Here is a 286,080-nt window from a genome sequence, read left to right as displayed (position 1 = left end):
ACTGTCCGTGAGCACGAATCGCACACAATAGGAGTGTCTTCCGTGAGTGTGGAAGTTGTGCCAGACTGGGAATGTATCACGAGATTAGAAACAGAGTCTTTGCGGTAGAATCTTTATCTGAAATGTGTGACGAGATTTCTGATGGCTGTGTCGAAGGTTGCGCTCAAACTGACAATAAAAGAGCATCCAAAGAGCTTGGAGTCCATCTTTGAAGATTTGTTTTCAACCTGCTGGGGTGGGAGCCACATGGCCCCAGGGGCCTCGCTCTGGGCCTGGAAGAACTGCCTGGTGACAAGACGGCCATTTTTATCTCTTCCCAGCTCCGATTCCCCGCCGGGTGGGTTTCTATATTTAAAATGAGGTTATCACCATTTGAAAGCAAACCCTGGCTCAAAATACCTGATGGGTACTTTTGCCTAAAACAAGCGAACTTCTCTCATAAATGCTGGCAGGGCTTGCTGTCCTGGCATTTGGGGACACTTCGGCTACTTCGCGTTGCTCTCAACAGGAGCACGTGGACGCTGCATTTTCATGCATATTTAGCAGCCACGCATTGTTATTGTCACAGCCCACGTTGGAATGGAACATTATTATTATTATTTTTAATTTTTGTGTTGCTGATTTGAAAGGCAGAGAGATCAGGAAAGAGGGAGAGAGAGTGCTCCCGCCTGCTGGGTTCAGTGCCCAAATGCCCACAACAGCCAGGGCTGGGCCAGGCTACAGCCAGGAGCTGGGAACTCAGTCTGGATCTCCCACGTGGGTGGTGTGGACCCAACTTCTTGTGTCCTGCTGCCTCCCCGGGTGCACACTTGCAGGGAGCTGGAGTCAGAGGCAGAGCCAGGCACCCTGATGTGGGATGCAGGGGCACCTTCCCTGCCCACCGGGCCAACCCCTGCCCCTGAAATGGAACGTTCGCGGGAAGCCGCTCCACGTATGTGAGTCAAAAGCACGCGCCGAGGGGCTCTGGGTGCTCAACATCACAGGGAACGTGGAAGAAATCCCAAGGTTATGGGGCCAGGGTCCCTGGTATTGACAGAGCCGAGAGTGAGGTTTGTGGGCCCTGGGGCAGGGTGGGGAACGCCACCCCTACACCCACCTGTGGGCGAACTTTGCAGGGCTTAGCAGCATCGGCCTCGTAGGGTTGCCCTGAGGAGTCCTTGAATCAAGGCACTCGGAATAGTGCCTAGCACATAGTAAGCACTCAGCGACTGTTCGCCGTTACTAATAAATGAACAGGTGAGCAGAAACGACAGAACAAACTAACGAAAAGCACAAAATTGACGCAGCGTATTGGCAAACGCCAAATGAAAACGGGACTGTGCACACTGGAAGGTCTAGCCGTATCACGGATGGGGAGCGCTGGGATTAAGTTGCCGGATCATCTCCAGCCTGGTCCCAGAGGTTTGCCTGGAGGGGTAAGTGGGGAGCTGTGTTTCCTAACTGTGCAGGTGTGGTGTGCACAGAGGACATCCATGGTAGAAGCTGAAGGGTTAACATGCAGAAGGACCAAGGGAAGCAGACTGTGGGTGCCGCCAGCACTCGGCATTTGGGGAGCAGGTGCAGCCCAACGCCCCCTACCCTTAAGAGACCGCCCTGGTTTGGTTTGGCTTTTGAGAAAACCATACTTAATGATATGAAGTTCTCCTCAGGTAGCCTGCTGTGAACCAACCGCCCAGGCACGAGTTTGCAGGAGCAAACCTGGAAAACCAGGAGCAGCCTGGATAACCACGCACAGGGGAAGCAGGGGAGTTGTCTGGGAAGGCATGCGTGCCCACAGATGGGTGGCTGTGGCCTCGCCCTCAGCAGTGTGGCCTGAGAACAAGGTGTGAAAGTTGACAGGCAAGTACGCTGTACGTCGTCCCGATAAGAAGCCCTTCCCCCCCACCCACCCTGGCTCTCCATTGGGCTGTCCATCTCCTGGCGTCCTTTCTTTACAGCTCTCTCCTCACCTCGACTGGCTGGGCTCTGGGCTCGGGCTCACCCATCGCTCCCGCAAATCTTCTCTAAGATCCCTGTCCGCATTTGCTTCCCAGATCGCAGCACTGCACGTGCAAATGTTAACCTCTGTGGACTTATCTGCACCCTTGAGGGACAGCAGGGAAGACAGAGGTCTGTTCTCACCACCGGGCATCCAGAACCGTGACTCTGGAGTTGCATTTTGAATTCTGAGCTCTCGTATGTGGGAATTCCAGCTGTGCATGAAGCTTGCAAGTGCGGCTTGGACTTGGCTGCACATCTGTATCAACTGGTGTCTCCTGGCCAGGTGCAGCTGTTCGCACTAAAGGTAAGGCTGGCGCACTGGGCACCCTTCACTCAGGGTGCCCACGGTACGTGGTTCAAGGCGTCTGTCCCTGAACTCCCTCCTTCACCCACTCAGCCCCCCAGCCCCTGGGTCCTCCTGAAGACCTCCAGTGCACGAGAAAGGCCACCTCGGATGTGAAAATCCAGGTCTGGGATTCTTAATTTCAAACTCAGAGAGTGACTCAGGTGCACTTGGGAGATTCTGTTCCGTATCACGTTTCCACTCGGTGTTTTTTTCTGCTATAAAGCGTTCCTTATTTTGTTCCTTTGGCTGTGGGTAAGTATTATGTTACTGCATGCTCATTACCACCCTCCCCAGAACCAGCTATTTTGCCTCTTATCTGCACTTAGAAACGCGTGTTGGTGGATTTCTGCAGGGACAGCTTGCCAAGGCTTCCTTGCGGTCCGCATTGCGTGCGAAGTGAAGCGGAGCTTTTACACGCCCAGAGCTGACTCGGGCGTCTTTTTCTGGTGTTGCCGTGCAAATGCTCGCACCTGGACCCTTGTGCAACAAGCAGAATCGTGTGCAGTGTCATGCGAAGTGACAAGGAGTTGACCAAAGTTCTGTGCATGCTCTAATTGCAATTAGAGAAGAAAGAAACAAATTCTGTGAGTGGGGCCTGGAGGATGGCTACAGTGGGAATGCTCGTGTCCTCCCCAATCCCTGTGCGGAAGTCCTGATGCCCCAGGGTGACACAGAGTCCCTCGGGGTCAGCACTCTCGCCCCTCCCTCCGGCGAGGACACCGTGAGAAGTGGCCAGCTCTGGACCTGGAGTGGGCCCTCCCTGCACAAGTAGTCAGCCGGCACTTTGCTCCCGGACTCCCAGAGCTGCGAGAATTAGATTTCCATTGTTTAAAGGCTACCCAGTGGATGGTATTTTGTTATAACGGCCAGAATGGTCTGGGATAAGACACACCGTAAAGTGCAGCTTGCTATGGTGATAAACACATGTATGAACTCACGCATACCTCTATGTGCCCTGTGTTTGGGCAGTGTGAAGATATCGCTTTATGGCATTTGCTTCCTAATCTCCTGTGCCAGTGTAGGGTGCCCCCATCTCATGCCGCTTAGTAGCCAGGATTTTCCCATCAATACTCTGCTCTTCGGTGACCTCAACTTTAGCAAAATGATCGAGACAGGCAGTAAAGATATCCCACAGCTGCCTCCGGTGGAATTTTGGGACAAGGCCTCCCAAGGCCTCCCAAGGCCCAGGTCTCCCTGGGCAAGAACGTGGCATTTTGTGGCATTTCGGTGTTTGCTCAGGCTGGAGTGGGGCAGCCCCCAGGGAGCAGGGCCCCCAGCAGCCACTGGTACTAACTGGCTCCTGCTCGGCCCTCTCCAAGCTGCCCCTGCCGTCTCGCCAGAACCAAACCAACCAAGAAGCTGGCATCTCCGACCCCAGTGAGGACGAGTGGCAGCCCAGGTAAGCCCTCGATGCTCCCCAGGGACCCACCCATGGGGTGTGGGGGTCCCCAGGTCCTGAAGCACCGACCTCCATTAGCACCTGGCTGTGTTTTCTGGGTCATTTTCACAGAGGAGGTCAGATTTCCTGATTTCCCAGGATCCTGGCAGATTCGCTGCCTTGGGGAACGGGAGTCCCATTTTGCTCTGGCTGGTTTTGCCTAGGTGAGCTCCTGCCGGGTGGGTTTCCAGGTTTGGCACATGCTCGCCACCAGAAGGCCTTGTTCAGCTGTCGTCTGCCCAGGAAGCCTTCCCTGGTCAGCCAGAGCCAGCATGCTCTGTCCCCAGCCTGCCATTGGTTTTTCCCGGGGTGCTTGTCCCTGTCATAGGCCTGAGTGCTCTGCCTCCCCAGTCAGGGGGCAGCTCCTGCTGTGTGTGCCGGTCTGGTGGAGACTGGAGCAGTCATCAGGCAGAAGGCGCCTCCCTGCCATCGCCCACCTCCCTGGAATCTGCAGCAGCCCTTGAGCCCACAGAGCCTCGGGGAGAGGCAAGCCCTTGGCAGGTGGAGCTGCACAGGCCGAATGCCACCAGGTAAACTGTGGTTCTGACGGCCTGCGTGGTTCCTCCTAACGTGGGGTATATAAAAGTCACCATCGCTTCACTGTCTTGCCTTTCCCGCTCGGTGCTCTGGGCACAGTATTTGATAACCAGGCTTTCCCATTCATTTTGCCAGGAGACCCAAACAGCTGTTGGGGGACATGGGTCCCGCACTGGGCTTTGCAAACATAGCTGTGTCTTCTCCCCCGAATGGCACAGCCTTCCAGCAGTTGGATCTTGCCCTCTGACTGCAGGTCTCTCTCGAGTTATGCGACAAATGAGACCTGGTGTGGCTTCATTTAAGCAACAGCCAAAACAGCTAACAGGAGCCCTTTGCAGTCCTGGGTGTTTGTGACAACACCAGGTGCGGTGCGCGGTGGGATCCAGAGACGCTTGCGTGATCACACAGTCTTATGGGTCTCCTAATGGCAAGGAGCACCTTGAACTGTGCCTGTCAATCATAGCTGTGCGTGCTCCAGCATCAACGGATCATCCAGAAACCACCGAGGGTCCTGGGCCCCTCACTCATCATGAAAGAGTTAAAAAGTAACAGAGACAAGCTCTTGCGACTTCCTATGGACAGCAAGATGTTTCCTTGGCTTGCTTGCCGGTACATACTTGTTCCTGTCCCTGACTCTGACACGACCGGGGAAAAGCAGGTTATGGAAGTGGCCGTTAGGGAGCTGGCCTTGGCCGTACAAGGGAGCCCTGCTCAGCAGGAAGCAGTCTGGTGAGAGCAATATCAAAGAAGCCAGGAGCTCAAGCGGGTTAGCGAAAACCGATGCTCTCCTCCATTCCAGAGGTCAGAGAGCCTTTTGGTCAAAGACTAGATAGTAAACAACGTAGGCTTTGCAGGCTATCAGTCTGTGTCGAAACTCTACAGGCGGCACGGCGGGTTAAGCAGCCACCTGCAGCACCAGCATCCCATATGGGCGCCTGCAAGTCCCGGCTGCTCCACTTCCCAGCCAGCTCCCTGCCAAAGCACCTGAGAAAGCCGCAGAGGACGCCCAAGTGCCTGGGCCCCTGCACCCACGGGGGAGACCCAGATGGAGTTCCAGGCTCCCTCCTGGCTTCAGCCTGGCCCAGTCTTGGCTGTTGTGGCCACTTGGGGAGTGACCAGCAGATGAAAGCTCGCTCACTCGCTCTCTCTCTCTCTCTGTCAAGTCCAAGTCCTGTCTCTATAACTTTGCCTTTCAAATAAATAAGTACAAATTTTGTAAAGATTGCTTAAAAGAAACTATACAACTCAGCCTACAAGAAGCAAAAGCAGCCTTAAACAGGACACAAGCCCATGTGTGTGGCTATTTTCCACCCAAATGTTAACCAATGCAGGCAGTCGCCTGGACATGCCACAGGCCATCATTTGCCAACTCAGGTCACAGTAACTGAAAAAATTCTTAACGTTTCAAATGTGAAATTACAGGAAGGAAGGGACACTAACATTTTCCAAACTTACCATTCAACAAGCAATTCCTGAGCGCCGAAATGTGCTGAGGCCCAGAGCGACGGAAATGAAGGCAAATTTCCCATGTTCAAGATTCTTCCAGACCAGGAGACGAGACAAAGACCTCTCACAAAGCAGCCGGACCTGGGAGAAGTCGTGCTAGGTCAAGGCCTGGCGTGGGCAACTTCCCAGGAGGGGGTGGGTTGAGCAAGAATGAGGGGGAGCCTCCAAAAGACTGTGGGAGGGGAGCTGCAGGGGTGTCGGCACGGCTGTGCACGCCACGCAGAGGGGCTGGGGCTGGGGCTGGGTGAGGCAGACAGCCACGGGTCCCAAGCCAGCTGGAGTTCTGTCTGTGTCCTGCAGGGGATAGGAAGCGACTGGGGCACGATGGGAAGGGACTCCATGCACTGTGCAGTTTAGAAAGGTCTTTGCACAGGCCACGGCTGAAAGGAGAGGGGCGCTGAGGGCTGGGCAGAGAGGAGCTGAGAGCCGGAACCAAGACGGCAGGCATGACTACAAAGATGGAGAACGGATACAGACCCAGGACTTGAAATCCACGCCTGTGTGGGTTCTGTAACAGAAATGGGACACCAGCGGGAACGCTGATGACATCTAAGAGAAGTCTGCAGTGCCGCTCCTGTTGCCCCACTGTTGATTGCCGAGTTCGGGTCACCGTGCCGATAGGTAGGATGTTAAAATCAGGTGACACTGGGCACCTGGGAAGGTACCTGGGAATGCTCTCTCCACCTCTGCAATTTTTCTGTAAATCAAAAATTATCTGAAAGCAAACAAACCCCGGAGAACTTGTTTACAGCACAAGAAGCAGGAATCAGCATGCTGGGGAGGGGAGGCCAGCAGACAGGAGAGCGCTTCGCACCTGCTTTTCCAAGTTGTCCAGCGCTGGAAAGCTTGGCAAGAAGAACACAATCTTTTTTTTTTTTTTTTTTACATTTATTTTATGTATTTATTTGAAAGAGTTACAGAGAGAGGCAGAAACAGAAAGAGAGAGAGAGATACTTCTATCTGTTGGTTTGCTCCCCAGATGGCTGCAACAGCCAGAGCTGGGCCGATCCCAAGCCAGGAGCCAGGAGCCAGGAGTTTCTTCCGGGTCTCCCACGTGGGTGCAGGGGCCCAAGGACTTGGGCCATCTTCTGCTGTTTTCCCAGGCCACAGCAGAGAGCTGGATCGGAAGTGGAACAGCTGGGTTTAGCGCCCATATGGGATGTCGGCACTGCAGGCCAGGGCTTTAACCCACTGTGCCACAGCGCCGGCCTCAGAAGTCTTTCCTCGTAGGGGTGGCTGCAGCCCTTTCTTTTCAAAGGCAACCTTAGAAACAGTCGTGTCTTCTCATGAAGCTTTATACGTTCAAGTTCAGCAGTCCATTCCTCTGTTAAAAAAAAATGAAAACTAACATGACAAGAGAACCCAGTGGTCTGTTTCCCTTTTTACAAAATGAAAGCATTCTCCTTTGTGGTTATAGGTCCTTCCAGCTGTGTGCTTGCCATGGGTTGATGACGCGAACGATGCTTACCAAAAGCAAGGCTGGCTTGCGGATGGTGGTAAGAGTCTTCTTTGTACATTTTCTTATAACTTGAAAACTTTCCTAACAAGGATGCCTTTCTTTCGTAGATAAAAATCAAAGTCACGGAGACCCATGGAGCAACCTCGTTTGCAGATGGCTGCTGGGAGCTCTTTGCGGGGTTCAGCTTCACGTGGAGAGCGTGGCCACACCGCGGTCCACGGGGGCGGTGCACAGAATCATGTGGAGAGCATGGCCACACCACGGTCCACGGGGGCAGTGCACAGAAGCAGGGACACCAGCTGTGCTCCATTGGAGCTGAACATGCGCGTGTTGGCTTGGATGTGTCCCCGTAAGTCTCATTAGTGAACTAAGTACCTTCAGGGTCTCATACAACAGGTGCTAGCGTGGAGGGAGCTGTGCAGAAAGTGAGGCCTGGTCTACCCATCAAACTGAAGGTTATTTGGCTATCAAAGGAATGAAGTACGATACGTGTTACAGCAGAGAGGAGCCTGGAAAACCATGTGCTAAGTGACAGAAGCGAGGCACCAAGGACTTTGCATAGGTAGCTCCATTGATATGAACTGTGCAAAACAGGCTGGTGAACAGAGAAATTGGTGAGTGTTTGCCTAAGATTGGGGACAGGGAATGAGAGTGACTGTTAAGGGATATGGGTTCTTTGGGGTGACAGAGATGTTCCAAACTGACTATGGTGACAGACACACAACTCTGTAAATATCCTGAAAGCCACCATCTCATACACTTTAATGGAACACATGGTATATGTGGATTATGTCTCAACAGAACTGTTACCGATAAAGAAGGGGGAGTAGACAGAGCACACACGACCTTCACCTCTTGAGGGTATCGTGGAGGGGAGAGATAAAGGTAAGGCGCTGGTTTTAATCCTCCAGCACATTTATGACATTGACAGCAGGAGCCAGAAGTCGAGCATCCACAAGAGGAGCTGAATGTTGTAGAAGCTGGGAGGTGGGGGTGGTGCTGTGACATAGCAGGGAAAGCCGCCACCTGCAGTGCCAGCATCCCATATGGGAACCGGTTCAAGTCCCGGCTGCTCCATTTCTGATCTAACTCTTTGCTATGGCCTGGGAAAGCAGTGGAGGTTGGCCCAAGTGCTTGGGTCCCTGCACCCACATGGGAGACCTAGAAGAAGCTCCTGGCTCCTGGCTTCAGATCGGCCCGGTTCTAACCATTGCAGCCATGTGGGGAGTGAACCAGTGGATGGAAGACAGAAGACTTCTCTCTCTCTCTCTCTTTCTCTGCCTCTGCCTCTCTGTAACTCTGCCTTTCAAATAAATAAATAATTCTTAAAAAAAAAAAAAAAGAAGAAGACGACAGAGGAGATGGGCAACACAAGAAGGATAGGCCTCAAGCAAGAAGAAGGCTAGGCTGGGAGCCCCCGAGTGCTCTGCTCTCTGCTGCCTCCATCCCGCAGGCCAAGCCAGGGAGCTCGGAGCAGGGGCAGGACGCAGCCCCCACCGCAGACTGCAAGGGAAGGGTGACCTGGAGATACAGTCGGTGGCAAACGCTCGCACAGCGCCGTGGCTGCGTCCCGACAGGAAGCCCTGCAGCCCCTTCCTCTCATCCCCCACTTTCCTCCTCCCCCAGGAGAGAGAAACAAAAGTCCCCACCCCTAAACAGGGCCCTGGGGACCCACATTTTTGTTTAGCTCCACAGAACATGGATGGGGAGCAGGAAACGCTAACAAAAAGCCCACATGAAGAACAGCAGCAGACTGGAAATCCGCATCGCATAGGCAATTCTAGTCTCCAGGGTGACGACCCAAGCATGGTCTTTGCCTGCAGCAAACGTGGTTCTAGCACGCACCTGGCTTCCTCTTAGAAATGAAAGCAGTTTTGATTTTCCAGTGGTTGAACCCATATATTTTTTAAAGATTTATTTATTTATTTGAGAGGTACAGTTAAGACAGAGGGAAAGACAGAGAGTGAGGTCTTCCATCCTCTGGTTCACTCCCCAAATGGCTGCAATGGTTAGAGCTGCACTGATCTGAAGCCAGGAGCCAGGAGCTTCTTTCGGTCTCCCACGAGGGTAAAGGAGCCCAAGCACTTGGGCCATCTTCTACTGCTTTCCCAGGCCATAGCAGAGAGCTGGATTGGAAGTGGAGCAGCCAGGACTTGAACTGGCACCCTTATGGGATGCAGGTGCTGTCCATGGAGGCCAAGCCTATGCCACAACACCAATCCCTGAACCCATACTTTTAAAATAGTTTCCTAACAATTAGCAGTAATGATATAAATTTAAAAAAAAATTCTTAAGTCTCCCAGTATCTCTCCTGTAATCGGTTGATGTGGAGGGTAAGCTCTGGGGGTACCCACGTGATGGAGGTCTGATCAGCTATCCTTACCTCCACCCTTCATTGACAACATGAGAAAGAAATATGAGACGGAGAGGTGCCTGTGTGTCCTGTAGCACGGGTGCCTGGGTCCTTCAGCCGGGCACTGGCGGGCTCCTCCCTGTGCACCTCCACACAGGAGCAGATGGACACATGGTAAAGGACAGTTGGTCTTCCCCCACCACGGGCAAAACACTCGATTCGGGACTCTACGGTTAATGAAATGAATTTTTAATGCTGTTGTTAATGAGTCGGGCGACAGTGAGTTCCTAAGTAATTGAGTGAATTCATTATTTCTAGTCCAACAGCTCGCTTAAACTCCCCGGACGAAGGAGCGGCTCTCTAGCCAATAGCAGTGGCAGACACGCGTGGAAAGAAGAGAGCTCAGCGGAGCCGAACGAGCCTGGTGGGGGCCTAGGCTGACCACGTGACTTGAGGCGCTACCCAGGTGAGCGCGGAGAGGAGGGGGCACAGCCTGCGTTCTCACACCCAGGCTCTTGGTCCAGGTCCCCTTTCTGTCCCCACAGTGATCCCCTGCACAACAAGCCTTCTGGCATTCTGCTGACCCTAACGAAGCTCATCACTGCCCCCACCAGGTCGTGACCGCGAGGCACACACACAGCCCAGGAGCTGCTCATCTCATCGCCCCTCCCCCCCGGCCCCATCCCCCAAACCTAGAGCAGTGGAGCCTGGTACAGGTGGCACCAAGAGCTTCAGGGGCGCGTGAGTGAACAAACTGGTCTTCACCCCCCAAATCTGGGTCTGCTCGCAGGACTGGGGCGGAGTGGCTGAGCCGCAGAGAGAGCTCCACCTGTGCAGCCCCCACAACCAGACTTCCGGAAGAATCTCAGAGGTCTGCCCCATTGGCGCCTCATATGGAACCATCCCCCTTCTCCCCTGCACCCCCAGCCCAGGAGACCAGCCTGGACTCTCAGAGCCGTCCAGATGGGAAAAGTTCTTCAAAGTCACCTGCAATCCTACAGATCCAGTTGGCTTTAAGATCCTCCAGCTCCCACATGGCCCACGGCCCCAAGAATCGAAACTGCACTAGTCCACTTTCCATTACCTTAACTAAAGTATCTGAGGGCAGTTCTTGGGAGAAGAAAAGGTTTTATTTCAGCTCACAGACTGGACGGCCCCCAGTCCAGCATCTGATGGGAGTCGGTCATGACCGGAGCAGAGGACGACAGTGCTGCAAGCTCTCGCTCTGCCCCGTTGATGGTGGGGCTTTCTGTGGGTGCCAACCAATGAACCGTGGGTTTCTGCAGCATCTCTGGTCTCCACCCAGCAGATGCCAGGAGCATGCCTATGATCACCCCCCAATTAGGACACCTCAAACTCTCTAGACATTGCTAAATGTCCTCCGTGGGCAAAAATCACTCCCCAAGAGAACCACACTCTGCCCTATTTCTACAAGCCTGAATGGTAAGAGAACAGGAGTTCAAATCTTCCTTCCAGTCCCCCGTGCCCAGTCCAGGCTGGGTCCGGAGCTACGTTTCCTGGCTGCAGTCACGTGGCGGCTACAGTGCAATGCCTGTGCAAAGAGGGCCCAGCACATGCCTGGCGCTTTGGCGAGAGTCCTGGTTATTCTGGCAGTGAATTGTCAACTGCCCACTTCTCCCCAGGAGAGAGGACCTCAGGGCCGTTCAGTGCAGTCCTGAAGCCCAGGAGCTGGACCTTGCCTTGGTTAACTGAAGATTAACCCCGGATTCTCCAGGACCTACCAAGAGTGCGTGAATGGACTCAAAGCCAAGGTCAAGTTCCCAGAAGCAAAACCACCAGCCCTGGGTCCCTGCTTAACTGTCAGGAGTTTCTAATTGCTTTCAAGATTTTCTGCAAATTAGAAGAAGACTCTGTGAATTGTATAATTAAAAAATGCATGGTCAGATATGTTAGAACTCCTGCATATGAAATAATTTCCTGGGCACAAAATGAAGTGGCAAGTGCAGAATCATCCACATGACCTTTTATCCTACGTTCTTTTCAGTTCCTATTACTTAAAGGTTCCTCTGGCTTTACATACTTGGCAGGGTCAGACAGAATATAATTTGCTACTCCCTGATGTCGGTGCCTAACAAGCTGTGTCTTCCACTCCATGTGGGTGTTGAGCTAAAGCCTCGCTCGCTGGGGTAAGCAGTGGGTTCCCTTTGGACATAAGCCCGTGCTTGGTACTGCTGAGGCGTAACCAGGAGCTCATGAGGACAGCAGAGTCCTGCCGTTTGTGCTTCTAACAGACACAGAACCGACTGTCTACACTTGGGGAGAAGTAGGAGAAGGAAAAACAATGCAAACACACAGCACTGGCAAGTCCATGTGTTTACACACACAGTGTGTCGGCAGCACCGGACAGAGCCGAGCTTCTGCTGGGTGCCGCACATCTGCCCGACTTCGGCTGCCCTGGTCTCCTGCCTCTGCCAGTGGGATTCTGCTGTAGCATTCCTATATAGTGCAGCCCTAAAACCACAAATCAGCCACCTTGGCAGGCGCTGGGCCTGAGGAATAGCGGTTTGCTTCCAGCCAGGGGAGAAGGCAGAGCCACGTGGATTTGCTGGGATTTGCTGGGATTCGTGATGTCAGTGCCCCAAGGGGCTCCTTTTCCAGGAAAGTTTTGAGGATCACGTTAAAGACGCTTTATTCTTTGCAAGAGTCTCTGGACTGGGACTTGAAGGTGGAGGCAAGCACCCCTCAGTTGTCCTGGTTCTGGGTGGACCGCGTCACTGCTTGCTCTGTTAGGAGGCTAAGGCATGTGGTGGGCATCCTACAGGTTCACAGCCATCAGTTTCACTCCCCTAATTCTTCTTTCTTTTTAAATTTTATTCATTTATTTAAAATGCAGAGAGAGAAAAAAGAGATCTCTCATCAGCTGGTTCACTCCCCATGTGCCCGAAATACCCTGGGAGCTGGAAACTCAACCTGGGTCTCCCGGGTGGTGGCAGGGACCCAAGTCCTTGGGCCATCACCTGCTACTTCTCAGAGCACACATTAGTGAGAAGCCGGGATCGGGGAGGAGCTGAGACTTGAACTCGGGCCCTCCGATATGGGAGGGCTGCGTCTTATTGGCTGCTTGTCGTGCTGCTTCCCTCATTCTATCTGAGCTCAGAATCTTCCCTGAGCTGGGACTAATACAACCCCCTTCATCCAAGAAGTCGGTGCTTCCCTTGGTTGTCAGAGATTCGGACTGTTCACTTCCCTTTAGAAATACGGTGTTGCACTTAAGAGTGATGTGTATAAAAATAACCCAGACGGGTCCCTTAATTCTACCATTTCAACAGTAACCCTGCTATCTGTGGGCAATCACTCGCTGGGATAAGAAGGCAGAAGTGCTTGGCCTTGGTTGGTTGATGCCCCTTCCTCCCATTGTGCGGGAGGAGAGAAGCTGTCCTGAGCGCGCACGGTGCACGGTGACAAAGACAGCAAAGAAGACTGGCACTTCGGTTCTGCCCAGAGCTGCCAGAATCCTTTCCCCTTGGCTTGATACCCAGAGGTAAGTTCTTATCAGCGGGGCCCAGGGGTGTGTTTTCCTAAAAACAAAGCCACCCTTGAATAGATAACGGGCGATTGTCCAGCCGCTGGGGGGACACTCTGTGCCTGGACAATGGAGAATGGAGCATTGGCCAGCCACTAGATTGCTCCAGCTGTGAAACAAGGGGGCTTTCACCGGGGACAGTGGCACAGAGAGTTCTAGAAGGAGCTCAAAGATGGGAGGAAGGGAGGAAGGGAAAGGTTCCAAACTCCGCCTCCAACCTGAACAGCCACGTTTCAGGTTTTCAAACAAAATGGAAATGGTTAGGAGAGAAAAGGCTGAGATGAACGAAAGAAATTCATTCTTGGAGTGTCCGAAGTGCAATCGGACATGCAGGTAGCACAAGAGTGCAGCTGCTTAGTGGAACACTGTAGGTGAATGGCTTTGATGAGCCCACGTGGTTTTATAGCAACTCCTTGCTGAGCTATTTACACTAGCACTTGGGATGCATGGAGTCTTGAAGGATGCACAGGAAGTATCAGAAGGAACAAAGGAAAATAATAAAGTGTCCAGGGAAAGCCCCTTTGGTGAAGGATCTTGTCTGGCACGTGCCAGCCGCACCCACAAACTCTCTCGGCAAAAAGAAAGCCCCAGGGCCCAGGTGGTCCTGCAGGCTCTGGCCCATCCTGGCTGTCCTCCAGGGACCGAACTGCAGGGTTCAACTTAAGGTAGCCCTGGGCAGGGGGCCTCCTCCAGAGTGGGTTCCTTGTCTGGAGTCGCACCATGGCGCCTCGGGTCACCTGCCAAGGTCAAGCAACACCCAAGTGTGTGTTTAGCAAAGAGGAGAGTAGGAAGGACCCAGATGAACGTTCGTGGACAGAAGGCGGGACACACACCTGCTCCGTCCAGCTTAGGAAAAACTGCAGGGAAGACACTGGCCGTGGTGGCAGGCGTCTGCAAGACCCCGGGCGACCTTCCTGGCAGCACGGTGACCTTCAGCTTAGTTCTCCTTCGGCCAGATCACGGCAGCGTGGTGATCTCAGGAGTCGGGAAGTCTTCTCCCCCCACCCCACCCCGCCACCCACCCCAGGTCCAGGAAACCGCCCGCCGTGTCCTGTGGGGCTGGATGGGAGGACCACACTGCTGGCCAGCACCACTCCGTGTCCTTGTAAGGGAAGTGGACAAAGGGGTTCTGGGTGCAGAGAGCAGCTGAGGCAGAGCCACATTTGTGAACAGACCCGGGGGGAGGGGCATGCCCTCGCCAGCCCTCGGGGTCTGCAGCGGCTGCCCCTGCTCTCTTTTGCCCTTGTTCTGCCTTTCGCTGGGGGGATCTCCCTGGTGCTGTGCCTTGGAATGCCCACTCCCGCCAATACAGAAGCGCAGTCGAATTGGACCGGAATGTTTGTGTCTGCAAACATAGTCAGCGATGAAAGCAGTTCTTCTTGCCCTACTTTCTCTAGAGATGATCCTGTTGTCTATCGTTTTTACATTAAAGCAATTCGATACTTTTTTTTTTTTTTTTGACAGGCAGAGTGGATAGTGAGAGAGAGAGACAGAGAGAAAGGTCTTCCTTTTGCCGTTGGTTCACCCTCCAATGGTCGCCACGGCCGGCGCACCGCACTGACCCGAAGCCAGGAGCCAGGTGCTTCTCCTGGTCTCCCATGTGGGTGCAGGGCCCAAGGACTTGGGCCATCCTCCACTACCTTCCCGGGCCATAGCAGAGAGCTGGCCTGGAAGAGGGGCAACCAGGATAGAATCCGGTGCCCCAACTGGGACTAGAACCCGGTGTGCCGGCGCCACAAGGCGGAGGATTAGCCTGTTAAGCCACGGGGCCGGCCTAGCAATTCGATACCCTTTATGACGTGGGCGCTTTCACCATAAAACCCAGCTGGGACTTTCTCAGATGATTAGCTCAGAGCTATGAGGTTTTTTCAAAAGGGGCTTCATCTCTCGGAGAAAAACATCTCTGTGGATGATGGAAGTTGTGAGGTGGCTTCAAAACGCTGAGGGTAGAAATGGAATTAAGATGTGATGCATGAGGCTGGCGTCGCGGCACAGAGGGTTAAGTGTCAGCGGCCAAACGACAAACAGGTGGAGTCGCGGTAACAGGTTCTGCCATCAGCGTTTATTGCCTCATCGCTCCCAGGCCAAGGTAGGGAGCCCGGCGATGAGGGACTGGAGGCCGTCTCCCTGGGGAAACTCTTCAACCTCCAGCCCCGAACAAAGCAGGCAGCAAGATTATATAGCAAAGCAAAGTGTACTAAAAGTATCCACCAATCATAATTCAGCTTTCACTTCCCCATACCCGACCTCTGTCGATAGAAACATTCCCACATACTGCAGCCCCCTGTTTTAGAGAGTGTCCTTGAGGGTATGTACTGTCCTTTTGATAGCCTCTCTGTTTGCGCCCATTGGAACGGTGGGAACGTTTGGTTGTTTTAGTTCACATCCGTCTACAGGCAGGGCTAGGCAGGCAGGCAGAAGACAGAGGTTGTGGGGGCCGGCTCCCCACAGTTAAGCTGCTGCCTGGCACCCCATATGGGTGCCGGTTCAAGTCCCAGCTGTTCCACTTCTGATCCAGCTCTCTGCTATGGCCTGGAAAAGCAGGTGGAAAATCTGTCAGTCTGTCTCTCCCTCTTTCTCTGTAACTCTCTCTCTCTTTCAAATAAATAAATAAATAAATCTGTTAGATATGTATGTGTAATATATGAAGCCTATTTTCCATAAACTTATTGAAGCCCCCTAGTATAGGATGCAATTTTGTTCCTATCCACTGGTTCTCTCCCCAAATGGCTGCAATGACTGGGGCTGGACCCAGCGGAAGTCAGGAGCCTGGAATATCATCTGGGTCTCCCACATGGGTAGCAGGGGCTCGAATACTTGGGCCAACGTCCACTGCTTGCGCAGGAACAAGTTCTGAGTTTCCTGTACCTGCAGAAAACTTTCTGTCCTCATCAGATACAGATTTTATCTCTTCTGCAGACAAAGGCCTTAAACCTCACTCCCCAGCACCCAGGTGACCAACCCACTCTCATCCAGGACGGTCCGGGGGGAGGCACAGGGCTAGGAGGGGGTTGGACCAGGTGTGTCTGTGTCCCTGCCCTTGACCAGGAGTGGATCCTTACAGAGCGAAAGGACACGTCCACCCGTCCACATTCCATTGGCCATCGTAGAAGTAAGACAGAGACTATCATTGTGTGATCTTGAGTGTAAAAATGTCATAACTTCCTGGAGCCGTTAGCGCTGTCCAATTCTTCAGCGTGATTCACGGTAAACTTAAACCCCTAGCGGCTAGAATGGCCACTCTGTATCAGAGTACCTGGGCCAACACCCACTTCCGTCCCCTAACTCCAGCTTCCTGGCTCAAGTATTTGGTCCCTGCCACCCACATGGGAGATCTGGATTGGATTCGCTTGAATCTAGCCCAGCCCTGGCCATCACAGGCACTTAGGGAATGAATGAGCTGCTAGTAGAACCAGTGCTCACTCTCTCTTCCTCTTCCTCTTGTATCTGTGCTTCTCAAAAAGAAAAAAAGTGAAAGGGACCTTTTTTGTGAGTTGAATTTGTCACCGTAGAGAAGACGTGGGGTTCTTGTCTACGTGCAAGAAAGAATTCAGGCGTGAGACAGAGAGCAGAATGATAAGGCTTTATTGGGTATAGGGCATCCGTCAGCAGAGAGCTGAGAGCAGAGAGCTGAGCGCACAGTCTTTGTTTAGACTGGGGCTTATAAAGGAAAAGGGTCCAGGTTTTTCCTTCCCCGCCTCTCCTGTAGGACAAAGGGTCTGTGGAGAGTAAAGAGCTTCCCCCAGGAACCTGTGTTATCAGGTCAGGGAACCCCTTTGGTCCTGAGGAGAGAGAATTCTGGGAGCTTTCCTTGGGGAAGGGCTGGGACCACCGGGGAGGTTCTCAGGGTCTGAGCAGGACTTTGAGTGCAAGATGCTGGGCTTCTGGGGCTTCTACCCGTTTCTTCAGGCCCCTCTCACACACATAGGCCATTTTCTAACTGCAGACCTAACTTCTCCCGAAGTTCCTATGCTGAGTCCTAATCAGGGTTACTGTACTTGGAGTGCAGCTCTTGAGAGAGGTACTTGGCCAGCGCCGTGACTCACTTGGTTAATCCTCCGCCTGCGGCGCCGGCACCCTGGGTTCTAGTCCCAGTTGGGGCACCGGATTCTGTCCTGGTTGCCCCTCTTCCAGGCCAGCTCTCTGCTGTGGCCCGGGAGTGCAGTGGAGGATGGCCCAAGTCCTTGGGCCCTGCACCCCATGGGAGACCAGAAGAAGCACCTGGTTCCTGGCTTCAGATCAGCGCGGTGCGCCGGCCGCAGCACGCTGGCCGCAGTAGCCACTGGGGGGTGAACCAATGGAAAAGGAAGACCTTTCTCGCTGTCTCTCTCTCACTGTCCACTGTTCCTGTCAAAGAAAGAAAGAGGTACTTAAGACCATCGGAGGAGATTGGTGCCCAGACTGGGTGGGAGCATGACCATGTGGGCTGTCTGAGAGCCGAGGGAGGCCTCTACAGCAAGATTCTGCTATCTAAGCTGCCACTGGCGGTCAGTCCTGAGTGAGACGGGATGGACGAGCGGGGGCCGCAGTGCCAGGAGGCAGGGACCCAGGGTGGATGGGAGCTCACGGGAGAGGCACGCCTGTGTGCCTGGACGTCCCAGAATGGCAGCTAGCTGGTCTCTGTGGTCCCTTTCTGTAGTGAGACTGCGGGGCTTGGATTCATAACGGTGATTCACGGTGAGTCAACAAAAAGAAGGTCAGATCATGTTCTGCACATCCCAGAAAGGAAACAGGCCAGTGTGTGCCCTACTGGACAAACGTGCAGTTATTGGAATTGGAAAAACGCTTGGCTGTTGAAAGATGCTGGGAAAACTGATTCCGGCGGCGTTTCTTGCCCCCAGGGTGTGGAGCGGGATGTGCTGCACCTGCCGCCTGGAGCCGCCTGGCACACAGAGGCCGTGCACTGGGCATTGCGGGACCAGGGAACACCATGGCTAAAAGCAGCTTAGAGAGCTTAGCGCTCAGTGTACATAGAGGCAGTGACAGCTGGCGTACCCTGCCGGATTCCAGTTTTCTCCTGGAGGTAGAAGTGCGCAAGAACTCCTCACAGCACCTCCAATCTCTTGCCTCCCAAGAACGCAGCAGTTTCCAAAATCCAGAATCTCTCTTAAAATTATTTTCACATTGTAGGACTGGCATTGTGGCACAGCGGGTTAAGTTGCTGCCTGGGACTCCGGCATCTTGTATGGGCCCCATCTGAAGTCCCGGCTGCTCTACTTCTGATCCAGCTCCCTGCTATTGTGCCTGGGAAACCAGTAGAAGATGGCCTGCTACCTACGTGGGAGAATTGAATGGAGTCCCAGACAGAAATCCCGTACCCACGTGTTTGGGCCAAATCCTTTCCCTCCCCGACTCCCACCCCAGACCTTGTACCTCAGGGTGTGCCTGTGTGGGGACAGGGACTCTAAAGGAGGTGGTAGGTTAAAATGAGGCTACTGGGGTGGGGGCTAATGCGCCCTTATTGGAAGAGGAATGGAGGAAAGGCCCCATAGAGACACAGGGAGAAGACACCTGGCCCTGTTGACACCTCAATCCCAACTCCAGCCTCCAAAACTGGGAGAAAGCGGATTCTCCAGAAAAAAGCCTTTTTGCGGTTCAAGCACCCCAACCCCCGCCTTGGCCCATGGCTGTGCCCACCCCAAGCAGCCCCACCCCCTGGGTCATCCCACCCCGGCCCCACCCCCTCCAGCCCCTGGGGAGCCTCCTGACTCCTCTCTGTGGCTGGCCTGCTCCGGAGACCTTGTTTCGGCCTCACCTCAGCCAAACCACACATTCTTTGCCCTCTGTCTGGCTTTGTGCATGTAGCATGTTCCCGTGGTGCACCTGTGTTGTAGCGTGCATCTGCACATGTGTCCTTCATAGGGCCCTGTCACGTTCCACCATGCGTGTGTGCTGTGCTGTGTTCATCTAGATGTTTGGGTTGTTTCCGCCAGCTGATTCGGCCGTCAGCTGAGCCTCTCCTTTCCAAAATGAACCCAGAGAGGTTTGGAGTTTGCAAAGCCCCGTGTGGAGGCCGTTAAAGAGCTTGGGGAAACGCACTCTGCTGTGAGAGGGACTCTCCCTGTCCAGGCAGGGCAGAGCATCGCAGGGTGCACCTGCCGCCTGCCACCTGCCACCTGCCAGAGCAGCAGTCCCAAGCCTAGAGGGAGTGAGTGACAGCACGGGGGCGATCCAGCAGGGCTGCCTGCGTGGGGTGGACAGAAGGGCTTGGGGCAGCAGTGGGGTTGCCCTGTTGTCCTGCGAGGGCTCAAGGAACAACATAACACCTTCCTCGTTGACGGGGGTGACTCCCCTGTTCTTGCCAGAGAGAGAGTCGTGCAGGACAGAAATCACGCAGCTGTGTCTGGTGCCAGCTGGGGTGTGCTCAGGGCAGCTCAGCAGGGCTCTATGGGGAGGAGCCTCCCCAAAGGACTGTGGGCATCCAGAGGTAGGGCTTGTCTGATGCAGATGGAGAAGTCAGACTCAGGTTAAAGTTCAACAAGTGTAGCCAGAGATGTGAGCACTCTTTTTTTTTTTTTTTTTTTTTAAAGATTTATTGGCCGGTGCCACTGCTCAATAGGCTAATCCTCCGCCTATGGCGCCAGCACCCCGGGTTCTAGTCCCAGTCGGGGTGCCGGATTCTGTCCCGGTTGCTCCTCTACCAGTCCAGCTCTCTGCTATGGCCTGGGAGTGCAGTGGAGGATGGCCCAAGTGCTTGGGCCCTGCACCTGCATGGGAGACCAGAAAAAACACCTGGCTCCTGGCTTCATTTGGATCAGCGCCGTGCGCTGGCCACAGTGACCATCGGAGGGTGAACCAATGGTAAAGAAAGACCTTTCTCTCTGTCTCTCTCTCACACTGTCCACTCTGCCTGTCCAAAAAAAAAAAGATTTATTAATTTATTTAAAGTTACAGAGAGGCAGAGGCAGAGAAAGAGAGAGAGGTCTTCCATCCACCAATTCACCCTCAGATGACCACAACAGCTGTAGCTGTGCCAATCTGAAGCCAGGAGCTTCTTCCAGGTCTCCCACATGGGTGCAGGGGCCCAAGGGCTTGGGCCATCTTGTACTGTGTTCCCAGGTCATAGCAGGGAGCTGGATTGGAAATGGAGCAGCCAGGACTCGAACCGGCACCCATATGGGATGCTAGCACTGCAGGCGGCTGCTTTACTGGCTATGCCACAGCACTGGCCCCTCTTTTTTTTGTTTGTTTGTTTTTAAGATTTATTTATTTATTTGAAAGGCAGAGTTACAGTGAGCGAGAGAGAGAATGCTTCCATCCTCTGGTTCACTCCCCAAATGGCTACAACAGCTGGGGTTGGGCCAGGCCAAAGCCAGAAGCGTGGAACTCCATCCTGGTCTCTCACATGGGTGACAGGGGCCCAAGCACTTGAACCATCCCCAGTGCCTTCCCAGGTGCATTAGCAGGGAGCTGCCTGAGAAGTGGAGCAGCTGGGATTCGAACCAGCCCTCACATAGGATGTCGGTGACACAGGCGGCGGCTTAACCTGCTATACCACGATGTCGGCCCCACAAGAGTGTTTCTGAAACTTACAAAGGCTGCTTTATCCTTCTGTTTCTGATTTAAGCTCTTTTCCGCGTGTTTTCTAAAGGAGAACGGAACTCATAGAATTGGCAATTTAAAGTCGGCTGTTCCCCTTTGACTTAGGTGCGAGGACCGTGTAAGTCTCTCTGTGTCCAGAGTGGGTGGAGGGAAACCTCAGGGCCACTCTGGAACCCTGGAGCTGGACATGGACTCTGGGCTCTGGGCCTGGGCGGACCCTGACATCTGCTCGTCCACATGCCGGCTTCCTCCCCTATAAATGGGGGGGGATGCTCCTCCAGGCACCTGCACGGTCCTGTGTGGGAAGGCTCTAGGATGCTCTCCTCCAGGTACACTGCCTGGGCACTCGTCAGAATGGTGAAGTTCCAGGCCCCACCCAGACCTCCCGCCTCCGGAATTCTGATTCAAGAAGCTGTGTGGGTGGTTCTGGAGTGTTCTCAGGTCTGGGAGACGAATGGGTGGAGCACCGGGAGGGTGATAAAACGTGAACGGCACTTGTTCCAAAATGCCCGGATGACAGGACAAGAGCACAAGCCACCTCCGCTTCCATACAGGGCGACCGCGGTGAAGCTTTCAAACGTCTTACGAATACGCGGTGTTTTCCATTTCGTTTAATGCAGTCAGGTTTATCTTTTAAAAAGCCAGCCGCATGGCCAAACAGGCCTTCCTATCTGATGATGTGTGCAGGACACGGAAAGCCTCATAAATCAACGAAGTCGCACAGTAACCAACTTCCAGAGATCTTTGCAGATTACCTTTCAAAGCCATCTCATGCAGTTCTCCCAGGCAGGAGGGAGGGCTAACTTGCAAAAACAAAAAGAACTTAGATTTAAGAATTTGGCTTATAGACTTAGAATACTGCAGGTGAATATATTTTTGAAGATTTTATTTATTTTACCTGAAAGGCAGAGTTACAGAGAGGCAGAGAGAGGGGGAGAAGGAGAGAGAGTGAGAGAAAGAGAGAGAGAGAGAGAGAGAGAGAAAGAGAGAGAGATCTTACATTGCTGGTTCACTCCCCAAATGGCCACAATGGCCAGAGCTGGGCCAATCTGAAGCCAGGAGCCAGGAGCTTCTTCTAGGTCTCCCACATGGGTGGCAGGAGCCCAAGCACTTGGGCTGTCCTCTACTGCTTTCCCAGGACTTGGCGGAGAGCTGGATCAGAAGTGGAGCAGAAGCCGGCCCAACGAGTGAATATTGTTTGACGGTGTTGGAACAGCCCTAACAATTTGCAGTGTGTGCACAGGTGCTCGCTAGCTCCTAGTCTAGTGGAAAAGCCCAGCTGTGGTGTTCAGACAGGGGACCAGGAGGAACTCCAGGCTGTCAAAAGCAAAGCAGAATGTTCTTGTGAGCTGCAGCGCTCTCGGATGCTCACCTCAGCCAGGTGTGGAGGCGTGAGTTTAGGTGTTGCAGGACCCCGAGGTAGGAAAGGCTGGAGCCACACTCAGCACTGCCAAGTGCTAGGCCACTGGGAGGCCCTCTCCAGGTCACCAGTGGCTTCCACAGTGCCAAACCCCACAGTCGGCCTTGCCTGAGATCTGAGGGTCTCTTCCGGCTCTGTGACGCCCTTCCTGGCCACCCTCCAGGCCCCTGCCCCTGCCCACCCTCCAGGATCCTCTCCTGCCCACCCTCCAGGACCCTTCCTGACCACCCCTCTGGAACTCAGTCTCTCCGCTTCTCCCTCTCCCCACCTGGCTATGGAACCTGGGTTAGTCCTCAGCTCTCTTCTCTCCCAAAGAGGTGTTGCTGCACTTAGTGGCGAACAATACAGAAAACTCAGTTGAATTTGGGATAAACAGCATATCATGTTTTGTAGCATTCAGTGTTTGCCAGATAGCACATGGCCCCACATATTTACTTGGTTAACAGGTAAATATTTCATGAAACATTTATGCTAAAAGCACTTAACATACCTTCGGCAAACATGCCTATGCTAAATTACTGTTTATCTGAATTCAGAGTTAGCGGGGCTGTGCCGTGTTTCAAATCTGCTGCTTCTAAAATGATAGACCCGTTTTGTGGCTTTACATGCTATCTGTGTTCGGCTTCCTGCAAGAATGTGATCTCTAGCCTAAATCTCATTTCTGAACTCTGGGCTCCTGCTGCCTACACCCCATTGCCATGTAGCTAGGTAATGGGTGTCTCAATGTCAACATGTCCAAGTCAAGGCGAACCTTCAGCCCAAATCTTCGCTGCACTCCCAGGTCGTTCCACCCTCGGCCTGACTCTGCGTTCCTCCTCGATCCCTCCGTTTCCCTCACGCCCCACGTCCGGTCTGGCAGCCTGTCCTTTGCTCCTACCTGGGTTGCAGCAGTAGCCCATTTGCCTGGCTGCATCCTGCAGCCGCCTCTTGCTACTTGGCCTAACCACCAGGGGTCCTCACCCACCCGCAAAGCCCCCACAGTCCAGCACCACGTCCACCCTCTCCAACCTCAGCTCTCCTGCTCCGTCTCGAGACCACGCCTTCCCACAGCCCTGTGCTCCAGCTGCAGAGCCTTGGTCCTAACCTGCCTGGCCTCTTTCCCCCAGTGCGCGTGGCTCAATCGTTTGCCCACCTGGGGATCTCCTGCACCTCCCCAGGTCTCTGCTCAAGCATCAGTTTCTCTGTAAGGCCAGCACGGACCACCCGGACCACATGCCAATCTGCTCACCCCCAGCACTGCAGAAACTCCGTCCCGAGACCTCTTTTCATCTTTCTGTAAGTACCAACGTCTAACGTATTGTATCATTTGCTATAATTATCATTTGTTTTTGTTCCCTTGCCATGAAAAATCCCCTCTACTCCACTAGGAACATCTGTTTGATTCTCCAAAGGACACCAGGCACCCTGAAGAGGGCCTGTCTCACAGTAGACATGTGGATTTGTTGGATGGATGGATGGACAGGTGGATGGATAGATGGACAGGTGGATGGATAGATGGATGGTTGGATGGATAGATGGATGGATTTGTTGGATGGATGGATGGACGGACGGATGGATGGATTTGTTGGATGGATGGATGGATGGATGGATGGATGGATGGATGGATGGACGGATGGATGGATGGATGGACGGATGGATGGATGGTTGGATGGATGGATGGATGGAGAGATAGATGGATGGATAAATGGATGGATTTGTTGGATGGATGGATAGATGGATGAATTTGTTGGATTGATGAATGGATGGAAGGAAGAAAGGAAGGAAGGAAGGAAGGAAGGAAGGAAGGAAGGAAGGAAGGAAGGAAGGAAGGAAGGAAGGATAGATGGATGGGTAAGAGGGTGGGTGGGTAGATGGATGGGTGGCTCAGGTTTAGGCAAACTGAGCTGACTGCAGGAAACACAGGTTCCTGGGAGCCCATGCTCCTCCCCAGGCACTGAGTGAACACAAATCCTCCCGAGAACTGAAGTCACCCTTTGGCTCTTCAGCCCTCCCAGGTAAGCACAGAGCCTCTGAGAAGAGCTCTCTCGGGCCTGCAGCAGGCAGACCCTCAGGGAAGCGTGAGATCTCTGCAGAGCACCGCACCTTTCCCAGGCCAAGCCTTCTGTCCAGTCATTAAGGTCACGGCTGGCAAAGAACAATTTGTTCTTGGGCTTTGGGGCTGTACCTTCATATCGCAGGGCTATCAGACCCTTAGGGAGCCTCGGGCCACCAACAGAATGTACTGAAATGAATCTGGCTGTGGTTGGGGCTACAGCAATATTACTTGGTTAATAAGAGTTGTTTTCTTGGGTAAAGTTGCGAATTCCATTTCTGGAGGATCCTAGGAATGCTGTGTTTGGGAGGGTGAGATAAGAGGAGAGATGAACAATGCAGTTTGCTGAAGTGACTCATTCAAGGGAGTCGTGTTGAGATAAGTCCCTACACCCACCCAGAGCAGCAAGGCCACTGCTGTTGGCCAGCACAGAGTACTAGACAAGGGGACAGGACGTCCTGGGAGATGGCCTTTGGAATCTAACTGACCTGGATTTAGGTCCAGCCCTACTTTCCTTGGTGGGACAGCCTCAGGCTCTGTAAACCCCAATTTCCTCTCCTGCAGAATGGGGGTGCATGTCAAAGGGATGCATGTCGGTGCCCTGTGTGCGCATAGGCATTTAACAGTGCCCTATGTATAATGAGTGTTTTAAAAAGTGTAGCTATTTTCATTCTTCGGGATTTAAGTGACAGATGTTGCCTGCTTGGTGCTGTGTTTTGTTTTTCAACCTCACGGAGGCCTGATCAGCCAATAAACATTGTACATATTCAGGTTGTACAGTGTTGATGATGCTACTTTTCTCTGATTGGCAAGCAGCAGAACAAGCTGAGAGGCGACCAGGCAGAGTACCCAAACGGGACACTGGCTTTGAGGAAGTGTCCAGGTTTTTAAGGCATTCTATGGAGGTGCCCACTGGACGTGGGGTTTCACAAACTGTATGTTGATTGGCTTGGGGCTCATGGAGATAGCGAGGGTCTCTTGGAGACAGCCCACCTCCTTGGGGGCTCAGCCCCCTCCTCTGCCAGCTTTGGGTGGAAGATTGCAGCTAACCTGAAGGCAGGGTTCAAAATCACAAGGTCACACATGCAGCACAAGAAGCTATTAGTGAGGGAGATGCTGGCCAGTCTGGAGACAAGATTTCCAGCCACAGCCCACAGCCTACTTGTAAAGAACATTCTATGTACAGACCCCAACCCTGCTGGACAGCCTCATATACACTGGGAAATGACCACAATCAAGCTGGTTACCGTACCCTTCGCTCCACATGTGAGTACACACTCCTTTTGTGAGTGTGTACAGTGAGAATACGATCTAATAGATCGTCCCTCAAAAGCACGTGTCATGTCTCATTACTACACTTGCCGCGCTGTGCCTTAGGTCTCCAGGATACATTCATCTCACCACTGGAAGCGTGTACCCTTTCAGCAGCATCTCCCCATTTCCCAGACGCTGGGTTCTAAGGACACAGTTTAACATGGGGGTGCACATCTGGCACGGAGGGTAAGCAGGTGCTTGGGCGGCTCACGTTTCATAACAGAGTGCCTGGGGTTGAGTCCTGGCTCCAACGCTCCCCGTTACAGCTTCCTGCCACTGAGCTGCAGCTGAGGGCTCAAGTTGGTTCCCAAGCCTGGACTGGGTTCCTCTCTTCTGGCTTTGGCCTGGCTCAGCCCTGGCTGTTGCAGGCATCTGAGGAGTGAACCAGCAGTGGGGAACGCCTGCGCGCTCACAATCTCCCTCTCTCTCTCTCTCTTTCTCTCTCTCTCCCTCTCCCTGTCTCAATCTCTTTTAGGTAAACAAACAAAAATTTTAAAAAATAAAATAAAGTCTTGTTTTTAAAAAATAATGCTGCTTAAGGCCACAATGCTTACCAGTCCGATAGCAGTCCCCACGTGAAACATCTCTGCTCTAGCCATGGGAACGGGCTGTCGGCTCACAGCACCTCTGGCCAGCGTACTCTTTAATCTACTCACCTTCCTCCAGAACATGCCCTCTTTCTGGAATCAAACTGAATTATGTAATTGATTCTTGCCATTAGATAATTGATTTTTATAGCCATTGCCAAATATTTGGCAATGTTTATCAAACCTGTCATAGCAGCGGCATGATAAAATGTGTTGTGTTTTTTGTTATAAAGTGTACTAAGCTATAGGAGCTGTCCTCATACTACAAGAAGGAAAACAGACCCATGTGGGGAAAAAAAACACAGTAAAGAGTTTTTAATGAATGCAAACCACTAGCATTTATGCTGCCCGTATCCAGACATGTTTCTTTGATAGTCTCCCTGAAGTCGTCTTCATAAACCAAAGCTGGAACCGATTCCAATTCTGGGTACACTGAACAAAGGGGATTTGGCTTTAAAATCAGCATTGGGCTAGCAGAGCCTAGAATCTGTTGTTTTGCAGGAGCGATCTAGAGTTTTCCCGTGGCTAACAGATGGAGGCATTGTGATGAAGAGTGTTCCCTTGCAGCATTTTATTAAATAGCTTGAATACACAAAAAGGCACAAATCATGGGTGTGTGCATTCCACTGAGTCCCCCAAAGAGAACACCCCCATGCAATGACCCCCCCCCCGAAAAGCAAAGAGAACACAGCCCATTCCTTCAAAGTGCCCTTACCCCCTGTCCCATTTCCAGAAACTTGGCTTAGAACACGTGGACTGCACAGTGGAACCTTAGCATAGCTGATCTTTGATACCTAACTTCTCTGGGTTAAAACTGACTTTGGGATATTTGTTGCTGTTTTTATATTGAGCTGCATTTCCACTGCTGAGTGGTGTCTTCTGGTACTAATATACCACAATTTGCTTGTTCTGTGGCGGATGAACTTCACCCTGTTTGTGACTGTTTGCTGTTACACCCACTGCTGTTGGGAAAGTCACTGTAGGTGTTTTGGTGCTCGTGTGTCTGCATTGTTCCTGGGAATGTATTCACCTTGGTGTGGAATTGCTGGCTCACAGGTTATGCACACCTTCTACTCTATCAGAACGCGTTCAGGAGCCTCTGAGCCCCTCACCCTCCATGCCTGCCAGCAGCTGGTGGATTGGTCCTGTGCCGATGAGGTTGACCGTGCCTTCCCATGCTTGCTGGTGATGTGGATATTCCCTTTGGTCAAGCACCTGTCCAAGTTTTTCCCATTTTCTTTGAGGTTGACTTTTTCTTTCTGAGTTGAAGGGTATATTTCTTAAATATTTATCTTTATTTTGTTTAAAAGGCAGAGGGAGAGAGATTCCATCCAGTGGTTCACTCTCCAAATGTCCACAACAGCTGGGGCTGGGCCAGCCTGAAGCCTGTAGCTGGGAACTCGGTAGCAGTCTTGGGTGCAGATCCAAGTACCTGAGCCGTCAACTGCTGCCCCAGGATACACAGTAGCATAAACTTGTAGGGGAAGCAGAGGCAGGACTTGGCCCTAGGTGTTCCAGTATGGGACAAAGCATCCCAAGCTATGGCTTCCCCCATGGTGCCCCGCCATCCACCCCAGCAAGGAAATTTTACTGCATCCTGAATAAGGGATCTTTGTCAGTCATCCATGTTGTAACTGTCTTCTTGTACGCTGTAGCTTTTCTCCTGACTTTCTTAATAGCATCTTGTGATGAACAGAACTTCATTTTTAAGTAATAAAATTTCTCAGTCTTTACAACTAATGATTTCTGAATCCTGTTGAAGAAAACTGTCTTCTCCAAGGTTATGAAGGTCAATTTTTTTGTCTTCAAGGTTGCCATATTGTTTCACACTTTGTGTTTAAATCCAAGGCTCGGCCGGCGCCGCGGCTCACTAGGCTAATCCTCCACCTTGCGGTGCCGGCACACCGGGTTCTAGTCCTGGTCGGGGCACCGGATTCTGTCCGGTTGCCCCTCTTCCAGGCCAGCTCTCTGCTGTGGCCAGGGAGTGCAGTGGAGGATGGCCCAAGTGCTTGGGCCCTGCACCCCATGGGAGACCAGGAGAACCACCTGGCTCCTGGCTTCGGATCAGTGCGGTGCGCAGGCCGCAGTGCGCCAACTGCGGCAGCCATTGTAGGGTGAACCAACGGCAAAAAGGAAGACCTTTCTCTCTGTCTCTCTCTCTGTCCACTCTGCCTGTAAAAAAAAAAAAAAAAAAAAAAAATCCAAGGCTCCTATGAATGACTTCTGGGTGTGCTGGGAAGAAGGAGTCGGGGTTTAGTTCCTTCTGTGTGGCCATCAGTTGATGCAGCATTATTTCTTAATTGACTGTTCCTTCCCAACTGCCCTATGACACCCTCTCCATCATCAATCAAGTGCCCATAAGTACATGGCTCTATTTCTGGACTTTCCGTTCCGCTTCCTTGGTCTAGTTTCTATTCTTGCACTGTCTTAATCAATGCAGCTTTATAATACATGACCACAGCTCTTGGTGTCTGGAAGTGAAGGAGCTCCCACCTTACTCTTCCTGGCTGTGTTTGGCTTTTTCTGTTTCCATCTAAGGAGCTTATAGATCTAATGACTGAATGCATTGCTTCAAACCCATCAACCAGTTTAGGGAAAATTTTCATTTCTATGTGAATATTTGAATTTGTACCCGGACTAGATTCCTCCTCTTATTTAACCTTGCCACCTTGCCGACCACTCCTCTCTGTCTCACATCTGAATTCTTTCTTGCATGGACAAGAACCTACTCCACTCTGCAAGGTGTCCAGCACATAACAGATCTTCCCAGGCAGATGAATCAATTAATTCACAAGCTTTTATTGGGATTCCGCTCCCGGGTGAGGTTCCCCGGTCCCAACAGAATGGGGGCCAGGGAAGTCGAGCGTCAGAGGTTGGGAGGGCTCCTTTTATAGATACAGGGTGTGGGGGTTAAAGGTTGAGGCAGGTCTGATCCTCGTTGATTGACCTTTAGGCACCCACGGGGACCTTGACAAGGACTTTTCTTTCCCGGAAGTACAGATAGGGACTCTCCATTCCCGGAAGTATAGGCCTTCCCTCCTTGCAGCTCCCAAAGCTACCATCCCAACCTTTTGATGATAGGAAAGGGGGTGATGATGAGTCTCTCTGGCTACTTCCTGTTGATTGTGGACGATGAGGTACTCTTCGCTGGCATGGGGCGATGTCTCAAGCTGCTGTCTCCTGGGTGGGGAGCCAAATATAACCCTGTAGCAGCATTTGGTTGACCGCCTGGTTGCTGAAGGCCTTGGTTCGTTCCATTATCACCTGCTGTAAACACTTAAACAGACACTGTGGTCTACAAGTCAGGGTGAGAATAGCAACCAATGATCCTAAGAGTGGCATTAACCAGGTAATGAGAGGATTTCGGAGGAGAGGAAATGAGGGGGGTCTCTGGACCCTTGTGAGGACTGTTTGATGGATGTGGTTTAAATCTGATCCCAGCCAAGACAGGGAGAAAGGCCACTCAACTTTCGCAGGTAGCGGAGTTTGCAGAGAAATTCTGAATAATCATACAACATTAAGTGTTGGAGAGGACACACAGGTTGGGAGTAGAGCCATTGATGTTAGAGTAGAGGTTATGATTACAAAGGAGTGAGACCCAAGTGGGCTAGACAGGGTTTAGAACAAAGGACAGAGTCATTATTAGAGGACCCAAGAAAGGTGCTGTCTTAGCTACAAATAAGTTTTCTGATTGAGAAGCAAATAGAACCTGATGGAAGGGGCTTGATAATAATCAGGTGGGCTTTAGGCCTTGTAAGTTTAGAGACCCAGATCTATCTCTTCATAGGGTACATCCTAAGGGAGGTGTGAACCTCCTTGGGGAAGGCACCCTGTTGACTTCCATTACCTACCTGGCCTGGGAGGAGAGCTGGCCAGGTAAAGGCAGGTGGCATCTCTAACAGGAAATTTACAGTTCTGCCTGCAATGTTGCTGACCTTACTTGGCCGTCCCCTCAGCTGCAGTGGTCACTTTGGAAGCTGGGCTGAGGGAAGGGCTTTTCAGCTTGGAGCCAATAAGATCTGTGGCTCTGACCTGGGCATCTTTGACTCCGGGGCAGGTCCACTTCCAGGGATCCAACTCTTGGCTGGCAGAGCTGCCAGGGCTCATCACAAGCTGACTTCTGCTGAAGCCTGGGCTTACCACATTGCAAGCCACTGCAGTGGACTGGCCTGTTGGGTCTCCCTGATGGCAGATCACTGTGCAGAGCAGCCTTTAATAGGCCTGCCACCTATCTTTAGGTTTCTGATGCCTAGCTTTCCTTTCCTCCTGGGTTTTGTTAAAGCAGACCAGAGGATGCAAGTCAAGGGGGTGCTCGACTCCCATCTCTAATCTTGGTGGCCTAAACTAGAAGTCTATAGTTACAGGCATGTTCTGGTAGTAGTTTTTCTGAGGTAGACAATGCCCATGAGGAAAACTATGTTTTCACTTGAAAACTTTGCTGGAGGGTGGGCAGGGAAGCAGGAGCAATGAATCCCATTAGGATGGGGGTGGAGCTGGACACCAGTGGTTGGGCCACGTGGCCACCTGGCTTTCAGCAATGGTGGCAGTGAGCCAGAGGGAGGGGCGGAAGAATGGGCATATGGGGGTGGGAGGTTCCTGGCTAGTTGTGGGGTCCCCAGGAACTCAGGAGGGTCCGAAAAGGTGGAGGGTGGAGAGTTTGGCAGTAACACAGAAGAGGGGTCCTTAGGAGGTGAGGGCCTGATCTTGGCCAGCAAGACCTGGGCCATGCAGCAGGCAGAGAAGAAAGTGAGGAGAAGGGAGTAGGACAGGAGCGGAGGTCCCAGAAAGCCTGGACATATGGAACCTCTGACCATTCTCCCTGTGGCAGAAATTCTGAAGGTCGGTGAGGACAAGGGGTTCAAAGGTTCCCCCAGGGGGCCACTTAGATCCCTTGTCAAGTACATAATTAGGCCATGGCTGGGTGGAGTAGAAGATTAGGAGTTTACTTCAAGTTCTTTAGGAGGCAGGCCAGGGGGCATGTTGAGTCCCACCCTTGGGATTGGCCAGATCCCATGGTCTCCCTGGCAGCCCAGATCTACTGAAATTCGGTCAAGGCGTCCCCTGTCCTGGACTTCAGTAGACAGATTAGAGGTCAGTCCTCTACGGGGCCAAGCCAGCGGTGGGACGTCTCCACAGCCACTGGGAGGCTAAACAGCGGAGAACAGAGCCCATGTGTGCACAATGTGGAGGTCTCTGTCCGGACGGAGAGCTAGCCGGAGATCATAGAGACTGGGCCAACCCAGAGGAGAGAGGGATAGCGGGGGAGGAGTTACTTACAGTTGGTTGAATGTAGTCCGTAGTCAGCCTGGGGCACCAGACAGGTTCAAGGAGTGAGGGGGCCTTGAACCCGGAAAGGGGAGGCACGCACCCTCAGCTCCCGGGTTTTGGCACCATCTGCAAGGTGTCCAGGACTGGGGAACCTCGCCCGGGAGCGCAATCCCAAAACAAGCTTGTGAATTAATCGATTTGTCTGCCTGGGAAGATTTGTTACGCGCCGGACACCTTGCACACTCATCTCCGCTATCATTTCTGTTGTCCTGTTGGACTGAGCCTTCCTCCCTTCTGATGTACCACTGTGTAGCAGCAGTCTGGGAGAGCGTCCTAGTGTGCTGTGATGACAGAGGAAGGATGGACAGGAGTGGGTGATGGGGGCAGTGAAGGTGCGGGAAGGAAGGGGCACCTTGTCTGCCTAAGGCCAATTTTTGAAGCTCTCTGTGGTGTTTTTGTTCCCTCCCCTCTAGGCCCAACTAAAGAATTGGTTTGAGAATATTTATTTCCTCATTTAGCCAAGCCTTGGCAAGTAAAAAACCACCCAGAGATTTCTTCTAGAAACAGGTCAGAGCCTTCTTTTCATCTCAGCAACAACTGATCTGGGAAGCCCTCAGGAACCACTGACCTCTGGCTGGGCAGTGCAGTGTGGGGTCACTGGCAGAGCGCCCTGGCCATGCTGACACCCTGCAGAAAGTGTGCAGAGGATGGGTCACTGCTCGTGGTAAGTAAGGGGTGCGGTCGGAGGCCAGCTATATCAGGGAAGACCAGCTCTCACCTCACCACCTGTGCGGGCTCACCTGGACCAGCCCTCACCACACACACCTGTGCAGGCTCACCTGGACCAGCTGTCACCTCACACACCTGTGAGGGCTCACCTGGACCAGCTGTCACCTCACCACCTGTGCAGGCTCACCTGGACCAGCTGTCACCTCACACACCTGTGAGGGCTCACCTGGACCAGCTGTCACCTCACACAGCTGTGCGGGCTCACCTGGACCAGCTGTCACCTCACACAGCTGTGAGGGCTCACCTGGACCAGCTGTCACCTCACACAGCTGTGCGGGCTCACCTGGACCAGCTGTCACCTCACACAGCTGTGCGGGCTCACCTGGACCAGCTGTCACCTCACACAGCTGTGCGGGCTCACCTGGACCAGCTGTCACCTCACCACCTGTGCGGGCTCACCTGGACCAGCTGTCACCTCACCACCTGTGTGGGCTCACCTGGACCAGCTGTCACCTCACACACCTGTGAGGGCTCACCTGGATCAGCTGTCACCTCACACAACTGTGCAGGGTCACCTGGACCAGCTCTCACCACACCCACCTGTGAGGGCTCACCTGGACCAGCTGTCACCTCACACAGCTGTGCGGGCTCACCTGGACCAGCTGTCACCTCACACAGCTGTGAGGGCTCACCTGGAGCAGCTGTCACCTCACCACCTGTGCGGGCTCACCTGGACCAGCTGTCACCTCACCACCTGTGAGGGCTCACCTGGACCAGCTGTCACCTCACACAGCTGTGCGGGCTCACCTGGACCAGCTGTCACCTCACACAGCTGTGCGGGCTCACCTGGACCAGCTGTCACCTCACACACCTGTGAGGGCTCACCTGGACCAGCTGTCACCTCACACAGCTGTGCGGGCTCACCTGGACCAGCTCTCACCTCACCACCTGTGCGGGCTCACCTGGAGCAGCTGTCACCTCATATAACTGTGCAGGGTCACCTGGACCAGCTGTCACCTCACACAGCTGTGCGGGCTCACCTGGACCAGCTGTCACCTCACACAACTGTGCAGGGTCACCTGGATCATCTGTCACCTCACACAGCTGTGCGGGCTCACCTGGACCAGCTGTCACCTCACCACCTGTGAGGGCTCACCTGGACCAGCTGTCACCTCACCACCTGTGCGAGCTCACCTGGACCAGCTGTCACCTCACCACCTGTGCGGGCTCACCTGGACCAGCTGTCACCTCACACAGCTGTGCGGGCTCACCTGGACCAGCTGTCACCTCAGGCACCCCGTGCAGGCTCACCTGGTGTCTGGGAAGACAAGGACCAAACCCCGCACAGGTGCCATGCACAGGTGTGTGCCATGCGCAGGGAGGAGGGAGGAGCAGCCCCAGGCTCTAGCGCCCAGGGTCTCGCCTCCTGCCTGCCCAGGCTCAGGCTGCGGGAGGCCAGGCCCTGACAGTGGAGGGCAGTGGATGAGGACGAAGCCCAGGAGCTCGGCTCTGCGGCTGCAAAGAGGGAGCCGTCTTAGCAGGGTTTGGAGAACCTGAGGCCAAGCAGGGCAACCGCAGGAACCACTCCAGGGCCTCGCCTCCAGTGCCGGGGCCAAGTCAAGACAGCCAGGAGGAGAAACGGCGGGCCAGGTGGAAGAGGCACCTGGGGAACTCGCCACTCCCCGCAGGGCCGCGCTGTCAGCGCCGGCCTGCAGACAGCCCACCGGCAGTGCCTCTCCCCTGTGTCTTCCCTGAGGCTGGCTCCTTTCTCTCCTGCTCTGGCTGGGTCAGCACCCACTTGCCTGCGTGTCTCCCTGGCTCAGCTACCTGCTCCAGGTCTGTCCCGTGGCCCCCGGCCACTCAGCCCCTACAGAAGCGGTCCCGCTGACCCTCGAAGTCCTGCAGCTTTGGCGTGAGGAAGGCTCAAGTCCTCCAGCGGAGATTCCAGAGTGGAAAGGGGGCAGGGAAGCCCCAGATTGCCCTACCTCCTTTGCCTTCCATTCCTGAGCCCTGGAGGGGCAGGAAGAATGCATCCCTCTTGGGAAAGGGCCACCTTAGACTACTATGGCCTTAGTCTCATCCACGGCCAGGACCCGAACCCACATTTGCTTTCTTTAAAAGCCCACACTGAAAACAAAGAAAAATTCATTTCAAAATGGCAGGCCAGGGTGGCAATTTGGTAAACCTTTTAAATACCTTTCACCATATACAAAAAATAAATAAGAACTTGAAGAATCATAGGAAAACCACTTGGAAAATGCTATTGTGTATTGAAACAATTGAAATCATACATGAATCAGATCAACAAACTTTTTAAAATGTTGTGTGAATGATAGATACCAAAATTGCAGGTATAAAGACAGTGGATAAGAATAGGTTTCACATAGAAAGAAATAAAAACAAGAACTTGAACTTCACATGCAATATACAAAAATTAAAGTTGATATTCTTTAGAATTGTGAAACTTGCAAAACACATTTTAGGTATTAAGGAATGATAGTGGTGAGCAGGAAGCTGTCAGGAAATTCGAGCATTCGTGGAATGAGTCACAAAACCCACTTCCATGGGACTTGATCTTCCAACATCACCCAGAAGAGGACCAAGGGTTTGCTGTCATCTTGGGCTGAGGCAAGGTGAGACTCCCGTCTCCTGCGTCAGGCACACCTCCTGAGCACCGCCTCTGCTATTTTCTTGAGACAGTGGCTCAGCACAACGAAGCTTCAGGGGACTTCTTTTCCTTTTTTATTTATTTATTTTTTTTATTTTTGACAGGCAGAGTGGACAGTGAGAGAGAGAGAGACAGAGAGAAAGGTCTTCCTTTACTGTTGGTTCACCCTCCAATGGCCGCCGCTGCTGGTGCGCTGTGGCCGGCGCATCTCGCTGATCCGAAGCCAGGAGCCAGGTGCTTCTCCTGGTCTCCCATGGGGTGCAGGGCCCAAGCACTTGGGCCATCCTCTACTGCACTCCCGGGCCATAGCAGAGAGCTGGACTGGAAGAGGAGCAACTGGGACAAAATCTGGCGCCCTGACCGGGACTAGAACTCGGGGTGCTGGTGTTGCAAGCAGAGGACTAGCCTGTTGAGCCACGGCGCCAGCCGCTTCAGGGGACTTCTTTATAAAATAGAAGACACTGGTGTCTGATAGAAAACGCTCAGAGCGGTGCTGGCAGAGGATGGATGCACAGTGGGTGAAGGCGGGAAGCATACGGCGTCCACAAGGAGGAGGATTGGGGAAATCCGTGTATACGAAGCATGCGGGATGTTTGAAACATCAAGAATATGACAACTATAAGGAAATCCCAAGGTAAAAATGCCGATCTACTGTGATCGTAGCTGAATCAAATGCACACGAGCAGAGGCTGTGGTAAAGGAGAATGTGGGAGGTGACTGCATGGAGTGAAGACTTTTTCTCTATAGCATTTATAATATCTCAAAGCCAAGGGTGAAAAAGGATGCCTGAGAAGAGACCCGAGTTACGGCCGGACAAGCGGAGTCCCAGCAAATACCGTGGCAAAAGGTGACACCAACGGTGATCCCTCCAGCGAGCACTCGAGCACTCGAGCAATCGTATTGTGCCAGATCTTTCCAATGAAGAGCTCACCTTCATGCGAGCCTGGGGAATAAACATCAAACAGCCAATTACATCCGAGGGCTCAGTGCATCACTGGGCGGGAACGGATCAGATCTGCCTCTCCAAAGGGCTGCGCTGGGGAGCAGGAGAGCAAGTCTGGAGGGCAGGGGAGGGTGGTCCCTGGGAAAGTGTGGGAAGGGCGAGTGCTGCACGCTGGGAGAGAAGCAGGACTGGCTGGCTGGGGTCTTGCACGGAACTCAAAGGAATTTGACTTTTATGCTTAAAAGAAAGGTGAAGAGAGGTTTGTTTTTTTTTTTTGTTTTTTTTTTTTTCTTTTTTTTTTTTCTTGATGACAACCAAGAGAAAATGATGGGGGCCTGGCCTAACCGCACTACGTCATCATGAGAGGAGAGACCTACTCATAAATATCTTTGAGATGAGAATTGACAGGATGGGCTGGAGAGAGAGAAGCCAGAGAAACAGGAGAGTCAGAGATAACTTGAACTGGTTCCACCAGAAACTTGGAAGTGGAACTCCAGAGAACTGGCCGAGTTGGACCCAAAAGATCTGTTTTGGGCTTGCTCAATTTGCGGTGCCTTCGGAGTATCTGGACGAGGATGCTCGTAAACTATGGAATAAAAGGATCTGGACTTCAGGAGAGGAAGGCCAACTAGAACAGCGGACCCGCAAGGCACCCGCACGTTAACGGAGGAGGTGACGAGGGGTAGAACATGACCACCTGCTGGGAGTCGGCACCATTTCGAGTGCTGCACACATACCGCCTTCTTTAAATATCACAGCTAGCTGGCCCCCGCCCCGTGAATTTTGTGATAGGAAAGTGAGGCTCCAAAAATCATTAAGAATTAGGATTTTATTGCAAGTAACGAAGCTGGCTTACTGGTAGAAATTTATGATAAGGACACAAGGGACCCTCCCGGCACCCAAAGGCAGAGAGGACATAGGTACAGTCTCATCCTGATGTTGCAAAGCTTACTTTGGCCAAGGCTGAGGAGCAAGGAATGGAAGGGAGGAGGGCAAGAGCAGCAAACAGGAGGCCAGCTGGGATCCTGCCCCGTTTGGCCACCTGTCCTGCAAACCACGCTGGAAGCTAAGGTTCATGGAAGCCACCTGGCTTCATCCTGAAACCAAGGATCAGACGTGATCCCGGAGAACTGATGTCCTTTACCTGGTCTGACAGTTGTCAGGTACCAAGGCTATTGGCAGGCGGAGGTAAAACTCTGCAGAAATTCAAAACACATAGAAGGAATTTTAATTGTGTCCCTTCATAGAATGCTCACGAGTTTAAAAATTCTTTGTGCCATTTTAATCAGTGAATTTTCTTAGATGTGCTTTTCATCTGAAATCTTAGGAAATGCAGTAGGAAGAATTAGCTAAGAATCTTTCACCCACAGTTCTACATTGGCTGTTTCCTGTGAGTTTTACAACCTTGGACAGGCAACCCCAGACCTTACGGTGACATCAGTCCCTTGGAGAGGCTGTTGATTGGTGCAGACTGGGCGGGACCCGAGCCTCTGCCAGTGGTGCTGCTCCTCACTTGTTTGTGGTTGACCTCTAAGGGGCCCTCATGGATGCCAAACAAAGCAAAGTGTTATGTCAACGACTGATAGCAGCAAATGTTTGCTTTAGATAATGAGAATTGCTCTGCTTTTCTGTGTATAGATGTGGCGTGTGCCTCTCATTTTTTTTTTTTTTTTCCCTAGCAAATCACACAATCCCATCAAGGGAAAGCACGCCAACAGATCTCTCTCCAAGTGAGGTGATCCCCCTTCACCTGGTCATGCAGGCTCAGGGCTGGTCGTGTGGTAGCCTGTCTTTTAAAATCAGGTTATGGAACCAGAGTCTTTCTCCTCTTGCTGCTATCAATGCGAACTGGTTCGCATTCCTTCCTTCTATCCCGGACAACTTGCTCCTGCACCATGTGATTTCGAGTTTATTCATTGCCTAGGTTCAGGAGAGGGGTGGGAGACTTTCTGGAGCCATCCCCAGCCAGGCTGGATTGACCCGGGGAAGCCTATGGGGAAGGAGCTAAGTGAATCCTCAGAACAATTTGACAGCAAATTCAGGATTAAGATGCATGAAGAGCTGCTCCACAGAAGGTTCTACAAATAATTCTGCAAGTTAATCCTTGGGGAATCACTCGGGGAATCATTGTTGGTGAACGAGGAAGTTTTGTTTAGGTTCTCTCTGCACTTCCCTCGATGGCAGCTAATGTTAAATGTAAAATGTTAAATGTTAAGTGCACTTTTAATGACTGAAATAATAAAAAGATAACATGAAGAGTATATTGAATGTTAAAAACATGAATGAGGATACTTCATAAAGTTCACAGAAAAAGGAAATAAAAAATAAGTTTTTTTTTGTATAAAAGCATTTTGACTACTCCTCTGTAGTTTTTCTTTCTTTTTTTTTTTTTTTTTAAAGATTTATGTATTTTATTTGAAAGGCAGAGTTATACAGAAAGAGGGAGAGAGACTGAGAGAGAGGTCTTCCGTCTGCTGGTTCTCTCCCCAAATGGCCACATCAGCCAGGCTGAAACCAGGAGCCAGGAGCTTCATCTGGGTCTAACATGTTGGTGACAGGGGCTCAGGCACTTGGGCCATCCTCCGCTGCTTTACCAGGGAGCAGGATCAAAAGTGGAGCAGCCGGGACTCAAACCAGAGCCCATGTGGGATGCTAGTGGCTGCAGGTGGCAGTTTAATCCCCCCTACTTTTTCTTTTCAATATGCATTTTCATGAAACTTCTTAAAGACCTCTCATACTCATGGATTCCAAAATTGTTATACACTAAAATAACTTTTCATTCCATTTTCCATAAAACCTTTGATGTCTTTATATATGACATAGCTTTAAAAGTCAACCAGAGTTGATTGAAATATACAAACACTCCAGTCATCCCCTCTCCACTCACTGTATCATGAAAGTGCCCTTGTCTTTCAAGTTGTTGTAGAGGGGCCCATCGTATGAGCACCCCACCGTGTACACAGCACACCGGCCGCTTCAGACACATTTAGATGGTTTCCAGTCTTACTGTTCATAAATGGCTCAGATGAACACACAGTCCCTACGTCTTGGAATTTGTCTCTGCTGATTTCCTTGGTATAAATTCTAATGAGCTGAGTTATTGGATTAAAGAGCATGAGCCTTTTAAAGGCTCTCGAGAAATCTGGTTACGTTGAATTCCAGAGATCGTGTCAATTTGCTGTCACTAGCAAGAGAAGACAAAGCCACTGCTGCCATTCTCCTGACCTTGCACTGTGGTTTTTTGAACATTTGACAAGCGGGCAGGCCATTGGTGCCCTGGCCTCTGAGTTTTTATGTCATTGCATCTCTTTTTGTTTATTTTTCTCCCTATGCCTCCTTTGCTGAGTGACCAGTTCATGCCTGTGTCTCCATCTAAATTTGTTTCCTCTCTCTCTTCTTACAGGTTTAGTATGACCTGAAATTCTTGGCACCAGGAGGGTTTGCGATTTCTCAGAATTTGGAATATTTTCATAAATGATTGCATAAGGAAATATCGTGGGCAAAGGACTCCAGTCTACACACAGAATCCATTGATGTTTCCCATATGCCTCAGGCACACAACCTGAAGATAAATTTATACACTATTTCCCGCGCACCTGCCTTTTGTCTGTGAGTCGTCGTGAGATCAGATGTGGATTTTTCGACTGGTGGCATCAGGTTGGAGGCCAAAACGATTCAACTTTGGATCCTTTCAGATTTCCAGTGTTTGATGAGGGATGCTCAACCCATATTTGCTTTCTGACAATATTTATTGCCTTTTAGAGCCTGCTGTGAGCTAAGCAACTCTACCTATAACCCCTCTTTTTCTGCTCTGTGCACCCTGTTAACACATCAGGCACTGGCTTCCCATCTATGTCTCTTTCCCATGTAAGTTGTTGGGCACTCTGGGGCAATGCGAGATCTTATCACGCTTTTGTGTACCTAGCAACCCGCACACACACACTCCACAAACACTTGTGGATCTGAACTGTTGGATTACGGCTGGATGCACTCACAGTCCTCGGTTAGACAGCACCCGGCACCTATGGTAAGGGTGGACTCTTAACGGGACTATGAAAGACGCGCAGAGGATTTTTACCCAGGAGTGTCTTGTTTCCACTTCAAATTTTACAACCGATTTTTTCCTCCCACACTTCTCAACTAAGTTTCTGAGATAATGGAGACATTTTCTAGATGGGCAAAGTGTCAGCAGAAATAAGCATGATAAAAATCATAATAATTGCGTATTAAGGTATTAAGATAGGATCAGAGTTGGAATCGTGAAAATTTTAAATTTCCTATTACTCCCTTGAAACTATGGACTGTATTGACAGCACACGGGGCATGAATCTGTAAAACGTGTAAAGCTTTGAATAAATTCCCCTTCAAAAATCCAGCTAAGAAAAAAACGCCCTACTCTGCTGGCAAACCCCTGGCCAGGCTCCACCGAACCAGGGAACAACGTGGGTGCACGCGGCCACCGGGCACTTCAGAGAGGACGATGGGAAATGGCCGCGGCGGTGGGAAACGCCTCGCCCAGGCGCGCGGGTCGCTCACGCGGACACCGGGGGACATCAGGGGACACGGGGGCACAGCGATGCCCCCGCGGATTTTCTGCGCCCGTCCTTGGTCGGCCTCGGCCGCTCGGGGCCCGCGGGTCTCCACTCTCTCGGCCGCCCCGGACCCGGCGCGCCCCTGCAGGCCCGCAGCGCGCACGGCGCGGGTGCCGGCGGCTCCTTGCCCCAAGGTGGGGCGCACACCCCGAGCCCGCAGGGCGGCGACGGCGTGGGCCCCGCGCGCGCGCCCTGCACCGACCTGGGGAGCAAACACGTGTTTTCTAGGAACATCGCTGGCTCTCAAAGCGGCGGCGACTATTCTGCCGGGTCCGACACCTGACCGCGCGCACGTGCTGCGGAGCTGGGGGCTCCGCCCGGGAGCCCGGGAGCGCGCAGGCTCCCCCGCGGCGGGGCTGGGGCGTCCCCATCGCAGCCCGCCCGCCGGGGACCGGGTCCAGGGCGCCGGCTCCGCTCCCCGGGCGCGAAGCAGGAGCGCCTCCGACCGCGGCGGCCTGCCAGCCCCGAGCGGCTCCATCGCAGCTTTAAAAGGAAGTGACATGGGTGGGGAGAGACGTCAGCTGAGGACCACTTTTTTTTCCTTCTCCTCCCCGAAGGGCCCACCCCTTGGGTGGAGTCTGGCCTCCGCTCGCCGGCGCCGGCGGACTTCGCGCCGCTATAAACGAGCGGCGGCTTCCGCGCGAGCCGGCCGCCCGCAGCGCTCGCTCGCCGGTCCGTGCGCCCGGCTGCCCGCAGGGAGGTAGGTGCGGCTCTGGGTGCGGCTGCGGGGGCGCCGGGCGGGCGCCGGGGGGGCTCCGGGCCACGCCGCGCCGCAGCCCCTGCGCGGTCCTTCCCGGGCTCGGAGCGCCGTGTGCGCGGGGGCCGGGGCGGCGGAGACCCTGCGCGTCTCGGAGGCGGCTCGCCGCTCCCTTTCGTGTCCTGCAACGCGTTCCCCGCGCTCCAGCTGTGCGGGCGCGGGTGGGCTCGCGCGGCCCCGGCCCCGCACCCTGCCTGGAGCCCCGCGTGGCCCGGCGGCCACCCCCTCCTCACCGTCCTCTTGGTTTTTCCCTATCGCGGGCGCACGGGCAGGGGGAGGGGAGTTGCCAGGGAAACGTGCGTTTGTGATTCCCTCCTGATTGACTGACAGTTGCCCCCCGGAATCGGTGCTCACGTCTAGGAAGTCTGACAAGGCTACTCGGCTGTGGACGTCTGGGGTCTGGGCCTCGGGGCGGGGGTGGGGGGTGGGGTGGGGTGTGAGTGGCCCCTGTGCGTTTTCGAGACAAACACACCCGTTTCTAGAGGCGAGGGGGATGAGGATCCGTCAGGGTGGGGAAGGGCGCTGGGCTCTCGATAGGAGGCCCTGGCCTTGAAGGCGCAGACCTGGGGGAGAGCGCACCCCGACAGGCGTGGCCCCGGGCTGTGCCTGCAGCCCCACTGTGCGGAGTCCCCGCTCCGCTCTGACGTACAGGAGCAGATGGAACTGCCCCAGGGGCTGCCCACCCTGGGCAAACACAGGCAGGGACTTCACCCAGCTGTGAGGATTACTCAGCCAACCTCAGACGGAAAAAGAGTGTCTTGAGACAGGGGAGGAAGAGTGCGTGTGTGTGTGTGTGTGTTGGCAAGCATGTGTTTTGTGTGTGCATGCATGTGGGTATGTTTGCAAGTGTGTGCGAGGTGTGTGTCCGTGCAGGGAAGTGGGGAGGTACTCAGAACAGGAGTCAATCAGAAATCCTAATTTAGAGCCTCTTGAAGTTCTTTCTCTATAGGAAAAAAAAATTGATCAGGAAAAAATACATGCAATAAGAGAAAATCATTACCTACTTAGTAATAAGGAAAAGTAAAGGTAATTGGAATCAACACATTGCTTAGAAAGATACCGACCAAATGAGTTGGTTCACAGGCGCCGATTAAGTTGTTTTTATTTAGTGCATCTGAGGAGGTCTTTGATCTTGGGTACCATTCTCTAGACGGGCATCTCAGATTACCAAAATTAGCCTTTGTCCGATAGATCAGTAACTCATCCTTGGTTCTGAAAGTTATCTGTGATTTTGGATAAAGATTTGTGAAGGTCGCTTAGCCCTTACCTAATAAAGCCAAAAATGTGCTGAGGCACCTCAGTAGACCTGACATGGGTAAGTAAGAAGGCAGGGTACATTTGTAGGGTTCTGTTTGCTGGGATCCTTGTCCTAAGCTGCTGTTTGCTATGTCTTATAAAACCCAGTCCGGCGTAAAAAGTCTGAGGCATTTCAGTTGCATCATTGGTCAAGCAGCACGAAACTAGCCACAGCTGAATGGAATTGGAGACTGACTTTAAAGGCATAAAGCATGGGAAGAATGAGTTAAAACAATGCAGCTCTCATCTTGAAAATGAGAAAAAAGATTCTCAGAGGTGGTTGGGATGTAGGCGCTATGTTTGCCATTAGTTCCAGTACATGTCAGAGCCTGTGACTGGGGCACTCGCAAGTTTCTGGACGACAGAAGACCTACTGGGATGGAATTCAAAGGAAAAGTAGCCAGAATCCTTTGGAAGCACAGTCCAGGAGAGAAAAACAAACAAGCAAACTGAAAAGCCATTTTCTGATGTTTAGATCCTGAGTAGAGATTGAACTAATCCGCCTTACCCTGGGGACGATCAGTGGAGCTGCGGGGGCGCTGGAGGTGACACCTTGGGAATGACTTAGAGGGGCTTGGCTGTCTGCGAGGCTGTGACCCAGCTGCTAGGAGGTTGGCAAAGAAAGTGGAAGGTTTGGTTTGTGGTGTCAAGTTTAGAAACCCTCCAGACGAGGTGGCAGAATGTGGAGGAGCCCTCGGCTGGAGGGAAGGTGGCCAGGGCCAGTGGAGATGAGCAGGCAGGTATGGCTAGAAGAAGACCAGGAGGGAGCCTGAGGATGAAGGAGCTGTGAAGGGGAGAAGCCAGGGCTTCAAGCAGAGAGGGCTGGGGAGTGTCGGATAGGAGATGGGTGATAAGAAAAGGCTCCTGCGTCGGGTTCTTGCTCCACATGGGGAGAGCGGTCTCCTGTGTGGAAGCAGAGCAGGCACTTTATGGTGGCTGAAAAGAAGCAGAAAGAAGCTCAGGAGGAGAAAGAAGAGAGACTGCAAAGAAGGCAGGCTCCTTCCTAACCTGATACTTTGGTTTAGCTGAAACTCAAAAACCAGAGGTCAGCCTCAAACCAGACTTTAAGCAAGAAATGTGGGGAGACAAAACCACAACTTGCCCCCAACGTCATCCTAATAATTTCTTCGTTGCTGTTGCTTTACATTGTGGGGTGCTTAGATGAGCATTTGGTGAACATAAAGTATTTCATGCAATCTTTTTTTTTTTTCTTTCTAGGATTTATTTAGTTATTTGATAGACTCGCACACAGAGAGGAAAGAGAGATAGTCCATCTACTTATTCACTCCCAAAATGACTGGAGCTCTGCCAGGCAGGAGCCAGAAGCTTCCTCTGGGTCTCCTATGAGGGTGCAGGGGCCCAGGAACTTGGGCCATCTTCCACTGCTTTCCCAGGCACATTAGCAGGGAGCTGGATCGGAAGTGGAGCAGCCAGGGTCTGAACCTGCACCCATGTGGGATGCTGGTGCTTCAGACCATGGCTTAACCCACTGCGCCGCAGCACCAGCCCCACAATCTGTCGTATTCTGAAAGGTGGGCCTGAGCAGCAGCAGCCTGCTCGTCTCTGCATGGTTTTGATACCTAAATGTTTGGAGAATCTTACGGCCGAGTCTGGCTTAGTAATCACCTAATGTTACCCAGAGCCTGGACAGCTCTGACTGGGCAGGCTTGGTCCAAGACCGGACTCAGCTGGGAAGGCAGGTGGAGTTCTGACATTGGGCTTTAGTGTAGATTAGGGGGATCCGCTGGCACTGCCAAGGTCATGGGAAACGGGAAGCTTCGAGATTGCACTTGCTCTTTGAACAAATACTATGTATCTGTTATGGACTCCATGGTGAGCAAGATGAGATACAGTTTAGTTACAGTTTCCAAGCCCCTGAAGAGCTTTGAAGGGAAATTCTGGGCCTGGGTGATTTCCATTTTCTGCTAATGATGCAATAAGAGAAAGCATCTAAAAGCAAGAGCAGTTTTTTGGAACATTGTTAGGGAACACTGATTTGCAGAATGTATCTAGATATTCTTCCTAGCTCGTTTTTTGTCTTCACTTTGCTACTATCTAGTTTGTGTAGCGGCTTCCTCCCCTCCCTCCTCCCCTCCCTCCCTCCCTGACACCCACTGCCTACCTTCCTTCCCTCCCACAGGCAGTCTTTCATTCAACAGTGTCAGGTATCATGTCTCAGGCACTAAATAGTCTAGATACAGTAATAGATAGGAAACACATTCTTTCCCAAAGCAGCCCCTAAACCAGAGGGTATTGCATTTGCTGGCTAATGACAGCTGATACTTTCAGCAAATGATTTTATGTGCAGAAGGTGCTGGCCAAAGGGCCCAAGTGAGTAGTTGTTGTCCATGATTTCCTTGTGTCCTCCTACATTGGTTGAACATAAAGGTGGCAAGCATTTCGACATGAACAAAATGGGGGGAAGTGGGACCTCTCACCCTGGAGTGGAGGACTAGACGTGTGTTCTCTCTGGAAAAGCAGGCAGCACGTGATAACCTCTCGAGGTTCCCACTTACAGTAAGCGATTTGTAGGCACCCAGGGACTGACTGCAGCTCCCCCCAGATGGAGTGGTTTTATAGAGAACATTCCTACTTGCATCAAAATTATGTGCCCTTTGGTTTGCAGGATGTCTTCATGTTGTTTGGAGCTTATTTTCCAGAATGCATTGCAAGTCCATGTGTTGTTCCCACAAGTGAATTTCAGTGACCGCTTCTAGCCATGTGCCATGGATAGAGCTGTTTACCCGAGGCCAGCAGAGCACCTGGATACCCACACAGAAGATGGCAGAGCCCCGCGCAGCCTGCTCTGTGCCGTTCCCGATGTACACAGCACCCCCCTCGTGGAATTGCTTCGTCCCCCTAGGTTTCTGCCTTCATCCTGGAGGTTACATGAGCAGCATGACAGAGTTCACAGGGAGAGCCATGGAACTCTGCTTGGCTGACCATGGGAGAAAACTTCTAGCACGTTCTCCATTGTCTTTGTTCTTTTAATCTTCATTGAGATCAGCTTCTCGCTTCTGCTTGGGCTAGACATGGTAGCTATTTCATGGCTCTTCCTGTGTAAGAGCCTACTAGCCTAGAGATGCATTGTGGATTTCCTGGGAGTTTGAAGCTGGAACTTAAACCTCTTGCAGGAGGTTGTGGGTGTGGGGGTGACAGGTGACCTGCAGAGGTGTCTGAGGCACTGGGGCCAACCTGTCGTATTACAGACTTCATACTCATGGAGTCATTTTATCCTCACAACAAACCCAACCGGTTTAAGGGGCTGTTTCCACATGGTGTCTCCCTGCCAGTTCCTGGGCTTCTTTGGGAAAGAACTCGTTTCCTGTCTATTACTGTATCTACGGTAGACAGTGCCTGAGATAGGACACTCAGCTGTAGTTGTTGAGTGAATGAATTGGCAGATGGGTTCGTGTATGATCGTGTCCCATTCTACAGATAAGAATTGCCAAGACTGAGAGACGTGAAATTGTAGGGCTGAGATCTGAACCCGGACCATTGCTTCCCAGAGCCCTGGCTCTGCCGCCCTGTGCCCTCATGTGTCACCCTGCCATTTCCCCCCAGAGCCTAGCACAGAGCCCATTGCTCAGCCAGGTGTATTGACTGATTCTGAAGACTGAACGAATTTCTACTGTGTAGACCTGCCCCTTATCTGTCTTCCATTGTTGCCTTTTCATTTTTGTTTTTAAGCCTTATTTTATTTGTTTGAAATGTAAAGTTAGCAAGAGAGAGTGAGCGAGCGTCAGTCCACTGGTTCATTCCCCAAATGGCCACAGCTGCTATGGCTGGGTGCCAGGCTAAAACCAGGAGCCTGAAACCTCAGTCGGTTCTCCCACGTGGGTGGCAGGGGCCCAAGCACCTGGGCCATCTTCTGCTTTTCCAGGCCATCAGCAGGGACCTGGAACAGACGTGGGGCAGCGAGGCTCAAGCCAGGGCTGCTGTTTGACTCCGGCTTCACCCGCTGCACAGCACTGGCCCCTCCATGCTTGTATTCACAGCCACAGAAACACTGCAGGGGAGAACGGGCTTTTAGAACTTGGAAAACAGCTAGTGTTTCTAAGGCTACTGGAGTTCTCGGGGAGTGTGCCTTTTTCCCCACTGTGGTTCAGCGTGGTGGGGAAGGAAGGCTCCCCGGGAACAAAGTATCTGGGAGACACTGCAGTTCTGCTGTTGAATTAGCTGTGAACGGCTCCCCAAGTCCACACGGAGCTCAGGGCCCAGCCCCACGGAGCAGCCGCTCTGGGGCAGTGGGCGAGGCTGCTCCTGGCAGTGCTCAAGGTTGAGGGTGGGTGGACGGAGGCCGAGCTTCCTGTCGCCGTGGTGACTTTCAGTCACCCACGTTGAAAGGCCGATCGTTATCTGGAACGACTGCCAGCTCATCTTGGGCAGACCCTGAGATGAGACTGGAGGACGGAGTTGGTCCAGGACTCAAGCTTGGTCAGATTCCCAGCTCTGTGAGCTCCCCGGGGACTGCGGGTCCTCTGTGGGCAGAGGTTAACCAAGGCTGATGAAATTTTTAAAAAGTGTCCACACCAGGCACGTTAACTTCCTGGGTTGCCGGGGCCACCGACGTAGAAGCCGTGCCGTCTCCTGGAGCTTGGTCCTGGATCCCAGCGTGAGATCCACCTGGCTGCTTCCTGCCTCTTTCCATCTTTTCCTGCTGTGCCGAGAGGAGATCCCGCGGCTGCCACTTCCCTGCCCTGCTGCCTCTGTTTCCTTACCCTTGCCCTCCACCCATTCTTCACAGCCATTTGCTCTCTCTGGATGCGTGGTTCCACTCTGTGACAGTTGTTCTTTACGGTTTGGTGTCAGTCTCAGTACCGGGTGCTTGTTGATGGCACGGGGTTGGAACCGCGCCATTTCTAGCCCAGAGGAGAGCGGCTGGAGGAGAACAGGTGTCCCAGCCCAGAGCAAAGATGAACTCAAGCAGGCGGTGGCCTTGGCAATGCTGCGCCTCCCAGCCAGGTCATCCCAGGCTTATGTTCTTTTGGGAGCGGAGCTTCTCAACCTTGTGGCCGTGGGTGAGCTGTGAGGGCTGCCCCCTGCCCTGCTGTGTGGAGGCTTGGCCGCATCCCTGGCCTGCACCCTGTAGGTGCCGGCCCCTCTGCCCCTTGTCTCTGGGAGGGCAGAACCACTCACGGGTGACAGCCACGGCTTTAAAACGTCCCACATCCCCTCCGGCGCTTGGAAATCTGGTTGTTCCTGCTCCTGATCCCAAGAAAACCCATTTTCCCAACTTGTAGAGCCAAACCTCCAAACAGCGGGGTCCCGACCAAAGTGGCGTTTCACATAGTTAAGTTGGCAGACAGTTTAGGAATTGAAGGATACTCATAGGCTAAGTTACAAGCAGACGTGGGACCAGAAAGGACTCTGACGTTGAGTCTTGGCAGACCTGCCCGGGGAGGCCTGGCAGGCTGGACAGGCGCAGCTGGGTGGTGCCCAAGGGCTCGCCCCACCACCCAGGGCTGGTTGGATCCACCCTCTCCCACCCCCTCCAGTGCTCCCAGGCTCCCCGGTGGGGCAGAGGAGCCCATCTGAGGATTGCGAGTCCTGGGCCTGCAGCTTCTGCTCCTCTGCCATCAGTTCCTGCCCTTGTCAGTTCTTGGCTTCTGTCCTGTGAGCTCATTTGTCTCCCAATGAGGACAGAATATGGGACACTTCAGTGTCACCAATCTAACCAACACTTTCTGTTCTCTCCGTCGTTCATCTCCCACTGATTGCATTAAGGAAACCAAGCATTCGGCCATTTGCCAAATATCATTCATGAACTCACTCCATCCGGGTCTCCTGTGTGCTGGGCCCATGCTGGCTGCTGGGGATTGGGGAGCCACTGGACACAGCTGTCCCACGGGTCTTGCTCCAGGACACATGGGTCAGCTCTGCTCCCATTGGCTACCACTCAGCTAATTTCATTGCTTGAGTGTCATTTCTGTCCGTACTAGAGCCCTGCATTTCCTTGGAACCTGATCTCGGGGAGTCTGCTGTGGCCAACAGCCACATGTCCATCTGTTACGTTAGCGTGTGGTCATAACAAGCATTGACAGGACCTTGGTCTCAGCTTTTGAAAGAAGCCTTGCATGAAGAGGGGAAACATCTTCGGACCACTGAAGATTTTCTTGGATCTTAGCGATTCTTGTTGGGGGCAAGAGCTGTGGGGTGATTCCCTGGGCTCTTTGAGATGACCTGGGAAACTTGGTGTTGGCCAACTCTGCTCCCTGCAGCCTTTGCCATTGACTGTAATCAGGATTGCCGGTGAGGGCCCGCCCTACTTGGCCCTGGGCCCTCGTCTCTCAGATGCTGTATCCGTTTAGGATGGTCCATTTTGCTTCTTGCAGGTGCTTTGGTGGAATGCTACCCACCCACCCTCAGCCATGGACAGCTTGCTGTGTGCAGGGTTTCCTTTCCTTCCTTGAGATGGTATACTAGGACGTGTCTGGTCACCTTACTCTGCTTGTATTGACTTCTCTGGGGCCAGTGATACCTTTTCCTTTCAAGTAGCTTTATTGAGGCATAACTTACGTACCCTAAAATTCACCTATTCAGAGTCTACAACTCCACAGCTTTTAATATATCCTCCTAGGGGACCACCAGCACCACTGCATGTACGGGTTTTTGTCACCTCGCAAACAGACCCTGTGTGCACCACACCCCACCGCTGCAGTCCTGGGCTATTGCTTGTGTTGCCTGTCTCCGCAGCTTTGTGTCTGAACACATCACATGAACACAGTCACGCGCTGTGTGATCATTTGTGACCGATGGCTTTCGCTGCACGTGATTTTTGAGGTTCATCCGAGTTGTAGCACAGGTCTGTCTGTCCTTTGTTGAGGCCAAGTAATATTCCACTGTCCGAATGTGCCGCACTGTGCCCATCCGTGCATCAGCCGGTGCGTGTGAGGGCTGTGTCCCCCTGCCAGGAGCAGTGCTGCCGTGATGGTGGGCATGCGAGGGGTGTGTTTCCCTCGGGAGGACTGTGCGAGCGAGTGCCTGGTCCCGTGGTGACTCTCCCAGCTGAGCAGTGAGAGCACAGGGTTCGCATTCTCTCCCAAGACCTTCTCTGGGGCTAAGGGACTTGGGGAGCAGGAGCAGGTGGCACAGGACAGAGCCACACTCAGCAGGCTGGCTGTGCTCCCGCAGTCCCAGAGGGAGTCTGCATGGGCTTGTCGCTGCCTGGCCCTGGGGCGTCCCCGGAGGAGAGGGGCTGGGAGGCGGCAGCTGGTGGCTGGCATGGCTCCACCTTCTGCTCGAGGCATTAGGGCGTGAGGGTTCCTGAGCCCAGGGCAGTTCCCTGCACTGCTCTGCCGGGATCTGCTTTCTCGGAAAGCAGGAAGTCCTGTGAAACCAAACACACTTGCTTCCAGGAGTGAGTCCGTTTTTCCTCTCCTTTGAGTCACCATGCACTGATGTTTGAGAATTAGATTACTGGGAAAGCTAAGCCCTAGCGTGAAAGGAGGAAGTCGCTTTGGAAAGCCCAGGATTTGGAGACCACGCCCCTTCCCCTGGGAGGGACCAAATGAAGTGGTACCTCGAGGTTTTGTAGGAGTACATGTTCTCCTTCATTTCCCAAGTCTTGGTTATCGGTTACTGTGAACAGAGAAGTGACAGGTGTGACAGGCATGACCGTGAAGATGCTAATGGCATGCAGTAGATGCTCCCTAAACACAGAGTGAGTGCGTGTGTGTGTGTGTGTAACTCACTCTCATCTTTCTCGGTGTGTCTGATCATCCTATCTCATGCCCTAACTAGTTTTGTAAGGCAGGATGGAAATGACACAAGACAAAACAGACTCAGAGGAGGTAGACTGAATGGCTTTGTGGCAAACAAAGCAAGTTCTAAGACTTTGCTGAACCTCTCTCTCCTACCTGTAAAATGGGCACACTAATAAATCCTATAACTTTTTTTTCAATGCCAAGTGTTATATTTGAACATACTTTCATAATCAGAAAAACACAGCATAAAATTTGAGCTCTTTTTTTTTTTTTTTGACAGGCAGAGTGGATAGTGAGAGAGACAGAGAGAAAGGTCTTCCTTTTGCCATTGGTTCACCCTCCAATGGCTGCCGCAGCCGGTACACCGTGCTGATCCGAAGGCAGGAGCCAGGTGCTTCTCCTGGTCTCCCATGCGGGTGCAGGGCCCAAGGACTTGGGCCATCCTCCACTGCCTTCCCGGGCCATAGCAGAGAGCTGGCCTGGAAGAGGGGCAACCGGGACAGAATCCTGCGCCCTGACCGGGACTAGAACCCGGTGTGCCGGCACCGCAAGGTGGAGGATTAGCCTATTGAGCCGTGGCGCCGGCCCCAAAAATAACCTTTAATCTAACAAGTGTCTAGGGTAGAAGGAGGACTCTCCCTTTGCCATGGCCAGAGCCCAGCCTGGTCTGGGCGGCGTCCCCGAAGCCTGCAGTTGTCCGTGTGTCTGTCCCAGGCCACGGTCCTTCCCAGGCAGGTGCTCAAGGGTCTCTCGTTGCCCGCTCCCAGGGCGTTTCTAGTTCTGGCGCTTGGCTGTCCCAGTGAAAACCTGCACGACCCCTGCCAGTGAGGCCTTCCTTGCCCTGGTCTCCAACAGGGGAGGCGCCCCTTTACCGAAACAACCCCTTTCCACCTCATTCCTCCCGCAGGTGCATCTGTGCAGGGTTGGGGAGCAAAGCCCTTCCGTGTGCCCAGAGCTTTTTTCTGACTCAGTGGGAGGCAAGAGGCCCAGGATGTGGGCTCTGTAGCCCCCTTGGCTCCCCTCTCCCATGGGGGATGTCTGGGCATGAGGAGTTCTAAGGCCAAGGTCCTGTCCCCTGCGCTTTGTTACTGGTGACAGGGCTGAACTGAGAGTGAGAGGGGGACGGCCATTGGGGCGTTCAGGCCAAGAGCGCCAGGCAGCAGAAGAAAAGCCCGAGCTGGCGGCCGCACCGTCCTGTCCCTGTGATGGGCAGTGACAGCGCTGATGCTCCACTTTCATTTCTGCTGTTGGTCGGTCTTTCGTGTCAGCAATGGTGGGGTGAACGGTGGGTAGGGAGGGGTCTTTGGCTGAATGCCTCGGATACTGCTGGCCACATAGTTAGAAATAAATCCACTTAGATCCTCAGAGATCAGAACCAAACATAAATGTTAGATTGAGCCAGTGGCTCAAATATATAATTAAATATAGAAAAAGTAGATGAAATGCATGAATATTTACCAGTTTTCTGCAGGGTAAGACATAAACGTGGAAGACCTGTTTAATCGTAAGTACTATGAGGGAAATCTGTGTTCTTCTTTTAAAGATTTTATGTATTTATTTGAGAGGTAGAGGTAGAGTTACAGACAGAGGGAGAGACAGAGAGAGAGGTCTTTCATCTGCTGGTTCACTCCACAAGTGGCTGCAACGGCCGGAGCTGTATCCATCCGAAGCCAGGATCCAGGAGCTGCTTCTGGTCTCCCACATGGGTGCAGGGGCCCAAGCACTTGGGCCATCTTCCACTGCTTTCCCGGGCCACAGCAGAGAGCTGGGTCAGAAGTGGAGCAGCTGGGACTTGAACCAGCGCCCATATGGGATGCCGGTGCCCCAAGTGGAGGCTTAGCCAACTCTGCCACGGTGCCAGCCCTGAAATCAGTGTTCTTACTTCGTAATAATTTAAAGGTCCAAAAAGCTAAACATAAATGCCAGCAAATTGGTAAAAATGGGCCACTCTAGATGGAATAAGATGATGTTCTCATTGTATGAAGAGTCCATGCAAATCGGCATGTGGGAGATGTGAGCAGCAAAGAAGAGTGCTGTCCCAAAGGGCAAAGCCGTGTTCTGATAGATGTTAAAAATCACGCGACTTCATGGCCATCCAGAGTAGCGTGTTTTAAAATGAGACACGGCCTTTACGTCTGAGGCTGATGTAGTTCTGTGTGTGTGTTTTCACATGAGAATAGACGTGAGGAAATGGGCGCCTCTGTCTTCCTGTTAAATGGAAATACCCACACAGCGTTCTGGGAAGCAGTCCGGCGATGCTCACATCGTACCTCAAAATGTTTGTTCCTGGAGCCCAGGAATCCTGTTTCTGGGAATGAATGCCAAAGAAAGAACCCAAAACTCAAAAAAGAGAGCTTTGTGCCCAGCATCATTAATCACTGTATTAATTATTCCTGAAAAGACAGAAAAAAGCCCAAAGATACCATAATGAGGCAAGAAGGTAATAATTATGGTACCACCAGAAGGGTAATTATATTGCATTATGGAAATTGAACATGATCCCACACCAAGGTTACAAAAAGGGCATAGAAAATTGATTTAGCATTGGATCTCAGCTGAGTTTAAAAATAAAAACCCCTCTGCAATGGTTTTATCTGGCAGAGGAAAAAAAAAAAAACATATTCACCCAGAGAGGAGAAGAAAATAAAGCAAAAATGGTTGTTTTAGGTGGTAAAATCTCTACATTTTAGAACTTTACAAATTTGTATAATGAATGTGAATTACTATGATAATGGGAGAAAATCGCCGTTCACAGAATGCATGACTTTGGGTACATGACTCACCTGGTGAGTGATTCCTCCTACTTTTCAAGGATTTATATTTTAATGGAAGAGTCTTTGTTCAAAAAGAAGGTCAATTCTGTGTGCCTCAGCGTCTGAGCTCCCTCCCTTCGGCATGAGTAGGTAATCGGCTTTCATTTTAGTCGTTTTCACGCCGAGCTGATGGATCGCCTCGTGCAATCCTAGTGTTTGTAGGAGACTCTTGGTGTTGCTGACACGGTGTGACAGTTGGAAGAACAGTCATGTGGCTTTATCTGCACGGCGTTGCGGGAAGAATAAATCGGCGGGTCATCCACCCTGTGCTTAGGGTCATGGGAGAGAAACCTAGGGCTGTTCCAGCTCATGCTTTCTCTCGACAGTTCGGAGCTGCCAGCATGGAGGTGACATCGTATCAGGGAATGGGGTGAGCGAACACTTGCTGACGTGTCTGTTCTGTAAGGGGCGCAAGGAGAGGGAGCTTCTCCAGGGCTTTCCTGAATCGGTGTGGTGCCCACTTCAGACCCAGAGAGGGACGCTAGCCAAGTCCTCTGCGCTTGGGCTCAGGCGTCTGATGGAATGCTATTATGTGTAAAGCTGCTTTCACACGGATTCATTGAACTTTTAACTTATGAATGAGTGAGTAGGTCTATGGACGGGCAACCTGATGAATGAATAAACTTATCAATGGATAAATAAATGTATGAATGACTTAGGGAACCATGTCCAAGATTCGGCTGAGAAGTTCGAAAGGACCTCCCTGCCTCACCAGGCGTCTTTTGTTCCTGAGCTTTTGGGTTTAGGAGGGAAAGGGAGGGAGAGAGAAGGCCTTGCCTCGGGTTTTATCCACCGTTACTGGTGAAACTTTACAAGGACGAGCCGGTCGGTCCGTGATGACCCCAAAAGCATCGCTCCCATCCGTGAACTTCAAATCTTTGTGGCCGTATTTCAGAAACAAGGATGCTGCCAGCCAGCTTATTTCGGGCGCTCTGAGCCAGCGAGTCTGTCTTCAATAAATGATTCATGGCGGAAGCACTTAGGTGCATTTGTTCTCTAGGAGGTCTCCTCCTGTCCATTGTACAGGAATCAAGTTGAGGAAGTGGCCCAGCTCCTTTGGCGTCCCTTTATGAAAACCAGGAATGAAAGATTTAAGATGCCCATATCGGTCGCTCGCCTTCCCCCACTCCTTTCCGGAAAATAACCTGACAACCTCAGGCTCTCCAAGAACTCAGGGGTGAAGGGCATGCCAGCAACATGGAAGACGGCAGATGGGGCCCTGCTGAGAGATGTGGAAGCAAGAGAAGTGCGGTCTCCTTGCTGTCCCCCAGATCAGGGCCACCCAAGCCGGACCCCCCGAGCCTGCGATCCCTGGCGGAGTGCTCTGGGCTCTGCTCCGGGTCCACACCCGGCAGTGTCAGCGCGTAGCAGCTACTACCGGTCAGCGGCACTGCGGCCGAGGCCTTGTGGACAAGTGGGCCATAAAAATTGAGACAGATGACAGAGGTCCAGGTGTCTTCCCTACAGCCTCCCCTTCCCATTCCCCAGCCTCGCTGAGCTCCGCACCACCCTGGCAGGGGCGGTGTATCTGTCAGAACGTCGTGCTGACAGCTGTGGAAGCTGAGGTTTCTAGGGGCTCCATGCCCACGCTGATAAGGACACGTGGATGACCAGATATAAACTCTGACCCCTGACTCCAAACACCGGACACCTCCCCTTCTGCATTTATGTATTCAGCCACCAGTAGGTTCCCAAGTGCACCTGCCAGTGCAGAATGAGTTCCTGCCAGTGCATGCTCCTCGCATGCACAAAGTTAGTGGTTGGTAGCAGAGCCCACCATGCCCGTGCGGTTTTGTCCCCCAGCCTTTATACGCTGGTGTTCCCCATATCGGCTCTATGAGACAGCCTGCCTCTGAGCTGAGCCGCCTGGCGTCTGGTGGTGTGGTCCATTTGTGACTGGTGCCTGCCGTTGGTGCCGAGCCCTGCGGGTGTGACCAAAGATGACATTGCAGGGTGACACAGAGTCAGGACTCCTGGAACGGCTGACCCACACAGACGAGTGGACAAGGCGCAGCGAAGGAAGAGCTTGTGCGATCTGCCAGCTCTGCAGAGTGCCGAGAACAGGTTTGTGTCACCTCCGGAGCTTCAGTATCCTTCCCCCCGGTTTCCTGGCCTCTCCACTCAGAGCACCAAAATTTGGGATTGTTTGGCAATGCTGGTGCCTGCATAAAAGTCCCAGAGCTGGGGCCAGCACCGTGGCATAATAGGCTACACCTACACCTGCAGCACCGGCATCCTGTATGGGCGCTGGTTCATGTCCTTCCGATCCAGCTGTCTGCTTATGGCCTGGGAAAGCAGTGGAGGATAAACCAAGGTTGGGCTCCTGCACCCACATGAGAGACCAGGAAGCCAGGAAGGCCTGGAAGGGGCTCCTGGCTTCTGGCTTTGGATTGGCCCAGCTCTGGCTGTTGTGGCCAGTTTGGGGAGTGAACCAGTGGATGTAGGACCTCTCTCTCCTCTCTCTCCTTTCTCTCTCTCTCTCTCTCTCTCTCTCTCTATCTCTCTCTAACTCTGCCTCTTGGATAAATAAAATCTTGGGAAAAAAAAAAAAAGTTCCAGAGCTCCCAGATTACAGCTGGACCCCTTTCCCCAGTGAGTGTTCAAAATGAAAACCCTAGATCATAAAATAAGTTCAGGGAAATTGTCAACAAAGTTTTGAATTTTACCCTAAGTCTTAAAAAGGTTTTTGAAGTATTAAGGATCAGATCTGCTTTTTAAAAACATCTTTTGGGTGCCACCATTTGCTGGTGGCTTGAGAGCAGGTAGTCCCAGCACTGGGGAGGCAGCCCAGCCTCTGCCACGCGTCTTCCTGCTGCCCGGCGGGAGGCAGGTGCACATTTGTTTATCTGCTACTTCCTTAGCTATCAGTAGCATGTCCTCAGCCCCTTGTTTCAAGGCTCTTTGAGATCAGGAAAGTACCAGAAAGTACCAGAGAGTACAAGGTCTGTCTGACGCATACCACGGTGAGGAGGGTCTTGGTCAGGTGGTACGGGTGATGCATGTATGCAGGGAATCGGCGGTTATTACCCCTCGCAGTGAGCACCGCCCTCACACTGACCAGCTAGCTTTGCCTTTGGGCTCAGGAGTGGGACGTGAGGATTCCCTTAGAATGTGCAGTGGGCATTGAGGACTCTGCCAGTGGATTGAGCCCAGGTACCTGGAGTTGTGTGAATGTCAGAAAAAGATGCCTGGATGAGGAACTTCTCAGTAAAACCTGCACACCAACCAGTGGAGCCACAAGTGGGAAAGCCAAGAAGGAAGATGGCAGAGGGCTCGGGGCTGTGGAGAGCAGTCAGAGGAGGGAGGCCTGGGGGTCTAGGAGGGGCTTCGCGCAGGCTGCTCCCCATGCATGTGTGCGTTTAGTTGTCTGAGCTTTTCTGGGAGGGAGAACTTCCCCTTAAACAGGTGTAGAGACCGATGCGCCGAGATGGAGAGCCACTTGCCCCAGGTCACACGGTCGGCACATGGGGCTTCTCCCTGCTTGCTGTCACCTCTGTGCGTCTTTGTGGAGGCCATGTGGGGAGGAGAGCTGTGGGCACTGGGCGATGCCGGGCCTGACCACGTTGCCATGGTGATGGTGGTGTGTGGGAGGCAGTTTCTGTGCTGAACAAAGCTGTGTGTATGTGTGTGTGTGTGTGTGTGTGGTGCTGGCTGGTGGTGCCACCCTCCTGGCCTGCTCCTGTGGGCCCAGAGCTGGTGTGGGGCCATTTCATGCCCAGGAGACAGCTGCTCTGTCCCACCACTCAGCTCCCACACACTCCCACCTCCACATGCTCACTGCTGGGCTGATACCCACGGCCACGGGGTCACAGTCAGGACCACCACAGCCTGCTCTCCTTCCGTCTCTGAAAAGCCTTCATTATTAACTGCAGAACCCTCGGGGGAAGCCAACAGGAATGGTTTAGGTTTCACGATATTGGATTTTTCATCAGGACTCGATCACAGTTAAGCTTTCCACTGAGCAGCTTTCGAAACGGCTCGCTCACTCTTGGTGATGGACATGCAGCGGCCATCTGGCTCCGCGAACACCACGTTTGGAACCCTGCAGCCCTCAGGGCCCCTACGCCGCTGGACTTGGGTTTGGAGATGGTGTAACCTCTGCCCAGAAGGAGGGCATGGCTGTGGCTCTGGAGGACTCGTTGGCAGTAGCTTAAAAATGCACCATTACGGAAGCCAAGACTCTGTGGCAAAAAATTATCCTACACGGAGGATCTCTGAGACCTCAGTGGAAAGAAAGGGTCATCAAAGAGGGAGACTCTCTTCCCTGAAGGGAGGAGAGAAATCCACTTTGCTTATGGCCGCGTCCAAATACCGATGGAGTCTGTGGTCACAAAAGGCTTCCATAGTCTTGGCAGCCCATGGCTGACATCATAAATAAGTGCTAATTGTTAAAGGAACAACAGGAGTCACTGTGCACTTGCTCCCCATGTAGGACCTCCGTCCCTAATGAATTGTACTATGAGAATCGACTGCACATTTTCTTCCTGAATTGTGCTCTATATGTTGTCTGTGTGAGTGGGTGCAAACTGTTGAAATCTATGCTAAACATGGTGTTGGTCCCCTGTCTATAAAATCAAACTAAAAATGAACCCTAATGAAGAAGGAGATGGGAGAGAGGTGGGATGGGAGTTGGGGGGGCGGGGTATGAGGGAAAGAACCACTATATTCCTAAAGTTATATCTATGCAAAAATGCATTCATTAAATAAAAACTTTTTAAAAAATGCAGCATTTCCCCAGATGGGCCGTGAGCTGAGATGTGGGCTGGTCCTGAGAAGAGTGAGGGTCACGATGGGGTCTCGGGCTTCTCAAAGGCAGCGCGGACAGTGGGTAAAAGCATGAGAAGTGGTCTGCTCCCCCCACCCCCGCTCGTTATTTGACCTTTGCGTGTTACCGTGTCTAATTAATCCTTGGTTTCCTCGTCTATAATACATGAGCATGAAATGCCTTATGTAGTGGGTTTGGTGACAATTAATGAGGTAACGTGTATTAAACATTTATTATTCTGATACCGCTATACTGGTTACTCCTCCAGAAACCGTGGTGTTAAACTGTTCCTGTTTTCATCTCGGCAAAGCTAAAGCTGTGAAAGCCCTTAGAAAATAGATCATTCCTTTCCATTTATATTCTCAGGACAGAAAACATCCCCAAGATTGTGTTTGCCTCTGAGTCTGGCTTCCCACGGATTAGATACGCGAGCTCTGTAGAATTTGTTTTTCGAGCCTCTCAGAACTGGCTATTCCATGCAACCTTACAGTATCTGCTTTCTGTAGGCATCTATTTTTATCGTCCTGCAGCTGGAGGTTGTAGAGGGACCACTGGTCACTCAGCCAAGAGCATAATGAAAATTCTGATTGTGACTGATGGCCTGTTCCATGAGTGGGTGGCTTGGATGGACACTGTGTCTCCTCCTGTATGGAGATGTGGTGCCACGGACCACTCTATAAAATTTTAAAACAAGCTAATTTTATATGGGCTTCTGCCGAACCATTCCACAGTGATGATTTTTTAATTGGAATATTTTAATTAGAAATGGTCCCAAAGACACCTCTATTGCGCCCAGAATAATCTCTGGTTTTGTTCTGGGCCTTGGGCTATGGTGTCTGCAAGGGAGCCGAGACCTAAACTTGGACTTGCTTTTTGGGACCAAGCACCGAGCGACTTCCTCAGGGTCCCGAGTTCAGTGCTGCCCTGGTGGAGACTCATAGAGCTGTGAGCTGAATGTGACGCCCAGGGCACTGCCTCACCCATTTCTCCTGGCTTTGTGCCCACCCCACTCCAGCCCCCTTTCTTGGGAGCACTGGTGTTCCTGGAATTCTCTGCCTCGTAGACCCAAAATACCAGGGTGAGAGAGAAATTCACCAGCTCCCCTCCCCCACTTCACTGTGCCCTTCTCCCTGCCAGGGAGTTTGCCTTTTCCCTGGCACACGTGAGCACCTGCTCTATAGGGGGTAGTTGGGGAGCGAGGTGGGGGCCACTGTCCTCGCTGGGGAAGGGGGCGCTGGAGTGCAGGAGACCCCGCCTCAGGCTGACCTCTGCTCCGTCTGGGAGGCCCTTTGAACTCGCCTGCTCTGTTTCTTTTTTTTTTTTTTTTTTTTTTTTTTTTTTTTTTTTTTTAAATTTTTGACAGGCAGAGTGGACAGTGAGAGAGAGAGAGACAGAGACAGAGAGAAAGGTCTTCCTTTTTGCCGTTGGTTCACCCTCCAATGGCCGCCGCGGCAGCGCGCTGCGGCCGGCGCACCGCACTGATCCAAAGGCAGGAGCCAGGTGCTTCTCCTGGTCTCCCATGCGGGTGCAGGGCCCAAGCACTTGGGCCATCCTCCACTGCACTCCCTGGCCACAGCAGAGAGCTGGCCTGGAAGAGGGGCAACCGGGACAGGATCGGTGCCCCGACCGGGACTAGAACCTGGTGTGCCGGCGCCGCAAGGTGGAGGATTAGCCTAGTGAGCCACGGCGCCGGCCTCCTGCTCTGTTTCTTAAGGATGAAGATGCTGGCCCAGGCCCAGGCCCCAGGTGGGCCAGCTTGCATGTGTGTACACGTGTGTTCATGCGTGGGTGGATACAAGGAGAAGTGCCGTTAGTGTGTGGCTGAGACTTCCTTCAGCTTTCTTGTTCCTGTGCTTGGTTTTGGAGTTGGGGTTGTTCCCTGTGATTTCATGCCATTTGGACCTATTTCAGTGATACGTATCCGTTCCACTGGCTGGGTCTCCCGGCATTCACTTGTTTGTCTCCTGCTATCAGGAAATGCAAGTGTTGGTGGCTGTAGACAGCAGCTGTTGCTGTCGCTTTACATAGAGAATTTCTTCAAAGCCATTGTTGTCCATGAAGTTGGTCAGGAGTTGTTCATGGGTAAGTGTGTGAAGAGACTTGGATCGCAAAGATTGGAGAGCATCGCTCTTCATACTGAAGCCACGAGTTCCGTTTGACCTCGTGGCCTTGAGAATGAAACCTTATCCTTAAAAACACAAACAACAAGCACATCTAGGTTGGAATATTAAGAAAATCCCATGATAGAGTTTGCCTTTCTATGATCTCTGTGTGCTTCGAGAGTTCTGGGTGTTGGGGTGTAAGGACCCTCAGTAAGATGTGCTGGGACTTTAATCAGAGTGCCAAGTGGGGCATGGGCGTTCTTTTGCATGGTTTCTCTGGAGGAATCAAAGATTTGCTTCTTCTACATCCTGACCTGGTTTAGTGTGGTAATGAAAATATTTAAAAAACAAACAGGGAACATCCAGTCCTTAACATAAAGCTAGCGACAGGTCATTCTGTTTCGGGTTTAGCATCTCCCCCTGAGTGAGTGACACGCGTGCATATTTAGTGGCTGCAGAACACGGAGGAAGGCAGAACACGGCTGTTTTCACAAAGGCGCCCCTGGTGTGTCGCCCGTTTCAATGGCTGAAGCTGACAAGTCTGTCCATCTGGAGAAGGACATTAACTCTCCGGGAGAGCCTGAGCTCGCGTTCCCGCCAGTGCGGGCAGGGCAGCTTGTGCACCATCTGTGTTGCCGTCCGTAGCTAGACCAGAGCCTCGGCCAGTGTGTGTGTGTCCAGCTCGCTGTGTCCGTAGACGTCCGTGTTGGAAATGCAGTGCTGCTGAGAGCCTTCTGCTGGCCAGCGCTTCCCTGTAAGATGATTGCCCGGAGAGCAAGGTGAAGCAGAGGTGAGATTTTGCAGGTGCATCATCCCCCCAGATCTGCATCCCTGGCAGGAAAGTATGGGTTAGAATGAACACACGGGGCAGGGTGTGTTGTCGTGTGGAAAGCTGATCTGCAGGAATGTTAGCATCTAGATCTGTAGCCAGAGGGAAAACGGCACGAGTTTGGGTCTGGCTTTCCCAGAAACGCCAAAGCCCTGTGTCTTAGCTGCTGCCTCATGGCCCCCCTGCTTTCCTGCCAGTGAGCTCAGTCCTCGCCTTGCCCCGTGCTCCAGGCGCTGTGTCCATGTTTCCAGAGTGTGAGTCCCTTCATCCTCACAACGGCCCCCGCCCCGGTGCACTTGTTCTGGTCTTGTACCTGAGGAACCGGAGGTCCCGAGCTGTCAGAGCCGGAGCTGTCCAGCTCCCGGGGTTCCCTCGTCACTGCCTGCCCTCCAGCACCTGTGCTGCATGGCCCCCACAGACTGCAGAGCTTGGCTCCGGGTGGCCACAGTGGCCTTTGCATGTCAGAGTTTCTCCTGTGTGCCCACCCTGTCATCCCTTCTTGTCACGTTTGCAGGCAGCTCACTTACTCTGCCTGAGAGCCTTGCGTGTCATCTGACCACCGGGAGGGCCGGGCAGCGGCCATGGGGGCTTCCTTGTGTCTGCCCCCCTACCCCGTAAGTGACCCATGCTGGCCATCCGTGGTAGCTGGATTTCACTGCAGAAACTCTGAGAAGGGACTGTCTACCAGGATTCGCATCCTGCACGTCACATCCTGGGAGTCAGCTCTCAGGGTCATAGGGTGGTGTTGGGAAGAGGGATGGTGAAGCTCAGATGCCTCTTCGGAGCTCACTGGTGTGCAGACCGTGCTGTTGCAGTTTTTTTTTTTTTTTAAAGATTTATTTTATTTATTTGAAAGAATTACAGAGAGAGGTAGAGACAGAGAGAGAAGTCTTCCATCCACTGGTTCACTCCCCAGATGGTTGGCCGGAATGGCCAGAGCTGTGCCGATCTGAAGCCAGGAGCTTCTTCCAGGTCCCTCACGCAGGTGCAGGGGCACAAGCACTTGGGCCTGCTTTTGCAGGCCATAGCAGAGAGCTGGATTGAAAGAGGAGCAGCCGGAACTAGGACCGGCACCCGTATGGGATGCTGGCGCTGCAGGCCAGGGCTTTAACCCACTGCGCCACAGCACCGGCACCGCTGTTGCAATTTATAAGAACCAAATGCATGCAACAGGCTGCAGCATCTTTGTTTTTTTTAAAAGCATTTTAATTGTATCCTGTTGTTCTTGATGATAAGAAATAGCTTTGTTCACAGAAATAAGACATGAGAAAAGCTTGCAAATGACTTGTTGATTTACAAACTCCATAAATTACCTTTGTAATTGTCTCAGAAATAGTATGGGATTTTTTCTCATATACTTGCCTCATATAATAAACTACTGAAGTGGGTTTGTTGGAAAGGGTCTCTCTGTTACATTCCAAGTACTTAATGCTGAAAGGAAAAGTCTTTTTTTTTTTTTTTTTTTGGACAGGTAGTTACATAGATAGAGAGAGAAAGGTCTTCCTTCTGTTGGTTCACCCCTCAAATGGCTGCTACGGCCGGCGTGCTGTGCCGATCCGAAGCCAGGAGCCAGGTGCTTCCTCCCGGTCTCCCATGCAGGTGCAGGGACCCAAGCACTTGGGCCATCCTCCACCGCACTCCCAGGCCACAGCATAGAGCTGAACTGGAAGAGGAGCAACCGGGGCAGAACCAGCACCCCAACCCGGACTAGAACCCAGAGTACCGGTGATGCAAGCGGAGGATTAGCCTAGTGAGCCGTGGTGCTGGCCAAAAGAGTCTTTAAAAATGTTTCTCTTTAGCCATTTCTGTCGCCTGTCGGGTATTTACACAATCTTTGTCAGTGTGCCGGAGTGTGGGTGGGTTGCCACCCTGGAGGAGAAAGTTCTGCCTTATTCAGGCTGAGAAGGGCAGCTCCCCAAGCCTTCATCTGAAATAAACCTAAGACACTCGACACATACCTATCCCCCCAGTAATTTGGCTTTGCCCCTCGTTAATTATCAGCCGTGGGACTGACGTCACTAAGTTGTTTAACAAACTCATAGCACTTTTGTATGATTTGAACATGATTCAGCCCCCAAACTCCTATGTGACTTACAGCTCCAAAGTCATAAATGAATGGGACTGAGAGTGGAACTTGATCCAGTTATGGTGTGGAGCAGGTGCAGCCAGTGGGCGTCCCTGGGTCCCTGGGGGTCTGAGGGTATCACCCTCTCTCACAGGAGAGTTGTTCTGAAGGCCTGAGTTTGAGCCCAGCCTCTCTCTTTGCTTCCCAGCTCACTGCTCCTCCCCCCGTGTGGGCTCTACCACCGCCACACTCCACCTGCATTAGAAGCCAAACCAAATGGGACCCCCTAATGTTGGCCTCGCACCTCTAAATTTGTGAGCAGAATGAACCTCTCTTTCATAAGTAGCCGGTCTTGGGTCTCTTGTTACAGTAACAAAAAGCCGACTAATGAGTCGCCTTGTTCTCCAGGGGATCATTTGACTGTTCTTGTCTCCGTATGTAAATTTGAGAGTCTGTGTTAGTCCGTTTTCCGTGGCTGTCAGAGTGCCTAGGCTGGGTAACGCATAGAGAAAAGAGAGTGCAGTGTGCAGTGCTGGAGTTCCGAGGACATGGCACCCGCTTGGGTTCTGGTGAGGGCCTCGTGGCACCACAACAGTGGGCGCCTGTGCAAGAGCGAGCAGAAGGCCAGCCTTGCTCCTGTAGCAGCTCCCTCTCACAGAGCCAGCTGTGCAAATAGCACTGGTCACGGCCCCCGCTGACCTAGGAGCTCTCCTCTAGGCTCACCTCTTATCGCTGCTGTGCTGGGCACCAAGCTCCCGACACGTGGGTATCCAAGCCCTGCCACCCTGCAGGTGCTGTGGCACAGTGGGTCGGGCACTGCTTGGGATGCCCACGTGCCATGTTGGAGTGCCAGTTTGAGATCTGGCTACTCTTCTCATCCAGCTTTCTGCTGATGTACCTGGGGAGGCAGGGGATAATGGTGTAATTACTGGGGTTCCTGCTGCCCACGTGGGAAGCCCAGCTGGAGTTCTGGGCTCCTGACTTCAGACTGGTCCAGCCCGGGCAGTTGCAGGCATTTGGGGAGTGGACCCACAGAAGGAATTTCCCTTTCTCTCTGTCTGTGTCACTCAACCTTTCCAATAAATTAATTAATACATCTTTAAAAGAAAAACCCCAATAGGCCCCTTGGGATTTTGAATAGAACCTCGTATCCCTAGGTGTGTCCTGAGTGTCAGCTTAACCACCGTGCCACCCCCTACCACCACCTGCCAGGTCCTCCTGCCTCCCTAGTCATTTGTGTTACTGAGATCCTCAGCGTTCAGCCGTGTCTACCTTCATGAACTCATTCCACGAAGGTTGTTTTTAAGAATGGAGCTGTAGTCACCGGTGGGGAGCGCTCAGATGCTGGGGAGATGGCCGTCTTCCAGGCAGGCATGGTCCTGGAGCAGGTGACGGTCCAGGGGGGTGTGGAGAACAATTCAGCACGCCATTGCAGGGGGCAGGAAATGCCTTCCTGGTGCAGGGCACCTGGGGGTAGGCCCCCTCGTCTCCCCCACCAGGCCTGAGTTCCGGGAATGCCCTGCTGGGGGGAGGGGTAACGGAGACCTGGAGGAGCTGAGCAAGGGAGAAGTGGGGAGGGTGTGAGCAAGGGCCAGCCTGGGCCAAGAGGCAGCCGGAGGCGAAGCCCAAATCTTTGACCTGCGCTGGGGCAGTGTGGACCGGGAAGCTGAGCTGCCACTTCCCTGGGAAGTTGTAATGTGGGCTGGGTCACTTCCTCTCTCCTGGCCTCAGTTTCCTCACCTGCGGTGATGGTGGCAACCTCAGGAAGTTCTGAGAGTTAAGGGAGAGTTTCAACCAGCTCGGCGTTTGCTAAGTCGAAATGAATCACCGACTGTATGCTGACTTTATCTCGAGCATATATTTCTTTAAGAGCACTTGTACATGTGAGTGACTCCAAGACCACATCCGTTTGCTAACGCTTAGCGTTGCTTTATGTTCTAGACCCTTCCGAGTGCCGGACCTCTCTCCCTCCTGGAGATCCTCTCCCCTGGGTGTCTGTCGACGTGGATGCGAGCAGCCGCACGCCATGGACCTGGCTGGATTGCTGAAGTCGCAGTTCCTGTGCCACCTGGTCCTCTGCTACGTGTTCATCGCCTCGGGGCTCATCATCAACACCACGCAGCTCCTCACGCTCGTCCTCTGGCCCATCAACAAGCAGCTCTTCAGGAAGATCAACTGCAGGCTGTCCTACTGCATCTCCAGCCGTAAGCGCCTTGCTCCCCTCCTTGTCCGCCCCGTTGCTGGGGTACGGGTAACGACCGCGGCGCTCGAGAGGCGCTCACTGGGCTGCCCCGGAGCGCCAAGCCATTTCTTGTTAAGGTTTTGTAGGTCGGAAAGCTCTGTTTTGTCTCCACTCCTCAGAAATTGTTTCTTGAGTGGGAAATGCCAATAGCCCGACAGTTAAGAGGTGTGAACAGCCATGCTGAGAGAGTATTCCTCCCGCCACTGTCGCTCGTCCTCAGGGCATCCCTGGGGCTGATTTCTTGGTTGTCTTGACAGCAGGTGTGCAGGTGCCTCTCCCTGTGTGTACACATATGCACGTGGGTCGCTGGTATACGCAGACATAATACAGACTTTTTAAAAACTAAATGGCAGCAGACTACATAGTTCTTTGCTTTTGTCCCTTTGACTTTTTGCTTTGAGATGCTTGTGGTTTCACAGTCACTAGAAATAATACAGAGAAATCTCATACCCTTCGGTGTTCCGCCAACAGTAACGTCTTGTGTAACTGGAGCGTGATATTTCAACCAGAAATTAACTTTGATAAAGTCCACTAACCCTATTAAGATTTCTCCACTTTTATATACAGGGGTTTCTTGACTTCTGATGGAGGTTACCTGTAGATAAACCCATTGTAAGTTGAAAATGCTGGAAGTTGAGAATGCATCGAATGCCCCTGACCTTGCAGGTGTCCCAGCTGAGCAGCAGGGTGCGCTGGAGGGTGTTGATTCTTCCCCCAGGGACTGTGGGGGCTGACTGGCTGTGGCAGCCACCACCACTGCCCCCTGCGGCCAGAGAGGAACGTGGGTCACTAGCCCAGGGAAAAGTCAAATTTCAAAATTTGAAACAGGCCGGCGCCGCGGCTCACTAGGCTAATCCTCCGCCTTGCGGCGCCGGCACACCGGGTTCTAGTCCCAGTTGGGGCGCCAGATTCTGTCCCGGTTGCCCCTCTTCCAGGCCAGCTCTCTGCTGTGGCCAGGGAGTGCAGTGGAGGATGGCCCGAGTCCTTGGGCCCTGCTCCCCATGGGAGACCAGGAGAAGCACCTGGCTCCTGCCATCGGATCAGCGTGGTGCACTGGCCGCAGCGTGCCTACCGCGGCGGCGATTGGAGGGTGAACCAACAGCAAAGGAAGACCTTTCTCTCTGTCTCTCTCTCACTGTCCACTCTGCCTGTCAAAAAAAAAATTTTTTTTGAAACAACTTCTGCTGCATGTGTATGGCTTTGGTGCCATCATAAAGTAGAAAAATTATCAAGTTGGACCATTGTAAGTTAGGGACCATCCGAGTGTGTGTGTGAGAGAGACAGACAGACAGAACATGCTAGGCCGTTTCAAACAGGACTGAGTTGACTGGGCTGAACCCCATCAGTGAGAAAAGGGTGAGTCAGTGCATTGGGGTGTCTAGAGCTGTGTTTGCTGTTCTGTTGACTGTCCCTAATTCTGCGCCTGTTCTCAGAAGCGGAGAACACCGCGACTCGTTAGCAGTGATCCGCATGTGCAAGTACATTTCCAAACGAGCTCTTCAGAGAAACCAGTCTTCATGCCGAGTGCAGGATTATTGAGATCCCTTTGAAGCCCTTCAGCGCAGCAGTCCGCCTTGAAGTAAAACGATATAAGCTGTAAATGATTGTGCAGGGGGTGACCAGTGATGCAGTTGGCTCTCCTCGTTTAAGCTTCGAAGGAATGACTCGTGAGGGGACAAGATCCTGAGTGATGTCTCCTTTCACCGATTCAGAACTTGAACTTGACAGTGCGTTTGATTGGTGTTGCTGATACAGTTTGAGTGTGAGTCGCGCTGTGTACGTTTGGAGTGTTCTACATAAGCACGTCTGGGAAAAGGTCGTAGGACCATAAGGCCAAGTTATGGTCGTGAACAAGTATGTTTGGATCCCTGTGTCTGTGGCTCGTTGGCCATTCAGTCCCCATTCAGTCCCGTGCCCGGCGATGCGCTCCCTTGTCATGTGTATCCCTCCAGCCTTGGTCTCCTAGCACTTTGGCTTCCACCGAGGTGTAGAGAAAGGAAGAGCTGGTGCGAGCCGGGCAGACGCGGCAGGAGATGGCCTGGTCTGGAACCCCAACTGTGTGAGGAGCTGTTGGTGTTACCAAGGGAAAGGAGACAGTCGATCAAGGTTGACCTTCTAATTGTAAAGTCCTTCTGCACTCTACAAGAATAGGTTGCCATTTAAACATTTAAATTCAACAAAGCAGTGTCAATTGTACTTTTCATTGAAACCCACATTTCTATGATTTGTGCACACCTCTGGAATTCCCCAAATCTGTCAGTTTGCCACATGAAAGCCTGTACACTCATCCGTCTGTAGCCCCCACCCGCATTTCCAGCAGATGGTTAAGAATCAGATTCCGCTTTGGAGTTAAGCTGTAAGAGATAGGATTTGGGATCAGAGCTCTTGCAATTACATTATTTTGCTTTCGGTCGGTGGTAAACACAAATGAGTGCCAAGGTTGTGGCAGGATCTTGTAGATATTTTTCTGAGGATGCTTTTGCCTGATGGTTTCTGGTGGAAATTAAGATAGGTAACAAACTGAGGCCAGTGTGGTGGTACAGTAGGCGGAGACACCACCCATTAAGATCGGTAACAAATAATTGAGTTCTGGCTGCTCCACTTCTGATCCAGATCCCTGCTGATGTGCCTGGGAAAGCAGTGGCACGAGATGTCCCAAGTGCTTGGGCCCCTGCACCCATGTGGGAGCTCCTGATGGGGTTCCAGGCTCTTGGCTTTGGTCTGGCCCACCTTCAGCTGTTGAAGCTGTTTGGGGGTGAACCAGCAGATGGAAGACCTGTCTCTCTCTGTCTCTGTCTCTCTCTGACTTTCAAATACGTAAATCTTAAAAGATAGTAACACATTCAAAGAGCAAGGTTGGTTATTATCTCTGGAAAATTAGTTATTCAGAAATTCTAAATGAAGCTCGAGAATTAACCTCCGACACCTGGCACGTCTGGGTGCCATGCAGGGCAGGGGGTCTGGGGTCAAAGGCCCAGAAGGACCTCCCTCTGGGTGCATCTGGCAGCGCCCGGCGCCTGCTCCCCAGGGGACAGCATCCGTGAGCTCGGAGCTAAGCAGCAGCAGAGACTTCCTGATCTGAAGGAGGAAAGGACGATTTCTGTCTCCAGAGGAGCGGCCCTGGCTCCTGGGAGACAGAATGTGCTGGAAGGGGAGGCGGCCCTCCCTGGGTGTGGCTCATGAGCTCACGCTTGGCTTCTCTGGGAGGAGTCAGTTCAGAGCAGGAGCCGTGCCCACTCTGTGCGAGGTCGTCCCCGGGTGGGATCCCAGCAGGTGCTGGGTGGCTTAGCTGGCGTCTTCCCTGCTCCTGTTCCCCTGGTCTCTAACTGACAGGCTTCCTCGTAGCCTGCTTGTCTCAGCGCTGACAAAGCCACGTGAACAGACGGGCTGTGGGGCAGCTCACCAGGGCCGCCAGCCTCCGTAGGCTTCAGTTCCTGGTTTCCCCCTCGGTGGAGCTGTGCAGCTGGAGTTTGCTTCTCTCCCCTCCCCAGGTGAAGATAAAAACTGTTCACGGCCTTGGTTGTGTCTTCTGGCATCGGAATCACTCTTAGCTTAGAAAATCGGCGTCCATCATGTGCAGCTAAGTCCCTAAGCAAGAAGCAGAAGAAATGGTCCCCTCGAGACACAGAGCCACCCGTCCATCACCTTGGTCGCATTTTACTGACAGCTCGCTCGTTGTCCCGCCTCTCATTAAATATTTGCTGAGAGGTTGGTGTTGCAACGAGCGAGTTCAAATCAGTCCCGTGGCCTGGTGTGGCCCGGCTCCCATGCCAGACAAATGACAGCTACAGACAAAGCCCGGGACAAACAGCTGCTCACGGGAGGACTCTGGGCAGGGATTTTGGTCTAAGCACAAGGACCAACCTCAGGAGTAACCATTTGAAAGTAATTTAATCTGGATGGCTGGTTGTTAGTGGGTCGGCCTGTCGTCTTTGTCCATTTTTGCAGGCAGAGAAGCCAAGCTAGGCTGCTTGCTGTGCCGGGCGAGGAGGAGGAGGAGGAGCTGTGCAGGGTGGGAGGCGGGAGGCCCCTTCCCAACAGCGCAGAGGCTCACTCCTTTCCTGAGAGCTCCAGGGAAAGGTGGCTGCACCAGGCTTTATAACATTGTGGATTTAAAAGAGAGAGTAGGAGAACCTATTAAAGTGGGGCTGGGGAGGAGCACCAGTAAATCGCTGCAAAGCAAAGACACCCCCCCCCCGCCGCCGCATCATCCAACCCCTCCCATCCCCCGCTCCCCCAAGCCCTGGCACCTGCTTCTACATCCAGCGCTGCTTCGAGCTGGTTCCACAAGCCTGAGCCTACTCCTGAGGCTGCCTGGACTGCAGGGCCCATGGTCAGCCGTGGCTGCCCTGTGCACGGCTCCATGGTGTTGGTCACGGGCAAGGCTGAGAGTGGGGAGTGCTCGTGGCACACGGGGTGCCTTCCCCGCCCCGGCTACAGGCTGTGCCACCTCGGACAGCCAAGCAGACCGAGCACCAGTAACAGGCCGGGTCTCTAGCACCAGTTGAAATGTTAGAAAGCCACACTGTGCGTCTGAGTGCTGTATCGAGTGTCCACAGCCCTCTGCCTGAGGCTGAAGCGGGAACCTGTGTCCTGAGGAGGGAGATCGGGCAGGTGCACCTGGGCGCCCTCGTGTTTCTTAGGTGCCTTCGGAAACCACAGCTACGTTTGAAGCCCAAGGGTGGGGCAGAATGGGCCACAATTCTGATCTTCTTCCAGTGCAAGGGCTTGGGGTTTTTTTGTTTTGGGGACTGAACACCCACACTCCAGCCCCTCCCTGAAGGATATTTGGGCTTGTACAACTTCAGAAAGTTTATGGGAAATGGAATTAAAAGATTAAGTTTACTGGGGTGCAAAATGTAAACCTGCTTGAAACCCCTGCAGGGTGTGTAGCAGGTGTGGTCTGCAAACTCTCCAAAGATCTCTCCTGTTTGTCGTTGGCTTGTCTGGAAATGGCTGAGCTTAACGAGAAGCGAGCTCTGTGGCCAGTGTGGCTGCAGCCCTGTCTGGAAGGAGGCTCCGGGCTCGGTCCCTCGTCGGGGACAGCCTCAGCCAGGGACGGACACCCGGGAGGAACTCAGTGTCTTGTCCCCTACTCTGGGCAAGGGTTAAAGGTCCCTCAGTTCCCATCATGCTCGTGTTCTCTCCTCTCGTGACCCAGCTGTCACCGGGTAGGATGGAGAAAGTGGAACAAGGCGGCCTTGGGCACGTGAGCCAGAATCGGGGAGCTTCCAGAACCTTCTGACCTGCACGCACTGGAGACGATCTCTGGGCAAGGCCCGGGTTTGCATTTCCTTCTCCTGGTCGACAAAGCCCTGTGCCCGTTGTACAGCAAAGTAATTTGTTAAAAGCCGTGATCTCACTTCCTGCCTTGCCCGCAGACATGGCCTCTCCCCTGCACCCTGGAGACAGAAGCCAGGGTCGGGGCGATGCCGTGGGAGAGCCCCACGCTGGCTCACCTTGCTGTCTTTTACCTATGCTGCTGGCCTTCTCACACGCGCTGGGCACTGGGGCTTCACGATGCTCCTCAGTGTGGCCAGGCTGAGTGGCACTTCAGGGACCCCCTCCCCACTGTCTTCCCCTCAGGGTGGCCACCCAGGGACAGCGGCACCTGCGTGGTGCCCCCGTGGGTCCCCATATGCAGGCAGATGCTGACCTCTATGCTGACCAGGGCAGTGGGCGCTGCCCAGCCGCTCCGTCTCAAGGGCTTCCTGCCCTTGTCCCTCCCCTCCGCCTCCCGGCAGCTCCTCACCCCCCTCCCCAGCCCTGGCTCCCACCTTCCTGGAGCCGGGGGAGTATGAACCAGCTCAAGGAGATGCAACACAACGTGCATCCGTTTTCTGGAGCTGAGACCGCGGCCTCTTTGAAAATGACAACTCCTGTCCCGCTTTGGGCTGGGATGGGGTAGCATTAATGAGCCCAGCCCGGCGACACTGAGTTAATGAAAGGGAGATTGTCCCAGCGGGCAGACTTCAGCAGAAGCCAGGAAGCGTCCTGCAGGAGGCGGACCAGCAGCCTTGGTCACTGCTGGGTGGGAGCCGGAGCCAGGAATGCCGAGCTTCCAGCCCGGGGAGGGCGGGAGGACCAGCCCACCTGCAGCAGCCTGGCTGCACTCCCGGAGCCACGCTCACAGGGCCAGCTCGACCACCTGTGGCCCCTGCAACCCCCACCCTGCCCCCTCTGCCCGCGTGAAGGGTGAGCAGGTGGGACTCACCTGTGTGTGTGGGGGGTGGGGGGTTCTCGCCTGGCTCCAGGCAAGAGCGGGATAGGGCCCCTTGTGGTTGAGGGCTCAAGGACGTGCGCACCCCAGCATCTTCCCCAGCATGCAGCCCAGGCATGGTCGCACATGCCCTTGGGCCTCCGGTGGGACCTCCCGGTACGGCTGGCTCCTCTCCAACCTCTACAGAGCTTCACGTTCAGGCCTGTCCAGACCACCTGGCCCTGCAGGCCTTGTCTGATGCCCCCTGGGGGATGCTTGGAGCACAGCCTCAGCCATGCCACACATCCCCCTGCTGGACCACTCTCAAGGTCACCTCCGGGCCAGGTGCTGCTCCTCCACCAGGGCTTCTGTGCCCGGTGGCTGGGACATGGTGCTGGTCTGGCCCACAGATGAACAGCAGTGGGACCCCAGCACTGGCAGTCCCCGCAGAACCCAGATGTCGGATACTGGTTCCTGGGACCCTCCAACCTCACCCCTCTCCGCCATGCACTGGCCTGGCCGTTGGACCCAGGCTGCTTCTCAGTGCGGTCTGGCTAAGGAGGCTAGAATACAAGGCCCTCTCCCAGGAGCTGAGCTCCATGTCTCCATGCCGCTTTTTGCTTTTGCTCCTCACTTTCACCTAGAGGTGCAGAATGACTCCCATGGCTCCCTGAAGCAGGACAGGGCTAGAGTGTTTACAAAGCCCAGATGATGGGTGTGTTGCGTATTTCTCCCCCTTGAGATTGGTTGGTACGCCCACAGCTCCTGGCAGGTGGGAGCCGGGGCTGGGCAGGAGAGGGACAAGGGGCTGTCAGAGGCGGTGGGGATGGACAAGGGCAGGGAGCCCTCGAGACAGACGCAGAGGGAGCAGGGGTGCAGAGGATGCGCTGTCCTGAGTGTCGGCCTCCCCGGCCTCACAGCGCTGCTCCCTGGAGCCCTGGGAGAGGCCTCGGGGAAGCAGGGACTCACAGGGAGCCGGGCTCCTGGTGCTACCGCTCCTGATTGTCCGCGGCTGCCTCTCTGAGGGAAGTTGTTCACGGCTGATTCAGGGCGGCCTGTGGCAGTCCTCCCTGTCACCCCGGAGCTGAGCAGGGTTGGCGGAGCCCTGGGGCCTGAGAAGTTGGGGAAGAGGCTCAATGCCTCGCAGGCTGCACTTTCTGAGCCGAGGTAGAGGCAGGGATGGGTTGGACTCGGTGCTGCCAGGGATGAGGGCAGGTCTGGGTGTCTCTGGTCAGGAAGCCATGGCAGTGCTGGCTCCTGCACGACCTTGAGGGGACCCGCGTGTTCTATCCACTTGCAGCCGGCTGCACCTGCCTCTCCCCACAGCCTGATTGATGGCTCGGCTCCTGCTTCGGTCCTGAGCCGGTGTGGGCTCCTTTGCTTCTTTCGATAGCTCCTTGGCACCGTGACGTCAGAAGGGGTCTGAGTTGGATTGTCTTCCTCCAAACCCCCAGTCCTAACCCTTCACTTCGCTGACCGTGAGCTGGCCAGTGTGCACCATGGACAGGACCCACTGGCCACTTCTGTTCGGGAGCCACGGCCCAAACTTCGGGTGTCCTGCCTGAGGTTCTAGAGATTCTTCCTCACCCACTGCTGGCGGTGTTGGCCTCCACAGAAGAGCAGCCCATGGCCGGCCGTAGACTGACTTTGGCTGTCGCCTGATGTGACGCTCTCCCTTCAGATAGCGTCTCTGTGACCGCCGTGGTGAGCAGTGTCTTGTTGGGAGGGGTGTAAAAGGCCACGACACGTTGGCCACAACCATGCTAGGGCTCCTCATGACTGTGGGTCTCTGAGCCTAACCCGGAGGCAGCACCCTTCCTCCTGGACTGAGCGGGGGACACACAAGGGTCTGCTGGGACGGCTCCCCCTTTTACCTCTGTCACCTGCTGGCATCTTTCACTCTCCCTGCAGTGTGTCGGTCTCCACAGTGTGAACAAGCAAATGCTGCCTGACGTCACCTGCGTTCACTCGACCTTGGCCTTGACCTTGATCGACTCCTCACCTTCCCCGGTGATGGTTTTTCCTATACTTTCAAGAACTGACAAAGGGAAGTCTTCCTCCTTTGACTTTTCTGGTTTCTGTTACAACAGGGTCTACACAAGGTCTTCAAATAGTTCATGGAAAATGCATATTAAAAAGCTATGCATGGATTTCAAACTCAAAATCTACCTTGTGAATTCCACTTTCTGTGAAATTCTCGCAGTGTCTGGATGTCCTTGCAGGTGCTGGGTGGTGACAGTGTGTTCGTGACTGTCCTTGTGAGGGGAGAAGGCTCCGCTGGGGGAGGCAGCAGCGCCCTCGTCCTGGGTTGCCCTGGGTTGCCCTGGGTTGCCCTGAGTTGCCCTGGGTTGCTCTGGGTATATCTTTGGTAGGTGCTGGGGAGGCGCAGCCCCTGGAAAATCAGGCAGTAGAAGCAGCTGCTGCCTAAGAGCTCGCAGCCTGGTTTCAGAACCTCATCAAAATGTCTTCCCCAAGCATCTTCCACGGGTCCTGCCTGCCGCACGTTGTCCCATGCACTGTGAATACTCCAAAGCTATCCCATCAGTCCCCAGCTGTGGCAAGATGGGTGATGTTCCATCTTCTCCTCACTTAGCTTTGTGGATGATACCAAAACAAAAGACAAATAGAAACCACCCACAAAATGAAACCTGCGAGGCCAGCAAGTCAGCACACCGAACCAGCGTAGCAGAGGCCATCCAGAAATGGCTTTGGTTTAGATTTTTCCCCCAGAAGTCTTTTATTTAAGGAATGTAAGCTTCTTGTATTTCATAATCACAACTTTAGGAACGTGGTGATTCTTCCCATCATACCCGCCCTCCCACCCCTCTTCCTCCTCCCTTTCCTATTCCCATTCTTATTTTTTTTTACTAAGATCTATTTTCAATGAACTTTATACACATGATTAACTCTGTACTAAGAGTTAAATAGAGTGGGAAAAAAACCTTCCTCAACATTCGAGACAAGGGCTGTTCAAAGTCATTGCCTCTCAGAGTGTCAGTATCACTTCTACAGTTTGACTTTTAGGTGCTCTGTTATTTCTCACAGGTCAGGGAGAACATATGGCATTTGTTCCTTTGGGACTGGCTTACTTTACTAAGTATATTGTTTTCTAGCTTCATCCATTTTGTTGCGAACACCAAGTTTCGGTGTTCATATCCCATAATTTCTTTATCCAGTCTTCAGTTGATGGGCATTTGGGTTGATTCTCTGTCTTAGCTGTTGTGAATTGAATTGCAATAAAAATTGGGGTGCAGATAATTCTTTCATGTGCTGATTTCATTTTCCTTGGGTAAATTCCCAGGAGTGGGATGGCTGGGTCATACGGTAGGTCTATATTCAGATTTCTGAGGTATCTCCATACTGTCTTCCACAGTGGCTACACCAGTTTATATTCCCACCAACAATGGATTAGGGTACATTTTTCTCCACATCCTCTCTAGCATTTGTTGTTTGTTGGTGTTCTGTATGGGAATCATTCTAACTGGGGTGAGGGGAAAGCTCATTGTGGTTTTGATTTGCATTTCCCTGATGGCTGGTGATCCTGAGCATTTTTTCAGGTGTCTATTGGCCATTTGAATTTCCTCTTTTGAAAAATGTCTGTTTAAGTCCTTTGCCCAATTTTTTTTTTTTTTTTTGGACAGGCAGAGTGGACAGTGAGAGAGACAGAGAGAAAGGCCTTCCTTTACCATTGGTTCACCCTCCAATGGCTGCCGCGGCCAGCGCGCTGTGGCCGGCACACCACGCTGATCCGATGGCAGGAGCCAGGTGCTTTTCCTTGTCTCCCATGGGGTGCAGGGCCCAAGCACTTGGGCCATCCTCCACTGCACTCCCTGGCCACAGCAGAGAGCTGGCCTGGAAGAGGGGCAACCAGGACAGAATCCAGCACCCCGACCAGGACTAGAACCCAGTGTACCGGCGGCGCAAGGCGGAGTATTAGCCTATTGAGCCACGGTGCCGGGTTGCCCAATTCTTAACTGGTTGTTTTTGTTAAGTGTCTTGATCTCTTTAAATATTCTGGTAATTAGTCCTTTATCAGTTGCATAGTTTGCGAATAATTTCTCCCATTCTGTTGATTGCCCCATCACTTTGCTGAGTGTTTCTTTGCAGTACAGAAGCTTCTCCATTTCGTATAATCCCATTTGTCAATTTTGGCTTGGATTACCTGTGCCTCTAGGGTCTTTTCCAAGAAGTCTTTCCTATGCCAATGTCTTGCAGGGTTCCCCCGACGTTCTCTAATGATTTGATGGAATCAAATCATAGATTTAGGTCTTTAATCCATTTTGATTGGATTTTTGTATAATGTGTAAGGTATGGATCTTACATCATACTTCTGATATGGAAATATGGTTTTCCCAGCACCATTTGTTGAAGAGACTATCCTTGCTCCAGGGATTGATTTTAGCTACTTTGTCAAAGATAAGTTGGCTGTAGATGTACGGATTGATTTCTGGTGTTTCTATTCTGTTCCATTGGTCTATCCAACTGTTTTTATTCCAGTACCAGGCTGTTTTGATTATAACTGTCCCATAATATGTCTTGAAATCTGGTATTGTGGTGCCTCCAGCTTTGTTTTTTTGTATAAGATTGCTTTAACTATTCAGGGTCACCAGTGTTTCCATATGAATTTCAGGGATGAATGTCTTTGGTATTTTGATTGGTATCGTATTGAATCTGTAAATTGGACATTTTGATGATAATTGATTCTTCCAATCCATGAACATGGAAGATTTTTCCATTTTTTGGTGTTTTCTTCTATTTCGTCCTTTAATGTTTCATAATTCTCATTGTAGAGATCATTGACATCCTTGGTTAAACTGATTGTAAGGTATTTGAATTTTTTTTTTTTTGGTAGCTATTGTGAATGGCATTGATCTTAGAAGCTCCTTCTCAACCATGGCATTGTCTCTGTATACAAATGCTGTTGATTTTTGTGTGTTGACTTTGTATCCTGCTACTTTACCAAACTCTTCTATGAATTCCAGTAGACTCTTAGTGGAATCTTTTGGATCCCCTATATGGAATCATGTCATCTGCAAATAGGAATAATGTGACTTCCTCCTTCCCAATTTGTGTCCCTTTGATTTATTTTTCTTGCCTAATGGCTCTGGCTAAAACTTCCAGGACTATATTGAATAGCAATGGTGAGAGTGGGCATCCCTGTCTGGTTCCAGATCTCAGTGGCAATGCTTCCAACTTTTCTCCATTCAACAGGACACTGGCCGTGAGTTTGTCATAAGTTGCCTTGAGTGTGTTGAGGAATATTTCTTCTATGCCCAGTTTGCTTAGAGTTTTCATCATGAAAGGGTGTTGTATTTTAGCAAATGATTTCTCTGCATCTGTTGAGATAATCATATGCTTTTGTTCTTCAGTTCATCAATGTGTTGTATCACATTGATTGATGTGTGAATATTGAACTATCCCTGCACACCAGGGATAAATCCCACTTGGTCCTGGTAAATGATTTTTTTTATGTATTTTTGGATTCAATTGCCTAGAATGGTTTTGTTGAGGATTTTTGCATCTATGTTCATCAGGGAAATTGGTCTGTAGTTCTCTTTTTCTGTTATATCTTCTTCAGGTTAGGAATTAAGGTGGTGCTGGCTTCACAGAAAGAATGTGGGAGGATTCCCTCTCTTTCAATTGTTTTGAATAGCTTGAGAAGAATTGGAATTAGTTGTTCTTTACATTTCTGGTAGAATTCAGCAGTGAAGCCATCTGGTCCTGGGCTTTTCTTTTTTGGGAGGGCCTTTATTACTGATTCAATTTCCAATTTGGTTATTGTCTTTTTAGGTTTTCTGTGTCTTCATGGCTCAATTTAGGTAAGTTGCATATGTCCAGGAATCTGTCCATTTCTTCTAGGTTTCTCGGTTTTTTGGAATACAGCTCTTTATAGTGGTTTCTGATGATTCTTTTTATTTCTGTGGTGTCTGTTGTTGCATTTCCTTTTTCATCTCTAATTTTATTGATTTGAGTATTCTCTCTCCCTTTTCTTTGGTTAGTTGGGCCAATGGTGTGCCAGTTTTATCTATTTTCTCAGAAAACTAGCTCTTCATTTTGCTGATCTTTTTTGTATTTTTTTGTTTCAATTTTGTTTCTTCACTAATTTTATTTTTTTCTCCTACTAGTTTTGGGTTTGGTTTATTGTTGTTTTTCTAGGTCCTTGAGATGCATTGATAGCTCATTTATTTTGTGCCTTTCCATTTCTTGATGTAGGCACCAGTTGCAATAAACTTTCCTCTTAACACTGCTTTTGCTGTATCTCATAATATCTTTAATATTGTGTTCTCACCTTCATTTGTTTTCAGAAATTTTTTTATTTCTTCTGGACCCACTGTTCATTCAGGAGTATGTTGTTCAGTCTCCATGTGTTTGCATATGCTCTAGGGATTCCTGAGTTGACTTTCAGCTTCATCCCATTGTAGTCAGAGAAGATGCATGGTGTGATTTTTATTTATTTATTTTTCATTTGTTGAGATTTGCTTTATGGCATAGCATGTGATCAGCCCTAGAGAAAGTTCCATGCACTGGAAGAATGTGTATTCTGTGACTGTAGGATGGAAACTCTGTAGATATCTGTTAGGTCCATTTGGTCTATAGTGTTGATTAAATCTACTGTTTCCTTGCTGATTTTCTTTCTGGTTGATCTGTCCATTGCTGAAAGTGGGGGTATTGAAGTCCCCATTACTATTGTATTGGAGTCTATGTCTTCCTTTAGATCCCTTAGCATTTCTTTTAAATAGCCAGGTGCCCTGTAATTAGGTCCATAAACGTTTATGATAGTGACATCTTCCTGTTGAATTGATCCCTTAATAATTACATAATGCCCTTCTTTGTCTCTTTTAACAGTTTTTGTGTTGAAGTCTGTTTTGTCTGATATTAGGATGGCTACACCAGCTCTTTTTTGGTTTCTGTTAGTATGGGATATTTTTTCCATCCTTTCACTTTCAGTCTGTGTGCATCTTTGTTGGTGAGATATGTTTCTTGTAGGCAGCAAATAGATGGGTTTTGTTTTTTAATCTATTCAGCCAGTCTGTGTCTTTTAACTGGAGAGTTGAGGCCATTTATATTCAAAGTGATTATTGATAAGTAATGACTTTGCCCTGCCATTTTTCCATAAATATTACCATTGTTTATTTTTTATTTCCTTCGTACTTGTACTGGGAGCTTTTCTTCTTTTACCTTCTTTCATAGTGATGACCATGTTTTTGTGTTTCTGTGTGCAGCACATCCTTAAGCATCTTCTGTAGGCCTGGAGGTGTGGTGACAAATTCTTTCAATTTCTGTTTGTTATGGAAGGTCTTTATTTCACCTTCATTCATAAATGAAAGCTTTACAAGGTACAGTATTCTGAGTTGACAGTTTTTTTCTCTTAAGACTTGGAATAGATCTCGCCATTCTCCCCTAGCCTGTAGGGTTTCTGATGGGAAGTCAGCTGTAAGTCTAACTGGAGATCCTCTGAGAGTAACCTGGTGTTTCTCTGGTACACATTTTAGAGTCTTTTCTTTATGTTTACTGTGGAGAGTGTGACGACAGTGTGTCCTGGTGAAGATCTTTTCTGGTCATGTGTGTTAGGAGTTCTGTGTGCCTCCTGTACTTGGATATCCATTTCTTTCTCCAAATTAGGGAAGTTTTCTGTAATTATTTCACTAAAGAGGCCTTCTAATCCATTTTCTCTTTCCATACCTCCAGGAACTGCTAAGACTCGTATGTTGGGTCGTTTGATAGTATCCTGTAGATTCCCAACAGTGTTTTTCAGTTTTCTAACTTCTTCTTGTTTTTGATTTGACTATAAAATTTCCAGAGATTTTTCTTCCAACTGGGATATTCTTTCTTCTGCTTTACCGAGTCTGTTGTTGAAGAATTTTGTTGAATTCTTCATTTCCAGGATGTCATTTTGATTTCTCTTTAAGATGTTAATTTCATGGGGAAATTTTTCTTTCATGTCATGTACAGATTTCATTAGTTTGTGCATTTGCTTCTGATTACTTTTAAGTAATCATGCAATCAATTTTTTGAATTCCATTTCTGGCATTTCTTCTATAAGAAATATTTCTCATATTGAAGCATTGTGTTCTTTTGGGAGCATCATGTTGTCTTCCTCATTCTTGTTTCTTTGATTGCTGTGTTTATTATTTGGCATTATAGAGATACTTGGTTTCTTTTTTGCTTCATTTTTTCCCTATGATGATGGCTTATATCTTTGGACTGTGCCTCTGTGGCTTAGTGTAGTGTCTGCTTCTTTAGTGAATGCCCAGGGGCGTGTGGTGGGTGTGGCCAGAGAGCTGTGTTCAGTGCTCCAGGGTGAGGGGAATGTCCAAGGTGACACTTAGGTTGGGCATGGTAAATTTCCTCTTTTTTTTTTTTTTTTTTTTTTGAAATCAAAGGGAGGTTTGTTCTGCTCTGTTGGTGTGGTCTCACGCTCACCTCCTCTCCTCAAAGGAGACCAGTGCCTGGGCACTAGCCCCAGTGGATCCAGTATTTGTCTGCACTGCCCCAAGAACTACTCAGAGGATCCGTGCAGTCCTCAGTGTGAACACGGATCCTGCAGCAGTGACCCTCACCAGGAACTTGAAGCCTTGAGCATGTGGAGTGGCCCACAGTGACTGCCCTGAGTCTCCGTCACAACCTGCACCCTCCCACGCAGCCACAGTGTTTTTACAGTCCCAGCACACAAGCCTCCCACAGTCACGAGCACTCAGCTCCTGTCAGCTCTCCCAGCCAGACGCCGGCATCTCTGCTCGGATAGCTGTTACCTGTGTCCAGAATGAAGCCTGCCCTCTCAGATTGTTAGAGGTTGCCAGTGCAGGGTGGTCGGGGAGAGAGAAATGTGCCCCCATTTTTTCTCCTCTCATTTGGCTGCTACTCTGTCCCCTACAAGGCTCCGAGCTGGTCCCACGCCGGGCTCTTCCTGCAGCTTTGTCGCCGGTGGCTTGGGCTGTGTGGTCTGGTCTCGCCTCACCCTCCAAAGCTGGTGCTGAGTCTCTCTGCTGCTGGGGTCCTGAGCTGTGCGTGTCCACACCTTCCATGAAGGTCCACTGTGTCCCTCTATTTGCATCGAGTTTCCTCTGCCATTTTCTCCCTAACTCTTCCCTGAGACTGCTCTCTCCACTTTTTTAAACCATCTTCCCTTAGACTAGAACAGTAAGCGCCCTCCCTACTCCGCCATCTTGGTCTGACCTGTGTCTTCGGTTTAGATCTTGAAGTTCTTTGCAGAGCCCTAAGTTAGGAGTCTGCCTGTAAGCGATCCTAGATGGTCCATGGGAACAAAATCGAACAGGACTTGGGCTCCCACCTCTGCCCTGGGTTCTGCAGACCTCTGGCTGCTGCCGACTGAGGACTTCCTGCCCCAGGCACTGTTTTGAGTGCTGGAGCAGAGTCGGTGACTTCCCAGGGTCACACAGGAAGTAGGGGAGCAGACACCTGGACCCCGAAGTGTTCGCTCGTGCCTGGCCCAGCCCTCCCTGGTTGTGGGACCAGGCTCCTATGGGCTTGTCGGAGGCGGCCGTTTTTTACTGCAGTTTGTCCAGTGTTGCCCGTGGACTGGTTTCCTGCTGATTCTTCCATTTCCCCATGTGAGCGCACAGCCACTCTGGGGGCAGTTTTGTGGCGCCGTTCGATGAGGCTTGGAAAGACTGGGTGATTTGTCTAAAGCCACACAGTAAGCAGTTTCTACTGCATTTTGAAAGAAACACATTATAGTGTGCGATGAGCCCTTTCCACACCCACGGAGGACGCCCAGCAAACATCTGCCGCCCTCAGCACCCCCCAGCCCCAGGGGACCCTTGTGGATTGCCTGTCACTGCCCTGTGCGTGTTCTTTGTCACGGATGCTCTCGGGTTCGTCCTGGGGGCAGACGCTGGGAGTAGGAAGATGAAGAGGATGAGCTTCTGCTCTGTGATGGAGCCTCGGGGAGGTGCGTGGACATAAGCCACGGCGAGGCAGTGCCATGGAAGCTGGCTGAGGTGGGGCAGGGTGAGGGCAGCGCGTCTGTCCCACACGGGGTGCAGCAAAGCCCCTACGGAGCGGCACCACAATCCAGGGGCTGAAGGAGGAGGGGAATAGTGCGGTGTTGGCAAGAAGAGGGGCAGGAGGTCTGGTGGAGGAAACAGCTGATGCCTGCTTCGCCAAGGGGCAGCCGGGCATCAGAGAGAGACCCCGTGCAGGGCCGTACTAACCTTACTGTCCGACATGTGACCGTGGCCTTCACCCCTGTCTGTCTCAGTGACCGATTCCCTCAGGCAGGATGGCCGATAAAGCAGAGAGGTTTGATGAACTCGCGATTCCAGAGGCTGGGAGTGTGCGGGGCGTGATGCCAGCATCTGGGGCAGGCCTGCGTGCAGCCACGTGACATGGCGGAAGCTGTCACCTGATAAGACAGGGTGGGGGCACCAGCTCCGGCCTCTCCTCATAAAGCCCCTGGTGACCCCATCTGATCCCAGCTCCCACCTCCTAATGCCATCCACAGGTGCGTGGGGGGGTTAAGTGCCCAGCGCGGGAACGTCAGGGTGACACAGCCAGTACTGGGGACCTTGCCATGTCTAGAGGCTGCAGTGAGGGCCAAGGAGGCCTTGAGAGGCACCCCTGGAGCCTGTGGGGGAGCGGGTGTGCAAACAGTGGTGCCCAGCAGTGGCTCACAGCCATTGTCACTGTCCCCAGGTGGGCCCCAAGCACTGGGAACAGGGTTTTACTGCAGGTTTTATTTTTGTCTTCTCTTAGCAACATTGTACAAAATGTGCCTTGAGAAATTGTTAATTTGTTTTTCTTTTTAAAAAAATCTTTTCACACCTAATCTTTTATGGAAAGGCTCCCAGCTGGGTCATTCTTCCCTGGGACCATGTCACACCCTACGCACAATGTGCAGTCAAACCAGCAGAATGCCAAGTGGTTGGTCCACTCCAGCTCCGATGTTTCAAAGACGGGAAGGGAATTCAGCAGAATGGTGTTTTTATTTGTCATAGTGGGAGATGATTATTTAAATTGTATTTTCTGTTTTGTTTTTAAGAAAGATTTGTTTATTTGAAAGGCAGAGTTAGAGAGAGGGAGAGAAGAGAAGTCTTCCATCTGCTGGTTCACTCCCTAGATGGCCACAGTAGCCAGACCTGAGCCAGGCCAAAGGTAGGAGCCAGGAGCTTCTTCCGGGTCTCCCACTTAGGTGCAGGGGCCTGAGCACTTGGGCCATCTTCCACTGCTTTCCCAGGCCACAGCAGAGAGCTGGATGGAAGTGGAGCAGCTGGGGCTTGAACCAGTGCCCAGATGGGATACAGGCACTGCAGGTGGCTTTACCGCTACATTACAGCGCCAGCCCCTAAATTGTCTTTATATTTTCTGAATGTCTTTATTTCATACCATGTATTTTATAAACTTAAAAAATAAAACCCAAGCAGCAAAAAAGGACTTAGTAGGGAAGGGAGTAGAGAAGGAAAATGCGTGTATGAAGTGAGCGCTCTGTGACATGAAACATGGGGACACGGAGTCGGAGCCGTGGCTTCCTTGCCAGCCTGGCCGCCTCTTCCAGACTGGTTGTGACGAGGCCCCGGGGCCAGGGAGACAGACAGCATTTTAGGTAGTGGCCTGACCAGGCCCGAGCACAGCATGGTCAGCTCTCATCACCAGCACTGTGGGATCTCGGCGCAGGAGCTGAGAGCGGAGACTGGCGTGACAGCTGGGTGTTCAGGGTCAGGGGCTGCACCCCTGGTGCCTGTGAACGTGACCTTGCTGGAAAACGGGGTCTCTGCAGAAGATCAGGTTAAGCTGAGGTCAAAGGATCTGCACTAAATACGTCTGAGTCCTAGCAAGGGGGAATCCGGAGGCGCAGACAGATGTGCGTGGACGATATGATGTAGAACCTCATCACAAGCTGGGGCAGGGGGCTGGAAGAGGGACAAGCCACCCCTCCCAGCCTCGGACAGAGCCCGTCCGGCTGACACTGCTGGTGGACTCCCAGACCCCGGAAGTGGGAGCCGTGCGTGCTGGCACTGAAGCAGGGGACAGTGAGGACCTGCCTCCTCCTACATCGTGTCTTCCTCCGGTGTGCTGGGACGCTGCAGAGCGGAGTCCGCTAGCTGACGGCCGGCCCAGGTGAAGGCTGGGTGTAGGTCTCTCTCTTGTCCCCTCCGCACGGCCCCTCTCCAGAGGTACTGCGCAAACAGCACAGAACATGAGGGATCGCGCAGGTAAAACCAAGGGAAGGAGTCCTTTTTCTTACTCCCTAAAGACCAGTAAGTGAAGCAGGGCCTGGGACAGTGGACGCGGGAAGTGGCAAACTGCGGGTGGTACCCAGGACCCTCACCTGCAGCCCTCCTCAGCTTTGGGGGGGTGGATCTCGTGTCCCCCGGAGAGAAGGCTCCTGGGGGAGCCCTGGTCTTTCCAGCCGGCATTTCTTCCATATCCTTAAATCCATGGCTAACCACTGGGCCACCTGCCTAGGAGAGACAGTATGAGACTGTGTCCTTGAGACCAGGAGAGGGGTCTGAGGGTGACAGAAGGACGCCTGTGACGAACCCGGCCAGGAGACCGCCCGCCTGTGGTGCAGTGTTCGGTTCTGTCTCGCCGTCAGCCTCTCTGTTTGTCCAAAGACGGGGTGAGAGGCCTTCGCATCCTCGATGCTCCGTGGGCAGCAGCAGCCTGCAGTGTCACCTCGCCAAGGCAGGGTGTCCGGGGTCGCCAGCATCCCAGACAATTTGTTCTGGAGCACAGAGGCTCAGGTCTGCCGGGCACAGTTCAGAGCCGGCGCGTTCTGCACCTGGTCCCTGGGACACCGTGGCCACCGCTCCTCCTGTGGGGATTTACGTAGAGCTGGGCTGGGCTGGGCTGAGCCTTCCCCGCGGTGCTGGCCACTCGGTGAGCCCTCGTGCCAGCACCGTGCTGTTCCTTGAGGGGTAAGGGAGGGGCAGTGGCATTGAGACCTGCTGCTGAGGTCTGTGTTGCTGTCAGCTGGATGTCGGGTCCTATCCCAAGCCCTGTGATTCCTTTGCTCAATGAGTGGGCGTGGTTGAAATACCCGAATGCTCTCACCGGATGAAGGCTATGGTGAGGACAGTGCCTTTTAAAGTTCTTAAATAGAACATGATAGCCGTGGCTATAACACACTGTTTTGAGCTCCATGCAGTCCTGTATCTTAAACATGTGTGTTCCTCTTCTGATAGGAGTCTGTGACCTTTCCTGCATGCTCCCTTACACGCTTCCATGGGGCACCTACACAAGCACCCAGATGTCCCCGAGACCACTAAATCAGCCCGTGTGGGGGCACAGATGCCTTGCAGGAGTTGATGAGCTTGTCTTCAGGCGAGTTGCCTTAATTATTGAAAGGTTTATAAATAAATCAGTTCTCAACCATGGTGCCTGATTGGTTTCGGAAGCATCACATTTCACTTGTGACCTTGGTTAGAGCTTTCAAATGAGAATGTAGGTTTGGCTGTGGTGGCATGTGAGGGTATAGGTTGGATGGTGTGTGAGGGTATAGGTTTGACTGTGGTAGTATGTGAGCGTGTAGGTTTGGCTGTGGTGGTGTGTGAGCATGTAGGTTCGGCTGTGGTGGTGTGTGAGGGTGTAGGTTAGGCTGTGAGGGTTTAGGTTTGGCTGTGGTAGTATGTAGGTGTAGGTTTGGCTGTGGTGGTGTGTGAGGGTGTAGGTTTGGCTGTGGTGCCATGTGAGTATAGTTTGGGTGGTGTATGAGGGTGTAGGTTTGACTGTGGTAGTGTGTGAGCATGTAGGTTTAACTGTGGTGTAGGGTGTAGGTTTGGCTGTGGTGGCATGTGAGGGTGTAGGTTTGACTGTGTTAGTGTATGAGCGTGTAGGTTTGGCTGTGGTGGGATATGAGGGTGTAGGTTTGGCTGTGGTAGTATGTAGGTGTTGGTTTGGCTGTGGTGGTGTGTGAGCGTGTAGGTTTGGCTGTGGTGGTGTGTGAGGCTGTAGGTTTGGCTGTGGTGGTGTGTGAGCATGTAGGTTCGGCTGTGGTGGTGTGTGAGGGTGTAGGTTAGGCTGTGAGGGTGTAGGTTTGGCTGTGGTAGTATGTAGGTGTTGGTTTGGCTGTGGTGGTGTGAGGGTGTAGGTTTGGCTGTGGTGCCATGTGAATATAGTTTGGGTGGTGTATGAGGGTGTAGGTTTGACTGTGGTAGTGTGTGAGCATGTAGGTTTAACTGTGGTGTAGGGTGTAGGTTTGGCTGTGGTGGCATGTGAGGGTGTAGGTTTAACTGTGTTAGTGTATGAGCGTGTAGGTTTGGCTGTGGTGGGGTATGAGGGTGTAGGTTTGGCTGTGGTAGTGTGTGAGCGTGTAGGTTTGGCTGTGGTAGGGTGTGAGGGTGTAGGTTTGGCTGTGGTGGTGGGTGACTTTACAGGGCAGTGGGAGTTTGGTCTTCATTGTTGGGGTGGGGAAGAGTATGTCTAAGAAGCAAATCAGAGTTACAGAGAGGCAGAGGTAGAGAGAGAGGTCTTCCATCTGCTGGTTCACTCCCCAAATGGCCACAACGGCCGGAGCTGGGCTGATCCAGAAGCAGGAGCTTCTTCCAGGTCTCCCATGCAGCTGCAGAGGCCCAAGCACTTGCTGTCCCAGGCCATAGCCAAAAGCTAGATCAGAAATGGAGCAGCCGAGACTTGAACTGGTGCCCATATGGGATGCCGGCACTGCAGGCAGTGGCTTTACCTGCTACGCCACAGCACCCCTCCCCCTTGAATCTTACATAGGAACACAGGGATCTGGGTCTGCTAAGTAGATTAGGAGAAAAGCAAGGGAGGGCCAGTGGAGCCTGCGACTGCACGGTGGAGTTGCAGGGCAGGTGTGCTGCCCGGCTCCCATGGGTGCTGGCTGCAGACATTGCTTGGCCAGGGCTTGCTGGCTTTTCCCTCCTCACTGCTTTCCACCAAGAGCCCTGAAGGTATTGGCCTGCTTCAGCCTCCTGTCATTTCTTCCCACCCAACCCTGTAACCACCACCACCACCCGCCCACTACCCCCACCCCCGTTGGGGGGCCAGAGTCCTCCTGAAATGGAGACGGCGCCGACCAGCGCGTGGCTGCCGGCGTGTGGCTGCTTTGTTGGACAGCGGCAGGGGGAGCCAGCTGCTGGCAGCCTCGCAGATGTGGCTGTAGTGAATGGCGTTTGTTGTTTGTTTCCTTCCATCCCTGTCTGCTGGGTTCGGAGCAGTAGAGAGCCGCCAGCGCGTCTGATCCCAAGCAGCGCTCCAGCCCTGTGCGAGCAGAAAGGGCTGTCTGTGGACAGAGCTGGGCCTGGCGCTGTCGGAGGGAGGTTGGGAGGTGCTGTCATGTCGAGAGGAAAGCAGAGACCGCGGTGCCTTGGTGACAACGTGGTTTGTGGGAAATGCAGGTCATGAAAACACCATGTGTAGATTTCCAAACTTTTTTGCACCAAAATAAATTTCTTCTAATTCTGTGTTTCCTTGAGGTTTTTGAAGGCCCCTTGGGTGCTGGGACTTAGGGAGCTCGCGATGCTGCGAGAACCCTGGGCACCGTTGTTGTGGGATGGGGGATCCTTCTGCCTGGCGGCCCAGGAGAGCTTAGCCGTGTCCAGCATCTCAGTGGTTCAGCTGTGTGCTGGACTCCAGGCTGTACAGACCAGAGTGAGTTCAGAGAGCTTGTTAGGAATTTAAAGGACACCTGTGATGTGTGCCAGAGGGACCGGCCTGGGAATAAACACGGAGAACCGAGGTATTTCGATGGGAGCACCGGAAGCTGGACCAATCCCTGGGTACCACTGTGTGCTCTGAAACTCCGGAGGGTGGTGTAGCCGAGAAGGAAGGAGCCGTGTTCCCAGGGAGCTTGGACTCCACAGAGGTGCCCACGGGGGTGTGGAGTGAGTTGGAACCCCCAGGAATGTGGGAACCTCTTTGTTTGAAGACTGGGGCTGTGGGTAGGGGTGGGATCGTGCATTCAGTGGGAAGATTTGTGTGTCTTGCTGAGCGGTGGAGGCTCATCTGATAACGAGCGTTAACGTTGTTCTCTGGTCTGTAGAGAAGCGTCGAGCACCCCGGGGGAACAGATCAGTATTGAAGCTGTTCTACAGAGGCAATCAGAGTGTTGTGTGAGTATGGAGCTGGCTGTCAGGCAGCTGATTCGTCACCACTGCGCGTGGTCCTGTTGCCTGTACCTCAGTCCTGTCTCCAAGAAGCTGGCACCATAGGTCTGGAAGCTGCAGGGGCGTGGCCTGCTGGTGCAGCCAGCCTGGCAGCTCCCCTGGGGCCTGGTCACCCTGAGATGGTGCTGATGGACGCCTCGCAGTGCCCAAGAGGGAAGCACCGAGTGGCCCGGAGAAGGGATTTTCTCAATTTCCTCCCCACGTTCAACTCACTGCTGGCAGGTGTGCCCGGGCCGACGGGGCTATGTGTGCTGTCTGCCTTGGGGGGCGGGGGGCTGTGCCTCGAGGGAGAACCAGACTGAGCCCCATTCTCTCGGCTGTGGCTACGGCCCTGCCCCAACTACTGCAGACATTTGGGGAGAAAACCACGGGATGGGAGTGTGCTCTTTCTTTCAATGAAGTAAATAAGTACAGTATTTTTTAAAAAGATTTGCCAAGACACAGGCTCCTGAGTGCACATGTACATTGAAGGCCTTTCACACTTTCCAGGAAGCCAAGAGTTCCTGGGGCTCTCCCACTGAGGAACTGGAAGGGCTGGTTTTTGGCCCATTTTTCTGCTTGAATGGACTGACTTCCACTGCCTGCCCTCACTGGTTCTCTCTGCCATCCTGCGTTTCTTATTTTAGCTCACTGCTTTTCCAGTAACAGAATTGTCATTGGTTCCTTTTGTATCTTGTACTTAGCTGCCTGGTGGCTTTTTTGGTTGTGGGGATATTGTATTGACAGCCGGCCGTCTTAAAGTCCTTGCCAGATAATTCCAATATCCGTGTCCCCTCAAGGCCGGCGCATGTCTGTTCCCTCTCATTCCAAATCAGGATTTCCCCGATTCTTAGAACGTGGAGTGTATTCTGGACATTTCGGGTATGATGATGTGAGACTGGCTCTTTTTAGTTGTTTTTTTGTTTTTTTTTTTTAACTTATTTTTTTATTTGAAAGAGTTACAGAGGGAAGTAGAGAGAGAGAGACAGGTCTTCCACCTGCTGGTTCTTTCCCCAAATGGCTGCAGCAGCCAGAGCTGAACTGATCCGGAGCCAGGAGCCAGGAGCCAGGAACTTCTTCTGGGTCTACCATGTGGGTGCAGGGGCCCAAGGAATTGGCCATCTTCTACTGCTTTCCCAGGCCATTAGCAGGGAACTGGGTCAGAAGTGGAGCAGCCAGGACTTGAACCGGCGCCCATAAGGGATGCTGGCGCTGCTGGCCGGGGCTTTAACCCAGTCCACCTCAGCGGCCCCAAGACAGGCTCTTACTGAGACCTGTGTAAGCGGGTTTCCTTCCACACTGCGCTACTGGGGGCTGGGGTGAAGTCCTGGCTGGGGAATGGAGTGGTTGCCAGGGCAGGGCTCGGGGTGGAGGAAGGGGTCCCCACTCAGCCCTCCCTGATGCTGCCCAGCAGGTGGAAGAGTTGGGGCCCCTGGGCCTCCTGACAGCCTCGTCCTTCGTGGGCCGCAGGCCCGTGGCGGGCATGGCAGGGCCAGCGTTTGCCCGTGATGTATTGTCAGAGCAGGGCAGTTGTGGTCAGAAGTTTTCTGTCTTGTTGGTCCTATAGTTGGAAAGGGCTGTTTGGTGTTGCCAGGCTGGGATTTAGGAAAAAACCTGCAGAGCGCCCAGGGCACTGCGGCTGTTCAGAGCCCCAGGGGTCCCTTGGTAGTCTGCTGCCGTGGGCTTGTTGTCTTTGCAACGTCCACGGGTTCAGCTGGGAGAAGCGTGTCCATCCCACCTCACCCCAGAACGGGAAGCCCAGGAGGACTGTGTGAACGTCTTAGTGCAGAGAAACGACTGACCAGGTCACAGTAGAAGCGTGGTGCGGACACACTTGTTTGTGATTAACATGGTAACTTCCACACTTAGAGCCCCCCCATCCTTATCTCAGAACCGATTCACCTTCAGCTGATGTCAGATTGCTCTGCCTGCGGGACATTTTTAAATGCGTCCGGTAAGTGCTGCTGCGTCTCCCTTTAATTTGCGGCGTCTGTCTAGTTGGCCACTGGCGCAGCTGGGGGTGTCTTGAGGAGAAAGAAATGAAACGCACTGTAGCTGGCCAGGCGCGGGGTGCGCTGGGTGAGCCCCTGGCCTTAAGGGCCCCTCTTCCTTGGCGTTCCCTGAGTCACTGCCGGCATGCATGCGGGAGAGCGCTCTGACCTCAGCAGCAGGAAACCAGGTGAGCCAAGATTGAGGTTCTCTGCCCAAGCCCAGAGGGTGGCCTGGCACAGGGCCCCATGGTCAGGGACACAGGGCCCACTGTGTGTGGCTGCCGGGGGAGGGTCGGGGCTGCCAGGGAGTCACTGTCTGTGTGGTCCTGGGTGAGGGGACCCCCAGGAGGGCTGTCACACCCTCTGCTCTGTCCGCACTGCCCAGGGGCGCCTGCCCTGTCCTGGGCTTCTCTCCAGAACTTTCTGCGGTCGTCCGTGCCAGGTGGGTGCTTAAATCTGACTCTGTAGTTGTGGGCGGGGAGGGATTCTGTAGTCTCCTTTTTTTTTTTTTTTTTGGCCACAACTGAAATTATTCTCATCGCTGGCTTTAATAGGTACGGAGTAATGGTAATGGGGACAAAAGGAATAAAAACTCCTTGAAAGCTTTGCTTCCCTGAAAATCCAGGTATGCGTGGGGTTCTCAGGGAGCCCCTGGCTGCGCTGCGAGCCCCCGGGGGATCCACGGCCCGCACCTATCCTCTGTCCTCGGCCCAGGGCTCCTCTGGGCTTTGAGGCTGAAGTTCCCGACTCCCTTTCTCCCGCAGCTGCTGCCGGGCAACCGCCGATCGCGTTTGATTGACATCTTGTGTGCCTTTTAGGATTTAATTAGCATTTGCAAAATTTAGGAGAGTTAAACTTCATCACGGGATAATGAGATAATGAGAACTGAGTGCCGTTTCTGGGTGATTGTTCTCAGCTGATGGGTAAATGTGGCTGGGACGGGAGGCAGGAACCGAAGTGTTTGCTTTGAAGGGCGGAGCTGCTTGCTACACTGAGTACATGCATGGTGTCTGGAGGCTTCTCCCCATCAGAGCCAAAGGACTCGTAAACACAGGCCCCGGGCCAGGGGAAGCACGTTCTAAGAAGGCAGTGGGCACAGGCTGTCCTAGAGGCCGTCTCTTGCGGTCTCAGACATGTTTAACATATATTTGGCATTGATGGAGAAAGTCAAAGCTGTTAACCCCTCCTGTGTACATTGATTAGTGCAAAGAGTAAGTGTACTTAACTCCTCGGAATGCAAGTGAGGAGAAGGCAAGTTTAACGATTTATTTATTTATTTCAAAGTCATGGTTACAGAGAGAGAGAGAGAGAGAGAGAGAGAGATCTTCCATCCACTGGTTCACTCCCAAGATGGCCAAAACAAGCCAATGCTAGGGCCAGACCGAAGCCAGGAGCTCCTTCCAGGTCTCCCATGAGGGTAGAAGGGGTGCAAGCACTTGGACTGTCTTCAGCTGCTTTCCCAGGCCACCAGCAAGGAGCTGGATTGGAAATGGAGCAGCTGGGACACGAATCTGCACCCTTATAGGATGCCGGCGTCTCAGGTGGTGGCTTTACCCACTACGCCATGGCGCCTGCCCCCTGCCTGTGTATTCAGAATCGAAAGAGTGAACTCAAGTGGGGAGTGTGGGGTTTTCTGGACACTGCAACCTCCTCTCGACAGCCCCAGCCCCTCTACGTCTGTATCTTGATAGTGCCCGGGCCTGGGCAGAGCGGCAGAGCGCGGCTCCAATGCATCACTTCCCCTGGGAGTGCAGTAGATGGAAAGAAGGGTGGGGTGGAAACACCCCTGGTGAGGTGTGGGAGGGGGTCACGAGCTGCACAGATGGGCAGTGGGGCGTCTGCCGGGGGTGCTCCCCGGCGGCTCGCACAAGTTCCAGCCAGCAAAACCCCGTGTGCTCCTTGTTATTCGTCGCTCATTTGACAAACACCTGTTGAGCAGGTATCTCGCGCCAGGCTCTGTGCCGGGTGCTGGCTTTCTAACTGTGTCAGGAGACAGAGGCGCCGGCAGACAAGGACACCACAGTGTGTCTGCCACTCTCCGATGCCGGGCGACGAGTCACCCGTGACACAGTGGCCTCAACAGCCACTCCATTTGCCTGTGGCTTCCGTGGGTCAGGAACCTCGACAGGACCCGGTCGGGACAGCAGACCTGGCTCCAGGGTGCTTGGTTCTCGGTGGGGGGATCCAGGGCTAGGGGAAGGAATTGAGGAGTGGGGTCTCTACGCTAGGCCTGGCAGTTGATGGACCTCAGCGGGGGCTGTCCACGGGAGCAGCTGAGCCACGTGGCCTGGGCTTCCTCAGAGCGTGGGAGGCTCAAGGGGCTGGGTTTTCCTAGCAGCAGTGCAGGGCCCGAAGCGCGTGTTTCAGCCCACGGGGCAGTTCAGTTTGAAAGTCGGGCGTTGTTTCCACCACGTTCCCCTGAGACTAGACGGACAAGTCCGAGGCCCTCCCAGATCAGGAAGGAGGGGCGGGGCCTCAGTTCCACCTGTCAGTGGGGGAAAGGCTGGGTTCTGGAAGAGCACAGGGGTTGTGCTGCGATATTGGCACAACCCCTCCCCTTAGGAATGACCATATGTTGAGGAGGGCGATTTTTTAAAAAAAAATTGAGATTTTTTTTAAAAAAGATTTATCTATTTATTTGAAACTAAGAGTTACACACAGAGAGAAGGAGAGGCAGAGAGAGAGAAAGAGAGGTCTTCCATCTGCTTGTTCACTCCTCAATTGGCCGCAACAGCTAGGGCTGCGCCTATCTGAAGGCAGGAGCTTCTTCCAGGTCTCCCACATGGGTGCAGGGCCCCAAGGACTTGGTCCATCTTCTGCTTTCCCAGGTCGTAGCAGAGAGCTGGATTGGAAGTGAAGCAGCCGGGACTCAAACTGGCGCCCTTATGGGATGCCGGCACTGCAGGCAGTGGTTTTACCCACTAAGCCAGAGTGCTGGCCCCTAGAGAGAGAGATCTTCCAACTGCTGATTCACTTCCCAAATGCCCATAGCAGGTGGGGCTCTGCCAGGCTGTAGCCAGTAGCCAGGAACTCAGTCCAGATCCCCAGATTGGAGGCAGAAACCCAATTACTTGAGCCATGACTGCTGCCTCCTGGGAGGTTCATGAGCAGGAAGCTGGAATCAGGGACTCGCGCCACTTACTGAACCCAGGCCTCCCCACGTGGGACACTGGCATCTTAGCGTGGGGCCGAGGAGTGCCCGACCAAGGGTTGAGTGACCCAACAATGGTGATTATTAAACGTCATTGACAATGTCCCCTGAAAAAATTGGAACCCGATTTCCCCAAATCTTGTGCAGAGTTAGAGCTTTCATCCACAGGTTTACTCCCCAAATGGCTGTGATGGCTAGGGTTGGGCCAGGCCAAAGCCAAAAGCCAGGGGCTCCATCCTGGTCTCTCTGGGTGTTAGGGGCCCAAGCACCTGTACCGTGTTCTCATGCTTTCCCAAGTGCATTAACAGGGAACTGGATCTCAAATGGAGCAGCTGGTACTTGAACCTGTACCTGGGTGAGATACCAACATCACAGGCCTAACCCATTGTGCCACAGTGCCGGCCCCGTGACTTCCCTCTCTTGAAAGTAGGCCGGCCTTAGTGACGGTCTTGTATACAGTTCAGTGGTGTAAGTGATGCTGTGTTGACTTGCAGGGTGAAGGTTTGGGAGGCATAGCTCCTGCCTGGTTCCCTCTCTGTCTGCCCTTCCACATTCTGGGGGCGGCTAGCCATCACAGCATTCACGCATGAGCACATTCAAGCAGCCCCCAGGGAGGCCCATGGGGCGGGGTGAGGTCTGCAGGCAATGGCGGCGCCAGCTTGCTACCCTCAGCTGGCCCCAGCTGTACCTGACTACAGCCTCCCGAGAGACCCCTGCCGGCAGGACTTGACTGTGTCGGCCAAGAATCCTGACCCCCCAGAACTGCCTGAGCCATACACATTCGCTGTTATCCTAAGCCAGCAGGTTTGGGGGTGCTTGTTAGACAGCAGTCGACACCCAGTGCAGACGGTGTGAGTTCAGTGGGTGGGTGCACGAGAGCCACCTTGTGGAGGCTGGCGAGGCCGTGCAGGCTTCCTGGAGGTGGAAGCAGGAGTGGTGCGTCATCGCTGGCTGAGCCTGGGAGGGACGGATGGAGGTTTGTGAACCGAGATATGGCAAGGGAGGACACTGGGCGTAAGCACTGAGGGCACACGTGGCCGGGCTCTCGGTAAATCCCAGGGCGCCTGTGGCCGGGCTCTAGGTAAATGCCCAGGCGCGCATGGCCGGGCTCTAGGTAAATGCCCGGGCGCGCGTGGCCGGGCTCTAGGTAAATACCAGGGCGTCCGTGGCCGGGCTCTAGGTAAATACCAGGGCGTCCGTGGCCGGGCTCTAGGTAAATGCCCAGGCGCGCATGGCCGGGCTCTAGGTAAATACCAGGGCACCTGTGGCCGGGCTCTAGGTAAATGCCCGGGCACGCGTGGCGGGGCTCTAGGTAAATACCAGGGCGCGCGTGGCCGGGCTCTAGGTAAATGCCCGGGCGCGTGTGGCCGGGCTCTAGGTAAATGCCTGTGAAGTGAGGGCTTTGCCGCTGCTGCATTTTATATGTTTAAACTGCAGGGGCTGGCCTGGCCCTGACGGGGCACAGGGGCTCCCCCACCACTCCGCGTCACCCTGGAGCTGCTGGGGATGCAGTCCCAGGCCCTGGAGCAGGTTCCGTCTGCCTGGGAAGCCCAGCTACAGAGGCAGGGGCTTCCTTATCCCCGGGAGCGGCCCCACACCTCGCTGTCAGAGCCTGTGCTGACGGCAGCCCACGAAAACCCTGACTGGCTAATAAGAGAAACAGAAAACCATCATCTTCCCTGGGTGTTGTTTTGTTTTCTTTTTCAAATGACTTCCTTCTCTGTTCTATTTTTATCCTGGAGTGCTCTTTGAATAAAAATGACTTAAAAAAAAAGAAACAAGTGACTTGGCTCCTCTAATTTCCTTTTCTGCTCTTACTTAGCGCGTCCCTTGGGGTGGCAGCGCTCATTAACCCAGGCCCCAGGACGATCGCCACTTTTCATTAATGGCTTCTTAGCCTTCGCTTCATCTGATTAGGCCCAGAATTAAATCTCTCTCGAGGAGCTGCCAGTCCCTGCAGCGCTGCCCGCCTGGCTCTCCAGGAAGGGCTGGTGATCGATTCTGCGGCCGAACCCGAGCCAATCCATGGGACAAGATTTCCTTCGTGAGCGCTCGATCTGAGGCAGCTTGGGCCACGAGGGGGCATGTGGAACCATCCCCTGGCCTGCCTTGCATCGCTCTTGCCGGTCCCCGGCGTCAAGTGTGTGGCTTCAGGTTGAGCAGTGACCTGCCGTGCCACAGGGACCTGCGATACTGAAGCAGGTGGTTTGAAGAGGTCGGAGATCACGGCCACAGAGAGCTGGCATCTTAGCCTGTGTGGTGGTGGCGCATGGCCGCAGGTGCAGCTGTGTCCTCGTCGAATTCCAGCCACGTGACTTGCCCATCCCTGAGTCTCTGCCCAGGCATGAGATGTGGTCTCTGAGGAGGAGAGGAGGCACGGGTCATTGTCTCCACAGCCATCCTGAGCGGACGGGAAATGATTGTGCACTCAGCAGGTGCACGAACGCGTGGTTTCCCTCCTGGTCCACGCCTGCTCCCATCAGATGCTGAGTGGAGTTGGGGTGGCGGGGAGAGCAGCAGCATCAACCTCCCCCTCCCCAGCCAGGAGTTTCCTGCAGGACTAGGGGGTGACGTGGCTCAGTGTTCGAGGGGAACACTGAACCAGCCTTTTCCTGGGGCGCCTCGCACACTGGCCCTGCGTGAAGCACGCGCAGCTCTGCCTGAGGCGTCCCGTGTGCATAGGAGTACCCAGTACACATGCTGCCATGATCTCACAGCGCCACGCCCGGCCTCACACTGCCTTCGTGGGCCTGGCCAAAGGGCCAGGCTGGAACTTAAGGTCTCCTTTTGCTTTCTGTCCCTATTTCCTCCTGACCCTCATGCCCGGATCTGACCTGTGCAAAGCCAGCCACCCGAGAAACACCTGGGCGCCTTCCCCTTGCTGGCGCCTTCACCCCCGGGCCTCGCCGCTGCAAGAGCTCAGAGCATTGGTGGCCGCCCCCAGAGGCCGAGTCAGGAAGTCTGTGGGCAAGTGTGAGCCTGGGCTGGGTGGGCTGCTGTGGCTTTCAGTGGGAGTGGGGAGGATCAGTGTGGCCCACGTACCCTTGCCTTTGGCTGGCCACTCCCAACACCAGGGCACTGCTGAGGACAGCTCTGCTGAGTGGGTGCTCCTGAGGAGCCACACGTGTTTACAGGCGTGTGTCACAGGACAAAGGGGATGAGCCCTGGGCTGTGTGCCGCTCGGTGATTTTATCGGGCACACATCAGGTGTGCTTATGTGGGCCTACTCAGTGTAGCCTGCTAGTTGGTGCAGCCCGGGGCAGGTGGGCTACACACCTCAGGAGTGGGGGGTTACTGCCCTGAGTACTGCAGGCCACTGTCACACAGTGGAAGTACTTCCATATCTACATGCAGAAAAGTTACAGGGAATATGCGGCATGCAAGGTACAACTAGTACATGGGGCGCTCACCGGGAGGGGCTGGGAGGGCTGCGGGCAAGGCATGGGGTGAGTGCGAGTGGAAGTGGGGGGCCCGGCCTCAGTGCACTCCTCCCTGCCGTTTGCCACCTACAGCTCTGTCTCCTTCCCAAATGCTCTCTCTGGCTATGCCTCCAGCCTCCCCCAACTCTGCGGGTCCCCAGGTTTCTTAAGGATGCTCTACATGGGGGTGCAGGCTCCACACACCACGTCCTGGATGCTACAGGTCCCTTCTCGCACCAAGTCAGCTCCCCTGAGATGAAGAACTGCGTCCTTAGGAGATGCACGGGGCTGTTCTGTGACCACAGTGTCACTGAGGCCCATTAAGTGAGGGTGGTTCCAAACTCCAGACCCCTAAAGGCTCTTTTTTTTTCTTAGATTTATTTATTTATTTACTTGAGAGGCAGAGTTACAGAGAGGCACAGAGAGAGAGAGAGAGGTCTTCCATTTGCTGGTTCACTACCTAGATGGCTGCAACTGCTGGAGCTGAGCTGATCCGGAGCCAGGAGCTTCTTCCAGGTCTCCCATGCGGGTGCAGGGGCTCAAGGACTTGGGTCATCTTCTGCTTTCCCAGGCCATAGCAGAGAGCTGGATCAGAAGTGAAGCAGCTGGGACCCAAACTGTCACCCATATGGGACACCAGCACTGTGGTCGCTGGCTTTATCCACTGCACCGGCTCCCTTTAAAGGCTCTCGAACACCAGGGCGTGTGGCAGCCACGTGAGTTGTGAGGCCTTTGGTGGTGGGCTGCCCAGGTCACTGTAAAAGCAAAATGCTCTAGGGAGACAATGACCACGTGCCCCTGCAGAGCTCTGCCATCGGACACTCGCCTGAGTGGTGCGGACAGCAGATCTGCCCACTGCCTTGTACACCTGCTAGAGGAAAGTGGGCCAGGAGTAACAGGCCGTGGTGACAAGCCCTGAGGGAGCTGGAAGCTGCCTGCGCATCACAGGTTTCTGTGCTGTGGGTGGTGCTGGTTCCACGAGAGGACGGCTTTCCTCAAATCTTCGCTAGAACCGTGTCTGCCGGAGGGTAGGAAATGACGGAGGTGCGGCACAGCTCCACGCTCCTGGTCTCTCACGGTCACTTTGCTCCCTCTGTGTCCTCAAGGACTGTGAAGTGCCACCATGCACGTGTCTGCTGCACATGTTGGGATGGTGCTGAGCGAGCTGTTGTGCTACGTGTGCTCTAGGAAGCACCGGTGGGCCGTTTGGGATGGCTGACTGCAGCCCAGGCTGCCAGGCCTGGGGAACATGGGGTCTGCTGTGTGTGTGGCTGCCTCTGAGCCATGGGGAGCTCCTTGCAGGACACCCCACACAGTGGATGCTGGTTTTGGAAGGCGTTTGTAATGCCGTTTGTGTTCCTGCTCGGTCGTCCCACAGCGCCATCTTTGCGTAATCGCCTGCTGCTGCTTGTTTGGGGTGTCTGCCCTGGAAAGGGAGGGTGGGAGTTGTCTTGTCTCAAGATGCCCCTCAGCTTGGGTTGCAGTTAGAAGGGAAATTTGCTTTGCATCCTGGTCACTGTCTCTGGGTAGTTAAGTAAAATTGTATTGCATTCTTTTGGAGAGAAGTAGAATAGATTCAGTTTTGGAGCTAGACAATGTTGGTCTCCCTAGATGGCTGCAACGGCCGGAGCTGAGCTGATCTGGAGCCAGGAGCTTCTTCCAGGTCTCCAGTGCGGGTCAGGGGCTCAAGGACTTGGGCCATCTTCTGTACACTTCTCAGCTGCTCTTCTGAATAATTGAAATTCCTAAGCAGTTGTATGGACAGTGGGGGCCGGAATGTTTTCTGTACTACGGATAGATCCTAACTCAGAGTCTGTAGCCTTGTATGAGAGCCACATGGCTGCTGACCAAACCCAGCCTGGGCAGGTTGCCCAGTGGGTCGCAGGCAGGGCTGGCCCGGGACAGCTGCACTGGTCAGGGAGAGCCGTGTGTGAGGCAGTAGAACTCACGCTTGAGAAAGGTCACAGCCCCCCTGCCACACTGACCAGCCCTGTGAATTACTCCAGCTGTCCCAGGGTGGCCGTAAAAGGGTACAGGAAGGAACCAGGGGCAGATCCCTGGCCAGCGAGGGCCATGTTCCTCTGGAAGGGACAAGTGCATCAGGTCCTCCACAGAAATGGTTTCTTCCACTGATTTCTCAGCTGTTCCTGGAGCTCCTACAACGTAACAGGCATGGAGTCTGGCAGCAGAAGTGAACAAAGTAACTTTGTTTCTTCAGGCAGAGTGTGCAGTCATGCACACACCAGACAGGCAGACATGCACACGCAAACGTGCACACAGACACATGCACACGGTGGCAGTGAGGCAGATGGGAGACAGGAGTGCTCATTAAGGATTGTCACACCATTGCCATGAACACCTGGTGCTGCCTGTTAGAAGCATAACAAGAACCACATATGTGGTTTCTAATTTCCTAGAGGCTGCATTAAGAAATTCGAAAAAACAGGTGAGATTAATTTTATTGATGTATTTTACACAGTCTATTAGAAATATGTCCATTAGGAAAAGTCTTGGTGGGAGATTTTGCATTTCCCATTTTGTCTGAGGGCTTCAAAACCCAGTGTGTATTTTCCACCCACAGCATACCTCTGTTTGGCCGCATTTCAAATGCTCAGTAGCCAGTGGCTACCCTGTAGACCATGATGACCAGCCCTCATTCCAGAGGAGAATTATGGCTTAGAAAAAAACCTACATTTTTAAAGACTGATTTATTTATTTGAAGGAGTGGGAGAGGAAGAGGGAGAGAGAGGAATCCACCATCTACTGGTTCACTCCCCCAACGGCCAGCCTGAAGCCAGGAGCCTGAAACTCCATCTGAGCCTCATACGTGGTTGGCAGGGACCCAAGTGCTTGGGCCATCATTTGCTGCCTTCCCAGGCACATGAGCAGGGAGCTGGAGTGGAAACAGAGCAGCTGGGACTCGAACCAGTGCTCCTCTGGGGTGCCAGTGTTGCAGGCAGTGGCTTAACCTGCTGTACCACAGCACCAGCCCCTGGCTTAGAAAAATGAACTCTTTAACACAGAACTCCCATTTCAAATAGGACTGCTTAGCTGGTTTTGCTCAACCCTTCTTCTTTAAGTAAATACAAATACTGGATAAAATATGTATTTAAAATGGTCTGAAAAGTTTCAAAGAAGTAACAAGATAGTACGGCCATCTCAGGAAGCTCTAAAGGACAGTGGAAGGTGAGAGATTTGGTCATAGCAGCGCAGGTGCTGTGAGGATATATGAGGGGGACTTCAGAAAGTTCGTGGAAAAGCAGATTTTGAAGATAAGTTTATTTTGATGCAAAAATTCTGAAGATACCCATACAGGGGTTTTTCATCATTTGCTTTCTCTGTGAGCTTTGTGGTCGATTGTTCGTATACTGGCAGGCAGACTTGAACCTCAGCAGCAGCTCAGCCGTCAGAGCCCAGAGCCTGCCTTGGGGTCAGGTTGATTTTCATCCTTCAGATTGGAGCCCTGAAAACCTAGAGCCCCAGTGTGAAGAACAACCCAAGGCAAGCCCACCCCGCAGGCCCGGTGGCCCATGAGGAAGTCTGTGTGGGCTTGGACTGAACTGAAGGTGGCCAACGTCTCTGGAGCACAGTGACAGAGCAGCCGGCCTGCAGATCTGCGGTGGGTGTCCCCATACCTGGAGGCTCTGTGGCTCTCCCATCCGTCGAATGCACCTGCTGGCTCTAAAGAACAAGAAGCAATAAAAGTTGCAGCAGGTGTTTCAATGAACCAAAAGAACCTGAAAGAATAATAATTAAAAACGCTACTGAATTTAAAAACTGAATATACAGGATTAATGTCAGCTTAAACGCAGCTACGCTAAATCGTAGTGAGCTGGGAAGCACACCGCAAGGAGACATTCAGAAGCAGTAGGATAAAAAGATGAAAATACCAAGGAAAAAACCAAGGCACCCATGAGAAAGATTGGGCCCTTCCAGAGAAGGGGCATAGAGAAAGTGAGAATTTTCTGGAACTGTTGGGTGATGTGAATCCGAGATTCCAGAAGCCCAGTGAAACCCATGAGAATAAATTTGGCAAATCACACCTAGACCCAGGGGGGGAAGCCGCAGCCCACCCCAGTGCAGAACGGGCCCTTCGCTCTCAGAAGGGGCAGGCCCCTCCTCGGGCAGTCACGCGTGGAAGCCGAGCTGCCTGCCTGCGGCAGGGGGCAGGGGCCGTGCAGTCACACCCTCCGTGTGTGCTGGAAGGGGAGACGTTCCGGCCTACATTCTCTAGCCAGCAGAGATACCTCACAAAGATAGAGGAAAAAACCAGTTGACTTTCAGGTAAATAGGGACTGAGTCCGTCACCATGAGTCCCTCCCTAAAGACAGTGCTAAAGACACAATTCCGGGAAAGAAGAGACCGTCTCAGATGGAGACCGAGAGAGAGGAAGGGTCGCATCGGGCATCGCGATCATGAGCTTTGTCCAGGTAGAGGGATGAAACTCAAACTCTAAGCCAGGATGACTGACATACGGGGCAGGAGGAAGGGGACGTTGAGTCAATGCGGAACTTAGAAACCAGCCCAGAGGAAGAAGTGGTTACTACAGAAGAAGGTGGGGAAGGGGTGGAAGATGCATTGGACGTGTAGGACAAGTAGAGTAAACCCAATAGTCCTGTGCACTGCCCAGCTGGGTGCCAGAGGGGTGGGGTGAGCCCAGCATTGGAAGCACCGTCAGGAGGGAGTGGTTACAGTGCTGGCCTGGAGAGCAGTGTGGTCGGGGGTCCAGCCCATCCGGTTTGGGTTGCAGCCTCGGCGTGGTGGGGCCTCCACAGCATCTGTCCATGGTGACTTCTCCCTGCAGCTCCACCTCAACCACACGTGGCGGAGGAGGCCGGCACCCAGCTCCTGCGATTGGCATTTTAAATGCCAGTCCGTGAAAGCAGTGTGGCCTTGATTGTGTCCTTGGTCTCAGCTGTCCGTGTCTCCAGGACTGTGATGGGTGAGCAAATAAACGCACGTCTCTAGTCTGGCTCGGTTTCAGCCACACCTGGAAGTGCTGGGGTGGGACCTCTGTCCACTTGGGTCCACGGCGGGGCTCCTTTCCTTCCTGCACTCGCCCCGTCGGCAGAGCCGCTGCTCAGAGGGGCTGCACGCTGCAGCGGGGTAAGTTGCCCGGGTTGTTCCGGTTTCCCCCTGGGCCACATTTTGAGGTTGCTTGTGTCTGATTCCTGACCTGCAGGACAGCACGGAGGTCAAGAATGTGGGCTTCAGGGTCTGACAGCCTGGGCAGGGCCTGGGTCTTGACACCTCCCAGCTCTGTGACCTCGGGCGCCCCGTCTGTCGGGGGCACTGTGCCTGCCCCACTGCAGAGAGCGCGTCGTAAGCGTGTGTCACCGTGCTTTGCCCACACTATGCACTTAATGAACATGCTGTCACATTTGTAATCAAACGGTGAGCCTTGGTCATGTCATATTCTGGGAGGACTCTGACACCCACGTGCAATTCTGGGCAGCTTTGGAGTCTGACCCGGCTCCCCGCGTGGGAAATCCACACTGGGGAAACACTTGTCCCCTGGATGTGTTTGTCGAGAACAGAGAATAAACCCCGACTGTCGTCAACCTCGGGTCACCGTGTATCAGATAAATCCAATGGTCACCCAACAGATCACCGTGTATTGGACAAATCCAACGGTCACCCAAGACCGACAAGCCCCTCGGCTTGTCTTTGTCCTGGAGAGCGGTGTTGCAGATCCTGGGCAGACGGTTCCTTCCTCCCTCAGACCTGCCGCCACCGGCCTCTCGCCGATCTATCTCCGCTGTGCCCACAGTTAGCGAGCGAGGTTTGGGATATTCAGAGTTAAGGCAGGATGAGGATAGGTCTTCTCCCTTAAGACCCTAAGGACAGGGATCAGCTGGCTCCTCATTTCTGCTTTCTTCGGGGGAGAGCATCCTACAAGCTCCATTGATTGATCAGAGATAACTAAAACCAACTGGAGGTGGTGGGAGACTGTGAAGTCAGAACCTGAAGCAGTACTGGATGTATCTTCATCAGTGAATTTATGGGGGGAATAGAAAAGATCAAATCACCCTACTGTTTCGTATTCTAATTGACAGACTTTAAGAGCATTTATTTTTAGCATCCCAGTAAAATTGAGGGGGTCCCATACACTCTCCCTGCACACACACACAGTTGCCCCTAGCACTGACAGTTTACATGAGTGTGGCATTCTTGTTGATTGATGAATCAGCACATAGTAATAATTGATAGATGATTATTTACCAGTTTACGTTAGCGTTGGAGTTCAGCAGGTTTTAGCAGGTGCGTAATGCCATGTACCTAACAGGACGCTACCACAAGGCAGGGTTGCACTGCCCTGGAAGTCCCCTATGCCCCCCCATCCATACCCCCTGCCTCCCCTGAGCCCCTGGCACTTCCCACTCACGTGGCCCTGCGTGCGACACAGCTTGTGTAAGTGACGTTAGCTGGATGGCCATCTGCTTCTTTAATTCCGTGCCCTACAGGGTCTAAGATGACATTGATCGTGAGGTGCGTCTTTATTACATAGCTCTAAGAGGGGAAGAGAAGTGTTCCAGTTAAACAAGATATGCTACCAATAGCAAGGCACGTGCTGATGTCAGGTGTGTTCCTGTGTGAACAGTAAGCCTCACACCTGTAACCTAGATCACAAAGAACAGAGCTTTAGGGAAGATGAAAGCACAGTGGACAACTGAAGAAGTGCACTTGCAGTGGCAGGGATTAGGAGAGCCAGGTGATGGAGGGGCAGCTGGCGCAGGTGCAGGGGGGCCGTGGGAGACAGGGAGGGTGAGCTGTGCTGGGCCTTGCTGGCCATGAGCCAACCTGTGGGGTGCAGGGACCATGGAGAAAACCTGTCTGTGACCTGGCGCAAGTTCTGGACCTCCTGTCTCACGTGCATGGAGGATGGAGGATCGCCAGTGCTGACGGGTGACCACGGGGCTTCCAGATGAGCTGTGTGGGAGACAGCCCTCCCCTTTCCTCCTCTCCATCCCACGGGCGCCCTGCCCTGGATCCCACCCATGGCCTCGAGCTGCCTGACCTCCCTCCAGTGCCACCGCTGTGCCGGCCCTGGACCTGAGCACACGCCTTGGTGTCACAGCGGCAGCCTGGTGGGTGACCAGGACAGCTCCTAGTCAGAAAGGCCCCTGTGCTGTGCCTTCCTGTTCCCAGCGCTGCCGAGCAGTGAGGGCGTGGTGACACGCCCACTGGCTTCACAGCTGGGCTGGAGACAGCTCGGGTGAACCTGGGGAGATGATTTCTCAGGGATGTCTTCGGGGTTGGGAGGGAGCAGAAGTGCAGAGGTTCCGTTCACACTTGGGATTCTGAGGTGTCGTGCAGACACGTGAGGCCAGCCGGGGACGAGGACCATCCCCTGAACGAGTGCAGATGTCCACGCCCAGAACGTGCGAGACCTTGGGAAAACTGTCTTCCATTTGTCACCTGTAAGACGGGATGTTGTCGTCCTGTGGCCTGGTGGCTGTTGTAAAAGCTCCGTTCAGCCCTCCACGGCTGCTCACCCCCGAGGCTGTATCCCTGGCTTCATCCCCACGCCTCCCTCCGTGAGCCACATCCTTGCCTGTTGCCATGGCAACAGGACTGCGCTAGATCGAACAAACAGAATGCCGGGGCACCCAGCTACGCTTACAGCACAGATACGCTCCGAATAATTTCCTAATGTGTGTTCCAGACACCGCATGGCTCACCGTTCAGCAGGAGTGCGTCTGCCACGCGGGATTGCAGGGGACGTATTGATGCTACAGGATAATTTGCAGTTTCTGAATCCAAGGAAACCCTGTGCTTGTGTAAAGAACGTACAGGAAGCTCCCGCCCACAGCTCCCTGGCGGTGCTAGGGCAGGGCCTCGGGTCTCTGTGCTGAGCCCATTTCTCCCCCATGGGAGGGAAGGACCTACAGCTCCTACGGCATCCTCAGGAGCTAAACCTCTTGACGGAAGCAGCTGGTCTCGTGTTAGGAAAGAGACAGGGCCGTCTCCTGCAGCCCCAGGCTGAGAAGGCTGACGTGGGCTAGCGGCTTGGGAAGGAGCCACTCCAGCGCGGTCTCCTCTCCACGTGTCTGCCCCAAAGAGGGATCCTGACGATCGGGTATACTTTATCATCTTAATTTTTTATCCTTTTCAGAATTTTAAATGTGTGTGTGTGTGTGTGAATGATGACTTTGATTTATGAAAATAAACCCCATTCTATCCAGTGAGGAGAAGGTGAGCGAGGTCATGCCATAGGGGAACATTTTAAGCAGGTATGTATCTTACCTAAATTTAGAAATGTGCTTTTGATGCCCCCCCACCTTTTTTTTTTTCTTTTTTCTTTTTTGTTAAAGAACATGAACTTTCAGACTGTTCCAGCCTGAAGTGATTTTTCACGTGGACCGAGTCCTGCTCAGTGACTCGTGCTGTCCCCTGGCTGGTGAGCTGCAGGCAGGCATGTGGGAGAAGGAGACGGGTGGACTCAGTGTGCCCATGCCACACGCAGCAACACAGCAAGGCAGGCGGGGGGCCGCCCTGCATGGGCTGGGCGCTCGATGCCAGGAGAAGACGACAACACAGCACGCCTGTGGGTAGAGCGTGAGAGGGAACAGCAGGCGGTGGAGAGGCCGGCCCAGGGGGCAGGGTGACCACCCAGCACCACTGCTGCCACAGCTGCTCTCTCATTTATTGTGCAGAATAGTCCGTGAGTGCTGGCCCATTTTTGGGTGAAGATTTATTTGAAAAGCAGAGTGACAGGGAGTGGGAGAGAAATGTTCCATCTGCTACTTCGTTCCCCAGATGGCCACAGCCCTGGGATGGGACTGGGCCAGGCTGGAGTCAGGAGCCCAAAACTGGATCCAGGTCTCCCACACGAGTGGCAGGGACCCTGGTACTTGGGCCATCTTCCACTGCCTTCCCAGGCGTTAGACAGGAGCTGGGTCAGACGTGGAGCAGCTGGGACTTGAACTTGTGCTGATGTGGGATGCTGTCCTCGCCGGCAGCAGCTTAACCTGCTGTGCCACTGCACTGGTCCTTATCCCATCTTCTCAGAGAGCACTGGAAGCCAGGGAGGTTCGGGAACAGGCCAGTCTCATTTAGCCAGTAAGGGATGGGTGGGATGGAATTCGAATCCAAGGCAGAGAGATCACCCCATGTGGTTGTAAGGGGTGCATCGGGACTCAGCTGAGCTGAACCATGCAAGAGGGAGAAGCGCGACCATCCTAGGTACTTCCGGGACCCGCACGGTCCACGGCCTGTCTTGGCTTGAGCTGTGTGGTACAAAGAAGGTAAAGAAAGCAGGGAGGGGCTAAGCAGCTTCTGTGTGGCTCAGGGCGAGCAGCCTTGGAGGCGAGAATCGGACGAAGGTGGCAGCAGCGCCGGGCTTGATGACCAGGGACGCCGAGGACAGGGAGAGCCGAGAGAGGGCATCGGGACGGCGGGGACAGCCCTGGAAGTGGAGAGCTGGTGAGCTGTGGTAGACCTGGAGGATTCAGAGCGGGTAGGACAGGCAGGGCCGGGTGAAGCGCCACGGACGGCGAGATGTGAGCAGCTGACCCAGTGTTTGCTTGCTCCGGGTCAGGATGCTTGGAGACGCTGCACATGGCTGTTTGTAGAAAATGGCAGAAGGCGGGGGTGACCTGGGATGTCACCCCACTCTTGGGTCTGGGCCTCAGGTGCACAGGTAAGAAATTCAACTTCTTACCATTTTAATCAGCCTCTGGTACAGGCAGCTGCGTGGAGTGTTTGCCTGTGAGAACTCCAGCGTGGCTAACGCGCCCTCGGCAGGAATCGTAGAGAGGGGCGCATTGCTGGCTGCGGGCGGCACAGTTCTGTCCTGGAGCCCCGTGCAGGAGCCCCGTGAGCAGTTTGCAGTCTCAGCCCAGGGCCAGGTGCCTGGTGCTGGCCAGACCTGTGGCGGGGGCCACGACGGCAGAGGCTGAGAGCACTGGGGTCCCCTGTGGATGGACCCCTCGGGGGGCTGCTCAGGCCCTGCCCCTGCGGGACCCGCGTCCCCATGGGGATGCATTCTCCCCACAAGTCTTCCTGTTTCTGTTAGGCTGCTAGCTGGGCCTTTTATCTGCCCCATCTCTGCCCTGAGCCTTGGCACTGGTTTTCCAGGTGGACGCTGATGTACCGCACACCCAGACTTCCTGGTTCCGTAGCATAAACTCGGGACCAGCAGGGTCCCTCCCACACGTGGCCCCGGCTTGGTGGGGTGTCCACCTGTCTGTGCTGGGAAGAGGAAACCACCCTGACTTCAGACAGGGCTGTGCTGGGCCAAAGCCAAGAGCTTCATCTGGGTCTCCCTCGTGGGTGCAGGACCCAAATACCTGGATCATCCTCCGCCATCTCCCAGGCACGTCAGCAGGAAACTGCTGGGGTTTGAACTGGTGCCCATCTGGGATGCTGGCACCGTGGTAGCAGCTTAACCCCCTTTGCCACAGCACCGGCGGGGTTTAATGTGGATGTTACTGATCCCGGTTCTGTACAACAGACTGGACCCACGGCGTCCACTGTCCTTCCTGTGACACCCAGGAGCAGGCAGGGAGAGCGCTGGGTAAGCACCGTGCTTGGCCATTGGTTTTACACTCAGAGCTGGCCCAGTACCAGCAAGGCTGGCAGAGCAGGCCCCTGGCTCTGCTCACTGCCCACAGCAGTGGTGCTGCAGCCCTGGGGGCCGTGGTCTCCATGTCAGACAGCAGGAGACACAGGCACAGGGCGAGCTCGCTCCCCCAGGTCACTGCCATGGAGAGGGGCAGCGCAGGGGCCCCGGCTCTGGCTTGGTGACTCCCGGGCCCGGGCCAGGCCTTCTGGTGAGAGCTGAGCAGAAGAGGAAGGGCAGAAAGCAAAGACCCCCCTCCCCCCCACGTGCCAGGGGCCCTTCCCGCACTGGCCCTGAAAGGGAAAGCAAGACCCCCCTCCCCCCACGTGCCAGGGGCCCTTCCCGCACTGGCCCTGAAAGGGAAAGCATTAGTAGTTCCATTCTGATCGTCATTTCCCTCCAAAATTAAATTAAAAAAAAAAAGTCCGTGGGGGCCTCGGGCCACATCTTGCACGTGGAAGCTTTCTTAAGAGTTTTGTCCTTGCCCCTCTCCTCACTGCTCCTGGTCGTGGTGGCCGTGCTGAGGCGAGAGAACACCCGCCCCGGGACTCCTGCGCCCTCTGCCCACCTCTCCCTGCACCACCACACCCCACTCTCATATGCCTCCTTGCCGCCCCCACCCCGAGAACCACCGGGCCGGCTCCCTGCAGACAAGTCCCGGCACAGACGCCTCCCCCCGCCTCTCCGCAGGACAGGAGCAGCTCCCACCTCCGCGCCGGTGCTGCCCAGCCCCGCGCCACGTCCTCGGGTCACTCGTGCGGTGCTCTGCTGGGTTACTGCCTGACAGCCTGTTGTGCTCAGCTCTCACTGCTGGAACGAAACACCTGCCACAGGCTGCTTGGGAAGGGGCGGGGGTCTGCTGAGCTCCCGGCTTGGAAGGTCCAAGGGCTCCACACCTGCTGTGGCTCAGGACCGGTGGGGCTGCTTCGCGTCATGGTTGGGTAGCGAGATCGTGTCACCATCATGCCAGGGGCGTGAGTGCATCTCCCGCAAACCAGGAGCAGAGAGGGAACTGCTGGGCGGAGCCGGGGGTTTACAGTAACCCGCTCCTGAGAACTCGAGGGCACACCCTGTGCCCCCTACAAAGCTCCCAACCCCCACCCCCCAGCACCACCCAGGGATGAGCATTTAGCATGTGGGCCCCGTGGGGGCGCTCAGCAGCCAAACCACCACGCTGCCGTCACTGTCACTATGCCGTCACCACGCTGGCCCTGCTCTGGCTCCGTGAGAACCCTTGCTGACCAGAGGAGCAAGGCTCCCCCAGGACTGCGTGGTCAGTGACCAGTGATCAGTGAGCTGCTATAGCGGCTGGGCGTTCGAGAAGCCAGGGGTCAGGGCTCCAGAGGCGGGGGTGGGCTCCAGCCCCCCTCCCCCCCGTTGGCCTCTGCCTGCCTTTTGTGTGCAGCTCCGGAAGCTTCCTTCTGCAGCAGAGTGGTGACGCCACTTACGGGCATCTACCTCCGCTGCCCACACTGCCCGCCCTGTGCCCATGAACGCCAGCATCAGTCCCCTGTCCCACACGCCCACACCCAGCTGCCCTGGGCTGGGTCTTCAGGGACGAACTGTGGGACGGGGCAGGGCGGGGTGGAGCAGCAGTGTGTCCTCAGGCATCCCCCCACCCACCCACCATGGCCTTGACCTGCCCTGAGGGCTTTGGGACAAAGGCTGCCCCGTGCTGGCCACATCACCATTGCAGTTGTGAGCTCCAGAGAATGCCCGGGCTGAGTCTGTCACCTGCCAGGGCAGGGATGAGGTGGGGGGAGGGTGCTCAGCTCACGGCAGGCCCACCTGCGTCACAGACGGGCTGCTCCTCAGGCTTATTTTTGGGGTCACCCCTCCAAGCAGCCCCCGTGGAGGCCAATCCTGCAGAGGACTGAGCCTCGTCTGTGTGCTGTGCGCTCTGCACCTTACCCGTGAGAGAGTGGGGAGACCCCGCGCCCTCAGGACCAGGTGCAGAGCCCAGCAAGGGCGTCCTGGCCACATCCTGCTGTTTCTCAGGCCTGGGGCTTCCCACAGTGGGAAAGGCTGGTCCTTGGAGGAGTCTGGGTGGGCCCTGGGGATGCTGCCGTGCGGCTGTGCTCCGTTAGGTATCACAGAGAGAAAGCGCCGGAGCATCTGTTGGTGAATGGGCTGGCAGCAGCTCGCAGTAAGACCCAGCAGGTGCGCCCGGGGGCAGGCACACCTGGGAAGCTGGGGAGAGCCCATGTCTGCAGGGCCTGGGATATGAGAGGTTTCCTGGAAGTCCTCAGGAGCCCATGGGCTTGCTAGCGAGGACAGGCAGGGGAGAAAGGCGAGAGCCCCGCACAGAAGCAGCGGTGCAGGGCCCAGGGCCCCGGGCCCCACAGGGGTGGCCACAGGCCAGGGGCAGTGGGCAGCTGGTCTTGTATGGGAAAACCCAGACTCGGCTTGAGCAGCAGGAAGGGCCGTATTGCCCCGTGGGCTTCTCTGTCTCTGTGGCCCCAGCGGCAAGGCCCTCCTGTGTTTGCAGCCTGCTCCAGGGAGAGCGAGCGCCACGCCTTGCTGTCCGCTCAGTTGCAGGGAACGGTGTCGTTTTGTAGTTCTTCCTGAGTCTCGGGGCGTGGAGCCGGCCTGGTGGGACCCCTGCCCTGTGACCAGGGACCCCAGGTGGAGGGTGCTGTGCAGGCCTGAGGACCTTGGCTGCCTCCGGTGGCTGCTGGGGAGTTGCCTTCCTCTGGGGTGGCCACACGGGGGACAGTGCCACCTGCAGGCGGTGGGAATGTGAGGGCTCTCGGTCAGTGCTTGCAGGAGTTTGGGGGTGTGAGGTCTAGTCTTTAACCTAAATGACCATCCCTTAAAAGTGAGATCGTAAACAGTTGGTATAAACCTGCAGTTGCACAGTTACCTTACACATAACATAGTTACAGGTATAGACGTGTCTTCGCTTAAGTTCCGTGAAGTCGGTGATAAAAATGCCATTTTCCCTGGTCTCGTGGCTCCGAGATTCTGCTCCTGACACGTGCTGACTTTGACCTCTGAGCTTGCTCTTCAGGGCTCCCATCAGCAGCCTGTGGACGTCAGCCTTCCCTGCAGGGTCTCTGCCTCCCGGGCTAGGTAGCGTTTGCCTCGGCTCTCGGCAGGGCAGGGAGGAGGCAGCGGCCTTGTTGCGCTGTGCTGGCCCGGGCCCCCTGTCCCTGCCTACACTGTGGGCAGAGCTGTTGATGTGACGTGGGGGTCTTCTGGGGAAGACTGGGCCCTAGGGTCCCGGCCAGCGTGCAGCCAGGGCCCGGTCTGGAGAGGGGACAGGGTGGAGAGACGGACTCGGGCGCTCGCTGCCTAGCAGCGACGCTGGGCGGGCCTGTGTTGCTGTGTCCTTCCCGCCTACCGTGGCCTCTGCTGTGTCCGGCTGCTGTTGCTGGCGGCATCGGGAGCGGGGAAGGCCCGGGCTGCGTTCCAGGCCGTGCGCAGCACCAGGGGGCTTCAGCGTGTTCAGGCTGCTCAGCACGCCCCGTGTCGCATCTTTGATCTTCACATCACAAGAACAGCACTGCCTGGCTCTGCTCGGACCCCTCCCCGCTTGTCTGTCTCCTCCCTCAGAGTCAGGGCTTCGGTGTCCCTGGGGACCCTAGAGGGTCACGGCGGGTGGTGTCCTTGGCTGGACACGGCCCTCTGCGGACCCACGCCCTGCCCTGGGGCCGAGCGTTCCGCTCCTCACCTGTAGCGCAGGCACAGGCAATGTCTCAGGCACTCGGCCGGTGCCAGCTGCCATCCTTGTCTCCTCTTCCTCCGTCCAGACGGAAAAGGGGGCCTCTCGCCCCCCTTCCATCTGCCTGCTTTTCTCTCCTGTGCACTCCTCACCCACCAGATGACAGCCACCCTGTGACTCTGTTCTTCTGCGGGCCCAGCCGCAGGAGGACAGCAGCGGGGACTGTGCTGCCCTCCTGCTGAGCTGATCCTTGGGGGACTAAAAATGGCTCTGGGGTCCCCAGGTGGGGTCTACAGAACCGGCGGCATCCCCGGGCTGCCCCCGATAAGGCCCTCAGAGCAGACTTTGTGCTGGGACTCAGCCTGGACCCCGGGAACAGCTGGAGGAGACCACGGTTGGCAAAACTGGGCCAACTGAGCTTGTAAAAACACGCCCGAGGGGCTGGTCTCCCAGAAACACCCGCAGCACCCCCACCCTCCTGTGCACCCCAACACAATCTGGGGGTGCATTGTGCTGGGCGTGGCCATGGTCACACGTGCTGCAGCACCAGGACCCCTACGCACAGGCTTGCTCACAGTGCGAGCTCGGGGGTCTGAGGGGTCAGCAATGGGTTGGCAGCAGCGGCCAGGCACTGCATGTGGGCTCCCGTCCCACACCACGGGCCCTGCCCTGCTCACTGCACGCCCTCGGCCACTGCAGGAGAGGCGGTGGCTCCCTGCTGTGCCAGTGCCACTGGGGCGGGGCCATCCAGGGCAGCGGAATCCAGAGGATTCCTGGGGTCTGGGGTCGGGGGATAGTTTCCTGGAAAGAGGGATGACAGGGAGGCTGCTCTCCCTCCTCCCTCCTGGGTGAAGGAAACATACTCCACCAACAGAGTGTGACTGTAGCCCGGCCGTGGAGCAGGGTTTAGGGGAAGGAGGCTGGGGCACTCACACAGAGTGCCCGACCTGTGACCGCAGAACAGGAGGTTGGGTGCCCCAGGACCAGAGGGTGCTGGGTGAGGACAGCCCCTTGCTGGGGCTGCTGTGCGTCAGCCCACACAGGGCACGTGTCCACAGCAGAGGGCCAGCTGGCCTCACCTGCCCGGCACTAAGCTCCTGCATGGGGCCAGGGCCCTGGAGTCCAAACTTCGCTCCTCCTCCTTGCCCCTCTGTCTCGCGGGCATACAGGCCAGCAGCCCAGTGGCCGACAGCTCGGGGCTGTGACCGCCTGCCCTTGGCTCGTGAGGTCATTGCTGTGTGCAGCCAGCCAGACCTGGGCCTGGGGCCACGGAGGCCGACCTGTCTGACGTGTTCTCGTGGTAGCCCCTGCCTTCCCCAGGTGGCCTTCCTGGGCAGTGCCCTGGTGCATCTGGCCCTGTCCTCACCTGGGCCCCTCTGTCCCTCGCCCTAGGGGTCAAGGTCCAGGAGTGTGCGGAGTCTGGAACTTCCATGGCCCTCTGGGAAGGCCCTCTCGGGCAGTCGTTTGCGGTCTGTGGCCCTGGGTAGGAGGTCACAAGGATCCCCTGCCCGACTCCCGTTCTGGTTTCATTTTAATTTGCTGCATTTTTCAGTTCCCAGCGTTACTGTCGTCTAAGTGACTCTTAACCGAATGCTCCGGTTCTTGTGGGTAAAGGCCTCAGCTGCGTCTCCCACTGTTCAGTGCGTATTCGTTTGGACACCAGAGGAGAAGGCAAGTGCTTCCCGACAGCCGGATCTTTGCTTCGGAGGCACTGGCGCTGGTCGCGTTTACTGCCGGCTCCTGGCACTGTGATGCCGCCAGCCGGACTGCAGCCTGAAACTCTTGACCTAACTGGACAATAGGAGGTTCTGCTCCCTCCCGGGCCCCCGGCTCGGGTGCCTGTCGGTGACTCTGAGTTAAATAGGGGTGCCAAAGAATGAGTCCTTAGAAAGCAAATGGTGCCACCATTGCCAGAGAGAGAGCACAGAGAGACAGAATCCCATGGGAGGGGAGCGAGTCGGAGTAATTCACAATCTGCCACCGTTGGCTACGGGAGAGCGGGCAGGAATGGCTGAGTGTGTGTTAGTGCTGGGGGAGCTGGCACAGCCCTGCAGGACCCCGGGCATCACCACGTGCCCCCAGGCCCTCAGCAGGTGCAGAGCCCTGGCGCTGGAGGCGTGGCATCGGCTTGACTGACAAGCAGCCCATCTCAGAGGGGGCAGCTCCAAGCAGCCACTAGGTACCAGAGGTGGTGCTGTCGAGACAAGGCTGTGGCCAACAGCGGAGATGGCGCGCACGGGGAGAGCAGCCGGGACGTGCTGTGGAGGACCTTGTCATTGTTGCCTGGCTTCCAGAGGAGCAGCCAACTCAGTAAGGCACAGGCTACAGGCCGATGCATCTCGGCACCCTCCATGCGCTGCACATGGGGACACGGAAATGGAGCACGAGGTGGCCAGGCCATGGGGCTGTGGCCGTGTGAGTGGCGAGAGGTCCTGCACGCTCTGCGGGGACGTGTGTTGGAGGAGTTGGCAGGGTTAGCCCAGGGAGCAGCAGAGGGACCCCTCGTCCACTGTGGATTCAACACCGTAATCCGTATGCCTGCTTTCTGGTGTCTTTGCGTTGCGGAAATACTTGCACAAATACTTTCAAAACCATTCATTTTCAAAGATGTCTTTGGGTATTGTTTGTAGCAGTGAAAAAACCAAGGGGGAAATTGCCGGTCGGTAGCAGAACTGGTAAACAAAGCACGGGCCGTCCACATCGTCACTGCTGTGCGTCTGTTACGTCAGACTCCACGGGATCCCCATGCTGGCTGCTTTTGACCTAGAAAATGGCAGCTTCGCCGGCGCCGCGGCTCACTAGGCTAATCCTCCGCCTTGTGGCGCTGGCACACTGGGTTCTAGTCCCGGTCGGTGCACCGATCCTGTCCCGGTTGCCCCTCTTCCACGCCAGCTCTCTGTTGTGGCCAGGGAAGGCAGTGGAGGATGGCCCAAGTGCTTGGGCTCTGCACCCCATGGGAGACCAGGAGAAGCACCTGGCTCCTGCCATCGGAACAGCGCGGTGCGCCGGCCACAGCGCGCCTACCGCGGCGGCCATTGGAGGGTGAACCAACGGCAAAAAGGAAGACCTTTCTCTCTGTCTCCCTCTACTGTCCACTCTGCCTGTCAAAAAAAAAAAAGAAAAGAAAAGAAAAGAAAATGGCAGCTTCATACACTGAGGCGAGAGCGAGCAATCCTCCTGTATTTCCTGTCTTCCCCTTTAAGGCGGGGTTCAGAGTGGTGCCTCACAGCCCCCAGGAGTGTGATACAAGCCACGTGTAGAGCAGCAGGTGACCAGAGCTCTGTAAGTGCTGGCTAACGTCACTGTCTACGTCTGTGCACAGAAAGATCTAGAATACACTGTGTGGTTGACAGACATCAGCAAAGGATGAGCCCATGTGTGGAGGGAAGCACGTGTGTGCACGCGTGTGTGTCTACACGTGTGTGTGTGCATGTGTGTGTGGCCGATGCGTAGGGGCAAGGCAGGGAGAGTTGGTTCTATGTTGTTCATGGTGGTTAACCTTTGGGAAGGGGGCGGGTTGGAGGGGCAGGGGGTGAAGAGGGAGTGTCTCAGTCGGGTTCACTGGGACGGCCCAGTGCAGCCCAGTGTGCACCCATGTGGGACTGGTCCCAGGGAGCGCAGGCAGGAAGGGGCAGTGGACGTGAAGTGGGGGGGAGCAAGAGGCTGGAACCCCTGAGCATGAGCTCCGCCCCCCGAGAACGGGCTGCGGTCTGTCCTGGGTCATGGCTGGTGTGGGCGTCGTGCGGAAGCTGGGCCCTGGTCACAAAGCCGAACAGAAGCACCTGGCCTGGGGGTGAAGACGCTAGTGGAGGATCCGGGAGGAGGAGGAGTGGCAGTCCAGGCGTGCCGCCAGAGCCGTGGGTCGGCAGATCCGCTGCGAGTGTGACCTCCATGGCAGCGCTGTCCCCCTGCCACCTTGTGGCAGTGCTGGACTGGCAGACGTGTTTCTGAGCCGCCGAGGGGTTTGTGTTTCCCTCTGTCTGCTCCTGGGCTCTGAGTCCTTAAAAACAGTGAAACTCTTCATCGAAAAAACAGAACTGTGGTGGGGGGGACAAACCTCTCGCACCAGTGAGACCTGGCATTTGGTGGCGGCCGCCGTCCCCTCCGGCTGGCAGCTGCAGCCACTTCCCAGCTGGCCTCCCTCCTCTCCACCCCGTTCCAGTCTGTTCCCGCTGTGGTCAGGGTGGTTTTGCAAAACACACGGTGTGTGCCTGTTTAAAAAGGCTCCCATGGCGTCTTGTCTTTCGAATGAAACCATGAATCCTAATCCTGACCAAGAAGTCTGCACTGTGTGCTCTGCCCGTCTCTCCCTGTCCGTCTGCCTTCAGTGGCCATAGCCTCATGTGCCGTCACCTTGCATGTAACACCTTGCATGTAACAGTCGTAAGAATCACCACGCATACAACAGCCATAAGACTCACCATGCATGTAACAGACATAACACTCAACATGCATGTAACAGTCATAAGGATCGCCATGTGTGCAACAGACATGAGATTCACATGTAATCGTCATAAGACTCGTATACATGTAACAGACATTTAACAGGTTCACCATACATGTAACAGACGTTAAACTCATCATGCATGTAACAGTCATAAGATGCACATGCATGTAACAGACATAAGACTCACATGCATGTAACAGACATAAGACCCATCATGCATGTAACAGACATAAGACTCACATGCATGTAACAGACATAAGGATCTCATGTACACAACAGCCACGACATGCACATGTATGTAACAGTCATAAGATGCACATGCATGTAACAGACATAAGACTCACATGCATGTAGCAGACATAAGGATCTCATGCACACAACAGCCACGACACGCACATGTATGTAACAGTCATAAGAAGCTGGCTATCATTGACCTGCCGTGCACAGCTTTATGCCACATGCTTGGAACACGCAATCTTCCCACCCACAGCAGCTCTGGCACCGTTGACCTTCTGTTACCAACAAGGACACCAGACTCAAACACGCTCAGTGTCAGGACCACTAAGTGACAGCACCAGGACTGGAGCCTGGCATGGGCGTGGTGGTCAGCGCCCCCTTGTCACGCAGTCCTGGCTGCTGAGCCGCCTTCCCTGTGGGCAGTGAGCGTGGGAGGGCAGGGGTCCGGCCTGCAGGTCCAGTGCTCATCCATGGCGCTGCCCAGCGTGCTCGCACACGGAGAGGATCACGAGCCAGACGAAAGCAGCGAGGTGCCGGGCGCTGGCTGGCACTGCGGTTAGGGTGAGCCAGGCCAGATGGTACTTGCTTTCTGGTGTCATGGCCTGTGGTCGGAGGCTGTGACAGGGCTGTGAAGGGTGCCAAGCAACGTGGTGTGTGGGAGCGGGAGGACTGGGCATTCGGCCATGTGACCCACACAGAGTGGCACGGTGACAGCTTTGTCCCCCTGGCTTCCCGTGGGGCCGTGCTGGCTGCTCCCTGTGCTCCTGCTCCTGGTCATCTTGGCCCCTTGAGGGAATCCCAGCTGTCCTGGGGGCATCACTAACTCAGTCCCTCTGTCCTCCTGCCCACCCTGAACTCTGACCTTTGCTGACTCATCACTTCCAGCCCCGCCCTTGCCCTTGCCCGTGGGATGACGCAGGGGGCTCTGTGTCTCGTCAGCTCCCAGAAGCAGGCAGCCACTTTTTATTCCGCACTTCTGGGCTCTTGCTAGTGTTTCGTGGACCCCGTGGCTCCCACTTCCTGGGTGCTGTGTGCAAGCCACGCTCCGAGTACGCCCAGTGTGGTGGGTATTTGTATTGTCACCAAGCCCGGTGACACCGGAGATGACACCAAGGTGTCATGAGGTTAACATGCTCACTGCTTAGTAACTAGACTGTGTGCTTTCTAGAACATTCTGGGGTTTTCTGGAGCGTTCCGGGGTTTCCTGCCTCCAGCCTTCAGGAAGTTCCAGGAGCAGCCACTCAGGCCAAGGTCAGACCTCAAGGTCAGACCCCTTGCCTCTGCGTGCATATGGGGTAGCACGTGTGTTTGTGAGACCTGTGCAAAGGGTGTTCCCCGCTGTCCAATGACAACAGAGGCATGGCCTTTGGGGAGGACCCACACCCACCACCCACCCGCCCAGCGCCTTCAGCTTTAAAATCGTTTCAGGGTGTACACAGTCACCCCCTCGTTCAGCTGTTTTTCTGCACAACTTCTGACGTGCAGGCGTTGCCCTGTGGGTGACCAGACTGGGAGCTGGCCTCGGAGTCCAGCACTGGGAGGGCACTTGGGTTCATTGTCACAGCCTGGGAAAAGCCCTGGGCTGTTCTCCACGCCTCCCGAGGCCTCAGAGGTCCTACCTGGGAAGGGACAGTTGGGTCTTGGCGTCCGTGGATGGAGTCTGAGTGTCCCAGCGTGTCATTGCTTGGGCTCGCACAACCCCTTGCTGCCTGTCAGAGCTCTGTGACACAGGTGCGGATCCTCCACGGGCCCCGGGCTTCCTGATTGATTTCCCCACGGAGCTTAATCCACGATGCAGACCCTAGAGGATCCTGGGAGTCCTCTCGTTTTTCCTGCTCCTCCGAAAGCCTTCTGGGAGCCCAAGTGTGTGCTGCCGGCGTTCAGGAAAGGGGGGGGGGGGCCTGGGGCGGGGGGGGGTAGGGGCGGGGCGTGGGGGGTGTGGGGGCGGGGCCGGGGGCTGAACACCTGTGCGCGGTTCTGTGTTACAGAGCTGGTGATGCTGCTGGAGTGGTGGTCCGGCACGGTGTGCACCATCTACACCGACCCACAGGCCTACCCCCTGTACGGAAAGGAGAACGCCATCGTGGTTCTGAACCACAAGTTCGAGATCGACTTCCTCTGCGGCTGGAGCCTGGCCGAGCGCTTTGGGATCTTGGGGGTAAGTGAGGCGTGCGTCCCCCAGCCCCGGGCGTGCCCCCAGCTGGGCAGCGTGGCCTCCCCTTCGCGCGTGACCACTGGGAATTTCCAGAGGAATAAACGGGTTCTGTGGGAGGGATGCTCTTCTCAGGAGCCGTAAGGGGTACAGCGGTTACTGCAGCCCGGCGTGCTGCATACGATTCCTTTACTTCATCCTGAAAGGAACCTTTCTGAGGCAGAGAAAGAGCACCCACCTTAAAAAAAAAAAAAAAAAAGGCCGGCGCCGTGGCTCACTTGGCTAATCCTCTGCCTACGGCACCAGCACCCCGGGTTCTAGTCCTGGTTGGGGCGCCGGATTCTGTCCCGGTTGCCCCTCTTCCAGGCCAGCTCTCTGCTGTGGCCCGGGAAGGCAGTGGAGGATGGCCCAAGTGCTTGGGCCCTGCACCCCATGGGAGACCAGGAGAAACACTGGCTCCTGGCTTAGGATCAGTGCAGCGTGCCAGCCATAGTGGCCATTTGGGGGGTGAACCAACAGAAGGAAGACCTTTCTCTCTGTCTCTCTCTCTCTCACTGTCCACTCTGCCTGTCAAAAAAAAAAAAAAAAAGACGTTGCATAGAGTTTACATATTCTGCTCGGGACTACACAGCGGTAACTGGTTTGGTTGTACCTCCTGTCTGTATTCTTATTACCGTGCGCTCCTGTTTCCTTGGCCTCGGGCAGAATTCGCCTCCGGGTTTTCATCGCTGTGGGCCCGAGCACATGGCGTCCCCTAAGCAGTGTTGAGGGATTCTCAAGAAGTTCCGTTTTTCCCCTGGGAGTTTGACTTCTCGCACACAGCCCCTTAGATCTGGGTCCCTCGGTTGATGTCTGTGGTGTTGGGACACGAGGAGGTGTGCAGTGGCCGAGCGGGCTCGCAGGGCTCGGATGTGGCAGGCGGGAAGGCCCGGCTTTTCCGCACAGGGCATGTGTGGCCAGCGCTCGGAGACGGACAAGGGTATTGCTTACGTCACTCTTGGTCTCGTAGCCCAGACGGCAAATTCATGGCCTGGAGAATGGGGAGGGTTGGCTGTGGAGGAGAGAGGAGGTGGGCAGGGGGCAGAGCCGGCTGGCTGGAGCGCCTCTCTTTTCCGGTTGACACTTGGCATGTGCGCGCGTGTGTGTGTGTGCGTGCACGTGTTCAAGTCCCTGGTTAGGAACCAAAGCAGAACTTCCCGTATCAGCCTCTGAGAGTCCTGGGCGGGAGCTAGGTCACAGTCCTGTGGTTTAGAGATGGCACCGCCCCCAGCCCTGTCCATCACGGATCCTGCTGGTCAGGGACAGCTCAGCTCACTCTTCTGCGGGAGGGAGGGCGCCCGGAGCCTTTGCCAGGAGCAGCAGGACAGCAGCTGTCCCACGCTGGGCCCGGGCTTGGCTGCACCGCTCCCGGGCCAGTTTCGAGGCAGCTGGGGGTGTTTTGTGTGGGGCAGAGGCTGCGTGGCAGGGCAGCACCTGCTGCATTCCGAGGCCCTTTCCACTCCCTGTTTGGTCCTGCCAGCTCTGTGTGCCACACACCTGTCTGTCGCGTTCTTGCTCCTTATGGTGCTGTCACTGCTGGCGAACAGATGAGCTCCCAGAGCTCGGTTTGGCCGCGTAGTTTGCCCCAGGACTGACTGAGTGAGGCTCATCCCTGCGCTGTTGCTCCTCCCCCGCAGGTGGGGCTGGGAGGGGAGCTGGGTGGCCTGGAGAACAGGGACAGGGACAGGGACAGGCCTGGCTGTGCTCCTGAGGGCGCAGGACCAGCTGCTGATGAGGTGGGGCCTCCGGTATCCTCCTGGCTCGAGCTGTGTACAGGGCTGGGGAAGGCGGAGGTCACTCCTCAGTGGAATGGAGTCACAGGAACCAACAAGGCAGGGACCACACAGAAGCCCAGAGAAGCAGCGTGAGCAGGCAGGGGAGGCACAGCTGGGGGAAAGGGAAACCTGCATGGGCATGGAGGGGAAGTGACAGTGGGAGAGGGGCCTGGGCCTAGAGGGCAGACCCAGATAGACAAGGGGGCTCGGGCCTGGAGAACAGACTCGGCTTAGACAGGGGGGGCTCGGGCTTGGAGAGCAGACCCGGCTTAGACGGGGGGGCCTGGGCCTGGAGGGCAGACCTGGCTTAGACAAGGGGGCTCGGGCCTGGAGAGCAGACCCGGATAGACAGGGGGCCCGGGCCTGGAGGGAGGGATCTGTACAGAGAGAAGGGACCCAGGGCCACAGTGGAGACCCCGGCCTGGAGTGGGGATCCCAGCCTTGATGGTGCTTGGGGGGCCCAGAGCCTACCCTCCATCTCGGCAGCCTCAGTCTGCCCGGCAGCTTCTCAGTGGGAGCCGGGCAGCGGCCCTGGACTCAGGGTCTTTGGAGGTTGCACCTGTAACTGAACCCTAACAGCTGAACTTGGGGTGACGGGGTGGGAGCATTGCTGCTGGGGTTGGAAATGGGCTTGGGAGTCTGGTGAAGTGGGCGGGACCAGGCCACTGCCTGTCCCCCCTCAACAGGTGCTGGGTCCCTCAGGGATTTCTCGAGTCAAGTGCCCCTGGAGCCCCAGGATCTCCTGAGAGAGAGAAGCGGCGGCGCTGTCTGCACGCAGGGACGCCGCCTCTGTGCGCTGTGGACTCTGCCACCTTGGACGGGATGAGGGAGCACCTGCTGTGCTCAGCGTCCCGCAGGGTCTCTGTCTTCTCGCTTGCCCTGGCGCTGCCTTCCTCCCAAGTGGAGGAGGTTGGTGCCTGCAGCAGGGAGTGCGCAAGGCTCCTGCCCAGTGGTTCTCATGCTCGCCGGCCACGGCCGCCAGGGGGCGTGAGAGTTCCCGGAAGTAAATGCCTTTGGTGAGATTCTTGCACCAGGGCTCATTCGGTGGAGAGCCGGTCTGAACGGCGGGGAAGAGGCTGTCAACCTTTTTGGCTCCCCTGGAGCAGGCACGTCATGGCCTGGGCGCCAGAGTCACTGGCACTTTCCTCCCCAGGGGGCACGGGGCCCAGAGGCGGCTGATGGTGGAATCTTCCAGAAGTGCAGACCAGGAGTTGGGGTTCCGGAACCCTCAAGTCCCCACTGCTAGTTTTTGTCTCAGTAAAAGATGCACGCGGTCATGTTTCTAGGGTTACCGGTGGGGAGACTTCTGGCAGGGTGGGTGTCAAGCCTCAGGGGGCTGTTTTGCAGGTCCTCATCGGGATGAGGTATCCATGGTGGCCCAGAGAGAGTGTGAGAGCTCCCAGGACAGGCGTCGTGGCTCGGGCACCCGGCTTGCTCAGTCTTAGAAGGGAACCCATGAGCCCAGCCACACCCCGGGAGGCGAGGTGGCTTCGCGGGGGCCGGGAGCCGTGGCCGCTCTTCCCACTTGTGCACGGCATTGAGGGGAGCCGATGCTGCACGGCCTGAAACAGACTGCAGTTCTTCAGAGAGAGAATAGAGCGAGCAGGGTGGGTACGGTGCCTGGCCTGCCCTCCCCCAGGGCTCTTGGTAACAGCCACTGGCACGTGTGCCAGACGCGGCCCCTGTGAAGGTTCCGTGTGCGTGTTTCCTGCACATGGCGCAGGGCGCTATGGGCTCAGAGATACAGAACTCGTCTTTGGGGACAGTGTCGTGTGGGAAGAGAGGTCACAAGGGGACACACACACCCCTGTGAGGCCCAAGTACACGTGGGCATCTCCCCTCAGGCCAGCAGGGTGTGGCCAGCCAGGGTGACACCCAGTGAGCACCCCTCAATCAGATCAGACAGGAAGCAGCCCCGAGGCCACCTGACCGGGCGTGAACCCCTCGTGTGCTGGGGAGGACGCAGGGGGGAGCGGTTGGCGGCCGGGGAAGGGGGTGCTGGTTTGGGGCTGCCGTGGACCACCCTTGGGGAGGAACTTGAACCCGTTCTCAGCAGGTGCAGTTCCTCGGTGCTCACCTGCCCGATGGCTGTCAGCCCCCCGGGGACAGCGAAGCCTTGCTGAAGGCAGTTACCTTGGAACAAACTAGGAGGGCACGAGAGGGCTGGGGGAGGGGTAGTTATGAGGCTAGGGAGAGGGGTGGGAAGCCGGGAGGTGGTGAATGACATGCCCACTCAATGAGGGTCTGCCCAGTGGCCGAGGTCCCTGCCGGGGCGTGGCTGGGCACACCCAGTCCTCCTTTCTCTGCTGGCCACTGTCTCAAGGTCACTGTGCGGTGACATTGGACTTGCTGAGCCAGATCAGTCACAAGGGCTGGCGCCAGCACAGCCAAGGAGCAGCCTGCACAGCTCCCAGCGAAACAGCACCCAGGTGTCAGAGAACTCTGGAAGCTCACTCAAGCCGACACGGGCACTGAGGCCCGGCGGCCAGAGCTCTGGTTTCCCAGGGCTGGGAAACGTGGTTCTTGCTGAGCGAGATGGCGCATGTGTGGAACCTGCGTGTCTCAGAGCTGGACCATAAGAGCATCACATTTCCAGCCGGATTTTCTCAGATCTGTCTGCAAAGCTGCAGGACCGTTGTTTCCGGCAAGCCCCCTGGGTGATAACCGGCCCTCAGATTGTAGGCTTCCCGCGTCTCCAGAACTGAACAACACAGGGGAGACCCCCGGGAGGCACGTCTGTATGTTCTGTACTCTGGAATCCCCGGGCACGAGTCGGTCGATTTCTCCCTGCGGCTCCATGACAGCTGCTAAGGTAGCAGGGAGACGGCTCGTGCAGGCAGAGATAGCTGGGCCCAGTCCCAGCCCTGCGCACCTGACGCTGGCTCCTGCATTGATGGCTGGGGGGTGTTCCGAAGCTCAGTAGATCCCGCCCCCTTTTGAAGTGTTTGGGAGCCCAGGTGCAGTGCCCAGCACCAGGTGGGGTGCCGTGAGCCCTGCTTACTTGGCCTGTGTCCCCCTTCACCCACTGCTGTGAGGAGGCGGCAGCAGGAAGGGCTCACCTGCTTCAGCACCCGGGACGGAGCGGGTGGGATCTGGGTGAGCCCCCCACTGTCAGGCAGCGGCAGGCACGGCTAGATGCCTGCCTGCCCCGGTTTCTTCACCCACACCTGCTGGCCGACTGCTCTCGGGGGAGGTCTCTCATGACAGGCACAGCCGCAGCCCTGGTGCTGTGGGCTCTGGTGGGTGGTGTACACCCCTGCCAGTGCTGGCATCACCCGAGTGTGTGGGAAACGCCCTCCCCGCCCTGCCCCTGCCAGCCCCAGGGTTATCTGGGGCTCTGGCTGCTGGTTCCGCCCCTGTGCCCCGAGCGGCAGGGACTTCTGTCCATGACATCACCCACTGTGCCAGGCTTGCTGGGATCTGGCACACACAGAGAAGGGACCCAGGGGAGCGGTGACATGCAGGTAGCTGGGGAAAGAAGCAGGCAGCTCCCAGAGGCACAGTGGCACCTGCGTTCATCCCAAGCGTTGTCCTGGAAACACCAGTGTGCACTTGGTGTTGAAAGCGAAGTCCCAAGTGGAGTGTGCCAAGGGCACTGGTCTCCCCACGCTGACTGCTGGTGAAACCAGGCTGGCTTAGAGCAGCGTTTGCCAGGGAGCTGCCTGCAGCCCCTTTCACACCCTTGGCCCTGCCCCAGGCCACGCCGCCCTGCCCCACCGCTCACCCGCTCTTTCTCACAGCCACCTGCCTCCGGCTCGGGTTGGCCTTTGCTTCTTGCGACTGTTTAGCAAACACCTCCTGCTCCAGGGTGCCAGGCACCGGGACAGGAGCCAATGTTGGCTCCGCCCTCACGGTGCCTTCTGCTCCGCCCTCCCATCTGCTCAGGACACGGAGGGTCGGGTCCTCATCTGGGAAGCAGAAAACAAGAGAGAGACCACAGCGTGCACAGGGCCGGCTCACATTCACTCACCCTCCCTGGCACAGATGCTGTCTCTCACCTTCGATGGGCACACACAGGGACACTCAGACAGGCACACACACACACACAGACACTCAGACAGGCACACACACACAGGGACACTCAGACAGGCACACACACACAGGGACACTCAAGACAGGCACACCCAGGGACACTCAGGCACACACACACACACAGGGACAGCACAGATGCTGTCTCTCACCTTCGATGGGCACACACAGGGACACTCAGACAGGCACACACACACAGAGACACTCAGGCACACACACACAGGGACACTCAGGCACACACACACACAGGGACAGCACAGATGCTGTCTCTCACCTTCGATGGGCACACACAGGGACACTCAGACAGGCACACACACACAGGGACACTCAGACAGGCACACACACACAGAGACACTCAGACAGGCACACACACACAGGGACACTCAGACAGGCACACACACACAGGGACACTCAGACAGGCACACACACAGGGACACTCAAGACAGGCACACCCAGGGACACTCAGGCACACACACACACACACAGGGACAGCACAGATGCTGTCTCTCACCTTCGATGGGCACACACAGGGACACTCAGACAGGCACACACACACAGAGACACTCAGACAGGCACACACACACAGGGACACTCAGGCACACACACACACAGGGACAGCACAGATGCTGTCTCTCACCTTCGATGGGCACACACAGGGACACTCAGACAGGCACACACACACAGGGACACTCAGACAGGCACACACACACAGAGAGACACTCAGACAGGCACACACACAGGGACACTCAGACAGGCACACACACACAGGGACACTCAGACAGGCACACACACAGGGACACTCAAGACAGGCACACCCAGGGACACTCAGGCACACACACACACATAGGGACAGCACAGATGCTGTCTCTCACCTTCGATGGGCACACACAGGGACACTCAGACAGGCACACACACACAGAGACACTCAGACAGGCACACACACACAGGGACACTCAGACAGGCACACACACACAGGGACACTCAGACAGGCACACACACAGGGACACTCAAGACAGGCACACCCAGGGACACTCAGGCACACACACACACACACAGGGACAGCACAGATGCTGTCTCTCACCTTCGATGGGCACACACAGGGACACTCAGACAGGCACACACACACAGAGACACTCAGACAGGCACACACACACAGGGACACTCAGGCACACACACACACAGGGACAGCACAGATGCTGTCTCTCACCTTCGATGGGCACACACAGGGACACTCAGACAGGCACACACACACAGGGACACTCAGACAGGCACACACACACAGAGAGACACTCAGACAGGCACACACACAGGGACACTCAGACAGGCACACACACACAGGGACACTCAGACAGGCACACACACAGGGACACTCAAGACAGGCACACCCAGGGACACTCAGGCACACACACACACACAGGGACAGCACAGATGCTGTCTCTCACCTTCGATGGGCACACACAGGGACACTCAGACAGGCACACACACACAGAGACACTCAGACAGGCACACACACACAGGGACACTCAGGCACACACACACACAGGGACAGCACAGATGCTGTCTCTCACCTTCGATGGGCACACACAGGGACACTCAGACAGGCACACACACACACAGGGACACTGAGACAGGCACATACACACAGGGACACTCAAGACAGGCACACACAGGGACACTCAGGCACACACGCATAGACAACATACAGACACACAGTTGTTCATATGCAGACATACATAGGCCCAAAGACACACACACACACACACATAGACACTCATAGATAGGCACACACACATAAACAACATACAGACATACACTTGTACATATGCAAAGACACACATAGGCCCACAGGGCACACACACACACACTCATAGATAGGCACACACACACACTTGTACATATACACACACACATAGACAACATACACACAGACGCAAAGGCCCAAAGATCACACACACACACACACACTCATAGAGTCACATAGGCACAGACATGCACACATATAGACACACTCATGTACACATACACCCAAAGACACAGATAGACACACAGGCACAGACAACACAGACACACACACAGCCATGAGCCACACACTCATATACACACAGGCATGCAGGCACACACGTGCGTATGGACACCTTCATGTACACATACACCCAAAGACACACACACATTGACATACAGATAGGCAGACACACAGGCACAGACAACGTGACAGACACACACATAGCCATGAGCCACACCCATGCATATAGACACATACGTACATAGACACACAGACCCTAACACAGAGATATAGACGGACACAGACCCTCACAGATACACTCTCTCTCACACACACACACACACTCTCAGCTTGTAGTCAAGAAGTGTGTGTAGACCCTTCAGTCTTGCTGTTTTCTGAATTCCACTTGAGATGCCCCGTTATGTATTTGGTGGGAATAAACGACCTGGGTGACCGCGGCCGACTGAGGCACCTGCGGGAGCAGCACTGGGTCTGAGAGCCGGGGAGCGTGGCTGTGCTCACCGTGCAGGGCGCAGGCGCGGCCTCTGTGCCCGGCCCAGCCCTGATCGCCACCTCTGCGGGTTCCCAGGGGCGCTTCCAGGAGGGGAGGCGTCACAGGTGCATCACAGGCTAGGGTGCCCGCGCGCCTGCTGCCCCACACAGCGCCATCCCGTCGTGTGCACGTCTTGGGGTGGGCAGCCGTCCCTAGCAGGGCCTTCTCCGAGGCCAGGGAGCCCAGGGGGGAGAGGAGAGATGACAGCCTCCATGCCCCAGGGCTTCTCTGAGGTAGCTCCTTCCTGCAGCGGCTCACACCTGCACCGGGGTCACCCAGGGGACTGCCGAGCTGACCTCCAGGCTCCTGGGCCTGGCTGCTGGCTTGAGTTGATCCTGACCATGGATGGAGTGGGCCTCTGTGGAGAAATGGGGCTCTGCACCCCCCCCCCAAACACACACACACACACACAGAGCTCAGTAAACTTTGACCTGTAGGATCTGATGTCCTGAGGGCCATGTAGCACACCTGCGCCCCCTTGTGGCCTGCTGTGCCTGTGCCCATACTGTGTCTGCTATACTCACCTGTACACAGGTGGATCCGTTGGGACGTTTGCCTTCGTGGAAATCCCGTCAAGTTTACCTTCCAAGAAAAGGCCGGGTCGGTGGAACTGGCGTCTTGTCTTGTATGTCCTCTCTCAAGCCGCTGCCACCTGCACAGGCCGCTCTGACAGGCTGGAGAGTCCAGGAGAATCAGAGCTTAGTGAATCCTGTCCGGGGGCAGCAGCCCTGTGGTTCCGCCCCTCAAGTGTGCCCTGACATCACAGCCAGGTGCAGGAGGCAGGAAGACGCCCTATCAGGGAGCAGAACCCTCCCCAAGACCCCACCCCACCCCACCCTACCCCACGCAGCCCTCCACAGACCTGGGCATCTTACTGCCCACCCTTACCGCTCTCCCTGGAGCCGGTGACCAGCAGGGGACACAGGGCTCTGGCACTCAGGACCCAGGGCACGTCAGCCTAGGGACAAAAGGAGACTGACGAACGTGGCAGAGCCAGGGCTGTGGGAAGGGGCTCGGCATGGGGGCGGCGCAGACTTCAGCCTCACACAGACACGGGGCCTGAATTCTGCTTCCCGGCTCTGAGCCGCAGGCCACAGGATTCTGGGACGGTCACTTCACGTCTGAGCTCGGTCGTCTGTATAGCTGGGTGCCTAGTCCTGCTGGTTTGGAATTGACGGGGAATTCACACGGTTCTCGGGAGCTAGAGGCCAGTTGAAGAACAAAACCCCAGCTTCGAAAGGGACCTGGGCTGTCTCAGCCTGGGGAAGTTTGTCGTCTCTCAGAGCAAGGCCGCAGGTGGCTGGGACGCCTGGCCCTGTGCAGGGGGCACATGGCCTGTTGTCTCCATGCTGGGCTATACCTTGGCCATCATGGTGGGGAGGGAGGGGAGGGAGAGAGAGGAGGAGAGAGGGTCTTGGGGAAGGGAGAGGAAGAGAGAGGAGGAGAGAGGGCCTTGGAGACGCTCCTGGGCAGCAGATACAGAAGCCAACACCACTTGGTGCAAACTGGGACGTGGGCCTCAGCAGAGGCCCCACAGCAGTCCAGCCTGCAGTGGGCCAAGCGCACGTACCCAGAGCCAGCCTCGGGCCAGCTGTGGGGGCCACGCACGCCGTGTCCAGCTTGGGAGCTGTCCAGCTAGGCACAGCCAAAGCATGCCCCCCGCCCCCGGATCTGGGATCGCGGCCAGCTCCTTCACCTACGTGTGGCTGAGAACCTGGCCGGGTGCCACCCCCCATCTGCCTCGCCGGCTGGGAGCCGAGTGAGGTCAGCCGGGAAGAGCTGTCACCGAGAGGGGAACGGGGCTCAGTGGCCCAAATGAGGAGGTGACCTAGAAACCCTCATGGCCGTGGGGGCTCCGCTGGGAGCCTGCTGCCTCCCCCAGGCCCCCGCATGGCAGTGGGATGGCCTTGGCCTCTGGCTGACATGGGGGGAGGGCCCCAGGCCCATGCCTTGCTCTTGCCGTGTTCCAGAACTTTCCTCCGAGGCCCCTCTGGTGAGAACACACCCCTTCTTCGCCCCCGAGCTCAGCAGCCGTGGGAGACGACCCCCGTGCTCACTGACGCCCTGGGCCCTTGCCGTTTCAGAACTCCAAGGTGCTGGCCAAGAAGGAGCTGGCGTACGTGCCCATCGTCGGCTGGATGTGGTATTTCACGGAGATGATCTTCTGCTCGCGCAAGTGGGAGCAGGACCGCAAGACGGTGGCCACCAGCCTGCTGCACCTCCGTGACTACCCTGAGAAGTACCTCGTGCGTGGGCCGGGGGTGGCCGCACCTGACGTCCAGTGGCCCGCCGTGGCCGTGGGGTGGGCACTGACCACAGGGTGGTGAGGCCACCACGCATCTGTGGCTGGGAGCCTCGTGTGACTGAGGCCGTGCATGGCCCTGTATGTGTGTGTGAGAGAGAGAGGGAGAGCGAGAGAGACTATAGCCATCCAAGGGTCTGTGTGATGTGTGAGGCTGTGTGTGTGTGTGACTATAGCTGTGCATGGCTCTGTGTGGTGTGAGTGTGTGTGACCGAGGCCATGTGTGTGTGTGACTATAGCCGGGCGTGGCTGTGTGCTGTGGTGGGAGGCCGTGTGTGTGTGTGTGTGTGTGACTATAGCCGGGTGTGGCTGTGTGCTGTGGTGGGAGGCCGTGTGTGTGTGTGTGTGACTATAGCCGGGCGTGGCTGTGTGCTGTGGTGGGAGGCCATGTGTGTGTGTGACTATAGCCGGGCGTGGCTGTGTGCTGTGGTGGGAGGCCGTGTGTGTGTGTGACTATAGCCGGGCGTGGCTGTGTGCTGTGGTGGGAGGCCGTGTGTATGTGTGTGTGTGTGACTATAGCCGTGCATGGCTGTGTGCTGTGGTGGGAGGCCGTGTGTAAGTGTGTGTGTGTGTGTGACTATAGCCGGGCGTGGCTGTGTGCTGTGGTGGGAGGCCGTGTGCTGTGGTGGGAGGCCGTGTGTGTGTGTGTGTGACTATAGCCGGGCGTGGCTGTGTGCTGTGGTGGGAGGCCATGTGTGTGTGTGTGACTATAGACAGGCGTGGCTGTGTGCTGTGGTGGGAGGCCGTGTGTGTGTGTGTGTGTGTGACTATAGCCGGGCGTGGCTGCGTGCTGTGGTGGGAGGCCGTGTGTGTGTGTGTGTGACTATAGCCGGGCGTGGCTGTGTGCTGTGGTGGGAGGCCGTGTGTGTGTGTGACTATAACCATGTATGGCTGCTTGCTGTGGTGGGAGGCCGTGTGTGTGTGTGTGTGTGTGACTATAGCCGGGCGTGGCTGTGTGCTATGGTGGGAGGCCGTGTGTGTGTGTGCGTGTGTGTGTGACTATAACCATGTATGGCTGCTTGCTGTGGTGGGAGGCTGTGCGTGTGTGTGTGACTATAGCCGGGCGTGGCTACATGCTGTGGTGGGAGGCCGTGTGTGTGTGTGTGTGTGACTATAACCATGTATGGCTGCTTGCTGTGGTGGGAGGCTGTGCGTGTGTGTGTGACTATAGCCGGGCGTGGCTGTGTGCTATGGTGGGAGGCCGTGTGTGTGTGTGCGTGTGTGTGCCTATAGCCGGGCGTGGCTGTGTGCTGTGGTGGGAGGCTGCGTGTGTGTGTGTGCGTGTGTGTGTGTGACTATAGCTGTGCGTGGCTGTATGCCGTGGTGGGAGGCTGTGTGTGTGTGTCTGTGTGTGTGTGTGACTATAGCCGGGCATGACTGCGTGCTGTGGTGGGAGGCCGTGCGTGTGTGTGTGACTATAGCCGGGCGTGGCTGTGTGCTATGGTGGGAGGCCGTGTGTATGTGTGTGTGTGTGTGTGCGCGCCTATAGCCGTGCGTGGCTGTGTGCTGTGGTAGGAGGCCGTGCGTGTGTGTGTGACTATAGCCGTGCGTGGCTGTGTGCTATGGTAGGAGGCTGTGCGTGTGTGTGTGTGTGTGTGTGTGACTATAGCCGTGCGTGGCTGTGTGCTGTGGTGGGAGGCTGTGTGTGTGTGTGTGTGTGTGTGTGTGACTATAGCCGGGCATGACTGCGTGCTGTGGTCGGAGGCCATGTGTGTGTGTGTGTGTGTGTGTGTGTGACTATAGCCGGGCATGACTGCGTGCTGTGGTCGGAGGCCATGTGTGTGTGTGTGTGTGTGAGTGTGACTGTAGCCGGGCGTGGCTGCGTGCTGTGGTCGGAGGCCGTGTGTGTGTGTGCGTGTGTGTGTGTGACTATAGCCGGGTGTGGCCGTGTGCTGTGGTCGGAGGCCGGGCATGTATGTGTGTGTGTGTGTGTGTGTGACTGTAGCCGGGCGTGGCTGCATGCTGTGGTGGGAGGCCGGGCGTGTGTGTGACTGTAGCCATGTGTGGCCGCGTGCTGTGGTCGAGGCCGGGCGTGCCCTGGCCCTGGTGACTGTGCCCTCCCCCGCAGTTCCTGATCCACTGTGAGGGCACGCGGTTCACGGAGAAGAAGCACCAGATCAGCATGCAGGTGGCCCGGGCCAAGGGGCTGCCCAGCCTCAAGCACCACCTGCTGCCCCGCACCAAGGGCTTCGCCGTGACCGTGAGGTGTCTGAGAGACGTAGGTAAGCGAACATGGCTCGCAGGCCCTCGCTCCAGCAGGAAAGCAGGCCCAGTGCCCTCTGATCCTCAGAGCGTCCCCCTGGCGGTGCCGCCTGCCTGGCCACAACTGGAGTGGCCATGCATTGTCTCAGGGGCTTCAGAGCCCACCTGGCACTCCTGGTTGGCACTGCCGCCTGGTGTCTGAGCGCACACCGCCCTCTGCTGCTCAGTGCTGGTACTGCAGGCTCACTGCTTCGCTCACCTGGCCCCACCTGGCCCTGTGGTGCAGACCCCAGGTCGCCCCTTGGGTTTGTTCGAGGTTTGGGGTTTTTGTTTTGTGTCGGTTGCCCGTCAGCTGCCTGCAGATGAGAAGCCCTTACCTGTGACGCGTATCTCTCTAAGATGAGGAAGACAGAACCCCATCTGTGTCCAGCCTTTCGCCTTGGGTTACAGCCCCCTCCCTGGTGCCACCTGGTGGCCGAGGCCTGCACAGCTCCAAACCTGAGGACAGCCCAGGGATGTGCCCTGTGCACCAGGCTGGCCGAGGGAGGGCCAGGCTCATGGCCAGAGCCTGGGCATCTGTGGCTTCTGGTCCTGTCCTGCTGGCAACCTGGGCTCCCAGGGGCTGTATCGGGGTGCAGGGGTTGTCCCACGTGAGCCATCCTGTGTGGCGCTGTCCACCTTACAGCAGGATCACCAGGGACCCCAGCCCCACCTGGCCTTGGACCTCTAGTGGGCCTCCGAGAAATGCCAAGTGCCCTGTCACTTGCAGAGCCACCCAGCTGTGGTTCATGACCCAAGTCAGTGTTCCCGGCCTGGCCCTGGCGTGATTTGCACCGGGCACCGCTGAAGAGCCCGGCCCTGCTCCAGTGCGGGCCACGGGATCCAACCAGGATGCTCAACTGGCTGCTGCTGCTTCCTTTAGAGTTTACCTGAAAGATGGGGGGGGGGGGGAGGGAGAGAGGTGTCTCCCATCTGCTGGTTCACTCCCCAGTGACCACAGCAGCCCAGGCTGAGCCAGGAGCCAGGAACTTCGTCCATGTCACCCGTGTGGGTGGCAGTGGCGCTGGTACTTGGGCCCTCTCGGGCGTGTTGGTGGGGAGCTGGATTGGAAGTGGAGCAGTGGGGACCCGGGCTGGTGCTCCCATGTGGGACGCAGGTGTTGAAAGCTGCAGCTCCACCCCCTTGCGGCAGTGCAGCCCCATCGGGTGTCTGGTCGCCTGCACCCTCCCCTCGCCACTTCCTGACTGCTGTCCCCTGGAGCAGCACCCTGCCACCTGCCCCGCCCCGTACACACACACAGCCCCTCCATCCCTGCCACACCTCGGCGGCCAGTTCTCTGCCAGCGAGGAGAGGAAGCGGCTTCTGGAGTCTCGGTGGCTTCCTGGGCCTGCAGCACCCACGGCCATGGCAGGGCCGCCCTCCCAGCTCCTCCTCTGCCCTGGCCTCCCAGAGGCCGAGGCACTGGCCAGCCCCGAGTCTGCGCCCAGCGGTCACAGCCCCACTGCTCCTGCACTGCCCACTCTCCCATCACCGGGTCAAGAGGGCTGAGGTTGTCCCAGAGAAGGCCCCTCACCAGAACTGGTGGCTCTGGATTGGCACTCGGGAGCCCCCAAACTCCCGGCACTCCTGGACGCAGCGGCCACAGGTTCCCACCGGGGCTCCCCACACTCGGTATCACACGTTTTTCTGTCCTTGGTCGTGAGCTGGGCCCTGGGTCCCTGAGTACCGCTGACAGGTGGTCAGTCTTACTGCCGAGCAGAACCATGAAGATTGCAACATAACTCGGTTCCCCGAGGAGTTTCCAGTCCTTAGGGAACAGAAATACTGGAATAACTACACCATTTGTACGTGGCCACATTCCTGGGGAGCGTGCCTTGAACTAATCTGTCTTACTGCCGGCACCGGTTGTGCACCTGCCGGCTTAGCTGCCCTGAGAAGGCAATGCTTTGCACGTTACTAAGTTGCAAGTCGTTTTCCTCGCGCACCCGGCTCTGCACCCGTCACCCCTGCCTCGCTGTGCACTTGGCCGGACCTCCTAAGGGCCGTTCTCCACAGCCGAGCTGCGGTGGGGGTTTCTGGTGACAGACGGCAGGTGTTCTGTGTGGAGCACCTGGGCCCTGGACAAGGGCCCTGCACCCTGCCACGCACAGATACCCAGCGTGTGATTTGATCATTGTCTTCCAATGTGTGTCTGCTAAACAGAAGTGGGTTCACACGCTATATACTGCTTTGTGTTTGTTTTATTTTTGTAGTTTCAGCTGTATATGACTGTACACTCAATTTCAGAAATAACGAGAACCCAACCCTGCTGGGAGTGCTAAATGGAAAGAAATATCACGCAGATTTCTACGTGAGGTGAGTCGGCTCCGTTCCCTTCCGGAAAAGACACCGCCCACTCAGAGGAGAGAACCCACAGGCCACCTGGAGACCGTCTTCCCGAGCCACCTGTGCCTGCTCGCATCCTGCTACGGTCCGTGGTGGTGTCGTGGGCTCGGGGACGGCCTGGCGCAGCCCGCTTTCCTCCCAGCTGTGTCCTGACCCTCTGGCACCAGCTCATTCTAATCACAGAGCTCGGACTGGATCAAGGACGACAGCATTTTATAATCAATGGTTTTGAGGTGGAGCATACAGTGATGATCTTGGAAGATGGGCCTGCTGTGTAGAAATGCACAGACAGTGGCTGTGGCTACAAGGGGATGGGGACAATCTCTGCGGTACCTTGCCTATGTATTACGTTGTAGGCAATGTTAGTGAAACCAAGACCTTAGGACGGGGGCTGTGGTGAAGTGGGCAAATCCACTGCCTGCAATACCGGCATCCCATATGGGCGCCAGTTCAGGTCCCGGCTGCTCCACTGCCAGTCCAGCTCCCTGCTAATGCACCTGGGAAAGCAGTGGAAGATGACCCAAGGGCTTGGGCTCCTGCACCCCTATGGGAGACCTGGATGGAGTTCCTGGCTCCGGCCTGGCCCCGTCCCAGTCCTTGTGGCCATTTGGCAAGTGAACCAGAGGATGCAAGATCTGTCTCTCCCTCTCCCTAACTCTTTAAAAAAAAATCAGCACATCCATGGGAAACTCCCTTCACCTGTCCATCAACCCCAGAATGGCCCCATGACTGGTGGGAGCCAGCAGCGAGAGAGGCTGCAGGTGCGGCCCACAGCGGACAGTCTTGTGCTGGAAGCCAGCCCGCCGGGTCGGGGGAGGTCACCATCTCTGGGGCTAAGCAGGAGGCCGAGAAGCCCACTGGGCAGCTCACCAAGCGGTTTACAACTCTACTTACAGCTGCCAAGTTACAGCACAGGGGCGGCTGGCCCCTCCCATAAGAGACCTCCCTGGGAGGAGTTTCAGCAGCCTGGGTTACATCACTTTCTACCTGGAAACAGCCCTGGTTCTCACGTGCAAAACAGAAGCATCATCATTATTGCCGTCTCTTTAAATTTGAAAGGCAGAGAGAGATAGGCGGATACAGAGCTCTGCCACCCTGTGGTTCACCCCTCTGATGCCTGCAACAGCGCAGCAGGGCTGTGCCAACCCCAAAGCCAGGACCCCGCCCTGGGTCTTCCCTGGAGGTGGCAGGGACCAGCGCTGGGAGCCGAGCCAGGCCCTCCGCTGTGGGACGCCGGAGTCCAGTGGTGTCTCAGCCACCGTGGACCCCCGCCCTGCTGTCTAACGTGCAGTCGGCAGTCTGCCTTACTGCTCAGGTTTCAGGCCTGGGAGGATGGGGCAGCCCCCACCTTCTCAAAGGTGACCTCGCCCAGGACAGAGTGGCTTTGTGCCGCCGAGTCCCTTGGGCCCTGGGCAGGAGCTGTCCTGGGGCCGGCTGGGCTCCAGGGATTTGGGGAAAGCCCCAGCTGGGTGCCGGGTGATTTTATCTCCCTAAGGCCTTTTTCTCTCTGGAGCGTTCTAGGGGACTTTAAAAGATTCACATAAAAATAATGGAAAGAAAAGTTAATTTGATGCAAAACGATTTGAAATCCACGCAGATTTTTGGCAACAGGCATTTTGCGTGCATTTCAGAATCTGCATCACAGCAAACCTTTGCGATTCCTTCTCCGTGAACTTTTTTTGTCCCTCATCCGTGGGGAAACTACACCACCGAGTTCACCCGCTGAAGCCGGTCCCCGGCTGGGCCGCTCAGCACACGTCCCACCCCGTCTGTGTGTGCGGGCCCTTCAGGAGCGCGTGGGATTAACAGGTTTACTGTGCACAAACAGTGAAAGCCAGGCACAGCCTCTCAGTAAACACTCCCTGGAGGCGCAGGCAGAGTCCCGCACCGGACAGGCTCCCGGGAGCGGCGAGGTGGCCGCCGTCCCCACAGAGCAATGCAGCCCACAGCAGAGCCCGGTGTGGCGGTGCCCGGGGGTGGGGGTCACTAGAGGAGAAGCATCGGCAGAGGCGCTCACAGGGTGGGTCTCAGTCGTGTGAAAGTCGTACCTTTGTGCCTGCTGGCCCTGAAGGCGAGGCCAGCATCCTGGCGCAGGGTCCCAGTGTGGCCCCCGAGATGAGGTCCTGGTGCTCCTTGTCACAGACCATGGCGCTGTGATGGGATGAACGTTCCTGGAAGTCCGGAGCCAGCAGACTGGGGAAAAAGGGAAGCCAGGCACGGTGGCTCCTGCCTTCGCCCAGGGCGGGCTGTGTGACACTGCACGGGGGGACAGAGGGCTGCAGGGGTCCCCGTCCATGCCCCGCACGTGGCAGAAGGCCAGCCTCAGTGCTGGCCGAGGCTCTGCTGTCACTGCACACTTGTTACCTGCCCGGGTGATTCCTAGCAGGTCCCCCCTCGGCATGGGTCCCGCGTGGAAGCTGGGGCCGCGCTCTCCTCTGCGGAGGGGCATAAATCCTGTCCCAGGAGCCCCTCGGGAGGGGGGAGGGGAGATGGGGAGCGCTGTGTCACCCACGCTGGCCTCGTCCTGTCCACCCTGTCACACTCGGCCCCCACGCGGCAGTGTGGCGAGCACCGGTGTTATGCAGGTGGATGTGCGCGGGGCACCGGCGCCGCCTCACTGCCAGCCGCTCTCTGTGTTGCAGGCGGATCCCCATGGCAGAGATCCCAGAAGACGAGGACCAGTGCTCGGCCTGGCTCCACAAGCTCTACCAGGAGAAGGTCAGTGTTCTGCGGCCTCGGGGCCCGCTGGGTGCGGCAGCCTGAAACCAAACAGGGGCCGCCGGGCGTGGCAGCCTGATACTGTGCAGCCCGCCGAGTGTGATCCTGGAGGGGACGCTCCCTAAGTGGGCTTCACAGAAACCCTGACACTAGTGTGGGTGCCGTGGCTGCCGGGTCCCGGCCGCGCATTCCTGGTCAGCGTCCGCTGCCTCTGGCCTTGGAGGGAAGCCTGAGAGGCCCCCCTCGGCCCTGGCCAGGCTTGGCCCTGCTCCTGAGCGCCTGCCAGGACGTGGGTCCAAACCTCAGCCCCAGAGACGCGCAGTTCGCGCACGCACGGTCCTGACGCTCTTACATCTGCTGTGTCCTCCGGGAAGCTGCTCCCAGGGCAGGCGGTGTCTGATGTAGGAGCCGGACGTGCTGAGGCCACCACGGCCAAACGCCGAGTGAATTCCTCCCCAGGCTTGCGTGCAGGGGGCAGCGTCTTCCTTGCACTGTTGTCTGGCTCCATCACAGGGCCGGTACTAAAAAATGCACTTTCAGCCAAAAGAAAAGCGCTCCAAAGGGCTTCTGGAATGAACCCTTCCCTGAGCAGCCACACCAGCAAACAGGTGGTAACGAGGCCCCAAGCCCCTGCCTGGGGAGCGGCTTTCCCCTCCTGCGCTCAGGTGCGGCCCCTGTGCAGCCCGGCAAGGGGCCCCTTCCCTTCCCGCTAAGGCCTCTGGGGACGGTTTGCTCTCTGCAAATGAGCATCGCGGCCCTTATGCTACAGCTGGGGAGACTCAGGGCCAGAGTGATGGGACAGCCTGCAGCTCAGCCAGGCACCATGGAGGCCATAGCCACCGCCCGGGAGCCCCTGAAGCTGGCCTCTCCCTTGCAGGGTGGGCACTGAGCAGGCAGCAGTGCTGTGTGGAGTGGGAGTCGGCCCCCTGGGACAGCCTGCTCCCCAGACCTGTCCTGGTGTCACCTCCTTCTGGGATTTTCTGGGCCACTGTGGTCAGCAGCTCTTCTGGCTAATGACTTTTGTGCAGAGGCCAGCCTGCCGACCCCGACCTGGGAGTTCAGGGCAGCCTCCTCGGGCAAGGCAAGTTTCTGCCTTCTAGCTGGGCTGTGTGGGCCCTGTCTTCAGTCCAAGTGTGGATGTGACACAGAGGAACCCACAGATCTGCCCCCCTGAGTTGGGCAGGGCCTTGGGACTGCCGTTGGGTTGAACACACTTATTCGTGAGGCATGCTGGCACTTTCGGCTTGGCAACACACAGGGGCTGCCCATGGGCTTGGAGATGTTGTCGCACCTTCCCACAGCTGCCTTCGGGGCAAGGGCAGCTCCCAGGCTGCACCTGTCGTCCCAGAACCACCTCTGTGGACTGAACAGGGCGTAACTCTGCATTCTGCAATCCGACTGTTTCCTCTGGCTGCGCAGCGGGAGAAGCCCAGCAGGTGCACCAGCCCCTGTGTCCGTGACGTCCACTCCTGCAGGGAGTCTGCCCCGTCCTTGGGGCCTGTGGGCCGAAGCCTCTTCCTGGGAACAGGGCAGCTCCCTGTCTCTCTGTGACCACATCTCCCAGGCCACCTGGACCAGGGTGCATGACGACAACACACAGAATGAAGCCAGAAGCCCCCTGAATCGTCCTTCCCCTGCGGGCAGACGTTACGAGGGGTCTCCAGGAAGCTCATCATTAAACAGTTCTACATGGAGTTGCATGTTTTCTGCATGAGAATTAACATCTTTCAGTTCCATTTTCCACGGGTGTTCTGAAGTCCACTGGTGCTTTGCAGTACGGGGAACCGAGTTAACACACGCACCTGCTGCTGCTGGGGACAGGACTCCGCCCCCAGGGTCGGCAGGAGTTCCCCCCGCAGTTACGTCACTGGTGAGAAGGGAGGGGCATGTTTTCTGGACAAAGCAGAGAAAGCAAATCTTCGGAGTTAATGAGCAGCTGACCTGCTGAACCCTGGAAATGGCACAGATTGGCACGTGTGTCCTGGCCACGAGATGGAAGCTGCGCCCTCAGTGCCCACCTCCTTGTAGTACCACGTGGGAAGGGACTGGCCACTTCTGCAGGGAGGCGAATGAGCCCTCAGGTGGATGTCCATGCACTCTGTCCAGTCACTCCCAGGTTCAAATTCCCTCCCATGATGCCCCTCCCTGTCTTGGCCCTATCGATTGTCCCACGATAGCTTGACTGTTTCATTTCCAGAGGAAGGACCCCTGGCCACTGTCCCAGAGTGGCCACAGTGAGTGACGCCTGCGCCGAGGCCAGAGGCCTCTCCGGGACTGTCCAGTAGTGGGCTAATGAGGATTGAGAGGTCAGAAGAGCAGCGTGGTGCTCACTACACCCGGACTGGGAGAGAACGGGCGGACGGCACGCTGAGACTTCTCCAGTCAAGTTAGAGGGCAAAGCCGCACGTTTCAGGTCTCGGCTTTTTCCAGAGAACTCGACTCCTTAGCAAACTGGGGCATTTCTAGGCCAGTTCAGGGTCGCCAGCCGGAGCTGACTCTGTGGCAAGCAGATGGCTGTGCCGGCAGGTGCGGCCACTGCCGGCCCCGTGATGTTCCCACAGGTGTTGGATTGGTGGCCTGTGGCTGGGTGGCTCCAACTTGCTCCCTAGGGCTCAGCCTAGGAGCTGCATTGTTGGGGTGCCAGTCTCTGCCCCCAGCTCCTGTCCAGCAAACTGGGTCCTCCTACTTCCCTCCCTCACATCACCTGCCCTGCTCCAGGGGCAACTGGAGGCTGAACCCCACGTCGTGTCTGAACTGGGAGTCCCATTGCCTCAGAGACTCAGGGGAGAGACGCCGCAGAGCTTGGCGTAGCTGAGCCTGGAGAGACGCCTCGGTCTCGCCTGTGCATGGCACCAAGCCCGATGCTGGGCCTGGAGTGGATTTGCTGCCAGCCACCTGGGGACCTCAGCGCTCTGGGGGTTCAGCTGTTTGGTTCCAAGTGGGGGGGACCCACAGAGAAGCTGCTCCCACGAGCGAGACCACAATGAACCCGGTCGCCTCTCTGGCCAGCTCGGTAGCCACAGTGGTCACAGATCCCGAGGCAGGAAGGAGGGGTGACAGAGCAGTGTCCTGGGCTTGCTCTCCTCAACGGTCAGGTCCCTCCAGTTCTCCAGGGCCTGGCCTGGGCCATTCTCCCGGCAACCTCTCCTGGAAGGCACGGCTGCCCCTTTAGACAGAGCAGGAGCTGGGGCTCAGAGACCAGGCTCCTGCCCCACGTCAGCTCCGAGCTGACCCGGCTGCCCGAGGCAGGCATGCAGGCTCCTGTCCTGCTCTCCACACGTCCTGTGCAGGTACGCGGGGAAGGAGTAGTGGGGGTGCTGAGTGGCGACTAAGGGTCCCCTCCTCTCTCTGTCCCAGGATGCCTTTCAGGAGGAATACCACAGGACCGGCATCTTCCCAGAGACGCCCCGGGTGCCCCCGCGGCGGCCCTGGGCCATCATCAACTGGCTCTTCTGGGCCTCCCTGCTGCTCTACCCCTTCTTCCAGTTCGTGGTCAACACGGTCAGCAGTGGCTCATCCCTGACGCTGGCCAGCTTCCTCCTCGTCTTCTTTGTGGGTAAGTGGGCTCGGAGACGAGGACACCCACCCTCAGCTGCCATGAGGGGCCCTGGGCAAGACTCCCACCCTGGCCGCTGGGGCGTTTCTGGAGCCAATTTGCACGTAACAGCAAGAGCCCTGGCCAAAGCCACCCCCCAGGGATCGCAGGAGTCTCACGATCTGGGCCCCAGTGACGGTGCCTGGGCACTGGGTGCATCGCCGCCCCCTCCACCCCGGCCTTGCGGCCGCAGTGTGCACACTGCCCTAGGTGTGCCCTAGGTCTCATTTCCACAGCTGATGGTGCAGCAGGGGACTTCTGAGTCGGGTCCGGGGCTCGGCTCAGGTCCCCCGAGAGCTGGCCCCGAGCAGAAGCCGCCCCTTTGTAAATGACCCACGTGGCGGCTGCACAGGCTTCTGAGCAGCGGCCTGCAGACCCCCAGGCTCGTGCACCGGGGTCCAGGCGTATCCGTTCCCGTCAGCCCCGGGTCCGGTGCATGGAGACATGGTCTTGGCCCCAGGAGAGCTCCCCAAGTCTGCCTCCCTGGAGAGGGGCCTCCCCCTGCGACCTCGGAGCTGGAGTTCCTGCATTCCAGCTTCACGTGGGCCCTGCCGTCAGGAGCGGCTCCCCTCGAGCAGTGCCGGAACCCAGGCCCACGTAGATGGCCAGACCTGGGGGTGACTGTCAAGCTGGGGTCACGAGCCAGCACCCGGGACCCATCGGCACTCTGTTGATGCGGGCTATCTGCAGCCAGCCGAGTTCCGGGGGCTCTCGGACGGTCCTCACCCTGCTCTTCTCGCCTCTGCAGCTTCCATGGGCGTCCGATGGATGATTGGCGTGACAGAAATCGACAAGGGCTCCGCCTACGGCAACGCGGACAGCAGGCAGAAACAGAATGACTGACTTGGGGCCGCGGTGTGTGCCTAAGGGAACCTTGGGGAACTGGTGGCCACGGCGCGGGCTCCCTGCAGGCCGCGATGGCAAACGCGGGAAGAACCAGGCCGCAGGCTCCCCGGCAGGGAGGCGGCTGTCGGCGCCGCACGGGGAGAAGATGCTCTTAAACCCTTTTCCTCACCATTCAGTGGGTGCTGGTGTTTTCTTCTTGGCGTGGGCCTGGGTCAGTGGAGGGTGCGAGCTGGAGGGGGAGCCCCGTCTGATGGCTCGAAGGCATCTGAGGCCGGTGGGGAAGGGGTGTCGGTCCCTCTCGCCCTCCAATGCAGTGTTCTGTAACCCTTGATGGCTGGAGACAGTGAAAGGTGCTTTAGTAAGAAGACCAAATCACGCATGTCTACACAGAGCCCCTGCCGTCCTCAATCCCGCCTCTGCCTCGTGGTCGGTGCTCTCGCAGGAGGAGCTGCCCAGGGGTGAGGGTGGGTGGGTCCGGGGACACGGGGACAGCAGACAGCAGGTGCTGGGAGGCGGCTGACCACGGAGTCCCCACGCTCAGGCCCAAATCCCTAAAGAAACTGACGGTGAAGCACAAGAATCATGGGCGTCGTGTGGCGACATGTGAGGCCTACACCCACTGGCGCCCCCTGCAGTCACAGCACAGCCAGGGCTGCTTTATAAAACCGCGGCGGCAGCCACCAGGACTGGGGACCCTCTGACCGAGCCCAGGGGTAGCAAGCATGGTGTAGTGCAGAACCCCAGCTCTGCGGGTGGCACGCGGGTGCCCTATGGGGTAATGGGCAGTGGGCCCAGAGGCCAAACCCACGCCCAGGAGGGGAGAAGGCGGGGAGTTCACTGGTGCACGTCCTTGTCCTGGAGGTGGCCACGTGCTGTCCGGCTGGACCCGCACCCACCCTGCTGTGGTTCTGGAAGCCACTGAGCCATAGGCGTGTTCTACCCAGGGCCCCGGGGCCAAGGCCTCTGCTCACGTAGTCACCAAGTGTTTACCACGCCCGACGAGAGACACTCTCCGCCTAAGGGACCATCATGTACTGGGGACCAATTCTGGCTCACTTGTGGAACGAGAGCTGTGGAGCACCAGGGCCTGAGTGTGGCCTAGCCTCCTGCTCACCCTGCCAGGGGCCCAACACGGAGACCCCTGGGCAGGAGTGTGGGAGGGGCCCTGGGGGTGCTGCGGGGGTGTCCCTGTGAGCACCTGGGCATCTCTGGGGACCCGCACTCTGCCGCTCATGCACTGTGGCGTCTGGGCAGGCCTCCTACCTCTCTGTGAGAGCGCTGTCCTCCTGGGTGGTTCCGAGGGTGAAGAGAGCCATCCCTGGAGAACCCTCAACACGACAGATCAGGAGATGAGCTGTCAGAAGCTGCCTCCACACCCCCACACTCAGAAATGACCTTGAGGGACGTGCGCCACTTCCTATTGTTTCCCCACTCGACACAGAAGCGGCCCACGTCCTGACCACACACCCCTTCCCTCCTCCTGGAACCCCCCAAGGAAGGCGCCCACCGGCATCCAGCTTTGCTAGGTTGGATCTGGCTCCAAACACAACACGACGAGCAAAGTGGCCAAGGTTGCCGGCAGGGTGGCAGGTGCAGGCAGCACCTCCCCCGGGTAGAACCAAGGAAGTGCAGGTTTTTAATTGTCTTAGGACATGAGAGAACGTGGGGAGGGACCCTGCCGCCTGCCACGTCCGTCGGGAAGACTTCTGATGGGGTACGGGGAGCAGGGTCACTTCCTCGCCGGTTCTTTAACTACAGGGACTGGTGTCCCTAGGAAGAACTTTACTGTCCCACTCCCATCTCTAACCCGCAGCTGGCATGGGGGCCACGGTGTCTTTGCAGAGCCCTGTCTGGCACCCACGGTATTTATATTTTTCTACAAATTCAAAGCCCATGGACTTGAGGCCATCGCTCCGTCCCCCAAGGAGAGCGTCATGGACTGCAGGCTTCGCTTCTGGCATCTCCGTCTTGGTGGAGCTCAGGCGAGCCCTGCTGAGACTACTCTGTGGCCACAAACGGGCAGAGAAGGCAAACTGACTGCAAACCAACAGCCGTGCAGGACCAGCGCTGGAGGCCGCAGCCCAGACCCTCAGCTTACAGTCAGGGAACTCGGCGCCCTGCTGGAAGCCGCAGAGGGACACCCGCCCTCTGCCTCTCTCCCTCCCTCCCATTGTCTACTGGCTTGTCCTGTCCCGACCGAACAAATGAGTCACTCATCATTTACACATTTGACCACTGCGGACTTCTAACACCATTTCTCCCTCCTGGCACGAAAAACCACGGGAAGCACTGGGCTCTACCAACCAACTGTGAGCGAGCGTTCTGGCTTCTTCTCCCTCGGCTAACACACCACAGTGACGGCAGCAAGTGACTAAGTGAGACACAGGCTGGACTGGAGCCCGGCCATCACGCACTAGCAGGTGCCAGGCTCAGGAAGCTGCCCTCGCCAGACCTGGCCGCGTCATGTCCCAACTGCTGCACAGCCGCACCACCGTCAGAGGTGCCGGAGCCCACAGACAAGCATGTCCACCCCAGGGCCCCAGCAGCTGGGGTATGGAGCTGCGCATCCACAGAAACACCGACAGGCAGTACACAGCGCACACGGCTCTCTGCAGGCAGGCCTTTGCCAGCGGTGAGCGAGTGCAGTGTCGCTCTCGCCTGCTGTACTGTTTCCCAAGACAGGCCAGCGACACAGACACGCTCCTCGGGCCGCTCACTCTGCCTTAGCATCTCACTGGCTTCACCGTGGACAGGAGTCTGTGGAGCTCAGCTCACCCCTGCCGACCGTCTCCCTGCAGGGCAGCAACCTCTGCGTGGGGGCTTCCAGCTCGCCGCAGGCGTGCGGCTCCACTCCACCAGGCACATGCTCTCAACATCCAGGTCAGACCCCAGTGTGGGCAGTCACGTGGGGAGAGCCACCAGGGACGTAAAGCAGCGACGGGGACCCACGTCCCAGCACAGTCCGAGTTGTAAGGAGACCACCGCACGCCACAGCAGTGCAGGGGAGCTGACGGCTGCACATGGATGCCCGGGACCGCCCGCTCCACAGCCCAGGCACCTTGTGCAAGCCGAGGACTCCAGGGAGAGCGTTCTGCGGGAACTTGTCGACGGTGCTGCCGGGGCAGAGCGCTCTCCGGTGCGGTTTGCGGAGGGCTCATTCCATGTCCTGGTGGCGTCCTCTCTTCACCAGCGGATCGTTTGCATGCAAAGTTTGCAGGCGTGGTCCAAACACGTCCCGTGGTGTGCGTCATGGGGCTCCTGGCCCCTCAGCATTCACACGACCGCCTGGCCTCACAGTGCACCTCTCCGGAGGCTCTCGGTGCACGGCTCCGGGCTGCCGGGCTGGCTCTGCCCTGCCAGCTCATGGGGAGCCTTTATTAAAAGACACTGTTGGGACATCGTCAGCAGAACCGGCCTGTGACTGCTAAGTCAGCAAACACGCACGGGGAAGCAGCCAGCGCTCGGCGAGGCCATTGGTGCCATTCACGTGTTTACAGAGACAGCAAGCTTTCTCCTACAACCCCACAGAGCGGCCAGAGCATCTCCTGGCTGCTTTATCCTGTAACGAACTGCATGCAAACCTTGAAAAGGTGGTAAGAAAAATCTAAAGTAATGTTTCTCTAACATATCCGAAAGTATGGATCTCAGGGGTAGTGTAAGATCCAGCGATAACCGACCCTCCAGCCAGGACCCGGAGACAGTGCAGGAGATGCACACGGACAGGGCCCAGGTGGCTTCTGGTCGCTGCTCCCAAGGATTGAAGCCAAACAGCCTGGGCTTCGCGAAGTCTTCAGAACCTACTCATCGATACGGAAGTGAGAAGGGGACCAGCCAGGAGTCGCCAGGTGGATTGCCAGGGTCCCTGCTGCTGTCCGGAACAGGACGGTTACGCCAGCTCACCCGCAAGCATCGGGCCAGCCCCTTACGTCACCTGCTGGGTTAGGGACAGAGTGAGAGAGACAACTCCTGTGTGGCCCAGGGAGTCCCCTGAGGAGCGGTGAGTGCCCCGGCCCCTGGTGGGGCCAGACGCTGCCCGCTGTTCGCCGTTGGGCTGCAGCGGCCTTCGAGCAGAGCGGTGGCCCAGATGCGAAGGCCCAAGTCCTCAGCCGCAAGCTGGTCACTGGCGCCGTCCTGTAGGAGTTTCCGCCTCCCTCACTAAAGCAGCGCAGGGTCACTAACCGAGAATGACCGCATAAGGACAACCGCTCCTGCCTTCCTGCACCTGCGGCCAGCGGGGCGTGGCTCAGGCTTGGCCGGGATCCCTCACTGTCCGCTGTTCCTCCAGGCTCTTGTGTGAACAGAAAGGGCTCTCCAGTGCACTGCCACAGCGGGGACGGGCGCCCCGGCCGAGTTGTCGCACGAGCTGGCTGTCCAGGGCCGACAGGCACGAGGCGTCTGCAGGCAGTGCTGTGTTCCCAGGGTTTTCAGAGACGTCGGGCCCTGGCAGCCCGGACTGAGCGCTGCCGTTTGTGTCTGCTCCGGCAGCACTCGGGGACTCGAGGCCGCCTGCTGTCACTCCTCTCTTCTGGATTCTTCCCCAGCCACATACAGACAGGTGGCTGCGTAGATAAGAAGTTGGTTACACACAGCGGGGCGGTTTCTAAGAATCTTCTCAGGGTGAACGAGGGCCAAATGCCATCCTCACCGGCGGCCGAGTGTACAGACAAGGGATAAGGTGGCGATCTTTCCAGTGCCAGAACCCGCGAGGCAGGGGAGGGGCCAGGCCCCCACACAGCCACCGTTGCCTGGTCTCCAGTGAGTGGCCATCCCAGCTCTCTGCGTCACCTCTGGGTCCTGTACTGGTCTTGGGTTTTGACAGTTCCCAGGGTTTCAGGCAAGTTGAAGCCACAGCTGAACGCAGCAGGCGTTCCGCAGCTCGGCCTGGCGCACAGCTTCTGGAAGTACCAGACACGCCCGAGGCCTGAGGACACATCACCGTGGCTCCTGGCCAGGGCAGTCGACAGCACTCACGGCGTTTGTCACCAGCTGGCACAGTTTGGAATGACCATTATCTTGGTCAAAACAGGATCTCAGAAGTGCCACTCCAGTAGGTAGCATGAACCTCATTTGGGTGTCACCTCTCTGAGCAGAGACAGGCTCCTGGACCCCTGCACGGCCCCCCAAGCTGCCAGGAATATGGAGCCATGAAGAGGGCTCCTTGGGAAGTCTCAGTACCCCAATTCTTCCGATTCTCTCCCCGGAAGCACAGCCAGGCCAAGGCAAACCTGTGTGCTTTCTGCACGGTCAACACGTGGGAGCCCGAGAGTGATGAAACAGAGCTGTCCCCCAGCAAGGGGTACACGGCTCCAAAGCAGATGCCCCCAGCCCCCGCAGCCAACGCCCCCATCAAAGGCAGTCATGAAGCACCTCCCTCCCCGTCTCCGTGTCTGGGGCAGCCCCCAGGCTGTGTTCACACTTCTCGCTGAGGTCCGTGCGTTTTTACCTTGAAGATCTGTTCTTTCACACCAGGGCACTCCTGTCGGGCTGCAGTGACCGGACGTTTCTGATAGCCACGTTCTGCTCGGGTTCCTGAGTCACAGTTCCTTTGGATTCCTAAAATGAATGAAATCACACAGCCCGTCAGCGGCCTGATCCTGGAGGTGCCAGTGTTCCCCAGGTCTTTGCACTCCAGGAAGGTGAGAGAGGCCACCAGGGGAGTTTGTGTCTTTGCAAACGAGGCAGAAAAGCTGACCAGACAGTCCAGGGTGGCACAGACTCAAAGTGTGTCCAGCCCAAGGTCCCAACACCGCAGGACTGGGCGGCCGAGGGTACACCAGGGCTCCATCCCAGGACCGGGCGACCTAGGGTACACCAGGGCTCCATCCCGGGACCGGGTGGCCTAGGGTACACCAGGGCTCCGTCCCGGGGCCGGGCGGCCAAGGGTAAAACCAGGGCTCCATCCCGGGACCGGGTGGCCTAGGGTACCCCAGGGCTCCGTCCCAGGGCCGTGCGGCCGAGGGTAAAACCAGAGCTCTGTTGCTTGTACGTGAGACACAAACATGAAAGGTGCCACGCCCCACCCCAACACACACATGCACAGGATGGGACGCTAATGGGGAACGGAGCTGTTTCCTTTGTTTGTTTGGCTATCAAGACAGAGGCCTAGGTGCAGGCCAGGGTGGAAGGCACCTGCTCGGGGTTAGGGAACGAATGCTCCAAGTGAATGGTGCACTCTCGCCCCACCTGTGTCAACTTCACCCAGGGCTCATGGGATTGCTGGGACCACAGGACAAGGTCTCTGAGGAAAGACGGAAGAGGGGATGAGTTTTACAGGCCGCCTTACGTTCAGGCACAAGTCCCCACAAGGAGTGCTTCCCAGAGGGCGGGGGAAGCAGCCATCGCTGGGAGATGGACAGACGCCCTCAGGACGCATGTGGTCACCTGCCCAACGGTGCCTGTCCCAGTGCACTCCCAGCCCCAGAACCTGGATCTGGCCCAGGTGCCGGCCTGGCCCAGCAGCTAGTCCTGGGGAGACTGCGGGACCTGGGCGCACGGTGGCTTTGTGTTGTACGATGACCAGCTGATAACCGGGCGGGAACTTCACCCCAGGGCACTGCCTCTGCCTCGCTGCACGTTTCTTACTGGGGGGTTGAAGACAGACAAGATGCAATGTGTGGCACGTACCGCTAGAAGGCCCCGCCTAACGGGTTAAATTAAAATCTACACGAAACTCGACTTGGGAAAATGAGCTCTCCCGGTGCCTCCCCCGTTATCCTTAGGGGGCGGGGAGAGGCCCAGCAGCCCCCTGGCCACACCCCTTTCCCTGTCACGGCTGTCAGCACCCCAGTCCTTCGGCTCGACCCCTCCGTGCTCACGCCTCCCCCTGCCCGCAGCCCTGCGCGCCTGCCCAGCCCGCACGCCCTCTCCCACCCACCTGGCTCGGTACTGCGGTAGAACGATCTTCCCTTCGCTCACTAGGCTGCCTCCCACCGCTGCCCCCAGCCACCAGCAGGAGCCTGAGGGCAACAATTTAAAGGATCCTAAAACAGGAACAGCCAAATAGAAAGCAACTGAACAGCACCTCCCGGGGTCCAGTGATGTGGCCACTCTGGCACCTGGTCAAGCAGGAGGCAGAATACAAAAAGGGACAGGGGTGAGAAGGCCGGTGAACTTGCACATGGGACGCACTGGGTCTCATGTGTGAGCACAGGCCGCCCAGGGACACACAAGAGAACTCGGCTACCCAACGACGGCTGGGTAGGCGACAGTGACTGGGCCAAACGGCAGTGCTCTGGAAGCAGGGGACCAGGACCTGGCCCAGCGTTCAGGAGGCTCCTGGGTTCCGGGGATGGAGGAAGTGATGAACAGCCCGTGGCAGGGTGGTTTCCCTAACACTGAATGGGTGATGCGTAAGACAGGGACTTCAGACACCACAGTGTTGGCAACAAATACACTGACGCACTTGGGAGAAAGAGTGGAAGAGAGCGCTTCAAAGGACAGACCAAAGACTAGAACCGCCGCCTTCAGCAGCAAGCTCCCAGCAGCCCCCAATCATCGTGGAAATTGCTCTGATCCAACCCAGCCAGTGGCTTGTTTCAAACAAGGAAGGTAACAGTTGGATAACGCACATGCTATTTGGAAGAAAGTAACGAGAAACACCATCCTACCAAGTTTCAGATGTGCCTGCCCCCTCCCAGGCCACACACTCAGCAGCAGCTCCTGATAGAGCTCTGAAATCCGAATGCGTTTTTGATTCGTCTTTTTAGGAAAGTTTACTCCATTAGAAGTAAACTGGAGGTTTTTCTCATTCATTCTCTTCTGTTCAATAGTGCTTTCACCTAGCAGGAATCACCATATTGAACAGGGTTTGCTATGTCAAAAATGGCAAGAAATGACATTTTAGGATACTTTAGGATGAAACGCTGACAATTCTCTATGCTATTATTACAAGGGAAAAATAGTTTTCTATCTCGGTCGAGGACAGAACAGTTTATCATTTTCACCAGAAAGTCATGCATGTGAGGCCTCACCCCATCTTTTGAAAATTGCTCTTGATGACAGCGATAAGGTTCACTTTGGAAACCAAGGCCACGAAGGAGTCCCAGCTGCCTGCTCTCCAGGTGAGCGCTTCCTGTGCCTGGCGCCCCACTCACTGTGTTCCGCCTCTATGTGTTCTTTCCACATGCAGCCACTGTTCTCCTTTCCTGTCTGGCCACAGTATCTTTGGCTCAGCCAACATCTGAGTGACAGCTTTGTACGGAAATATAAAAATTAACACGTGATTTAGTTTTCTGCATTATTCACTTTCTTAGGGCAAAACAGGAGCAGTGCTGTGACCTAACCTGTGACCCTGCGCTCCGAGGCTCGCCTTCAGTTCTGCACAAGCAGAACACTTGGAACAGTGTTCTGGCCAGTTCTGGGCAGTTCTGGGCAGTTCTGGTCAGGGCAGGAAAGAGGAGCAGCCTCTTCAGCTCTTGGTCATTCCGGATTTCTGTGCAAGCCCTTCTGAATCCTAGACAGAGTCTCTCAGTATAATATTCATGGGCCTCTGGTCTGCCTGTGCCCCTGGGGGAGGTGCCTCAGGCTGCCCAGGTGCCCTGGGGGACAGTGGCTCACGTCGCCCACGTGCCCTGGACAAGATGGCTTTGGAGTTGCACTGGAGCTGTGTGAAGCCGTCCGTCTCAGCCCACTGGTCTTGTTGTCTACCAGCTACCACACCAGTTAAGAACACAGCTCCCCTTTTAGATGTAGTCTGTGATCAAGTAAGGTAGCACTGCCCACTGCGCTCCAGAGGACATCACTTCGAGAGGACAACACTGTACGTTTCAGCCAGCTCGTCACCAGCAACAAAACCCTTCAGATACTCACTTTACAGAAAGCTGTGTTGGGCTCACTTTGGGAGGATCGGTCCGAGACTGGGCAGCCCCACTGGACAAGCTCTGGCGAGGGTGGCCGTGGTAGAGCACCTGGACTGGGGGGGCCACACGCAGAGCCAGGAAGCAGAGAGCAGCCAGGCCACGTCAGCTTGTGAGGGCCGCTTTCTGAGGGCATACCCCCAAAGCCATGTGCACCTCGCGCTGGGCCCACTTCCTAAACAACCCAGTGCTCAAAGTTTCCAGCCACTTGGTGCCACCGACTTCCAACTTTGGGGCCCACAGTCCTGTGTGGGTCCGAGCATCACAGCAGACTGGCGTTTCAGATGAGAGTATTAGCTTCACTCGGCCGGGCTAAGACGACGAGTTTCTAAATTCTGTTCCATGCTCCACAGCCAGGGCTGGCAAACCGCAGTCCGGGGCCCAGGGCTGGACCACAGCCTGCTGCATAAATGGAGTCGTGTTGGGGCCCGGCCACGCGCGTTCATTTGCACACCGTCCATGGCTGCTTTCACACCACAGCAGCAGAGCGGCGTTGCTGCGACAAGGCCACGGTGGCACACAAACCGCAGCTGTCACTCTCGGGTCCCGTCAGCACTACTCCAGGGAACACAGCGCTGGCAGACAAAGGCTGCTGTTTAGGAAGGGAAAAACCCACCCCTGCTTTTATATTATTACGTGGAATTCTCTTCCTTACTAGGAAGCCATCTTTCAAATGGCTTCACTACCTTACATCTTTTTTATATTTTTTTTAAGATTTATTTATTTTATTTGAAAGTGACGAGGAGAAGGCGAGGGCGAGACCTTCCATCAGCTGGTTCACTCCCCAGATGGCCACAATAGCCACGGCAGGGCCAGGCTGAAGTCAGGAGCCAGGAGCCTCATCTGGGTCTCCCACGTGGGAACAGGGGCTGCGCTGTCCTCCATTGCTTTTCCCAGGCCATCAGCAGGGAGCTGGATCGGAGTGGAGCAGCTGGGACATGAAGTGGCGCTCATGTGGGACGCAGGTGCTGCAGGCTTTACCTGCCACACCACGAGGCTGACCCCACTCACTACCTTTCATCTTAGGAAAATACTTTAAAAAATCAGTAAGTTAAGCCCAAAGCATGCAGAAAGAAGGGAATAATAAAGATTAGTATGGAAACAGAAACCAGTAAAATAGGGAATATTAATAAACTGTAACTTGAGTCTTTGAATAAATTGATCATCTTGGGCCAGCAGACGGAGCAAACACAAATTACTAAAATCAGGAATAAAAGCAGACATCACTCGGTCCTATAAAAGTTACAATTATTATCGGGAAATATTGTGAATAAGTGTATGTCAACGAATTAGATAACTAAAACATAAACTTCTAGAAAGACATAAAATTACTGAAATGACTGAAGAAAAAAGTCTGAACAGGCCTGCACAAAACAGCCTGAATTAGTAATTAAAACTCTTTCCACAGAGAAGCTGAGGCCAGCTGGCTTCCCGAGGCAGTGCTACCAGACATGTAAAGTTTCACTCACCAGTCCTCCACAAGGTCTTTGAGAAAACGCAGGCGGGGGCCAGCGCCATGGCACAGTAGGTTAATCTTCTACCTGCAGTGCCAGCATCCCATATGGGTGCCAGTTCGAGTCCTGGCTGCTCCTCTTCCAACCCAGCTCTCTGCTATGGCCTGGGAAAGCAGTAGAAGATGGCCCAAGTGCTTGGGCCCCTGCACCCGCGTGGGAGACCCAGAAGAAGCTCCTGGCGCCTGGCTTCGGATTGACGCAGCTCCAGCTGTTGCGGCCATCTGGGGAGTGACCAGCGGATGGAAGACCTCTCTGTCTCTACCTCTCCCTGTCTGTAACTCTATCTCTCAAATAAATAAATAAAATCTTAAAAAAAAAAATTAGTCAGGAAAAAACTTCCTGACTCACTGCAGAGAGCAGCATCTCCCTGAGACGGAAGCCAAAGATCGCACAAGAAATGAAACCCAGAGCATTGCGTCAAGTCCTCTACACAGCACTGCGACCAAATGCAGCCCACGCATCAAAAGGCACCAGCACGTGATCACCCAGAATCTGTCCCCGGAACGCAGGGCTGACTACAATCAATCCATGTATAAACAATGTGAACAGAACAAAGGACAAGTGCCATACGGTCATCCTGGGAGATAACGAAAGAACACTGGACAAAACCCGACACCCAATCATGAACAAGATCACAAACTAGGCACAGAGGGAAACTTCCTCAGAGAGAGAGAGAGACCTAACAGCACCCCATTTAATGGGGCAAGAACCAATGACAGGCTCTGATGACCTGGAGCGAGGATGTGTGCTCTCATCAGTCTACTGAGCCCTGCACCAGGAAGTCTGGCTAGAGCCGTTAGGCAACAAAGAGCTGAAAGGCGACTGACTGTAAAGACACAAAGCTGGCTTCACTCACGGACAAGCAGAGAAAACACTATGGCGTCTAAACTATTAAATGAGTTCAGCAAGGCCATGGGTTAACAATCAGTAGATAGGGGTCAGTGCTGTGGCACAGTAGGCTAAGCCTGCTCCTGCAGTCCAGCATCCCATATGAGCGCCGGTTCAAGTCCCAGCTGCTCCTCTTCTGATCCAGCTCTCTGCCATGGCCTGGGAAAGCAGTGGAGGATGGCCCAACTGCTTGTGTCCCCTGTACCCACATGGGAGACCCAGAGGAAGCACTTGGCTGCAGGCATTGCCATCAGCCCAGCATCAGCCGTTGCGGTCATTTGGGAAGTGAACCAGCGGATGGAAGACCTTTCTCTTTGTCTCTCCCTTTCTCTGTCTGTAACTCTACCTCTCAAATAAATAAATCTTTAAAAAAAATCAAAATACAAAACTCACCTGTACTTATATACACTAGCAATGGGCAATCTAAAAATGAAACTAAGAAAACATTCTCATTCACAGTAGCACAAAGAAGAATGAAACACTTCGGAATAAGTTTGACAAGTTCAACAGCTGCACCACTGAAGAAACTGAATACCTAAATAAATGAAGAGACAGATGGCTAGACTTCAAACTGAGAAAGCAATTCTACCCAAGTTGTATATTCAATGCAAAAATTGACAAACTAACCATAAAATTACTATGGAAACACAAATAATCTAGAACAGCCAAAACAATCTTGAAAAAAAAAAAAAATGAATGAAGTTGGAGGACTCACACTTCCTGTTTCAAAATCTTACTACGAAAGTCCTGGCGCTGCCTCAGACAGACATACAGACTAACGGAACAGAACTGAGAGCCAGAAACAAACTTTCACATTCACTTAAGGATGCAAGACAACTCAATGTCACCAGACGATGCGGGGCCAAATAAGTCTCCATATGCAAAGGATAAGTCTTATCTGATGTAAGGATTTCAAAAATTTCCCCATCAGACTTATAAACTTATCTTTAATTCCATTTTCCAGTAATGTTTTGAAGTACTTGCCTATGTAAAACTTGTTACTAAATTATAAGATAAATGAACCAATTTTTAAGTGGGCAAAAGAACAGACAAGCCACCAAAGAAAATACACAAATGGTCCAAACATCCAAAACAATGCTCACCATCATCGGCAAAACCACAATGAGATTCTGCTTCACACCCCCTGGACTGGCTCCTAGAATACATACGTACATACATACATACACACATACATACGTACACACATACATACATACACACACGTGCACACATACATACGTACACACATACATACATACACACATACATACGTACACACATACGTGCACACATACATACACACATACATACACACGTACAGAGCGTAACAAGAAGTTTCGGCAGGATACGGAGGAGCCGGAGCCCTCACGTGTTCCTGTGGGGACGTGAGCTGGTGCAGCCACCTTGGAGAACAGTTTGGACCTTTCAGAAAACCCACATGCTGAATTGACCATGTGACCTCGCGATGGACGTGACACGTTCAGAGCAGCATTACTCCTAGCAACCAGACATACTTGCCAAGCACGTGTACACAATGGAACAGCACTCGGCCGTCAGAGGAAGGCAGTCCTGAAGTGCTCCCACAGAAACCCAGAACTACAGTAAGTAAAAGTCAGGCAGAGGACCACACAGAATACAATTCTGTTTGTACGAAATATTCAGAATAGGCAGATGGTGGCTGCCTAAGTCTGGGGTAAGATGGAGAATGACTGCAGTTTTGGGGTGATGGACATGGTCTAAAATTAGATTGTCATGACAGCTGGACCACTACCCAAAGACACTAAACCACTCCACTGTACCCTCCAAATGCTACACAAGGTGTAACTCACACAGCTCTGCAGGGGCAGGTGTTAACACAAGGTGTAACCCACATGGCTGTGCGGGGCAGGTGCTATACAAGGTGTAACGCACACGGCTGTGCAGGGGCAGGCATTACATAAGGTGTAACGCACACGGCTGTGCGGGGCAGGCATTACACAAGGTGTAACGCACACGGCTGTGCGGGGCAGGTGCTACACAAGGTGTAACCCACACAGCTGTGTGGGGGCAGGTGCTACACAAGGCATAACCCACACAGCTGTGCAGGGGCAGATGGTACATAAGGTGTCACCCACACAGCTGTGCAGGCCAGGTGCTATACAAGGTGTAACGCACACGGCTGTGCGGGGCAGGTGCTACACAAGGCATAACCCACACAGCTGTGCAGGGGCAGATGGTACACAAGGTGTCACCCACACAGCTGTGCAGGCCAGGTGCTATACAAGGTGTAACGCACACGGCTGTGCGGGGCAGGTGCTACACAAGGCATAACCCACACAGCTGTGCAGGGGCAGATGGTACACAAGGTGTCACCCACACAGCTGTGCAGGGGCAGGTGTTACACAAGGTGTCACCCACACGGCTGTGCAGGCCAGGTGCTATACAAGGTGTAACCCACACGGCTGTGCAGGGGCAGGTGTTACACAAGGTGTAACCACATGGCTGTGCAGGGGCATGCATTACACAAGGTGTAACCACACGGCTGTGTGGGACAGGTGCTACACAAGGTGTAACCACACAGCTGTGTGGGGCAGGTGCTACACAAGGTTTAACTCACACAGCTGTGCGGGGGCAGGTGTTACACAACATGTAACCCACATGGCTGTGTGGGGCAGATGTTAGACAAGGTGTAACCCACAGAGCTCCACAGGGGCAGGCGCTGTGGCACAGCAGGCTTAGCTGCCACTCGGAATGCCCGCATCCCAGAGCTAGAGGTGGGCCAGACCCACCCTGTTTCGGATCCAGCTCAAGCACTTGAGTCTCCACTACCCATGTGGGAGGTTCAGATAGAGTTCCTGGCCCCTGGCTTTCGCCTGGCCCAACTCAGGCTGTTGCAGGCATTTGGGGAGTGAAACAGTAGATGGAAAAGTTCTCTCTGCTTTTTAAATAAACTAAAAAAGCTGTGTAAAAAAACAAAAAATCCTACAGCAAAATTCAAATTGTCTGTAGAAGTCTTTCTGGGACGCCAACTCTCTGGACACTCATCTCTTGGTAGAGGGGAGCCCTGTGTGCTTGAAAATCTTGAGAATCGTTGGGTCAGGGTCAGGTGCCATGTGCACAGGGCAAGCCAGTGATCCTTCAGAAAGGTTTCAGGAAAGCTGCGAGAAATCTTAAAAATAAATTTAATAACAAGGAGACACAAAAGACCACCGCCAACGTCGCCTCATGTGGGCTGTTCTAGGAGGCCACCTTCCAGGCGCCTGCATTCTAAAGGGCACTTGCTCACCGAGAGATCACTCAGTACCGTGCACACGGACCTAGCACTGGACCTCTCGGAGCCCCCAGCAGGGAGACAACGTGCTGGCTGACAGAAAGGCACCACAAAGGGCCGGCTCACCCCGTCAGTGCTGTCTCGCTCCTTACCTCACTGTGCAGCAGGACTGAGGGACCCGCCCAGCGCCCGACTCGGGCCCCACTGCATGTGCTCTGCCTGGTAAGGGACACAGCAGTGAGAACAACAGCCGTCTCCACTGTAACCACGCTGCGCACTGGCTGTGAACCATGGAAAGACAACATAGCTGAGCTTTCCTAAAATAAACCATTTATTGAAAAAAGAACCTTTTTCTTAAGTTTCATTAATCAGCCTTTTGAGTAACAAACCTGCAGCTTGCCAACAACAACAAAAAGATACGGTTTCACAGTCAGTGCACTCGACAAACAGGAGATTAAAAACAAGGTCGGGGACGCCTGATAACACTACAACTTCTTTTGAACCTAGGAAGGTCAAAAACATGACACGGATGTCACAGGTCTCAGTCACGCGAGGAACGGAGGAGACGGGGCGATGGTCCAGGTACAGTAGTAATGGCACTTAACATGCAGCTTCTGCAACCTCGTGGGCCCCGCCACGCAGGAGGGCCCTGTGCCGCGTCAGACAGGAGCAGCAGGAGAAGTGACGCTTGTCACCTGTGCAGTCTTCAGTCTTGGAAGTTATGAAGGCCTTCACTGCTTCTCAGCGCAGTCTAAGTGTTCCATACAGTAGTGATTGAGGGAGGCTCCCAGGCCACACACTACTAGGTCACGGCCCGGCTGCCTTCACTCTTCATCTGTGCAAACCTGTGGGGAAGCAGGACAGAGCTGAGCCCTCGCAGCCACACCCCCGCCCGCTCACATCAGGGTGAGACCAAGGAGGACTCCTCCCGGGTGCCCAGCGCAGGGTGGTGGGGTGACCACTCCACAGTTCAGCCTGCGAGCTGACCGCTGAAAGCATTTTTTACATCCAGTACCAGGTCAACATCAGGTCAATATAAATTGTTCGTGGACTTAGCTAACAAATAAATTGTCATTTCTCACAACCCCTAGTGGCTCTAGAGCTACTCTGGCTGCTTGCCCTGCATCCTGCTCTCCAGATCGTCACCCCACTCTCTGCCCTGCTCGCTCCGTACAGGGAGCTCCCCTCGAGGGTTCCAGGGCTCCGTGGTCACCACTTCTCCACCGCACCCTCTCCCAGCAGCACAGTCTCCCCAGACCTGCACCCTGGCCCCTCCTTCTAAAGCGTCAGCTCCAAACATCCAAGTGCCCACCTGAAACCCCCAAGCAGGTGCTCAAGAACCCCTCCAACTCAATCTGCCAGAGGAAACCACCATCTGCCTGGCCCACCTCCCACCAGCTGCCAGCTTCCCCGGGTGCAGCAAACGGGATCTCCGTGTCCTGGTGAACAGCCAGGGAGCTGAGCACCACCCTCAACTCCTCCCCCTACTTGCTTCTCCCAGCCTATCGACTCCTCAACCAAGGCCATTCTAGGCCCTGACCGCTCCAACCCTCCAGCTGTGAGGGCGGCTGCCCACTGAACGCTGTATCCTGCACCCAAAGGCTGCCTCCCTGGTTCCTGTCTCCAGCTTTTGCCAGTCCAGAGCCTGTGCCCCCCAGGTCTGCCCAAGCACGGCCCCTGGCCAGCGTCACCACAAGCGAGTCTTTCCACTCCTCTTCATACGTCTGCCATAATCCTCCCCTAGTCCTGGCCTGGCCATACTTCTCACACAGGGTTAGGTCCATGTTACAGACAGAAATACCTGAGGTTTCCTAGGGATTAAATTAAAAGCGAGCATCTCAGCAAGCCTACCATATGGCATATGTGAGGGTGTTTCAATAAACTAATGGAAAAATGGAATTTAAAAATATGCTTATTTTGGTGCACAACACGTTGAAATACTTGCTTTCACAGTTTTGTCATAATCTGCATTTTTCCATGAACTTCTGGAACACCCCGACACACCCTCCGTAGTCTTCCCCAGTGCTGGCCATCACTAAGCAGTGTGCATCATTCAGGTGGCCCTACCTAAAATCCCCTTTAGCTGTCTCAAGTGACCCTCAAACACAGCACCCCAGTCCACCCAGCAGGAGACCCCGATGCCCGTTCTGCCCGTGAAAACACACACACAGAAACCTGGCACAGGGAGCCACTTAGCTCCTGTCCACTTCAGACGTAAGTGTTTTACATTTAAGTTTCCAAAGACACCAGCCACCAGGTGCAAAGCTGCACTCAAACATTGCAATGGGAGGACGACTGTCCACGAGCTGCCCCACCTTGACGAACGAGTGGTCGAGGAGCTGGCTGGCCGTCCACCTCATCTTTGGGTCACTTTCAAGGCAGTGAGAAAGGAAGTCCTTCCCTTCACGGCTTAATCTGTCAGGGATTGGGGGCTTATGTCCCATTCCCACTTTATACATGATCTGAAAGTTGTGTTCATACTCATGCCAAGGCCTCTAAAAACATTAAAAAAAAAAACAAGTCAGATTTTAATATGACATGGCTTTAAAACATACACACACCCAATCTCTTTTTAGGCATCTCAGAATTAGTACGTATCAGGCAAAGTTCAACAAACTTATGGAAAGGGCCAATCGGTAGGCACTTATGTCACAGCTGTTCAGTTCTCATTATAGCACAAATGCAGGTACAGGTACGGCTGTGTTCCAATGAAACAAGACCTATGAAAGACTGCTGGCCACAGTGCTTCCCTCCCCATCTGGAATGTGCTCTATTCCAGAATTATTAAGAAGCCATCATTAGGCAGCAAAAAAATAATGTAATATTTTTAAAATATATTACATTATAAATATATGGAATATATATATAGAAAATGTAAAAAATGTAACATCAGAACTGGTGCTGTGACAAAGCGGGTAAAGCCGCCGCCTGCAGTGCCGGCATCCCATTTGGGTGCTGGAAGAAGCTCCTGACTCCTGGCTTCAGCTCAGCACAGCTCCGGCCGTTGCGGCCATCTGGGGAGTGAACCATCGATGGAAGACCTCCCTCCCTCTCTGCCTTTCCTTCTGTCTCTGTGTAACTCTGAATTTTAAACAAATGAATAAATTTTTTTTAAAAAAGTAACATCTTGTAAAAATACTATGAAAGTATAAATAAAACACATTAAACCCTACAGTTCTCTTACAGGGATTTTAAATAAATATTGAATAATAAAAATTCCATCAGTGCAAAGCTTAGGCTCTGCCATGACTGGAGGGAAAGAGAGACTCCCGGGGAAAAGGGCCAAGCGCATGAGGCATTCTGATCGGTGAACTGCTGCAGTCTGACTGCCAGCAGGCACTCTCCACGTGAGAGCCAGTTCTTTCTCTTCATGTGCCTCAATGAAACAGCACAGACATCACGGGTGAGCGTTCTACTTGAACGCCAAGAGAAATAATACTAGTCAGTATGTATGGGGCAGCTGCAAGGTACGGCTGCACGGAAGTTTCACATCTCCTCCTTACTCCTGAGTGGCTTCTGGCTTTTTTTTCCCTGCATAAATGATGCAATGCAGACACACACTGTTTGTACATGTGTATTTATATGTTTGTATACGCATACCGTGTGCATGTGTGTTCTGAACATCTGTAATCTGTATACACACAGTGTCCATCTGTGTACCTACACACCTGTGTAACTGGGCACCAGTAGTGTCTTCATCAGAGGATTTTTTTTATGTGCCTCAAATTTGATTTTTACTTAAATTATAACAAAAATATAAGAAATGTATTACGTATAGTGAAATAAAAATTTGAAATAAGAAAAAATATATACTTTCTTCAAACAAAATTGAGCTAATGATGCAAAAAACAAAGATGAGGTGGCTCACCGTATAATAATAAAAGGACCAATACCAGAAAAATACAGGTATGATCATCTATTAAGTGTGTGGCCTCCAGGGTCTATGGAATATTTTTCAAAGAAAGTATTCTAAGGATTATATTTGAAGATTAAATTTTTTCCTTTATTACACATGCACCAAAATTTCTTGATTTTTTTTTTTACCTTAAGATTTTTTTTTTTTTTTACTTTATTTAAGTTATATGAGTTTCATGTATCTCAATTATAAGATCCAGGAACTTAGTTGACACCTCCCACCCAACCCTCCCTCCTGCCCGCGCTCCAACTCCTCCTCCTCCCTCACCCATTCCCACTCTTCAGTTGTACAAAGATCGATTTTCAGTCTACTTAATGATCGTGAAGTTAACCCTACACTAAGTAAGAGAGTCAACAAACATTCTGAAAACACTGTCCCTCGACAGAAGAGACAGGGCTGTGACACTCGTGCATCTCAGAAGATACGATTTCAGAAGCCAACATGCCTGCAGCTGAGGGCCCTGCGCATCCGAAATCCTGACCCTGGGAACTGCTCTCCAGAGCAGTTCTGTCATCTTGAATTTGTGTCCACAACAAATGTCTGCTTCCTTACATCCTTTCTAACAGCAAGTATTAATCTTTAAAAATGTCACTACACACTTAGTAAAACATAAAATGTCACTCTTCAATGTACAGTTCTGATTACCAGTGGAGCTGATTACCTTCTCATGTTTCTATTTTAAAAATTACACTAGAGTTAATTTTGTGAGCAGGTCTAGTTACAGAAAAACCAACTGGAGGCAGAATCCCCACGTGCTCCTCCCCCACCCCACAGTGTCACTATCACGTACGTCCTGCATTCACGTGGCCACCTGCTATCTCTGATGAATCAGTGCTGCTACATGTCTGTTAACCAGAGTCCGCCGTGCACGTGAGGGGTCCACGTGTGTGCTGTACACCCCACGGGTTTGCACAGAGGCAGAGTGACCTGTGTCCATCATCTCTATACCTACAGAACAATCTCCTGGCTCTGAAATTCCTTTGTCTCCTGTTTGCCCTCTCTGACTCCCATGTGCAGCCACCAGGCGTCTTCTCAGCACCCCTGTGGTGTGGCTTCTAGAACGTCACACGGCATGCAGCCTGAGCAGGGGGCACTCCTCGACCCCGGGCCATCTGCACACACAGCTCCCGAGTCCCTGTGTGGCTCCACAGCATGTTCCCTTACACGGATGTGACACTGTCTGTCTACTCCTTTATCTATCGAAGGATGTCTCGCTTGCCTCCAAGTGCTGGCATTTACGAATAAACCTGCTAGAAGAATTCACATGCAGGTTTTGATCTGCAGCTAAGTTTTGTCACTGCTTGCTTCTCCATCTTAATTCAAGGCTATAATCCTCTGAATTCACTCGCCTGGGATCCTGGTGGCGTGTATCTTTAGCAATACTTGCTTCCTCGTTTGTCATTTGCCTCCCCCTAATGTATCTTCTGGAAGGCCACGTTTTTATCTCTACCCGTGTTCTCAGCAGAAAGTGTGCCCGCAGCCTTCACAACGAACGGCGACCCCGTCACTGCCCGCTCCAGCCGGGCTCTGCCTACCTTGCCGGTCACCATCTCTATGACAACACAGCCCAGACTCCAGATGTCAGCCGCGCGACCGTGGCCTTCTCCTTTAGCACGTGTGATGACTTCCGGGGCCATGTATGCTTTAAAAGTCACAGATACGGCAACAGTAAAGAGTTAGACACACAGCAGCACACAGCAGTAGAGACGAGCAATGATTTAATATCACACAACAGTCTTTCCCTGAGTTATGTAACAGGAAATATTGAAAACAGATATTTCAGATCAACTTTTAAAGAGATTTTTACAGCCTAAACTTTTAAAAGACTGTTTTCAAAGAGCAAATTTTCAAATCAACTGTACTTGCAATAAACACAGGAAATGTAACCCACAGAGCAGGCGGCAGCGTGCTGTGACACCAGCGAGAATATCGTGAGGAGGCGAACCAGAGGGCGCTCTTCTTTCCCCAGCCCTTGTCCCCAACGGAGCATCTCCCCGTCTGATGCCACCCTCAGGGAGCCCCAGGTCCTCCAGGGCTGGAAACCGTCTCCTGCCCTCCCCGCCGCCCTGGCAAGGACAGGTGAGGGAAAGCCCACCCAGACAGCCTACCTGCTGTCCCCAGTGTGCTGTTCACTTCCCCGGGCATGGTCTGGGCATTGTTTTTAAGCTTCACTGAGCATCCAAAGTCTCCCAGTTTGATGAGTCCCGACGACGTAAGGAAGATATTGGCACCTGACAAGAAAGCAGCAGTTGTTAAACAGCCCCGCAAACACGAACTGGGCGTTTTAACATCTCCATGGTAATCAAAAGCACCAGCAGCCTTGCTCACGAAGTCTGTGAAACTTACTCATAATGCAATCCTAGGTTTGTGAGCTATTATCCACAATCGCTAACCACAGTTAGCAGAGACAGTACAAACAGCTTTGACCAATAAGTTCTCATTGGTAAGCTCTAGCGTTAAAAACTCAAAGATACTTAAAAGCAACGCACACACAAAACACAAATGCTGGCAGCAGTCCTGGGCACTGGAGTCACGTGCCACTGGCAGTCGGCACAACAGGATGTGACCGGCAGAACCGGCACACACCTGCAGCGGCTGACTGTCATGGCTAAGGCCCCTCTGGATTAATTCTGACAGACTGACAAGAGCGTTTCCACAGGCAGCACACAGCCGGCAGGTGCAGCTGGGAGCAGGGTCACAGGTCCTCTCTCAGGGCGTCACACACCTCTGGCACCGTGTGCGTGGCAACCCAGAGCCTCCTGCATCAGAGAAGCAGTCTCGAGTCCTCCCCAGCCGATGGTCCCCACAACAGATGCTCCCCTGCACGTCACCCTCTGGGACTACCCCACATCCGCACCCCCAGCAGAGCTTAGTGAGGACGCAGGGGGACTGGAACTGAGCCTTGCACGGCTGTAACACCAAGACGCCACCGCCTGACGAGGGGTCACTAAGTGGAGTGGACGTTTAGCCTGAGATCATTGAGGACGCCCATGTCCCTCACCACAGCACCTACGCTCAACGCCGAGTTCCAGCTCCCAGCCCCAGCTGCTGTCAATGCAGACCCCGGGAGGCAGCGGCAATGGCTCAGAACACTGCGTTCTGCCACCCACGTGGACACCTGGATTGAGTCTCCCGCTCCCAGCGGTGGTCCAGCCCAGCCATGGCCACTGCAGGCATCTGGGGAGTGGCCGGCGGATGGGAGAGTTCTCTCTCTCTTTCTCTGTCTCTATTGCTCCCCAGAGAAGGAATCAGTGAGAACCGGTTAGGCAAAGCCGTTTGGCAGTGGGGCAGGCAGCCCACAGCACTGGGGAACGCTGGGTGGTTCAGGGTGAGCCTCGTCACAAAGGAGCCAACCGTCCACACAGACCAGAACCAGGCCAGCCCCTGCGTACACCTGCTTGGCTTCACCTCAGCCTGGAGCAGTAAAGGGAAGGCCGCAGCCTCGGGCCAATTAGGGACAAAAACACTTCCCTGCTCTGGGTCCGCCCGGCGTCCCGGACTCAGGAGCACGAGGCGGACAGGCAAAGGCAATGGTCAGACAGTCCCCAGACAGGAGCACAGCTGTCCCGACACAGCAGAGGACCGCCTGGGACCCCGCAGGGCGCCAGGTTCATGTGCGAACAGCTCTCCGTTCAGGGCTGCTGCGAGCACCCCCTCTTCTCGTTCCCAAAAGCAAGGCTGCTTGTTCGGACTCACGCCGGCATCTCTGTCACCGTCATTCCACGCGCTCACACACAAACACACGAGGAAAAGAAGGGCCGCCCGGACTACGAACAGCAGGACGTGCACGCAGGGCCGTGCCAGCTCTGTTCCCAGGAAGCCGGTTTCTCTGCACGGACGGGGCCCGGGCACCCGGTGAGGCTGCTCTGGACACACCCACAGGGACAGGAGAGGCTGTGGGCGGGTGGGGGAGGGGCGCCGGTCACCTTTGATGTCGCGGTGCACTACGCCGTGCTCGTGCAGGACGTTGATGGCAACGGTGATCTGCTTGGAGTACAGCCTGATGACGTGCTCCTGCAGCCCCAGGCGCGACACCTCCTCCAGGGTGCCCTCGTCACAGTACTCCATGAAGATGTACATTTCTTCCTGCGGAGGAACCAAGGCAGCCCTGTGTCTGTGGTCTCCTAACCACACCCCGAGTGAAAACCAGAGACCGCAGAGTCCTCCCGCTGGAGTCCGCTACACGTGCCCTCCTGGGCCCCGACTGCCTGCCACGGGCGTTTCTCGCTGCTCTGCAGGCTCAGGTGGGCACCCGGGGCCGTGCCAGCCGAGCCAAGGAAGGACCGGAACACACCCTTAGCGCACAACTGCGAATGAGCGGCACCCGGCTCCCCGGGGGCTCCTGCTGCACGGCTCCTCCTCCCCACATGCTGTGCTAAACACACGTGGGAAATCAACCTGAGGACTTCCTGTTCTCTCATTTCCCACTGGTTTCTTAAACACGCGTAACAGAAAAATGAGTATCACGTAAGAGTGCGCTCAACATCAGCCCTGCAAAAACCAGCGGGGGAGGCCCCAAGAGCGGTGCGGAGGGCGCTGGGAGGCACCTCCGGCCCGGCAGGACGGGTCTGGGCGCAGGTGGCGCCGGGCGAGCGACTACCGTCTACGACTTACATGTCAGGAGAGAGAAGGCAGAAAGGCTGTAACCCATGGAGAGTTCCTGAGAACTAGGCAAAGTTACTGTGCTCTGAAATGAGAAGACCTGTGATGTAGAACAGGACTCCACTGCCTCACTGGCTCCTCGCCCCGCTGCGGGGGACGGCGGCTCACCCTGTGCAGCTCCACGCCAAAGTACCGCACCAGGTTGGGGTGCTTGATCCCCTCGAAGATCTTCAGCTCGTCGGCCGTCTCCTTGATGGTTTTATGGTCGTTGGGCTGAAATCGAATCTGCACAAGGAAAGTTGCTCGTGACTGCGGGTGCCGTCACACAGGGCGTAACACCATCTCCTGCTTCTCCCCAACCCGGGCCCGCGGCCCACTGCGGGCACGGGATGCTCTCTCCTCTGTTGTTCCAAATGAATTAAATAAACATATTGCTTTTGAATATTTTTCAGTAAGACAACAACTAATGGGATTGGTAACGCGAGTGCAAACGGAATTGCCAGAAACGTGAAACACGCGAAGCAGCCGGGGGCGTTCCCGTTCCAGACACGGTAAAAACCCAAGGTCTGATTCTGCCCCGAGAAGTTCACAACTGGTTCTGATTCCACACGCAAGTGAGACTGTGCGGCACAGGCAGTGCTGTGCCCGGCTGATCTCACCGAGCAGCGTCTCCAGGCTTAGTCCCACCGCGGCCAAGGCGACTACAGATACGACAGAACTAGTGCAAACTGCCAGGAGACTCTGCCTTTCCAAGGTCTCAGCACGGAACGTGCAAAGTGAGGCGATGACGTTGTCAGGGGCCTGACTGAAGACTCCACACTCCACAGTCAGGATTTGTCACTTGGAAACACAGATGAAGTAAAGGGGAAAAGTTCACTCCCAAGCTGGAGCGGGACACGAAAGGAGGGAAGGACCAGGCAGGAGTGGTGGCTGCGGCAGCCGGGGGGAGTGGGAAGACAGCGGCCTCTCCAGTGGGAGGGCGAGGCACTGGGGACGCAGAGGGCTCCCTGCTCCCCGCACTGCCCTCCAGCCTCCTGACAGCACCAGCCTGTGTGCCTGCTGCGGGCCGGTCCCCAGGTTCTCCTGCTCCTCCCCACTCTACTCCAGCTGTCACAGGGCCACTCGTCTCTGAAACCTACCACAACCGTGAAACCCCCGCCATTAGGATGGTGCTGGTATCACCCTCCTCAGGCCATCATCCAACTCCCTCCGGTCTCCCTCTGCAGGGCACTCACACCCCTGTGCATGCTGGGGCTCCTTGTGGCCCTCCCTGGAGTCGTCCACACCTCTGCTTTCTGTGTGCGTTATCTCAGTGGCGTCTAAACACTAAAAAGCAGACAGGACTGGACAACTCGCTATGCCTAGTGCGTGAGCCAGCTCTGTGCAGAGACCTAAAACACGGCGTCGTCACGGAATCCCAGGAACAGCGAGCCCGATGCCTCACCTCCTTCATGGCCATCAGCTCCCCGGTGTCGACGCTGATGCAGGTGTAGACCTTCCCGTACTGCCCTTCTCCTGTGAATGACACAGACAGGCTGCTCTCCCAGGCACTTCGAGCGGAAGTCATTTAAACCTACAGTAATACTGCTCAACTATTCCAGGTGTGCATTTACGTATCTATAGTTATGTTTACCACTGAAGACCCAAAATGATTGTTTCCCAACTGAAATGTTAGGCAAACTCTCCAGTAAGTCCTCTCCCCAAATTTCTGTAAATGGGCTAGAACTGAGTGTGGCCGAGGATGGGGGAGCTGTGACATGAGCAGACCTGGAGCACACTTCTAGGCCCTGGTGCCCTCGGAGGATGTCTGGGCTGGGGCACAAGGGCGTGGCCAGGAGTATGCCTGGCTGCCCCCGGAGTCTCCCAGCTGGAGGTCCAGGAGCCTGTGGGTGCCCACGCCCTCCTATTACACCCACAGGGCTAGGTGACTCCACAGGACTGAGAACAGCCATCAGTCACACTTAACAAGTCACCTGCCTGTCTGTTTTCTGCTCGACCTGACAGCTCTCCGGAGCCTGGGGCTTCCCGAAGCCCACAAAGCTGTTACAACCCTGCTGCCCCTTCACACCTGAATGCTGGCCAGGTGAACGCATTCACACAGCCCGGCCTCTTCCCCCACACCATCTGCTGCTCTGAATACAAGAGGCAGTGTCACTGTGTGTCCTGTTATCTGCACCCGGCCTCGTTCCAGACAATGCTCTCGTGGGAATAAGAAATCACAAACACAGCCCAGCAGAGACGGGGCTGCTGTCGGCAGCTCTGGCAAACCGACTCGGCAGGCTCCCTCCTGCAGTCTCACTTCCTACTGCTCTCAGAACAAATTTCACAAATCAAATCAGCAAGAAGCCTGAGCGCCCCCTGGGAAGCACTGTGCATCCGTCACTTCTGTAGAAAAAAAGGCCACCTGCCCAAGACTGAACCCGAAGAAGGGCACCAGTCCCTGTGTGTCACACACCACCTCCCCGCCGCGCGCCCTGGCCCTTACCAATCTTGTTTCCTCTTTGCCACTTGAAGGTCACCTTCCTCAAGCCAACGTGCATGACGTTGTCATAGGACTTCGGGGTATCACACACTTGGCCGATGATATTCCTCCTCCTCATTTCTCGGTACCGCTTTTCTTCAAACAATCGCACGGACTTCTGGACGGCTCCCATGGGGCCTTGCTTAGAGGCGGCGTCTGCAGAGAGAGTGGCCAGCTAGCAGTGGTCCCGGCCACGGCCTCGCCCCACTTCCAACAAAAGCAGCAGCCGCAGAGCAGGGCCCATCGTTCCCTGAAGTCCTTCAACATCTACTAGCGCCAGTGTGAACCACCTGCTACACAAAACGTACACACAAAGCCGCTGCCCCTGCTCCCCAGACGAGCGGGGCAACTACACCAGCTCCCCGCCCCTCTCACCACCCCTCCCTCTTGTTCCCCAGGTTATCTTCCTGAAACAGGAAGTCTGACCATGTAAATTTCGTTCAGTTTTCCACTACCTGCTAACCCAAACCCAAACTCCTTCACAGGAAGCCCAGGCCCTGCAGAATCTGGACCCAGGTGTCGCCCAGGGTCTCTGTGTCAGCCCTCTCCCCATTTGCTTCCCCTCCCCCACGTCTGACCAGCTGGCCCGAGACCTCGGGGACACATCGCAGCGTTTCTGACCCCGTGGCTCTGCTCAGCTCTCCGCCTCCCACCACAGCCCCGGGAGTCTCCCACGGCTCAGCTGACCCCACGCCTCTTCCAGGAAGCCGGCTCTGATGAGGAGGGGATGACACTTCCCTTCTCTGGAGAGGCGGAGTGGGGGCTTTGGAGTCACGAGGCCCGGCAGAACCCTGGCCTCACCGCTCTAGAGGTTCGATGATAGCCAAGCTAACCGACTGCTCTGTATGCTTAACATCTAAGCTAATTCCAGAATCAGCGAGAGCATTTACCCAGTGCCCGGATCACAGGCACACTCCCAGACACTAGCCACCATCGTCACTGACTGGTCCTGCCTCTCCCATCAGGCTCTGCACGGCTGCTTCTGCAGCTGAGGTGACTGGCAGTGAGGGCCACCTCCACACGCAGGGAGGCCCTGACCACCACGGCTCTGATGCAGCCTCCTCTGACGCACTCACTAGAACTTTACACCTTGCTAACAAATGGGCCGCTCCCCACAGTGGTCACCCTGGCCTGCTCCCATCTCTGGGACCCCGCTTCTCGTACTGCAACCCCATGAGCAGAGAAGGAGAGCCTCAAGAACCGGAGGTTCACTGGAGAAGAGAAGTGTCCAAAAATTCAGAATACTTCAACTACAGTTTCTTAATGCAGTCCTTGAAGACAGGGATTCCAGTATGGTTCACGACACAACACATCAGGTGTACCACACCGGGCAAGATCACCAGCTGTGAGGCTCCATCGGTGAACACCTCTAGGAAACGTGCTTTCTTTCTGCACTGGTGTCCATGGCAACCACTGAGGAGACGGGGTGGGAGGTGGGGAGTGGAGGGCTGACGTCCTGTCACTAGGCTCAGGCCTAGGAAGCCTCTGCAGCCTGAACCCACGAGGCAGATCCTGGTCACCAGCACCCCCTGTCCAGACCTCACTGCTCAGTGGTCTGCTACCTGATCTCCCTACTTGTCCCAGACCAGCCGAGCAGGTGAGTCTGTCTCATCCCCAGCCTCGACCCCAGGGACACACCGACAGCTCCAGAGGGCTGTCCCCCACTCCAAGTGAGGCTCCCAGTACTTAGCCGCTCACTGAAGACCGCCCACCATCTCCCTCCACGCCACCCCTGACTTCACCTGTGCTGCAGTCACTCCAGCCAGCGTGGCCCACTGGTCTGGGCTACAAGGCCAGCACAGCCTCCTCCCCCTGGGAGATCTTCCCTGGCTGCTCCGGGCCTCAGGGGACACACACTCTCCTGAGCGGCCACACGTAAAGAGTGCAGTGGTGGGGAAGTGTGTTCTGGTGCTCTGCCATGTTCTACCTCGGCCAGGCTACTTGGCCTCTCAGAAAATGTCCCATCATCTATGAAAGGAGAGCATCACCTGTTCTTCCTATTGCTCCAGACCGCTGTGACAAAAACACCAGGAAGCATTTTGCAGATCCAAAGGGCTAGACCGGTGATCTTTCCATTTATTCTCTTGATTACTACCGATCCATCACCTAGATGATAAGTCCTTTCCTTCAGCTTCTTAGCATAAAAATCACTATTTCATGGATCTGTACCACATTGCTACCACGTATAACAGTTACTTTTAGCTGCTCTAAGAACAGAGACGGTGGGCGTCTGGCACAGAGCTCAGGCTGCCACTGGGACACGGCAGAGGCGGCACACGCCGCAGAGCCTGGTCTGTGTGGTCCTGACTCAGCTCCCGCTGCTCCGTATCCAGGGAGGCAGCACATGGAGTGCTGGGCTCCTGGCTGAGGCCTGGCCCGGCTGCAGCTGCTGCAGGCCTTTGGGGAGCGAACCAGCGGATGGACGGCAGACTTCTGTCTCAAATGAATCAAATATTTCTCTTTAAATCTCAAATACAATTTTTTTAAAAAATACAAAGATGAGTAAAACACATTCCTGAGCCCAAGGAGCTTGTAGTTTATCGTAAGAGACAGGAAATGTTCACAAACACGATGTGACAGGAAGTGATGTCAAAGGCAGAAATGAGGTCCACAGGTATTAATGCAGCCGGTGTAACAATCCAGAAGCGAACACACCCTTTAACGGAAGCTGCCCGGCCTATGCCTTGGCACCTGTAAACCCAAGACCCCCTGCTCACCTTTGGTCTGGCTGATGAGAGTCCGGAGCTCCCAGCTTCTCCGTGCTGACCCGCTGGAATCCCCTCGGGGGTAGGCTGGCTCTGCAGGCAGTATGTTTTCAGACAAATTAAGCTTTCTGAAAGCTGAAATGGTGACCGGCCACGGCCACCATCAGCCTGTCCTTCCTGGTGAAGACTCTTCGTGTGTCTGACGTGGGTGTGAGAAAATGGCTCTGCAGTAACTCAAAACAACTGTGCCCAACCGAGATTCGGGTAACGGTGTCACAGACTTCAACCACACCACACGGCCCAGGTCCTGTGGGACAGGCGCCACCACAGGGCTGCTTGCTAATAAAACTTCAGCCTATCACCAACACACACAGGTCACTATTTGCATTTTTAAAGTGAAAGTAACTGACAATTAAAACATCAGGAATAATTTTTTAGAGCAACAAAATAGACCCAGAAAATGTAAAGACAGCTAAAAAAGTGTCTATGTTATGAAGCCAGTGCACTCAGCACTAAACCTCACAGAACCCCACTGCTCCTCACTCTTCAGTAATAACAGAAATGGGGGTGCTGGGGGCAAGGGTGAGGCCAGTGGCAAGCATGGCTGACGCCTAAAACCACTCACCATCTCGCTCCTCTGTGGGGCTGGAGTGCCGACTCAGGGACCTAAACTGCAGCTCAGCAGCTATGGAAGCCAAGCGGTCATTTTCAGGGACGCTGGAACCCCTGTTTTAATATTTTTAAAATTGAGCTATCAGTTCAACAGAAGTCAAGAAGATCTGAGAGACTCTTCTAGAACTGGGACTCTCCCCTGGAACCGATTCTGCTCCCTCCCCCGCTCCCCCCTCCCCCCAGACACAAGCAGTGTCTGGAGCACCTCTGACCATCATGACTGGAGGGTGCTGCTGTCATCCAGGGAGCAGAAGATCGCCTGGTCAGAGTCTAGCAAGAGCTGCCCTCCCCACCCCCAGGTGATGCCCCGGGACCTCCCCTAGAGGGGGAGTGCTGGTCTGTTAGGGTCTCTCCATTGCTACCTCTGCAAAGCCAGGACGGAGGACCCAGGTGCCTGCCTGCACCCTCCCTTGTCTGTTACTAACATAAACAAAACCTTTTATTTGTTGCTGATGTGTGGAAAGCTCCACAATTTAAGGCTGGGTTGGATAAAAATGTATTTGCCAAATCTGGCTACTATTTCAAGTTAGCATTAAATTACATTTATGTTCTTAATTCTATTTAAACTACTAAATCATTTCCTAGCTCAAATTAGTTCAAAATTTCTTAATAAGAAAAAGGAAGAGAATACTTAGTGATTTCTTAAGAGACAGCCAAGCCAAAGTGCAGCAGAGCAGGAAGCTGAATGTGTGCAAGAACCAAGCTAATCAGCTGCTTTTCCAGCAAGAAGCCAAGTGTTCAGCAACCAGAATGCACCCAGAGAGTAATAGCATTAAATAAGGGAAATGTTACAACTGCGACTCAAATAACCAAAGACCACAAAATTAATCTGGTATTAGCTTATTAAAAAGTTAGTGTGTATTTTAAATGAACCTTGTAAGTGAAGTATGGTAGCATTCATGCTCTCTTATTATACACTGAGCAGGCTCAAGGCAGCACGGTCTATTGAAAAGGTCTTCAAGAATTATAGTCGATCTCTTTTGTCTTTCCCTAAAACCCTTAAGCCTAGCACAGTATCTGTGAGGTCTGAAGAGAGGGGGACATTGCTCCTTCATGTAGTCCACCAAAAACTTTGAGAAAAAGACCACTGCCGTAAAAGTGATGAAAACACTCCTCAGAAGAGCCAAAGACTGTGGGGCCCTGGAGTTGTCACCATCAGCTCAGCTTCCTGACCTCCCGAAAGCTGCACTAGCCAATGTCGTGTCCTCTGAGATTCTTGCAGAGTTAAAAGGTAAGGACATCCACTTAACTGAAGTGACATTTGGGTGGGGTGGAGGGGCCGAGGGGTGGGCTGGACAGTAACAACTGGCTTGCAAAATTCAAGAGTTAATAATCAGCTTTTGTGCAGCCGCGGGAGCTGGCTCCATCCAGCAAGTACATCACAGCAAAAATGTTTTTATAAACAAAGTTAGGACAATTTAAGCCCAAAACAGATATTTCCTAAGTCAGATAAAATCAATGGGAAATATTATGGGGCCCTGTGGGGCCAAGTGAGGTTGGATTTTGGTTCCTGGGTTTTGGTTCTCTGGGACCAACAGGGCTACACACCGTGGGCTGATGTCACTGGTGCCACCATCTCCCTGAGGCTGGTCATGGACCAACAGCTGAGCTGAGACTCAGGCTCTCAACTGGGCCAGTGGGCCCAACCCACGGCAGCTCACAGAGCCCGCCATGAAGCTCACAGGCTCACCATGAAGGTATGAATGAAGTCAAGTGAGCACGGACAAGAGAGGACGGCCTAGCACACAATGACGCTTTTCTAACTCCTGAACATACAGCATTACACAGGTACAAACTCAAAATGTGCACTCAGAAATGCTATTCCTAACAGAACACAAGACCAGATGCCTGAAAAAGCTGAAATACATCTCACGTACACACTGCTAACTCATAAACACCTCCAGCCACCGGTCATCAACCACCGAACAGCGGGACGCCACCCTTTCTGCTCCAGTTCCACAGCGATCTCAGGTGCACACGGATGTGTGGGGACTGGAGCCAGGCACCTGTCAGTCATGCTGCTTGAGGCCAATTCACTCGCCTTAATTCTACTGCATTTACAACACAGATGGCTTCAGTAGCCCACAGGGATATGAAAATACTTGCCATACAATGTTTTACTCATCAAAAGGGTGAGTGGAAATCTGGTTCAATGCTAATTGTTAAAGTTTTTTAGTTGTCTGCTTAAGCTATAAAAGATTTTTTGAAATTTTTTAGGTTATAAACTTTTATTACTAAAAGTTAAAAATATCATTTTAAATTTTAGATTGTCATTAAAGTAAGTTTAAACATATTTTAGTCTATTTTAATAGCTCTATAAGTCACCTTCTTGCCAAGGAGGATACTACTATCTTTCCAATGAGCTGAACTCAATGACTCCACAATTTCATCTTTTTGATCAGTCCACTCCCATCCCAAACAGTCTCATACGATGTCCCCTCTACTCAGAGGGCAGAATTCGGAGAGATTTAAGTAAATGACAACTTCATGAAATCCACTGCCAAAACATGATTGGAAGGGGGCGGTGTTGTGGTGCAGTGCGTTAAGCTGTCACCCACAGTGTTGGTATTCCATATTGATGCCAGTGCGAGTCCTGGCTGCTCCACTTCTGATTCAGCTCCCTGTTAATGCACCTGGGAAAGTAGTGGAGGATGACTCAAGTGCCTGGGCCCCTGCCACCTACATGCAAGACTCGGATGGAATTCCAGGCTCCTGTCTTCGGCCTGACCCAACTCCGGCCACTGCAGCCACTTGGGGAGTGAACCAGCAGATGCAAGACCCTTCCCCTTTCTCTCTCTCCTCTCTGTCTTTAACTCACCAATTCAAATAAATTAATTAATCAAAAAAAAAAAAAAAAAACAACTAGAGAAACTGCAAGGTCCTTCTTCCTCATACAAGATTTAACTCACAGACCTAACTTTTTCTTGAGCTTGCCAAAGGTCAGACAGTTCTTTGTATTCGTGATCTTTTCTCCATGTGATTTTGTACAAACCCCATGAACTGATGTTTCCATCTTTATAAACTGCTTCAAATCAGTAATTATCTAAAAGTAGGAGATGTGGCTGGAAAGTGGATCACCCGGACGTTGTTAACTGGGTGCCGGCTCTGAAGCCCTGTGACTGCAGATATGGTCAGCCAGCACGCCAAGACCCTCTGCTCCAGTCTCTCCTCGGGCTGTCCCTGGCACAGCGTGCGGCACAGGAACACCAGCACCGCGCAGACCGGTGCCAGAGCCGGGCTGTTCTGAGGCCCTCGGCGCCCTCAGCGGAGCCCGGCCACTCTGCAACGCGTCCCAAGTGAGGGCGACTGTGGAGGGCACCGGGGGGCGGCAGCCGTGCTGCTGGAGGGGGGGACTACCTGGTGTCATGGGCACTGCTGGTGGGTTTGGGCGGTGCGCAGTCGCCGCCAGAGGGGCCGGGGCGACCGGCGGCGGCGGTGGCGGCAGCGGCGGTGGCGGCGGCGGGGCCGCCGTGGCTCCGCGCCTCCGAAGGCCCGCTCCGGGTGCTAGGACGAGAGGAGAAGCTTCAGGAACACAGTGAGAAAGCGCGGTGGATATGCGAACGGTGTCAGTTCAAAACGAAACAAAAATACTTAAGAATACAAAACGCAAGTTGTTCTGTGACAATCAGGTCTAGGTGTGGAGAAAAAAACTTTGATGCTTTTTAAAAAAGAACTCTAGTCCTCACCTAGCGCGTGCTGTCCAATAAGGGTGAGGACGCTCACCAGCACGAGACGCAGAAATGCCACCACGTCCAGGACAGCGACTGTGAAAGCGGCCGTGGGTGACGCCACCGCAGGGGCCACGCACACACGTCAGGCCGGCAGCCGGGCTGCCTCTTCTCCATTACAAAAGGGACAGTCACCATTTCCTTTTTCAAACGTTTACTGTGCACAGTGGCATCTGTTTTTCTAAGGTCATTTTTCAGAGAAAAACAAGGCAAGAATTGCTGCAGAGCCAGAAGCAATTTAGTAGCTGGAGGTTGTGAGTAAGACTGAGAGGCTGGGTTATCTCAGAAGGACAGGTCTGTCCTGGATTGCACAGCGACTGCTCCTGGCCCGAGGGCCCCAGGGTTTGTCCCAGGAAAACGCACACAGGGGCTCCGAGAGGCCCACAGGCAGGAGACAGGACACACGTTCAGCTCTCAGGGCGAGCAGCCAGTACCTGAATCCCTCTGGAGTCGGGATAATCAGATGAGGGTTGGGAGGGTCGCTGTGGCACCGAGGCACCTTCACAGGGCGGGGGCTGTTCCGGTGAATAGCTGTCAGGGAAGACGGCGACACACGTCAGGGGAGGATCTGAAACCAGGCCGCTGGATGTCCCCAGTGACCCAAAGAAATCCGTTCACGTATGTAAAACATCGGCTCATGCACACCAACGCCACAGGAAGTGTCACTCTTTAAGATGACAGATCCCTATCTCACATTCTAAATTTTTCTCTATCGAAAACATTTTATGGGGGGGCCAGCACCGTGGCACAGGTTAATCCTCCACTTGCGGCACTGGCATCCCATATAGGCGCCAGTTCTAGTCCCAGCTGCTCCTCTTCCAATCCAGCTCTCTGCTGTGGCCTGGGAAAGCAGTAGAAAATGACCCAACTCCTTGAGCCCCTGCACCCAAGTAGGAGACCAGGAAGAAGCACCTGGCTCCTGGCTTCAGATCGGCACAGCTCTGGCCTTTGCGGCCATCTGGGGAGTGAACAAACGAAAGGAAGACCTTTCTCTTTGTTTCTCCCTCTCACTTCTGTAACTCTACCTCTCAAATAAATAAATCTTACACACACACACACAAACACACACATTTTATAAATCCTCGCATGACACGTACATAATGAATGCTAAAGAGATGATTCAACTCATTTCAGAGAGATGAAATGGGGCTTTGGGCAAGACGTTCTCCAGGTTACTGCCCCTCTACAAAGGTTCTGGTCAGATGGACACCCACAGCCCCAGGCTACGGGTCTCAGTCACTCCCTGAGAACTGCGGTTTGCCTTACCCTCTCTGTGCCAAAGCAGGTGGGCAGTGCACAGTGTGACTGGGCAATGCATCTCCCCAAAGCATGTTGACTTTTCTCCTCCTTTTAAATGCTTTGGTAGGAGTTAAATATGGATAAAAGTTAAAATGAAATTCAAAAGCATGACAATATTTGAACTGAAATTTTCAAACTAGGTGTCCACACCAGCAGTTACAAAAATGCTGACCAGTCCACTTTCCCAGCAGCTAAGGCTGTTTTCTCCTAACCAGTTTTCCTCCTCTTTAAATTATCTTTCTTAACACTGCTTGTCTTTTTAACGTCTGCCTTTTGTCTTCTTCCGTTAATCATTTTAAGCCTACAGACAGCTCATCCTGAAGAGGCTTCATCCCAAACAGAAATTTTCTCCTCTGCGGTCTCATTGGCTTCCTTTTATTGACATTACCCAGGAGAGGCAGAAACACCGAAAACAGTCAGATCTGAAGTGCCCCGGCAAAACTGGCAAAACAAAATTCTGGTGAGCCGTTTATAAAATTTCAGGCCCCAGGACTCCAGCCTCACTATCTCAAAAATTACTATGCAAAGGGGAAGACTGCCAATAGTAACAAAGTAAAGAAACGCAACAACAAAGTTGAGAGGGGATGAGGACCTCAGTGAAGGCACTAGGAACCACCAAGTGGACAGCTGCCACCAGGCTCCCACGGAGGACTCCAACCAAGACATTCTGTTTGTAAAAGTGCGGGCTGGCGCTGTGGTGTAGCGGATTAAGGCCCCGGCCTGCAGTGCCAGCATCCCATACGGGTGCCGGTTTCGAGTCCCAGCTGCTCCTCTTGGGATCCAGCTCCCTGCTTACAGGCTGGGGAAGCAGTGGAAAGTGGTCCAAGTGCTTGGACCCCTGCACCCACGTGGGAAACCCAGATAAAGCTCCTGGCTCCTGGCTTCAGATGGGCTCAGCTCTGGCCGTTGTGGCCATTTGGGGAGTGAACCAGCAGATGGAAGATCTCTCTCTCTTTCTCTCTCTTTACCCCTCTCTGTAATTCTTTCAAATAAATAAATCTCTTTAAAAAAAAATGCACATACACAATGTTAACACTCCACATGCACAAAACAAAGCATTTCTTTTACTTCATGTGGCAAAACTGTGAAAATTCACTGGAAACAAATGAGCAAAAAAATGAGCAAAAATTAGATAGGTATTCAAATTTCACTGGTGGTGAACGTTTATCACTGAGTTGTTTCTCATGGCCATAGTACATGAAATCCCATAGAGAAGTGGTAGGAGGGATTACGGTACTCCACATGGCCACGACGTAGCCGCTGAAGAGAATCAGAGCTGTGCATGCGGACTTGGAGGAACCTCTTCAATTGTCAGGTAAGAAAAGAGATTAACATCCAGTAGGATCCAAGTTTGTACCGTAACTGGCAGGAAAACAAGCTTATGTGTGCACAGAACAGCATGCGCTAGGGCAAGTTTGTGCAATTACACGAAGATACAGAAAACACGCCAGGCTACCTGCCTAGAGCAGGACAGGGAGGAAGCAATGGTAAGGAGAAAAAAGGACAGCTGATGCGCTCGACATTTTCATTAATTTCTCTTGCAAGAAAAGAACACAAAGTCAGACGGTGAACATAAAGCCTCGCCAGCTTTCAAAGGGGAGCTCAGGGATGCTGGGTGAGCAGCCAGGGCCCTGCCGCGGGCACCTGAGGGAGCCCACTCCCCTCCCTGAGGCCAGCGTGAGCCCACGGCAACTGCTTTGCCCCTAGCCGTCTGCAGCGACACACACTCAACCAGCCATCACCTCTGCAGTGCGGGACTTTTTTTTTTTACTTTCGAAGTCCTTATAAATGTACATCTATATTTTTCTAAATATCTTTTCTATGTTGTGATTTTTCTACAAAGACAATGGTTCCTTATTGTATGGAGTATTTTTAAAAGCAATATTTACTGAATTGTTGCTCACATATTAGGAAAATCTTAGTTGAGAAAATCAAAATCTAGTAACAATAATATGCTTCGGCAAAATTTTGATAGGAATACAGCATCTTTTATAAAACGCTTCAGTAGTTCTGAAAGTGGCAACTCGGGGGCCGGCGCCATGGTTCACTTGGTTAATCCTCTGCCTGCGGCGCCGGCATCCCATATGGGCGCTGGGTTCTAGTCCCGGTTGCTCCTCTTCCAGTCCGGCTTTCTGCTGTGGCCCGGGAAGGCAGTGGAGGATGGCCCAAGTCCTTGGGCCCTGCACCCGCATGGGAGACCGGAGAAGCACCTGGCTCCTGGCTTCGGATCGGCACAGCACCGGCCGTGGCGGCCATTTGGGGGCTGAACCAACAGAAGGAAGACCTTTCTCTCTGTCTCTCTCTCTCACTGTCTAATTCCATCTTTCAAATAAATTAAAAAAAAAAAAAAAAAAAAAACAACCTGCTCTACTAATTTTCTATAGCTGGCAATCACTCTTTAAGCTAGTGATATTCAATAAATCTACCATTTATGAATATTTGCTGTAATTTGAATAACATAAAACAAGTAAGTTTTCATTTCTGGGTGTTTGACATATAAGTACAGTTTTATTTACAGACTACACCAGGAATGATGTAAAACAGAGCCTTTTGTTGATATGTATATATATATATGTTGATATGTGTATATATATATTTCAAGTTTCAACATATACTCAAAAATTGTGCATTAACAGAATGGAAAATTTATTTTTTTTTATTTTTTATTTTTTTGACAGGCAGAGTGGACAGTGAGAGAGAAACAGAGAGAAAGGTCTTCCTTTGCAGTTGGTTCACCCTCCAATGGCTGCCGCGCTATGGTTGGCGCACCGCGCTGATCTGAAGGCAGGAGCCAGGTGCTTCTCCTGGTCTCCCATGGGGTGCAGGGCCCAAGCACTTGGGCCATCCTCCACTGCACTTCCAGGCCACAGCAGAGAGCTGGCCTGGAAGAGGGGCAACCGGGACAGAATTTGGCGCCCCGACCGGGACTAGAACCGGTGTGCCGGCGCCGCAAGGTGGAGGATTAGCCTAGTGAGCTGCGGCGCCGGCCTGGAATGGAAAATTAAGTAATGTATACGATTATATAATAACTTGCTTTTTTTAAAACAGTAGAACCCAGGGCTGGCAACGTGCAAAGAGGGTAAAGCCACCGCCTTCGACAAAGGCATCCCACCACGTGGGCACTGGCTCAGTTTCCAGCTGCTTCACGTCCAGTCCAGCTTCCTGCTCATGTGCCTGGGAAAGTAGCAGAGGATGACCCAAGTACCTGGGCCCTGCACCCATATGGCAGACAAAGAAGCTCCTGGCTTCTGGCTCCAAACTGGCCCGGCTCCAGCCATTTAAGGGAGGGAACCAGAAGATGGAAGATCTCTATGTGTCTCTTCCTCTCTCTCTCTGCCTTTAAAATAAACAAATAAATCATTTAAAAAAAAAAAAAAAAAAAGGTAGAACCGAATCAGAATTGGGGCAGTGGGTACACAGGAAAACCATGGGGCAAACAAACAGCCTCCTTGAGGAGATGAAGCAGCAGGGCCCAGGAAACCGCCTGCCCCTGCAGCAGGGAGCTCCTGCCACCTGCAGCAGACACCTCTTCCAGTCCTCCTGCCCTGTGAGCAAAACTTCACCAGGAGAGCAGAATGGCTGTGCCGATGCAGAACAAACAAGACAGTTCCACCTGCTGGCTGGCGTGGAGCAGCGCTTCGCGCTGGCATTCTGAGCGCCCTGTCCAGACGCACAATGGTCACGGTGGAGTCCTCTACTGCTTACCTCACAGCTGTCACTTTCACTGTTGATTTCCTGAGCATTCTCAAAACACTTTTTGCACCATTTTACAGGGTGGTGATCACAAGACGATGCGCTCATCCAAACCACATGACCCAGAGGAGGGCTGTGAGGCTGTCTTACCAAGGTACAAACCTGTGACAGGACTGTGCGGCTTTCCTATGACGTGGCCAATGCACTCATTCATCAGGGCTTGCAGGCTCTAGAGACCAAAGGAAAACCGGCAAGGAGAGGAAGGACAGGTGTGCTAATCAGTGGTATAAGGTTTCCAGCATAATTAAAAGAAGCGTGCTACATTTTCACAGTTCTTTAAAAAAAAGATATAAACATAAATTAAACCTAGATCGTACCTAATTTCCAATAATATAGTCTATCATTCCATTTTATTTTATACATAAAAGAAAATTAACAGCCAATTCCCCACCACGCAGTGATGCACACGAGCAAAGGGCTTTTCACGGCATCCGCTCTGCTTACTACGGGGAGGGCCAGAGGAAGGAGCTCGCGTTCTCAACCACACCTTTCTGATCTGACGCGGTTTATCTATGAGCAACACCTCTGCTGGTGCTGTGCCCCCAAATGATGTTCACGATGCCCACTGATGTGGGACAGCTCAATACTGCTCTTCCTCAGACCGTCACAAAGAAGGAACCACGGAGGCAGCTTATAAAATATAAAAGCAGCAAGCATTGCAGAAGCACCAGGGTTTGTAAGCAGCCTGGCACTGGCATGGTCAGATGGGCACTGCTGTTTTACAGGAAGGCAAGAGGAAGACAGTGTAACGCAACTGAGAGGGCTTTAACGTCTCAGCAGTGCCGTGATAAGGACACTACAAACACTAAGAACCACTACTACATATTTAAAAATACATACTCAGGGAACAGAGAGCGAGCAGTTGATTTCTAATGAAAGAGATTTTAGGGCATTCCTACCAAGAAGTCATCTTCTGGCAAGGCTGAAATGAAGACAGGCTCAATGGCTTGGAGAAAATCAAATCCTTGGGTCGCCCACCTGTGACGCGAGAAGACACAGCGCTCACTAACCGCCAGCAACAAGCCGTGGTAGATTACACAAAACGTACAAGTAATCCAGCTGGACAAAACACATTTTTTTGTCTTTATGTAAATGCCTGGGTTGAGTCAATTCATAGTGTGACCACTGGGACAGGAGGACAACTTGGCTTTCCTTTCTTGGAGCTCAGGGAAGCATTTTAGAAGAGATGGGTGCCATCTGTACTTCCACAATCACATGAGCTGTGTAAGGTAAAGGGCCAAGCTGCAGTCCCAGGTGTACCAAATTTGTGTTTTCTCTAGCTTGGAAGATGCCCTGGAGTGTCCCAAACACCGGTGTCCCTAAGCGCCACCACGGAACAGGCGGCTCCCTCTCACCAGGCACCAGCCCTCAGCAGCCATGTGCTCCAGTGGGGCCACCACCGGGCCTCACAGGTGCTCTACACACTTCCCCGGCCAACTCAGGACTCCTCATTTACACCAAGGAACAGGCTTAACACTCATGTGGGAGGTCAAAGGGTCAGCACACAGGAAGCCTTGACCAGGGAGAATGGAGTTCCCTCCAAGATAGCTCATTTGAGGCACAGCAGGAGAAACTGACCCTGGTGACACCTGCGTTCACATCAGAGCACAGGCTCAAGTCCCCGCTTCTCCACTTTGGATCCAGCTTCCTGCTAATGCATCTTGAAGGCACTAGGTAACAGCTCAAGAGCCTGGGCCCCTGCCACCTACGTGGGAAACCAGAGAGTTCCAGGCTCTTGGCTTCAGCCTGGCCCAGCCCTAGCTATTACAGGCATTTGGGAAATAAAACAACAGAAAGGGCCGGCGCCGTGGCTCAACAGGCTAATCCTCCGCCTTGCGGCGCCAGCACACCGGGTTCTAGTCCCGGTTGGGGCACCGGATTCTATCCTGGTTGCCCCTCTTCCAGGCCAGCTCTCTGCTATGGCCCGGAAGTGCAGTGGAGGATGGCCCAAGTGCTTGGGCCCTGCACCCCATGGGGGACCAGGAGAAGCACCTGGCTCCTGGCTTAGGATCAGCGCGAAGCACCGGCCTCAGTGGCCATTGGAGAGTGAACCAACAGCAAAGGAAGACCTTTCTCTCTGTCTCTCTCTCTCTCTCTCTCACTATCCACCCTGTCAAAAAAAAAAAAAAAAAAAAAAAAAAAACAGAAAGAAGAGTGCTCTCCCTCTGTTGCTCTGCCTTTCAAACAGATGAAAGTAAACGTTTAAAAAGGAAAAAAAAAAAACTCAGTTTGGAACTTTGTAAAACAAAGTTTGAGAACTATGAGGTTTTGCCCGTGTACAGTTGCATTTAGTTACACTAGTCACCAACAAGTTCACAATGCTCCTTCTGGTGTCATCTACCGGAAATTAAATCTAGCACACAGGAACCAAGCAGCTCCAAGCCCACACGACTTGTGCTGCACACAACCTATGTGGTGTTACCTGGGTCTGGTGCCTCTGCCACTCTCACATTTAGTCAGCACGTAATTCATCCACTTCCTGGCAAAGCTGATGTATTTGTCTCCTATCTTCTGTCTAAACTCCCCAGACATCAATCGAACAACTTCTTTATGATACTGCAGAAAGATTTCATAAATGTCAAAATTAACACAAAAACCACTATTGCAATTCCACACACAATCAAGCTCGGTCTGTTTTAAGTGTCAATTGCTACAAAATATAGAACACACAATCCAATTATGTAAAATTTACATGAGGGGGGTCCTTCAAATGGTTCATGGAAAATGCAAGAAAACTATGCACGGATTTCAAACTGTTTCACGCCAAAATAGAAATCCTGTCTGTTCTGGACGGGATCCGGTCTGCAGTGCCCAGGAGGAGACAACGATCTGAAAAGAGCCCCGGTCAGAGCAACAGAGATTCTGCTGAGGGTGAAGCAAGAAGAGACATTAAATTCATGGTGAAGCTTCGGTTAACAAACAAAAGCAGGTGAGTTTGCGAAGCTGATCAGTTGACCACTGGTGGCTTGTGCAGCTGATCAGCACGATGCTCCAAAGACATGAGCAGTTGTCAAACAGTGATTTTTCACAAAGGTGAGCAGTTTGTCAAACAGTGACTTCTTCACAAGGGGTGAGATGGCTGAAGATGCAGCCGGCAGAGGCACACCATCCACGGCGGCTGACAAGCAACAGCGTCCCCACGGACGTGGCAATTCCGAGAACAAGAGCAGAGCTCCCAACGGAAACTGTGAACAAGCGGGGTCAACATTCGTCCACGGCTGTAACAGGACTGAACCGTGGCTGCACAGCACGGCCCTGAAGACAAAGCGCATGCAAAGCAAAGGCGACCATGTGTAGGCGCAGCCAAAGTGCAGCCGTCTGCAGCCAAGTCCCCGCAGCGCCTCCTGGCCTCACAGAGGGACAGAGACAGCAGCTGCTTGTTGGGAGAGCACTGTGAGAAACCAGACAACGCCTGGGCAGAAAACGCCCAGGAGAGCCTCGCCGGGGAGCCCTCCTGCCCGCCAGTCCTGTCGTCCAGCAAGGGCTGCCTCACGGGAGTGCCAAAGAAAAACCATCAGGCATCCGGCCCACAGTCCTGACCCGGCTCCGCCTCGTGTTTGCCTCTGACATTAAGAAACCTCCAGGAGGCACTCACTTCTTCAGTCAGGGACACAGAGCGGACCGCGTCGGCACGGCTGGACACCCAGAACCCTTAGTTCTGCAGGACAGACCAAACGCCGGCATCCGGCGCCTACAGAAGTGCCTTGAACTAGATGCAGCTCATGCTGAAAACAAAGCTTGCACTTCTGTTTTACCTTCTGCTTCCATTTTCCATGAACCCTTGAAGTCCCCACATGCACTCTGAACAGTGTAAAGATGGACAAAGATGGGATTTCAAAATGCAGCCCCGTAAATATTTTGCTTGTAAGTTTAAAAATTAAGAATAATTTTTATATCAAACATCTCTTTAAAGTTTTAAAACGCAGTAGTTAGCTTTGAGAACAAAATTAAAACTGGGCAGCTACCTGACCGTTGACAAGCAAACACTTCCCAAGTTCAGGAGTGGGACAAGAGCCGCTCCTGTCCCGCTGTGCTTAGAGCTGGCAGAGCTGCAGAGCATGGAGTGCGCTCCTCCCCCCGGCGTCGGTGCCTACCTCAAAGCCGAAGTTGTAGCCCTGAATCATGGCCTCGCGGTGGTACTGCTGCAGGGTGACAGACTCGGACTCCTCAACTTCCGCGTCAAACTCTGACGTGAACATGTGGTCCACTCGGTCAATGGCGTCGCTTATTCTGTTGCACAGCTCTAAGGCATCGTTCTGAGGAGCCCCAAACCACGGTTAATCCAAAAGGAAGCAGATCCCACCATGCTTACTGCATTAGAGGGAGTTCACCTGTTACCACACAAACGCTGGCCACGCCAATGCATGTCTGCCACACTTATTCAGGTCATCAAAGGGAATGACTGAGGGATACATTATTTCCATTTTCACTTGTAGTAGGTTTTTTTTTTTTTTTTTTTTTTTTTGGACAGGCAGAGTGGACAGTGAGAGAGAGAGACAGAGAGAAAGGTCTTCCTTTTGCCATTGGTTCACCCTCCAATGGCCGTTGCGGCTGGTGCACCGTGCTGATCCGATGGCAGGAGCCAGGTGCTTCTCCTGGTCTCCCATGGGGTGCAGGGCCCAAGTACTTGGGCCATCCTCCACTGCACTCCCTGGCCACAGCAGAGAGCTGGCCTGGAAGAGGGGCAACCGGGACAGAATCCGGTGCCCCGACCGGGACTAGAACCCGGTGTGCCGGCGCCGCTAGGCGGAGGATTAGCCTATTGAGCTGAGTATTAGGCATTCTTGAGCAACGCATGAAATACAAGAGGGGCCAGCGCTGTGGCTTGGTAGGCTAAGCTTCTGCCTGCAGTGCAGGCATCCCATATGGGCACCAGTTTGAGTCCTGGCTGCTCCACTTTCAATCAAGCTCCCTGCTGATGTGCTTGGGAAAGCAGAAGATGGCCCAAATGCTCAGGCCCCTGCACCTGTGTGGGAGACCCAGATGAAGCTCCTGGCTTCTGATCAGCCCAGTTCCAGCCGTTGCAGCCATTTGGCAAGTGAACCAGTGGATAGAAGACCTCTCTCTCTACCTCTCCCTCTGTTTGTTAACTCTGCCTCTCAAATAAATAAATATTTTTAAAAAAAGAGTTTTAAAAAAAAATACAAGAGAAAAGCTCCATGTAACACAGTAATGCCAAATGAACACCTGGTCTTTGAATGGATGCTGCATTTTTTCATGTGAACCTCCAGAGACATTTCTGGCAATCTGGAAATACTTGGGGTTGTCCAAACTTGGAGGAAGGAGTGGCCTCTACCGGCATCTGTGGGTACAGGACCGGGAATCCACTGAACATCCTACAGTGCCCAGGATGGACCCCATAGCGAAGAATCATTAACCCAAAATGTCAATGCTATCGAGGATGGGAAACCAACCCTAATTCGAGCTTGTGCGGCCTGAGCCATGCCCCATGGGCTCCACACTGACCCCCTCCACAGGTCCTGAAACACACATGTGCATACGTGTTCTCCCATCAGGGAATACCTTAAGTGCTATGGCAAAATCTTCCAAAATCTTGACTCCCGTACTTCAGAAAATAAAATCTGGCCTCTCTCAACAAGCTGGTTTTTGCCCACCTCATTTGCCAGTCTCGTTTCCTGCCACTTTCCAAAATGTACCTCAGGACACAGCCATTCAGGCTGCGTGACGCTCAGGGAACCACGGATACCTACGCCCAAGGGTTCCTTTGCTAATTCCCTCCCAATCTGCATTCCTGGGGATTCTCCCAGGTGCAATCCCCAGAGGCCTACAGGGCCCAATCTCCCCCTCGCCGGTACTTCAGTGGGCAGTTCAGGGGTCTACACTCCTTGAGCTCAGGAATAATCCCATCCTACCTAACCCTGCGCTGTCCAGAGGACCTTAGTTCAGACCATAAGATAAAACTGCCCTTTCCTGGCATTAGGGTGGCACTACAAGCTATAACAGAGAGAAACAGCTTGTCCAAGTTTCTAAACTAAAAAGAGAACAACGCTTATCAACAACTCCACGGAGCACTTCTCCCTCAGGGTGTCTAGCTCCTGTGACTGACAGGGCAGGACAGCCACCGAGAGCTGTTTGAAGCCAAGACTGGTACATGGGCACAGAACAGAAAGGGGTGAAACAGAAACGAAGGGGAAACAATGCAAGGTTCTGGCTTTCTATAAACTCTGAAAGCCTTTGTGCCTGTCTACAACTATTTTGTTCAATTATAGTTAATTTGGCAGAATTAGTTCAAAAAAGAAATCAATCAATCTTTCAGATGTACATTACCAAGGTGGACAATCTCAAATACGCTCACTGCTAACTGCCGGAGGAGAAAGTAAGTCACATCGGGAACGGAGAGACCTGCATTCCAACCTCAACTTCACCACTAAGCAGCCTGTGCCCAGTGTGAAATCAATGAATGGCTGTTTTCTATCCCACAGCAGCAGGGTCCCGGCGAGCGCCAGGACTTCTGCAGTCTGACGTGGACAAACATGAGATGAGGAGACAGAATGGGGGCCACCTGAGAGCTCTGGTACCTTCAGCTGCTGCAGAGCTTTGGCGATGACGGGCTGACTGGACGTCTGCTCCTGGCGCAGGGTCACGAGCCCCTCGATGGACTGCTGGAAGGCCTTTCTCTGCATGGTGAGATGGGCAGACTGCATGACAACCAGCAGGAGGTTATCCACCTGAAAGGAGCATCAAACACAGGCCATGGAAGCAGACCAGTGACAGCCCCGCTCTAGCTCCACACCCACTCCAAAAGCCTGCCCGCTTCGGGGCTACCAGGCCAACAGCCACCTGCCCAGAGTCCCTTTCAAGCAAAGCCACTCTCACAGGGCAAGGCACTGCAGCGGGCCCGGGCATCTACATCGTCGGCAAGCTGGAGAAGATTCCCCCAGGGCGATGGAGGCACAGCATCTCCAAAACATCCCAGAACTTAACCCTGCTGCTGCACACGCGTGTGTGCAACACACATGTGCACAATGTGCGTGTGTGAGACAGCGGCATGTGAAGCAGCAAAAGGCAGGAGAGTGATGAAGGACTTTGTAGGAAACAATGAGAGAGAGAGAGAGACTGTATTATTTTTATTCTTTGTAGGAAACAGAGAGAGACTGTATTATTTTTATTCTTCAGGAGACAGGGCCGCCTCAGTGTTCTGAGTACTCCCGTGATGTGATCAGATGCACACGTGGTAACCGTTTCAGGAGCACCACCAACAAGCAAATACAGAGCTGGAGGGCGTGTGAAGCTGGAAACCCGGTGAGTAACCGAGCAGCACGGGAAGGGCTGCAACGCTCTGACCACAGCAGTGGGGACGCAGGGGAACATTCACTTTCTCATTTCCTGGAAATGCTTCCAGCTGTCAGGGCTACTGACTAGGGGCAGTGACGGAGTCTGTATCAACTGTCACTTCTGATGTGAACAAGTGAGTGGACAGCCTGCCATTCTGAGGCAGGCAAGGCAAGAGCAGAGCAGAGGCCTTGGGGCAGGGGGGACAGCAGGCCAGCACACCGTCCTCTGGTCAGGTTGAGTCTGAAGTGTACGTGACCACACCCTAAGCTGGACACTACCCTTAAACTGAACACAGGCAACATGAGCAGGCTTCCTAAGCTTAACTAGTGAGTTACATCAACTGTCCTGGGCTCCCTGCTGGGTAGGGAGATCATGAATGCCTACCACAAAAAATGCAATCTTGGGGCCGGCACTGGGGCACAGCAGGTGAGGCCCACTGCCTGTGATGCCAGCATCCCACATGGGTGCCAGTTCGAGACCCGGTTGCTCCACTTCTAACCCAGCTGCCTGCTTATGCACCTGGGAAGGCAGTGGAGGATGGCCCAAATGCTTGGTTCCCTCTACCCACATGGGAGACATGAAAGAAGTTCCTGGCTCCTGGCTCCTGGCTCCAGCCCAGCCCCAGCTGGTGAGGCTATTTGGGGAGTGAGCCAGCAAAGACAGGATCTGAATTTCGATCTCTCTCCCTCTTTCTCTTTCTGTCTCTAAGTCTGCCTTTCAAATAGATAAATAAATCTTAAAGAAAAAAAAAAAAGAAATCTATTAAATAAGCAGGAAACCAGATCACCCAGAGATTGCTGAGATTCTGAAAGCACAAGTCCCATTAGTGAGACAACTCCTTTGTTGACAGTGGGTCTGCAGACTTGACTGCATGACCGGACTAAGGACCCGGATAACAGAAGGTCTATTCCAAAGATTCCAGTGTAGCTTACTAGCTTAACAGAATTTGCTAGAACACCGCAGCACCAGAAACGCTGCAAACTTCCCTACTGAGGAACTCGACAGTCAAACCAGCCCCCGCGCTGCGGACAGCTCCCTCTGGCTGCAAGGCGGGCAGACCGGGACACACCTGCATGCTCCTCAGGGTGTCAACTGTCTCCACCTTGGGCACCACTTTGACCGGCTGCGCCTCCCAGGCACCCCAGCGGTCATCAGCAGCGCGGGCCCGGGCGTTCTGCTTGCTGAGGAGCAGGTGGGCGTCGACGAGCGTGTCATCCGAGTCTTTGGAGCAGTCCTTCCCGGCCGCGGCGTTCAGCAGCTGCAGAATGAGAGTCTTCTCCCCGGCCAGCGCGTCCGGAACAAACACCTGCAAGCTCTCCAGCCCAGGAATCTGTACCTGCAGAAGGAACAACCTCAATGTCACGTCAGGAACACCGTGCAGGACAGAGACAGCTCCCTAAAGAAGCCGGCTCGGAAAAGGGCGCCGAGGGAGAGCGAGGAGACGCCGCGGGGACAGGACAGGCTGGGGAGAGGGCATCGTCCTCAGGGCATCTTCCTCCTTTTGTTTTCAACAACAAAGACAGACTCTGAGGGGTGCAGGCTGTAATGCTGACAGCGCAAAGGCAAGGGTGTTAGCACGGGTCCACTCGCAGCGCAAAGGCAAGGGTGTTAGCACGGGTCCACTCGCTCGCTCTCCCGGGGGAAGGAGCACAGCAAGGCTCTTGAAACCACGCCCAGGCTGACTGACATTTCCACCCACAACGTCCTCGTTCTCAACAGCCTCTCAAGGCGCGGAGTCAACAACCCAGGGGGGTGAAGACTGCGACTCAGAAAGCGCCCGACAACAGCCGGGCCGTGGCGGCACAGGCTCCGGCTGACTTCCGAGCCGCCCAGGAAAACAACCGCTGCTTAAGACAGTATCCTTCTACACACATCACTTGAGATCTATACACACACACACATATATAAAGAATGAAACTTTAACTAGCATGAGTATTCATTTATGTGCATTCTTAAGACAAAATACTAAGTATGCAAAACCCAGTTAAAGATTCCCTGAAACGCCATGGGACAGTCCTACAACGGAGACTCTCCAGACCCCTAAGAAACAGGGCGTCTGATTTAGAGCAAAGTGGGAAAGGCAGAGTGGTTACCTTCACATACTGCTTCGATTTCAGAACATCCAGGAGGTCTCTGACTGGGGCTGCAAGGACGAATTCTGCTGCTATCTCCAGGTCCTAGGATCACCAAGAAACTTCATTAGGGTTAGTGTACTTAAAAAAAAAAAAAAGGAAAAGAAAAATATTTCATCAGGATTTGTAAACTCACCTTTCTCAACATTTTAGCGAATCCCAGGGCTTTCGAAGCTCGTTCTCTGGCTTCGTGAAAGAGCTCCTTCAGCGCCCGGCTGATCTCAACCACGGACCTCCTGCCAAGTGAACAGAAGTCCAGTCAGGATGCAGGGTCCACACCACAGGTGCAAAGCAGTGAACATGGAAGGCAACGCAAATTCCAAATCACAGTAACAAACAAAGAGGTGTGCAGTGGGAGCGGCCAGCTGCTGAGACTGTGTCAGAACATCTGGAAGCTGCCTCCTGACCGACAGGCTCATAGGAAGTGCTTCTGTCCTTTCAGCAGGCACCTAACTGACCTTCCAGCACCAGCAGCTCAGCTGTCTGAAGATTTCATTATGATCGTTTCTTGGAGTTTAAGGTAAGTTCTTGACTCTCAGCTCATATTCTAACCACACACACTGCAGTCTGCTAAATGTTCAACAACTGCTCTCCCCACAAACACAGACTTCAGTGGGGCACGCCATTGTCTGGGGTGCAAACACTCCCATCACAGCCAAGGTCAAGGCAGCAGTCTGAGAGCACCAAGCAAGGTCAGTGCACAGTCGGTGGGGTGCACAGTCGGCTGAGCAAGGTCGGTGCACAGCCGGTGGGGTGCACAGTCGGCTGAGCAAGGTCAGTGCACAGTCGATGGGGTACACAGTCGGCTCCTAAGGCCGGGACAGGTCAGCTCCAGGCCTCCCTTTTAGGTTGACCCCTAGCAAACAGGAGCAGCACAGGAGCCACCTTCTAGTTCACCATCTTGAATGCGCGTGTGAATTAAGGATCCACCTACTAGCTCTCAAAATTGCAAGGCCTGAAGATTGAATCATCCCATTTCTTAGCTATCGGTACCTCTTTAACCTCGCCATGAAAACATCCCAGGGGTTCTGAACCCCAAACTTTCGATGGTCAGAGAACACATTTGAGTTCCGGAGAAGCCAGTTTCATCTGAGCATCTGCAAAGGCTGAACCGCGTGACACTGCTGCTGCATGGCCACAAAACGGCTGTCCGGCAGACACGCAGATGCCACAACAGACAGCAGTCTCACAAGGTCCGACCTAAGGAGCGTCTGGGTAGACACGGAGAAAACTCAACAGGTGAGCAAGCCATGCTCTAGTACACGTCACCTTGAAGCTCAATAGAAAAGGTAAGCTAATCGTAAAAACAGAGAGAATACACCGGTGTCATGAAAATGTGCTGATGCACTGCTTGCCACAGAGATTTTCAAGGACAGAAACACAATATTCAGTTGAAGACGTTCCAGAAAACAAGGATGGAGATAATTCCACTCGCTTTAGTCAACTTTATTCCTTCTCTAAAGGTACTATTTTTATTATATTAAATAAATTCTAAGTTCACAGAAAATCCTAAGTAAAAAATCATACAAAAAAACAAGATGGTAATGAATAAATTCTTCCAGTCCAATACAATCTGGTCTGAAAAAGGCTTGCCGAAAACTCATTGCCAAGAGCAAACCCACGTGAGCTAAGAAACGCAAGAGGAAGCCACGCACAGAACCCACCTGATTTCATCGGAAGCACTGCTGTCGTCAGCGCTGGTCCAGAATTCAGCACAGCTCTCCTGCAGGCCGAACTCCAAGAAGCTCCCTGTAGACTTCAGCAGCATTCCTGCAATGTCACTAAGGGAACAGCAATAACAAAAATAAAACAGAAGAAAAACTGTCCTTACTCATATCCCAATTCTAGAACGAGAAACTGAAAGGTTCAGCTACCACTTTAAGGGTTTGGGAAAAAAAAGTGAATTCCTTAAATGCAGCTTTCTTAAAATTTCCCTTACAATTAATTTTTATAGTCAATGAACACGAATTACTCTAAGTAGCTGATCCTTCTCACTGAATGCACAGTCAAAACAGGAGCGTCAAAATGTATCCCCAACGTGTAATCTAAACGAATGTATCAAAAATCCAGCAGCAGTCACCTGGCCCTCTGAGGCCCAGGGAAAGGAGCTGCGACCCAGTGTGACAGCAGCAGGCGTGGGGCGCAAGGCCAGAATCAGCTGTCCCACGAGAGCACACCCAGCTGAAGGCAGCTTGCACACCCAGCTGAAGGTGCGCTTTTGTGGCCAGAGAGCCTGCGATGGGCCTCGGAGGCCGATGCAGGATCTCCACAGGACAAGAAGGGGGCACTGAGACGCAGGCAGGGAAGAACACCAAAAACCATCCAGAGGCATAAAGATGTGCCAATCAGGATGCAAGTTTGCTGGAAAAGACGCCATCTGAAAGGAGCAGAGGGTAGTTATGCTGCAGTGGGCAGCAGAGAACTTGGAGAGTAAATCAAGGCCATGCACAGGCAAGAAGCCATGCCACTTCGCTGCATCAGAGGGAGGGCTTTAAAATGAGATGGGAACTGATCTGATTAGAAACATGCTTTTTAGGGGCTGGCGCCATGGCACACTAGGTTAATCCTCCGCCTGTGGCACCAGCATCCCATATGGGCGTCGGTTCTAGTCCCAGCTGCCCCTCTTCCAATCCGGCTCTCTGCTATGGCCTGGGAAGAGCAGTGGAGGATGGCCCAGTCCTTGGGCCCTGCACCCACATGGGAGACCAGGAGGAAGCACCTGGCTCATGGCTTCGGATCGCCACAGCTCTGCCCGTTGTGACCATCTGGGAAGTGAAACCGATGGAGGGAAGACCTTTCTCTCTGTCTCTTCCTCTCACTGTCTATAACTCTCCTCTCAAATAAATAAATAAAATCTTTTTAAAAAAGAAGAAAAAAGAAACATGCTTCTGAGAAGAATATTAGACAAGAAGCTCCAGGATAGAGTTATTCAACCGATCCTGAGAACCTGCTATGAGCTAAGGGGCAGTGAACAAAATGGATGCAGAAATACAAACAAAGGAGGAAACTAACTAATATTTCAGATATTGTAAGTGCTACTGAGAGGGAAAAAAGTTAAGGAGTACTCGTGGGTAGCAACTTCCATTTTAAATCTACGGAGAAGGTAACATTTGAGAGGAACCTGAGGAAGTAAGGAAATGAGTCATGAAAACAGCTGGGAAAAGAGCAGTCCAAGGAGAGGGGCCGGGGCACAGCCAGCCTGAGACACGGCCACAGCCCCCGGGCTGCAGAGCAAGCCCAGCAGAGGCCGGTGGGAGATGAGGACAAAGGCAGAGAAGTCAGAGGCGAAGGGTTCCAGGCCGCTGTTCAGGCACCCCAGAGGGGCAGGCACTGCAGCACTCGGAGGGAACGGCCCGGTGTGCACTGAACAAGCTCACGGAGCTGTGCTGGTGAGGACACAGGGTAAACGAGGTACAGAAGCAGCAGGACTGCTCGGAATGACACACAGCAGCAACCACAGCCTGGGAAGAGTGGCAGCACGGAGTGGGGAGCACAGGTCAGGTCCTGGGTGTGCCCGAGGTGAGGTGCCCGCGGCATGTGCACAACAGAGAAGTCAGGCTGGGCCCTGACACAGACGAACCCGGGGGCGGGGGCCGTCTCGGAAGCAGAAGGTGCTGCTCCGGCCCAGCAGATTAAATGCAGCAGAGTCCAGCACAGGGCAGTGGATGCAGCCATGAATGCACCTGGGAGCCCCTCGGAACAAGGAACAGGAGGGCAGAGGCCAGCACTGCGCCCCGGAGGGGACAAGGACAGGAGGCTAGCACTGCGCCCCGGAGGGGACAAGGACAGGAGGCCAGCACTGCGCCCCGGAGGGGACAAGGACAGGAGGACAGCAGAGGCCACCACTGCTCCCCCGGAGGGGACAAGGACAGGAGGACGGCAGAGGCCACCACTGCTCCCCCGGAGGGGACAAGGACAGGAGGCCAGCACTGCGCCCCGGAGGGGACAAGGACAGGAGGACGGCAGAGGCCACCACTGCTCCCCCGGAGGGGACAAGGACAGGAGGACAGCACTGTGCCCCGGAGGGGACAAGGACAGGAGGACAGCACTGTGCCCCGGAGGGGACAAGGACAGGAAGCCAGCACTGCGCCCTGGAGGGGACAAGGACAGGAGGCCAGCACTGCGCCCTGGAGGGGACAGGACAGGAGGCCAGCACTGCGCCCTGGAGGGGACAGGAGGGCAGAGGCCAGCACCGCGCCCCGGAGGGGACAGGACAGGAGGACGGCAGAGGCCAGCACTGCGCCCCGGAGGGGACAAGGACAGGAGGCCAGCACTGTGCCCCGGAGGGGACACGGACAGGAGGCCAGCACTGCTCCCCCGGAGGGGACAAGGACAGGAGGCCAGCACTGCGCCCTGGAGGGGACAGGAGGGCAGAGGCCAGCACCACGCCCCGGAGGGGACAGGACAGGAGGCCAGCACTGTGCCCCGGAGGGGACAAGGACAGGAGGCCAGCACTGCGCCCTGGAGGGGACAGGAGGGCAGAGGCCAGCACCGCGCCCCGGAGGGGACAGGACAGGAGGACGGCAGAGGCCAGCACTGTGCCCCGGAGGGGACAAGGACAGGAGGCCAGCACTGCGCCCTGGAGGGGACAGGGGGGCAGAGGCCAGCACCGCGCCCCGGAGGGGACAGGACAGGAGGACGGCAGAGGCCAGCACTGCGCCCCAGAGGGGACAAGGACAGGAGGCCAGCACTGCGCCCTGGAGGGGACAGGAGGGCAGAGGCCAGCACCGCGCCCTGGAGGGGACAGGACAGGAGGACGGCAGAGGCCAGCACTGCGCCCCGGAGGGGACAAGGACAGGAGGCCAGCACTGCCCCCCCAGAGGGGACAAGGACAGGAGGCCAGCACTGTGCCCCGGAGGGGACAAGGACAGGAGGCCAGCACTGCGCCCCGGAGGGAACCCGAAGCACAGGCACAGCTGCAGACAGAGACTGACAGGAGCAAGCACACGTGTGTGATGTCACAAAACATCAACCTGCAGGAAACTCACCGGCAGCCTTTAAAAAAAATGTCTTCAAAAAGGCTTGACAGGCTGGAAACGGAAAATGCAAACAGGAATTACAGGCAAAAAGGAATGATGGAAAAGTAAGGAGGGGAGAATACTGAAAACGGTAATGAATGCATTTTTGGAAAGACTACCTGGAACCATGAAGGTCAGGCCCGTAGCCTGGGAACTGCAGCCTGGAGACGGGGAGTTTGAAGCAAGAGCAGGCTCACCGCTCACCAAGAGTCAGGATATGGGAACAACCGGCAAGTAGCCAGAGAGGCAGATGCCTGGTTTTGAAATCTGAGCAAGGGACAGGGACTGGAAGAGTCAAAGGCAATGAGACGCTGAAGGGAGAAGCACACTACATGTGAAGGCTGAGGTCCTCCGGATGGGACACAAAGTAGGGCAAGACGCTGGGCTGGGTCCGAGGAAACAAAACGGCTGACGAGAAAATGGGACAAGGCAGTTCCAAGAGACATCAGCAGAACTTAAGACACAAGAGAAGGGCCTGGCTCTGAGTCAGAGCAAGGCAGGGCATGGAGGCCACCCCAAGGAGCCCTGAGAAACACCCAGGGTCCCTTGACCACGGCATTCGAGAGAACACGCCACCCTCCGAAGCACAGCCCGCCCTCTCCAGGATCCCCCGCTGTCCGCACTGCTGTGCAGTCACCACATGTTAACCAGCTCACAGATGCCGCCATTGGTCTCACGCTCCAAAAACAGTGTCAGTGAAACCACTACTTCCTAAGTTCTGAAAGTCACCACTAACCCTGAACCCAGTCTGCTCAACCTTTAATGGACTTCAATGTTTCTTATTATTTAAAGCAAACAAACAAACAAACAAACAGAAAGTGAACTCTAAGACAGGATTTCTCAAGTTCAAAATTAACATTTTGGGAGAAAAATTCTCAGTTGAGGGGACTGTCCAGGCCTCCACCCACTGAATGCTGGGAGCATTCTCCCCGCCATGACAATCAAAGGTGTTTCCAGATTCTCCTATGTATTTGCTACATATCACCAATGGGCAAAACCTCGGCTGGCTGGGAACCACTACTCAAAGCCTGGAGGAGAGCACAGGGCGTACGGAATGACTGTGCCTGCACCACTGGGTGCGCAATGCTGGGGGGGGAGCGTCCAGGCCCCACTGAGCCGCGAGGTCCCTACCAGAAGAGCTTGCCGGCCTGCGCCTCTCCTCCCCAGATGTACGGAGTGATTTCTTTGGTGAAATTCCATTCTTCTTCCAACAGGTTTTTTAAACTATGGGATGCTTGAGGTAACTGCTGTAGCATTTGGATCCAGCTTCTCATGTAATCAAAATACACCTTAAAATACAAAAGTTATAACGAGAGACATTTAGGAGTAGAATTCAGCAACTCCCAACGCTCACCTCGGTTAACAGGATAGTTACCAAGGCTGGCGACCCCGAGAAGCAAGACCCTTCCCCCTGCTCGCCAGCGTCTGAGGGAGGACTGGCTTCACAATGACAGAGTTAAAACACATTACCCACAACCCCTTCCAGTCTCCAAGGAAATAACCAGGATGTTCACAACACACAGAAAAGCGCAACAAAGTTTTCCTAAAGACCACAGTGCCACCTGGCAACTTTGATGACCACACCGTGAAATACATCTGCGAGCACTGTTCCCTCAAGGCCTCGGGTCAGGACTCGCGCCATCACTTACTTAGCTTGAAACAGCATCTTCCGTGCTGGGGGAGGCGAGCACGCTTCTCTCCACCGTCCCCTCCTGACGCTCAGGCTCCAGTGACAGACTATTTGTAAGGATTCTGACCTACAATCAGAACATCTGGGGGCTCTGCAGAGGAGCTGATGCCACCACAGCCCTGTCCCACCGCCCTCCTGCCCTGCACTGCGACCCTGAGAATGTACTGGTCAGGACGGTCTGCACCAGCCAGGGGTTCTTCTCGAGACAGTTCACAATGGCTGGATCACTGGCAGCCCTGCCCAGGACTCTCTTACTGAACAGGAGTCTGCACCGGGTAGAAGACACCAGGGTCACAGCCACTGTCCCGGGACGCGTGGCTGTGGACCACGCCCCTCGGCTGCACCACACTTGATGTCTTCAGGAGTCTGTATCTCAGTCCTTGCATCTCGGTTTCTTCCCCTGGCTCCACCGTACAGGTCAAGATTTGCAGTGACGTCTTTCCTGAGGTCCAGAGCTAACTTCCAGCGACAACAACTTTCCGCTCTTCTCCTCGGCTTAAGAGCACTTTCTGCCGCCGTAACACTGCAGGTCCTCCAGCTGCAGGCTGCCTGGAGTGGATCCGCAGGCCTGGGTCTCCTAACCAGGGCTGTGTGCAGATCCTTGGCTCTCTGGGCCTACCACCACAGGCCCAGGTGGAAGAAGGCCCTTCAGTGCCAGGCCCAGGGGCACCCTTTCACCATCCTGGACCCCCTCTCCCTGACGGCCCTCTCCAGGGCAGCTGTGATCTCCATGCCCAGGAGCAGAGTTGGTGTCCTCTTGCTTCCCATTGCTACCGCCAAGCCACTCTTGCACCTTCTTATTTTAAAAGAAAAACAAGGACTGACCCTGTCCCTTTAAGACGGTCATCTGCTGACTTCTGTTCCCCATCAGGCTTCAGACCTCACTTGGCGGGCTCTGGCCTCTGCCGACAGCGTCTCCTCTCCCCAGGCTCAACCGTCACGATGTGGGACCAGCATCAGGTGGGTGCCCACAGAGCACACCTCGGTGCCATTCCACGTGCCTCCTTCACCCCGAGTCCCCTCCACTTTGGCCCAGGTGCCATCTCAACACCCTGCATCGTCACACCTGCTCCGACCACAAATCCCAGTTCAAGCTCTCTGAGGCCGGAGCCCCCCTCCCCCGCAGCAGACGTGCTTAGCCACGGCATTGGACTCCAGCGACCTGATTCCTCCACTTTCTCCTGCTCACGACCCCCTTCCCCATCCAGCTGAGACCCCACAGGCATCCCTCACAGCAGCACTGGTGCTGCATGCGGAGGCCAGCCCCCTCCCACGCCCTGCCGGCCCGTGCCGCCCCACAGCTCGCCTGTCTGACGCACCTGTGCCGCACTGCAGCAGCTGAGGGCCACCGCAGGCCACTCCCCACGCACGCCTGCCTTCCAGGAGTCGCATCAGTGCGCCCTCTCAGGCTCCTGCTCTCCACCACCCCTACTTCCCCACTTTCCTCAGCCTGCCCACACCACCTTCACCCACTCGTGGCACAAGATCTCACCTCTCTTCACAAAGGACAGAGGCCTTCCACCTTCCTGACCCCACCGTGACACACTGCATTTCCTCCGTCTTTACCAGTCTCTACATGTGTGCCGGGACCAGCAGTCCCTGAAGTCTGAGATGCCTCACACGGTCCATTCCCTTCACCCTATGATGCCAATCCCACCGGCTGTCACAGGCCCATGTACAAACTGCTCCCCATCACCATGCACCTTGCCACACCAGCCGGATGCCAGCAGTCACTCTCCATGCTGCTCCCACATCCAACCCACCCGAGTCCCGCCCCATCACTCCCTCATCTCTCTGCAGTCTGCACCCTTCTGTCTGGAAACCCAGGGGCCTGCCCAAGCACTACTGCAGCCACTGCAAGTTGCGCCCCTGGAGCTGTCCTGGCCCACGCCGGCCCTGCTGCGCCTTCCAGGGCCCCTCCTGCGGCCGGAATCGGCCTCGCTGCGCCTTCCAGGGCCCCTCCTGCGGCCACACATCTGCCACCTCTATCAGAAAATGCTACTTTTCGTCTTACTCTTTTTGAAATCAAAAAGCAGAGAGGCTGAAGAATATTCTAACATGTATCACCTGGAGTGAGCAAACGGCAAATGATACTCTGTCATTTGCGCTCTTGGATAATTTTTCAACTAAAAAAAAAAGAAATCAGAAATTTAACTTCTTTGTTCTCCTCTCACTCCTCTCTCTCCTCTCTCCCAGAGGCAACAGGGACCAGGAATTGAGTAGGCTTCCTTCCAGCCTCCTTGCTCTTCAGAACAATCTTATGTGAACTTTGAGATAAACTCCAGGGCCCTTCCGCAGGGAAGCCTCCCTAACCATCCGCAAGCTCAGATCCAGCCTGGAGCCCACAGGACACCCTAACCTCCCAGCCTCCCAGCCTCCCAGCCTCCCGTGGCGGCAGCTTCCACCTGCTGAGTTCAGCATGTTCTCATTACCCAGCAGCCACTTCTCATGCTGGAGCCCGGCACCCAGCAGGTGCCTGTCTGGCACACGGGAGACGCCGGCAGATATCTGCAGAGGAACACCAGCTGCTCTCAGCTCTCGCGAGTCTTCCACGACGTCCCGTCTTGCTCACCATCTTCATTCCTTTTCAGGTGGCTTCCTATCAACGGCGCCACAGCCTACGCTGACGGTTGCCGTGGCTCTTTCTGGGGCAGGGCAGGGAAGTGAGCGCTCACAGCTGCCATGGACGACCGACGCCTCACCTGCTCGCCACACTCCCTCCCGACCTGACGCAGAAGCGCCTCGCTTCCCACTGCAGTGGACACTGCTCCATGGAGGCTCCTAAGTCAGACATTCTGCACCCAGCCTTGCCCGTCCCTGCCGCTCCTGCCACTGCACATCTGCCCAGCAACCCCAGGCCTGGCCGCCACTGATGGCCAGGGTCTGAGGGCCTGCAGCACTCGGGTAGCCCCAGGTCCCCTCACTTCAGTCTACTGATGGCCAGGGTCTGAGGGCCTGCAGCACTCGGGTAGCCCCCAGGCCCCCTCACTTCAGTCTACTGATGGCCAGGCTCTGAGGGCCTGCAGCACTCGGGTAGCCCCCAGGCCCCCTCACTTCAGTCTACTGATGGCCAGGCTCTGAGGGCCTGCAGCATTCGGGTAGCCCCCAGGCCCCCTCACTTCAGTCTACTGATGGCCAGGGTCTGAGGGCCTGCAGCACTCGGGTAGCCCCCAGACCCCCTCACTTCAGTCTACTGATAGCCAGGCTCTGAGGGCCTGCAGCACTCGGGTAGCCCCCAGGCCCCCTCACTTCAGTCTACATTGCAGGTGAGGAACTCTACCAGATTCTTTATGTGGGGGGCTGAAGGCGTGGATACCGTAGCCACTTCTCTTGTGAAAATGGAATTCTTTTCGTTGTTGTTTTTGCTGGAATTCACAAAGCGGGTGTGTGTGCCAAGCTCCCTTCCCAAGAGAAAAGTGGGGCACAGGGCACAACTTCAGACCACTGATGGTCTCCAGTCTCTTCAACGGTGCCATTACAGATCACAGCTCATGCACACAACTGACAGCTGAGCCAGGACCAAGTTCTCGGCATGTCTAAGATAACTAGCTCCGAGTGTGGGAGTTCACGTAACCAAGGCTCCCAGCGTTGTACAGGTGCATCAGTGCATGGAAACCAAACGACCAGGAAGGCACAGTTCCCTGGCCTGGTGCTCCTCACCCTCCTGCCACTGCTGTGCGGGAGAATAGGCACTGGGGTGCCTGTGGAAGGTCCTGGAAGGCAGTCTGGGGAGCAAAGCTGTCCTGCCTTCCTGAACTTCTGATTTGATCAGCACAAAGAAAGAAAATAGTTATTTGCTTGTTGCTTTTCACAGTAACTTCTTCATAATAAAGACTTTTCTGCCATAAGAAATACATGGTATTTCAAAATGCTACCCTTGTCCACACCCTGATCTCTCAAGCATTCTCCATAAATGTGAGAAAGTAATTCCAAGCTCATTAAAATTATTCTAGGAAAATGCCAACACTGCCAGTCCTGCTCCCCGGCACAGCTGCCCTTCTCTCCGTCCGCTACAGGGGCTGGCGAGCTCCCAGAATTCCCAGCAGGGAACAGGTCCTCAGTAAGAGGCAGGGGAACCTGCTCGTGTGTTCTGACAGGAAGGTCTGGACTTCGCAGGCAAGGTCTTTCCTGCCTTCTCTGCCATCCCAAAAGTGGGCTGGCTTCTGGGGGTGAGGATGAACGCACTCCCAAGGGAAAGCTGGCAGGAACTCTGTCATTCTCTCCATCATTTCAACAATGGGCACACGATGTGATCGGCTGTGCGTCTGCCCTACAGGCTCCACCAGGGCCCATCATATCCAGTAACACTCTCCAGACACTGTGGAGGACGAAAGATTTTCAAGTCACAGCCATGGCTCGGGAAGCTTTCAGACTGAATGGGAACACGTGAGAACACAGTCTGTGTTTAAATGTTGAACAGTACAGTTCTAACTGTAACTGCTAGGGGTTTAAAGAACATAGACATAAAAACTGGCAGACAAAGCTTTCTAGAGAAAACTAAAACCTGGAAGCAGGTCTTCTCTGTGCATATTTAATTATGCATTTATTTATTTGACAGAGAGACCCAACCGCCACTTGCCTCCCCAAATGCCTACTACGGCTAGGGCTGGGCTGGGGCCAAAGCTGGGAGACAGGAACCCAATCCAGGTTTACCAAGTGTGGCACAAGCCTAACCACATGAGCCATCACCACTGTGGCCGGAGAGATGCATTCGCAGCAAAGTGGGGTCAGGAGCCACAGCTGGGAATTAAGTCCAGGCAGGCCCATGTAGGTCACAGGTGTTTCAGATGTGGGGCCAAACACCTGCCTCTGAAGGCAGGCAGATGGCGGAGGAGGAGGAAGGGGCATTCCCAGCAGGAAGGGAGCGTGTGAGCAACAGTGCAGAGGCTGAAAAGCACAGGAGAAACACAATGTGTATGAGCAGACCAGGGGTCTCGCAGGGGAGCAAATGGAAACAGCCTGCCCTCCGAGTCAAGCCGCCCAGCAGCCTGCGATGGGCTGGGCTTCTCGGGGAACCCCTGACCCATCTAAGATTCAGCCTCCCTGGGGCCGGCGCAGTGGCACATCGGGTAAAGCTGCCGCCTGCAGCGCTGGCATCCCATACGGGTGCTGCTACAGATTCCAGCTGCTTTACCTCTGATCTAGCTCCCTGCTAATGTGCTTGGGAAAGTAGATGAAGACAGCCCACGTGCTTGGGCTCTTGCACCCATGTGGGGGACCTAGAAGAAGCTCCTGGCTCCTTCAGCCTGGCCTAGCACCAGCTGTTGTGGCCATTTGGGGAGTGAACCAGAGGATGGAAGACCTCTCTCTCCCTCTCTCTCTAATTCTGCCTTTCAAATAAATACATAAATCTTTTTAAAAAAGATCCAGCCTCCCAGTGGAAATCCACAGGCTAGATCAGGGGTTGCTTCTCAGCAAACGTCTCCCCAGCACTGAGTATATGGAGGTGGAAGCATCTACCAGGGCCAGTCCACACCACACAGTTTCCTGTTCTTCTTCACTTCTCCCAAGGCCACACACAGTTCAACAAAGCAGGAAGAGATTTTGATTCTCCTTCCAGGCCATTCTGCCGTAAGATGAACTATCCTACTACTAAGCAATGACACAAGTTAAGATCTGCCAACAATTCCCACCGAAGAGCCACTGAGGACAAACCCAGGATGGATTCAGGGAGCACAAGCAGCACTGTGGGAAGAGTCGGGTCACGGGCCGCACACGAGGGAGCCGGCCTCCCCTCTGCTCACCATCAGCATCTTGTGCAGGTCCTCCTCGAAGGCGTCGATGTTGCAGCCGGGCCTCTCCGGGTCGTGCAGCACCTCCTGCAGCATGAACTGGTAGTACTGCTTCATCAGGAGGCCTCCCTTCAGCACCTCCTTACACTCTCTCACCAGCTGCAAAGCAAGGGCACACGCTCTGTGAGCCGCACACCCTCCCCAGGGCGCCAGTCCGTGTCACACACTCCCACTCAAGCCCTCGGAAAACTCAGGGAGAGGGGACCCGGCCCCGGAAACCCTCCGACAGCTCCCAGGTTCCTCCTCAGTTCAGTGTTTGTGACTGCTGCAGCCTCAACTGAGAACAAACATGAAAACACAGGGATACGGTACTGCAGCCCGGACACACAGAACACCACAGGCAGCCAGCGCTCTGAGGAAACACAAACAAAGTGATGCTGGAGATAAACTCCATGGCAGGTCAGTCTGTCTACTATTTACATCCTGAGACGACAGAGAAGGGTCTCCTAATAAAACTGGTAAATTCTGACCAAAAACACAGTAACAACTCACATACCTACTTAGCACACAGCATGGAAGCCAAAGCAATAATTTAACATAATTTATATACTATAATTTGTGGCCCAGTCAATGATCAAAAAACTCTAGTAACTGTAAAAACAAGCAAACAAAGCTAAGCTTAATCTGATGAAATTAGAGATCAAAGAAGCAAAATAAAAAGGATACAGGCCAGGACAGAGTGGCTGAGAGTCTCAGGGCACTGAAGCAAACGCCTGCCAACCAGGACCGCTGTCCCCAGCAAAGCCACCCTGCAGACACAGCAGAGAAAGACTCCCACACAAACACAAATCAGAAGGTGCAAAGCCCACTGACGAGAGAGCCGAGAAGTAACTCACACGTCTTCAGCCAACTGATCCTCCACAAAGGTGCTGGGAACACACTGGAAAAGGGACAGTCTTCACAATCAGCGGTGCCGGGAAAACTGGACATCCACATGCAGAAGACAGACACCACACTACAACCCCCAACCTTTCACCACATGTGAAACTCAACACAGAAGAGATTGAAGACCTAACGTAGGACCTGCACCTGCACGACTACTAAAACAGGGGGGATGCTTCACGGCACTGGAATAGACAAGGATTTTATGCTGAGACCTCAAAAGCACAGGAAAGAAGAAAAATAAAAAGACAAAGGTGATTTCATCACACTAGAAAGCTTCTTCTGCACAACAACGGAGCCAATCAACACAGTGAAGACAACTGACAGGGAGAAACGACACATCCCATGCATCTGAGAAGGGATTAATAACCAGACTACACAAGGAATCAACAGCACACGAACAACTAATCCAATTTAAAAATGGGCAACAGACCTAAATACACACTTTTCAAAGAGACATACAAATACCCAGGTACATGAAAGAGCACTCAATATCACTACTGGGTGCACATCCAAACGAAATAAACTCACTTGGCACTCCCATGTTTACTGCAGCACTACTCACAGTATCTAACAAATGGAAACCATCTACGTGCCTATCAATTTGATGAAGAAAGAAACTGTAACACATATGTACAGTGAAATACTCTTCGGCCATAAAAAGGAGAAAATCCTGCCGTGTGCAACAACACGGAGGGCCCCGTGGTGTTAAACAGTATTAGCCAGGCAAAGAAAGGTAAGCACTGCATGATCTCACTCACATCTAGAATCTCGAAACACAACTCACAGAAGTTGACAGCAGAATGCAGGTACCAGAGGCTGGCGAGAACAGGAGGGAAGAATGGCAGGAGCCACAAGTTACAGCCAGACGGGAAAACGAGCCTGGTAGTCCATTACACGGCAGGGTGACCAGCCGTAACAGTAGCATCCTATACGTATGCCTTTCAAAGCTAGTCAGGAAGGTTTTGAATGTTTTCACCAAAAAAATAGGTAAGTGTTTAACGAGACAGCTGTAAGTTTATCTTGAACACTGTGCAATGTACACATGTGTTGAGACATGATGCTGTACCAACTAAATATGTACAAGTTTCATGTGTCAGTTTAAAATTAAAATTAAAAAATGATGGCCAGAATTGCAATATATAGGTCCAGTAAGTCACAGTACAAAAGAGGGACGAGGGCTGGAAAGAGATGACCTGTAAAGCCCCTGCCATCCGTCACAGGCAGAATCCAGAGCCAGCTCTCAAATTCCAACTAACAGAGGCTACAGCACAAGACTCAGTCACATTCACCTTCAAACGCGTTAGCCAGGACAGCTGCTGATGGGAACGTCGACTGGTCAAACTTCCCAGAATCTAAGTCTGTGATGCACCTACTCACTGTTACGTATTACACTCAGGAAACAGACGTGACCTAAAACTTACCTATAAAGACTTACCCTGATATTATTTGAAACAATGGGAATTAACTAAATAAATGATGATACATCTATACAGCAGAGCACTACTGCAGGCTTTAAATTCTTGTTCCGAAAAGCATTTAAAGAAAGGGGGACAGTCACAGGCACACACACACTTACCTACATGTGGAGGAGGAACATGTGTGCAGGAAAATGAAACACAGAAAAACACCAAAATGTTAGAGGGGCTATCTCTGAGTGGCAGGATACTATGATGATTTTCATTTTTGTTTGTATCATTTTCTGTACTTGTTAAATTTTCTAAAATACACATGGATTGCTTTTATAAAGACAAAATATAAACATGTCGGGGCTGGCGCTGTGGCGCAGTGGGTTAATGCCCTGGCCTAAAGCGCTGGCATCCCATATGGGCGTTGGTTCTAGGCCTGGCTGCTCCTCTTCCGATCCAGCTCTCTGCTATGGCCTGGGAAAGCAGTAGAAGATGGCCCAAGTCCTTAGGCCCCTGCACCCATGTGGGAAACCTGGAAGAAGCTCCTGGCTCCTGGCTTCAGATCGGCACAGCTCAAGCCACTGCAGCCATCTGGGGAGTGAACCAGCGGGTGGAAGATTCTCTCTCTCTCTCTCTCTCTCTCTGCGTAACTCTGGCTTTCAAATAAATAAATAAATCTTAAAAAAAAAAAAAAAGAAATATAAATATGTGACAAGCAAGTTCTGGCAATAGTTAAGCCACTGAAGAGCGTTCAGTTCAGATTATGGACATAAATTCACACGCTGAAGAGGTCATGTACACACTTTTAAATGAGCTCTAGATGTACTTAAATCAAAATTTCTATTTTTGTTTTATTCTAGCAATGCTACATTAATACTACCTAAGCATCAGACATCATAGCAGCCCTACTGGCAGAAAGTAAAGCCTGCTTTGTTTTCCCAGGCTGTACTTCTGAAGCTTTTGTTTGGTAAGAAAGGGAGTTAAGAAATATTTTACCACAGAGTCCTAGATACCTGCTACAATACAGAGGACAAGCTGAAAGCCTACGTACAGTGGACAGCAAGACAAGAACCAGAAGTAAGACGGTAAGGAGGAGGCAGAACAATGGGGAAGAGCGCTGGTCTGCTGGGTGCAGACTGCAGGAATACAAATGAGCTGAGTCCACTGGTCACTGTTCTACACCTGACCACATGCATGCACTCACATGCATACCCACCAACCACACACATGCAGGAGTACATAGCATGCATGTGTACAGGTGTTTGCACATACATGTACATATGCGCACATGCCTAATGACACACATAAATACACACACACACAAGTGCACACAGAGACAGGGACACATACCTAACCCCACATACATGCCCACACCTCTCATCACACACCCCCGTAAACACACATACACAAATCCAATAGGTACATGGGAGCACACCTAAATACACACACACAGGAGTGCACAGACAGGCACACATACCTAACCCCACATACATGCCCACACCTCTCATCACACACCCCCGTAAACACACATACACAAATCCAATGTGCATTTACCATGTGACCTGTCCACCTGTCTTTCCTTCACCTGTGCTCACCTGGGCTCAGAGCCAAATGCTCCTGGCTCTTCAATCCCCAGGCGATGGATATTCTACAAAAATGCACACCAACTTTCCTTTTGCATGGACATGAGCTGAAGAATTTAATTCTGCAGAGTGGACGTCAGCAGGTTGCCACCACAGAGGCTCTGTGGTATCCACCCCTGCAGACACAAGTGCTCTGGCCATCCCTCTGCTGCCCCTGGGACGTCAGTGCCCGTAAGACCCCATCCAGAACCAACAGCAACCAAGAACTCAGATGTTGTCACTACTGATGAAACCACCGACCGCTGAGCAGCGGGAAGTCCAATCACCTCCCGTCAGCGTGCCTCAGACATGTGTCTGCCTCCACGTACGTGAAGCAGAACACAACTTGAACTCCACCTCTTAGAAATGAACGTTAGGCTCCCAGTCTTGGAAGACTGATATGAGGGAGACAGGGCCACGTCACCATCTTGTCTTTATCCTTTCTTAGAACAGGGAAGCAGACAGCAAAGGCTGGCCCACATTCTTCCCTTCGAGGACAAAAGAACACTCAAAACTGCCATGGAAAGAAAACGCTGGCGTACGGTTTGCGACCGTCAGGGCAGAGTCACCAGGACGGACCCCGAGCCTGCGGTGGCAGGCCCGGCCACACACCTGCTTGATGCTGAGCAGGGACGGCTCCCCGGCGGGCCTCTGCTCCAGCCTCAGCTTGAGGCACTCGTGGATGACGTCCAGCAGCACTCGGCACAGGACCAGGAAGGCGGGCTCGAAGGAGGGCAGGTCCATGGCCCTCAGCTCTTCCCAGGACACGGCGCTGCTCTTCTGCTCCGCGGACGGCGGCGTGCTGGACAGCTGCACGTAATCGGAACCCCACATGGGATCCGGGAATTCAGAAAACTACAACGGAAATCCAACATGCAAAGATTAAAGGAGCACACAGGACAGCGTTCTCACACTGGGGTCATGAACAAGTATTCTCTTACACTCCTTATATAATACCAAATTCCCAGACACATTAACTGCCTGAAAGGACAAATCTACAAAATGCTAGCTGCATGAGAAAAGAGTCTTTACATTCAACATTTTCAACAAAAATTCTAGGAGTGTTAAAGAACTGTAACAAGAACTGAAGCCAAATGGCAATCCTTTTACCCAAAAAGTATGGTAGCAAAAGAAAAGAACCATGTTCACTCTCAACAGTTGTGCAACATGCTTAAACTGATCCGAACATTGTATGTAAGTCTATGTACAGTACCACCCACAACTTTCTGTAGATAAAAAAAAAAAAAAAAAAACGGAATTATTAAAATCAGGTTAACAGCTCATCCTAAGTAGCCACATATGTGACCACAAAAACTGGTGGGTGCAGCCCGTTCTCACCACTTGTTCCTGAGCCAAACTAGATGATGCTGATGGAAAAACAGACTCCTATAATCAACCCAGTGCTGCCACCCGGGGATGCATCATCTGATGCTTCCTGGGGACCCCAGGCTGGCTCACCCATCTCTGAGCTGCCCTCAAAGTCTTACAGCTCTCCCGTAAACAGGAGCTGTCGACATCATCCCGACCAACCTCACTCACAAACCTTGACTCTTCCTGCTACTGAGAAAATTAAAGCCATCAAAATGTGAAAACGTCACCATTTCTTCAACATACAATCCCCCAACTGCAGCTGTTCTGTGGCCATGACGTCACGCCCTCCCCTCCTCCCTGTCATCAGGGAGCTCCTAACTGGCCTCCCTGCTCTCGTGCTGACATCTTCAGAGTAGCCAGGGTGACCGTTTCAAAACCCAACTCGGAGAAGCCCCCAGAGTAAAACTCCAACCCTGGCCTAAAGGGCCCACATGATCTGACTCCCTTCCAGAACTCCCCCCATGCCACTACTGCTTGCTCACCTCAGCCAGTCCAGATGCACTTCCACTGCCCCAGCAGGGCCTGCCTGGAGGGCTCTGGGTCCCCTGGACCCCTCCCCTCCATTCTCCATCACAGCACTTCACAATTCACAGGGAGCAGTGGACTGAGAGCTCCCGAGGGCAAGGACTTCTGACTTTCTGACCATCAGAAGACCAATGACCACCCAGCGCCGTGAAAGCAGCCGGCCAAGCCGTGCGCGTGCACCCAGGACCTGCCGTCCGCTGAGCAAGGCCCAGAGAACTCCCCAGCCTCCTGGTCAGCCTCATCCCTCTCTGCGCTCCATGTGGCCACACTGGCCCTCACACACAGGTGGCCTGCCCCTCACCTGCCCTCTGCCCGTGTTACTGCCATGCTGAAGATCTTCTTCTCTTTATTTTTCCACTTCAAAACCTTTAGATTTCAAAGCTCAGCACAAGACGTCATTCTAATACTGTGCTTGTCATACCCCATACCCTCCCCAGAACACCAACTACAAAATTCTGAACTCTGAGCCCATGAGAACTGTCCATTTCATAGACAGAATGGTTTCGTGAGGAAAAAAAAAATCAACGTCCAAACCATGAGCTGCTTCACAGCAAAGGCAGCAACCATATCATATAAGCGAGATCTGTACAAACCTCATCTAGAACTTTCCAGCAGATCCAGACCTTGAATGGCAAAGACCCTGGCTGCAGACTTGGCCTTTTGGGGCTCTCACTATCTTCCTCATGGTGGCTCCTGATGTCTGTGTGTCAGAGGTCTACAGGGCAATGGCTTGCACAACGACACCTGTTCCATCTCCCACACATCTCCCCCTTGGGCCACACGTAGACATTTAAGAAGCTGTATCAGTTCTACTTAAATATTTCAGGACCCCACCTTCTCCTCTGTATCCCAACTGGCACTGGCTTTTCTTTTCAACTGTTTCTCGTGATTTAATATCTGAATCCACTAACCATGACCCCAAAGTGGTTCTGTGTGGAGGCTTGGCCATACCACTTGGCACCTGTATCATCCAGCCCGGTGGTCTGCTCTCTGTGTGGATCTGTCCTAACCTCCCATCACCACCTCCGGCTCCTTACCATAAACCTCTCAGTTCCCCGACTTCAACCTACCTGCCTCCATGCTCCAGCACCAAGTAGCACCTTTAGCCCGGGGGACTCCTCTCCTCCAGACGGTTCAGCGACTGCCTCAGAAGACAAATCTGGCCTCCCCGATCCCTGCCGATACTTCTGCCTTGCAAATGCTTCCTTGGTTGGGTTTCCCTTGCTTTACGGTGAAGGGCTGCTTTACCTGCTTGATTTTCCCATTACATCACCCTGAAAAGGAAGACTCGCCCATCTCTGGTTCAGCATGGCAATCCAGCACGGAGCCAGGCAGCTGCCGCGTAACAGGACTGAACCGATGCTTGAAGAATAAATCAACAGGCAAATACTCCCACAAAGGGCCAACGTCTCTTCTCTGGCTACTCACAACCCAATGCTAAAGAACGCATCATACGGTCAGATCCATCAGATCCACCTGTGGACAAGTGCTCAGCTCTCAGAGGCCATCACGCCCCCTAACGACCACAGAGATTATTTTAGAGACAACACAAGGTCCTACCACTTTAAAAATGGACACTTTGGAGTTTTTTAAAAATAGCACAAATAACTTAGTTAACGGAGACATTTAATGACAACGATAAGGATGGCTTCTCCTTATATAATACCAAATTCCCAGACACATTAACTGCCTGAAAGGAAGCAATGCCCTTGCTCCTGAAGACGTACACTTTTCCTGTATGGGATAACCCACATCAGCAAACACTGTGTTAGAGTCGGAGCACCGCAGTATAGACCTGAGGAATACCCATGAGCAATGCAGGTACAGGAAAGAACCCATTTGGCACTATGCAAAATAAGACCAATTTATAATTTTTATGTTCGATGCATTTTTTTATCTAAATTAGTACATAATTGGGTTTTACTATCAGGCAAGAATTTGTAAAATAGACACACAAGTTATCAATGATTACTTGTGCTTAATGTGGTCAGGGGTTGGGGGTGCACATTGGGTGCAGTAATTAAAGCTCCACTCGGGGTGCCCACATCCCGTATCAGAGTGCCTGGGTTGGAGCCCGAGCTCAGCTTCCGACCCCAGCTTCCTAACAATGTGTACCCTGGGAGGCAGCAGTGCTAACTCAAGCAACTGGGTCCCTGCCACCACGTGGAGTCTGGATTGAGTTCTGCACTCCTGGCTTTTGTGTGGCCCAGCCTTAGCTGCTACAGGCATTGGGATGTAAAACAGCAGGAGGAAGATCTCTGTCTCTGTGCCTCTCTTTCTCTGCCTTTCAAATAAATGAAAATAAATAAACACGTTTTTAAAGTGTGGTCAGGGTTAAGTCATGTCTGTAAATGCTTTAGGCACTAAGAAGTGCTTCTTCCCCAACCGATGACATCAAAGCACATGGAAGGCTCAGCAACTTTGTATGACCAAAGTCCCCAAGTCTTCTGGCATCCTCTACACCCCAGCATGTCGGCCCACTGGATCCAGGCTCCTTCTCAACCCCAGGACAACACTGGCTGGAAGCCCAACACGAGACCTACAGTGTCCTGCGGTGGTGCCTGGGAAGGAACAGAGATAACGACTTGGCACCGAAGAGAAAACGGCAGTTCTCAAGAGGCCAGGGTGAGGAGCCAGAACAGCCAGCTCCGACTGATGGGGATTTGATATAGGAAACGGGGAGAGCCACAAAACCACACTACACAAGATCTCAGGGCGTCCTGTGGGGAGAAAAAAATCAACCACGATTTCTGAAATAAACCAATAAGGACAGTGAAAATAAAATGAACACTGGTGAGAACACGATTATATTTCAGAATTTACTGCAGAGTAAACCAGAACCCAGAGCAAAAGAGGCAAGGGACAGAAATCGTGAGCGACCAGGAAGGGGCACAAGTCAGATCCAGCAGCACTCGTGAGTAGGAGGAGGTTCACTTCCGGCACTGCAGGATCTCCAGGGGACCAGGGAAGAACGCAGAGTGCCACTCCTTCACCTCCTCTAAAAACCGCTCACGGAATGACGCAGGGTAGAGCCTGGGATGCAATGAAGATCTCAAACAGGGAGAAAACACCAAAAGAAAATGACAAGCTGTGAATCCAGCACAACGCACAGAGGCAGATACAACCGAGTGAAGACAACTGGGGTATGGACTACAACTCAAACTCCAGAATGGGATATCTGGATTTTTTTTTAAAGCATACTAGGGGCATTTGGCATAGTGGTTAAGACACACCTGGGCTGCCTGCACCCCATATTGTCATGCTTGGGTTAAGTCCTAATTCCACTCCGATTCCAGCTTCTTACTAATTCCTCCTGGCAGGCAGAGGATACGAGATCAAGTAGTTGGATTCCTTGCAACCCATGTGGGAGGCCCAGGTTACATTCTAGCTCCTGGCTTCAGCCTGGCTCAGCCCTGGCTGTTGTGGGCACTGGGGAGGGAATCAGTGGATGGAAGATGTCCCCATCACCCTCCCTCCCACCGTACTTCCCTCAAAAGAATATAAAAATAAAATTTAAAAATACATAAGGAAAAAACTTGGATTTTCAATTCCAAATTACTTCAATAAAACCAGAGTGGAGGAAGGGGCAATGTGGCACAGGAATGGCGTATCTGTTCGTTTCAGCACAGACCTAAATATGGCGTGAAACTCCTAGTCAGCACCGCCAAACCAGACCCAATCATGGAAGGGTATTAATAAAAATGCAATGTACTTACTGTTCTAATCCTAACTCAATTTTGTGTGGATATGACAAACCCATAACGAACTTCACAGGGAAGCAAGCCCGGAAACTTCTGAAAAGTAATGAATGGGAAAAACTGCCTTGAAAGATGCCAAATCTTACTAATAAACCTATTTTATTTAAAACAGAAAAGTAGTGGCACAGTAATAAACAGATCAAAAGAGGAACCGATCCAATCATCTATGATAATTTAATGTAACAGGCAGGCAGCAGTTTAGGAGATTGGAAAATAATAGATTATCAAGTGAATGTTATAGGCAATTAAAAAAAATTACTTCTTATACTATCTACTGTACCTCATGCAAATAATCACTTTAAAAATCACATAACTGTTTCAGAAATTCTTGCTTGCTATGGAAATGCAAGTCTGTATTAATTTTAACACAAAAATGCATTCAACAAACATCAGAGTACTTCCACACATCTGTGGGAAATATTATCATCTTCTAGTTCCATTCTTCCCCTATGTTTTGAAGGACCCTTATATCTGGAGATTCCAAATGTATTAAAAGCTAAACACAAAGCAATATATTAGGTTAAACTGTAAGACAGTGCCATTTTAGTCAGCTGAAAATCACCAAATATTGTGAGTTTAGTACAAATCAAACTAATGAAAATAATTCAGGGAAGACAGTGGTGGCAGTTGGATTCTGGCTCCATTTTGCACCCCCCATAAAAATAAAGAAAACCATTATCAGACCATCAAGACTCTGAGACCACATCTGCAATAAAATTGGGCAGCAAAACAGAAGAGGCGGGGGCACAGTGAAGACTCCAACAGCGCGGGCCCAGCACTGTGTGCGGAAGCAGCGGGAATTAATGGGTGTGCGACAGGTGCACAGTGGCCAACTCCAAAGTTATCCCCGAGCACTCAGCCGTAAGCTCACCGCCTCAGCCTGGGAGTGAGTCTGACACAGTCCACAGTGAGGTCAAGGTCTGGCAGGTAAGGTGTGAAAGAGCTGTATGGCTGCAGGCTCCAAAACTCCCTTCCAGGCCAGAGCTCCACTCGGAGCAGTGAGACCCAAGTGGCCGGTGAAGGACGAAATAAAGAGAGGAGAAGGTGGGAGAAGGTGCAGCCCAGGGGAGGGAACCGATCGCAAGGCCCCAGCAACGAGCGAGAGTGCTTTCCGGCCCTGGAGAGATGCAACACTAGGCCACACTCAACACCTTCCAACTCCTTCTCTCCTCCAAGTTCGTGAAAACAGGTCTCCTGTTGAAAAAAGCACAATAGAGACAGACTGTGGGAGAATCCAATGCAAAGGTAATATAGGGGGCCAGAGCTGTGGAGCAGCAGGTTAATGCCCTGGCCTGAAGTGCCGGCATCCCGTATGGGCGCCGGTTCTAATCCCGGCTGCTCCACTTCCTGTCCAGCTCTCTGCTATGGCTTGGAAGAGCATTAGAAGATGGCCCAAGCACTTGGGCCCCTGCATCCGCGTGGGAGACCTAGAAGAAACTCCTGGCTTTGGATCGGCGCCAGCTCCAGCCATTGCGGCCATCTGGGGAGTGAACCAGCGGATCTCTCTCTCTGCCTCTCCTTCTCTCTCTGTGTAACTCTTTCAAATAAATAAATCTTTTTTTTTTTTTTAAGGGTAATATAAGCAAGAGAATAAGGAGCATGCCAACCCGGCAGAAAGATCTGCCCCTGACGCAGACCAGAGTTCTAGCCCAATTTACAAAACAAGAAAAGAAAATCATCGGAAAAGTCAAAGTGGTAGAACTCAGAAAAAAATTTTTAAACTTTAAAGACAAGGAAGGAAGATGTTGTGGCACAGTGGGTAAAACTACCACCTGTGACACCAGCATCCCACATGGGTGCTAGTTCAATCCCAGCTGCTCCACTTCCGATCCAGCTCCCTGCGAATGCACCTGGGAAAGCAGCAGAAGACGGCTCCAGTGCTTGGGTCCGTGCCACACATGTGGGAGACCAGGAAGAAGTTCCTGGCTCCTGGCTTCAGTCTGGCCCAGCTCCGGCCATTGCAGCCATTTGGGGACTGAACCAGCAGATGGAAGATTTTCCCTCTCTCTCTCTTCTCCCAATCCCTTTTCTGTAACTCTGTCTTCAAATAAACAAAATAAATCTCTAAAAAAAGTATACAAGGAATATATGAGTAAATAAACAGAACAGATAATGCTTTCACTGAAACAGGAGGCAAAAAGGAAGACAAATCAAAAAGAAATAGGGGCTGGTGCTGTGGCGTAGCAGTGCATCCCATGTGGGCGCCAGTTGGAGACTTGGCTGCTCCATTTCTGATCCAGCTCTCAGCCAAGGCCTGGGAAAGCAGTACAAGATGGCCCAAGTCGTTGGGCCCCTGCTCCCACATGGGAGACCCAGAAGAAACTCCTGGTCCCTGGCTTCAGACTGGCCCAGCTCCGCTGTTGCAGCCATCTGGGAAGTGAACCAACAGATGGAAGACCTCTCTCTCTCTCTCTGCCTCTCTGTAATGCTTACAAATAAATAAATAAATCTTTAAAAAAAAATTTAAAATCTGCACTGAAAGACAGAGAAGATATAGGCAAAGTACACCCAAAGAACATCAGCAGTGGTTCCCAAAGAAAATCAAATGAAACACAAAGCATCTAACACTGTACGTTAAGAAGCTTACTTAAAATTTAAAAAGCAGGCTCGAAAAAAAAAAAAAAAAAAAAACCTAAACTATGTGTATTGAAAGTGCACGTGATGTACTCAAAAACACCAAGCTGAAAAAACGAAGACATAAAACTGAAAAATGTAAAGAACACAATTCTTTAGGTATTCAACAAACTACAGGTTTTATAAGTGTAAACAACACATCACATTGTCATCAGACTTTTGAGCCTCAATGATTCATGTCAAAAGACAGTAACAGTAAATTTATCCAAGGAAAGAAAATGCAAGCCAAAGATTTTACGGCTCGCCAAACAGACTTGCACATATAAATGCTGCAGTCTGTTAGGAAGCCCCAATAACTCAGGGAATATTGCTTTCAAGAATCTTCACTGAGCAATTCACAAGGCAGTAAGTGTCACACAACTAAATGACCCAAGAGACTGGGCTTTAAGAATTAAACATGAGGGGCCAGAGCTGTGGGGCAGTAGGGATGTGGCAGCGGTGCCCCATGTGGGTGCTGGTTCGAGTCCCAGCTGCTCCTCTTCTGATCCAGCTTTCTGTTAATGTTCTGGGAAAGCAGTGGAGGATGGCCCAAGTTCTTGGGCCCCTGTGCCCATATGGGAGACCCAGAAGAAGCTTCTGGTTCCTGGCTTCAGATCAGCCCAGCTCCACCTGTTGCAGCAATTTGGGGAGTGAACCAGCGGATGGAAGACCTCTCTGTCTCCCCCCTCTCTGTCTGGAACTCTGCCTTTCGAATAAAAAAAAAAAAATCTTAAAAAAAAAAAAAAGAATTAAACATGAACCTTCAAACAAAATCCCAAAACTATGTCTGTGTATCCATTCATCCTGCTATCTATTCACACACACACACACACACACACACACACCCCTGTAGATCTAACATGAAGCGAGCACTGTAAGTCAGTACTGTCGATAATCGCTATAGGATCAGACAAGACAGAAACACCACAACTACCAACGTCGGGGAGAGACTGATATGCATGTAAAATACTTTAGTATTTCCCTGGTAAAATTACTTCCAAGTAGATCCTGGGAAATAACAGGATAATTTCAATATAGCTAAAACACCCAGAGAAATGGAGAGGAAGGGCAATTCAGATATGATAAAAAGATATATTAATATAAAGATACCCTTAAGGGGGAAAATATAAACCCTCATAAACACTAGAAGTAAATACATAGAATTCTACACCCAAAATTGGAAAGGTAAAACAAAAATTTTTTAAAGATGAACTATCCTTAATAGAAAAGCTAGATGACTTTGAAAATAAATATATTTTCAAATACTTGACATAATTCATTTAAAAATTACAAAACCAATACCTAAAAATAAAAGATTAAAGTTTAAAAAAAATGTATGAATGGATAAACAAAAATGTGGGAATAGACACACAACCGAATATTATTCAGCCATGAAAAGGAACGAAGTCCTGACACAGAAAGCCACGAGGGTGAACCCTGAAAGCATCAGGCTAAGTCAAAGCAGCCAGTCACTGAGGACCTTTTATTATATGGTTCCATTGACATGAGACACCCAGACGAGAAAAGCACAGAGACACCAAGTACATTAGTGGTTGCCTGGGGCTGGGGCTGGCGGGCAGAGAAACTGTGGAAGCAACGGCTAAGGGACAGAGCTTCTTTTAGAGGTGAGGAAAAGGTTCTAAAATTAGATAGTGAGGATGGGCACAGTGGCGATGTTTACCCAACTCTAAATTTAGAAAACCACTGAACTGAACACTTTAAAATGGCGAATTTTGTGGTATGTAAATTACAGCCCAATAAAGCTATTATTTTAAAAATAAAACCAAGAACAGAAAAGAGCCTAATGGTATATCTAGTTACTGGCATGACCATGAGAAGAATTATTCCAAATGTCTTTAAAACACAGTAATTTGCGGTCCTACTGCTAGCATGTTATACCCTCTGGATGAACTAAAACGCTAAAACTGCTTTTTCAGTCGTCATATTGTTTGGTATTATTCTGAGACTGTTGTGTACTTTGGAATACAGTCAGTATCTGATAATTTAAAATTGTAAATTGAGATCCTCAGTATAAAAGAAAGAAGATAATATACAAATTAAGTCAGATGAGATTAAGTAAAAATTTGATATATCAAATTTGAATTGGAAGTGTCACTATGAACTCATGTCATATTGTGGTGGGTGGAAGGGGTATTCTTCTGTTCGCTGTAAACAACAACCAATCATTTCAGTGCAGTGACAGTGCTAGTACACAGACTGTGGTCCTGGAATCTCATTTCCCAGTACAACAGGGTGGGGAGCATCCAGCCCATAGGCCATACAAGGCCCGGCAAATCACGTGGTCTGGCCCTGCCAAGGCAACCACAGGCGGGAACTGAAACTCAGCAAACCTATAGCAGGCTAATTTTTTTTTCTTTTTTTTTTTAACTTTTATTTAATGAATACAAATTTCCAAAGTACAGCTTATGGATTACAATGGCTTCCCCCTCCCATAACTTCCCTCCCACCCGCAAACCTCCCCTCTCCCGCTCCCTTTCCCCTTCCATTCACATCAAGATTCATTTTCAATTCTCTTTATATAAAGAAGATCAATTTAGTATACATTAAGTAAAGATTTCAATAGTTTGCACCCACATAGCAACACAAAGTGATACATACTGTTTGAGTACTAGTTATAGCATTAAATCAAAATGGACAGCACATTAAGGACAGAGATCCTACATGAGGATCAAGTGCACAGTGGCTCCTGATGTTGACCCAACAAATTGACACTCTAGTTTATGGCGCCAGTAACCACCCTAGGCTCTCGTCATGAGTTGCCAAGGCTATGGAAGCCTTCTAAGATCGCCGACTCTGATCATATTTAGACAAGGTCATAAAAGACAGGGTGAGGATAGTAACCAATAAGAGTGGCATTAACCAGGTCTGAACAATTATACAGCATTAAGTGGGGAAGAGGACCATCAGTACACACAGGTTGGGAATAGAGCCATTGGTGGTAGAGTAGAGGTTATAATTATGAAGGAATGAGGCCCAAGTGTGCTAGACAGGGTCTAGAACAAAGGACAGAGTCATTATTAGAGGAGCTAAGAAAGGTGCTGTCTAAGCTACAATTAAGTTTTCTGATTGAGAGGCAAATAGAACCTGACAGAAGGGGCTTGATAATAATCTGTTGGGCTTTAGGCCTTGTAAGTTAAGAGGCCCAGACCTATCTATCTCTTCACATGGGGTACATCCTAAGGGAGGTGCAAACCTCCTAGGGGAAGGCACTCTGTTGACTTTCATTACTTGGCTGGGCTGGGAGGAGAGCTGGCCAGGTAAAGGCAGGGGGTATCTCTAACAAGAAATTTACAGTTCTGCCTGCAATGTTGCTGACCCTATTTGGCCGTCCCCTCAGCTGCAGTGGTCACTTTGGAAGTTGGGCTGAGTGAAGGGCTTTTCAGCTTAGAGCCAATAAGATCTGTGGCTCTGACCTGGGCAGCCTTTGACTCCAGGGTAGTTCCATTTCCAGTGATCCAACTCTTGGCAGAGCTGCCAGGGCTCTTCACAAGCTGACTTCTGCTGAAGCCCAGGCTTACCACATTGAAAGCCACTGCAGTGGCCTGGCCTGTTGGGTCTCCTTGAGGGCAGATCACTGTACAGATCAGCCATTAATAGGCCTGCCACCCATTGCTTCTGATGCCTAGCTTTCTTTTCCTCCTGGTTTGTGTTAAAGCAGACCAGAGGATGCAAGTCAAGGGAGTGCCCTGATAACTGTCTATGGCCTGTGAACAATGTCAAAAATATCCAAATGATCCTTGGCAGAAAAAAGCTTCCCCAGCCCTTAAAAAGCAGCCCGGCCCTCGGCCTGGACCACGTGCAACGTAAGCACCCACCAGCTTGCTCCACCAGGCAGCAGGGAAGCCACACGGACCAGTCCGGAAGGCTGTGAAGAGAAGGACTCCGGACAACCTGAACACGCTCCTGACTGTCCACAGAGGGAACATGACCGTAACGCTCAACAACTACAGGAAGGACTTCAGGACGCACCAGGAAGAAGGCATCAAATGTACTTAAATCACGGAGTTTACTAATCCTATCAACAACAAGAACACACTAACTGGTCACTGGTGAAGGAAGTTAGTATCCTGAAAAATGGTGACTAAAAGGGATGTCATTCCCACCCAACCTCTCCACTGCGCGACCAAACAGCGCATGAGGGAGTTTCTCCTCGCAGCAGTGTCTACAAATGAACCAGAACTGGAGTAGCCCCACTTCCCAGGCCCGAATGCCTTAAGATGCATTAAATGCATCCTGGGAGAGGGTGTCAACCGTCTCTGGAGCAGGGGCACCAAACTGCACCAAAGCACCGCCTCACTCAGCCGTTCACAGACAACCTTGTCAGAGGACAACTGAGGTCGACCCTCAAACTGTGGACCACAGGAGACCCCACCAGATGGAAGACTCTGCATCTTCAATACAAACAAGGGAGAGAGGACATAAGAGATTAAACAAGAACTCCAGCAACAGAATGAACAATTACAACGTATGGACATTATAACTGATTCAAACTGTAAGATATTTTTAAAAGCAAGTCACGACAAGCTGTCCACACAAACATGCAGGTTAGCTGGGGGCACTGAGGAGCTACTGCCTTTCCAGGTGTAACACCGGTGTCAAGGCTGCATTTCTGAAACACGCCCTCCTACAGGTAACAATACGTACTGTGCACCTGAACCTGTTAGCACTCTGGGTCTCAAGTTAAGAATTCTTACAACAAAACCAAACGGCACGCCCTCATCCTGCAGGGAAATCAGGGAAGTGAGTAAAATACGACACCCGAGGTTTTCTTCAAAATGACAAGGGAAGGTGTCGAGTGCCCGCAAGTCCTGGCCATGAGCTGGGAACAACGTGACAGGGCACAAACGCATGGGGGTTCCTGGCATTTTCTTTACCTATGGTTAATATTTTCCATACCAAAAACAAATGTAAGTACATTAAAGGAGTAAAAAAAAATAGAACTTTTTCATAACCTCAGAGCACACCTAATGTACAAGTCTATTTATAGAAACACAGAAAAGTCTAGAAGATACAAACCCATTACTACTCTGAGCAGTATAGGAACAGACAGGAACTTTGTGTGTATTCAAAAAATATACACAGAAAACAAAGGAAAGCATTTACAAAAAGCTTACACCCCAAGGATTAAATACACACAGCCCTGTCACCCTTCAAGTCAGTGTCTGTGAGTCTCCACTACCGACCCCAAATGTGGGAGCTGCTGGGTGAACTGGAGCACTCCAGTCAGCAGCTTCCCTGTGGGAACGCAGACGCACTGTTAACAGACCTTACATTTCAAAGGAGCCTGGAAATCTGCATTTTCATGTGAAATCTTTCTATTTTTAAATGCTAGCCACTAAGCAAAAAATTACCCTGTGGCTCAAAATATTTTCAAGGGTGTGCATGGCCTTGCAGCCAGAGTGCTGGTTCCCGTCCTGCTCTGCCACTTCCTGGCTGAGGGAGCTGAGCCAAGCTCCACAGCCCTCCTCCTCCCCAGGAACAGGGCACCAACCACTCTTCGTCCACATCTTCACATTACAGCTGCACGCCGGAGCTCCAACCCAGCGCTTCGGGGCTGCAGGGTTTCCAATGGACTGCCTCAGAGCTCACTGGTGCTGGTGTGGTCACACACGAGGCACACAGGGACCGCCTACAAGTGCCAGGGCTGTGTCCTATGCGCGGAGATTCTGGGCGTGTAGACCTGAGAAGGGCACAGGCACATGTATTTCTTTTTCTTTTTCATTAATTAATTATCTGAAAGGCAGACAGAGATCTTTGACTCACTGCTCCACCCCCCAGATGGCCACAATACCCAGACTCCAGAACTCCATGCCCGTCTCCCACACGGGTGACAGGGACCCAAGAACTTGATCCACCATCTGCTGGATTCGCAGGAAGCTGGATGACAGTGGAGCAGCTGGGTCTCTGACTTGGGACGTCAGTGGCCCACGTGGTGGCTTAGCCCTCTGCCACACTGTTGCCGAGGCACAGGCATCTCCAAATCCCCAGGACGACACCATGCAGACCCCTAGACGTGCAGCCAAGTCTGGAAACATCTGGGCTGCAAGTCTGCTGTTCCAGAGCTGGTATGAATGTCTCTAATGATCTCCGGCCCTGTGGCCTGGAGAAACCATCTACTCTCTCTAAACTTCCATCGACCATTAAACGTCTAATAATTCCATGATACTTCTAATTCAAAGGAAATCAATTAAGAAAGTAACCAAAGATCTTCCTAGTACTGGAGGTAATATGTCTGGTAATGTGCAAAGTCAGACAGCTGTCATTTTGTGCATATTATGTAAATATGAAAATATACATCCTACCTTTCACTAAATTTCCTAAAAAAAAAAGGGGGGAGCATAAAATAATCAAATCACTACCAACTATGCCTTAAATATTTGATAGTTCTTTAAAATTTAAATTACACAAAAGCCACAGAACCATTCGATGCAAAAAGTGAATTTTATGGTATGCAAATTTTACAAAATCAACCAGGACACTGGGAGATCCCAGGATGGATGCAGGCTGAGATAAATGGATCCAAGTGTATCATCAGTGTGTGAGCCAGTCTCACTGAAGAAGGGGAAGCCACCCTAAGTCACTGAGGGAAGACAGTGCTTCGACTGCGTGCTCTAAGGCTAAAGACAGAGACATGGTACTTCAACGCTGCATTCTAGATGCTAAGTGAGTTCTCACCAGGGCATGGGCAATTCATGTGCTACATTCTAAGAACACTGGAGTGGAACAAGCATGCCGGCGATGCTGGTGCTGGGAGCCTGCGACAGATGCTCTAAGTGAGCAAGGAGGAGGGTTAGAACGAGAGCCGGAACACAGTATGAATGCACGTTTATCTTCAAGTCAGACGGACGGACGGACGGTGACACAGCTGCCTATTCCACAGCTAGAAGACATCCCTGTGCTCTCTCCTCACAGAGGCACCAAAACCCAACAGCACCCCAGGAGCGTGAACACCCCCAGGGCCAGAGTCTTCACTTGCACACACCATTCTCCCTGAAGAAACGGCGCTTCTAGGACGGGAACAGGGAAAACACGAGGCGAGCCCAGAGCATCCCGCAGCGCTAGACAGTAAGAAACTGCTCAACGCACAAAAGGATAGGAGTGTGTCAGAAGGCACAGAAACCAATCAAAAGGCCTCCAACACCTAAAACAAGAACCAGCTTCCACAAAAAAGTGAGTTACAACAGCACGGAGCTATAACCAAAGTAAATAGATAAATAAATATTGGGAGTCCACACCGACACAAACCCGAGTAAACAAATGGGGGAGAAGACGCCAACCTCCCAGACACCAGAGTTCCAAGTGAACACCTGCTACCCCAGGAGGCGCCCGCAACCCCCTGGCCTGGACCGTGGTTACACGCAGCAGCTCACTCCCAGAGATGGGGGCAGAAACGCGGTGCGGGAACTTCTGGAGAGACCTGGCGGACCCCACCTTCCCCAGTCGACTGAGGTTAACATCACCAGTGACAATGTGATGCCACAGGGCACCTCAGCTCTGTGGACACCCCCATGCCTGTCACCCCTGTCTAGTAACATCCCACAACCCACAGTCCCAGCTGTGACAAGGAAAGGCAATGTGGCTGCCTTGACTGGATCCTGGAACAAAAGAGGGAAACCCACACAATGTCTTACCCAAGTAACACAACAGTACTATCCAACCACGTAGCTCAGCTCACAGCACTCTACAAATATTGATGTCACAGTGTGACAGAAGTGCAGGGTTAGTAAGAAGCCACTCCTGGGGGAGCTGCATGAAGAGCTAATGAGAACTCTGCCTTCTCTGACGTAAATCTCAAGCTATTACAAAAGTTTACTCAAAAAGCTCAATTGCACGGTAGTTTTTGTATTAAGGACAGATCTTCTATGCAGGTTTACATGAGTTCTTACTTTTTAAGCTAAGTCAGTATTTCAGAACCCACCCTTTGCTGCAGTCACAGTGGGGAGGGACACTGGACGCCACAGGATGGGGACGGTTCCTGCCCCGTATGTAACAGGAGGGGCAGGGGGCAGAGGGAGACGAGACGATCCCTACCGTGGTAGACCAGCACCCAGCACGATGAAGTGGCTGCCACATGCACTCACCACTAACACTGGCAGTAACACCCAGTCTAGAGGCGTTGAGATTACAGAACCCGGGAGAAAGAAGTAGAAACAATGGGATGCTCTTAGCGAAGGAACAGAGAACTGAGAGATACATGAAGCAGCATAAAAGTTACCTGGGCTGGCCGGCGCCACGGCTCAATAGGCTAATCCTCTGCCTGCGGCGCCGGCACCCCGGGTTCTAGTCCCAGTCGGGGCACCGGATTCTGTCCCGGTTGCCCCTCTTCCAGGCCAGCTCTCTGCTATGGCCCAGGAGTGCAGTGGAGGATGACCCAAGTCCTTAGGTCCTGCACCCGCATGGGAGACCAGGAGAAGCACCTGGCTCCTGGCTTCGGATCAGCGCGGTGCGCCGGCCGCGGTGGCCATTGGAGGGTGAACCAACAGCAAAGGAAGACCTTTCTCTCTGTCTCTCTCTCTCTGTCCACTCTGCCTGTCAAAAAATTAAAAAAAAAAAAAAAAAAAAAAAGTTACCTGGGCTCATCTCTGGGTCCACAAAGGGAGGGAGGAAGCCTTCCTCTCATTCTCCCGGCGTCTAACGCCGTCCTTGCTATCCGCAGGAGTAAGGCGGAAGCTGGTGCCGCTGTTTCAGCCGCCGACACAGACTTCTCACTCGTATACGACAGTGATTCCTCAGGCAAGCATTCGCAAGACCCCCAAACAACTGCCTTACAAGTGAACTCCGGAAACCAATCCACCTGCCAACCAGAGACCACCTATGTAGCTAGAAACATATTCTGAGGAGTCAATTCACAGAGCAGGGAGCTGCAGTCACAGAACTTTAAATAAACTACATAGAACCACTGTTATTCTTATCATTAAAACAAATTTCAAATAGGTTTTTTAGCATCACGAGCTACAGTTTCTAATTTAGAGATTATGAAATACAATGATAGAGTTTTAGGAGAGAACTGTTTTGTGAAATGCGCTTATATAAGGCAAGGTGAATTAAATATAAGATTATAACATATGTCAACATCAACTACAAGTAATTTAATCACATGGAAAAAAAGTTAAATATGAATAAAAGCCAAATATCCCAAGAATATTTCTTCATTTCTATAAAACCCTTCTACTATGTTCACTACCATTATCACAGAAACCATTAAAGACAGAGCAAAATACACGGTGCCTCTTATGAGCAGTCTCCACGGTACCAGAATAACAACAAGATAATCCTCACATCTAAAAGGCTACAGTGTTGAAAATATATGCCCTTAAAGCTATCACTTGGCAGAGATTAAAAGGTAAGATAAATTTCAAAATAAAATTAAGGACTCGTCTTTTTTTTTTTGTTAGCTTCAAAATAGAAAAAAGTAAAAAAAATCTAAAATGAACACATGTACATTTGACTTGTACAGCATTTCACCATTTATACTACAAATATCTTTTTAAGCCTCACAACATCCCTGTGAGGTAGGTAGGAAGGCATTGCTGTACCCACTTCATAGATGCAAAGCCTTAAGATACAAAGAGACGGAGGCACTGACAAAGTCATGGGCTAGGGAACAGCCACAGTGAGGACAGCAGCCCACTGCTGGGCTTCCGAGCCATGGCCCTGTCCCCAAAACTCGACCAACCACAACAAATTAACCCCGCGTGGGAGAAGTCAACCACAAAGACACTTCACAAAGTTCAGAGGAAAACGGAATGGAAAGCTAAGTTTATTTTCAGGCAAAAAAAAAAAAAAAAAAAAAAAAAACTGAAATCCATGCCCATCTTCTCCAAATACGCATTTCCTATGAACTTTCTTGAAGCCCCTCACATGATGCTGAAAACTTTTGCACCAAAATAAATATATTTATTCCACTTTTCCATGAACTTTTGGGAAGTTCCCTTGTATATTCTCACACTACACACACACACACACACACACACCCCTTCTTACAGAAATTATATTCCTAGAAAAGGGATAAAAATAAAATCTTACTTTTCATTGAGCGAAGTGAAATTTCAGACCCTCAGCATTTTTTGGTTTGGATAAATTTCTAATACAGATAAGTTATTCCGTTAACTCTGTTACTCTTTTGTTACATGACAAATGCAAATTTTAAAACACCAAAACTTAAAGCAAACAACCCCTACAGATAATTCTGACAAACTGTCTTTAATTCACATACTTTGCAAGCATTCAGTACGTGTTTCTTTTTCCTGTAACAAGGGCAACCTCTTGGGTTGCTTGTTAACTAGTCACACAAAGGATCACAGTATCAATGGGAGTTCAAACCGACAGTTAACTACTGTGGGTTGTAAACAAGAACTCCAGAAGAAATCGCGGAGCACTGGTTCTCACCGCCTCCACCGTGTGTGAAACGCTCCGGTCAGCAGCCCTGGTTAATTGGCACAAAGGGCGCGGAGGGGAGAGGAGTGGGTGTACAGTGCGTGCCCACCCAGCCCTGCCCTCACCACATGCACCCCTCTCTTCCACAGGAGCCACTGAGTGCGAGATGAAGTTACAGGACCTGGGCTTTATCCTTCCTATTCCTTCAAATCTGGGCTTCACAATAACAATTAAGTATCAGCCTGTCTAGCCCATATGCATTCTTGATGGGGTTAAACCATTCAAGCCAAAAATAAACTACAGGCACATCCTTGTTACATGCCTATAATTGTGCTCTGCATCCTATAATGGTCTATCTGCATTATAATAAAATATTATTACAGTGGTACATGGTACCAGGAACCAAAGTCCACTTGAGGTTCTACTTGCTCTATTGAAAAAGTGCATAGGGGGCCGGCGCCGCAGCTCAATAGGCTAATCCTCCGCCTTGCGGCGCCAGCACACTGGATTCTAGTCCCCGGTCGGGGCGCTGGATTCTGTCCCGGTTGCCCCTCTTCCAGGCCAGCTCTCTGCTGTGGCCCGGGAAGGCAGTGGAGGATGGCCCAAGTGCTTGGACCCTGCACCTCATGGGAGACCAGGAGAAGCACCTGGCTCCTGCCATCGGATCAGCGCGGTGCGCCGGCCGCAGCGTGCGGGCCGCGGCAGCCATTGGAGGGTGAACCAACGGCAAAGGAAGACCTTTCTCTCTGTCTCTCTCTCTCACTGTCCACTCTGCCTGTGAAAAAAAAAAAAAAGAAAAAGTGCAAAGGGACCAGCGCTTCGGCACAGTGGGTTAACACATTGGCCTGAAGCGCCAGCATCTCATATGGGCACCAGTTTGTGTCCCAGCTGCTCCTCTTCTGATCCAGCTCTCTGCTATGGCCTGGGAAAGCAGTAGAAGATGACCCAAGTCCTTGGGCCCCTGCACCCACATGGGAGACCAGGAGGAAGCTCCTGGCCCCTGGCTTCGGATCAGCACAGCTCTGGCCATTGCAGCCAACTGGGGAGTGGACCATCAGATGGAAGACCTCTCTCTCTGCCTCTCCTCTCTCTGTGTGGAATTCTGACTTTCAAATAAATAAATAAATCTTTTTTAAAAATTGCATAAAAAATTTGAGTCATTCACAAAGCTAAAATTCATTCAAAGAAAATGACATATATAAATTCATTTTTAAGACTTTTAATCAACATAATATTCAAGTAAACTAACCTCTTAAAAATTAGCTTGGACCCTGCACCCCATGGGAGACCAGGAGAAGCACCTGGCTCCTGGCTTCGGATCAGCACAGCACACTGGCCGCAGCGGCCATTGTGGGGTGAACTAACGGAAAAGGAAGACCTTTCTCTCTGTCTCTCTCTCTCAGTGTCCACTCTGCCTGTCCAAAAAATATATATATATAGTCTCAAAGTATTGGTCCATTTTGTAGACATCCTGCTTTATTTACAAGAATGAATGAATGATGTCTCTTCCTAAAGTTTCGCAGTTTGGCCATCAGAATAAAAATAATAACCTTGCAAACTCAAGTTCCCTTAAAGTGTTTCCCCTCTTAAAAAAATGCCTTCCATGTTATCATTTCTGATTGGAAAGGAAGAATTGTGCAAGAAACCAAAGTTTTACATATCAAGTACAATATACAAAAGAGCAGTATGACAAGAACATGGCTGCTATTCTTCAAACCCCAGACTAACACAGACACACAGATGGCAAAGGCCTGAGAGCCTCGTGTTTAGCCAGACACATGCAGGCTCTCCAGCAGAGAGGAGCTGCTGGGGTACTGTGGACCCCGAGAACACCTGACCCTGAGATCCGCCCCTCTTCAGCCTTAACACCCGCAGCAGTCAGGAACTGCTTTCAACCTATTCACACTAAGTTTACAAACTTATTCCTCTCACAAAAATCTCACAAGTTTAATAATAATCAAGACTTACCTTAAATTTCTATCAACCATGCCCAACACTTCACCCTTACCAAATAGGGCACACTTTTTCCCTTTGGTCGATTTTACATTTCTCTGCAGTTCACAGCTCTTTAAAACTACAGTGATTAAAACTGGACATGCCAGCTCCCTGCTGAAGGCCTGGGAAAGCAGCAGAGGATGGTCCAACTGCTTGGGCCCCTGTACCCACGTGGGAGACCCTGGAAGAAGCTCCTGGCTCCTGGCTTTGGCCTGGCCCAGCCCCAGCCACTGCAGTCATTTGGGATGTGAATCAGCAGATGGAACGCCTTTCTCAATCTCTCTGTCTCCTCTACCCACCTCTCTGTAACTTTGCCTTTCAAATAAATTAAATAAATCTTAAAAAAAAAAAAAATCGGACACGCCCCTCGAAACAGAGCACTACACCCACGATGCATTTCAGGTCTGTGACGCCTTCTCATGCCTCATGCAGTGGTGCCCATCCACAGCAGCGGCCTCCTCCCAGCCTCACTCACACCCAGCCTGTCCTCCTCCACACTGAATGTACAGGGGTGGACGTTCACCCTCCACACAACACCTGCATCATCTTCATTCACTGACTTTTCTACGGCGTTGACGGTTCCATTTATCACGGTACATTATAGGAAATTTACCATACAACCCACGCTGTGAGGTGCACTGAGCCATGGACCGGAGGGCCACACCATCCTGGGGCCTGCTGGACGCCTTACCTCCACTGGACGGTCGCTCTTCACCAGAGCGACGCGCGCCCTTTGTAAGGAACCATCCATGAGCTTGTGAAGTCTTAAGATTAACTTTCTTAGCCCCATCTGCTTCAGGGCTTTGTCTACAAACGGCCTATAAATGGAAGTCAGGCAATGCCGACTGAAGCCGGCCTCGGGGCTGCTGTCTGGGGCTCCCCAGCCAAGGGACTCATCCTCAGACTCGAGCCTCTCCAGCTTCCTGGCCACACAGTCCTGCGGCTGCACGGCAAAGCTGCTCTCCGGGGACCGTCTGGTTTCCGGTTCCCCTTCGCTGTCATCTGTGCTACTCTCCAACTCCTTCAGGTCCCCTTCGGTGTCTTCCCCCTCATCCTCCAGCTCAATGCCTTTGGACGGGCGAGGGGAAGGGATTTCAAACACTGGCCAGCCAATGTCTGACAAATTCTTGATGCCCAAAACGGTGCCCATGATCCTTAGTTTCTGGTTTAAGTCTTTCGTGATGTTCAGCCACAAACAGAGCGCCTGCACCCTGTCCTGGAAGTCCTTTGCGGCGTACTTCTCATAGTCCTTCTGCAGGGCCTGCAAAGATGGATAAAGTGCTTCTATGTACTCCAGCAGCTCCATGATGCGCTTCACCTGCTCGAACGAAACCCGCTGGCGCTGGAGATGCTCGTGGTACGTCGAGTAACCCGTGCTCTTCGTGCCGCAAGGGGCTGTGCTCTGCCCTTCTGCTGGAGTACCATTGACACTAGCGCCATTTCTGACAAAGGCAAAGCTCCCATAATTGACCTTGAATGTCAGGATCTCGTTGATGATGTCCGGGATGGCTTGGCGGGCTGTATATAGAAACAGGTCCTGGTCATTAATGGTCCGTCCTGCATGCCAGGCTTGCAGCTCTAACCAGATCAGTTCGTTGGATCGGTTAAACCAGAAGGCAGACGTATTTTCCTGGCCTCTCTGCTCCCTGTCCTTCTTCTTCGAGACTGAGGTAAGCTTTAGCAAAAGTCTTAATGTTTCAAAAAACTTTAACCGATCCGCGGGACAGTCGGTTCTGGAAGTCTGGCGTGCAGTTCTGGCTATAGGCATGGGCACAGAGACCGGGAGCTTAGCGTTGCTACAGCCCAGGCTGAGGTAAGGCTTATTCAGGTCCACCTCCGGAATTGACTTTTTTGGCAAAGACCCGCCCACTGAATCCAGCATGAAGGAGCACTGCACGTTTTTTTTGTGATCACGCTCAGTCGTTCTAAGAGTTGCTCGAATCTTTTTCTCCTGCTTATAGCTGTACTCTTCCACACTCTCCACTGTTTTTCCAGGGTCTTTATGTGGAGGTTGGTTTGCTGCATTCATTTTCTCTGTTAAAAAAAAAAAAGAACATTATCTAATTCTAAAATATGAAGCTATTCAATATTTCCGACACAACTGACAATCATATGTACTTACATTTTTGGCTGCTACTGCAGAAAGAAATTCTATATGCTGAATATTAAAAGAATCAAAATAAATATATACCATTCCTCTCAAATTTTTAAAAAGAGCTCATCCTTTTTCCTTGCTGTATTTGCTGTATTCTCTTACATGACAAGTACCAACCCCAAACTGGGCGTTCACACCTACACTACACACACAATCGTGGAAGAGGTTGATCCAATCTCCAGCAACAATCACCTTCCACTTAGAAAGAAGAAAGGCCACAGGGGATCTGACAGAAGCCTGGAGCAGAACACACAGCCAACTCCTGCCTATCAGTAACTATCTGTGTTAACCCGAGGGCCAATCACGTTGTTTCCCGGGCCGCTTTTCCAGACCGGGGAAGGAGTCTTGAAGCCACCGTGAGTTTTTTCTCATAAACAGCTGAGAGGTCAAAATGCAGGCCTTAGTTTTTCTATTCCTTAATTTGCTCTTCGCTATAAACAAATGAGCGACGACATTTTAAATTTAACATGAACAACATTAAAAAACTCATCCAATATAATTTGTAAACTGGTACAAAAAAATCATTCAAAATTAGTGCAAAGCAAGTAAACAGTGTACGCTGACTTCAAACTATAAATGACTCCATTAATTTAATTTCAAGCTTTAAAACATGCACAGGCGCGCGCACACACACACACACACACCCTTCCTTCCTCTTTGCACTTTCAAACACAAACAGCTCCACCTTCTCTTTCACTTTGTTGCTTTCTGAGTACAACTGTCTCAGGTTCTCGTCTACAATCACCGCTTTTCAAGTCTCCTCCTTGGAAGCTGGTAACTCTAAAGCGTGAATGCTTCTCATGGTTCCAGGCTTCCCTCCCCCAGCTGTCCTGGAGGTGCCCAGCCTGCACCATCAACCCGCTCTGCTCTATGCTCAACACTCAACACACACTTCATTTCACTGAGTCCAGGACACACTTTCTCTTTCTTTCTTTTTTTTTTTTAGATCTTCTTTATTTATTTGAGCAGTAGAGTTACAGACAGTGAGAGGGAGAGACAGACAGAAAGGTCTTCCATCTGCTGGTTCACTCCCCAGATGGCCACAACAGCTGGAGCTGCGCTAATCCGAAGCCAGGAGCCAGGAGCTTCTTCCAGGTCTCCTGCATGGCTGCAGGGGCCCAAGCACTTGGGCCATCCTCCACTGCTTTCCCGGGCCACAGCAGAGATCTGGACTGGAAGAGGAGCAGCCGGGACTAGAACCAGCGCCCATATGGGATGCCAGCACTGCAGGCGGAGGATTAATCTACTGTGCCACAGGGCCAGCCCCAGGACACACATTTTCTAATACTTCACCACCTCTGGCAGGACAATGTCAGGCGATGTCACGTAATGGTGATATGAGAGTAAATTTTAAGGTCATATTCACCTTTTCACTCATACATTTCTTTGCATAAATAGGCATAATAGTAATGAAGTGGCTTTTCAAAATCTGCACCTAAACATCAGCAAGTATAAAAAACTCCTTCAATCAAAATTAAAATTCTAAGAATACACTGCGTCACCAAATAAAAGTATTTTTTCTCAGTACATATTATGTCTTTAGATTTGATAGAGTATTTACAAGAACTACAGATTAATATACCTACAATCAATGGATCAAGGAAACTTGTTTAAAAGCAATTTACCTCCTAGTCAATTCAAATTAGTCTTAAAATAAAAAATTTTAAACTATTTTTCCAAGGCCATTTACATCCCACTCACAATATACAAGAGATCTCTAGGCTTGTTTTGCATAGAAAGAAACATCTATTAACTCCATCTTCCCATTAACTTTATTTTTATTTGGCAAATAGAGTTTGACAGTGAGAGAGGAAGACAGAGAGAAAGGTCTTCCTTCCGTTGGTTTACTCCCCACATGGCCACCATGCGCCGATCCGAAGCCAGGAGCCAGGTGCTGCCTCCTGGTCTCCCATGCAGGTGCAGAGGCCCAAACACTTGGGCCATCCTCCACTGCCCTCCCGGGCCACAGCAGAGAGCTGGACTGCAAGTGGAGCAACTGGACAGAACCGGCGCCCATATGGGGTACCAGCACCACAGGTGGAGGATTAACCAAGTGAGGCACGGCGCCGGCCCCCCATTAACTTTTTTAAATACCCTCATATTAAATTTAATTTATTGTGGCACATCAAAAAGGATTTTAAATCGATCTAAGGACTTTCACTGCATTTTAGTATAAAAACTTTTATCTTTATTTTTTAAATTAGCAGCATTTTAAGAATAAAATTTTTATCTGCAGTATCAATCTATTTTATGTACTTCTAAATGCTTTAAACTTTTTGTATTTTCCAGTTAAAGAAATGTCACATAGTATCACTGCGAAGGACTGGAGGTTAAAATACTGAATTTACTTCCTAATACACTGAATTTGAAGAGGCCATGGGACATCCATGTACAGACTGTCATGCAGGTAACTAAAATTCAGGTGCTGGGCCCAGGAGAGAAAGCAGAGCCACCAACTTAGCAATCAGCAGGACAAAGCTGTCCTGCAGCAGCACAGCACTGAAGGGCACTGGGAAGCACATTCCGAGGGTGACAGTGACAGCCAGAGTGGTGTCCTATGTACGTCCTAATATGTGCTCCCAAATACAGAGTTTTGATTCAAAGAGCACAAAAAAATTCATGACTAGAGTTTAGTGTTTAGGAATAAAAATTAATTTTTCAAATCAATGTGGTTCACATTATAATCTGTAATTTGTGTACAATTTATAATCTGACAGTAATAGTGAACAGTGACATATTACCTTGCTTATGCAACTTGTTCACGTTCTTTTAATCCATGATTTAAAGGTCTGAGAGGAAACAAAGAATTAAGAGAGAGCAGCTGGTGACTTTTGTAACCCAGAGGGCTGTCTATAAATGTTATGTCTAAATCAGGCCGCCAGTTCCTCAGCCTACATCTTCATACCGACAATTAAAAGAACCTAAGGTAGAATAATGCCACAATCCCACTTTTCTGTAGATATAATCTCATTTTAGCAGGACTGGGAAACTAGTTTTTATAAGCTGTCCACGAATCTTGTGAAACTTCTCTTTTGGCATATAAACTAGTATAATACACAAATTTTTAAATTTAAGTTTACATAAAGAAACAGTTTAATATTTGGATCAGTGGAGAATAAGAAGCAAGATGGGGGCCGGCGCTGTGGCACAGCAGGTAAAGCTGCTGTCTGCAGTGCTGCCATCCCACATGGGCACTGGTTCAGGTCCAGGCTGCTCCACTTCCAATCCAGCTCTCTCCTATGGCCTGGGAAAGTAGTAAAAGATGACTCAAGTCCTTGGGCCTCTGCACTCTCATGGGGTACCTGGAAAAATCTCCTGGCTTCAGATCAACCCAGCTCTGGCCGCTGTGGCCATTTGGGAGAGAACCAGCAGATGGAAGACCTCTCTCTCTGCCTCTGCCTCTCTGTAACTCTGCCTTTCAAATAAACCTTTAAAAAAATAAATAAATAAAATAAGAAGCAAGATGGAACAGAGAAGATTTCTGACCCCCATAAAAACAAAAACCAACTTGGTTTTGAAAAAAATATATACAGGGCCAGCACCATGGCTCACTTGGTTAATCCTCCACCTGCGGCGCCAGCATCCCATAAGGGCACCGGGTTCTAGTCCCAGCTGCTCTCTTCCAGGCCAGCTCTCTGCTGTGGCCCAGGAGGGCAGTGGAGGATGGCCCAAGTGCTTGGGCCCTGCACCCGCATGGGAGACCAGGAGGCAGCACCTGGCTCCTGGCTTTGGATTGGCGCAGCGCCGGCCGTGGTGGCCATTTGGGGGGTGAACCAACGGAAGGAAGACATTTCTGTCTCTCTCCCTCTCACCGTCTATAACTCTACCTGTCAAATAAAAAAATTTTTTAAAAATAGAAAAAAAATGAAAAAATATATACAAAGAGAAATTCACGCATTTAGTTTAAATAATGATGATATTCCAACTTAAAGTATTAAACGCAGCCTAACTAGGATGGTGTAGCGGCGAAGACACTGCTTGGGACGCCCACATCCCGTATCACAGTGTCTGAGTTCAAGGCCAAGCTCTGCTCTAGGCTGCAGCTTCTTGTTAACGTGCACCCTGGGAGGCAGCGGTGATGGACGACTGTGTGGGCCACTGCCACCCCCCGAGAGACCAGGCTGAGTTCTGAGCTCCTGCTTCAACCTGGTCCAGCTGAAAGGGTGGCAGGCATTTGTGGAATGAAGCAGTGGATGGGAGATCACTGTTGGGGAGGTTTTTTCCCCCTCTACCTTTTAAATATTTAAAAAAATTAATTCCAGGCCGGCGTTGTGGCTTAACAGGCTAATCCTTGCAGCGCCGGCACACCGGGTTCTAGTCTAGTCCCGGTTGGGGCGCCGGATTCTATCCCGGTTGCCCCTCTTCCAGGCCAGCTCTCTGCTGTGGCCCGGGAAGGCAGTGGAGGATGGCCCAAGTGCTTGGGCCCTGCACCCGCATGGGAGACCAGGAGAAGCACCTGGCTCCTGGCTTCAGATCAGCGCGATGCGCCGGCCGCAGCGGCCATTGGAGGGTGAACAAACGGCAAAAAGGAAGACCTTTCTCTCTGTCTCTCTCTCTATCCACTCTGCCTGTCAAAAAAAAAAAAAAATTAATTCGAATTAGTGCATCTCAGCAGCAGATATTTTTGAAATAATAAACTGGTGAAGGAGACAGCAAATACAAGGGTACTTTCTAGCTACCAGGTGCCCTCTATAAAATCGTTGATACATTACTAAGGGGGATCAGAGAAGAACGCCAGGGTAGCGGGAAGAAAGCCTATAGGCTGAGACGGAGATTTCCCCAAACAGCTCACATTTTGTCCTCACACACTGACACAACTCAGGAAATCTGCATATCACCCCAAAGTTCACTACAAATGGACTTGTTTATTGTTTTTTTTTTTAAGATTTATTTTATTTATTTGAAAGACAGAGTTACAGAGAGAGGTAGAAACAGAGAGAGAGAAGTCTTCCATCTGCTGGTTCACTCCCTAGATGGCCGCAATGGCCGGAGCTGCGCCGATCTGAAGCCAGGAGCCAGGAGCTTCCTCTGGGTGCAGGGGCCCAAGGACTTGGGTCATCCTCTACTGCTTTCCCAGGCCATAGCAGAGAGCTGGATCAGAAGAGGGGCAGCCGGGACTAGAACCAGCGCCCATGTGGGATGCTGGCGCTTCAGGCCAGGGCGTTAACCCTCTGCACCACAGCACAGGCCCCTATTGCATCTTCTGTTAGGACTAAATTCTCTGACAATTTACAAAAGTCAAATGCAAACAAGGTCTCTGAAAAGGAAAATGGTTCCCAACTACAGATAAACGGGATGTTTTACACAAACAGTTCTAGCTAGAGGACCTACCTCCCAAGTGGCCATGAATTACATGGCGTGAATTCTTTAGTACAATTAATGCTGAGCTCCAGAGTGCATTTCACTGGGCCTAGCAACAGTAACTCCCGCCAAACTGGAGCACAAAAATGATTTTCACAAAGAAATTTAACTGAAAGCAATCAAGATTACTCAGCTGTTTAAACAGACTTGTGTAACACAACTTCCCACCAGCCACACTTAGAAATGGCACCTGAGAAAGTGTATAAAACACATTTTTTCTAATTCAAGTCTTTGCAATTCTAATGTTTTCCCACCCATGTATTGTCCAAATTCAAAACACTGGTCGTATCTGAGCACTCAAGTAAGAACACATATAACCGGACGTATGAATGTGGTCGAGCACTGGCGTGGTGATGTCAGAGAACCTCCGACAGTGCCGGAGCCCACTCCCAGTGTCTCGGACTCAACGTGGCTGGAAGGGAATTTTGGGAAACACTGCCTTGCCTATCTCCTCATGTTCCAGGTAAAGGCCTTACAAAGACTGACACACCTCCATCATAACATCATGAAGGTGACCCCAGAACACAGACTGCTAGAGATGGCAAACGTCGGAACAGCGGTCAGAAGCGGATTCACTGGGTCAAAGATGGACGCAGCCTCCATCTGACTATCAGCTCATGTCTTCCTCCAGCCCACCAGCCTCGCAGGGAAGCGGCCATCTCATCTCTGCTAGCTTTTTTTTTTTTTTTTTCTGACAGGCAGAGTTAGACAGTGAGAGAGAGAGAGACAGAAAGGTCTTCCTTCCATTGGTTCACTCCCCAAACGGCCACTACGGCCGGTGTGCTGCGCCAATCCGAAGCCAGGAGCCAGGTGCTTCCTCCTGGTCTCCCATGCGGATGCAGGGCCCAAGGACTTGGGCAATCCTCCACTGCCATCCTGGGCCACAGCAGAGAGCTGGCCTGGAAGAGGAGCAACCAGGACAGAATCTGGCACCCCAACCGGGACTAGAACCCCGGGTGCCGGCGCCGCAGGCGGAGGATTAGCCTAGTGAACCATGGCGCCGGCCTCTGCTAGCTTTTGATATTGATCAAATAACTTTAATTCTGATATGAACAGAACTTCGGTGCACGTGTGTGTGTGTGTATGTGTATGTGTTTAAAAATACCCTGTGTGTGTGTGTGTGTAGTGTTTCAAAAAAGAAATGTCTTTAATTAAATGAGTCCCCCCCCCACCTCTCCCTCTCTCTCTCTCTCTCTCTCTCTCTGCCTCTCCTCTCTCTGTGTAACTCTGACTTTCAAATAAGTAAATCTTAAAAAAAAAACCTTCTTTTAAAAAAATTGTTTATTTTCAAAAAATTAGACACAGTAAATTTAAACAACTAAGCAAACTGGCACAAATTTTAAACATTAATAACACAGAAAATGCAAAGAAGCAGGGCAGCCATGCACTGTTCGTGGGAGCATTACCAAGGAACAACCCTTTTGAAGACTGACATAGACAATGACTACCAAGTTCCAAGACCATGCACTGAAACACCAGTTCCACCACCAAAACATCCATGTGTGCAATTATTTCAAGTTACTGTCAGATTGAAGGTGAGAAAAAGGTAGTCTATATTGGGAAATCTTCAGTTTACAACAATGACAGCAGCAGCTAATACTAACATACAACCCTCGTGACACTGTAATGAGGCAGATTATTTCACAGCTAGAGAAGACGAGACCCAGTGGTCACACAGAAGGTGGTAGAACCAGGCATGGAGTCCAGGAATTGTGGCAACTGGGTTTGTGCTCCTGCCCACCAGGCTGTGCTGCCGTACTCTGAAAGCAACTAAGTTCTCAAGGACTGTTCAGCCACCAAACACAGATACCGTATCACCAAAACAATAAAATGGCCCACCTGCTCAACAGTGTGCCAATTCCATCTTGTCTTGCTTGGTATTCATGAACAAGAACTTTGGTAAGAAACAATTTACCAGGTGACAAACACATGAAGCCGCTTCCTAATACATGCATGACGGAGACACAAAAGTATAAAAACTGCAAACTCCAGGAACTCTGAGCTCAGTCTCCTCGACTACAAAATGAACACTATGCAGGGCCTACACAGACCTGGTGGAGATTGATATTTAAAGATGATTCTAGGGGCCGGTGCTGTGGCGTAGTAGGTTAAGCATCTGCCTGCAGTGCCAGCATCCCATGTGGGCACCGGTTCTTCAAGTCCTGGCTGCTCCACTTCCAATCCAGCTCCCTGCTATGACCTGGGAAAACACTGCAAGATGACCCAAGTGCTTGGGCCCCTGCACCCATGTGGGAGACCTAGGAGAAGCTCCTGGCTTCAGACTGGCCCTGCTCCAGCCATTGCAGCCATCTGGGGAGAGAAACAACAGATGCAAGACCTCTCTCTCTCTCTCTCTCTCTCTGCCTCTGCCTCTGTGTAACTCCGCCTTCCAAATAAATAAATAAATCTTTTTTTAAAAAACGCACATTAAATTAAAAGGGAGCTACTTACAAAATAGCAAATATAGTACATCAACAAAAGCTTCCCCCTTCCCTGCATCTCACAGAGCCCGCGGGATGCAGGAGCACAGACGTCTACTTCCTGGCTGTGACTGAAGAGTCAAAGACCACACGCCAGCCCCGACTAGCTTCACCCCCACCCCGCTACCAGGGGAGAACACCCACACCACACCTGCCTGCACCGCCCGCCTCTGGCCTCGGCACGCCAGCCATGAGGTGGAGCATTGCGTTCTCAGCTCCTGTTCTGCAACAGCACGGACCAACGCCTCCACAGAGCACGTGCTAGCGCCCCTCCCCTGAGGACGGCCACGAAGCAGATTCATTAGCTGAGGCTGGTCCACCAGACGACACTTCAGTGATACCCACGTTAGACAATGACCCCTGTAGGCATCTGAGGAATTCCTCACAGGAAACAGACAGACAAGGACCGATCTGTAAGGGTAAGTACAGACCACAGGCTAACAACCTGCTGCAAATAAAGTTCTAGAGGAAAGTTTAAAAACCACTCTCTGTGGGAAAATCAGGTGTGAGGAAGGCTCTGGTGCTCGGGGATCCGCTCAGGTGTGACCTCACTGGTGGATCTCAGCCTGCTTCTCCCGCCTCCTCCGGGGACGGGCACCAGTGGGAACGCAGCTGGAGTCGCCGACTCACAACCATGAGGACAACGCACGGGATCTTCAAAACGTTCATGGAAACATGGACTGAAAAGTGACTTTATCTAGGACGGAAAAACTTCTGAAACAGCTAGACCGTTTTTTCATAAAGCCCACTTTCCGGGAACCTTCCATCTGAAGACGCTGCAGGGAGAGGAAGGTGACCAAAGAGGAACTAAGAACACACACAGGGGGTGGGAGAGGGGTGTGGGCCTGAGGTCAGCAGGACGCGTTTCTTGGAGGGGACGGAGCAGGACCGCCGAGCCCTGTGCACCGACGAGAGATGAACTCCAGGAGGCTGTGGATCCGCCTCGGGACAAGCGGTCTGCTAGAATCAACAGGGCGTTCCCAAGCTACGAGCTTTCAGTGACCTGAGGTTCCAGGCCACCCTGCAGGGAAAACAGAGGCAGCAGCTCTGCGTGATCCAGCTCATCTCCCTCAGGAAACAACAGCTAATGGGCAAATTGGGCTCCCATACAAAAAGCAAAGCAGGACAGTGGCTTGGTCTGCAGCCAGAAAGTGTGGGGTACCATCCAGGGACAGCACCTCAAGTTGCTGGCAGGTATCTGAGATTGACCAGGAACCCTGGGAAAGAAAGTCAGGCTCTGGTCTCCCCAGAGCCCCAGGACTCACGCAGCACTCTGGACAGAACGAGCAGCTGCAGCAGAAGAGGCTGGAGTGACTGAGCCGCCCACTCCGTGTCACCTGCGGCCTCCGGGGTCAGCATGCTGGCAAACACCTGGCTTCTTTCTCATCTTTACACTCCTCACATCCCTGCCCTGAACCACGGCTCAGGACAAGCCTTTCCATCACTGGAAAATTACTTGTCTCCTTTATGAACAATGCTGCTAATGGCAACGATTGGAGAGGTTAAAAATAAAAGCAGCATTAAATTTTCAATTAAAGTAGGAGGATCAATCAAGGGGCTGGCACAGCTGGTTAAGCTGCCACCTGCAACACCACCATCACATATTAGCGCTGGTTTGAGTATGGGCTGCTCCACTTCCAATCCAGCTCCCTGCTAATGTGCCCGGGGAAAACAGCAGAAGATGGCTCAGGTGCTGATCTCCACAGGGGAGACCCAGATGGAGTGCCAGGCTCCTTGGCTTTGGACTGGCCCAGCCCCAACCATCGCAGCCAGTTGGGGAGTGAACCAGCAGATGGCGAAGATCTCTGTCTCTCCCTTCCTCCAACTCTGCCTTTCAAATAAATATCTTACTATTTTTCAAATAAATTATTTTTGGAAAAAAAAAAGAGGTCGCTAGTTGCATGCCATAAAAGAGTATGTACCAACAGGGTCATCCCCTCTCGTGTACACAGTTTCAAGCTTCAGACTCACCTTTCAAATTACATCGGCTGGCCAGCCTCCCTGCACTACTCCTCTGGTGTTTGGTGGACATGCGCTTCATCTGTCGAGGTGTGCTGGGGGGAGAGGTGCCATACAGATTTTCTGTGTTCGTCTCATCGGGAAAGTCCTCTGGCTCCGAGTCAGGACTCCTGCACGCAGAATCTCCCGAGGTGCACTCCTGCCTATACAAGACAGCAAGCAGAGCGAGCATTGTCAGAGGGGTCGAAGGTAAACCACTACTCTTGCTACAGCACCCTGGGCCACATTTCTCTTACCACGACCACTGGCTGCTGGTCCTGTTCGCAGAACTCTCAAACAGGAACGAAGCCGAAAACTAACAACTCAGGGAACAAGGGCAAAACAGCCAAGGACTAGAAGGTGAAGTTAGGCAGGACGGGAACTCAAGGAGGCCACGGAAGGAGACAGGAACTCAAGGACGGCGGGAACTCATACAGGCCACGGAAGGGGGGGGCGGAATCCAAGAAGGCCGTGGAAGGGGGGAGGGGACACAAGGAGGCCACGGAAGGGGACAGGAACTCAAGGGCAGCGGGAACTCAAGCAGGCCATGGAAGGAGACAGGAACTCAAGGATGGCGGGAACTCAAGCAGGCCACGGAAGGGGGGGTGCGGAATCCAAGAAGGCCATGGAAGGGGGGAGGGGACACAAGGAGGCCACGGAAGGGGACAGGAACTCAAGGATGGCGGGAACTCATACAGGCCACGGAAGGGGAACGGAATCCAAGAAGGCCATGGAAGGGGGGAGGGGACACAAGGAGGCCACGGAAGGGGACAGGAACTCAAAGACGGCGGGAACTCATACGGGCCACGGAAGGGGACAGGAACTCAAGGACGGCGGGAACTCAAGCAGGCCACGGAAGGGGGGGGGGCGGAATCCAAGAAGGCCATGGAAGGGGGAGGGGACACAAGGAGGCCACGGAAGGGGACAGGAACTCAAGGGCGGTGGGAATTCAAGCAGGCCACGGAAGGGGGATGGAATCCAAGAAGGCCATGGAAGGGGGAGGGGACACAAGGAGGCCACGGAAGGGGACAGGAATTCAAGGATGGCGGGAACTCATACAGGCCACGGAAGGGGGACGGAATCCAAGAAGGCCGTGTAAGGGGGGAGGGAACACAAGGAGGCCACGGAAGGGGACAGGAACTCAAGGACGGCGGGAACTCATACAGGCCACGGAAGGGGGGGGCGGAATCCAAGAAGGCCGTGGAAGGGGGGAGGGAACACAAGGAGGCCACGGAAGGGGACAGGAACTCAAGGACGGCGGGAACTCAAGCAGGCCACGGAAGGGGGGCGGAATCCAAGAAGGCCGTGGAAGGGGGGAGGGAACACAAGGAGGCCACGGGAGGGGACAGGAATTCAAGGACGGCGGGAACTCAAGCAGGCCACGGAAGGGGGGGGCGGAATCCAAGAAGGCCGTGGAAGGGGGGAGGGAACACAAGGAGGCCACAGAAGGGGACAGGAATTCAAGGACGGCGGGAACTCAAGCAGGCCACGGAAGGGGGGGCGGAATCCAAGAAGGCCATGGAAGGGGGGAGGGAACACAAGGAGGCCACGGAAGGGGACAGGAACTCAAGGACGGCGGGAACTCAAGCAGGCCACGGAAGGGGGGCGGAATCCAAGAAGGCCGTGGAAGGGGGGAGGGAACACAAGGAGGCCACGGGAGGGGACAGGAATTCAAGGACGGCGGGAACTCATACAGGCCACGGAAGGGGGACGGAATCCAAGAAGGCCGGAATCCAAGAAGGCCGTGGAAGGGGGGAGGGGACACAAGGAGGCCACGGGAGGGGACAGGAATTCAAGGACGGCGGGAACTCAAGCAGGCCATGGAAGGGGGACGGAATCCAAGAAGGCCGTGGAAGGGGGGAGGGAACACAAGGAGACCACAGAAGGGGACAGGAACTCAAGGAGGCCACGGAAGGGGGAAGGGAACTCAAGGACGGCGGGAACTCATACAGGCCACGGAAGGGGGGTGGAATCCAAGAAGGCCGTGGAAGGGGGGAGGGAACACAAGGAGGCCACGGAAGGGGACAGGAACTCAAGGACGGCGGGAACTCATACAGGCCACGGAAGGGGGATGGAATCCAAGAAGGCTGTGGAAGCGGGGAGGGAACACAAGGAGACCACAGAAGGGGACAGGAACTCAAGGACGGCGGGAACTCAAGCAGGCCACGGAAGGGGGATGGAATCCAAGAAGGCCATGGAAGGGGGGAGGGGACACAAGGAGGCCACGGAAGGAGACAGGAACTCAAGGAGGCCACGGAAGGGGGAAGGGAACTCAAGGACATCATGGAAGGGGACGGGAACTCGCTTCTCTTCACCTTCAAACCCAACTTCTCATGAAACGCTGCCTGCCAGTTCTCGATCCCCTGCTAGTTTCTGGAGTAGTATCACTTTGACGAAGTTCTTTGAAAAGCTAACAAAATAAAACTTAATAACACAAACCAAGAGCAAATGAAATTCTAAAGAAGTGAGCTAGGAGTCAATTACGAAATTCTTTCCACTTAGGAGTCATCAGTCTACCCACTCTTATTCTTTATGAAAAATACGACACCAAACTACATACAACATGCAACTAGCTTTCTTGCTAGCAACTCACATCTTGATATAAAATAAAAATTATTTCAAAATCACAAGGAAAAAAGAAAAATGATTCTAAAAATTAAACATCAGAGCACAGGGCAGGCGATGTGGCATAGCAGGTTAAGCCAAGGCCTGCAATGCTGAACCCACATCAGAGCATGGATTCCTATCCTGGCCATTCCACTTCCGATCCAGCTCCCTGCTAATGTGCATGGGAAAGCAGCAGAAGATGGTCAAAGAATATGGACCCCTACACCTACGTGAGAACCCCAGATGGAGTTCCTGGCTCCTGCCTTTGGCCCGGCCCAGCCCTGACCTTCATGGCCATTTGGGGCATGAACCAATAGCTGGAAGATCTCTCTCTGCCTCTGTAACTCTGCCTTTAAATAAATAAAATAAATTTTAAAAAAAAAATGAGAGCATGATTATTAAATTAGTCTGGCAACTAAAACTTCAGGAAAGAAATTATCTTTTGAAAAATAAAAATACTGCAGTATTACACAAATTACTGAACTTCTTTAATGTTTTTCTTTTTCTTTTTCTTTTTTTTTTTTTTTTCATCTAATGCAAAGGCAGAGGGAGAGTTAGAGCCAAGAGCAAAAGCAATCATCCATTTGATGGGTGCCTCTCCCAATGCTAGCAACATCAAGGATAGGCCAGGCCAAAGCAAAGAGCCCAGAACCGCATCCAGATCTCCCATGTGAGTAGAAGAGGCCCAACCACCTGAGCCATCATTTGCTGCCTCCCAAGGATGCATCAGCAGGAAGGTGGATCAGAGGCAGAGCTCCCAGGACTAAAACCAGGACTGCAACATGGGAAGCAGGCATCCCAAGCAGCCAGTGTCTGCCCCAGTAATGAAATTTATAAAAACAAAACAAAAATTCTGAAAGCTAAAAAACTGATTATTTTTAATGACTAATTTTTAAGACTGCTCTAGATACTTTTGAGCACACATATTCCCAAATATACACAAAACATACAAGTAAAATGCCCTGAAAGCAGGCAAATAAAACCATGAACAAGAAATTATTAACAGCATCCACCTGTTCTTTGAGGCTAACTATATTTAAGTCTCATAAAGCCATACAACAAATAACGTACCTTGGGTAAACTTAACATTTCTTTTCTTTTTTTTTTTTAAGATTTATTTGTTTGAAAGAGTTGCACAGAGAGAGAAAAAGAGGCAGAGAGAGAGAGAGAGAGAGAGAGGTCTTCCATCCGCTGGTTCACTCCCCAACTGGCTGCAACAGCCAGAGCTGCGCCAATCCAAAGCCAGGAGCCAGGAGCTTCCTCCAGGTCTCCCATGTGGGTGCAGGAGTCCAAGGACTTGGGCCATCCTCCACTGCCTTCCCAACCCATAGCAGAGAGCTGGATCAGAAGTGGAGCAGCCAGGACTTGAACCGGCACCCATATGGGATGCTGCCACTGCAGGCAGTGGTTTTACCAACTAAGCAACAGCATCAGCCCCAAACTTAACATTTCTTATAAGCATTTCTTCTGTTAGATTCACTATAAAATAGTTTACTCAGCTGCATGAAGGATAAGATTATAAATGCCAAGGTAAATTATCTCTTTTCCATAAGTTTTAGCAGTAAGTAGGACAGGCTTTGTAACTATTAACAGCATCAGCTTTGGTGGGATGGACCTCGGTTCAAATCCTGGATGTACTGCCTACCCGGTGGGCCCTGGACAACTTAGTTTAAATCTCTACACTGCACATATACAAAAGAAACATAATAAATTCTTATACTCCACTCCCACAAAGATTAAACCCAATAATGTACCTAACCACACAGGGGGACTGAGAGTAACAAGACTGAAGTCGCAGGCCTTGGCGTCCTGTGCCCACCCACCACCCACCGAGAGAACCTGAGCTCCTGACTCCCCGCTTCCCACTCAGAGACTCCATCCAGAGAGTCCTCCCCAGGGTCCAGCAGAGCACAGGGACTGGGAACACCCTGACATTCCCCACGTCTTCGAATTCCACACGGTGAGGCACACGCGCGCTCTGACGCGCTCTCCCCCTGGTGAAGCACGGGTGGGGATCCACACGGTGAGGCACATGCGTGCTCTGACGCACTAGTGCCCCCCAGTGAAGGGTGGGTGGGGATTCCACACGGTGAGGCACACGCGCGCTCTGACGCACTAGCGGCCCCCCCCCAGTGAAGGGTGGGTGGGGATTCCACACGGTGAGGCACACGCGCGCTCTGACACGCACTCCCCCTGGTGAGGCGCGGGTGGGGATTCCACACGGTGAGGCACACGCGCGCTCTGACGCACTAGTGTCCCCCCCCCACCCCCCGTGAAGCACGGGTGGGGATCCACACGGTGAGGCACACGTGTGCTCTGACGCGCTCTCTCCCCGTGAAGCATGGGTAGATATCCACACGGTGAGGCACACTCACGCTCTGACGCGCTCTCCCCCCGGTGAGGCGCAGGTGGGGATCCACACGGCGAGGCACACGCACGCTCTGACACGCTCTCCCCCCGTGAGGCGCGGGTGGGGATCCACACGGCGAGGCACACACGCGCTCTGACGCGCTCTTCCCCCCCCCCGTGAGGGTGGGTGGGGATCCACACGGCGAGGCACACGCACGCTCTGACACGCTCTCCCCCCGTGAAGCACGGGTGGGGATCCACACGGCGAGGCACACGCGCTCTGACACACTCTCCCCCCGTGAGGGTGGGTGGGGATCCACACAGTGAGGCACACACGCGCTCTGACGCGCTCTCCCCCCGTGAAGCACGGGTGGGGATCCACACGGTGAGGCACACACGCGCTCTGACGCGCTCTCCCCCCGTGAAGCACGGGTGGGGATCCACACGGTGAGGCACACACGCGCTCTGACGCACTCTCCCCCCATGAAGCACGGGTGGGGATCCACACGGCGAGGCACACGCGCTCTGACGCGCTCTCCCCCCGTGAGGCGTGGGTGGGGATCCACACAGTGAGGCACACACGCGCTCTGACGCGCTCTCCCCCCATGAAGCACGGGTGGGGATCCACACGGCGAGGCACACTCGCGCTCTGACACACTCTTCCCCCCCCCATGAGGGTGGGTGGGGATCCACACAGTGAGGCACACACGCGCTCTGACGCGCTCTCCCCCCGTGAAGCACGGGTGGGGATCCACACGGTGAGGCACACGCGCGCTCTGACGCACTAGTGGCCCCCCCACCCCCCGTGAAGCACGGGTGGGGATCCACACGGTGAGGCACACGCGTGCTCTGACGCACTAGTGTCCCCCCCACCCCCCGTGAAGCACGGGTGGGGATCCACACGGTGAGGCACACGCGCGCTCTGACACGCACTCCCCCTGGTGAGGCGCGGGTGGGGATTCCACACGGTGAGGCACACGCGCGCTCTGACGCACTAGTGTCCCCCCCACCCCCCGTGAAGCACGGGTGGGGATCCACATGGTGAGGCACACGCGCGCTCTGACGCGCTCTCTCCCCGTGAAGCATGGGTAGGGATCCACACGGTGAGGCACACGCACGCTCTGACACGCTCTCCCCCCGTGAGGCGTGGGTGGGGATCCACATGGTGAGGCACACGCGCTCTGACGCGCTCTCCCCCCCCCCCCCCCGTGAGGGTGGGTGGGGATCCACACAGTGAGGCACACGCGCGCTCTGACGCGCTCCACCCCGGTGAGGGTGGGTGGGAAGACCGCTGCCCATGACTTCTCCAGGGTGCTTGGCACAGGCTCACAGACGGTCAGTGCTTTCCCACAAGGGCAGGGTTCACACTGTCATGGGAATCACTAGAAACCCACAGCACGAATGTCGGGTCAGTTAAACACAGCCAGACAGCAGGATCATCAGAAACAAGAGCAAACAGAAACCCGGAGAACACACCTGGGCAGCAGGCGGGAACGTGAACTTGGGAGCTGACACCACACCCGACTACCACGTGGATGAAGCAGACACTCCCGAATCTTCCCCAGACTTTAAATAAGAACACTCATCCAGAAGTTGTACTGTCTACATTCTCAAATAGTTCAGGAAAATTAGCTGTGAAGGTTTCTTTTAATAAAACAAAATGAAGAAAATAAAGGGCTAAGCTAAACGTCAATGGGTCTGAGTTCCTAGTGCCAGCAGTACAGCGTGCTTCCATCAACTCACGTCACGTAAACGAGAGTGGAAGATTTTCTGAAGGGGCACTTCAAGCGTCACACTGCAGTGGCCCACGTGGCATGGTCCCTGACGCGAAGACAGAGCTATCAGCTAAAAAGACAAGCAGAGCTGACCCACAGTCGCAGATAAGCCCTGTGCTTCAAGCTCGTAAAGACTGTCAGAGAGCACACATAGCAAAAATGTTAACTTTTATGAGAAGCTTAATTTGGGAAAACAGAAGATTTATGTGTGTGCTGCTGTCCTCTAACTGTGGACAAACTATTTCTCCACACATGGAAAAGTTCGCTTGGCTCACTCCCCAATGAAAGTCGAAGGATAAATCCTCGCAGTACTTCTACAGAAGCCAACAGTCGCTTCCTGTGTCTATTACAAAACAGTCATCCACCTCGAAACCTTCACTCGGACACAACACACAGCTACTGACTCCGGAGTCTCCCTGAACTATTTAACTATGCGAACAGCAACATCAAAAACAGTCACACTGAGCCGCAGGTGACACTGTCATGAACAATGCATTAAAATGTGACCAAATATACACATTCCAGCCTTCCTGTTATTCAATATGCATAAAAAACGAGTTAGGAAAAATGCTACGTGGTGCTACCAGCCACTATATTTACAATCCATAATTAAAGTGAATCTTTGGACAGGCACTACACAAAGGTGAAGCTACACATTTACCACCTTTTTAGGATTTACTTAACTCTGTCAGGACGGCATTCACACTTGTCAGAAATGTTACCAATTTACATTCCACGCAGGTAACTTAGTAACTTAATTATAAGTCAGAACAAAGTCCAATATGACTTAAAGAAATAAAAAAGAAGCCAAACACTCGATTATAAAATTCACAATGTCTGCCTTCCTATCAAAAATTAACAAAGAAACAGAAAAACAGGACCCAGATCAGGAGGAAACAACCAATAGAAACAGACCAGAAATTACTAAAATAAAACTGAGAGATCAAAACCTTGCTCAAAATAGATGGTTGGAGTTATGGCAGATTAGACACTGCAGAAGAAAAGATAAGCGAACTTGAAGATTTAGCAGAAGAAACTATGCAAAATGAGCCAGCCTTGGGGGAGCAGAGCGGGCAGAGTCGGTGCCCTGAGACAGCACGCACTGGAGTGTGCACGTTATCAGAGTCCAAGACGAGCGGAGGGGGCCAGGGAAAAAAATCTCTGAAAATAAAGGCTGCAAAATTTTCAAAATTTAAGTTCACAGCTCCAACAAGCTCAGTGAGCTCCAAGCAGAGGAACTATAAAGAAAACTACCAGGTTCTTAGTATCCACACCGTAGCCAAATTGCTGCAGACCAGTAATGAAAACATAAGACATAAGTCTTAAAAGCAACCAGAGGGAAACCATCTGGGAGCCTTAGCCTAGAAGTAATACATGAGCATAATAGGTAGAGAGAAATCAAGCAAGAGTTTATTCTTTTGAAAAAAATTATATATAAGATCTAGGAAAATAAAGACTAGTGGTAAATTCTAAAGAACTTGCCTCATGTCAATTAAACAACCGTAGGCATCCCAAATCTCATCTATAGTAGCTCATGTGAGATGAGTTAATGTGGTCAGTTGACTGCCTTGGTGTTTACGTGGATACCAATTATTTTCGATGAGGACAGCAGTACAAAGTCTACATCAGCTGCCCTGAGATGTTTCCCTTACTCAAGCTTAAAAGCACACGAATGTGAACATTCTGGTACTAAGCTTCTGACAGTCACCGAAGTCACTGTTTTACTCTTTTAACATAAAACTCTGCTAAAGTATACTGCTCACTTCAAAACAGAATCCGGTCTAAGAAAAATATGTCTTAGAGTCAACCCAAGGGGATTTGGTGTAGTTTTAACTGAAAAACTGTGTGGAAAGAAAGCAAGATAAAAACTCCCGTATCCTGGGATAAACAGCTCTGCTGTGACAAGCAAGGTAAACCGCAACGGTCAGGAAAGGGGTCACCTGCAAAATGATGAAGCTGCATGAGCTCGGGAACACTGTGGTTCCGCACAGGCCCTCAACAGAAGTTCACCCTCATCACAAGGTCTTCAGCAATGTCGCAGAAATATGAAGGTATTCTATTCACCAGGGAAGTGCAGCGCTCACCTGTGTGCAGCTCTCTTCCACCTCCCTATTACCCTGTTCTCCCTATGGAATAACAAGAAGGATATTTCCTCTAGGAGGGGAAAGTGAGGAGAGGTGTGCAGGGATGGTAGACTTCAGGTTTAAGAATCTGGGGCCAGCACTGTGCTACAGCAGGTAAAGCCACCACCTGCAATGCCAGCATCCCATATGGGCACTGGTTTGAGTCCCAGCTGCTCCACTTTTTTATTTTAAAGATTTATTTATTTATTTATTTGAAAGTCAGAGTTATGCAGAGAAAGAATGAGAGGCAGAGAGGTCGTCCATCTGATGGTTCACCCTCCAGTTGGCCTCGATGGCCGGAGCTGCGCAAATCCAAAGCCAGGAGCCAGGAGCTTCTTCTGGGTCTCCCACATGGGCACAGTGGCCTAAGGACTTGGGCCATCTTCCATTGCTTTCCCAGGCCATGGCAGAGAGCCGATCGAAGTGGAGCAGCCGGGACTCGAACTGGTATCCCGGCACTGCAGGCAGCATCTTTATCGGCTATGCCACAGCGCAGGCCCCTGCTCTACTTTGATCCAGCTCCCTGGTTATTGCCTAGGAAAGCAGTGGAAGATGACCCTAGTGCTTGGGCCCTACACCCACATGGGAGACCTGGAAGAAGCTCCTGTCTCCTGGCTTTAGCCTGGCCCAGCCCCAGCTATAGTGGCCATTTGGGGAATGAACCAGCGGATGATGATCTGTGTGTATGTGTGTGTGTGTGTGTGTGTCTCCCTCTTCCTCTCTCCCCTTTTCCCCTTCTGCCCCTCTCCTCTTCTCTCCCCCTCTCCTCCTCTCCCTTCCCTTCTCTGTAACTGCACCTTTCAAATAAATAAAATAAACCTTAAAAAAAAAAAGATTTGTACAGCTTCCTTGGCTTGTTTGATAAAGCTACGCTGCAGGTGGTATGGTTGGTTCACATTACAAGAGCCAATTTGTTAATAAAGTTAATCTCTATGAGCAACCTATAGTTGAACATTTCTCAACTAACTCCCAGGTGAACTATCAACCTGCAAGCGTATCCAACATTTATAGTTCAGCTTTTGCACTGACTCAGATCATACAGCCTTCATAAACTAGTTAGTCTTGATTATTTTTCAGGACAATCAGACTTTTTTTTTTTTTTTAAAGTGGAATTCAGGGGTCAATGCTGTGGCATAATAGGCTGACTCAGCCTGCAGTGCCAGCATCCCATATAGGCACCAGTTCAAGTCCCAGCTGCTCCTCTTCCGATCCAGCTCTCAGATAATAGCCTGGGAAAGCAGTGGAAGATGGCCCAAGTGCCTGAGCCCCTGCACCTGCGTGAGGGACCCAGCAGAAGCCACTGGATCCTGGCTTTGAATTGGCTCAGCTCTGGCAGTCGCAGCCATTTGGGGAGTGAACCAATGGATGGAAGACCTCTCTCTCTGCCTCTCTCTCTGTAACTCTGCCTCTCAAATAAATAAATCTTTAATAAAAAAAAAAAATACAGTTAGAATCACTATGTTCCTAAAGTTGTGCTTACGAAATGCATGCAGTTTGTATTCCTTAAATAAAGTTTTCTGTGCTTCAAGTAAAAACAAAACGAGGCAAGGCAGGGGGTGGGGAGAGGACACCACTTCCCATCAATTCTTTGCCATGGCACAGCTGCCCTGAACGGCACTGTGAGCCCCAGAAACTATTGTGGGATGCTTTTTCTTACTCCTGATTGAAAAAAATAAAGCGTTTCTGGGGAAAAATAAATAAATAAAAACTATTTATCAAATAAATAAATAAATCTTTAAAAAAATTTAAAAACTAAAATTCACTTTTTTTTTTTTTTGACAGGCAGAGTGGACAGTGAGAGAGAGAGACAGAGAGAAAGGTCTTCCTTTGCCGTTGGTTCACCCTCCAATGGCCGCTGCGGCCGGCGCACCACGCTGATCCGATGGCAGGAGCCAGGGGCTTATCCTGGTCTCCCATGGGGTGCAGGACCCAAGCACTTGGGCCATCCTCCACTGCACTCCCTGGCCACAGCAGAGAGCTGGCCTGGAAGAGGGGCAACCGGGACAGGATCGGTGCCCCGACCGGGACTAGAACCCGGTGTGCCGGCGCCGCAAGGCGGAGGATTAGCCTAGTGAGCCACGGCGCCGGCCATTTTTTTTTATTTTTTGACAGGCAGAGTGGATAGTGAGAGAGAGACAAAGAGAAAGGTCTTCCTTTGCCGTTGGTTCACCCTCCAATGGCCGCTGCGGCTGGTGCGCTGCGGCCAGCGCACCGTGCTGATCCCAAGGCAGGAGCCAGGTGCTTCTCCTGGTCTCCCATGCGGGTGCAGGGCCCAAGCACTTGGGCCATCCTCCACTGCCTTCCCGGGCCATAGCAGAGAGCTGGCCTGGAAGAGGGGCAAGCGGGACAGAATCCGGTGCCCCGACCGGGACTAGAATCTGGTATGCCGGCGCCGCTAGGCGGAGGATTAGCCTGTTAAGCCATGGCGCCGGCCTAAAATTCACTTTTTTTAAAAAAAAGTAGCTTGAGAAGAAAACAGGATTCCTATGGAAATGACATGCAGCCCTCCCTCTCCCAGACTGCAGCTGAAGCTCCAGGAAAGCAGGTGCTGGTCTGTCTCCTTCCCACTGTCTCTCCAGGGTCTGAGCCCATGCCTGGTACAGATCATGTGCTCAGTAACTGCTTGGTGAATAAGGGGTTAGAGCTAACTAATCCTATCTCTGATCCTTCAATTATCATCTAAATTCTCTTATAATACAATCGTATTTCACTATTTTTAGAATATATTTTTAAAAGGTTACAAGACTAAACATTGTTGATTTCTGACAATAATGCTGCTTAAGTGATACTATAACCCTGAGTACAATGACCAAAATGGAAGCAGCAGGGCATAGTGTAAGCAATAGCCAATCTGGAATCAGACTAACATGGGCTGAAACACTTATGCCCCCACACTTATTAGCAAGAATACAAGTTTTAATCAAATTACTGTGTTTTCTTGCAAACACTTTCATTAGAATTCTTCTTCAATGCCACTGAGACTTGGGTTGGCCAGTTAATTAGAAAAATACACAAGAAAGTGGTGCAGCAGGTTAAGTCACTGCTTGGGCCATACACATCTCATACTGGAGTGCAGGTTCAAGTCCCAGCCACTCTGCTTTAGATACCACTTCCTGTGAATGCATCCTGGGAGGTAGCTGCTGATGGCTCACGTGCTTGAGCTCCGGCAACCAACATGGGAGACCCAGAGTTCTGGGCTCCTGGCTTCAGCCGGGTGCAGCCCTAGTTGTTGCCAGCATGGAAGAGTGAACCAGCAGATATGTCTGTGTGCGCATGTAAGTCTGCCTTTCAAGTAGATAAAAATAAAGACTTTAATAAAAATAAAAAAAAAAAAAAAAAACTGGGGCAGGCGCTGTGGCATAGGAGGTAAAACCGCCACCTGCAGTGCCAGGACACCATATGGGCGCTGGTTTGAGTCCCAGTTGCTCCACTTCCGACCCAGTTCTCTGCTATGGCCTGGGAAAGTAGTGGAAGATGGCCCAAGTCCTTGGGCCCCTGCACCCACATGGGAGACCTGAAAGAAGCTTCTGGTTCCTGGCTTCGGACCGGCTCAGCTCCAGCCATTGTGGCCAATTGGAGAGTGAACCAGCAGATGGAAGACCTCTCTCTCTCTCTCTCTCTCTCTCTCTCTCTGCCTCTGCCTCTGCATCTCTGTAAATTTGCCTTTCAAATAAATAAATAAATCTCTTACACACACACACACACGAGGGTTTCAAAAAAAATCTATAGAATTCAAAGGTAAGTTTATTTTAGTGAAAAAAATTCTGAAATCCATGCAGACGTCTCACAATATGCATTTTTCATCAACTTTTATGTATGGAACTTTTTTGAAGTACCCTTGTGTATTGAAAGCATTAAAAATGAAACTTGCAAATTAAAAAAATAACAAATACACTCTGGCGGCTGTAAGTCTGGTGGCCTCTGAGGAGCCTAGCTGCCTGGAAATCAAGTCACCATCCGATCACCTCTTCTTGAATTTGGGATGGCCCTGGAGTGCTCTAACCAATGAAATGTGGTGAGAGTGACCGTGGGCAGGTTCTACTTCTAAGCTGCCAGCTGTCCTCGGTGCTCCACCTAGGAAGCCCAGCCCAGCAAGGTGGAGAGGTCGCACCAAGCGAGCTAGGTCAAAGTTGACTGGGCTCCCTGGGCCAGCCAGCGCCAGCTTGCTAGGAGGCTACTCTGCATCCTCCAATTGTCCCTGATCGGCAGCCAACACCACAAGCGGAAAAACCACTCACTACTGCGAGGGACAATAAACTGCTCTGTTTCAAGCCATTAGGCGTTGGCATGGCTTGTTGCGCTGTAACAGGTAACTGTCGCATACACAAGCCTCAAGCATTTCTCTCACTTCATGGCTGGGTTCCGATGCTCACTACTTTGTTGAGGGCCACGGCACTCTTTCAGTGAGGTCCCCACAGACGTGAGCACCCAGCTCTGGGGTGGATCAGAAGTATAGCACAGCATCTCCAGTCTCTATCTATTTTTCTTTAAGATAGAAGGAGAATGGCCAGTGCCGTGGCTCAATAGGCTAATCCTCCACCTGCGGCGCCGGCACACCGGGTTCTAGTCCCGGTTGGGGTGCCAGATTCTGTCCCGGTTGCTCTTCTTCCAGTCCAGCTCTCTGCTATGGCCCGGGAGGGCAGTGGAGGATGGCCCAGGTCCTTGGGCCCTGCACCCGCATGGGAGACCAGGAGGAAGCACCTGGCTCCTGGATTCGGATCGGCACAGCACGCCAGCCGCAACACACCAGCCGTAGCGGCCACTTGGGGGGTGAACCAACAGAAAAAGGAAGACCTTTCTCTCTGTCTCTCTCTCATTGTCTACCTCTGCCTGTCCAAAAAAAAAAAAAAGATAAAAAAAAATAGGAGGAGAATGTAAAAGCTCCTAGATTTTAATGATTATTCTTCCTAAACCTTAACAGCTCTCTACTACACCTAATTTGATGGCAGTATCTTTGCCTGTGACTCATCTATTGACACTGTGAGCATTCTAAATTCATGAAGAAAGTACAATTCAATTCTCTTCTGCAATCACACTTCATAGATTTGTATAATGGTATACTACATTATGCAATTACAATAAATGGCAGAATACAGAAATACATTTACAAACTAAGAACTTTTTTTTTTTTTTTTTTTTTTTTTTTTTTTTGGACAGGCAGAGTGGACAGTGAGAGAGAGAGAGACAGAGTGAAAGGTCTTCCTTTGCCGTTGGTTCACCCTCCAATGCCCGCTGTGACCAGCGCACCGCGCTGATCTGAAGCCAGGTGCTTCCTCCTGGTCTCCCATGGGGTGCAGGGCCCAAGCACTTGGGCCATCCTCCACTGCACTCCCGGGCCACAGCAGAGAGCTGGCCTGGAAGAGGAGCAACCGGGACAGAATCCGGCGCCCCAACTGGGACTAGAACCTGGGTGCCGACGCCACAGGCAGAGGATTAGCCTAGTGAGCCACGGCACTGGCCGGTCTTTCTTTTTTTTTGAAGATTTCGTTATTTATTTAAAGTCAGAGTTGGAGCCAGTGCTGTGGCATAACAGATTAGGCCGCCACCTTCAGTGCGAGCGTTCCATATGGGCGCCAGTTCAGGTCCTGGTTGCTCCACGTACAATCCAGCTCTCTGCTGTGGCCTGGGAAAGCAGTAGAAGATGGCCCAAGTGCTTGGGTCCCTGTACCCACATGAGAGACCTGGAAGAAGCTTCTGGCTTCTGATCAGCACAGCTCTGGCCATTGTGGCCAATTGGAGAGTGAACCAGCGGATGGAAGACCTCTCTCTCTCTCTCTCTCTCTCTCTCTGCCTCTCCTTCTCTGTGTAACTCTTTCAAATAAAATAATAAATCTTTAAAAAAAAATCAGGCCCAAAGCACATGTTTTAAATAAAATGGATAGTGTCAAGTCTTAGAAAGATAGCCAGGTGGATTGGGCCTGCTGGATTTATATCTTATGGTATAGATCTTTTATTTCACTCATAAATTTATACAAACTGTATTTCATCAGCCCTGAACTAAGCAGAACAAAAGAATGAATCAAGACCAAAAACAAATATGTATGAGACAAGTTACCCACAGGGATACACTTTACTCACGTTGAGAAATGAAAATAACAGGCCAGCATTGTAGCGTAGCACATTTAATCACAGCCTGGGATGCCGGCTTTCCATATGGGTACTGGTTCGAGTTCTGGCTGTTCCATTCCCAATCCATCTCCTTGCTAATCTGCCGGGGAAAGTAGCAGAAGGGGGTCCAAGTGCTTGGGACCATGTACCCACATGGGAAAACAGATGCAGCCATGTGAGGTGTGAACCAGTAGACGGTAGATCTCTTTGTCTCTCCCTCTCTGTAACTCTGCCTTGTAAGTAAAAGGAAAGAGGGAGGGGAGGGGAGGGGAAGGGAAGAAGGAAAGCAACTGGGGCTGGCATTTCGGCACAGCAGGTTAAGCTGTCACCAGCAACACTGGCATCCCGTATGAACACTAGTTCAATTCCTGGCTATTTCACTTCCAATCCAGCTCCCTACTAATTGTCTAGGAAAGCAGCAGAAGATGGCCCAAGTGCTTGGGCCCCTGCATCCATGTGGGAGACCAGGAAGAATGTCCTGGCTCCTGGCTTTGGTCTGGCCCAACCTTGAATGTTGCAGCCATTTGGAGAGTGAACCAGTGGATGGGAGATGCTTCTCTCTGTTTCTCCCTCTATATATATAACTCTTCCTTTAAAGTAAATAAATGAATCTTTAAAAAAAAAAAAAAAAAGAGGGGCCGGCGCTGTGGCGTAGCAGGTAAAGCCACTGCCTGCAGTGCCAGAATCCCATATGGGCACTGGTTCAAGTCCTGGCTTCTCCACTTTCAGAGAAAGCAGTGGACGATGACCCAAGTCCTTGGGCCCCTGCACCCACATGGGAGACCAGGAAGAATGTCCTGGCTCCAGGCTTCAGATCGGCCCAGCTCCAGCCACGTGGCCATTTAGGGAGTGAACCAGCAGATGGAAGACCTCTCTATCTCTCTCTGCCTTTCAAATAAATAAATAAATCTTTAAAAAATAAAAATAAAAAATAAAGAACTATAAATTGCTTAAAGTATGTTCAGATTATTTTTCAGAAAATAAACTCATAAAACCATATAAACAAATTTTACCGAACACTTTAAAGAAGTCATACTATGGAGCTGGCACTGTGGCATAGTGAGCTAAGCCTCCACCTGCACACCAGCATCCCACATGGATGTCAGTTTGAATCCTGGCTGCTCCTCTTTCAATCCAGCTCTCTGCTATGGCCTGGGAAGGCAAGGGAGGATGGCCCAAGTGCTTGGACCAGTGCACCTGCATGGGAGACCCAGAGGATCCAGGCTCCTGGCTTCAGATAGGACCAGCTCTGGCTGTTGTGGCCATTTGAGAACCACTGGATGGAAGATCTGTCTCTCCCTCTTTCTGTCTCTCTCCCAAATGAATAAAATATTTAAAAAAAAAAAAAGTCCTCACACTAATTATCTTTTACCAAGACTCAAATCCCTAAATAAATAAATAAAAACGTCAGTCATTTAAAGACATTAAATGGCATAAAATAAAATATGGTCATGTGCAAATACATGAAAAGAGAAATGGAAGCACTTGTGTTACTTATGCAAGTTTGTTGCAAATGGTTGAGTACTTAAAAACAGGGAACAAATAATAGGATATTTTCAGGTACGCTTTCTTATTTTTTATGAGATCTAAAAATATGTAAGTGTATCTCTACCTATGTTCCACTGCAAGCTTTGAGGATGAATACCAGATTGTATGTGTACAGATTAGCAAGAAGAAAATCAAAACAGCCTGAAAACCCTTTCTAGAGGAATCTGTTGGTGCAGGGTGCACAGCTGGGGGCGGGGGGACACCCCTGAAATGCAAAGCGGATGGGCAGGGTCAGGTGCAGTGGACGCATTCTACATGCAATGTCAACCAGAAATATGCAAGGGAAAGCCGCATACAATCAACGTGGTGATTCATTCTAAAGCTCTCTTAGGCTTGAGAACTGTGGGACTAAGGCAGAGAAACTTACAAGATTAAAAAAACTGTCAAGCTGGTAGGAAAAACAAGGGCTTATGCCAAGGGTACACAAAACATTAGAAAGTTCACACAGAAACACGAACTGTGTATAAAACTTTAATTAAAGGCTGTTAAAAACTCAAAGGTAGCAAAAAGAAAAGAATTTTGGTCTTCTACCCTCCTCATAAATAAGATCTTTTTTTAAGTCGCCCTATTCTAAATGAACTTGCAGGAAAACATCTTGTAACATGAATCATTTCTTGGCACACTTTATTTTGACTGAGCAGAGTTAGATGTATGAATACACTGAAAAGTGGGCAGGGGGACAGCGAGGGGCTGGCCACCTGCTGCTGCGGCAGGCATGCTGCAAGGGAACAGTGGGCCGGACAGCCAGCGGCTGCAACACAGACCACAATCCGGAAGTTCCTCGGCATTCTCAGAAATCAAGCAATTACAGAGGCATTTTCTGTGGTAAACACAGGAGCTGGCCTTAGCTCAGGTTTCCTTATTTTAAAATGGGGTTATAAAGCTAGTGAACTGTAACTATGCCCCACAACACACACTATACACTCAAAACACGAACTCCAACAGCTCACAAGATAAATCGAGGAAATAAGAACGTAGGAGACATTCTCACAGATCTCTCAGGAAGGAAAGTGGTCAGACTGGGCGAAGCGAACGTGAGCACCGCCTCTCACTGTGTGTAAGCATCCGCACGGCAAGGGCTCCTCTGCCTGCGTGCGGATCTTCGGATCTTCGTTTCCAATGCCATTCCGTGGGAAGAGAGTTTCAGAGAAACGCCGAACGCTAGGACTTGGGAAAGAGGAGTAACATGAGCCGGGACCATCTTACAGTGCCATTAAGGGAGAAGAAAAGTGCTTAAACAAAACAGGGGAGAGCATTGTGCATCAGGTAAGCCACTGCCTGCAATGCCGACAACCACATGAGCACTGGTTCGAGACCCAGCTGCTGGGCTTCAGATCCAGCTCCCTGATAATGTGCCTGGGAAAGCAGCAGAAAGTGGCCCAAGTGCCATGCCCCTATCCCGACTCACCCACGTGGGAGAACCAAATGGAGTTCCAGGCCATCGTGGCCATGTGGCACGTGAACCAGCAAGAAGGAAGCACTCTGTCTCTCCCTCTCTCTGTAACTGTGCCGGTGTTTGGGACAGCAACTTAAGTGTCTGCTTGGGACGTGCCTGATTCCAGTCGCAGCTACTGGGCTTCTGAGCCAGGTTCCTGCTAATCTTACCTGGGAGCAGCAGGTGAGTCCCTGACACTCACCTGGGAGAGCAGATGGAGTTCTGGGCTCCCAGCTTCAACCCAGCCCATTGTTGTCACGTCATTAACGGATGCAAGAGCTCTGTCTCTTACAGAAAATGAAAACAAATGAACAAGAATTGACAAACAAAGAGGCTCCCCTTTGGTCAAAGGTGGAAGCATCTGGGCAACAGAATGAGACAGTACTGGATTATAACCCGACGATCCAAGCCCAGAGCCACATAAGCACTGAGTAAGGAGGGGTAACTCTGACGGAACCACTTCCCTCCCAAGGAGGGGGACCTTAACTCTCTCCACCCTAAGTGTGGGCTGTGCTTTACTGGCTTACTCCCAAAGGGTAGAGAACAGCAGAGGAAGCTGACCAAGGCTACACTGGCCAGGAGACGGAGGCAGCATCGTCAGCAGTCAACCACACTGCCGGCACAAGCCCCAGCTGTGACACGATGATAAGGGCGCCTCACCTCTGTGGCTGTCCCCTAAAACCATAACCTCAGTGAGACAATGAGAGAACCAGACAAACCCAACCTGAGCAGTCCTCCACAAAACACCTGACCCATCAGCCTTCGAACTATCACAGATACCAGAAACAAACTAAGAAACCAAGTCCAAGATGAGGGAGCCATGACTGACGTGGTGACCTGGATGGGCTCCTGGAACAGGAACGGAACATCAGGGGAAAACAAACGCCCTGGGAAGAAACTTTAGTTACATTGTGCTGTGTCAACAGTGGCCCATTAGACAACAGTGCACACGGGGCCCACGGGAACCTCCTGGACTATCTCTGCACCTGTCTCCAAATCTAAAACTCGACTAAAATTCAAGGTTTATTTTAAAAGTAACTGACTAGTGACGCTGCACGATGGTGCTGAGTAAGTCTGTGTTCCTCACAGGTTTATACGACACAGAGCCAAGACTAAGCAAGAAATGTGAAAGTCATCATAAAATTAATCAACTCCTTACAACCACAATGGATGATAACTACAGCTGTTAAAAATGTCTAAATGGTCGGTGAGGAAATTATTTAAAACAGCAGCTCTCCAACTGACCTGTGCATCAGAATTCCCAACTGTCTTGTTGGGAGTCCAGATCTCAGTGCCTTCCCCCAGGAATTCTGATCAGAAGTGCTGGGGCAGGGCTGAGAACACGTATTCACGCCCCATCACAGGATTCTGTTCCCGGACCAGTGCCACAAACAGCCTGAGCAGCTGTCCCCAGCAGTGCGCTTTGTTCTGTCTCAACAACAAAGGCTCCCTGTGTCCTGTGGAGAGGCTCCCACTGCACACCCAGGAGCTCTGAGAACACTGAGCAGCGGCTGCAGCCGCGCCTCTCAGAGGCCGCACGTGCAGCGTTTGTCACAGCGCGGAACCTGAAGGACCTTGCACTCACGTCCTGTGAAGTGCTGCTTATTCACAACCGTGATAGCTCCACTTTACAATAAATCTGATTTTCTTAGAAGAGAATGAATTTAAAGAGAGCACATGAATAGGACAGGTGGCACAAGACTACAGCAAAATCACCCAGTGGCACACGTGTGTGTGGTGTAAGACAGAGCGGCATTCCCTTCTATGAAAAGCTGGAGGCGGCAGGCATGCGACAACTCAAAATTAAGTCAAGGTCAGAGTCAGTAGGGTAACATTACCCAGGAGTGAAAATGAATGTGTATCTACCTATGTTCTACTCAACTCTGTAACTGTCACACAGTGATGGGCTTTCTCTGTAACAGGGTGACTGCCACCTGTGTGCTGGCCACCTGTCATTGCATATGGAGCCGTTTCAGGGAAGGCGCCTGCGCCCAAAGGCCGTGTTCCTCGATGGAGAGAGGCACTCATTATCAAAGATCCATTCCACAATTTACAACTGTCCCCAGGGATGCCTGCAGGTGCCAGCACAATCCCAGGTCACAGGACAGGGAAGATTTGCTAAGGTAACTCAACTGCTCAGCTCAGAAGTGTGTGGGGTCTTGACCCAGCTCCCAGCCTCAGCCTCTCCCATCCTCATCTCCCCTCCCCCTCACTGCTACTCACAGGGTTCTGCTCTCTCCCCCTATGGATGGTCTCGCCAGGCTGAGGGACAGACTGGCAGTTCAGGGGCTAGTTCTCTGGTCGGCTCTAGAGCACTTTGGTGAAGCTGTTTAACCACTTCTAAGTCTATAGCTACTTTCCTTCAATAAAGGAGTTAGCCTGGATACAAGTCTGTCTTCAGGCATGGACAGAACTAGGTTGGCTACAATTCAAGGGAAAAACAGGAGCAAGTGTTCAGCCTGAGTGTTAAGATGCTCTCATCCCATATGGAATGCCTGGGTTCGATTCCCAACTCTAGCTCCTGACTCTAACTTCCTGCTAATGCAAACCCCGGGAGGCAACTGGTGATCGCCCCAGTGACTGGGCTCCAGCCCCCATGTGAGAGACCCAGACTGAGTTCTCAGCCTCCAGCTCTGGCCCTGGCCCAGTCTTGGCCATGGCGGGCATGTGGGGAGTAAACCAGAGGAGGAAAGATCTTGATATCTTTCTCTCTGTTAAATACACTTTTAAAAATTTTAATTTTTTAAAGAACTAAGTGAAAAATGAATGGGGGTTTTGTGTTGCCTGCTTATTTCTGAACGTCAAATAAAAGCCTAACTCAAATCATTTCTTCAAGTAGCAATTTCCCTTCCCTACCAAGTGTAAGACTTGCACCCTGTCTTCTGGAATTGCCAATTTACTGCACCTGCAATAGAGCAGCCATATATAATGGTGTCCCAGCTGATCTTAGGCAGCCCTGTGTGCATTAATGTCTAAAAAGTATAAATTACTCCCCCAGGACAAAAGAATGAGTCTTTTAAATTACAGAGCAGTAATTCTAAATTAACAATTAGTTTTTCCCATTGAGAACAGGATTTGGGGTGTGTTCGTAAAAGGAGATATAAATTTTTTAAATGTCATTTTCTTATATTCACTTTGGTTTTGGTTGTTTGGGCTTTGTTGTAATGATCTGATTTATTTATGGTTGATGACATACCTCCTGCAACTATGCAAGTGAGAGCCCTAACTGCATCTCACAATCGTTTCATTAAATAATGACCTGTGAAATAAATAAATGACTTTATTTATTTCATTAAATAAAGAGCTGTTCCAGGAGTTAAGGAAAAGCACACTCCTGAACAAGAGACTCACCACTCCTGCCCTCACAGAGCTTCCAATCAATACAGAGAAACAGACAGCTGCCTTCAACTACACCCAAGAGCATTGGAAGTACAGCTATGAATGAGGCTGCGCAGGAAGACGGCAGGGACCAGAGGGCTAGGGCAGGGCACAGAGCAGAGAACAGAACTGGAAAACAGGGACGACGAGGCAGGGAGGCTTCTCTGCAATTGAGGCCCACACTACCAAGGCCAGAAGGAGGGCACGGGGACCTCCCGCAGGGTGAGCAGAGTCCAGGGCACCAGGAGCAGGCAGGAGTGGATGGGCTGTGCCTGTCATCCCAGCAGTGTGTGCTGTCACTGGAGCATCAGGAAGGAAGCACTCCGTGAGCCCAGTGTTCTCATCAAAGGATGACCGGGTCAGCTTGCAGCAGTAGTCAGGCACACAGATGCACACAACTTTTTCTAATATCTTCTTCTCATACAAGCACTTTCAGCTATTTAGACTGAATACTTATTCTGTCTATATCAACAATCAAGACCAATTCTTGCTTAGTCACCAACAAAGGAAAAATAATTGTTCACCTGAGAGGAACAAATGCCTTAAAGAATTATAAAATCTATAAAAATGGTAGGTTAACATCTAAGAGGTAAAACATTATCCAACATCAAAGGAGCAACTAAAGAAACTCAGGATATGTGACAGGTGCAGCACTGGGACACCGGCTGGGACACCTGTATCCCGTACCAGAGTGCCTGGTTCAAACCCCAGCTCTACTTCCCATTCCAGCCTCCTGCTAAGGCACACCCTGGGGTGGTGAGCAGGTGATGGCTCAAGTATTTGCATTCCCGCCACCCACACTGGACACCTGGAGTGTATTACAGGTTCCTGGCGCAAGCCTGACTCAGCCCTGGCTGCTGCCAGCATCTGGGGAGTGGAGCAGTCAGTGAATGAAATCTCTCTCTCCCCGTGTTTGTGTGTGTGTGATTTGTCTCTGCTTTTTAAATAAAATGAAAACAAAGATACACATATAAAGTTTATCTCATGAAAACTATAATTTTCTCACTAATTAAAAATAACTTAAACTGGAAAACTTAATTGACTAGAAAAATCTAGAAGAAAAAATCAAAGCTCCAATGTCTACTTTTACAGGTTCCCTCATTAGGAGAACATAACTGGCAACTGTGGTAGAATACATGAGGCCAATGTGAAATTTCCTGGAACTCTGGGACTCTATGTCCTGTATAAGCCAAATATAAACACCACAGAGTCTCAGAAGAGAAATGTCTTACAGCATATAATTAACATAAATGAAATACAGGGACTGTAAAAAATAGTCAAGGTATCAAAGTTGTATTACATTTTACCTCCGTCTTGGGGCCCACGAGTCCTGAGTCGGACTGAAGATTTTTATGATGGCATTTGTAAGAGTCCAAAGTTTAAATCAGATTCTCAGCTACAGCGTGTGACCCATAAACATTAAGAAGCACTGGCCAGGAAAACATTCAGCACACATTTAGGAAGCTTCCCCTTCCAAAAGATCTCATCCTGACATGCATTAGACGCTCCAAGGATAAAGGTGTCATATGCATAAGAAATTCCAATCACCACTCAAGCCACAAGGCTGCTGCCACACTAGCCAAGGACAAAGACACCCCCCACACAGAACCAACACTGTACACAGAGCCAACTTCTACAAATCACATAAATGCCAAGACATTCACTGAACAAGATTACTGGCAATCTTTTAGTGCACATGTTATGTGTAGAATGATACTGTCCTTCTCAACCCTATAAAAGTGGTTAATTGACATAAATTCTATACATTTTATTTTAATTTTAAATTTAAATTTAATAACATTTAATAACAGTTAACTTAAGAATAATTAGAAACATACCAAAATGGTCATAATCAAGTTCTAACAATACAACAAAGGTAAGGCCTTTGGAAGAAAAAGGTTTCAAACAAACATGGAAGAACTGAAGCCGTGAATGACCGGGAAAACACTGGGGCGGGCACCGCGGTGCACTCTGCCTGCGACGCCAGCATCCCCCAGGAGTGCCTGTTCAAGTCCCAGCTCCTCCACTTCTAATCCAGCTTTCCGGCACCGCGGTGCTCTCTGCCTGCGACGCCAGCATCCCCCAGGAGCGCCTGTCCAAGTCCCAGCTCCTCCACTTCCAATCCAGCTTTCCGCTAATGCGTCTTGAAGGCAGAAGAAGATGGCCCAGTACCTGGGTCCGTGCCATCCATGCGGGAGACCAGGAAGCAGTTTCTTGCTCTGGGCTTCTGTCTGGCACAGAACTGGCTGTTGTGATTATTTGAGAAGGGAACCAGTGAATGGAAGATCTCTCTATGTTTCTCCTTCTTGCTCTCTGTCACTCTGCCTTTCAAACACAGAAATAAATAAATCCTTAAAAATTAAAAAAAAAAAGGGGGGGGGGGAGCCAGCATCATGGTGCAGCGGGCCAAGCCACCATCTGCTGTACCAGCGTCCCACACTAGAGTGCTGGTTCCAGTCCCAGATTCTCCACATCTGACTCAGCTCCCTGCTCATACACCTGGGAAAGCAGATGTGCTCGGGACCCTGCCATGAGAGACCAGGATGGATTTCCAGGCTTCTGGCTTCGGCCTGGCCCAGTCCTGGTCATTGCAGCCACTTGGGGAGTGAACCAGGAATGGAAGATCCGTCGCTGTGTCTCCTCTTTCTCTGTTATTCTGCCTTTCAAATAAAAAAAATAAATCTTCTGATAAACAAAAAAATAAAATAAAAATGCTCCAAACACAAAGTATCTTCAGAAAGTTCATGGAAATACATTGTTAGAAAAATACATGTACATATTTGGTTTTTGCACCAAAATAAACGTATCATTTCCTGTAAACTTTCTGAAGTACTCTTGTACATATTCCACAGGTGTGACACAAAGACAAAAACATAATACTGGAAATTGCAAGACCAACAAGGATGGAAAACACAGAGGAAAAACAGACTTAAATGCTGACTTCCCAGCGATAGGTTTCTTTTTGTTTATCTCATTTAAGGCTCATTGGGTTTTTTGAATCTGCGCTTTCAAATTATCAAATTTGAAACATTTTACAGGTATCATCTGAAGAAAAAAAAGATGTATTTATTTATTTGAAAGCCAGAGTTACAGAGGAGGAGAGACAGAAAGATCAATCCTCCATCCACCGGTTCACTCCCCAGATGGCCACAATGGCCAGGGCTGGGCCAAGCTGGAGTCAGGAGCAAGCAGTCTTCCATGTCTGTGGCAGGGGCCCAAACACCTGGGCCATCTTCCACTGCTTTCCCAGGCCATTAGCAGGGAGCTGGATTGGAAGAGGAGCAGCAGGGTCTAGAACCAGCACCCACAGGTGATGTAAGCATCAAAGGCGGCAGCTCTACCTGCTATGCCACCATGCCAGCTCCAACCAGCCATCATTTCTTTAAAAAAAACGTTTTCAGGGGGCTGGCACTGTGGCGTAGCAGGTAATGCTGCCACCTGCAGCACTGGCATCTCATTAGGTCACTGGTTCAAGTCCCAGCTTCTCCACTTCCAATCCAGCTCCCTGCTAATGTGCCTGGGAAAGCAGTGGAAGATGGCCCAAGTGCTTGGGTCCCTGCACCCACGTGGAGACCTGAAGCAGCTCCTGGCTTCAATCTGGCCCAGCCACCTGCGGAGTGAAGCAGCAGTTGGAAGATATGTCTCTCTGTCTCTCTCCCTCCCTCTGCCTCTCCTCTTGCAGCTCTTTCAAATAAACAAATCTTTTAAAAAAAATTTTTCAGTTCTCCCCTTTCTTTCCTCTTTCTAGAACTCAATTCCATATCCCAAACGCCTCAAACCACCCCACAGACTCTGAGCTCCCACAAAATTCTTCCAGTCTGTTTTCTCTCCAATACACTTTGCATCCTATTGCTATGTCCACAAGCTCACTAATGTTTTTCTGCAGGGTCCACTCTGTTGATATCTCCATCCAGTAGGTCTGTCATTTCAGATAACCAGGTTTCTCATCTTCAGAAATTACATTTGCACATTTTTTACATCTTTCAGTTTTCTGCAATATTCATGTATTTAAATACTTGAATTTAATTATTTCAACTCTTCCTGCCATTTCCAGTATATTACACACATCTGAGAGTGCTACTGGTATCTGAGCTTTCCCCTGACTGTAGGTCCTATCTTCCTGCCATTTCCAGTATATTACACACATCTGAGAGTGCTACTGGTATCTGAGCTTTCCCTGACTGTAGGTCCTATCTTCCTGCCATTTCCAGTATGTTACACACATCTGAGAGTGCTACTGGTATCTGAGCTTTCCCCTGACTGTAGGTCCTATCTTCCTGCTCATTAGCACGAACAGTAACGTGTGTTAGAACGCTGGACATTCTGAGATTGGTGTTGTTACCTGAATTTGCTTTGTTCCTCTGAAGAGTGCTATTCAGACTTTGTTGTTGTAGGCTGTCAATGATTTCCAGTTCCTTTTTTATCCTTTCAAGACTTGTTTTCAAGCTTGGTTTAAGGTTAATTCCAGGGAAGTCTTTACTCTAGGAATGCTTTCACCCCCCTACAAAGCTGTGAACCTTCCAAGACCTTATTCAGTGTCCCAGCAAAGACTCCACTTTGACCAACTCGAACCCAAATGACCCCTAGCCCTGTGGGAACTCCCCAGTATGCACTCAACAAGGAATCGAGGGAGCCTGGGAGATTCTGGAGCGCCTTTTCTATAGCACGCCTTCCTCTCAAAACTCAACCCCGACTTCCAACTGCCTCAACCTCCCCAATTCCAATCTGCTTTTTCCACTCAGCAAGACCACTCTGCTTGGCCCGGGATCTCCCTCCGTGCACCACAGTCTGGAATGGCTTCCAGGCACAAAGCCAGGGTACTCAAAGGCTCACCTTCTTTGTCTCCCTTATCTCAGGCATGTCTCCAGTGTCTGTGAACAGTAGTTCTGTACATCAGGCTCATCCAAATATCATGAGAACTGTGTATCAGTAAAAACTGCCACTGTTTTCATCTCTGGGTTTTGTAGAGCTGTAGTGTAACTATACTTCACCATCTAAACATGAAAAGTGACTGACTCTACGGTGTGGCTAAGACTTTATCGCAGGACTGCACGTTTAAAAACAAAGGGCAGTGTTTGGCCTGGTGGTAAAGAGGCCAGCTGGGATGCCCGCACCCCACATCAGAAGGCCTGTGTTCAAGTCTCGGCTCTATTCCCAGTTCCAGCTTTCTGCCAGCGCACACCCTGGGAGGCTGTAGGTGACGGCTCAAGCAGCTGGGTCCCTGCCACAAACATGGGAAGCCTGCACTGGGTTCCTGGCTCCTGGCTTCAACCCGGCCTGGCTCACGTCCAGCCAAGCCCAGGCTACTGCGGGCAAGGGGGCCATGAAACAGGGGATGGGAATTGTCTCTGTGTATAGGTGTCTCTGAAATAAATACACAGTTAAAACAAAGATACTTTACTAGGAAGGTACTTCAAAAAGTCCTTGGGGGGGTCAGCACTGTGGCATAGTGGGTAAAGCCACCACCTGCAGTGCTGGCATCCCATATGGGCACAAGTTCAAGTCCCAGTTGCTCCACTTCCAATCCAGCTCTCTGCTATGATCTGGGAAAGCAGTGGAAGATGGCCCAAATCCTTGGGCCCTTGCACCCATGTGCGAGACTCTGGCTCCTGGCTTTGATAAGGCACAGCTTTGGCCATTGCAGCCATTTGGAGAGTGAACTAGTGGATAGAAGACCTCTCTCTCTCCCTCTCTCTCTCTCTGCTTCTCTGTAATTCTGCCTTTCAAATAAAATAAATATATCTAAATCTTTAAAAAAAAAAAAAAAAAGTCCACGGGAAACAGAATCAAGCAGTTTATTTTTGACTCAAAAAATATTAAAATCCATGCATATGAAGTGTCTTACTAAAGCTCACTAAAAAAGAAAAAAAGTATTGTGAAAAGGCTATGCATGGATTTCAAAAAATTTTGCACCAGAATAAAATTATCTTTTAATTCTATCCTAAAAATTGTTTGAAGTATGCATATTAAAGAGGCAAAAATGATCTGATTTTGAAGGTTAAAACATTTTTTAAAGATTTATTTATTTATTTAAAAGGCAGAATTACATAGAAGTACAGGCAGAGAGAGAGAGAGGTCTTCCATTCGCTGGCTCACTCCCCAAATGGCAGCAAAGGCCAGAGCTGGGCCCATCCGAAGTCAGGAGACTGGAGTTTCTTCTGGGTCTCTCACGCAGGTGCAGGGGCCCAAGCACTTGGGCCATCTTCGACTGCTTTCCCAGGCCATAGCAAAGAGTTGGATGCAAAGTGGAGCAGCCGGGACTCTAACTGGTGCCCATATGGAATGCCGGCACTGCAGGCAGCAGCTTTACCCACTATGCCACAGCACCAGCCCTGAAGGTTAAAACATTTACAGAGAGTCGGAGTCAATGCATTTATTTTATAGTCAGTTAAACTCTTTAGGCTCCAGTTTCCATAATTTATATAAAACCCCCAATCTCTGTTGTCAATCTAATTTTTAAGGAAGCACACAAAAAACTTAAACTTAGAATTTAACAAAGTTGCTAGAGTTAAATATTTAGAATTTTAAAATATTCAAATACATTTCTCCTCCAAATGACATCCTTCTCAACCACAGGTGGTATCAGAAGATCAAACAAACAAAACCTTTGGCAACTCCTCCTGAACTTTTCAGAAAAACCGTTAAGTAGTTCCATCACTCTAATCTCTACTACTAGGGAGCAGTGTGGGGCGAGTTACTAACAGAAACAAATCTGCCTCCAGAGTTTTCTGACTTGGCCAGGATCATCCAAATAAGAACTCTAACACCCTAAAGACAAAGATGCCACTCAATTTATGAGACCCTAACAATATAGATGTTGCCTTCCTTTACAATAATTTTACTCACCTGCAGTCTAAACACTTCTTTGTAGTTCAACAACTTGCTGGTTAATCACTAACAACTTTCTCATTCTTTTTCTCACCTGTTATTGTTTTTTTCAGTGCACACAAGATCTTTAATAAAACAATACTCCCATGATATTATCATTGTTGGAAAGTTTTATTAACGGGAATAACAGGGGAATGAGATGTAGAGAAAACACTAGACACATTTGAGAAATTCTATTTACACATGAGAATTAACACTCAAATTACACATGAAGTGGTTATTTTAAGTCATCCACGCAATAGACGCTTACTGAAAGTATGGTGTGCTAAACACTATGTTGGGTGCAGGGATACAGAGTTTAACGGTAAAGGCAACCAAAGCAATCAGGGAAGGAAATTAAGTTGGAGGGCTCACCTTCCAATTTCAGAATTTACCATAAAGCAACAGTAATTAAGACAGTAGCACAGGGACAGATATTCAGGTCAATGGAAAAGAACTGAGGGTCTGACTGATTTCAGTGCAGGGGCCAAGACTATCAATGGGGTGAGAATAATCTTTTCAAGAAACAGTGTTGGGAAAACTGCATGGCCACATCAATAAGAATGAAGTAGAACCCTAAACTCTCACCATACACAGAAATTAACTCAAAACCGACCAAAGAGCCAAAGGTAAGAACAGAAACTCTTGCCAGAAAACAGGCAAACCTGTCGGATCTCAGATTTGGCAATGTATTCTCAGATACGACACAAAAACATGCGCAACAATTAAAAAAATAGATAAATTGGACTTCATCAGAACTAAACAATTTCGTGCACCAAAGGACACAATCAAGAAAGTGCAAAAGACAACCTACAGAAGGGGAGAAAACATTTACACATCATGTATCTGATAAGAGAGCTGTATAAAAATACACATCAATAATTAAAAGGACAAAAAGTGAGAACGGATATTAAAAAATACACAAATGAAGGGTGGGTGCTTGGTGTAGTGGTTAAGACACCACTTGGGATATCCCGCATCCCACATCAGAGTGCCAGGGTTCAAGTCTTGGCTCCACTACTGATTCCAACTGCCTGCTAACGTGCACCCTGGAAGCAGTGTGTGATTATGTAAGCAGCGGACTGCCAGACACCCACACGGGCACCAGATTAAGCTGTCGGTTCCCAGCTCCAGCCCAGCCCAGCCCAGCCCAGCCCAGCCCCAGCTGATGCAGGCGTTTGGGAAGCAAATCAGCGGATGGGAGATCTTTCCTTGTTCTGTCTCTGTCTCTCTGCCTTTCAAATAAAATAAACTAATAAATGTTTATAATTAAGGTAATCATGTTTATAAATATTTTGTCTGATTAAAAGCTCTTATCTTGTTGTTTTGTATGCCACAGAAACAATCAAATAACCTTGTCAGTTTTCTTTTTCTTGCAACGAATCCTCCCCGGATCTTTCACTTTTGAAGACTGTCATTAGTAAATTCCCCATTGCCACTGGAGTTTTCCGTCATCTACAGACAGGTCTTGGTTCTACTCTGCTGCTTCTCTGCCAGCGCCACAACAGGCTGCCACAGAGCAGGACTGCCACGGGGCCACGGAAGTGACTGTGCCAGCCCTCCTGAGCAGCGGCTTTGGAGGGCGTGCGGAGACAACTCCAAGAAGATGCCAGCACCCTGAGTCAGGACGTCCAGAACTCCAGAAAGAAGAAGGACCCGGGAGACTGACCTGTTACCTGCCCATCATGTGGGACAAGAATCACGTAAGACTGAGCGAACGCATGGAGGACAGCTATGGGTTTTCTTTGTAAAACACCTGCTGCTGATATCAATGTGTTATTTTCTGGAGTTAGTCATATAAGGAACCCTTGTATCTTGTCTCTCAAGTTATCTATACAACCCATAAAAATGTAGGAGACTTGGCTTTCATAACTGAAACTGTTCAGTGCATTTTGTTTTTCACACTGATATGAATAAAATAACTTTGTACCTTCCTAGAAATAAATATGATACCATGTCTTAAGCACCTTAAAACCCCAAATACCTTGTGACCTAGGAAACTATCCTAAAGAAATATGCCAGAATATAGAAATTTTTTACCTAAATATTTTTAACAAGTCATTGATTACAGTAAGTGGAAGCATAAGTTGCAAATCATGTCAGAAAAATTATATACTATCAAACAATTATGAAATATACATAAAGAATACTGTTTGCCATTATTTATCATAGTAAAATGTTCGTAATAGATGATAGTTTAGAAAATATGGTATTTTATAAACTATATACATAGAAAAAAAATACTCCTACACACATACTCACATATAAGCACAGACAGATACAAAACCCAAGGAAGAAATAAACCAGTGGGGGCCGGCACTGTGGTGTAGTGGATAAAGCTACCATCTGCAGTGCCAGCATCCCATATGGGCATCGGTTCGAGTCTCAGCTGCTCTACTTCCGATCCAGCTCTCTGCTATGGCCTGAAAAAGCAGTAGAAGCAGGCCCAAGTCCTTGGGTCCCTGCACCCACGTGGGAGACCTGGAAGAAGCTCCTGGCTTCTGGCTTCAGATCGACGCAGCTCCAGCCATTGCAGCCATTTGGGGAGTGAACCAGCAGATGGAAGACCTCTCTCTGTGTATAATTTTTTAAAATAAATAAATAAATCTTTAAAAAAAAATAAGCCAGTGTGTTAATGGTAATTAGTGATAGATGTCAAGATTATGATTGGTTATTTTCTTCTTTATACTTTTCATAACATGTGTTACTTTTATAATCAAAGGGATTTCTGACTGATTTAGTTTCAATACATGAACAGATCTGATTCAATTTTCCTAGGCAGCCAATAACCCAGAAAATATTACTCTTAAATTCAGTGTTTAATATTTTTAATATGAAGAATGTTAATGTAAATCATAAAAACACATCCAGTTAAATGAATAATAACAAAAACTTCTAAAGAAAAACACGGCTGTGCCTACTGACCTCAACAAGTCACATTTAATCCTAGTATTACAGGTCTGGCTTTAAGTCACGCTTCACAATCTTCCAAGGCCAGAGTTCCAGGAGACAATATACAAGATAAATTAAACTGAAGCAATAAAGGGAGTTGGGAAAACCTGGTCCCCCAAAAACCCTTTTCTAGTTTCTATGGTTTCTGCAAACATAAGAGGGGGGAAAATATTTCTTGAATCTTACAGATTACTGTAAATAATTAAGGGAATCCACCCTCACAGCATATTTGAAGGCTTTTTAAGAAAAGTAAATAGGATGAAATCCTCCCTTTTACCTTAAACCAAAAAGGAAAAAAAGACATAATTATGATAGCTAATGTTGAGTCTTACTATACAAACAGCATCATTTCATTTAATCTTTTTTTTAATTCATTTTATTTATTTTAAAGACAGAGTTACAGATAGAGGTAGAGCCAGATAGAGAGGTCTTCCAACCACTGGTTCACTCCCCAAATGCCAGCAATGGCCAGAGCAAAGCTGACCCAGAGCCAGGAGCAAGGAGCTTATTCCAGGTCTCCCATACCAGTACAGGGACCCAAGGACTTGGACCATCTTCTACTGCTTTCCCAGGCCATAGCAGAGAGCTGGATTGGAAGTGGAGCAGCCAGGACTCGAACTGGCGCCCATATGGGATGCCGGCGCTGCAGGCCAGGGCTTTAACCCACTGTATCACAGGCCAGCCCCTTATTTTATTTAATCTAACAACTCGGGGAGTGTTAATATTTTTCCCTTTCAAATGAGGAAACAGAAAAATTGTAAAATTTCCCCCAATCATACCATTGGTAATCGAAGGTATGATTCAAAGTGCCCTCTCTCCTACGGAAGCCTACGCTCTCGTCGATACACTCACTGCTCCTCCTTCCAGCAGGCAGCAGCACGGAGCCTACTTCCGGAGCTGTGCCAGGGAAGTGGGGCATCAAAGTGAAAAGACAGCCAACAATGCAGTGTCCCTGCACTCAGGCTAGGCAGTAAACGAGTGTGAGTACAAACACATAACGCCACACAGGGCTGGAAGGACACCCAGCAGAAAGGGGTACCCTAACATAGTGGGAAGATGGCAAGGCTGACTCAAGCAACAAGGCCTGAGAAGACTGAAGTGAAACTGCTCCACACTAACAAATGTGTGTGTGTGTGTGTGTGTCATGAAGCTCACAAAGTTCGTGGAAAATGAAATTCAAACTGAGGGTGCAGGACTGGCACCAACAGTTAAGACACAGCCTGTAGATCCCACACCCCTGTCCTGGCTGCCTCCTGTTATCATGCATCCTAGGAAGCAGCAGGTAAAGGCTCCAGTATTGGGTCCCTGCCACCCACTTGGGAGCCCAGGAATGCATGCCCAGCTTCTGACTTCTGCCCCCACTCTTGCAGACATTTCAAGAGTGAACCACGGGGCCAGCGCTGTGGCATAGCGGGTAAAGCTGCCGCCTGCAGTGCCGGCATCCCATATGGGCACTGGTTCAAGTCCCGGCTGCTCCACTTCCAATCCAGCTCTCTGCTATGGCCTGGGAAAGCAGTAGACGATGACCCAAGTCCTTTGGCCCCTGCACCTGTGTGGGAGACCTAGAAGAAGCTCCTGGCTCCTGGCTTTGGATTGGCACAGGTCTGGCTGTTGCAGCCAATTGGGGAGTGAACCAGCAGATAGAAGACCTCTCTCTCTCTGCCTCTCCTTCTCTGTGTAACTCTGACTTTCAAATTAATAAAAAAATAAATCTTTTAAAAAAGAAAAAAAAAAAAAGGAGAGTGAACCAGCAGATGGAAGATCTCTACCTGTCTGTCTCTCTCTGCCTTGCCAATATAGATATTTTCAGAAAGTTAACTTTAAAAATTTAATGGATGTCTATTTTGATGCAAATTTTAAATAGTATATAAGTGAGGTCTTCAGAAAGTTCATGGAAAATGTGTATTACCAAAAAAAGCATAGATTTTAAAGTTTTTGCACCAAAGTAAATACCCTTTAATAATATTTTCCCATGAACTTTCCGAAGTGCCCTCATATGTACACACACACACACAATTTATACATACACACGTTGAAAGTAATGAGCTTTCTTTTTTCTTAAGGACTGCTCTATTTGAAAAATTTTAAACATAGGTTGGTATTTTATGAAAAATAAGTTACCTAAAGTACTCACATATTCCAACCCCAATTTTAGTCTAAAATTAATCTTAAATTTCAAACTGTACAGTTCTTATATTTTAAGGATAAGAAACCAAGAGAGCAACCTTGAGACAAGGGTAACACACATTTTTACTCTCAGGGCTTCCAAGGGAAGATGTATTCAGATTCTAACCTTGCCCCTCTCTCAGTGGATAAATAATGTCCTTGTCCTCCGGAGGCCAGCAAAAAAGAGAAGGCACAAAGCACAACGGCCCCCTTCCTCCGTCTTTGGCAGAACCACGGCCTTCAAACTGAGGCCCACACCCGCTTGTGAGTTAACAAAATCCAAGCAGTGGATCTTGATGGAAAAGTGTCCAACAGAGCAGAGGAACGACTGGCGCACATCACAAACCTATCAGCCACATGGCACACACGTGGTGCTGTGAGTCACAGCCACAGCCACAGCTTCACAACCACTGGCACAGAGCAGGAAGTCACCCCTGCCTGAGCTCCAGGGGAGGCGCAGGTCTCCAGCACGGTCTCCCGTGTATTCTGTGAGCTGGAAACACAGTTCCGTGGGGGACACGTTACATACGGTGATACAAGGAAGATCCCATCATCTTCTCACCACTCTTCTTTCCTGAAACCAATCTTTCATCTCTGCTCCATCGTTAAATCTAATTAATCCAGAAAACCCCACACTCAATCCACAGTGGCCAAGTGACTGCACCTGTGGGTTTAAGCCAGGCCACCAGCTCTGGGCCCTCACCAGGGCAGGAAAGAGAGCAGAAGGAAGCAAAGCCAGCAGTCCTGGAGGGAGGCTGCGACCAGCAGAGGAGGTGGCCTTTCCAGGCAGGGCCCAGACGGCCTCCAGGTTCCCTCTGGGCTCCAAGCTCTCCTCAGCCTACAAGCAATGGCTGGGCGAAAGCAATGAACGCTACAAATCCTACCACCACCCATGAAGACTTGGCTTCAGTAGATGCTTAGTTTGTATTTCAGTAAGGACCTAAGACGCACTCAACACACCTACTTCCAAAAACGTTGAGAAACAAACAAGTTACACCTACATTTTTATATTCCCACAGGAAAGGATTTCAAGATTTTAAATGAAAATATGTCTGTGAGAAGCTTTCTGCCCCGGCTGCCTCCCTGGAAGACAAAGCTGTCCTCTGACAAGCACTACTCAGATCCTGCAGCCGGCCAGCACCAGCGAACCTCCGGTCACGCACAGAGCACACCGGCCCCGCGGCCCGGGGTCCGCTTTCTCTACAGAACACTCACTCCTTCTGGAACAACGCGGAAACGAAGCCCACTCTATGAAACTTCTAACAATGCTTAATGTAACCTGAATGCCCTTCCCTGCTGCTCTACAGGCACACAGCCTCCTCAGCACCGAGGCTGGTACGTCTTGACGTCCGTAACTCACAACCAGTGGCACTGTGACTCAGACACAAATCTCCGCGATGCCGTTAGTGAGCAAGTGTTTATGGGCAATGGGTACACTCACAAGTGAGAGTCTGCAGGGGTCTGAGCCGGTACCTAGCACACTGACTGCCGTGCAACCCTGTTCCTTTTAAAAGACACCATCTCAGGTGATTGGAGCAGAAGGTTGGGTGGAGAGCTCTGCCTGCCCGACTCAGGGTTTAAAGTTTTAGTGTGGATTGTAGCTGGGTGATCTCCACACACAATACTATCACAACAGACACGTCTAGTCTTGTGAGTGCTATGAACTAGAAAACATCTCTAGTGATAGGCCAAGATTCTGTAGGTAAGAAAGGATGCATGAGCAGTAAGGGAGAGAGGGCCAGGGATGCCCAGCATCCGTCTCTACTCCACGGGAGACCAAAGGCTGCGGCAGCTATCTTGAGGAAGGAGTCTCCGTGCGAAGTCACACTCCACTAGAAGACAGGAGCCCAGGACATTCCTGCACTCTAGCAAGGAAGACGGAGCCTCACAGGTCCAGCTGGACCCCAGGCCACACAGCTCTCTGCACCTCAGGGGACTGTGGGAGCAGGACAGCTGGGACATCCAGCCTCTAGGGGATCCTCCTACTCCCCCCGATCTCCTCCCCCATCACTTGACACATCACTGCTTGCTGCTGGGACCTAGGCACACTGGCACTCAGAGCCTCAGTGGTCCTGCCCAGTCTGCCCATCTGAGCACCAGGGACAGGTCTGGAAGTAGGGTTTGAGTGTGCAACAGGGAATGCTCACACTCCGGGACAGCGTGCATGCTCCGGACAGCACATCCAGGCGGCTCCTAACACTGGCACAAAGAAGAGCCTGCAGAGGGAGCTCCACACCAATAGACTCCAGCCCACACCACAGAGCAGCCAGGTTTCTGCACCCTGCTCACCCCGGGCATTGCTCGGTTTTTGCCCCCTCACAAACAATTCCAGGGCTTTTGGGGACCACACAAGGCACGCTCTCTCAGGGCCACGGCCTGGGCTTTCCGTGCCACAACCATCACAGCGCTCTGCCAGCTTGCTTAGGGCTCCGGCGGGCTTTCGGCCCTGCACCCAGTCCGCGTGCCGCTCACTCACTCAGGGCTCTGGTCCCAGCTTTCTGTGCTCCGCCCAGCCCAGCGTACAGCCACAGCCCACGCGTGCTCAGGGCTCTCTCCTGGGCATTCCGCGCCCCACCTAGTGCAGCACCCAGCGCGCTCAGTCTGGGCTCGGCCCAGCTTTCCTTGCTCCAGCAGGCACAGCAAACTCATCGGGGCTCTGACCTCAGGACCCCAGCCCCTCACAGAGGCTCTAGACAGCCCGCCAGGCCCAGTGCGCTGCAGCTCTCGGGGCTCCATGCTGGGGTTCTCACCCCACGCAGCCACAGAAACAGGACGGCTTGCTCTGCTGTCCCACAGCCAGGCCACTCAGGTGGGCCGCTGTCTCAGCATCTTGGGTACCTGCTTCCTCCAGCCAGCACCATGGCTACTCCTGGGTCTCTGGAGCCAGGCAGGAACCCATGAGCCCAGTCTGCTCCCCACGCCAATACTGATCTTCAGCTCCAGCTCCTGACTTGGGTGCTAGCTAGCAGTCCATGCCAGGCCCGCTTGCAGCACCAGCAAAGCCTGCTTCCAACCCCTGGGAAGCTCCCTCTCCTGACTCTGCTTCTTGTGATGGGGTCTCCACATTTGGGCCACAGGAACATCCCAAATCCTTACTTCTGCTACCATCAGCAATAGCAAAAAAATTAAATAGATAATAAATAAAAAGCACAGAGGGACTATACTGTGGCATTCAACAAGAACTAAAGCCAAAGCAGTTTACCAAACCAATACCTTAAGATACATCTTCAAGAAAAAGCCTTGGGCCAGCCCTGTGGCGTAGCAGGTAAAGCCACCACCTGAATGTGCTGGAATCCCATATGGGTTCCGGCTGCTTCACTTCCAATCCAGCTCTCCGCTGTGGCCTGGGAGAGCAGTAGAGGATGGCACAAGTCCTTGGGCTCCTGCACCCACATGAGAGACCCAGAAGAAGCTCCTGGCTTCAGATTAGCGCAGCTCCAGCCATTGCAGCCAACTGGGGAGTGAATCAGTGGATGGAAGACCTCTCTCAGCCACTCCTTTTCTCTCTGTGTAATTCTGACTTTCAAATAAATAAATAAATCTTTTTAAAAAAAAAAAAAACCTTCCAAGAAAATCATCCTCTAAAACTGACAGAAACAATTGGCCCCCAAAAAATCCAAAATAACCAATGCAGAAACACAACAAATATGACTGACTAAGGCAATATGACACCCCAAAAGGAACACAACAATGCATTAATATCAGACCACAAAGAGAGGTGAACAAAATACCCAACAAAGAATTCAAAAGAATGGGCTGGTGCCGCGGCTCACTAGGCTAATCCTCCGCCTGTGGCGCTGACATCCCAGTCTCTAGTCACGGTCAGAGCGCCAGATTCTGTCCCGGTTGCCCCTCTTCCAGTCCAGCTCTCTGCTATGGCCTGGGAAGGCAATGGAGGATGGCCCAAGTGCTTGGGCCCTGCACCCCGTGGGAGACCAGGAGAAGCACCTGGCTCCTGCCTTCGGATCAGCGCGGTGCACCGGCTGTAGCGGCCACTGGAGGGTGAACCAACCGCAAAGGAAGACCTTTCTCTCTGTCTCTCTCTCTCACTGTCCACTCTGCATGTCAAAAAAAAAAAAAAAAAGAATTCAAAAGAATGACAGTAAGGTTACCCAAAGAGATACAACAGAAAATACAAAATACAAACACCATTAAACAAAATCTTGGTATCAGTGTACTACATGAATGAGAGATTCAGCAAAGAGATATTGAAAAGGCAAACAGTGGTTAGAAAGGAAGAACTCAATCACACCAAATAAAAAATACATGTGAAAGTCTTAACAACAGCCCAGATCACGCAGAAGAAACAATATCTGAACTTGAAGGCAAGTCTTTTTTTTTTTAATGTTGAAAGATTCATTTTATTTATTTTTATTTATTTATTTATTTGAGAGGTAGAGTTACAGACAGAGAGAGGGAGAGACAAAGAGAAAGATCTTCCCTCCGCTTGTTTGCTCCCCAAATGGCTGCAGTGGCTGGAGCTAAACTGATCTGAAGCCAGGAGCCAGGAGTTTTCTCCGGGTCTACTACATGGGTGCAGGAGCCCAAGCACTTGAGCCATATTCCACTGATTTCGTAGGCCAGAGCAGAGAGCTGGATTGGGAGAGGAGCAGCCGGGACTAGAAAAGGCACTTATATGGGATGCTGGCACAGGAGGCGGAGACTTAGACAATACACCACAGCACTGACCTCGGAAGAATTAAATTTAGTAAGTTGGATATGTCATCTCACAGAAGGAAAAATCTTCATTCACAACAGTGCTCAGAAAACCATAGAGAACTTACTGCTACCAGTTGATGTAAACTGGCATTTTGATTTTGCTATTTTTTTTTAACTTTTATTTAATGAATATAAATTTCCAAAGTACAGCTTATGGATTACAATGGCTTCCCCCTCCCATAACTTCCCTCCCACCCGCAACCCTCCCCTCTCCCACTCCCTCTCCCCTTCCATTCACATCAAGACTCATTCTCAATTCTCTTTATATACAGATCAATTTAGTATGTATTAAGTAAAGATTTCAACAGTTTGCACCCACATAGAAATACAAAGTGAAACATACTGTTTGAGTACTAGTTATAACATTAAATCACAATGGACAGCACATTAAGGACAGAGATCCCACATGAGGAGCAAGTGCACAGTGACTCCTGTTGTTGACCCAACAAATTGACACTCTAGTTTATGGCACCAGTAACCACCCTAGGCTCTCATCATGAGTTGCCAAGGCTATGGAAGCCTTCCAAGTTCGCGGACTCTGATCATATTTAGACAAGGTCATAAAAGACAGAGTGAGGATAGTAACCAATGATCCTAAGAGTGGCATTAACCAGGTCTGAACAATTATACAGCATTAAGTGGGGAAGAGGACCATCAGTACACACAGGTTGGGAGTAGAGCCATTGGAGGTAGAGTAGAGGTTATGATTACGAAGGAATGAGGCCTAAGACAGGGTCTAGAACAAAGGACAGAGTCATTATTAGAGGAGCTAAGAAAGGTGTTGTCTAAGCTACAATTAAGTTTTCTGATTGAGAGGCAAATAGAACCTGACAGAAGGGGCTTGATAATAATCTGGTGGGCTTTAGGCCTTGTAAGTTAAGAGGCCCAGACCTATCTATCTCTTCACATGGGGTACATCCTAAGGGAGGTGTGAACCTCCTGGGGGAAGGCACTCTGTTGACTCTCATTACTTAGCTGGCCTGGGAGGAGAGCTGGCCAGGTAAAGGCAGGGGGTATCTCTAACAAGAAATTTACAATTCTGCCTGCAATGTTGCTGACCCTACTTGGCCGTCCCCTCAGCTGCAGTGGTCACTTTGGAAGCTGGGCTGAGTGAAGGGCTTTTCAGCTTAGGGCCAATAAGATCTGTGGCTCTGACCTGGGCATCCTTCGACTCCAGGGCAGGTCCATTTCCAGTGATCCAACTCTTGGCAGAGCTGCCAGGGCTCTTCACAAGTTGACTTCTGCTGAAGCCCAGGCTTACCACATTGAAAGCCACTGCAGTGGACTGGCCTGTTGGGTCTCCTTGAGGGCAGATCACTGTACAGATCAGCCATTAATAGGCCTGCCACCCATTGCTTCTGATGCCTAGCTTTCTTTTCCTCCTTGTTTTTGTTAAAGCAGACCAAAGGATGCAAGTCAAGGGAGTGCCCAAGTCCCATCTCTAATCTTCGGTGTCCTGAACTACAAGTCTATAGTCACAGGCATGTTCTGTAGTAGTTTTTCTAAAGTAGACAATGCACATGAGGAAAATTATATTCTCACTTTAAAACTTTCTTTCCCTCCTGAAAGGGAGGTTTTTTCTACTTACTATTTACTTGAAGTATCTCTATCAGACAAAAAGGAAGAAAACTAAATAAATAAATAAAGAGGGATGGGGCTGGCGCCGTGGCTCACTTGGTTAATCCTCCACCTGCAGCACCTGCATCCCATACGGGTGCCGGTTTCTAGTCCTGGTTGCTCGTCTTCCAGTCCAGCTCTCTACTGTGGCCCGGGAAGGCAGTGGAGGATGGCCCAAGTGCTTGGGCCCTGCACCCGCGTGGCAGACCAGGAGGAAGCATCCGGCTCCTGGCTTCGGATCAGGGCAGCACCGGCCGTGGCAGCCATTCTGGGGGTGAACCAACGGAAGGAAGACCTTTCTCTCTGTCTCTCTCTCTCATTGTCTAAATCTACCTGTCAAATAAGCAAAAAAAAAAAAAAAAAAAAGAGGAAAACAGTACTTAGGATCTCCCGGATACCATTAAATGAACCAATATCTGAGTTTTGGGAGTTCCAAAGGAATGGGGAGGAAAAGTCTAACTTTGAATATGATACAAAAAAAGAAAATTCTAAAATTTGCAAGAAAAAAGCACCATGTCATTTTTAAAGGAATCCACATTAGACTGCACATTTCTCATCAGAAACCTTACAGGCCAGAGAGAATGGAGAGATACTGTCCAAATGCTGAAATAAAAGAAAAAGAAAAAAAAAATCAACCCAGAACACTTTACCCAGCAAAGCTTGCTTTCATAAATGGAGTAAAGACCTTGCAAGACAAGGCAACAGTAAGGGATTCACCAACAACCAGCCTTACAATGATACCGAAGAAGGTACCACATAGAGAAACAAAGGTAACCTTCACCGTGAAAGAATGAAACCTACCAGAAAAAGAACAAAGAATATGCAAGACAAACAAAAGGAATGTTGAAGGAAAAACAGAAGGACCACATTATTACTTATCAATGATGACCTTGAATGTTAATGGACTAAGTTCCCCAAATAAAAGATGCAGACTGGCTGAACGGATGAAAACAGGACTCAACAACAGGCCGCCCACAAGCAGTGTGCCTCAGCAGTAAAGACTCACGGACCTTCTCGGGGCAGGAGGACAGAAGGACACATCCCAGAGTGAGTAAGACACGTTACAGAACATTCCAACCCACAGCTCAGATTAAACATTCTTTTCATCAGCACACGGAACATCCTCTAAGGTGGATCATATACTAGGCCATAAAACAAGTCTCAACACATTCAAAAAGCAAACTTGAAATCACATCATGAATCTTTTCAGACCACAATAAAGCTGGAAATTAACAACAAAAGAAACTCTAGAATTTATACAAATACAAGGAGACAAAACAACATGCTCCTGAACAAATGATGGGTCACTGGAGAAATCTAAAGGGAAATGTAAACATTCCCTGAAACTAATGAAAATGGACATACACCATATCAAAACCTACGGAGTACAGCAAAAGCAGTATAGTAGGAAGTGCCTACTTCAAAAAAAGGAAAGTGTCGGGCCCACACTGTGGCGTAGCAGCCTGCAGTGCCAGCATCCCACATGAGCACCAGTTCAAGTCCCGGCTGCTCCACTTCCAATCCAGCTCTCTGCTATGGCCTGGGAAAGCAGTAGAAGATGGCCCAAGTCCTTGGGCCCCTGCACCTGCATGGGAGACCCGGAAGAAGTTCCAGCTCCTGGCTTCAGATCAGCACAGCTCTGACCGTTGGTGCCACTGGGGAGTGAACCAGCGGATAGAAGACCTCTCTCCCTCTCTCCCTCTTCCCCTCTCTCTCTCTCTGCCTCTCCTTCCTTCTCTGTGTAACTCTGACTTTCAAAGAAATAAGTAAATCTTAAAAAAAAAAAAAAAGTATCAGATAAAAACCTAACAATGCATCTCAGGACATGGAAAAACAAAAACAAACTAAACCCAAAATTAGAAGGAAAGAAATAGTAAAAATTAGAGGAGAAATAAAATAAAAATTAAAAAACAAGAAAGATCAATGAAGAACCGATTCTTTGAAAAGGTAAACAAAATTGACAAACCATGAGATTAAGAAAAAAAGTGAAGAAAAATCAATCAAATCAGAGATGAAAAAGAAGACATTACAACTGATACTGCAGAATGCAAAAAATCATCAGAAACTATTATAAGCAATCATACGACAACAAATTGGACTATCTAGAAGAAACACAGATTTTTGGAAACATATAATTAACCAAAATTGACTCAGGGAGATACAGAAAACCTAAACAGAGCACTAGCCAGTGAAGAGATTGAATCAGTAATAAAGACTCTCCCAACAACGTAAAGTCCAGGACTACATGAACACCAATTCTTCTCAGACTATTTCAAACAACTGAAAGAGAGGGAACCCTTCCAAAATCATTCTATGAGGCCAGCATTACCTACTTTCAAAACCAGACAAAGATACAAAAGCAACAAAAAGAACTGTATCCCAATAACCCTGATGAACACAGATGTAAAAATTCTCAACAAATACCAGCAAACTGAAGCCAAAGACACATCAAAAAGACCATCCACCATGACCAAATAGGATTTATCCTAGAATGCAGGGATGGTTCAACACACACAAATCAATATACATGATACATCACAGAATATATAAGGAGCTCAAGTAATTCAACAATAAAACAATAAAAAAAATCTAGTTTAAGAAATAGGCAGGGAGGCGGCGCTGTGGTATAGTAGGTTAATCCTCCACCTGCAGTGCCAACATCTTATATGGGCACCAGTTCTAGCCCTGGCTGCTCCTCTTCCAATCCAGCTCTCTGCTATGGCCTGAGAAAGCAGTGAAGATGGCCCAAGCCCTTAGGCCCAGCACCTGCTTTAGAGACCAGGCGGAAGCTCCTGGCTTCAGATCAGCCCAACTCTGGCCGTTGCAGCCATTTGGAGTGAACCAGCAGATGGAAGACATTTCTCTCTGTCTCTCCTTCTCACTGTCTGTAACTCTACCTCTCAAACAAATAAATAAAATAGAATAAAAATCTCTAAAAAAAAAAAAAGAAATGGCAAAGGATCTTTATAGAAACTTTTCAAAAGAAGAAACACAAATGGCCAACACACATGAAAAAATGCACAATTATCACTAGCCACCAGGGGAGTACAAATATAAACCACAATGAGGTATCACCTCACTTCAGTTAGAATGGCCAACATACAAAAGTCAAAAGATAAAAAAATGCTAGCAGGATGTGGAGAAACGAGGACCTCAATACAGTATCGGTGGGAATGCAAACTGTTATGCCCATTATGGAGAACAGTATGGAGATTCCTCAAAAAAAAAAAAAAAAAAGCTAAAACTAGACCCAGCTATCCCACTCTGGGACTATATCCAAAGGAAATGAACTCAGCAGGTAGAAGAAACACTTGCACTCCCATGATTATTGAAGCACTATTCACAAGAGCAACAACAGGGAATCAACCTGCATGGCCATCAACAGATACATAAAGCTCCATACACAGAACAAAATCCTGACATCTGCAACAAAATGGATGGAACTGGAGATCAGTATGCTAAGGGAAATAAGCCAGACAAACAAAAAGCACATATTTTTTTCTCACATGCGGAAGGTAACCCAGTATTAAAGAGTGTGGGTGCCGTATCTTTTGGTCCACCTTTAGAAGCAGTGTCAGCACTGATTACATAACAGACTTCTTTCCTCACTGACCTTTGTTGTGAATCCCATGTGACATGACAGGAATATATTCACCTCTCCTTCAAGAAAAAGTCTGCATGTGTATAAATATTAACACTATCAAGTGAATGTGGCAAAATGATAAAGTCTGCTACCTTGCCAGCACTCAGCACAGTGGGGTAACCACGGCCAGCGACAGTCGATATGAGCACCAGTTCAAGTCCCTGCTGCTCTTCTTCCCATCCAACTTCCTGCTAAGGCGCCGGGGAAAGGAGCAGAAGAGGCCCAAGTACCGAGGCCTCCACTATCCTGATGGGGTTCCAAGGTCCTGGCGTGGCCTGGCCCAGCCCACACTGTCGCAGCCATCTGGGGAGTAAACCAGCAGACGGACGATCCCTTCTCTGTCTCTCCCTCTGTGTTGACTATGCCTTCCAAAATAAACCCCTTAAAAACATTTTGTGAACTCTATACGTACTCATTGAATCCTTCTTTATACATTTCTGTATTATTTGAAATATTTTAAAAGAAAAATGGAAAAAAATTCAACAAATAAAATAAAATATACTCATTTCAAACATTCCTCTTAAAGCGGAGAAAGCATTATTTTTTCACATGTGTGTGATTTATTGATTTATTTGAAAGGCAAAGTGACAGAGAAGGAGAAACAGACAGAGATCTTCCATCCACTAGTTCATTCTCCAAATAACCACAACGGCCACGTCTGGGCAAGGCTAAAGCCAGAAGGCACAGCTCCATCCAGGTCTTCCACATGGGGAGTTTATTAAGCATCTTTTAATCTTTTTCCTACACAGGTTTAAAAACTGGATCATACTAAGGAACTCAACTCAGGGTTGGCATTGCGGAGTAAAGGGTTAAGCCCTACCTGCAGTGCCGGTACCCCATATGGGTGCTGGTTCAAGTCCCTGCTGCTCCACTTCCAATCCGGTTCCCTGCTAATGCACCTGGGAAAGCAGCAGAGGACAGCCAAGTCCTTGGGCCCCTGCACCCACATGGGAGATCAGGATGAAGCTCCTGGCTTTAGCCGGGCCAAGCCCTGGCCACTGCAGCCATTTGGGGAGTGAACCAGCAGATGGAAAACATACCTCCCTCCCTCCCTCCCTCTCTCTCTCTCTCTCTCTCTCTCTCTCTCTGTAACTCTACCTTTCAAATAAATAAATCTTAAAAAGAATTTTAAAAAAAGAAACCCAACTCAATAGTTTAAACACAAACAGTGAATTTTTCTAACTCATATATCAAATCAAGAGAAAAACTGGCACAGCTCTAATATGAAAGGCAACTGGCCAAAAACTTCTCTCTGCCTCTCTATGAGACTGACCACAGGTCCAGGGAGCCGGCTCCAAGCTCACAACTTGAGTATACATTTCAGTCACTAACTGAGTGTTTCTGGTTTGGGTACTGTGGCACAGGCTGAGCTGCAGCAGCCTGGCAGGCCTGCACGCCGTATCTGAGTGCCTGGAATCAAGCTCTGCCTCCACTTCCAATCCAGCCTCCTACTCGCTAATGGGCCTGGGAGGTCCCTGCCACCCAGGCTGCAGACCCAGGGGAGCTGCAGGCTCCTGGCTTCAGTCTGGCCCAGCCCTGGCTGTTGCAGGCATTTGGGGAGTGAACCAGCAGATGAGAAACATCTATCTGTCCTTCTGCCTTTTTTTTTTTTTTTAAACAGGCAGAGTGGACAGTGAGAGAGAAAGACAGAGAGAAAGGTCTTCCTTTGCAGTTGGTTCACCCTCCAATGGCTGCCGCGCTATGGCTGGCGCACCACGCTGATCTGAAGGCAGGAGCCAGGTGCTTCTCCTGGTCTCCCATGGGGTGCAGGGCCCAAGCACTTGGGCCATCCTCCATTGCACTCCCAGGCCACAGCAGAGAGCTGGCCTGGAAGAGGGGCAACGGGACAGAATCCGGCGCCCCGACCGGGACTAGAACCTGGGGTGCCGGCGCCGCAGGTGGAGGATTAGCCTATTGAGCCGCGGCGCCGGCCCCTTCTGCCTTTCAAATAAATAAAAATGAATAAACTTTTTTTATTTATTTGGGAGGCAGAGTTACAGACAGTGAGAGGAAGAGAGAGAGAGAAAGGTCTTCCTTTCGTTGGTCCACTCCCCAAATAGCTGCAATGGCCAGAGCTGCGCCGATCTGAAGCCAAGAGCCAGGAGCTTCTTCCCAGTCTCCCACATGGGTGCAGGGGCCCAAGCACTTGGGCCATCTTTTACTGCTTTCCCAGGCCATAGCAGAGAGCTGGATTGGAAGAGGAACAGCCGGGACTTGAACCGGCGCCCATATGGGATGCTGGCGCCACAGGAGAAGGATTAACCAACTGCACCACGACACTGGCCCCAATGAATAAACTTTTTAAAAAAGATTTATTTACTTATTTGAAAGCCAGAGTGACAGGGAAACAGTGGAAGAGAAAAAGATCTTCCATTCATTGGTTCGCTCCCCAAATGGCCGCAACAGCTGGGGCTGGGCTACTTCCAAGCCAAGACCCAGGATCTCCAAGCGGGTCTCCCTCAAGGGTGGCAGAGGCCAACATCGGCTGCCTTCCCCAGCACAACAGTAAGGAGTTGAGCTGGAAGTGGATCAGCTGGGACCTGAACCAGAGTTCATATGGAATGCCAGCATCACAGGCTGCAGCTTAACCCACTGTGCCACCGAGCCAGTCCCACTTTTTGTTTCTTTAAGTGGGCATTTCTCTACTCCGGGTTGGATGTGAAATATCCCAGGAAAGAAACCTAATGGCCTGGCTTGGGTCAAGTCTCCATCCGTCTATCCAGGAACCTATGAGAACAGGAGCTCTCCACCACGCACTGTGCAGTTAGAGGTCAGAGAGGAACACTCCAACCACACAGGGGGGACAGACGGAACCAGGGGGGAGACTGACAGCTGCTGAGCAGCCGACTCACGTCCAGGACCCATCTTCCACCAGCCCTGTCCGGTGATCTGCCTCTTTCAGGGAAAGACGTGTGTACACGTCAGAAGCTCCTCAGGGAAAGACGTGTGTACACGTCAGAAGCTCCTGCGAATCTCTCTACAGACACTCAGGCCCCATCAGCAGGACTTGGATCTTCAGCGTTTTCCCAAGTCACTGAATAGTCTACAAAAACTTAGCTGGTGACAGTAGCAGAGAACTCTAACGCGGTTCTAAATCCTTAAATCCAGCTGAACCACTGATCTGTCCTGAACGCAGGACTTAAAAAAGGACTTTGTGAAGCTCAACCAGGACATCGCGGCCACACCTTGGTCAGAAACTTTGCCACAGGATTCTTTGTGAGGGGCAGGGGGACTGCGGGAGGGCGCAGACAGTAAGGTGATCCTCTGAGACTTATCGTTAGTAAAAATCTACCATACCATTAAGGTTTAAAGAAACAAAAAGTTTGTAAGGGACAAGGATACAACAGACTCCTAAATTAAAGCAGGAAAAGCAAGGTTTGTCGATAATTTAATTAAAGTAAGACTGGAGATTAAAAACAAACACTACCACCCAGCCACCTGAGGGAAGCTCGTGACAAGAGGGGGGGAAAGCAGCCAACGTGGAGCATAGGAAAAAGAAGGAAACCCAGGAGTGAAGAGAGGCCCCACAGGATGCGGGCCAGCCCCTCACCCCAGGCTGTGACATCAGCCCCCGAGACCATTCAACCCGTTCCCCATCCATCTCTTCCTTATGGCAGCTCTCTACAGCCCCAAGGAGCCAGAGGCCGACCAGGCCCAGCCCAAGCTAAGTACCTGTGTGTGAGCGGACGAGGCGTAACACCCAGACTCGCTGCTCCTGCCAAGGCAACGCCAGCAGAGTTGGAGTTCCCAGAGCCATCAGCCAATCTCCTTTTCCAACATTTCTTCCACTTTCTCTTTAAAGAAACTATTTCCAACAGCTTACTGACAGGCACCATGAAAGGGTCGTAAATTTAGACCCCTTAAACACAGAATTCACACCACCTGTTCAGACCAGCGTTGCGACAACAGAATGCCGTGAGTAGAAAGACAGTCATTGTGGAATGAGGACTGATTACGAAACAGGAAGTTACCAGGGCAGATGTATGCCGTAGGTAGTCAGGACCTCACATCCCTGCACTTCAGCGTCACACGGACAGCACTTGCCTGGCTCCAGCAGAACACGCATGAAGGACGCAGTGCGATCCCTGACAGGACGACAGTCCAGGAGCCGCCCAGTCATCCCCGCTTCAGGACATCAAGCTGCGGCCGTTACTGGAACCCTCCCTAGCTGCTGCAGGCTCCTGCCTAGAGCCACACACCTGGAGGATAACTCCGAGTGCTCTCAAGCCAAGTCCGTGCACCTGCTGCACCGAGGCTGGCGCTCCACAGGGAAGCCGGTCTTACCAGGACACCAGGAGACACCCCAAGTCAGGGCTGAAACAAGCAGGCTCAAAGCGGGGTTCACGCTGAGACAGAGGTCAAATCACCTGGGAGTGGGGACGCTCAAGTCCTTCTTTAGAATGAAACCCATTTTTCAGAAATTCTTACAAGAATACCATACAAATCGCACAGTCATTGGTTTAAAAGGTTAAGTTAAATGTACTGACAAGGTGAGTGCAATGAGGCTATCTTTTGACAAACATTTTAATGAAAGATTACAGTAAACAGGAACACCATAGCAGACTTAATATACAGTGTACCCTGTGGTTTTTTAGTGCACAGATCCAAGAAAACACGAAAGCAAACTGTCCCAGATTAGTTTTAATAGCTCTATTAGTAATCTCAGAACTCTAAAATGGACTCAGAAGGCTGAAAAATAAGTGATCTAAGGAGTGTCCATTACAAAGTTTAATCATGAATAATATTAGCTATCTTTCAAAAATAATTTGCTTTAGCCAAAAATAAGGACACCAAGTATCCACCACTGACAATGAGCAGTGAGACCACAACAGGGCATGGCCAGCTGTCAACCTGCTCTGTGTGCTTCCATGACCTGTCACTCTCCTACACGCACAGAGGTGCCGGCCGGCTGGCGCCCTACAGCACAGCTCTGGAGGCCGACATGGACCGGCCTGAATCCTGCACAAGACCTGCGCATCACCGCAACCGCCTTACCAATGACACACAAGCACAGAAACAAAACCAGCTAACCTGGCAGAACACATTACCGCACTACCGGGCTCCCGTGTGTTGAAGAGGAGGCATTTTCAGCACAACTTGCACGCTGAGTTTCTTTGAAAGGGTCAGAAACCTAACAGAAATTCAAATGAACAGCTGGAGAACCGCTGCGGCATCCTCCCCGGGGATCTACGGGTCAGTCTGTCAGAGGTCAGCTCTGTGCACGAGGAGGGGGCGGTGACAAGGAGGACAACAGCGTCGGCCAGTCATCCGCCTCACAGATCAGCTCCTGTAAAGTCGACTGCACTGTTGCTAAGAAAAATATTCCCGAGCTCCTCTTGTTCTGTACACGGCTGTTCACTTGAAGCTGGATGGAGCCCATTATCCTGACCTATTTTTGTGATCACACAGACGGAAACCTGGCTGGGAAAAATCGAGGTCTCTTCTCTCTGGAGCAGCATGCCCTCTGCAGCCCTGTCACCGCCCCGCCCTCTCTTCACGCCCCCCGAGACTGCTCAGCCCACTGCTCCCCCACGCAGAGCCATGCAGAGCGACGCCTTCCCGTGCGCTCGGGGGATCACCAACCCTCTCCTCGCCCCGGCAGGGAAGGCCCGCGCCCCTGAGCCAGACCCGGCTTCCTCACCGACACTGGCCGAGTGCCTTCACCTCTGGGTCTCAGCTGCGGCACCTGTGAGATGCGGACAGCAACAGGACCCCTCGGAAGACAGGATGAAGGAGTTGAGGAGGCAAAGGCAAAGCACACCTGGAACAGCCTGGCCGCAGCTGCTACTGTTTATAAAGAAAACGCAGGGGGGCCAACTGCTCTAACACCGAATCCTCCATCACATCCACCTAACCAGCTGACAACACTTGGGAAAAGTCCGATGCGTTCAGAACCCGGTACCGCGGCCCGCGGGGGAAGGCCCTGGGAGGCACCGTGGCGCTAAGCAAGGTGCGGGGACAGCACGGTCCCCCCAGCCTACAGTCACTCTGCCGCACACCTGCTGGGGCCCGCAGGGTGACGACCGCCACCCATGCGCCTTCTGCGGCCGCAGAGTTGCTCAAGAATTCCTTCAGGCAGGAAAAAGAAAGAGGGCACTGGCCGCCTGATTCCTAGAGCCAGCGAGCGAGACGGCGCGATGCAGGAGGAGCTGTCGAAGCATTTTCATCACAGGGCCAGGGGGCAGCAGTTTGCAAGTTGCCTCCGGGATGCAAAGGGCAGGGAGCAGAGCGGGCAAAGTCTCCCTCGGAGGGGCTGAATCCTCGCAGCTCAAAAGCAAAGACCCCGGAGCAACGCGCGGAGTCTGCAGGACACGGCCCGCAAGCACGGCTGAGGCTGCCCAAGCTCCACCTTGCAGCCAAGCGGGCCGGGCGAGCCCCACTCCGCGCGCACGTGAGAGCCGCCCTCCGCACAGGCCACCGCTCAAGGGCACTCCAGGCCCCGGGCAGGGTCGCCCACCTGTCGGCCTGCGGCGTCGCAGCGCGGGGGACGGCGGGCACGACCCGGGGCGCAGAGGCCAGCCGCCGCGCGCCCCCCGCGCTGCGATGGGGGCGCAGGGAGGGGACCCCCTCGCTGGGGCGACGCCGAGAGGCAGCGGGGGGGGGGCTCCGCAGCCGGCGCCCGGGCCCGCCGCGTCCAGGGCGAGCCGCGAAGCCGCAGGGCCAGCCGGGCGGGCACGGCGGGGGTGCGGGCTGCACCGCGCCCCTCTCGCCCCAGCGCGCACAGCCTGGATGCGCCTCTGCGCACCCGGCGGCCGGCGGAGGCCCCCACGCCCCCTCGGGCCCCGGCGCGAGTCCGGGCCGAGAGCCGACCCGCTTTCCGCGAGCGGCCGGCTGCGGCCGCCACGCTCACCTCGCCGCCAGGCAGCGCTCGGGCTCCGGCTCCGGCTCCGGCTCGGGTTCCGGCGGCGGCGGCGGCGGCGGCGGCGGCTCCTCCATGGCGGCGGCAGGGGTGACGGCGAAGGCGGGAGGGGGCACCAGCGCGGCGGCGGCTTCTCTCATCCGTGCACGGGACCCCGCATGGCCGCGGCGGGCAGCGAGCTGCAGCCTGGCGCGGGGCAACCGAGCCCCGAAGTGCGGGAGTCGCTCGGCTCCGCCTCCGCCTCTAGCCCCCCTCCGGAGCCGAGCGCGCCGCGGCCATCTTGGGGACGGCGGCCGGCCGAGCGCCGGGCTACGGCGGCCGGCGAGGGACAAGCTTCCCGGGGCCGCGCGGGCGCGGGCGGGGCGGGGCCGGCGGCAGGGGAGGCGGGGCCGGGGGCGGAGAACGCGGCTGCCCGGCGGCAGGTGCAGAGCGGCGCCCGCGGTGCCGGGCTCGGCGAGGCGGGGGTCGGGGCGGACGCCGGAGGAGACCCGCACGCTGCACGCTCGGAGCGGGCCAGACCCGTGCGGGGACCCGCGGGCCGCAGAGACCTGGGCTGCGGCGGAAAG

The 286,080-nt window shown here is 52.4% G+C and overlaps 2 protein-coding genes across 4 annotated transcripts; one reads left to right on the top strand and one right to left on the bottom strand.

The window, feature by feature from the left end:
• The first annotated feature begins 40,918 nt into the window (after positions 1-40,918).
• AGPAT4 (1-acylglycerol-3-phosphate O-acyltransferase 4) lies at positions 40,919-139,282 on the top strand. Its single transcript, XM_062187012.1, has 9 exons — positions 40,919-40,958; positions 64,533-64,795; positions 116,561-116,730; positions 127,207-127,368; positions 129,493-129,646; positions 131,879-131,981; positions 134,654-134,729; positions 138,087-138,285; positions 139,073-139,282. Exons 2-9 carry the CDS (start codon positions 64,618-64,620, stop codon positions 139,165-139,167), a joined length of 1,137 nt encoding a protein of 378 aa, XP_062042996.1. The 5' UTR covers positions 40,919-40,958; positions 64,533-64,617; the 3' UTR covers positions 139,168-139,282.
• Positions 139,283-153,993: 14,711 nt separating this feature from the next.
• On the bottom strand, positions 153,994-285,771 carry MAP3K4 (mitogen-activated protein kinase kinase kinase 4). Of its 3 annotated transcripts, XM_062187011.1 has the most exons (27): positions 285,506-285,771; positions 235,342-235,532; positions 224,066-225,408; positions 203,327-203,569; positions 198,754-198,900; positions 192,451-192,608; positions 187,966-188,082; positions 186,438-186,537; positions 186,263-186,346; positions 185,239-185,505; positions 183,413-183,562; positions 180,968-181,129; positions 179,296-179,429; positions 177,773-177,851; positions 176,976-177,042; positions 172,256-172,352; positions 171,451-171,597; positions 168,047-168,147; positions 167,434-167,514; positions 164,681-164,872; positions 163,640-163,710; positions 162,364-162,480; positions 161,520-161,679; positions 159,702-159,824; positions 159,129-159,235; positions 155,993-156,172; positions 153,994-154,522 (listed from the first exon to the last, which is right to left on the bottom strand). In XM_062187011.1, the coding sequence occupies exons 1-27, from the start codon at positions 285,652-285,654 to the stop codon at positions 154,502-154,504; spliced, it is 4,788 nt and encodes a 1,595-aa protein (XP_062042995.1). In that variant the 5' UTR covers positions 285,655-285,771; the 3' UTR covers positions 153,994-154,501. The 3 variants fall into 3 exon arrangements, with proteins under 3 accessions (XP_062042995.1, XP_062042993.1, XP_062042994.1); XM_062187009.1 differs by lacking the exon at positions 171,451-171,597 and having other exon boundaries at positions 176,964-177,042; positions 285,506-285,770; XM_062187010.1 differs by lacking the exon at positions 171,451-171,597 and having other exon boundaries at positions 285,506-285,770.
• Positions 285,772-286,080: the final 309 nt, after the last annotated feature.

The sequence above is a fragment of the Lepus europaeus genome, chromosome 3, assembly GCF_033115175.1.
Source record: "Lepus europaeus isolate LE1 chromosome 3, mLepTim1.pri, whole genome shotgun sequence".
Taxonomy (NCBI): Eukaryota; Metazoa; Chordata; class Mammalia; order Lagomorpha; family Leporidae; genus Lepus; species Lepus europaeus.
Note: the sequence above shows the minus strand (reverse complement) of the source record. Positions and strands in the feature narration are given on the sequence as shown.

Bases quoted from the DNA above. Each gene is read 5' to 3' on its own strand.
- MAP3K4 (XM_062187011.1), bottom strand. From the start codon at position 285,654: ATGAGAGAAGCCGCCGCCGCGCTGGTGCCCCCTCCCGCCTTCGCCGTC. The intron at 203,570-224,065 runs GTAAGGCGTCCA...TTTCCGTTGTAG, and splicing joins AGAGCGACCGTCCAGTGGAG to TTTTCTGAATTCCCGGATCC. The intron at 162,481-163,639 runs GTGAGGCATCGG...TTCCTTGTGCAG, and splicing joins AGCTGATGGCCATGAAGGAG to ATTCGATTTCAGCCCAACGA.
- AGPAT4 (XM_062187012.1), top strand. From the start codon at position 64,618: ATGGACCTGGCTGGATTGCTGAAGTCGCAGTTCCTGTGCCACCTGGTC. The intron at 116,731-127,206 runs GTAAGTGAGGCG...TTGCCGTTTCAG, and splicing joins AGCGCTTTGGGATCTTGGGG to AACTCCAAGGTGCTGGCCAA. The intron at 131,982-134,653 runs GTGAGTCGGCTC...TCTGTGTTGCAG, and splicing joins CACGCAGATTTCTACGTGAG to GCGGATCCCCATGGCAGAGA.